This window comes from Schistocerca nitens, chromosome 6 (genome assembly GCF_023898315.1).
Source record: "Schistocerca nitens isolate TAMUIC-IGC-003100 chromosome 6, iqSchNite1.1, whole genome shotgun sequence".
In the NCBI taxonomy this organism is placed as follows: domain Eukaryota; kingdom Metazoa; phylum Arthropoda; class Insecta; order Orthoptera; family Acrididae; genus Schistocerca; species Schistocerca nitens.
This window is the reverse complement of record NC_064619.1, coordinates 145751637-146039994: the sequence shown is the minus strand read 5'-3', so window position 1 is coordinate 146039994 and position 288358 is coordinate 145751637. Positions and strand designations below refer to the sequence as shown.

The 288358-nt window shown below is 44.0% G+C and overlaps 1 protein-coding gene across 1 annotated transcript; it reads right to left on the bottom strand.

The window, feature by feature from the left end:
• Positions 1-67959: 67959 nt before the first annotated feature.
• On the bottom strand, positions 67960-283504 carry LOC126262738 (uncharacterized). The gene is made up of 7 exons (XM_049959546.1): positions 282777-283504; positions 115663-115930; positions 97981-98262; positions 89358-89843; positions 81767-82210; positions 76729-76959; positions 67960-68840 (listed from the first exon to the last, which is right to left on the bottom strand). The coding sequence occupies exons 1-7, from the start codon at positions 282779-282781 to the stop codon at positions 68529-68531; spliced, it is 2028 nt and encodes a 675-aa protein (XP_049815503.1). The 5' UTR covers positions 282782-283504; the 3' UTR covers positions 67960-68528.
• Positions 283505-288358: the final 4854 nt, after the last annotated feature.

The following is a 288358-nucleotide window of genomic DNA, read 5'->3' as shown; positions in this document are numbered from 1 at the left end:
GGATCCCCCGTGGTACACAAAACAGATCCGAACTCTGTTGCAGAGGCAACGGAAAAAGCATTCGAAGTTCAGAAGAACGCGAAATCCCGAAGATTGGCTAAAATTTACAGACGCGCGAAATTTGGCACGGACTTCAATGCGAGATGCCTTTAATAGGTTCCACAACGAAACACTGTCTCTAAATTTGGTAGAAAATCCGAAGAAATTCTGGTCGTATGTAAAGTACACAAGCGGCAAGACGCAGTCAATACCTTCGTTGCGCAGTGCCGATGGTACTGTTACCGACGACTGTGCCGCTAAAGCGGAGTTATTGAACGCAGTTTTCCCAAATTCCTTCACCAGGGAAGATGAATGGAATATTCCAGAATTTGAAACACGAACAGCTGCTGGCATGAGTTTCTTAGAAGTAGATACCTTAGGGGTTGCGAAGCAACTCAAATCGCTTGATACGGGCAAGTCTTCAGGTCCAGATTGTATACCGATTAGGTTCCTTTCAGATTACGCTGATACAATAGCTCCCTACTTAGCAATCATATACAACCGCTCGCTCACCGATAGATCTGTACCTACAGATTGGAAAATTGCGCACGTCGCACCAGTGTTTAAGAAGGGTAGTAGTAGTAATCCATCTAACTACAGACCTATATCATTGACGTCGGTTTGCAGTAGGGTTTTGGAACATATACTGTTTTCAAACATTATGAATCACCTCGAAGGGAACGATCTATTGATACGTAATCAGCACGGTTTCAGAAAACATGATTGGCACGAAGTAATGGCCGCTATCGACAGGGGATCTCAAGCTGATTCCGTATTTCTAGATTTCCGGAAAGCTTTTGACACCGTTCCTCACAAGCGACTTCTAATCAAGCTGCGGGCCTATGAGGTATCGTCTCAGTTGTGCGACTGGATTCGTGATTTCCTGTCAGGAAGGTCGCAGTTCGTAGTAGCAGACGGCAAATCATCAAGTAAAACTGAAGTGATATCAGGTGTTCCCCAGGGAAGCGTCCTGGGACCTCTGCTGTTCCTGATCTATATAAATGACCTGGGCGACAATCTGAGCAGTTCTCTTAGGTTGTTTGCAGATGATGCTGTAATTTACCGTCTAATAAGGTCATCCGAAGACCAGTATCAGTTGCAAAGCGATTTAGAAAAGATTGCTGTATGGTGTGGCAGGTAGCAGTTGACGCTAAATAACGAAAAGTGTGAGGTGATCCACGTGAGTTCCAAAAGAAATCCGTTGGAATTCGATTACTCGATGAATAGTACAATTCTCAAGGCTGTCAATTCAACTAAGTACCTGGGTGTTAAAATTACGAACAACTTCAGTTGGAAAGACCACATAGATAATATTGTGGGGAAGGCGAGCCAAACGTTGCGTTTCATTGGCTGGGCACTTAGAAGATGCAACAAGTCCACTAAAGAGACAGCTTACACTACACTGGTTCGTCCTCTGTTAGAATATTGCTGCGCGGTGTGGGATCCTTACCAGGTGGGATTGACGGAGGACATCGAAAGGGTGCAAAAAAGGGCAGCTCGTTTTGTATTATCACTTAATAGGGGAGAGAGTGTGGCAGATATGATACGCGAATTGGGATGGAAGTCATTACACCAAAGACGTTTTTCGTCGCGGCGAGATCTATTTACGAAATTTCAGTCACCAACTATCTCTTCCGAATGCGAAAATATTTTGTTGAGCCCAACCTACATAGGTAGGAATGATCATCAAAATAAAATAAGAGAAATCAGAGCTCGAACAGAAAGGTTTAGGTGTTCGTTTTTCCCGCGCGCTGATCGGGAGTGGAATGGTAGAGAGATAGTATGATTGTGGTTCGACGAACCCTCTGCCAAGCACTTAAATGTGAATTGCAGAGTAGTCATGTAGATGTAGATGTAGATCTTCTAAGAGTGTTCCCTAGCGTTTTCCTATATTTCTCTGGAACCCAACGTAATCTTCCCTGAAGTCGGATTCTAGCAGTTTTTCCATTCTTGTGTACATAATTCGTATCAATATTTTGCAGTTATATTCTGTTATACTGATATTTGTGCACCTGCTTTCTTTCGTTAGGAAGTGTTACATTCTTCTTGGAGTCCGAAGGTACTTCGCCTGTCTCACATATCTTGCACACCAAGTGGAATGGTTTTATCATGGCTAACTCTCCCGCGTACATCAGTAGTTCTGAGGGAATCTCATCTATTCCAGGGCATAATTTCGACTTGGGTCTTTCAGTACTCTCTCAGATTCTTCTCGCTATATTATACCTCTCATCTCATCTCTAATTCTACTTCACTTTGTACAATATTGCCTTCAATTTGATTTCCCTTGTTTAGTCCTTCTGTATCTTCCTTCCACGTTTCAGCTTTCCATTCTTTGTTTCTTATTGGTTTTCCGTTTGAGCTCTTGATATTCATACAGCTGCTTCTCTTTTCTCGAAAGTCATCTTTAATTTTCGTGTAACGGTATCTCTCATTCCCATAGTAATAGATGCTTCTATGGGCTTCGTCCAATTGTTCCTGCTTCGTCATTTTCCCCTTTCTGTCAATCTCTTTCTCTTTTGCGTCTTCCTTTGCTGTTTTTGTATTTTCTCCTTTCGTCAATTAAATTCAATACCCCCTATGATATCCAAGGATTTCTTCTGCTCTTTCTCCTTTTACCCATTTGATGTTTTGCTGCATTCACTATGTCACCTCTCAGAGTTACCTGTTCGTCTTCTACTGTATTCCTTTGCCCTTATTTCAGTCAATTGTTGCCTAATGCTCCCTTTGAAACAACCTCTGGTTCTTTCTACTTCTCCATGTCACATCTCCTTAATTTCCTATCTTTTTTGTAATTTCTTTAGTTTTAATCTACGGTATACGAACAATAAATTGTGTTCAGAGTCCACATCTGTCCCTGGAAATGACTTACAGTTTAAAACCAATCTATTATACAACGAATCTGAAACCTTCCCGTGTCTCCTGGTCTCTTCCACGTATGTAACCTACTCTCATAATTCTTAAACCAAATGTTAACGATGATTAAATTGTGCTCTGTGCAAAATTCTACAAGGTGGCTTCCGCTTTCATACCTTCCCCCAGTGCATAACGTCCTGCTAATTTTCCTTCTCTTCCTTTACTTACTATCGGGTTCTGAACCTCCAACAAAATTAAATTTCCCTCTCCCTTCACTACCTGAATATTTCCTATCTCTCATTATATGTTCTTCCGATCTTTTCATCATCTGCGGTACTAGCTGGGTAATGAACTAGTACTACTACTAGCACTTCGTGTCTATCTTAGCTACGATAATGCGTTCACTAAGTTGCTCATAATAGCTTACCCTCATTTTTTAATTTATATTAGACTTTTATTAATATACTTCCTTCTGCTTTACCCCTATTTGTTTTTTTTTACCTGTAACCCTGTACTCATTTGATCAGAAGGACTGTTCCTTCATCTACACCTACATCTACATACATACTCCACTATCCACCATACGGTGCCTGGCGGAGGGTACCTCGTACCACAACTAGCATCTTCTCTCCCTGTTCCACTCCCAAACAGAACGAGGGAAAAATGACTGCCTATATGCCTCTGTACAAGCCCTAATATCTCTTATCTTATCTTTGTGGTCTTTCCGCGAGATATAAATTGGCGGCAGTAACACTCAACGCTGGTTCTCTAAATTTCCTCAGTAGCGATTCACGAAAGAACGCCTCCTTTCCTCCAGAGACTCCCACCCGAGTTCCTGCAGCATTTCCGCAACACTCGCGCGATGATCAAACCTACCAGGTAATGTTTATGGTGTGTGTGTTTTGACTTCCGTCATATGCCCCGCATACTGAGGTTTTAAGTTTCCTTGAACGGTTCTCTGTCGTTGCATTTGTGGCCTGAAAATAGCAGGATGTGCACCTTTCGAAATTTCGGTGATTATCGAAGACGTCGCCTGGCTGCATTCCCATAAGCTGTTTGAATGTTTTATATCTCGGAGAAACACATGTTTCACATACGATACCTTTTGTTAAAAGGTTTTCTCTTCTACAATTTACTAACCATTTATTGCTCGTAAAAATAAATATTTAATCTTTAGTACATGTCTGTAGGTTACAAGAGAATAATAACTGAATGGTACTGTAATGAAGTGCTTCATACTTCACATGGTCCTTAAGCAACCTAAAGAATGACAAATTTCATATATTCTTTTTGTTATTCTTGTAATCTGTTGGGCTTCATACTCCCCCCTTTTCTAAAAACTGTTCCATAAATTAATACAAACTGTACTCTTTTCACATACATCTGATATCAAGTTGACAAGAACCAGCGGAAGTCCTGGGACTATCTGTGTTTGACTACGATGTAACTCAGAACGGGAGTGCTCATAGTTGGATTGTATGTATACGATTGTCAAATACTTCGCTCCATGCTGAGCGAGTTCCATCGTTTTACCAAACTATTTATCTATTTTTCAATATCTTTGTGCCTCTATTACAAAATATTCCTTTTATTTTAATTTTGTAAAATATTCGTAATGTTGGTTTTTACTTTCGAGGAGGAATAAAAATATCGTAGCTGTCAACATTTGTGTGAGTCCAGCCAAAGAGATTACGAATGATAGTAGCACCGACTGTTGATCACGGTATGTATGCGCGTCTATTGTCGTATAAGTGACTTAAAATGCACACTTGTTGAAACACGTAAATGCGTTCGACCAACTGAATCCAAGCGACATGTCATCTTTTTACATTGCTTATTTGAGTGCCACGGTATTGAAGTAGTATTTTCGGGCACTGATTAGCTCATTAGGAATTCTAAAGCAAAGTGGTAGCAAGCGTCATGCACAGTTAATTGGTTGCAAACGCTACTGATAACTTCTACGCCGAGTAAGTCTCACATGTCACTGATTATCGTGCGTTTCACTGCAGTCACGATAAATGTGCACACATCAACAGTGTTAATAGTAATGTAATGCACATACTGAGCACAGTACATGGTAATTGTTTAAGAGTCATAAACGCGGAAATGTCGTTCGTCTCTTAAAGCTAAGTAACTTTGAAATGCTAAGTAATTGGGAAATTTTCCCTCCGCAATATACTGCGATAATATTTAACTTACAAATGGTGTCTCTACTGAATAAATACTAGGACTGCAATGTCGACATTTAGCACTATCCTGTTAGCCACACTTAAACGTTTTGTTCATCAGCAATAGCTCCAGTGTAATACTGTATGTTGTTTCTATAAACAAAATTTGTAAATTACGCGTTTCATATTATCTCGAACTATGTGCAATATTCCCTATGTACGCTGTCTTTACCTAAGTTACCAAACATGTAATTATCAAGTGCTTCGAAGAAAATTCTTTTGTGTGCGCATGTTTAGATGTATTTATTTCAATGTTTGAGTAGTATAATGTTACACTCGTATGAAATCTACGCTCTAGTAGGTCTGCTGTTTTTGGCCATTCAGACCACAGCAATGTTTTTCATTGGTGAGACCGTATACAAAGCGAAATATTTTAATTTGGAAGCTCGTATATGGCCGCAGAGTTTATTTAGATTTTGGACATGTAATGTACCTGTCTTTTCATGTCGCTGGTAAACTGGCACGGCATTCCAGTTCACGTGAATAGTCAATTCAATAAACGTGCGCGTGTTTTTCTTAACTTTTAAAACTAATTTATTTTAGTTTTGTAATTTACACTTTTCTTTATCAACTTTCGACTGAGGTCAGTTTATCCTATAACAACTCGAATAGTGATGGGTATCATTTTTGAGACGATCGTCGTACCACTTGATCTGTTTTTTAAAAATGTTGTTACACTGTAAAGCGCTAATAACTGTAAAGTAAAGCGAGGCTTGGTTCTATTACGAGGGGTACGGGCAACCTGAATTTGTGGGGGTGGATCGCGAGTCGTGACAGGGTAGCTCAGTCTGTAAGAGCGACCCGACAAGAAGCAACGTGTTCCGATTCGGACCCAACCCGGAACAAAGTTTTAATCTGCCTAGATAGTCGACGGTTGTGGTCGATACCGGAGGCTCATCGCTCAATGTTTTTTGCCAGACTATGTTCAAGTTTTTCATGTACAGCTCTAATGGAAATATACATGTGGAAACTCTTGCTCGTATGAGACAACAGGTACCCGCGTCTGCACGGTATTCGTGTGAAGGATGACTTTTCAGATCATCGGCTGCAAGGTCTACAACATTTTATTCCGTATCACCTTCCGAATCCTAAAATCGATGTTTATTTTTTATCCCTTGTAACAAATTTTGAAGATGATGCTTAGTGGACAAGAACAATATTCCGTTCTTCTCATTCCATACATTACTAGAATTTCTCAAGTCAGTAAATGTGTCTATAAGTTCGAGTATCTCTACTTCTCTCATCGAACTCATGGTTAGTAAGCGAGATATCAATTGACAAAGACAATATTGACTTGGATTGAGACAAGAGGCTCTCAGAATATTGACAGAAAGAGTTTCCACGTGGCAGCGTTTCCTATTGGAGTTCGTTGAGCGCTTACGTGACACGGTAGTGCTTATCAAACAAATTTTTGATGATGCGCAAATTATCTTTCAATGTTCTCGGTCTCCCAAATCAAAATGGTTCAAATGGCTCTGAGTACTATGGGACTTGATATCTGATGTCATCAGTCCCTTAGAACTACTTAAACCTAACTAACCTAAGGACATCACACACATCCATGCCCGAGGCAGGATTCGAACCTGCGACTGTAGCAGTCGCGCAGTTCCGGACTGAAGCGCCTAGAAACTCTCGGTCACCGTGGCCGGCTCTCGGTCTCCCCCCTTGGCTCAACCGAAACTTAAGTACTGGCCCCAGATTTCGACTTCTGACATAATAATATTGTGCGTGGGCGATGTGTTTGGAATGTGGTGTGTTTGAGGGCGTTTGGTAGCAAGAGATGGCACTTTCTAGTGCCGAATACCGCTGTTTCGAAACTTCTTCGTCGTGTTATTAGTGAGTTGTTGCTTATTTTTTTCATAGTTCCACACAACGTCTTCCTGTTTTCTCGATTGATCTGTGTTCAGTTTTTCAAGGCCTATCCACTGTGCCAACTCATAACTAAATCTGAGGGGGGTGCGATGGGGAGGTTCCCTTGTTAGAAGTAGGTCATGTGTATTATTTGGAGTAGAGGATAGTATTTTAGGTGTATACTTAATGATGATGAAACAGTGCTACATTGGTAGGAAGTTTAGCACACAGTTCACATTTCCACCAGTAGATGCCACTTCTGTCGGGGCGCTGCACTTGCTGGCGGTGGCGGGAAGCTCCAAAGCTCAAGGTGGCGGCAGCCAGGTCCAGAAGATCATTGCGACCGAATGAAGACTGGTTAAGATGATGCTACTGGGGGAAACGTGTTTCAAAAGCTCCACGTGCCTATAGGTTTTTATAGGACAATCGCTGTTTGACCTAAGAAAAAAAAAGTATTTCCTGGTGATAGGCATTCTAATCATACGGCTATACTAAATGCATTCCAAGCATAGCACCATGTATGGACGGAAGATGAACCAGAGAAACTGCTTTTTTGTGCATAAAATGTTCTCAAAGCATAACATTGCTTCCTTCGCTAATTCTTGTCAACAAATGCACTTTAAGCTGTAAGATCAGCATCAGTGCCAAGATGTATTTGCAGTTTTACAGAAACAATTTTTACAATATTGGAGAGGAAAGTTGCTACTCACCAAATAGCGGAGATGCTGGGTCGCGATAGGCACAAAAAAATATTCACACAATTATAGCTTTCGGCCATTAAGACCTTTGTCAGCAACACACACATACAAACACGAACACACACACACACACACGCACACACACACACACACACACACACACACACACACACTCACGCAAACGCAACTTGCATACTCGTCTGCGGTCTCAGACAACTGAAACCAGTTTTTATGTATTTCAATGAATTTAATATATGACACACAAATCAAACTGCTTGTAATTTACTTCAGTAGTTCCTATAAGTGAACCGTGCATATTTTAGTAAATTATGCAGATAATTTAGATGACGAAATATTTAATATGGAGGCCCATTATCCTTGCAAAGGGTGTTAAAGATATTTAGCTTTGGTCTTTATACGAAAGCCATGTGTGTTTACTTTAATTTCACATAATAATTAAACTATGGAATGAGTGTTGTGTGTGTCTTGTGCTCGATGTCTTGTAAGTTTTAAAAAATGATATCAATTTTATTTTTCCGTAAAATTTGAATTTTCATTTGTGATTAGAAACTTGTAATAAACACTTGCTACTATGATTAGTAACGTGTGTGTGTATGAGTGTGTGTGTTGTGAGTGTGTGTGAGTGTGTGTTGTGAGTGTGTGTTGTGAGTGTTCAAAAATGGTTCAAATGGCTCTGAGCACTATGGGACTCAACTGCTGTGGTTATCAGTCCCCTAGAACTTAGAACTACTTAAACCTAACTAACCCAAGGACATCACACACATCCATGCCCGAGGCAGGACTCGAACCTGCGACCGTAGCAGTCCCACGGTTCCGGACAGCGCGCCTAGAACCGCGAGACCACCGCGGCCGGCGTTGTGAGTGTGTGTTGTGTGTGTGTGTGTGTGTGAGAGAGAGAGAGAGAGAGAGAGAGAGAGAGAGAAAGAAAGAGGGAGAGGGAGAGGGAGAGAGAGAGAGAGAGAGAGAGAGAGAGACAGGCAGTCACAGACAGAATTTTGATGACAATTCAGATCGTTCACTCTTGAGCACAGCTAAGATGCCTGCTATTGTGGTACATTGTGATTTCATTTTAATGTGAACTAAAATACTATGCTGTAACTGGACGTTTCATTTTAATACTTCCCTGATACTAGCTAGAGAACCGAGGGCAGGGATAAAGGGGAGTGGGAGAGGGCTATGATTAGACACGTGATTGATAAGGGCCATGCGAAATGCCATCTTAGATTTTTTAATTTCCGCCACCACCAGCGACCGCAGTGACTCAAGAAAAGCACGAACTGGTGGCGGAAACTTGAACAGTGTGCTAGAATGCCTATTAACATGCTATTTGAAAATACGTATGAACTTGTATATTGCATTCTTTTGTTTCGTATTGTGGACTCCGCTCTAGCTATATAGATTTTTTCGATGTCAGATTTTGCAGATTTGTTGATTCAATTATATGAAGAGCGCAATTTGCCCACATACGTTAACTGAATGTGGCAATACCGTTATTTTCGGTTTTTCCTGGCCCTCACGTAATGCTGACGTAAAAGATTTTTGCTTAATTTTTTGGTTTGGTTGCGCATGTTGAGGTATGAAGTCCTTAAATTTATTTGTCGCCACCTGAAACCACGTAATTCTCACAGGTTCTCCATTATTTTAACGTTCTTCTTAAAATTATTTTGATTAAAATTGTATGTTATTTAATTGTTTTCGTTTATTTGATTGTATGGGATCAGTGGTGTCATGATCGCCATATTGGATAAACGTGACACCTCTGTGTCTGTCACTTCACAACGTCACAGGTCAACGCTGACAGTGAGTATCGGACATTTCAGTACTGCCCTTCTGTTAATCCAATAGGCCATCAATACTCAAGATTTCCAGAGACAGAACATCCAGTAAACTACCTCCTTCGTGGGCGAATAGTGCTCGCTCAGGGCTCTTCCAGTGAGACTAGGGTCTGCCTCCCCCACAGCTATATTTCAGTGCTTTTCACCAATTTAAATTACTACGGATCGATGCTCTTAGATACAGGGTGTTTCAAAAATGACCGGTGTATTTGAAACGGCAATACAAACTAAACGAGCAGCGATAGAAATACACCGTTTGTTGCAATATGCTTGGGACAACAGTACATTTTCAGGCAGACAAACTTTCGAAATTACAGTAGTTACAATTGTCAACAACAGATGGCGCTGCGGTCTGGGAAACTCTATAGTACGATATTTTCCATATATCCACCATGCGTAGCAATAATATGGCGTAGTCTCTGAATGAAATTACCCGAAACCTTTGACAACGTGTCTGGTGGAACGGCTTCACATGCAGATGAGATGTACTGCTTCAGCTGTTCAATTGTTTCTGGATTCTGGCGGTACACCTGGACTTTCACGTGTCCCCACAGAAAGAAGTCACAGGGATTCATGTCTGGCGAATAGGGAGGCCAATCCACGCCGCCTCCTGTATGTTTCGGATAGCCCAAAGCAATCACACGATCATCGAAATATTCATTCAGGAAATTAAAGACGTCGGCCGTGCGATGTGGCCGGGCACCATCTTGCATAAACCACGAGGTGTTCGCAGTGTCGTCTAAGGCAGTTTGTACCGCCACAAATTCACGATGAATGTCCAGATAGCGAGATGCAGTAATCGTTTCGGATCTGAAAAATGGGCCAATGATTCCTTTGGAAGAAATGGCGGCCCAGACCAGTACTTTTTGAGGATGCAGGGACGATGGGACTGCAACATGGGGCTTTTCGGTTCCCCATATGCGCCAGTTCTGTTTATTGACGAAGCCGTCCAGGTAAAAATAAGCTTCGTCAGTAAACCAAATGCTGCCCACATGCATATCGCCGTCATCAATCTTGTGCACTATATCGTTAGCGAATGTCTCTCGTGCAGCAATGGTAGCGGCGCTGAGGGGTTGCCACGTTTGAATTTTGTATGGATAGAGGTGTAAACTCTGGCGCATGAGACGATACGTGGACGTTGGCGTCATTTGGACCGCAGCTGCAACACGGCGAACGGAAACCCGAGGCCGCTGTTGGATCACCTGCTGCACTAGCTGCGCGTTGCCCTCTGTGGTTGCCGTACGCGGTCGCCCTACCTTTCCAGCACGTTCATCCGTCACGTTCCCAGTCCGTTGAAATTTTTCAAACAGATCCTTTATTGTATCGCCTTTCGGTCCTTTGGTTACATTAAACCTCCGTTGAAAACTTCGTCTTGTTGCAACAACACTGTGTTCTAGGCGGTGGAACTCCAACACCAGAAAAATCCTCTGTTCTAAGGAATAAACCATGTTGTCCACAGCACACTTGCACGTTGTGAACAGCACACGCTTACAGCAGAAAGACGACGTACAGAATGGCGCACCCACAGACTGCGTTGTCTTCTATATCTTTCACATCACTTGCAGCGCCATCTGTTGTTGAAAATTGTAACTACTGTAATTTCGAAAGTTTGTCCGCCTGCAAATGTACTGTTGTCCCAAGCATATTGCAACAAACTGTGTATTTCTATCGCTGCTCGTTTAGTTTTTATTGCCGTTTCAAATATACCGGTCATTTTTGAAACACCCTGTACCTAACGTCTTTTAAACTGTTTAAACTCATTACATTACAATCTTTACACCAAACTCTGCCCATCTGCAAGTCCTCCTGGATTTCAGAACAATATTGTAAAGAAGTATTCACCCGTGTACAACTGTATCGTCTGTGAATATCCTTAAAAAAACTACATGACTTGCCTGTTGCGTGGTTTACATGTATCGTGTTCGATAATGCCCCGGCCACATCCCTTGATGTACCTAGAGCGCTCCTTTAGTTTTTGACGATGTGTTGCTATTTAGAATGACATACATATCTGTTTTTACTGAAAGGTCCTCAATCTACTTGTACACTGGTTCCGTTATTTAATAATCACATACTTACTTTAACTGGGAGACAATGGTGAAATGTAACTATAGTAGCTGTTGTGCAGTGCAGTTTTACTCCATTTTCTTCCCCCACGCGTTGGGCTGCAACGCCTGGCTTCCCCTATGCCTCTCTATCTTGGCTGTCTTCCGTCCATGCAGTTCCTTGCCTCTGACGTCATGGAAGCACCCCTACCCTTAACCAGCCTACTGTCTTTTACCATTTATTTTGGGCCTTTCTTTTGGTCGTGGATGCACTAATGCATTTCCTTCCAGCTTTCTTTGAACTGAGACAAATAAGTACTTCTTTTTCAGTAAGATTTAAGACATATAAAAATAAACGACTTTGCAATCACATTTTGAAACGTCCCCTTTTAATAATTTTACAGGACTGTGCTTAAACTGACGCACAATATTTTTAGCGCAACGCAATCTGACTTTCAATAATCTCTACAAGAGAACGGCCCTGACTAACATTAAACTATACCTTTCACAAATCACTTACCTCACAAAAATCTCCGCTGCTCAAGCTACTGCAATACAGCGAGCGCCACTACTGCCAGCTAAATAAAAGATTCAAACTATGGAAGGCACTAACTACTGATAGGGATAGTTAGCAAATGAAAGATATTAATAGAGAACAAAGAATGTATTTACCTTGATATCATCATATATATAGCAGTTCATGACAAATTACAAAACTCCGCCATCTCTCTCCCCACATCCACCACTGCTGGCGGCTCATCTCCAACTGCCCAACGCTATGCGCTGTTCACAGCCAGCTGCCTAACACTACAATGGCGAGTATTACAACAATGCAAAGCAGCCACAGACTGCACACCGCACAGCCAGTGATTTTCTATACAGAGGTGGCGTTACCAATAAAAAAACCTAAACAGCCTACTTACAATTTAAATTTCAGTGTACAGTGATTTGGCAGGGGACGCTACAGTCAAATTCGCCGACGTCCTCTAGACAGCAGCACGCATTTCCATGACCATATACAAACATGAAAACCTCGTCGATATTTAGGGCGACTGATGACACAGAAGAAGTACACCACATTGCCCTTGTCTTCAGTTACACTTCCACAACGCTGAATTTCTAAATGGTTTCCATTTTAAAATCCATGTGTTACTGTCATGACTCAAAGCTAGTAACGCACATTGGCTGCAAACTTTCCGTTTCAGAAACTCTTTAAGTTTTCTTTGGATATTCTGTTTAATTTATGGGAGGTGAAGTAAGACATTTTCTTTCTGGTGTTTATTTCTGTCCCTGGCCATGAAACCTTTGTCTTCAGCTTTCCTAAACATTACTTTGTCCCGTGACTTCATTCAGAATCTGCACCATTCTTTTTTATACCTTTATTATGCTCAACTTTCAATTATTTTACTGTCCTCCCCGATAGCTGAGTGGTATTGGTTCAGATCTCCCCTGTATCATTATTTTGCCGGCACGGTAGCTCAACTTGTTCGGTCAGAGGGTTAGCTACCCCCTGTAATAAAAAAAACTGAGTGAACGGTTCAACGAAGAGCCTGAACGGGTGTCATCCGACGTCCGCTCCGAACAAATTCTACGAACAATATAGAACAAAATGAGATTAACAAAAAAAAAAAGTGGTCAAGTGGTCAGCGTGACGGATTGCCGTCCTACGGGCCCGGGTTCGATTCTCGGCTGGGTCGGGGATTTCTCGGTTCGGGGACTGGGTGTTGTGTTGTCTTTGTCACCGTTTCATCGCCATCCGGCGCGCGGGTCGCCCAATGTGGCGTCGAATGTAATAAGACCTGCACCAAGGCGGCCGGACCTGCCCCGTAAGGGGCCTCCCGGCCAATGACGCCAAACGCTCATTTCCAATTATTTTATTTTCAATATATTGATTACTTACATTATTTTAGTTCTGTTATCATTGATTTACTTCTACACTGAAGAGCCAAAGAAACTGATACACCTGACTAATATTGTGTAGGGCGCCCTGAACACGTAGAAGTTCCGCAACACGACGTGGCGTGGACTCAATGTCTGAAGTAATGCTGAAGAGAATTAACACCATGAATCCTGCAGGGCTGTCCATAAGTCAGTAAGAGTAAGAGGGCGCGCAGATCTCTTCTGAACACCACGCTGCAGATAATCCCAGATGATACGTGGTACTTACTGGAATTAAGGAAAACGTGGAACGGAGGACCTAGCAATATAACTTTCTTTTCAAACAATCTGTTTATTTAACAATATATAAACTGTTTTACAGATAACTCAAGCATTAAACCATAAAATTTTCTTTAACAAAATAAACAAATCTGCAAAAATTTTTGACCTTAAACCTTAACTTGAATAAGCTTTTAATCTTTGCAAAGGAAATCTGAAGTACTGCATTGCAAAACAGCGAACAATATGACAATGATTACAAGACTGCCGGACCTGCAGCCCGCCCGATATCGGGTGAACAACGGTGTTTACTACCGCACTGGACACAGTTTGTCTCATTACTCGCAAATGCCCTTCTGCAACACATGAAAACTATACAAGCAACACTGATGACAGGAGTGGTTCAGTTACTCAAAACAGATGACTTAACTTTCAATTTGAAAGCTATATGTCGAAAGGTTCGGGGTTAAAGATGAGCACCTGTGCTTAAAAGTTAGACAGATTAGCGAACAATATGACAATGACAAGGCTTACTTGAAAAGAACAAACCTCTTAATTTCAGTCGGCAACCAAGGTGAGTCTGGATCCCATCCCGTCCCTTCTGAGAATTGAAAGTTGGCTGTTAATATTTTAAAGGTTAAATTGATTGTCAGTTACTAAGGTCGCTCTGAAAGAACGTCTCCAACCATCACTTGTGAACACTTATTGCACGAGAACTCACTCGACGGGACCACAAGATCCAGCTACAATACAACAATAATGACCAGGTCTTTCAAACACAGCAACAAACAGCTTAGTACCACAGGTTGTTCAGATTATGACTAATGACTGAGAAATGCAGTTACAATCACAGAACTGGACATCTAAATCTAACCACAAGGTCCCTCGTTTGCTTAACGGCAACCTGTGCCTTAGTACAATTGTTCCGGCTGTATTTCCGACCAAGAGCTGATTAATTAGAACATTAATGATCGGGTACAAACCAGAAAGGAAAGGCCATAAAATAGCGGGACAAATTTTCAAGCGACAGCTAGTGTCTTAGTACAATACTACTGCCTATATCTACTACCAAAGAGCCGACCCAGTAAACTCTGAGGGTCGGATACAAACCAGAAAATAATAAGGAGGGCAGGTAGACAATGGAACAAATGACCACAAGGATTACAGAATGTTACTCCCCTTTATTATCACGGAGTTCCGTGGATGCACGGTGCGTCGCAGCGGTTACTGACAAGGGAACCTCCCCATCGCACCCCCCCTCATATTTAGTTATAAGTTGGCACAGTGATAGGCCATGAAAAACTGAACACAGATCAATCGAGAAAACAGGAAGAAGTTGTATGGAACTATGAAAAAAATAAGCAAAATATACAAACTGAGTAGTCCGTGTGCAAGATATGTCACATTAAGGTACCTGTTCACTGAGGAGCACCGTGGTCCCGTGGTTACCGTGAGCAGCTACGGAACGGAAGGTCCCTGGTTCAACCCTCCCTCGAGTGAAAAGCTTTAATTTTTTATTTTCAGACAATTATCAAAGTTCATGCACTCAGACATGACCAACTTTGCTCTCCAAAATTCCAGGACATGTTCAGATTTGCTTGGACACATGCAGGATTTGACGGTCTACACACGGAAAAACTTGAAAACGTTAAAAACGTTTGTTTTGACAGAGTACAGGGAAAACTGTGCGACTGTGAAACTGTTGCATTCATTTGTTGCCGTTTATGCGACAAACTCAATGTTTTCATCACTTTTTTGGGAGTGATTATCACATCCACAAGAAAACCTAAATCGGGCAAAGTAGAAGAATCCTTTTACCCATTCGCCAAGTGTGCAAGTTAGGTGGGTCGACAACATATTCCTGTAATGTGACGCACATCCCGTCACCAGTGTCGTATAGAATATTTCAGGCGTGTTTTCCTGTGGATGAATCGGTTGACCTATGAATTTGCGATCAAATGTTTTCGGTTCCTATTGGAGAGGCACGTCCTTTCGTCTACTAATCGCACGGTTTTGTGGTGCGGTCGCAAAACACAGACACTAAACTTATTACAGTGAACAGAGACGTCAATGAATGGTCAATGAATGGTCAGATCGTAACTTTGCGAAAATAAAGTAAGTAAAATTTTGGCTCGAGGGAGGACTCGAACCAACGACCTCTCGCTTCGCAGTTGCTCACTCTAACCACGGGATCACGGCGCTCTTCTTGTTATATAGTCCTAGATGTTGGATATGTTACACTTGGACTACTCAGTTGTATATTTTGTTTACTTTTTCATAGTTCCACACAACTTTTTCCTGTTTTCTCGATTGATCTGTGTTCAGTTTTTCAAGGCCTATCCACTGTGCCAACTTATAACTAAATCTGAGGGGGGTGCGATGGGGAAGTTCCCTTGTGAGTGGTGCCGATGAAAGCCAGGTAGGGCAGCCAGGCCACGAGCAGTTGTCCGACACGAATGTTGCCAACCAACCGACGGGATGTCGGCCTGCTGCTCGTAGCCGACGCTGAACCCGTTGAAGTACTCCGGTATCTTCGCTGTGCGCAGGTCCTCCTTGCGCAGCTCGTGGCTTCAGCCGCTCGGACCTCGTGACCACCTCCTGTCGCATATATATCGGCAACCAAAGACCTTGTGAGGGCACAACCCGCAGATACCAACGCTTCCTCATAGATATTGGCAATGAGGCCGCAAGAGGAATAGTCGATACTACACCTGAGCCAGTGGTGCCAGACAGAACAGTCGACTAACTCAATGTCGCCATGGCTCAACGGATACGCTCAATAATGTTAATATCTGAGGAGTTTGGTGGCCAGCTGAAGTGTTTAAATTCGGAAGAGTATTCCTGGAGCCAATCTGTAGCAATTCTGGACTTGCCCTGCATTGTTCTGCTGAAATTTCCCAAGTCTGTTGGAATGAACAATGGACATGAATGGATGCAGGTGGTCAGAGAGGATGCTTACGTACGTGTCACCTGTCAGAGTCGTATCTAGACGTATCAGGGGTCCATATAACTCCAATTGCACATGCCCCATACCATTACAGAGCCCCCAACAGCTTCAACAGTCTTCTGCTGACATGCAGGGTCCATGCATTCATGAGGTTGTCTGCATACTCGTAAACGGCCATCTGCTCGATACAGTTTGAAACGAGACTCTTCCGACCAGCCATCATGTTTCCAATCATCAACAGTCCAATGTCGGTGTTGACGGGCCCACGCGAGGCGTAAACCTTTTTGTCGTGCAGTCATCAAGGTACACGAGTGGACCTTCGGCTCCGAAAGCCCTTATCTATGGTTTTTCGCTGAATGGTTCGCACGCAGACACTTGTTGATTGCCCAGTATTGAAATGTGCATCAGTTTGCGGATGGGTTGCACTTCTGTCACGTTGAACGATTCTCTTAAGTTGTCGTTGGTCCCGTTCTTGCAGGATTTCTTTCCGGCCTCAGCTATGTCGGAGATTTGATGTTTTACCGGATTCCTGATATTTACGGTACACTCGTGAAACGGTCGTACGGTAAAATCCCCACTTCATCGCTCCCGCGCATGCGTGTGTCCCATCGCTCGTGCGCCGACTGTAACGCTACGTTCAAACTCACTGAAATCTTCATAACCTGTCATTGCAGCAGCAGTAAGCGACATAACAACTGCACCAGATACTTGTTGTCTTGTATAGGGGTTGCCGACCGCAGCGCCGTATTCTGCCTGTTTACATGTCTCTGTGTTCGAATACGCAGGCCTACACCAGTTTCTTTGGCTCTTCAGTGTATGTCATTTTGCAAACTTGCTCTATTAACAACAAGTTCTTCTATGGGGCAACCGCAACTGTACAAATCCATTTTCTGAATTGAAGAAACCGCACAACAGTTGTTGAATCAACAATATTTTTAGTAGTTCATAAATTTGTGTAATTGCTTATCCGTTACATTTCTAATTTTTGAAGTACTGCTGGTTCTATCCTTCTAATGTATTCTTTTAAGCCTTACAGTTTACACCATATAATAGAATTTTAGGATTCCGATACTGTTCGTGTAAGCAATAAAAATATTGTTGATTCAGCAGCTGTCACGCGATTCTTTCAAATCACAAAATTGTTGTATTAAGTTCTTTCATTGTTTATGGAAGTTCGTCTGTGTTAGAGACAAACAGTACAATGGTAAAAGAGAAACGGAAGTGGTTCATGTGTGTTGAACTATTATGTTTTCTGTCATCGTTTTCCCACTTTCTACGGACCTCAAAACGTCTTCTAGAACTAATGAGAATAATTTTGAGAATACACAATATCTTTGATTTCTCCTTCAACTACCAGCTGTCCTTATTCGTCTACATTTATCTGCTCTTCAGCGTATTGACAAAGATAGGATAAGTGACGTCTTTCTATGGGAATATTACTACAGACAACGTTGAAACTTCTAAAAAATCAATGAATCCCAGACAAAACACGTTGTTTCATTCTACATTTTCATTCACACTACGTCCCTATTGTGCTATGTCCGCTTCTAAAGACAAGTAGCTGCTTTGCTTGTTTGAAACCTTTATTTTATACACACTTGTTGATAATTATGCTGAATATCTTAATTATGGTGAGGATCTTTTGTGAAAGTGTCGTCTTCCGCGGACATTTTGTAAATAATTTTTCAAATTCCTTTTGTATTAGTCTTCCTCCACCTATTACAGTTTATATTGAACACCATCATCTCCAGGTGCCTCTCCTTGTCTGACACAACATCTGGAGTGTAAATTTTTTCATTATTAACCGGAAATGTTTCCATTTCATCTCTTTAGTTTACAAATTTTTAAAGAATTATTTGAATGCTTGTACTGTTTTCTCTCCGTTTCTAATTACTGTGGCAGCTGCCATCTTAATTGATGGAATGCAATGTGTACCCGACAAAAGCTAGAACCAAATGTACAGTACCATTATACCACATAACATGACAGGATATTAATGAACTACAGGAAAAGAAATGTCTTCTCGCCGCAGCAGGAGGAGTGTCCTGGCGCAAGACGTAGCTCAGTAGCGGTGCAGTTCCGTACTGGACCTAGCGTCCACCGTAAGTCACGAAAAAAAAAAAAAAAAGAAACTACACCAGCACGTCACGGCGTACTGGCAGACCTGTGGTGGGCGATGACGTAAGTGAAGCCAGCAGACAGTCTGGGACCATGTGCCAGCATACTAAATGAGCGCTAACCCAGCAACCCAGCAGAGTCGTGGAGGGGGGAGTGGGGAGAACGGGGCGCCCGCATCCGACGTACAACGCCCTCATTCCCTCAGGCCGGAGGTCGGGTTTCCACGAGGGACTCAGCAACGGCAACTCCTGCTCACAAGGGAACACACATCGCACCCCCCTCAGATTTAGTTATAAGTTGGCACAGGGATAGGCCTTGAAAAACTGAACACAGATCAATCGAGAAAACGGGAAGAAGTTGTGTGGAACTATGAAAAAAATAAGCAAAATATACAAACTGAGTAGTCCATGCGCAAGGTAGGCAACATCAAGGAGAACGTAAGCTTACGAGCGCCGTGGTCCCGTGGTTAGCGTGAGCAACTGCGGAAGGAGAGGTCTTTAGTTCAAATCTTCTCTCGAGTGAAAAGTTTAATTTTTTATTTTCAGACAATTATTAAAGTTCAGGCACTCACACATAATCAACTTCGCTCTTCAAAATTCCAGGACATGTTTAGATTTGCTTGGACATATGCAGGATTTGACGGTCTACACTCGGAAACATTTGAAAACGTAAAAAACATATGTTTTGACAGAGCACAGGGAAAACTGTGCGACTGTGAAACTGTTGCATTCATTTGTTGCAGTTTATGTGACAAACTCTTATGTTTTCATCACTTTTTTGGGAGTGATTATCACATCCACAAGAAAACCTAAATCGGGCAAGGTAGAAGAATCTTTTTACCCATTCGCCAAGTGTGCAAGTTAGGTGGGTCGACAACATATTCCTGTCTTGTGACGCACATCCCGTCACCAGTGTAGTATAGAATATATCAGACGTGTTTTCCTGTGGAGGAATCGGTTGACCTATGACCTTGCGATCAAATGTTTTCGGTTCCTTTTGGAGAGGCACGTCCTTTCGTCTACTAATCGCACGGTTTTGTGGTGCGGTCGCAAAACACAGACACTAAACTTATTACAGTGAACAGAGACGTCAATGTATGAACGGACAGATCGTAACTTTGCGAAAATAAAAAAAGTAAAATTTTCACTGGAGGGAGGATTCGAACCAAGGATCTCTCGTTCCGCAGCTGCTCACTCTAACCACAGGATCACGGCGCACCTTAGCTCAGAATGTCCTTGATATTGCCTATGTTACACATGAACTACTCAGTTTGTATATTTTGCTTATTTTTTCATAGTTTCACACAACTTCTTCCTGTTTCCTCGATTGATCTGTGTTCAGTTTTTCAAGTCCTATCCACTGCGGCAATTTATAACTAAATCTGAGGGGGGTGCGATGGGGAGGTTCCCTTGTCAGACACAGCGCTGTGTTTAAGCACGACCCGAACTGCTCGAGAATCTTACTTCACAGCTCGAGAAAACTCGGGTTACGCTCGGGCATACCATCGCCTCGCGATCTAGCGATTTCGGCTGCTACTCATTCTACGATATGTCTCAGCATTTTTAACGTGTCACGGATTTCAGCAATAAAAATAATCGTGAAACATAGACTACAGTATCCTCTACGGTGCAAGCTGATCTCAGTCACGATTCACTCTAACTCTTAAGCTTTCTCTTGGCCTTTGATCTAGTGACATCTGTTGGTACTATCTACATGACAGGTCCCCCCGCTGTGATTTATTATCGTGACCGCAATTAAAATCAGTTTAATATGATATATTTCACCGATTAGGCATTCAATCCCTAGTTAATATTCTTTCTTGTTTTAGTTTAGTGTTACCACCTCTTTTTCGAGTCTATTAAAAGGTGCTAACTCTTTTAGAGGTCATCTAGTAACTGCCGTCTGCTTCACATCTCCCGTGCAGCAAGCTACGTAAATTTAAGTATTAACTGTGTTTTGGTTACTTGTCACTTCTTTTTCCGTGTGTTTTTGCTTTTAGGAAGCTTTAATTTTAGACGACTAGTAATAGTGTTCCATAGATTTCGTGTTTGTTTTGAATACAGTCCAGAGACAGTTAGTGCTTATTTTCATTGTTTCCAACAATAAGTGTCTAGTAACCACAGTTTAGTCAGCTATCAGCCGCCTTTAGTGAATTAGGAGTCTAGTTAAAAGTTGATTACTTAACTCTCTACAGTAAATTGTTGATTTCTTAGGATGGATAGAATGTGTGACTGTTGTGTACAGACGCAGGAAGAGCTGGCCACTGTTCGCGAACAGCTGAACGTGCTGATGGCCGCGGTCAGCCGTCTTCAGGCTGCTGCCTCGGAGTGTAGCGGCAGTGGGGAGTTTGGTGCGTCGCATGGTACACACCAAGTGTTACATGCTTCACCCACGGTCCCTGCTGTAGAGACATCTTCGCGCGTACCGGGTGCGGTTGGACACCCTCTCCCCAAGGGGAGAGGCGGGTTCAATGGCCTTCGCGTCGCACGAGGCGGATAGTCAATGTGGAGGCTGGCCGTGTGGCATCGCCCACTCTGCCTGTGAGTGGACATGTAGCCGCTCCTTCAGTAAGGTCCGGGCAGGCACACGGGGGGAGGGGTTTGTTAGCGATTGGGGGCTCCAATGTTAGGAGGGTGATGGAGCCCCTGTGCGGCTCGTCCCGGCGGAGGTTCGAGTCCTCCCTCGGACATGGGTGTGTGTGTGTTTGTCCGTAGGATAATTTAGGTTAAGTAGTGTGTAAGCTTAGGGACTGCTGACCTTAGCAGTTACGTCCCATAAGATTTCACACACATTTGAACATTTTTTGATGGCGCCCCTTAGGGAAATAGCGGAAAGGTCGGGGAAGAAGGCCAGTGTTCACTCTGTCTGCTTGCCGGGGGTCTCATCCGAGATGTGGAGGAGGCCCTGCTAGCGGCGATAGAGAGCACTGGGTGCACCTGACTGCAAATTGTTGCTCATGTCGTCACCAATGACTCCTGCCGTTTGGGTTCAGAGATCATCCTCAGTTCATACAGGCGGTTGGTGGAGTTGGTGAAGGCGGAAAGCCTCCCTCGCGGGATGGAATCTGAGCTAACTATTTGTAGTATCGTTCCCAGAACCGATCGCGGTCCTCTGGTTTGCAGCCTAGTGGAAGGCTTAAACCAGAAGCTCAGACGACTCTGTGGAAATCTGGGGTGCAAATTTCTCGACCTCCGCTATCGGGTGGAGAAATGTAGGGTCGCCCTGAATAGGTCAGCCGTGCACTACGCGCAGGTAGCGGCTACAAAGGTAGCGGAGTACGTGTGGAGTGAACATGTGGTTTTTTTTAGGTTCGATAATTCCCTCCATAGGCCCAACAAGACGCCTCCTGAGACGCGGAAAGGTAGCAGTAGCCAAAACACAACAGGGAATGACAATATTAATGGGGTAATGGTAAACTGCAGGAGTGTCTATAGAAAGGTCCCAGAACTGCTCTCATTAATAAACGGTCACAATGCCCACATGGTACTAGGGACGGAAAGTTGGCTGAAACCACATGTAAACAGTAATGAAATTCTAATCTCAGATTGGAATGTATACCGGAGAGACAGGCTGGACAGTAAAGGGGGAGGCGTGTTTATGGCGATAAAAAGTGCAATAGTACCGAAGGAAATTGACGGAGATCCGAAATGTGGAATAATCTGGGAGAAGGTCACGGTTAAAGCAGGCTCAGACATGGTAATTGGATGTCTCTATAGGCCCCCTGGCTCAGCAGCTGTTGTGGCAAAACACCTGAAGGAAAATTTGGAAAATATTTCGAGTAGATTTCCCGACCATGTTATAGTCTTGGGTGGAGATTTTAATTTACCAGATAGACTGGGAGACTCAAACGCTTATAACGGTTGGCAGAGACAAAGAATCCAGTGAAATTTTTTTAAGTGCATTATCTGAAAACTACCTTGAACAGTTAAACAGAGAAACGACTCGAAGCGATAACATACTAGACGTTCTGGTGACAAACACACCCAAACTATTTGAAACAGTTAATGCTTAACAGGGAATCAGCGATGATAACGCGGTTGCAGCATCCGTGATTTCAGCCGTAAATAGAAATATTAAAAAAAGTAGGAAGATTTTTCTGTTAAGCAAAAGTGACAAAAAGCAGATTTCAGTGTACTTGACGGCTCAGCACAAAAGTTTTATCTCAAGTACAGATAGTGTTGAGGGTCAGTGGACAAAGTTCAAAACCATCGTACAATATGCATTAGATGAATATGTGCCAAGCAAGATCGCAAGAGATGGAAAAGAGCCACCGTGGTACAACAACCGAGTAAGAAAACTGCTACGGAAGCAAAGGGAAGTTCAAAGCAAACATAAACATAGTCAAAGCCTTGCAGACAAACAAAAATTACACGAAGCGAAACGTAGTATAAGGAGGGCTATGCGAGAGGCGTTCAATGAATTCGAAAGTAAAGTTCTATGCACTGACTTGGCAGAAAATCCTAAGAAATTTTGGTCTTATGTCAAAGCGGTAGGTGGTTCAAAACAAAATGTCGAGACACTCTGTGGTCAAAATGCTACTGAAACAGAGGATCACAGACTAAAGGCCGAAATACTAAATGTCTTTTTCCAAAGCTGTTTCACAGAGGAAGACTGCACTGTAGTTCCCTCTCTAGATTGTCGCACAGATGACAAAATGGTAGATATGGAAATAGACGACAAAGGAATAGAAAAACAATTAAAATCGCTCAAAAGAGGATAGGCCGCTGGACCTGATGGGATACCAGTTCGATTTTACACAGAGTACGCGAAGGAACTTGCCCCCCTTCTTGCAGCGGTGTACCGTAGGTCTCTAGAAGAGCGTAGCGTTCCAAACGATTGGAAAAGGGCACAGGTCATCCCCGTTTTCAAGAAGGGACGTCGAACAGATGTGCAGAACTATAGACCTATATCTCTAACGTCGATCAGTTGCAGAATATTGAAACACGTATTATGTTCGAGTATAAAGACTTTTCTGGAGACTAGAAACCTACTCTGTAGGAATGAGCATGGCTTTCGAAAAAGACGATCGTGTGAAACCCAGCTCGCGCTATTCGTCCACGACACTCAGAGGGCCATAGACACGGGTTCACAGGTAGATGCCGTGTTTCTTGACTTCCGCAAGGCGTTTGATACAGTTCCTCACGGTCGTTTAATGAACAAGTGAGAGCATTTGGACTATTAGACCAATTGTGTGATTGGATTGAAGAGTTCCTAGATAACAGAACGCAGCATGTCATTCTCAATGGAGAGAAGTCTTCCGAAGTAAGAGTGATTTCAGGTGTGCCGCAGGGGAGTGTCGTAGGACCGTTGCTAGTCACAATATATATAAATGACTTTGTGGATAAGTTCACTGAGGCGGATGATGTTTAGTATATCGAGAGGTTGTAACAATGGAAAATTGTACTGAAATGCAGGAGGATTTGCAACGAATTGACGCATGGTGCAGGGAATGGCAATTTAATCTCAATGTAGACAAGTGTAATGTGCTGCGAATACATAGAAAGACAGATCCCTTATCATTTAGCTACAAAATAGCTGGTCAGCAACTGGAAGCAGTTAATCCCAGAAATTATCTGGAAGTAGGCATTAGGAGTGATTTAAAATGGAATGACCATATGAAATTTATCGTCGGTAAAGCAGATGCCAGACTGAGATTCATTAGAAGAATCCTAAGGAAATACAGTCTGAAAACAATGGAAGTAGGTTACAAATGGTTCAAATGGCTCTGAGCACTATGGGACTCAACATCTGTGGTCATAAGTCCCCTAGAACTTAGAACTACTTAAACCTAACTAACCTAAGGACATCACACACACCCATGCCCGAGGCAGGATTCGAACCTGCGACCGTAGCGCTCGCGCGGTTCCGGACTGAGCGCCTAGAACCGCTAGACCACCGCGGCCGGCAAGTAGGTTACAGTTCAGTTGTTCGCCCACTACTTGAATACTGCTCACCGGTGTGGGAACCGAACTAGATGGGGTTGATAGAAGAGATGGAGAAGATCCAACGGAGAGCATCCCGCTTCGTTACAGGATCATTTAGTAAACGCGAAAGCGTTACGGAGATGATAGATAAACTCCAGTGGAAGACTCTGCAGGAGAGACGCTCAGTAGCTCGGTACGGGCTTTTGTTGAAGTTTCTAGAACATACCTTCACCGATGAGTCAAGCAGTATATTGGTCCATCCTACGTATATCTCGCGAAGAGACCATGAGGATAAAATCAGAGAGATTAGAGCCCACACGGAGACATTTCGACAATCTTTCTTTCCACGAACAATACGGGACTGGAATAGAAGGGAGAACCGATAGACGTACTCAAGGTACCCTCAGCCACACACCGTCAGGTGGCTTGCGGAGTATGGATGTAGATGTAGAACAGGGACCGAAATGCTCATTTACAGCTCGCTTGGTAAATAGTAGTTCCTAATACACAAATAAAATATTGTACTGGGTTCGCAGTCGCGTGTTATTTTTTTACAATATTTCCGCATTTTACTGTTACCATTACGCAAAAATTACCGTAAACATTTATACCAGGTGTCTCATCTGAGAGTTTTCAGGCGCTTTTTGCCTTGCATTTTGGCAGATATTTGCAATTTCGTTTTTGCCACGTCTTCTTGGAGTCACCTCAAACAAATGCTCCTCATCACCTCTTTCATGCGGCTCCCAGTGTCGACGGAAAGCGTCGGTTTGCCTCTTCTTACGAACAAAACAATTTTTAAAGCAAAAGTTTTCGTGCCCGTTCGATAGAGCTCTCCCAAATAAATGTAGTGCGATACTCGTTTTACCGATATGTGTTAACAGGGATATTAAAACACGAAGATTGACCAGTACTGCAGCTGCCACTGAACAGCACCGTGGCCCGCACTGATTGGAAGTACCATGCAGCAGCGCTACTCAGTCGCTGCTGGGTCACTTATTTTTCCTGTTTTAATGTCCTTATAGTTTTATAAAACAAATATCGCACTAGGCTTGTTTGGGGTTGCTGTACCAAATGGGCACGTATAATTCCATCTTGAAATATCCTTATGTTCGTAACAGGAAAGAATCCGACACTTTCTGTCGACAACGCGTTTTGCTTGAAAGACGAGATGAGCAGTATTTGTGTTGGGTGACTCCGGCTACATATTGCAGAAAATTTATTTCAAATATCTGCCGAAATACCAGGGAAAATGCGCCTGGCGACTTTTAGAGTACATCAATGAAGGTCTTCCGCGGACGCCGCGCTGGAATGACTGATAATTATCTGCTAGGACCTGTTCTTCTCCTATTACGTTTGAGTGGAGCAGCTTATGTTTCTACGTCGCACACTTACGACGAAGTGGTTCAGATATATGAGGGGCACATTTCAAACCACAATCCGGCCAGCCAGTTTTAGGTTCTCCGTGGTTTCCGAAAATCAATTAATGCGAATGTCCGGATGGCTCATTTCCTACCCAATTCTTGCTCTTGATGTGACAAAGCTCCTTCCATAACAATCATCGTTAAAGGGACGTGAAACTCTAATTTTCGTTTCTTTAACACAGTAGTCGTGAAACTACTGGACAGCATACCTTTTTATGGATGCAGTAACATTTGGCGCCAGCATGGAAGACTCCCAGCCCATCTCCGTGTTGATTCTGGGGAACATTCAATTGGTCGAGGTCCGATTGCGGAACCTGTACGTTCGTGAAATTCGATACATTTGTGTGTGTGCTTTTTTTTTCCTTTCTAGTATAGACAACAGCTGTCAACAGCTCAATTGATTGCGATAATGTTGGTCACTACTGTAGTGGTGTCACGACTGTGGTATTGTTGCACAATCGATACCATCCACGGGGCAGTCATTGTTGAAGTCTCTGAAGTTGGCAGCATAAGTGCAGCGGCCTTCCAGCAGCGGTCGGTACTGCAACGGGCGCCGACGGATCCTGAGCGGCGCCAAGTTCACGCCTCCTGTGCGGCAGCGCCACCACGGCACTAGACTCCACCCCTTATAGAGGGGCCATCTGCCGCGGCAGTTTCAGTTACTATTCGGGGGTCCACCCATTCTAGTACCAGTAGTCGTCACTGTTCGAATCATAGTCCCACGTCACGACGACGCCAGCGGAGCCACTTCGCAATGCAGTGACGTACATCGCCCTTCAGTGTCTGCTTCGCTTCAGAGACATCAAACCTCGGCTTTATGGAACTTTGATTTCAGGCAGACGCAAAAGAACTACACTACTGGCCATTAAAATTGCTACACCAAGAGAAAATCCAGGTGATAAACGGGTAATCATTGGATGAGTCAAACAGGGCTTGGATGGCATGTACAGGCACAGCTGCCCATGTATCTTCAACACGATAACACATTTCATCAAAAGTAGTGACTGGCGTATTGTGACGAGCCAGTTGCTCGGCCACCATTGACGAGACGTTTTCAATTGATGAGAGATCTGGAGAATGTGCTGGCCAGAGCAGCGGTCGAACATTTTCTGTATCCAGAAAGGCCCGTACAGGACCTGCAACATGCGGTCGTGCATTATCCTGCTGAAATGTAGGGTTTCGCAGGGATCGAATGAAGGGTAGAGCGACGGGTCGTAACACATCTGAAATGTAACGTCCACTCTTTGACCGAGACGTGTTACCAATGGCACCCCATACCATCACGCCGGGTGATACGCCAGTATGGCGATGACGAATACACGCTTCCAATGTGCGTTCACCGCGATGTCGCCAAACACGGATGCGATCATCATGATGCTGTAAACAGAACTTGGATTCACTCGGAAAAATGACGTTTTGCCATTCGTGCACCCAGCTTCGTCGTTGAGTACACCATCGCAGGAGCTCCTGTGTGTGATGCAGCGTCAAGGATAACCGCAGTCATGGTCTCCGAGCTAATAGTCCATGCTGCTGCAAACGTCGTCGAACTGTTGCTGCAGATGGTTGTTGTCTTGCAAACGTCCCCATCTGTTGACTCAGGGATCACGACGTTGCTGCACGATCCGTTACAGCAATGCGGATAAGATGCCTCTCATCTCGACTGCTAGTCATACGAGGTCGTTGGGATTCAGCACGACGTTCCGTATTACCCTTCTGAACCCAGCGATTTCATATTCTGCTAACAGTCATTGGATCTCGACCAACACGAGCAGCAATGTCGCGATACGACAAATCGCAATCGCGATTGGCCACAATCCGACCTTTATCAAAGTCGGAAACGTGATGGTACGCATTTCTCCTCCTTGCACGAGGCATCACAACAAAGTTTCACCGGGCAACGCTGGTCAACTGCTGTTTGTGTATTAGAAATTGGTTGGAAACTTTCCTCATGTCAGCACGTTGTAGGTGTCGCCACCGGCGCCAACCTTGTGTGAATGCTCTAAAAAGCTAATCATTTGCATATCACAGCATCTTCTTCCTGTCGGTTTAATTTCGCGTCTGCAGCACGTCATCTTCGTGGTGGAGCAATTTTAATGGCCAGTAGTACTTACAACATATCTATTTACAGTCTTGTTTCTTTATTCACTCCATGTTTGATTTATGCTTCAGTTCTCATGTAGCGTCCTGAACAGGACTGTAAGACACACGTCATCTAGCGCCGACGCGATGTGCCGTAAGAAGGACTGTTACAAGGCCTGCGGGAGAATATTTGAACTCTTATCGTAAATTCAGTCGCGCATGCCTCGAACAAAATAGAATTTGTGTACTATCTTTGCTATTCATTCTCAGAACCTTAAACTCGCTTTATGTGTATTAAGCGTAAACTATGGATTAGAAAGACTATACCTTTAACAAATAATGGTAATCAGTTGTCTACTGCAGTTGCGTAACACATGAACGTGAAGTCACTGAAGCATAGGGAATATGACACAGTATCCCCTCCTTTCTCCCGATAAAGATTTTTCGAGAGATTACTACGCACATTTTTCCTTGAACTAAAAACAAGATGACGTCACCAAGGATGACACGTAAGGACTGGATGCAGTTTCGAAATTGCGGCTGGCAGTCGTTTCTTTACAAGCCACCTTCCAGTCAGCTACAGGTAAGTTGTCGAAGACTTATTCTTGTCCCAGTGCCCATCCGTTCCTGATGACCATCGTAGCTACATCAGTTTTGCTTCTCGGAGAAGCTCGTCGCTCGTGTGTGAAGTATACGTACTTATCATTCCCAAACAAGGCGTTCTTCTTCCTCCTTTTTCTCTTTCACCAGGTACCTTCGCTAGAAGAATTTTCTGCAGCAGTTTATATCTGTTTACATTCCTGTTTCCATTGCTGAGACATTGTATTTTTCTATATTTTACTATGTTCAGGGCTTCTTTTTCTTTCTTAATTTTGCGGAGAATGTCGTTGTCAGTAATTTTAACTGTCCATTGATCTATTGGCGTTATCCTGTAAAGTCACATCTCAAAGCATTAAGTCGTTTCCTCTTCGTCTCGATTAAAGTCCAGGTTGAGCTCCGTAGAAAAGACTGGGAAATATGTAGCAAATGAAATCTAATTTTCTGTTGATTGATAGGTAACGGCTCTTGAACACACTAGTCATTTTCCAAACGCGGTTTTCTCTTTCTCAGTTCTGACTTTAATTTCTTGCGAATCATCCTGTCGACTGTCAGTGTTAGTTCACAGATACATGCATTTTTTACTTGTTCAATAACTTCACCATTAATCTTCAGAAGACAGTTGGATATGTCTTTCTTGCTGATGTTTAACTTTGTTTAAAATCTATTGATTTCTGCGCCATAATGTCCGTGATTGTCATCGAAGACTAAGAAGTCAGCAAATATTACAGTATCATCAGCCAGCAGCTATTGTTCAGTTTCTCTCCACTCAAGGTGATGCCTCCTTAGACATTTTAAGAGCTTTGTTGACGCTATGTTCCAAATAGAAATGAAATAAATACCAGTAGTGATTAAATACACCCTTGTCTCACTCCTCGGCTTATCATTAATGATTTAGATTTTCGTTTTCTATTTTCAACAGCTGCACTGAAAACTGGTACGAGGTTACAGTGGTCAATGGCAGATAAGACCCGCGGATTTTTTTTTTTCAACAAAATATCAGGCGGGTTGTTAATGAGGCAGAGCGCTGCAAATTGAGATGAAATGGGAAGGTACTATCAGTTGGAGAATTTGGGTTCCTATTTTACACTATTTTTTAGTATTCTGTAATCATTTCTGGTCTCCCTCACTATCATCAAGGAATATACGACGGACGATCAATTCGTAATGCAACATTTCTTTTACACAGTCAACTGCGGCTGAAAAAAATGCAAAAATTTGTTGTGGGACATCACAGAAAATTCCCGCTTCAGTTCTTACATTTCCATGAGGTTACGAGAGGTGGCGGGGCAACACGTAGCCTTCAAAATGGCATCTGTAATGGAGGGCCGTTCCATGCAGAGAGCTGTAATTGAGTTTCTTTTACTGAAAAACCAGAGCATCGCAAATATTCATAGCGTTTGCAGAGTGTCTACGGATAAAACTTTTAGGGGAAAAAAATGAGAAATTTGAGGGGAGTACGTATGGCGGAACTGGTCAAAAAGTGACATTTTCGGATTATTATCTCTTATTAATATTTGATCTCTCCTGAATAATTTGATGCATTATTTGTCGAAAAATTCCATTTGTAAGTGTATTTTTTAACGTTTCAAAGTTAATAGTGCGTGTGTAAAATTATCCGGTCGTTCTGCACTGACTTGCCTAAGTGTCTCTATCTCTTGAACTATTCACTCTAGAAGGCTGTGGTTTTCAGCTATTTATTCCTTGAAATCATGTTAATGTTCGTGTTAAGAGGTTGGATGCACTGTGTAAACAGTAATGGCGGTATTTATTTAGTTTGTGGTTGTGTTTAATAGGTTTTGAACTGAAAACATAGTGGTTTGGTGTGTTATTATACGCTCTTATACCTCTTTTCAACATGACCAAGAAAAGGGTTGTTTCAAGAAGCGACGTTTCCATGGAAATCAGCATATCACAAAATCTGAATCAAAGGTTGATCCTGAAATAGATTTTTCACAGACCCGTGATAAGGACACGCCTACTAGTGCTTCGAAGAGGAAACTTGGAGACCATCAGAATTTATTTATTGGCAAAGATCAAAATAGTTTAGGTTATGTTCTTTTAGATATGAGTGTGTTAGGACAAGTTTTGCAAGATGCTGTGTCATGTAAGATCTGTGGTGGGCAAATTAGCATCTCTGAGGACTCATCTGCAAGGACTGGACTGACTAACAAACTTGACATTCAGTGCGAAGTTTGCAGGCTCTCGACATCATTTTGGACTTCCGAAAAGTGCAAGAATGACTTGTTTGAGAGCAATGTTAGATTCCTGTATGGAATGAGGTGCATTGGGAAAGGATTGACTGCAGCTGAAGTATGTGCAACGCTGAACTTGCCAAACCCACCAACCAGATCAAGTAAGTACACAGAAGTAATTGGTGAATGTATCAAATCTGTTGCTGTTGCTTCTATGAAAGCTGCTGCTAAAGAAGCAGTAGAATTAAATAAGACAACAGACTTATCTGTGGCAGTTGATGGCACATGGCAGAAGAGAGGTCACACATCAAAAAATGCAGTTGCAACAGTCACTAGTGTTGACACAGGTAAAGTTTTAGACATTGAAGTGCTAACTAGGGGAAAGAAATACAGTAGAAGAAGAATGGGTAGCTTTGAGGGATGAAGTAGTGAAGGCAGCAGAGGATAAAGTAGGTAAAAAGACGAGGGCTAGTAGAAATCCTTGGGTAACAGAAGAAATATTGAGTTTAATTGATGAAAGGAGAAAATATAAAAATGCAGTAAATGAAGCAGGCAAAAAGGAATACAAACGTCTCAAAAATGAGATTGACAGGAAGTGCAAAATGGCTAAGCAGGGATGGCTAGAGGACAAATGTAAGGATGTAGAGGCTTATCTCACTAGGGGTAAGATAGATACTGCCTACAGGAAAATTAAAGAGACCTTTGGAGATAAGAGAACCACTTCTATGAACATCAAGAGCTCAGATGGAAACCCAGTTCTAAGCAAAGAAGGGAAAGCAGAAAGGTGGAAGGAGTATATAGAGGGTCTATACAAGGGCGATGTACTTGAGGACAATATTATGGAAATGGAAGAGGATGTAGATGAAGATCAAATGGGAGATACTATACTGCGTGAAGAGTTTGACAGAGCACTGAAAGACCTGAGTCGAAACAAGGCCCCCGGAGTAGACAACATTCCATTGGAACTACTGACGGCCTTGGGAGAGCCAGTCCTGACAAAACTCTACCATCTGGTGAGCAAGATGTATGAAACAGGCGAAATACCCTCAGACTTCAAGAAGAATATAATAATTCCAATCCCAAAGAAAGCAGGTGTTGACAGATGTGAGAATTACCGAACAATCAGTTTAATAAGCCACAGCTGCAAAATACTAACACGAATTCTTTACAGACGAATGGAAAAACTGGTAGAAGCCGACCTCGGGGAAGATCAGTTTGGATTTCGTAGAAATACTGGAACACGTGAGGCAATACTGACCTTACGACTTATCTTAGAAGAAAGATTAAGGAAAGGCAAACCTTCGTTTCTAGCATTTGTAGACTTAGAGAAAGCTTTTGACAATGTTGACTGGAATACTCTCTTTCAAATTCTAAAGGTGGCAGGGGTAAAATACAGGGAGCGAAAGGCTATTTACAATTTGTACAGAAACCAGACGGCAGTTATAAGAGTCGAGGGACACGAAAGGGAAGCAGTGGTTGGGAAGGGAGTAAGACAGGGTTGTAGCCTCTCCCCGATGTTATTCAATCTGTATATTGAGCAAGCAGTAAAGGAAACAAAAGAAAAATTCGGAGTAGGTATTAAAATCCATGGAGAAGAAATAAAAACTTTGAGGTTCGCCGATGACATTGTAATTCTGTCAGAGACAGCAAAGGACTTGGAAGAGCAGTTGAACGGAATGGAGGGTGTCTTGAAGGGAGGATATAAGATGAACATCAACAAAAGCAAAACGAGGATAATGGAATGTAGTCGAAGTAAGTCGGGTGATGTTGAGGGTATTAGATTAGGAAATGAGACACTTAAAGTAGTAAAGGAGTTTTGCTATTTGGGGAGCAAAATAACCGATGATGGTCGAAGTAGAGAGGATATAAAATGTAGACTGGCAATGGCAAGGAAAGCGTTTCTGAAGAAGAGAAATTTGTTAACATCGAGTATAGATTTAAGTGTCAGGAAGTCTTTTCTGAAAGTATTTGTATGGAGTGTAGCCATGTATGGAAGTGAAACATGGACGATAAATAGTTTGGACAAGAAGAGAATAGAAGCTTTCGAAATGTGGTGCTACAGAAGAATGCTGAAGATTAGATGGATAGATCACATAACTAATGAGGAGGTACTGAATCGGATTGGGGAGAAGAGGAGTTTGTGGCACAACTTGACCAGAAGAAGGGATCGGTTGGTAGGACATGTTGTGAGGCATCAAGGGATCACCAATTTAGTATTGGAGGGCAGCGTGGAGGGTAAAAATCGTAGGGGGAGACCAAGAGATGCATACACTAAGCAGATTCAGAAGGATGTAGGTTGCAGTAGGTACTGGGAGATGAAGAAGCTTGCACAGGATAGAGTAGCATGGAGAGCTGCATCAAACCAGTCTCAGGACTGAAGATCACAACAACAACACAGTGCTAACTAAATACTGTCATCAGTGTAAATCAGTTGATGAAACAAGTGAAAGCCATAAAACAAATTGTGCCAAGAATTATGAGGGAAATTGGTGGGGTATGGAGGCTAGTGCAGTTGTTTCTATGTTCAGACGTTCACAACAGGAGAGGGGTATGTTTTACACTAAGTACTTGTGGGATGGTGATTGAAAAGCTTACAAATCAATAGTGGAAAGCCAACCTTATGGTAATAAGCAGATTGTTAAGATTGAATGTGTGGGCCACGTTCAAAAACGGATGGGAACACGTCTCCGAAAATTGAAGCAGACAAAAGGAAAAGAGAAGTTATCAGATGGAAAGACTCTAAATGGTAAAGGAAGACTTACAGACAAAAACATTGATGAACTCCAGCATTATTATGGAATGGCAATAAGAAACTATACACATGACCTACAAGGGATGAAACGAGCACTGTAGGCTACATTCTTCCACAAATCTTCCACTGATGATACACTTATACATGGTCTTTGTCCACCTGGTGCTGATTCATGGTGCAAGTACCGCAAAGCTCAGGCAGCGGGTAGCGAGGAACAATTTAGGCACAAAAATAGCATACCATCTGCAGTGATAGAAGCTATTAAACCAATATATATAGAATTAGCTCATCCTGACCTTCTTTCCAGATGTCTCCATAGTCGAACACAAAACCCGAATGAGTCTTTCAAAATGTAATTTGGACCCGCATACCAAAAAATGTCTTTGTGGGAAGGAAAACTCTATGCTTGGGTGTTTGTGATGCTGTGATAACGTTTAATGATGATATAAAGGGAAGAATTGGGGTAATAGAGGAACTTGGTATCACTCCAGGTGCCAACACACTGCAAGCCTTTCAGCGAATGGATCGACTTAGGATCATGAAAGCCCAGCGTGCAGCAGAGGAAATGACTAAAGCAGCAAGAGGCAGGAAAAGAAGGAAGCTTTTGGTTTTGTAGGATAGTCAAGAACAGGAGCCAGATAATAGTGATTATGGGCCTGGCTGTTTCTAGAAGCTGGCATGCCTCCATGTGTAAGTCAATATCAAATAAAATGTTTGAACTTGATTTGCCAGAAATGACATTTTTAGAATTATTTGACCCATTATCTCAGGAACTGTTACAGATACATACCTCTAATTTTACACTATGTTACCACTTAGTATACTGCAGCTACTGAACCTCCCAAAACATCTCTACCTCTAACAGTTTTTTACTTACGGAAGAAAAAGTGGACTTTTAAAAGAAAATATTGAACAACATTTAAAAAAAATCATAACTAGCTAATTATTTCTCTGTACATTTTGATTCTGGTTCAGTAATCAGAAAAAGAGTGATATTATATATCCCAAAAATTTCAGATCTTTATCTGTCACAGGTTCTGAGATAATGGGTCATCAATATTGCAAATTTAACACTGTGGGTATAGGACGTAAGTACTCTCCTTAAAAATTAATCAAAATAGGAAAACAGAAAAAATACAAATATTTAAAGAAAAAGAAAGAAAAAATTACAAATAATAGCAAAAAAAAGAAAGGATACCTGCCATTGAACAAATGGACGATGAGTCGTTGAGCATGGCATCTGTCATCATCGCAACAAGGTCCTGCAGACGTATCCGATCGCCTAACTGGCGGCCGGCCACACACTCCTACAGTGTTGGAACGTGCGGACATTCTCATTCGAGATACTTGACGGATTACAGTCAGACACCTCGCTGCACACCTGGACGTCTGCCTGTAGTGCTAAAACACTCGCCCACCAACTGGGGTACTCAAAGGTTTGTGCCTGCTGGGTTCCTCGCCGACTAACGGAAGATCACAAAGAGCAATGAAGGACCATCTGTGCTGAATTTCTTGTGCGTTGCAGTGCTGATCGCGACAATGTTTTGTCGAACGTCGTCACAGGTGATGAAGCACGGGTTCATCACTTCGAACTGTAAACAAAATGGTAATCTATGAAGTGGCGCCTTATCACCTGTCCTTTGAAGAAATATTTCAAAGCTGCACCCTAAGCTGGTAAAGTCACGGCGACGATCTTCTGGAACTCTGAAGGGGTTGACATCCTCAGGAAACTGAAGAACTGATTTCAGCGCGTTTGTCACCACAAGAATGCGAACGAAACTTCACCTTCTCCGTGACAATGTGAGTGTGTGCACTCAAGAGGAGCCCACAAAACTGCATTGAACTGTTCTTCCTCATGCGTCCCACAACACCTTCCGACTTCCATCTGCCTGTCCCAACAAAGGACACACTCTGCGGGAAGCAGTAGATATACACTCCTGGAAATTGAAATAAGAACACCGTGAATTCATTGTCCCAGGAAGGGGAAACTTTATTGACACATTCCTGGGGTCAGATACATCACATGATCACACTGACAGAACCACAGGCACATAGACACAGGCAACAGAGCATGCACAATGTCGGCACTAGTACAGTGTATATCCACCTTTCGCAGCAATGCAGGCTGCTATTCTCCCATGGAGACGATCGTAGAGATGCTGGATGTAGTCCTGTGGAACGGCTTGCCATGCCATTTCCACCTGGCGCCTCAGTTGGACCAGCGTTCGTGCTGGACGTGCAGACCGCGTGAGACGACGCTTCATCCAGTCCCAAACATGCTCAATGGGGGACAGATCCGGAGATCTTGCTGGCCAGGGTAGTTGACTTACACCTTCTAGAGCACGTTGGGTGGCACGGGATACATGCGGACGTGCATTGTCCTGTTGGAACAGCAAGTTCCCTTGCCGGTCTAGGAATGGTAGAACGATAGGTTCGATGACGGTTTGGATGTACCGTGCACTATTCAGTGTCCCCTCGACGATCACCAGTGGTGTACGGCCAGTGTAGGAGATCGCTCCCCACACCATGATGCCGGGTGTTGGCCCTGTGTGCCTCGGTCGTATGCAGTCCTGATTGTGGCGCTCACCTGCACGGCGCCAAACACGCATACGACCATCATTGGCACCAAGGCAGAAGCGACTCTCATCGCTGAAGACGACACGTCTCCATTCGTCCCTCCATTCACGCCTGTCGCGACACCACTGGAGGCGGGCTGCACGATGTTGGGGCGTGAGCGGAAGACGGCCTAACGGTGTGCGGGACCGTAGCCCAGCTTCATGGAGACGGTTGCGAATGGTCCTCGCCGATACCCCAGGAGCAACAGTGTCCCTAATTTGCTGGGAAGTGGCGGTGCGGTCCCCTACGGCACTGCGTAGGATCCTACGGTCTTGGCGTGCATCCGTGCGTCGCTGCGGTCCGGTCCCAGGTCGACGGGCACGTGCACCTTCCGCCGACCACTGGCGACAACATCGATGTACTGTGGAGACCTCACGCCCCACGTGTTGAGCAATTCGGCGGTACGTCCACCCGGCCTCCCGCATGCCCACTATACGCCCTCGCTCAAAGTCCGTCAACTGCACATACGGTTCACGTCCACGCTGTCGCGGCATGCTACCAGTGTTAAAGACTGCGATGGAGCTCCGTATGCCACGGCAAACTGGCTGACACTGACGGCGGCGGTGCACAAATGCTGCGCAGCTAGCGCCATTCGACGGCCAACACCGCGGTTCCTGGTGTGTCCGCTGTGCCGTGCGTGTGATCATTGCTTGTACAGCCCTCTCGCAGTGTCCGGAGCAAGTATGGTGGGTCTGACACACCGGTGTCAATGTGTTCTTTTTTCCATTTCCAGGAGTGTATGATAAGCAGTTCACTGACGCAGCAACAAGTTGTAACGTCTCTTAGCAAAAGGCATATCGTGTAATAAAGAGAAAACATTGTGTATCATGTTTTGTTATTGTATAATATTATGTACTTTTTTTATTATTTATTTTAGATAATATCTGTGTCGGCGAGTACTGAAACCGCCACAGACGCTAAATATCAAACAAAGATGAGAATATGTGACTAGTATAAATAATACAGAACGAACATTAATTTCTCTGTCGTCTTCTTGGAGTTACGTGAGTAGGATAGCCTGTGACGTTATATTGTACGCTAGCGTAGCATTCTTTTGTCAAGTTTATAAGAGGGACGTCATTAAGCAAGATTTTGAAAAGGTGTGTAATTAATCAAATTGTTTAAATGTTTTGAATAGAGTTACTTAGTGAAACCTTGCATTATGATTTATGTCAAGCTTGCCTGGTATTTTATCCCATCCCTTTAAGACATTTTCAGTTGTTTAAATATTATTCGTGGTGCAGAGCGGCGCTACGAACGAACCAGCCGCTGCCGCGGCTCATTTAAATTGCAGTAAATGAAATCTATCATACCGCAAAGAAGCGGTCAGGTAATAGTGAAGTAAAATTATTTCTTTCAGCCTTCGGAATTGAAGAGCAGAGCAGCAGATTTTATGATGTGTTTTACAAGTTGACGCGGGCTGCTGATAATATATTACTAATAGTGCAAAAAGATAATTTATTTTCATCACATAAAAGAAATCTTGCTGTGCGTAGTTCTGGTCTGGCAACCTTACAGTAAAAACATCTTTTTTCTCCGATAATAGTCTCACGTTCTCGTGTTAGCCGTGGTACTTATTGTTGTTTTACTGTTAACAAAATCCACTCAAAATTATGATGTTGAACAATCATTGCGTACTGTAACATCAGTATTGATAACGACGAAATTTTCATTGACCTTTTCAATAACTATAAAGTAAGGAAGATATGTTGAACTTTATGGTGAGTTACAGTATTGATAACGACGAAATTTTCATTGACCTTTTCAATAACTATAAATTAAGGAAGATATGTTGAACTTTATGGCGAGTTACACCACTAAAAGGTATTTCGAGTCTCTTTTCGTAGTAACATATTTCATTTAATATATGAGTTGTTACGCGAATAATAATAATAATAATAAAACAAACCGAATAGAAAAAAGAGACACGAAGTGAAAAAGTGCACTTCGGCGTCGACCAGAAGAGTGCCACAATGCCGGCATACGGGCCCTCCCAGTGAGATGACCTGAGGCTGTCGCACTGAACGGAGATTATGTTGAGAAACAAGAGATTTGTTGCCAGAAGAGTGAGGCATGATATGCTGTATTGAAAATGAGAATAAAACGGACCTGCTTTCAGAAAAAAATGTGTTGCATTACTTATTGTACGCTCCTCGTATTTCGTGTGCCACCATTCAAGGCTGTTTAGGTTTTTTATATTGGTAACGCCACGTAGCGCTCTGTATGAAAATCACTGGCTGTGCTGTGTGCAGTCAGTGGCGGGTTGGCATTGTTGAAATACCCGCCATTGTAGTGTTGGGCAGCTGGATGTTAACAGCGCGTAGAGTTGCGCAGTTGGAGGCGAGCTGCCAGCAGTGGTGGAGTGGGGAAGTGAGATGGCGGATTTTTGAGAATGGATAATCTGGAGGTGTGTCCATCAGAAACAGTACATTTGTAAGAATGGTGTCATGAGCTGCTATATATATATATTATGACTATTAAGGTAAATACATTGTTTGTTCTCTATTAAAATCTTTCATTTGCCAACGATGTCTATCAGTAGTTAGTGCCTGCCGTAGTTTGAATCTCTTATTTAGCTGGCAGTAGTGGCGCTCGCTGTATTGCAGTAGTTCGAGTAACGAAGATTTTTGTGAGGCAAGTGATTTGTGTAACGTATAGGTTAATTTAGTCAGGGCCATTCTCTTGTAGGGATTACTAAAAGTCAGATTGCGTTGCGCAAAAAAAAAATATTGTGTGTCAGTTTAAGCACAGTAATGTATAATTTTTCTAAGGGGACGTTTCATATGTCGACCCTTAGCCGAGGATACCTCACTGGAATCTTCTGATTTTTTCTTGTAGTTTGTGTAATTAGTGTAGCCTTTGTTTATTGCTAGCGCGTAATTGTAGAGAGAATTTCCTTTGTAGTTGTAGTTTTTCATTCTTGTACAGTAAAACAGTTGTGGCATGCATGTAGATTTGCACCAAGTATTTCGCAGCTGCGCTTGCAATTAACGAGATATTATTTTCAATGCTATGTTAATGTGTTTTCTTATTTTGCTCTCCAAATTGTGGTTTTCTGTGTTGTCATGTGAAATATTGTGACAATAATGGCGTGTGAAAAACGTAATACTAGGCTCCAAAGTAAACTGAGAAATGACAGTGAAGACGAAAGCAATTTGTTAGCGCCGCCGAGTAATGAATCAACTAATGTTCAAAGTAGTAATTTGGTAATTGTGCATGGGGAAATGGAGCGGGCTGCAAATCATGGTGTAGGCAGTGAAACAATTAGTGAACAGGGAAGCATTATCGATCGATCGGTCGGCAACAGCTCGCCTCAGGAATCCGAAATGACGGGACACAATCTTGCAAATACTGTAGATTCAGGTTTTGCGTCCTCACCGTTTTCTCAAATAAGTCAAGACACATTTTCTGCTTGTCAAAATGTGAATGTTGCCGGTGCAAATGTACTGCCGAAAAGCATAGAGGAACAGATTCCAGACACTAATACATTATTATTGCAATTAATGCAACAAATGAAACAAAATCAGAGACAAACACAGCAACAGTTAGACACAATGGAACAAAATCAGAGACAAACACAGCAAAAGCTTCAAAAGCTTCAAAAGTTAGACTCAGTGGTACATACGCTTGAACAAACACGTGAAGATTTAACTACTGAGTTACATAACATTGAATCGAAATGTCAAAAATTCTGTAATGACGTAAAAACACAAATTTGTGAGCATTTCCAACCTATTTTTTTGCGGCATGAAAATACATTACAGAATCACGAATTAGCCATAAAAGAACTGCAAACTATTTGTTCATGAAAATCATGAGACCTTGCAAGCTAAAATTGACTCAGTTGAATCTACCGATTAGGTTACGCAACTTTCAAAAACTCAGGAAAACTTAAAGGACACAGTAGATACGATTTCCACACAAATGGACACTCTTAAATTTGGTTCAGAAAAACACACTGAGGAAATAAGTACACTATCGGAGAAAGTAGCCGAACTTTCGGATCTGTTCACTAACTTATCTGCAAAGGTAGATGATGATCTGAATGACACAAGACCTGTAGCCATCACTGACACAGAAGAGTATGAACAAATTAAGAAATTCAAACAAAATCAGAATCAAATCAATACGCAACACCAAAGAGAAATCCGGGAAGTACAAGATCAGTTGGCACAAGTAATACAAGAATTACATATTTCAGAGGACACTCGCGCTCCAACACGGGAAGAGGGACTTAGAAATACGGAAAAGTCACAAAATACTAACAGAAGGCATTTCGGAAATTATGAAAGAAATTGGCAAGGTGCACCGAATTTTGAGATGGAACCGCCGACACGACGTAACAGTGACCGATATGCGACCCGCCGACACGATGATTTTGACTATAAGCTGTTCATTACTACACGTAAATTCAAAACATTTAAGAATTCTGGCAACGAGATTAATCCACAAGCATGGCTCCATTAATTCTCTCATTGTTTTCCTCCCAACTGGTCATTAGAGCACAGACTGGAATTTATGTGTGGCTATTTAGAGAATGAACCAGCTGTAAGAATGTGATCGGTCATTCACGATTGCCACAGTGAAGGATAATTTCATCATGCCTTCCTCTCAGCATATTGGTCTCAAGCTACACAAGACCGAGTAAAACATAGCATCATAATGATGAAACATTTCGAACAATCTGAATTTTCCAGTCTTGTGAAATATTTTGAAGACATGTTACATAAGAATCAGTATCTTTCAAACCCATACAGCCCCTCAGAACTCATCCGCATTTGCTTAATCAAATTGCCTGAACATTTACGACATCTTATTTTGGCAGGACGTTGCAAAGACGACATTAAAGCTTTTCAGGGACTCTTACAAGAATTGGAAATTGACACTGACAATCGCGGGACGCGAAAACAGGAACACAACAATTACAGGTCACATCCTTCACAATTCTGCGATGAAAGAAATAATAACTGGACACGACAAGGCTACTCTTACAACGCAAATCATGAACAAAACAGACACCACCCATATGACAACCACTGGCAGAGTAATAGTTACAGAGAAAGATCGAATTTCCGTAGTAATGAATATAACAGAGACAATCATAGAAACAGACAATATGGCAACCAGAACTATTATTATCACGGGACACAGAATAATTCAGGGAGAAATTCTCCACCACTTAACCGACAAGAAAGAAACTACAGGAACTACCGACATGACGACAGACGATATAATCATAACGGCAGACCTGAATTTCATCAGAACCGGCGGGATTCCAACAAGGTGTATTTGTAGAAGTTAGGTCTCCTAATCACAATTACGACGCGCTCCAACAAAGAGACAGACAATGACTCGCACCGCAGGCAGCCACGTGCGCCGGCTGGCTCAGCGAAAAATAACATAGACGCTAACCTTGAGAAAAATTTTATCATTCCTTATCGACTTATACAACATGATAATTACTTTGAAGTTGAAACTCTGTGCACTAGGAAGAGTAAAGGTTTACACCACATTTCACATGTAAAACCGTTTATTGAAAGGTAATCTGCTTTTTAACTTTGTCTTTGCCATAAAACTTTTCACTTCACGTTTCTAGTACTCTTTGTCACACTTAGAAACTGTTAACATGCAACTATGTTTTAAAATAAACTATCCAGTCTAGAACCTAGGGAACATATTTAGACAGTAATTACGAATGCATTGTTATAGTGAACAGACGACACAGTGTTATTGTGTGTGTACATTCTTGCTTGTTAGTTGCACAATTACGTAACGACTGTAAGGCTTACATACTTAGAACATATACTGCTAATGAGATTTTAATGCAACATTTTGGTTTACTTGAAAAGACATTCCTTATTTGAAGCAGTTTTTGTGAGATTAAAGATGACTTAGTATTTGGTTTCTTTGACAGCTACACGATTATATCATGATGCTACTAATGTGTGACACAATTTACATTGTTGCTTTTGTGCTGTATCTGCTTTATATCTGCTCAGTTTTTCTGAATTCTTCTGGAAAGTAAAACATGTTTTAGTAGTAACATTTGTGGTATAGCTACAATGAGACAGCTTTTTTTGTAGCACAACAATACGTTACAGTGTAGTACCTTCTTGATCACGGTAATGCACGTAATAACTACGATATCTATACACATAGCATTTCACTTTTGTTTATGATGAGGTAAGTACATTGGCTTCTACAGAACTTTGCTTACGGACGACGATAATTACTACACTTGGCACCTTTTTACCGTTAAGTAATGACGGAGATTATCTTACAACAAGACGCACAGTTTAGCGCTGCAGTACACGTATTTGAGTGATTAATTTTGTACTTCAAACATTTATTTTTAAAGATTTGTGAATTACAATGATACAAAGGTTTTCCATGATACATTTAATTCCATTGCTGTAATCTGTAACACCTGAGGGGTATAATTACATTAATCCTCAGGGGGTACACACTTACTTTGTGTACCATGTGTCTGGCAAGCACAAGGATCCCTAGCTAATCTGGTATTTGCTTAAACAACTTTACACATCGGTACCATATTTCTCTAACACATAAAATACACAGCTATCTGATCATTTAAATAACAGAAACAAACATTTTTTTTACTATGTCAGTGACACATGTTTAAGCAGTTACACAGTTGGATAACTTCACACTTATGAAATTGTATTTTGTCTGCACTCTGTGAACTGTTCATATTTTTTTCGGAACCATTGTGATACTATGAGAGCTTTGAATGAAATATTTGGTATGGGATCATAATTTTAAAGTACGTTTGAGGTAAATCACACTATTGAAATGAGCAGAGAATTTTCTTTAGGTTTTGAAATTATTGGAGGGAGCTACGACGATTTTGAGATTTGACTGAGGTGTTATGGTGTTATTATTACGATGACGATGTGTATTATGCTGTTGAGGTATGTTTATGATGAATGAGATGATGCTATATGAGGAATCTGATTATGCTATGTATTTATTATGATGAAATATTGAAGACGTGTTGATGAATATGTATATGTGCAATAAGATAAGGAATAAGGAGTAGTGGTTAGGGACTCTGACTTGTGAAAAAGGATGTTGGAAACCAAGAATCATACTTTAAGAGTTATGAAATGTGTGTAAATGCTGAATGTACCACAATGCCGACGAAAATTTTTTGGACACTGTTATATTTACAGGATTTTGTTTCTACACATTTGCAACTCAAATTCTCGACCTGTGAAATTTTTTATATGAGACTGTCATTGTAGCAGAAACTGATGTAAATATTTCGGTAAGGAAGGTAGGTCACTGTAAGCACCCAGCTGCGCGACAGTCACTGGGAAAAAAGCCATTAGTGTGTGCCTTTCAGAGGCACAGGTGGAAAAAAAAGAGGCCATTATCCTCGCTATTGACATTTCTTTGTAGAAAGCATCGTGAATACGACACGCCGAAACTTGAAAACATATGATTACACTGTGGAGCTCTTAATTTATGATATTTACTGAAATGAAATGATGAGAAACATTTCCCCTCTATTGTCTTGCTAGTTGGAAGAGTGTTTACTGCATTATGAAATGTCATATGGCTAGTGAATGACGTTTCACGCCTTGCTTTCCTATTTTGTTTAATATCTAGTTTCTAGCTGCACTGCAGCATTAGTTACAATAAAATTTAATGGATGTACTAATATAAATATTTTGTGCCTACAAATCCAGTAAATAATAACTTTATGATCTACTTCAAAAAAAAAAAAAAGACGAAGGAGCACAAAAAAGACATTTCCCCTTGACAGGAACTGCATACATAATTTTCTTTTCAAGTACTTGGTAATTTTTTTTGTAGAATAAGTTTTTGTGGTGCACCACTTTAATTACATAGACATTAAGATGTGAATAGACATTTCCCTTATCTGCATTGTTGTTTTTACTGTAATATTTTTTCTGCTTGAGCTTTGTCATGTTTAGGTATAAGTTACTGCATTTGCTGCTGCTGTTTGCCAGGCATAGTGTTACTGAATTTGACTTTGTATTATTCTGTTAAGTCAGTTTTACTAATGATTTATTTTTATTGTTTGCTGCACATTGCCTTATATTAGTTGTAATATTGCATTTGCTTTGTTAATTTATGCTGCTTGCTTTGCCAATTTGCATTTTTTATCATTGCTGTCTGTGTTAATTGTTTTGTGCTGCTGCATTGTCTCGTATCTTGGTATATATATCTGAGCTCAGTAGATTTAAGTTAGCTTAAGATGGGGTAGGCTATATGAGAGAATGAGTTGTGATGAATTGGAAGAAATGCAATTGAGAAGCTATAAGAAAATGCTTTGGCCAAAAAAGAATTTTGAAAGAGGATAAGAACAAAAAAGTAGGGTTAGGGACAACAGGTTTAGGTTGGATTTTCTAGGAAATAAATGAATAGGTAAGATAATGGAAAATAAATAATGAGGTAAGAAATATGTGAACATATCAATACAGAAATCATGCTTTGATAGGATTTTTTTGGTGGAAACAAATGTTGAAATAAGACAAAAGATCTATGGAATGAAGTTTTGGGTTGGACTTGCAATACCAAATGTTACACTGAAAACAAACCCTGCCCTTTCCTCTTGTGTTATTCTGCTATGTGTTTGTGTACTCTTGTATATTTGTGTTTTTCCTGTCTTTATGTGTTTAGCTGATATGAGTTATGTTGTAGAATTTTTCTAATAATATGTTATTTTCTTTGTAAATATGCTTAGACATTATTTATCTGTTCTGTTTTGTTGCTCATATGTGAAGTTGATGTTTCAAAAGTTATTCTGATCTTTATGTATGCACTTATATAATAATTCTTGTAACACTGATGTGCATATTTATTTCTATTCTTTTGTAAAGCCTGTTTTACTACAAATGTTATCTGTATTGTTATGTTCTTTAATGATGTATTTTGTACCTTTGTAATTGTATTCTTATGTTGTAAATTTATAATTGTATAGACACCAGTTCTTCAAATTAAGTTACATTTCACTGCACGCGTTTCTGTTGGTCATAGTAATGCACAATATGTGAGAAGTTGGGACTCTTAGAGTTTGCAATGTGTGTTAATAATTCAGCAAGGGGACTGGATAACAGCATTGCTGGTTCGAAGAACATTTCAAAAAAAAAATTTTGTGAGTGCACAAGTGGTGGTTCATGGACTTGCTATATTCTCCGCAAGACTCTTCAATGGTGATTGTGCACCTGCACAGTCACAGCAGATGGCTGCTAGCCATCTCTACAAGCACTGCAGTGGGTCTGCAACTCTGGTGGCCCACCAATACCATACTCTCTACCAAGACTATAGTGGGTCTGCTCTGTGATGACCTACCTACCAATATTCTTCAAAACTTCGAATGACTCTGCTGTGGGTTTGCTCTGTTGTGGCCCATTACCTGTCTGCATGTCAAGAGTCAGCACTGTCTTTCCAGTGGAAGAACAACACTACTTCTTCAAGACTGCATGGAATTCCACTACTTCCGTGTGCATTCTCTTTTACTGCTCAGACTTTGAGGAAAAAAAACACTGCAATTTTACTGTGATGAATGATCAGGACTGTCTTTATGGACTGTGAGAAAATTTTAGCTTTTAACCAACATCGTATCAATATGTGTGTGCATTTGATATATTTGTCATTGTAATTATGAAAAATTTTATCAAATCATTATTGGGCACTGCCCAAAACAATTTGCAAAATTTTTTGTGGGGAGCATGGGGGCTATGTAAGTAGGCTGTTAAGGTTTTTTATATTGGTAACGCCACGTAGCGCTCTGTATGAAAATCACTGGCTGTGCTGTGTGCAGTCAGTGGCTGGTTGGCATTGTTGTAATACTCGCCATTGTAGTGTTGGGCAGCTGGATGTTAACAGCGCGTAGCGTTGCGCTGTTGGAGGCGAGCCGCCAGCAGTGGTGGATGTGGGGTAGTGAGATGGCGGACTTTTGAGAATGGATAATCTGGAGGTGTGTCCATCAGAAACAGTACATTTGTAAGAATGGATGTCATGAGCTGCTATATATATATTATGACTATTAAGGTAAATACATTGTTTGTTCTCTATTAAAATCTTTCATTTGCTAACTATGCCATCAGTAGTTAGTGCCTTCCGTAGTTTGAATCTTTTATTTAGCTGGCAGTAGTGGCGCTCGCTGTATTGCAGTAGTTCGAGTAACGAAGATTTTTGTGAGCCAAGTGATTTGTGTGACGTATAGGTTAATTTAGTCAGGGCCATCCTCTTGTAGGGATTACTAGAAGTCAGACTGCGTTGCGCTAAAAAAATATTGTGTCAGTTTGAGCACAGTCATGTATAATTTTTCTAAGGGGACGTTTCATAAAGACAATGCCTTCTTCGGCTTTATCAAAGGCTTTTTTTGAAGATATATTCCGAATAAAGATTAAGTATTAGCAGCGACAAAATACAGCTTCTGTCTCATTCTTAGGCTTGTTTTCGATGTGTCTCATTTGTCATTTTCTACTCTCACATCAGCGACAGTGACCTAGTAGATAGTGTCGGAAGTTGCATGCGGCTTTTCGCGGATGATGCTGTAGTATACAGAGAAGTTGCAGCATTAGAAAATTGCAGCGAAATGCAGGAAGATCTGCAGCGGATAGGCACTGGGTGCAGGGAGTGGCAACTGACCCTTAACATAGACAAATGTAATGTATTGCGAATACATAGAAAGAAGGATCCTTTATTGTGTGATTATATGATAGCGGAACAAACACTGGTAGCAGTTACTTCAGTAAAATATCTGGGAGTATGCGTGAGGATCGATTTGAAGTGGAATGATCATATAAAATTAATTGTTGGTAAGGCGGGTACCAGGTTGAGATTCATTGGGAGAGTGCTTAGAAAATGTAGTCCATCAACAAAGGAGGTGGCTTACAAAACACTCGTTCCACCTATACTTGAGTATTGCTGATCAGTGTGGGATCCGTACCAGGTCGGGTTGACGGAGGAGATAGAGAAGATCCAAAAAAGAGCGGCGCGTTTCGTCACAGGGTTATTTGGTAAGAGTGGTAGCGTTACGGAGATGTTTAGCAAACTCAAGTGGCAGACTCTGCAAGAGAGGCGCTCTGCATCGCGGTGTAGCTTGCTGTCCAGGTTTCGAGAGGGTGCGTTTTTGGATGAGGTATCGAATATATTGCTTCCCCCTACTTATACCTCCCGAGCAGATCACGAATGTAAAATTAGAGAGATTCGAGCGCGCACGGAGGCTTTCCGGCAGTCGTTCTTCCCGCTAACCATACGTGACTGAAACAGGAAAGGCAGGTAATGACAGTGGCACGTAAAGTGCCCTCCACCACAAACCGTTGGGTGGCTTGCGGAGTATAAATGTAGATGTAGATGTAGAGAAAGACTGGAGTAGGCCTTTTTTTTCCTTTCTGTGCTACAAAGGCTAGAGTAGGCTATGGGAGATCCGACTCTCGGTCTTTTTCACCCAAATACCTACGGGAGAGGGGGGGCGGGGTTGGGTGGGGTAGGTGGTAGAGGGTCAGAGTGCTTCCCAATTGGGGGTAAATGGGAGGGCTGTACCAGAGATTGCGTTTCCATGTCGCACCGTTTATTACACTGAGGAAAAGAATCGCAACACCAAAAAATAATTAATGTAGAGTAATGAAATTTCAGGAATGCATTCGACTAGCTATTATATTTAAGTAATTTACACTGCAAGATTTCAGATCAATGTAAGAAAGCCACGGAAATGTGTAATGCTGCTACATTAATAAACGGTTCAACAGCCAGAATGTTTCATGACAACACATAAACCTGCATGCATTGTGTTGTACAAGTGCTGGATGTCAGTTTCCGTATTGGAGTTCCATGCCTGTTGCACTTGGTCGGTCGATAAATGCTGTTTGTGGATGACGCTGGAGTTGTCATCTGATGATGTCCTCCATTGGAGACGAATTTGGTGATCGACCAGGCCAAGGCAACATTTCGACACTCTGTAGAGCATGTAGGTTTACAACAGCGGTATGTGGGCGAGCATTATCCTGTTGGAAAGCACCCGAACCACGGAAGTTATTCCGCTGTCATACTAAATCGCACTCCAGACCATAACTCCAGTGTGCCTAGAAAGCAGACAGGTTGCAGATCCTCAACTGGCCTCTTCTAACCAACACACGGCCATCACTGGCACCGACACAGAATCAGTTTTCATCATAAAACACAACAGACTTCCATCCTGACCTCCAATAAGCTCTCGCTTGACACCACTGAAGTCGCCGATAGTGGTGGTTTAGCTGAGGCGTAGCGCCGTATAACGATCCTGCCTTGGAGGCGGTTAAATGGGAGATCTGTCTCAGAGCTGCACAGTGACAGATGGTGATGCGAGACTGGACGCTCACGTAGTTTATGTATCAGCCAATAGAGGACAATATTGGATAGGGGACTGATTTAGTTTCGATTGTTCCCACTAGAGTGCATTAAAGTAATAGAATGTTGTTCATAAACTGTTCTAGTATTTTCATAAACTTTTATTATGTTTTTTGTGTATGTAAAATGTTATAAATGTGTTTTAGCAGTATGAATGATGCGTGAGTGTGGTTCAAGGTTAATACGAAGATAATGGTTTAACGAGTTATGTAGTGGGATTTATTGTGGGAACATTTCGAAGAAGTATGGATGTGGACAGAGGGGATTTTTGTAGAATAGATTTATAAAGTAGGTTTATGGTAAAGAGAAAGTTAATTCAGGTATAAATAACAATAGTAAATAACTTTATGCATAAACAAAACTTCAGCATATTAGATAATTATGTCGGTAAAAAGTGCAGTCGTTAGGTTCACTATTTTGCGATTGGTTATTGATGAAAAGCGCGGATTGACGTGGGAGAATGTTGTTTTGCTATTGTCTGTTGGGTAAACTGACCAATGGTAAAGCAATATTCTTCGCGCTCCTTTCTCTGCTGGTAGAGAAGACTTAGAGTATTCTAAAGAAGAGTGGGAGCCTAGCCATGAAACAGTTCGGACGTGTGTAGTAGTAGTTTCGATGGAAACGATAAGTTGCCCGATCTAGCAGTGTTTCATACATCAAAAGTGTTGTAAAGTGACGGCATGATTATTCCGATGGGTGTGTAGAAATTTCGGAATTTTTAAGTGAATTTTGTGACGAGAAAAGACATAAATTCCGCCTGGCGTATTGAGCAAGTCGGTAGCTAAAAACTGTGACTGCATTTGATACACACAGTCTTAATATTTGGCGAGCGCTAACAATCAAAAACAATCAGTATTTTTGTAGCTATTACATTTTCGGGAAATGCAACACCATAAACTTGATAACGTGAGTGAAAGGGATTGTGAGTGACTGTGTTCAGACTAGCACGGGCTTGGCACTGATACTTGTTCACCTAAGTTTCAGAATATATTAATTGAGGACAAAATTTCCAACCTTTCATTTGTGTGAAAACTTTCTCCCGAAACGTAGATTAGTGACTTAAATTGCAGCCTGGTTCACGTCGAAGTACAGTAGGTTTCTCTCGGCTTTCCTACTGATGAACTGCTGAGACAATGTTCACAGGTAGGTGCAGGTACGTCGTAAAGGGACGGAAAGAAGCGCGCCGCCGCATAGGGTCAGCAGAATGCACGCTGCAGAGCGCATGGCTTGGAGCTGTCCTTCATGTAACATTTGCAACAGTTCACTGTGTCACAATGGTGCCACCTGCTTCTCAAGTTGCTGCTGCAGATGCAGTTACAACTGCCAGAGCCATATGCCGAATAAGATGCCCTTTTATCTTGACAGTGGCACCTGGCGTTCTGGAGCCCAGTCTTGTTGTGACCGCACAGTCTCTTGGCCACCACTGCCAGCAATCACTTATAGTGGTTACATTCCCGTCAAGTCTTTCTGCAATATCGCAGAAGGAACATCCAGGTTCTCGCGGCCCTATTGCACGACCTCGTTCACACTCAGTGATGTACTGACAATGGCGTCTTTGTCGCCTTAAAGGTACCCAACTCACCACGTCCAATCTCATAGATAAGTAACGCTCACGACCATTATAGTGCGTACTTCAAGCAAAACTGAATTGCATTCTCATAGCGGTGCTACTAGCGCCACTCGTGCGCGACTGGCACGAAATTGGAGCAGCCACCATCTTTCAGATATTCAAACACGCCTACCAACTTTGTTTTAAGACACACAGCTTCTTCTTTGTGCTTCGATATTTTTGCATCAGTGTAGTATCCTGTACGCATTTCAAGAACATATAATGAGATCAATCACACTATGCTGACTTACCTAAATGTGACTGGCACGTGTTGTTGTTGTGGTCTTCAGTCCTGAGACTGGTTTGATGCAGCTCTCCATGCTACTCTATCCTGTGCAAGCTTCTTCATCTCCCAGTACCTACTGCAACCTACATCCTTCTGAATCTGCTTAGTGTATTCATCTCTTGGTCTCCCTCTACGATTTTTACCCTCCACGGTGCCCTCCAATGCTAAATTGTGATCCCTCGATGCCTCAAAACATGTCCTACCAACCGATCCCTTCTACTAGTCAAGTTGTACCACAAACTCCTCTTCTCCCCTATTCTATTCAGTACCTCCTCATTAGTTACGCGATCTACCCACCTTATCTTCAGCATTCTTCTGTAGCACCACATTTCGAAAGCTTATATTCTCTTCTTGTCCAAACTAGTTATCGTCCATGTTTCACTTCCATACATGGCTACACTCCATACAAATACTTTCAGAAACGACTTCCTGAACTTAAATCTATACTCGATGTTAACAAATTTCTCTTCTTGAGAAACGCTTTCCTTGCCATTGCCAGTCTACATTTTATATCCTCTCTACTTCGACCATCATCGGTTATTTTACTCCCTAAATAGAAAAACTCCTTTACTACTTTAAGTGTCTCATTTCCTAATCTAATTCCCTCAGCCTCACCCGACTTAATTTGACTACATTCCATTATCCTCGTTTTGCTTTTGTTGATGTTCATCTTATATCCTCCTTTCAAGACACTGTCCATTCCGTTCAACTGCTCTTCCAAGTCCTTTGCTGTCTCTGACAGAATTACAATGTCATCGGCGAACCTCAAAGTTTTTACTTTTTCTCCATGAATTTTAATACTGGCACGTAGGCAGTTGAAATACCGTGAATCTAAGAAGACGACGACCAGTTGTAATCCAGCAGAACAACAGGAAAACTACAAGATTCGCGCCATGTTTAAGGTCTCAGGCGGTCTTTCCCTAGTCGTAGTACCTCAAGGACCTGGACTACGCACGTGCCACCGACGTCTGCCCTGTAGGCCTCCTGCGAATGACCTGGAGGAGTCTCAGCGCCCACAGTCATCGCTCGCGTAGAGCCGCCACAGCACTTTGCCCGCTCGACCGGCGCTCACCCCTGCCCAGGGTTTTACGGTGTCGTAAATCAGAGGCGGGCGAGTGGGGTGCAGACTGCGGATCTGATCGGCGGACGACCACAAATCACCCGCGCCATCCCCTTTGTGCGCGGGCTGCGTAATTTACTGAGGCCGGCGCTCCCCACACTCGCGCGGACTTTACGCTCCCGTTAATCAGATAGAGGCGACCTCTAAGTCACTCCTAGTGCCGACTGACGGAGCACGTGCGGTGCGCCTAGGTTCGAAGCCGGGCCGGCGTGGAGCTGTAGCAGGCGGTTTCCGCGCCGAGTGTACGGTGCTGCAAGCTGGTAATTAGCAGCCGCGGTGCCTCATTAGTTTCAGCGAGAGGCGGTAATGAAGTGCCAACGGCCTTTTGATGAGAATTCGCGCTCCTTTAAGCCGTACATTTAGATCCAGAAACAGGATGTGATCTCGCCACCCGGAGAGCGGGGAACACGAGGTGAAAGCCGCCAGAAATCGTCGCTCATTTACGCTTTATGCCTCAGCCTTTCATTGCCCACTCTCTCTGTAAAAACAGATCGTTTTTACCGTCTTGAAAAAGTGGAAGAATCCAGGTTCGCATGATTGCTCGCTTTTACAACTAAAGAGTACCACATCCGCTTAAACCAAATTTTTATTCATACATGCTGTTAACAGGGCGACAAGGCTACACACAGCACGGGTGTAGCTAGTCTGCGTGTGGCCGTAAACTCCAGGCAAAATACATACTCGATATTAATTAAATTGTGCACATTAAAAGGAGTCTAGTCTACTTTTCACTGCTTTCGTCACCTCGCACATCGTTATAGTATGCTTGTACCGATGACCGATGGATTCCTCCTCGCGTACCTCTGTTGCGAAATATGTCGTTGATTGCTCTGCTATATTTCTTTGAAGTGAAAGTCACGCTGACGATGTTTAGCGGCCTGCTTCCGGCCATGACATAACGGAAAAGCCGGAACTTTCTCTGTTTATCGTATCGTACGTGCTGGTTTGGTGTGAATCGCAAACAACGCTTAGTTGTCGTAAATTCGCGTGCGAATCCGCTATACTGTGTTTTATTTTTTGCTCCATGCTGTATTTAAACCTTTGTTCAGCCGCGTTTCTGTTAAAAATTGTTTAATCGAAGAATGAGACATAACCTGTACCGGTTGTTTCAAAATTTCTACTACAGGCTTCTAGGGGTTGTAGGCAGGACCAACTTGATAAAGTTCTGGTAGGGAACCCATGTCTGGAAATGTATCGTCTGCATATGAAATACAAGGTCTGATCGATGGGAACTGAGACAGATTTTTTGCTGTAGTTTCCGTGATAGTTTCCTGTCTGTACCTTGAATATTTGAAAAGTGCGAGTTTTTATGCATACTGTCCATAGGCGGCAACACGTTGGTACTAATTACTTTGCAGGCGTTCTTTGCATTTCGCGTGCCAGACAGAGAAGTTGACGCGAGAGTAGCAGTACGGCGCAATAAAATTCTATATTCGTTTAAACCATACAGCCACTGAACCTTACGAAAAGCTGCAGCAAGCTTGCGGTGAAAGTGCAGTACTTCGTGCAAAGGTTAGGTGGTTCAAGGACCTTAAGGGGCTCCGGAACGCCCTATACTTGCAATGTTAAAATAACGCTTGTAAATTACATCTTTCCTCAGAAAGTATTTGAGGTAGGAAGTTGAACTTTTTACAGATTATTTATTGGAATATGGGCTACAACGTAACACAGGGATTTTACAAAATTTTAGTTCAGTTATTAAAGATGATTTTTTTTCAATTGTAATGAAAATTCACAACATTTTTTTGCAATTTTTTATTTATATATTCAAAAATATACAGTTTTTTGGAAAAAGGCTGTGTTAAATTATGCAGAAGGTACTGTGTAACATTTACTGAAAGTTTGAAATAAATATGTTTGGAAGATCCTTAGAAAACATGTAATTAGTATGAGAAAATAAAAGTTTTGGGAATCGAGCGACAAAGATTGGATTAACTTTTTAGTGCATTCCAGGTCCATAGGATGGATTATCTTCATCCTCTGCAAACTCCTCCTCCAGCTTCCTCTTGTTCCTCCTCCTGTTTACTCTTGCTTGTATTTCTAGACTCTTTACAGCCCTGTCTGCAGCCCGAAGGCGTTCCTTGTCTAAAGCAAGCATCGCTCGTACCATGTTAGAACCTATCTTCATTCTCATATTTCTAAATACCTTGCACCTTACAATGTTGCCATCATTGAAAGTCGCAACAGCATCATACACACCAAAGTGAAGTGTTTCTATTCCAATAAATACAGTCTTGGGGATTCTCGACCATATAACACTATTTACACTTTCATTGGGGTTTTGAGTTTTTCTGGGAATACACTTTTTCAACAGTTCAGGTGCTGCTAAGTCTCTGAAAATAGGTTTTATACTTTATCTCACATCACTAAAATGTACCTGATGAACACGGACGTTAATAATAACACCGTTTGACAGCAGTTTAACAGCGCCACAGTGGGTCACGCCCATGTAGAACACATTTCAAAAAAAATTTAAAAATAGTTGTAGTCTTCGGAATTGAATAAATTATATATCTATTAAAAGGTAATAGTCTGCAGATTCAGAAAACGCAAAAAAGTAAAAATTGAACTTTTCATGATTTTGAGCCTTTCCGGAGCCCCTTAAAGAAGGCCGACTTTCTGCATTAAGCAAGGTGGGCCTGCCATTTCGGCTTCTGCTGTAACAGAAGTCGTCATCAGCTCAGCAGCTGTGATTTTCCTTGAGGATCGGCGAGTAACTTTACGTAGCTTCAGTGAAGTGATGAAAATTTCATATGGCAATGTCTTTACGAATATGCATGATCATCTCCACACGGCCTGTGTTTGTGCCCGTTGGGTGCCACCTCTGTTGACTCCTGAAAAACAGGTTGTGGAATTTGGAGACAAGCTCTGAGGTGCAGTGTCTCTTTGCTGATGAAAGGAGTGTGTTTCTGGAATCAGTTATCACTGGTGATGAGTCAGGGCTGCGTCATTGATCCCGAAGGAAAACGAGCTAGCACAGTGTGGAAATCACCAGGTCCTCCAACCCAAAAAAGGCGACAGTTGTTCAGTCTGCAGTTAAGGTGATAGTGAATACATTTTTTGATTGTAATAGGAACGATATACCAGCATGCACTTCAACCAAACACTACTGTTACAGCAGAATACTAGATATCAGTATTGGCTAAACAGAGGAAGCACATTGCAAGGAAACGACCAGAACTTTCTCGAACTGGATGGCGACTTCATCATGACAATGCGAGGCCTCACGTCACAAATCAAGTCATGCACGTTGTGGCTCGATTCATCGTTATCTGTGTACCGCAACCGCCTTATAGGCCCGATCTGACAACATGCGATTTGTTTTATTCCCATCACTGAAGCCAAAACTTCGGAGCATTGAATTTGAGAACTTTGAATCAGTGCTCAAGAAAAGTGAGGCGATTCTCAAGGGCCAGAGAAAGAATGGCGTGCACCATGAGTTCGAGGACTGGCAGTTAAGCTATAAAATGTGCATTCAAGTAGGAGGGGGGGTGCTCTGAAAAAGATGAAGTAACCATTGAAATGGAGTTATAAACATCTGTGAAAAAATCAGTCTCAGGCTTTCTTGATCAGCCCTCAAAAGTTTAAAGATCTGATCGGTTTCAAATCTCCCGCTTCACAGTAGTCACACAAACTTAGAAGAGGACGCCGTCGTCAGTCCTATTAGTTATGACGTCACGTAACACTTCGTCCTACTACAACAAAGGCTGCGACGTACAGGTATGTTCGCAACTGAGAGAGTTGACTGGGGTGCTACAAGGACACGCCGCACTCACGTAGAAGAAAACCCGACGTCGAGGACTCGAAACATTGACCGTGCCATGGGCGCCTGTATAACATACGAACTCACTGTCTGCGCTGCGTGGGTAGCATGAAGCGAGAGATTTGAAAGTGACCCGATATTCAAACTTTTTCTGTTTCCAAACGATACAGTTTTGGATATGGGCTCGTTGTCAGAACTTGTCTGCTAAGTCCATCTACAAAATTATAAGCATGTAAAGTGAACTGTGACCCACCCTGCATATCTGACTAGGCAATGGTTTGGGCTAAACAGTGTGAAACAGAAATCCGTGGATATGAACGGTGCTGATCTTAAAGCTTCTCCCAATCGTGGTAAATGATTTTGTAGGTACCTTGTAAGTAGGCTGTTTAGGTTTTCATGTTGGTAACGTCACGTAGCGCTCTGTATCAAAAGTACTGACTGTGCTGTGTTCAGTCTGTGGCTGGTTGGCATTGTTGGAATATTCGCAATTGTAGTATTGGGCAGTTGGATGTGAACAGCGCGTAGCGTTGCGCAGTTGGAGGTGAGCCGCCAGCAGTGGTGGATGTGGGGAGAAAGATGGCAGAATTTTGAGAGCGGACGATCTGGACGTGTGTCCATCAGAAAGAGTAAATTTGTAATACTGGATATCATGAACTGATATATTTATGACTTTTGAATATTATTAAGGTAAATACATTGTTTGTTCTCTATCAAAATCTTTCATTTGCTAAGTATGTCTATCAGTAGTTAGTGACTTCAGTAGTTAGAATCTTTTATTTAGCTGGCAGTATTGGCGCACGCTTTATTGCAGTAGTTAGAGTAGCGAAGATTTTTGTGAGGTAAGTGATTCATGAAAGGTATAGGTTATTGTTAGTCAGGGCCATTCTTTTGTAGAGATTATTGAAAGTCAGATTGCGTTGTGCTAAAAAGTTTAGTGGTGATCAGAATAAGTAGAGAGAGAAATGTCTGAGTACGTTCAGTTTTGCACACCTGTTTGAAAAGAAAATAACGTAAGAGGTTTACCAGCACAGTCATTCTTAATTTTTCTAAGTGGACGTTACAACCTTTGGGGGCGCCACACTCTACTTCGGTACACAATATGACACTTTTTATTATTTTTGTGTGAATGCCCTCCAGGCTGTCGAAGCACAGATCTGATATCAGAGTCTTCCAGCTGTGGTTACGCCGCTGTACTGATAGCCTTAAAACTTATTATTTTAGACGTCGAGCAACATCAGGCAAAACTTCACATTGTGAATAACATCTTCCGCACTGGCTGTTAAAATACAATTTTATTAAAAATTCACTACCGGTTTCTCATCAGCATAGATGCTTCTTCATTGAAAGATTTTTTTAACAGTCGTGGAGTGGCAAAATAACTGCTTACTGCCAAGTCCTGTCGTTCACCGTCCAGATAAAAACCAATAGCAAGCTACAGTAAAAGCTGGGTCCGAGACTCGCGCTAGCACCAACTCGCGCACGTGGCTTTTAGTAGCGACCCATCAGAACACTTCACGTTATCGCCGAGCACACTTCTATGTGTCTATAGCATGGTGCTACGCTGTCCCAGTCAGTGTAATTATAGACAACCACTTTTAATGTGCTATCTGTTTTTTATCTTGACGGCAGACGATGGGACTTGACTCCAAGCAATCACATTGCTGTACTGCGCCATGATTTTGTTTGAAGATGCAGCTCTACTGATGCGAAACCGGTAGTGACTTTTTGTGTCTTAACAGCCAGTGCGGAAGATTTTATTCGCCAGACTTAAAAATGCATATATTTTTTTCCAATAACGCAGCGTAGTTCTGTTTGATACGCTATTTCTTTTCATTTTTGTAAGTTACTCATGGCAACGTCGCGACCACTAATTAACTAATTCAAGATTTTTACTGATATACTTTGCACTTTATGTCCTCTGACGTTCTATTCTATGTATGTTGTTCCTTTGGGTTTCAGTCCAATGACGGATTTGATGCAGTTTTGCAAGCTAGTCTATTCTGTGTAAGCCTTTTCATCTCTACATAGCTACTGCAACCAACATCTGCTTTAACCTAGTTACTCTAGTCATCACTTGACCTTCCTCTACAGTATTTCCCCTTCAAACTTTTCCCATTACTATTCATTGATGCCTCTGAATATGTTCTATCAACCGATCTTTTCTTTTCGTAAATTGTGCCATAAATCTATTTTCTCCAAGAATCGATTCAGTATACCCTTATTCTTTTGCAACAACCTAATTCAAAAACTCTTATTCTATTTTTTCTGTACTGTTTATCTCCACTTTACGAAAAAAAAGTTCAAATGTGTGTGAAGTCCTAAGGAACCAAACTGCTGAGGTCATCGGTCCCTAGACTTACACACTACTTAAACTAACTTATGCTAAGAACAATACAAACACCGATGCCCGAAGGAGGACTCGAACCTGGCGCGGGAGGGGCCACGCAATCCGTGACATAGCGCCTCTAACCGTGCGGCCACTCCGGGCGGCCCACTTTTCGCTTTCCTAATCTAGGTCCATTAGCATCATCTCACTTAAATCACCTACATCCCATTATGCTTGTTTCACTTTTGTTGATGCATATCTTATAAAGTCTTTTTCACTACAATCCTTTCCGTTCAACTGATCTTTCGAGTCATTTGATGTTTTTAAGTATTTCCATGTTATTGATAAATCTTAATTTTTTAAAATATTCTGTCTCTTTCAAAATTTCTCCTTGGTTTCCTTTACCGCTTGCTTAAAGTGCAGACTCTATCGGCTAGGAAGAGATAAGTTTCCAAATACTAGCCTCCTAAATACTAGCCCACAGTCAGCTCATTAACGACAAGCTAGTTTGTGTAACAACTAATATTCCGGCATAATATCTGCAAACAGGATTTCTCTTTACATTATTTGAGCGTGACTATGTGACAGTTCTTGATGCTCCTGAGAAAAGCTGTATATGTTCTACACTAAGGGCTTATTTCAAAATCTGCCACAACGTTAAGTGACTTTAGTGAGTCGGCATTCTTACAGTCTAATAAAAAAGTCATGGACTTACAGTTTGAATAACGTCCCTCCTAAATACTAGCCCACAGTCAGCTCATTAACGACAAGCTAGTTTGTGTAGCAACTAATATTCCGGCATAATATCTGCAAACAGGATTTCTCTTTACATTATTTGAGCGTGACTATGTAACAGTTCTTGATGCTCCTGAGAAAAGCTGTATATGTTCTACACTAAGGGCTTATTTCAAAATCTGCCACAACGTTAAGTGACTTTAGTGAGTCGGCATTCTTACAGTCTAATAAAAACGTTTTCTTCATAAGCAACTGTGGTGGGACTCTTTGTCTTTGGAGGGAGTTGGCACCAGATCTCAATTCGTAACCCCAATTTCAGTTTGACTTTTCTTCCAGAAGCGAGCCGTGCCCACTGCGGTAAAAACTGTGAATTGAGAATTTGCAGTTTTGGTTGCATGTGTCTCACTCTGGGTATATTATCCATATACGTGGATCTCCCTCAATCCTCATATATGACGTAATGTGTCTGTATGCACACAATGCACAGTCTTAAAAGAAGGCAAGCGCTGCACATTACAGAGAGATGATCCGTTCGTGCGGTAGTCAGCCCAGAATGCACAACGTAAATAATGCAGGAAATACTCTCCATAGAATAAGATAATTCACTCTCATAGTTTCAGCTCATTGCTCGCAACGTATATAGGACTGTAACAATCAAAGGAGCTCACATTTCCAATTCAAGATATGATATGTTTTGAGGAGGAAGGGCGCCTCAGATTTGTGGGAGCGTGTGGTGTGGGTAGAAGTAGATATTTTTACAAGAGAAAACTCAGAATTACCGATAGGCTGTGGTTATACTACTCGCCATTAAAATTGCTACACCATGAAGATGACATGCTACAGACGCGAAATTTAACCGACAGGACGAAGACGCTGTGATATGCAAATTTCAGAGCATTCACACAAGGTTGGCGCCAGTGGCGACACCTACAACGTGCTGACATGAGGAAAGTTTCCAACCGATTTCTCCTACACAAACAGAAGTTGACCGGCGTTGCCTGGTGAAACGTTGTTGTGATGCCTCGTGTACGGAGGAGAAATGCGTACCATCACGTTTCCGACTTTGATAAAGGTCGGATTGTAGCCTGTCGCAACTGCGGTTTATCGTATCGCGACATTGCTGCTCGCGTTGGTCGAGATCCAATGACTGTTAGTAGAATATGGAATCGGTGCGTTCAGCTGGGTAATACGGAACGCCGTTCTGGATCCCAACGGCCTCGTATCACTAGCAGTCGAGATGACAGGCATCTTATCCACATGGCTGTAACGGATTCGCCAGCCACGTCTCGATCTCTGAGTCAACAGATGGGGACGTTTGCAAGACAACAACCATCTGAACGAACAGTTCGACGACGTTTGCAGCAGCATGGGCTATCAGCTCGGAGACCATGGCTGCGATTACCCTTGACGCTGCATCACAGACAGGAGCGCCTGCGATGGTGTACTCAGCGACGAAGCTGGGTGCACGAATGGCAAAACGTCATTTAACGGATGAATCCAAGTTCTGTTTACAGCATCATGAAGGTCGCAGCCGTGTTTGGTGACATCGCGGTGAACGCACATTGGAAGTGTGTATTCGTCATCGCCATACTGGCGTATCACCCGGCGTGATGGTATGGGGTGCCATTGGTTACACGTCTCAAAAATGGTTCAAATGGCTCTGAGCACTATGGGACTCAACTGCTGAGGTCATAAGTCCCCTAGAACTAACCTAAGGACAACACACACATCCATGCCCGAGGCAGGACTCGAACCTGCGACCGTAGCGGTCGCGCGGTTCCAGACTGTAGCGCCAGAACCGCTCGGCCACCAGCGGCCGGCGGTTACACGTCTCGGTCACCTCTTGTTCGTATTGACGGCACTTTGAACAGTGGACGTTACATTTCAGATGTGTTACGACCGGTGGCTCTACCCTTCATTCGATCCCTGCGAAACCCTACATTTCAGCAGGAAAATGCACGACCGCATATATATAGAAAATGTCCGACTGCTGCCCTGGCCAGCACATTCTCCAGATCTCTCACCAACTGAAAACGTCTGGTCAATGGTGGCCGAGCAGCTGGCTCGCCACAATACGCCAGTCACTACTCTTGATGAACTGTGGTATCGTGTTGAAGCTGCATGGGCAGCTGTACCTGTGCACGCCATCCAAGCTCTGTTTGACTCAGTGCCCAGGCGTATCAAGGCCGTTATTACGGCTAGAGGTGGGTGTTCTGGGTACTGATTTCTCAGGATCTATGCAAATTGCGTGAAAATGTAATCACATGTCAGTTCTAGTATAACATATTTGTCCAATGAATATCCGTTTATCATCTGCATTTCTTCTTGGTATAGCAGTTTTAATGGCCAGTAGTGTAATAATCGTCAAACACACTAATTCCACATCTTTGTAACAAATACCTACTACCTACGATGTTCGCAATTGATACGCTACACTGAGGTGGCAAAAGCATTTGGGATACCTCCTAATATCTTGTCGAACCTCCTTTTGCCCGGCATAGTGCAGCAACCCGACGTGGCATGGACTCAACAAGTCGTAGAAAGGCACGTGCAGAAATATTGAGCCATGCTGCCTCTATAGCCGTTCATAATTGCCGAAGTGTTACCGGTGCAGGATTTTATTCAAGAACTGAGATCTCCATTATGTCCCTTGAAAGTTCGATGGGATTCATGTCGGGTGATCTGCGTGGCCAAATTAGTCACTCGAGTTGTTCAGAATGTTCTTTCAACAGCCGCGAACAACTGTGGCCCGTTTACAAGGCGCATTGTCGCCCATAAAAATTCCATCGTTGTTTGGGAACATGAACTCCACGAATGGCTGCAAATAGTCTCCAAGTAGCCGAACACAACAGTTTGCAGTCAATGATCGGTTCAGTGGGACCAGAGGAGCGACTCCATTCCGTTTAAACACATCCTACACCATTACGGAATCACCACCAGATTGCATAGTGCGTTGTTGACAACATGGTTCCATGGCTTTTGGGAACTCTTGTTGTTGTTGTTGTGGTCTTCAGTCCTGAGACTGGTTTGATGCAGCTCTCCATGCCACTCTATCCTGTGCAAGCCTCTTCATCTCCCAGTACCTACTGCAACCTACATCCTTCTGAATCTGCTTAGTGTATTGATCTCTTGGTCTCCCTCTACGATTTTTACCCTCCACGCTGCCCTCCAATGCTAAATTTGTGATCCCTTGATGCCTCAAAACATGTCCTACCAACCGATCCCTTCTTCTAGTCAAGTTGTGCCACAAACTTCTCTTCTCCCCAATCCTATTCAATACCTCCTCATTAGTTACGTGATCTACCCACCTTATCTTCAGCATTCTTCTGTAGCACCACATTTCGAAAGCTTCTATTCTCTTCTTGTCCAAACTGGTTATCGTCCATGTTTCACTTCCATACATGGCTACACTCCATACAAATACTTTCAGAAACGACTTCCTGACACTTAAATCTATACTCGATGTTAACAAATTTCTCTTCTTGAGAAACGCTTTCCTTGCCATTGCCAGTCTACATTTTATATCCTCTCTACTTCGACCATCATCAGTTATTTTACTCCCTAAATAGCAAAACTCCTTTACTACTTTAAGTGTCTCATTTCCTAATCTAATCCCCTCAGCATCACCAGACTTAATTCGACTACATTCCATTATCCTCGTTTTGCTTTTGTTGATGTTCATCTTATATCCTCATTTCAAGACACTGTCCATTCCGTTCAACTGCTCTTCCAAGTCCTTTGCTGTCTCTGACAGAATTACAATGTCATCGGCGAACCTCAAAGTTTTTATTTCTTCTCCATGAATTTTAATACCTACTCCGAATTTTTCTTTTGTTTCCTTTACTGCTTGCTCAATATACAGATTGAATAACATCGGGGAGAGGCTACAACCCTGTCTCACTCCTTTCCCAACCACTGCTTCCCTTTCGTGCCCCTCGACTCTTATAACTGCCATCTGGTTTCTGTACAAATTGTAAATAGCCTTTCGCTCCCTGTATTTTACCCTGCCACCTTCAGAATTTGAAAGAGAGTATTCCAGTTAAAGTCGTCAAAAGCTTTCTCTAAGTCTACAAATGCTAGAAACATAGGTTTGCCTTTTCTTAATCTTTCTTCTAAGATAAGTTGTAAGGTTAGTATTGCCTCACGTGTTCCAACATTTCTACGGAATCCAAACTGATCTCCCCCGAGGTCCGCTTCTACCAGTTTTTCCATTCGTCTGTAAAGAATTCGCGTTAGTATTTTGCAGCTGTGACTTACATTCCACGTTCACAGTATGTTAATTCCCGTCGTGCAGCCATAATCAAGTCGGAAACCTGTGTCACACGGATCGCCTGAGTACAAACGACAGCTCTGCCAATGCACTGCTCCTTTATACCTTGTGTACGAGATCCTACCACCTTCTGTATATGCGTGTATCGCTATCCTACGACTTTTGTCACCTCAGTGCACAGTTTTTACAAGATTTTCCCATGTCATTTTGCTCTCAGGCAGACTACTTCCAGACAGAAGTGAGTATTTTCTGTACCCGCATTTTTAGTAATTTTTGGCACTGGCTGGTAAGACGAGAGATAACATTGTGGATGAATGGCTCAAAGCTACTGGGAGGTTTCGAAACCCAGAGCATTCTGATATTTTCGGTTCCAATGAGGATGGTGACGAGCGACAAAATAGTCGAGATTTCGTGAGGAAAGGCCCTGGATGCACTCGCTACAACCAATACACGCTCCGACTTTCTCAAACCTGAATTAATATGTCTGTCTGTGTGGCGATTTGTGAAGATTATACCCCGACCCCTCCATCCCTCCTTCGTCTGGATACTCCCTTGTGTGAAACACATGCAATCCGCACCTGAGGTAAACGCGTAGGTCATGCAGGAATCGACGGCAGTACAGTAAGCGTCATTCTGAAAATATCATTACTTTAATGTCGCAAAATGAAACATGAACTGCAAAGCTAACAATGAATTCACCATAGGATCATTGAATCTAAGATCTCTTCGAATGATTGCATTGACGCTGTTGAGCTGTACCTGGAAAGCCGTTGAACGCGATCTCTAAAACGATGGATTTTCGGGCATTTCACCCACTCTATAACGTTAATGGGGTTTCCAGAGACATATTTTAACTGGAATCTTATTGATTGCAGTACAGATCTCTTCAGTGGTGAGTTCCGCTTCGAACTGAGCTCCGATGATCAGTGAAGACATTTGTGGAGATGCCGCAGACACCTGTGGGAATCGGACCTGGTTGCCACCCGCTACAGAGACCAACAACCAAAAGTGACGGTCTGGGATGCCATTTCTTTTCATAGCAGGACCGCTTTGGTTGTCATCCGCGGTACCCTAACAGCACAGTGGTGCGTCGATGAAATTCTGCGGCCTGTCTTGTTGCCCTTCATGGCAAGCCATCCTGGGCTTAAATTTCACCAGTACAATGCCCAGCTGCACATGGAGAGAGTTTCTACTGCTTATCTTCAAGCTTGTCAAACCCTGCCTTGGCCATCAAGGCCGCTGGATGTCGTCCTAACTGAAAACGTTTGGAGCATTATGGGCAGGACGCTCCAACCACCTCGGAAGTTTGCGATCTAAGGCACCAATGGGACAGAATTTGGGACTGTATCTCTCATCAAAACGTTCAACAACTCTTCCAATCCGCGTCAAGCTGAATAGCTGCTTTCATAGGACCAAGGCGTTATTGACTTGTCCAGTTGGTGATGCTCTTTCTCTTGAATAAATCATCAAATTTTACTGAAGTTGTAATAATTTGTTTGTCTGTACGTGTACAGCACATTTACCTATTTTCGTCGTATTCCTATGATTTCTTTGTGGTGCATGTTTTTTTTCCCCTTGAAGTATACAGCCTTCACAGAAGCCACTAACTCAGAGTAATCGTCTTCCAGGGCTACCCTTTACGGACTCGCTAAAGCTCTGAGGAATAATGCACACAGGCGATCAGTATTCCTACAACTTAAGAAAGCCTGATACAATATACTGCCAGGCGGAACTTCATTAATTAAAGGCTAGGGTATTGAAATATTGTTTGGCAACGATCACCAAAGGATTCTTCACTTCTATCGTGTTTACTCACTCAGTCGTTACCATAAGGCGATCGGCGATTATCGAAACAACACTGAGAATATCGTGCAAACAGGATATCATTGTCCAACTACCATTACAGTGGCGGGTAAACATGCAATGGAGAGGCGAAAGCTTTGCTCATCATTATCTAACCACGTCTGAGTCCGTGATTGTCGCCACTATCAAAAATGAACCACTTTCTCGTCATTCAACGTCACTTGCTACACAGTTTTACATATTCCACTTGACGACTTTAATTAAACTACTAATTTAGCTTATGGCGCCACTGACGATCCCTCAGATAAGAAAGAGCTACCCCCACAATTAAATGCCTGTGACGTCAGATAAGTTAATTTAATTAGGTGTAAAATCAAAATATTTTTCTTAGTACACGCTGTGACGAACGCTTATTTTCACTCAGTTTAATTATTACAGCAATTTTACTGCGAACATTTACTATGTAAACAGTATATTTACTGACGTTCTGTTTCGTTGTCTCCCACTCCGAGGAAAATGATGAAAATTTTACTCAGGACCCAAGAGGTATCCCTTCATTCAAGTGTGCCTTACCTTTTTTTTCGGTGGACGTCTTTATATACGACAACTTTCTAGAGGGCTCGAGAAGCCACACTGGCCCGTCCAGGTGACACATCTTCCGCCCACGCCAGCGCTCCCCGTGGCCTCTTCCTCCTCCTCTCACCTCCGGAATAGCACCAAACATCACCCTGTACGTATTGCTCCACTGTCTTCAAATATGCACAGAAATAAAAGCATAAGCTCGATTTCTAAGCAGGTGGCACCAATGTACTGGACATACTCCAAAGCAGTTCTTCAGTTCTGGTAAGCATTAATGCACCTTTTGCCTTAACTTACCTGATCGCGTAATATTACAGTCGGTTATGAGTGTGGGTAAGAAAATGAAATATCACTGCCACGTCTCAAACAGACGTTTATATGGAGAGTTTTCCCCTGTTTTACGGTAAGGAATTTGCCTCCAAATTTTGTAAAAGTGTTTTTGAATCACCCCGAATAATTTAAAAAAATCACAACTTTGTTTATGGATATCGAGAAATCATATGATATTTCTCCACAATCGAGAAACACCGATGTAAGACACGAAACACCTATGATTCGTTTTGAAGTAAATAATATCCATTTAATAGCATACAGCAGCCTAAGTAAGAAGTTGACTTAATTATTGGGTCATTGTTTCTGAATGACAATCTGGACGGCATATAGATTTTCCAAATTTTAACTACTTACGTTGCCTGCATGAGAATTTGTCGAAGCCTTTGTGAAATAGCCCCAGCATCTTCAGCTGTTTCTCATTTCTAATCGTCGACCACCGACGACTGTCACAATCTGTTTCAGTCCGCAGTGAAAATAAAAACTCGTTCAGACATGCAGGATGTATTTTGTTGTGACAATAAAGAAATGTTGGACACTGCCTCCCATTTACATTACCTAACACAGTTTTTGTACATAATTCCCGAAAGTAATAACGATGTAAACATGAGTACTAAAATGTTTTAAAAATGTGTCGCCATGATCGGATTTTTCAGATAATTCCATTACTCGACAACGGGCAGGAACCGTTTAATAAGGTGTTCCATTGTATCCAAAGCTATCATGTTCGAAGTGCAACTCTGAAATTGTAATTACAACAGCATTCGAGGCACTCAAGATGATAATTTAATTTTAGATTTCTCGCTATCACCATTATAACATTTTGTGGTTATTAACACACCTGACACCAGTTGAGGCTCTGAAGATCTACTTCCATGGGTAAATACAGATTTCCATCTTCTCAAGAACATTTTGATCGAAGAAGAATTGAGCGGTCCTGTGGGGACCCTTTTCCTTCAGGTGGTCATTCTACTGTAATTTTACTTCAATGATCTTCATTAGAGATTTTTCGAATTCCAGTGACTGTCTATTCCTGTTTTTATACTTATATCTCTCTTGAATGCAAGAACAGAGGTAGTCCATTTTTTCTTTTTTGTCCGGAGACGACTCTTAGCTGATCCAGAAACGGTTGTTACCTCAAATCCATACATCAGTATAGATACAAGATGCATCACTGGTCTTGCAGACAGGTGAAAACGATTCATCCCAAAACACCTAACTTGTTGTATTATAGAATCTGTCAAGTTTTTCTATGCTGTTGTCTATTTAATTGTGTTTACCATTACATGAACAGACAACACGATCAGCGTACTATATCTTGGTCACAATAGTGGTCTCTGATTTTTATAATTTTTTCTCAAGACTAAACCTCCTCACTTATTTTTGTTGATTATTTATTCCAAAGTTCTAGTTGTGTTTCTACTGCTGTCTTATCCCGTACCACTATATTGTCGAAGAGAAAACTATTCAGAGCTCTGGTTAAAGGCAATTTCGATATTGGACCATCCACTTCCTTTCGAACTGATGTGATATTCTATTTTGGAGCTGTATGCAACCCTTCTTGTCACAGCATTATTATTGTTCTCTTCCTGTGACGTTCTCAGTTACTTTCTTACGTATCAGATTTTCTTACATCTGTCTCCTTGCAATCTCATTGTATGACTAATAGAATTAATTTTCTACCTTTTATCTTTACTATAGTGTTAGGATTTATAAGAAACTTAGACAGTTTAACATTTTTTGGATTCTCTACTGAAATGATCCTATACCGCTGTAAAAGTTTTGCACAGTACTTTCACCTAGAATAATATGAAGTGTACTTCATTTTTATCATATGTACTTGTTAGAACTGGTTGTTCACGGCAATTCCATGGTGACGTTACAAACGATCAGGGATGCCGCAGAAACATAATTGTATCAATTTCAAATAGGAGAACCATATCCGCAAACGACTGAGTATAAAATAATAGGTGAAAATCGTTCTGATATGTCTGACCATGGACCTCTTCTATTGAAAGCTGTTGGGTTTCCATATTTTGGGAGGAGATATGGACCAAAAAAATAAAAATGTCCGGTAAACATGGGCTCCAACGTGTGTACCTTTAGCGTTATGACCATGTGCCCATCTTTGCTATTGTGAGATGCATCTCTTCTATTGAACGAGCCCTCACAGATCTTAAGGTATTCGTTTGAGAGCATGTTTGCAAGACAAATATTTCTTCTCTAAGATATTTGCTGGTGCATAATGGATTTTATTGGGGCTTTAAATTCTCTCTTTAATTTTATACTCATTTAGTTGTAAGATGTGCATAACCATCTTTTTAAAACAATGTTAGAAAGGAGATTTGTGGAGTAAATTACCAAGACGGTTTCAAAGTGTCAGTAGCCTTTATTGTTCATGTTATGTGTTATTACAATTGAACAAAGTAATCTTAAATTATAAGGAAGAACAAAAATATTGCCTTTGCCTTCCGGTTGGGTAAATGAGAATTCATGGCACATAATATCATTTGCCACAATCACTTAAACAAATATTTGTTGTTGAGCACTTTGCTTATAAGTTTCGCGCTGGGAGAAATACAAACTCTGCTGAGCGTCCATATGTGGTTAACTATGCAGAAACGTATTTCATCATATACGAAGACACATATAATATATATATATATTTTTTTCAGAATTTGCTTAAATTTCTACATAAGAGTCACTGTCGCTTTGAAAGAAATACGAAGCGCTAAATAACTATAACCGAGTCATCACTCGCCTCATAATTAATCTGCGTATGGTGGGCAAAAACGCGTACATCGAACACAACGAAAAATCACATCGCGGAATGCTAGAATCACAAATATGCGTAGAAACTGAAGTTCGGCGCCTGCTGCGGCTGCTCTCTGCGACACGAGACTGGTGTGTGGGTTGCCTGCACGGCAGGCGCCACGGCGCCAGCCTACAGGTAGAGAGTGCCCAGGCGCTTGTGGCTGCTGCCGCCGCCGCCGCCCAGTGACAGCTTGGGCTTACGGCCTACCGCCGCGCCCGCAGGCGCCGCCGCCGGCAGCTGAGGGCCGGCGGGGGGCGGCGCGTGGTTGTGGCCCTTGTCGCCCCCGCCGCCCCTCAGCTCCCAGACCAGGTTGGTGAGCGAGCGCGGACGGCTGAGCCGCCGTGACCGCTTCTCGGGCAGCTTGGCGCCCGCCCCGGAGTCGCCCGACGTCCGGCCACCGGAGTGGCTGGAGTCCAGCGTGCCGTCCACCTCCATCGCTTGCTGAAAGACAAGACAAAGCGCGAGTCAGCCGACAAAATCACTCGCTTCACAATACCTCGTTGTTGTATGCCAGAAATCAGTACATTCGAACTCTTTAACGTTATCCACTACAGTCGCATAATTGCTAAGCATGTTATAGCAGAACAATAGCTAAATAAAACGATGAAAAAAAAGGCGCCGCGTTTCGTGCTATCTGTTTAATATAATTGGAGGAGTTTTAGCTACGGCGTCCAGTAAAGAAATAATATTTGCCCTTTTCTTTTAACGAGCGTTAATAACTACTAATTTTGTGTCAAGTCAAAGTTAGTTGGCATAAAACTTTTCTGCGAATGGTACAGCACCATATCGTAAAAAAACTATTACCTGTCAAGGCAACTTTTCGGCCACGGTCACAGTGACCTCCTTCTCGGTCTACTGGTGTATTTTGCTGTCCAGAGTCACTTATATTTTGTCATGAGTGCTCACTGAGCATGACATTAAACATAATTTTAAAAATCGTTGATATAATTGGTTTCTTAAAGCGGAATGAGCGGAAATCTTATTGTTATAGGTTACTGCGGTGGACGGAGTAGGAATCCGCTTTGTATATTACTTCTTGCAGTGTGTGTGCCATGATTAGTAGTCATCGGCAAATGACACGCGAACTCCTGTTTTCTTTCGAATGGACAGTGGCCGCGCGGTGTTAGTTATTTGCACAAAATATGTTTGCATTCCTGTGATAGAATATATTTGTAACGATACACGTCCCTGAGTTTTCTCCCACAAGACAGAACGTACGTAATACGTTTCATGGATGAACAATGAAAGAGAGGGAGAAACACATAAAGAAAATAATGAATATGTAACGCACATTACAAATAGTAACAGATTCTGAAAGATATGGCCCCCAGCGTTAAGATTTTTAATTCCGAAGGCCACTTAAAACACTTCAGACGTTTGACAAGTCGTAGCCCTGTCACCTGTCGCATTCAGTTTGGTACATCAGAGAGTGGGGATATACATACGATACTGATACTCGGGGGGTAAATCCAGGTGGGTTAATAAGTTCAACGATTTCACATGTAACAAATTCAGACATTCTCCACGACGTTTGGTAAAACTGGACTACAAACAATTAACAGAAATTTTTAAATATTCGCGAACACATACGCAGTGAAGAAAAATACGTAATTACACGACGAGACAAGATTCTGAAATCAAATAAAGTTCATAGTACAACCTGGAAAGGTACATGAAATGAACTGACGCAAAACTATAGTAACAAAAATTGTGGATCAGTCCAAGCAAAATTCAAATATTTGGAAACAGTAACTAGGGAAACGTGCAATACGGCTGAGAATTTCTTACGCTGAAATAAAAGAGCATTAATTTTTTATGGATTTAACCTCACAAAGAGCTCAACAAGGTACTCGGATTTTCGTTTTTTTTTATTTTACGTATTTATTTTTATATTTATGGTATGTGGTGTTCAGAACTTATCAGTCTGACAAAACAGTTAGACGTAAACCAAAAAAGTACTCCAGTAAATGGACTTTGAAGCTTTTCGAGTGGCTTTAGTAACCTAAAGAAGGGCCAAATTTTCGAGAGGCAGCTTGGCTGTGTGGTAGAGTGGTCGTGTGTTCACTGGATGGCCTGCATTCGATTCCCGGCTACAGAAAATTTTTAAACAAAGTCGTTTTACGAGCATTTTCTTGAAGTGCAAAATACATAAAGATGGAAAAAAATTGGTAGCCCTAGTGCCTGGTAGCTGTTGCATCGCTGATCCGAGTCTTCTTTTGATCAGAAAGTTTTTCATTTTTTCTCGTTCACTTGCAATATCTACGTCATTTAAATATAAAATTCATCAAATATATGCAAAGTAACACATATCTAATTGTAATGTTCATGAAAAATACACGTCATCTTATTTCGAAATACATATCGCACACAAAAATCCAGTATTCATTGCAAATATAAATTCTCAATTACTCATCATTCAGAAAGATTGTTAATAAACACCGTTTAAGTTAAAGAAACACAAAACTTAAATTTTCTTCACACTTTTGTATTTTACTCTCCACTGACATGGTCATAGAAACTACATCTTTGGTTAAAAATTTTCCATAGCCAAGAATCGAATGCAGACCGCCCATATGGCAGGCAAGCATTCTGTCACAGAGCTACACTACAGTTGAAAAATCGGCATTAAATTACGGAATTCTTCAACGCCAACATTCTCGAGAAATTTTGACAGCTGCATCGAATTTCTTCGTGGAACTGCAATTTGAGTTCTGAACATCAAGTACTATAACATAAATACAAAAAAATAGGAAAATCCAATTACTGCATAGTGTCCTTGTCAGTGCGTTACCCAAGAAATAATTTAGTCTGGCTAAAGAGTATCATTGTGTGGTAAATACAGCATATGAGGAGATGTGAAGAGGTGAAATCGTTGAAATTCGAACAATAATTACTGGTGATATTCCGATCCTATAGTTAGACCACAACCTAACTATGTTATGTCTGATAAACATAGGCAAGACAAAAGTTAAGATAGCAGAGCCATCTGAAAACGTAAGAAGAAAGCATAAAAGGTCCTACTACAACATCTGGTTATGTAAAAAGCCAGTTCTTAATTTCAGTAGTATGCCAAATTACAGGTATTACACTTATAAAAGCATCTCAGGTTTTCTCAAAGACAGTTTACATGACCACTGGGACATTTCTAGATTTTATTTTTGTAACAGTTCAGTCTATATCGTAATTAATTAATAAAACTTAAACACTTCACTCCTTTCGACCGATATGCTAATTTTAACCGCCCAATCGTAAACGTCAAATAAATGTATATCGGTGATGCATATAGCGCCACTTATTGATATTTTTATTTGACATTACACCGCACACAATTCAGTAAACACCTTTCACTTGTAAAATATATGCCGGTCTGGTAAAATATCTTAAATTTATTTCTTTTCGTTTGATATGTATGCTTTTTCATACAAGTGTACAATATTATAATACTTGTAAGATCACCGGACAAAATGTTAGTCACCGCCTTATAGGATCATACGTGTCGCTCTGTGAAGGTGCAAATAATGCAGAACTGGTAGCGGGCGGTCTCATGACCCTACCTGTGACGTAAGTCATTGCAGTGAAGTTGTACGCAGGTGCCAGTCGGCGTTATGGAACCGGTGCGGTAAGTTGTGTCGACGTGCAGACGTGACAGAATGGCAGAAATGGGGCATCGTCTGTGGATGTGCCTACGATCACGCCATGAATGAAGTTGCCGATTTGTTGGTGTATCACTGCGGGCTGTCCAACGTGTCTACAAGGAATGGTGTACCACTGGCTGCTATGCAAAACGCCCCAAGAACGGCGGTCGCGAGAAGATCCTAACCGACAGTGGCCGGAGAAGAGTGTGACGTATTGTCAGTGACAATCGGTTGCTAACGCGACAGAAATTGCTGCTGTCAGTGAATGCTGGTCCATTTCTAACAGTCTGCCAGCGAATATTGCGAAAGGACTTGCATTCACTGAGCAATTTCAGCTGGGTACTTCGCAAAAGGCTATTGTTAGAGTGGTTAATAACCCGTACGTCTTCAGTTGATCAAACAACCACAGGAACTGGACGGTAACGGATTGGAGGCGTGTGGTGTGGTTTGAAGATGTGCAAGTTTCCTCTTTTTCAAATAAACCTAGGCGTCCAATGCAGTGAATGTCCATTGTGGCGACTAACTCTGAGATTATGGAGGGTGTTGTTCAGGTCTGAGGTTGTTCTATGATGTTTCGCAGGCGTTGTTCGTACCATCATTTGGTCCAGTTCATTCAGCTGCCTCGAACATGAACCTCTATGTTTCTTTCAACCTTTCGTGTGCACCTTCATTATGAGAAACCTGTGTAAACATTTGTATTCCAAGATGACACCGCCGTATCTTCGGCACAAGACGCTGGTCGATCTTGGAGGCCAGCTTCAACCGTTACGGACCAACTAAGTGCGAGGCACTCGAGCACCTGTTACGAGGGCTATTCCGAAAGTAAGGTCCGATCAGTCACGAAATGGAAACGACTATGAAAATCCGATAAAGCTTTGCACAGATGTGTTGGGTAGTGTCTCTAGTATAACCCCTGTTAGCATCACGTCGCTCTTCTCATTTCTGAGCTCGCAGTGAGTGCGTAAAGATGTCTAGAAAATAGTGTCTGCCGCCAAGTACGGGGGCCTGGTGAGAAATTTCCCCTGAAGCTATGCAGCTAACATTACATAACTGTCGTGCTGTTTCGTCTTCAAGACAATTCTCAGCCGCATTCTGCAGGGGCAATGAAGATGCTCCTGCATCGTTTTCAAATGGAAATGTGAGATTACCCACAATACAGCCCGTAATTGTCTCCCTCTGAGTTTCAGCTCAGGTCACATGAACCGCTGGTTATGAAGACAACATTTCGGCACAAGACAACGAGCCGTAGGCCAGCGTAGAGAATTGGCGGAGAGCACTGGCGGCTGCCTGCTATAGCGAGGGTATGGGAAAGTTGGTACAACGCTACGATACACGTCTAAGTCGGGTCGGCGACTATGGAGATAAGTAGCTGCAAGGTGTATCTAACTGTTGCAAATAAAACATTTTTGATTTTTACCGTGGGTTCCCTTTCGCGACCTATCGGACCTTACTTTCGGAATAGCCCTCGTATATAGTCCTAGTCTCTCCCCATGCGAATAACGCGCCTTCGGTTCGCTCAAGAAGGCCTTCAAGGGTCAACAATTCCTGTCGGACGAGGAAGTGCAGCAGGAAGTTACGGACTCCTTCACGCAACAGGACCACAGTGTCTTAACAAACGTGTGTCTTCAGTCGTGGTGCGTCGATGGGATGACTACCTCAACATTCACGACGATTTTACCTACTTGGCATGTCGATTCTGGATAATACGACTTTCAAATGGAAACTTTTTGATTGCCACTTATAAATTACTATGAATACTGCGCGCTTGTAAGTGTTACTGTGGACCTACGAGGCGTGTGAGAAAAGTAATGAGACTGACAACTCTGCGAGCGGTCTGGCAACGTTGTGTTGTTCTACTTGTGTAGACCGGTGTATTCGTCCCTTCCAGATGCTCAGTCCGAGTTTCAGCTATGTACAGCCATCACATGATTTTTGCGAGAGCCGTAGGAGAAGTAGCGTTTTTGATGTGTGTTACGAAAATGGAACAGCTAAATTTAGAACAAAGTTATGGCATCAAGTTTTGTGTTAAGCTTGGGGAATCCGCGATTGTGCCCTTTGAAACGTTGAAACAGACCTACGGGTAACAAAAGTTGCGTTTTTTATGTGTGTTACGAAAATGGAACAGCGGAATTTAGGTCAAAGTCATGGCATCAAGTTTTGTGTTAACCTTGGGGAATCCGCGATTGTGCCCTTTAAAAAGTTGAAACGGACCTACGGGGGAACATTCCTCATCAAGAGCACAAGTCTTCCGTTGGTAGAAATCATTTTTGGAAGGCCGAGAACACATTGGCACCGTCCCGCATTGCCGTTTAGTGAAAAAAAAAAAGAAAAGATTACGGAGTATCGGAGCAGACTTGCGATTGTATTCAAAACTTTCTTGCAGATAGAACTCAACACGTCGCTCTTCACGGAACAAAATCGACAGATGTGAAGGTAATGTCCGGAGTAACACAGGGAAGTGTGATAGGGCCGTTGCTGTTTACAATATATATAAATGATCTAGCAGAAAGCGTCGGATGCTCTTTAAGGCTATTCGCAGATGTTGCAGTTGTCTATACCAAAGTAGCAACGCCAGAAGATAGTAAGGATTTGCAGAACGACCTGCAGAGAATTGATGAATGGCGCAGGCTCTGGCAGTTGATCCTGGGGTAAATAAATGTAACATATTGCGTATACATAGAAAAAGAAGTCCTCTGCTTTACAGCTACACTATTGATGACAAACAGCTGGAGACAGCGTCTGCCGTAAAATATCGAGGCGTAACTATCCAGAGTGACTTCAAGTGGAATGACCACATAAAACAGATAGTGGGAAAAACAGATATCAGACTCAGAGTCATCGGGAGAATCTTAAGGAAAGAAGTGTTTTATAAGGCGCTTGTGCGCCCAATTTTTGAGTATTCTTCATCTGGATGGGAGCTTTATCAGGTAGGACCGATGGAGGAGATAGAGAAGATCCAACGTAGAGCGGCGCGTTTCGTCCGGGATCGTATAGCTGTCGAGAGAGCGTTACGGATATGCTAAACAAACTCCACTGGCAAACTTTACAAGACAGGCGTTGTGCATCACGTAGGGAGTTACTATTGAAATTTTCCCCCCCCCCACCCCCCCCCCCCCCCCACCCCCCATACTGACCACGAGGAGAAAATTCGAGAGAGCCAATACAGAGGCTTGCCGACAGTCATTCTTCCCACGCACTATTTGCCAATGGAACAAGGTTGGAGGGATCATATAGTGTTACCGAAAGTACCCTCCACCACACAACATTAGGTGGCTTGCGGAATATGTTGTAGATTTAAGATGAACCTCGCTCAGGGATACCTCCAACTTCAGAAAAGTCGAACACGTGTTTGCGTTTGACCTTGTGAGATTGTTCCTCCAGAACAAACTGTCAACAATGTGTTTTAGAAAGATGTCCTTGAAAAGCTCAGTAAAAGGGTGAATCGAGTGAGAACGGACAATGAAGAGAAGTGGATGCTGCATTGTGACAACGCCCCATGTCAAATGGCCACTCCCATCACGGAATTTTTCAGCTTAAATGCCGTTTCTGTGTTTCACAAGCTCTCTGTTCAACTGATTATTAATTGACACTCTCAGCTGCCGATACGTGTTGTTGATATACCTCGATGGGAACAGCTGAAAATGTGTGCCCCGACCGGGACTCGAACCCGGGATCTCCTGCTTACATGGCAGACACTCTATCCAGCTGAGCCACCGAGGACACAGATAAATAGCGCGAGTGCAGGGACTTATCTCTTGCACGCTTCCCATGAGACCCACATTCCCAACTGTCCACGATCTACATACGTAATGTACGTGATAGGTATTTGCCCATCCACTCATTACTCGCGCACACTAAGGTGACGATTCCAGGAAGAGTTCGGGCAACCTGTGTGCATTCGCACGGACGAAGGTCAATGGCTGGGTAGCTTTTAACTACATATATGAAGATAGTAACAATTCTATCTTCATACTGTCTGTTAGGTACATTACGTATGAAGATTGTGGACAGTTGGGAATGTGGGTTTCACTGGAAGCGTGCAAGGGATAAGTCCCTGCAGGCGCGCTATTCATCTGTGTAGTCGGTGGCTCTGATGGATAGAGCGTCTGCCATGCAAGCAGGAGATCCCACGTTCGAGTCCAGATAGGGGCACACATTTTCAGCTGTCCCCATCGAGGTATATCAACACCACCTGTCGTCAGCTGAGGGTTTCAATCAATCATCATTTATTCTAGAGAAGCTGCACGGTCATCAATGATATCTGTTCTTTCGAGAACATTTACTATCTTCATATCTCCATTCAAGTGATCTGAGTGTTTGTGACTTTTTTCTCCTCCCGAAATTGAAAAGTGTCTTAAAAGCATGTCATTATGCGAGTCGTGAAAAATTTGAAAAGAATCTGATCGATGTGTTAAAAGCTCTACCAATTGAAACCTTTCACCACGGCTACCAAGATTAGGAACAATGACTGCGCCTTTGTATAGCTACCAAAGAGAACTATTTATAAAGGGACATTATTCTTATTTGAAAAAATTAAAAACTTTGGTATACAAATGATGATTCTCATTACTTTCTCACACGCCTCGTGTAGTCGTTGATTCCAGTAAAAACTCGCTTCCCTTGATGAAATAAGAGGTGATATTCCCGCCACATTAATGGAAGTGGGTGTACTCCGCCTAGTACAGTGTCGGTACCTGCAGGTTGGAGAGCGACTTGTAGCGGACGCCGAGCGGCGGCGACCCCGGCCGGCTGGCCGCGTTGGCCGAGGCGCTCTTCTGGCGGTGCAGCAGCTGTCGGCCGTGCTGCGCGCCGCTGCCGCCGTGCTTGATGTACAGGCCGCCGCCCCCGCTCGGCGACTTCTCCTTCACCGTGGGCACCGCGACGCCGGCGTCTTTGTCCTTGCGCCGCGTCCTCTTCTCCGCCTTCTGCACACGAAACGAAAACAGGCATCAGCTGCTGGACAGGATTTATGATTGGTGTAAAGAATGGCAGCTAACTCTACGTTCAGCAGGGGCATACAGGACAACACCTGGAGGGGTGCTTCTTGTGCTAATGGGGATCTGTCCACTGGGCATTAAAATCCGAGAGCAGGCCGCCTGGTACTGGGCGAAGAAGGAGAATAGGGATAAGATAAGGGAGATACTTGGGGTTTACGCTGGGGATAAAAATGCGATTAAAAAGAGAGGGATCGAACTATGGCAGGAACAGTGGAACAACGAGGATTTGGGGCGCAGAACCTATGAGCTGTTACCGGGCATAGAGGAACAAGTAAAACTTAAGTGCTTCATGCCTACGAGAGGAATGCTGCACTTTCTTACTGGACATGGACCCTACCCGACATATCTATGTCGGTTTGGGAAGCAGGCTACACCCGCGTGTGACTGTGGTGCTGTGCAAGGCACCCCAGAACATGTGGTGTATGAGTGCCACCTCTTCGATGACGTAGCCAACGACCTACGACAACAACTTCCGATTAACGACACGTACCATCTACTAAGACATGACAACACCTTCAATGTTTTGAACAAGCTGACAGACGAAATCTCGAAAAAAGTCCTTAAGAACTTTCTAAGAGACAACCATTAATCAGTAAAAAATTACACCAACTCAGACCCCGTGCACCTTTCCTGTTCCGCCGGGCCGGGACTTGGCCAGCCGCTTCACGGATGGAATCCGCCTTGCTCTGGACTAGGGGAGGGGGGGGGGGGGTGAGGGTGTACAATAACCGGATAGGACCACGCACCAATTATGACACTAGATGTAAAATCGGGTTAGACGTAGAAGATAGGATAAGGCTTTTAGGATAGACTGCAGCGAAACCAAGTTACTGGACAGCCCAGTGGCAGGGGCATGCCCACTGGGATTAGCTCAGTGGGCCTGGCCAACATCCATCAGGTTTATAGAGCACTGGCACACCTGTAACGCTGCAGGTAGCATAAGTTTCTTCGTAGATTAAGTGGAATAAGGAACCACATAGCGGTAAGAACATAATTAAGATTACCTGTAGTGTAGAATAGAGAGCTGCATTTTTCTGTATGATAATAGGACCCAGTAATGTAGTTAGGTAGTGGATTAATATGTATAATGTAATGAATTGAATAACTCTAAATATAGATAAATGTCAATTAATGCAGATGAATCGGAAAAAGAATCCCATAATATTTGAATACTCCATTAGTAGTGTAGCGCTTGACACAGTCACGTCGATTAAATGTTTCGGCGTAACATTGCAGAGCGACATGAAGTGGGACAAGCATGTAATGGCAGTTGTGGGGAAGGCGGATAGTCGTCTTCGGTTCATTGGTAGAATTTTGGGAAGATGTGGTTAATCTGTAAAGGAGAACGCTTATAAAACACTAATACGACCTATTCTTGAGTACTGCTCGAGCGTTTGGGATCCCTATCAGGTCGGATTGAGGGAGGACATAGAAGCAATTAAGAGGCAGGCTGCTAGATTTGTTACTGGTAGGTTGGATCATCACGCGAATGTTACGGAAATGCTGCAGGAACTCGGGTGGGAGTCTCTGGAGGAAAGGAAGCGTTCTTTTCGTGAATCACTACTGAGGAAACTTAGAGAACCAGCATTTGAGGGTGACTGCAGTACAATTTTACTGCCGCCAACTTATATTTCACGGAAAGACCACAAAGATAAGAGAGATCAGGGCTCGTACAGAGACATATAGGCAGTCATTTTTCCCTCGTTCTGTTTGGCAGTGGAACAGGGAGAGAAGATGCTAGTTGTGGTACGAGGTACCCTCCACCACGCACCGTATGGTGGATTGCGGAGTATGTATGTAGATGTAGATGCTGCCGCAACCGCTGACAGAGTTCGGATAATTTACAGGCTGTTAGTCCAGCGTCTTAAGCTGGTGCCGTGTCTTCAGTGTGTTTGGCCTGCGGCAGACATACGCTGCGTGATTCAGCTGCACCTACCTATGCAACCCGCAATGCCTTCAAAAACCACGGGCGAAATTTTCTTTTATCTCGCTGGTTACGCGCATGCTATTAGTCCTATACAAAAAATGAACGGATTTCTTTGTAGCAAATTTAATATAGCTGAATTTTGTACTGGGATGCGTTTTCCATAGTGACCATAGTTTTCTAATTACTCAAGAAAAACGTACAAAAGTGACTTTCAAATGCGTTTTTCTTGAGTAACTCGAAAAGTGTGATCTCCAGCGAAAACGAATCCCAGAACAAATTTTAACTACATTAAATTTCCTACAAAAAGGTCCTGTTCATTATTGTGCAGGACTAACAGTTTGGCCATAATGAGCAAGAGAATAAGAAAATTTCGCGCGTGGTTTTTGAAGGTTTACATGTGGCATAAAAGGCAGTAGCAGCTGAATTACCCTATGTATGTGTATCACATATCCCAGTTTTTGTCCATTTACGGCATGATATGTAAAAAACTGATACAATCTTATATACAAACTTTTCCTCACGCTGAATAAAGGAAAAAGGTGATGTAAATATATGACCGAAAATCCTTCGTTTCCAAGTTGTTATTGAGAGTTGACGTCCAACGGCTTTCCATATACAGCCAAACAACACCACGTATCTATGAACCCGTTTGACTCAATGTATCCTAGATGTCGTTGAGTTGTCAGGGACATTATTTACATTCGTCAGTCTTCAACGTGTCCACTGCGTACATGTACTACACGTAGTGAGTTAACTGAAAGTGTTCCGTAAAAACATGATAAGACGTTCATTTCGTGAGCAAGTAGACATGATTTCTACGTGCAGCCACGGAAATGGTAACGGAGACGCCGTTTCCAGACCGAAGACTGCCGAGTCATCCAACCTTCGGTCCTGTGTGTCGTCGCGTTGCCGAGACAGGATCCTTAGCCACACGAACTATTTACAGAGGAAGATCACATGTTGCTCGTATGCCTAACAACATGAGTGCACATTGGCTACTATCTGGCGACATGAGTGAGCCAGGTATAAGCACAAGACAAAGGGCCCTGGCGTGTGATAGATCTCCAAGTTTAGCGAAGAGGATACATCACGAGCGACTCAAGTATCAGCATGATCTACAACGTGTGCAGAGCTTGCGCCTTCCAATCTTCCACCACGGGAAATATTTTCCCGCTGGTTTGTTGTACAAACTGCCAACCCTTGTTTGTCTCTTCAGTTTTGTTTGCAGAAAAGCCAACGTTTGGATGAGATGCGATAACAAATTTCCACAACCAGCACAAATAGGGCGACCGCAACCCTCATGCTAAAGTACAAGCTAGACATTAGCATCAGTTTAATATGTGAGCTGGAGTTGTAGGTGACTGTGTGGTGAGGGCATAAGTTCTTCGAGCACATCTTACAAGTATTGTCAACAGGGGTTTATCCAGAGCACCCTCCAAGACCTTCTAGAAGATATGCCCATGGAAATGATGGAGTTCCAGCATATCAGTCTCAGAGTTCGAAACACATTGACTGCTATCTACGATGACAGATGGACAGGTAAAGGAGGGCTGTCATTCTCAATGGAGAGAAGTCTTCCGAAGTAAGAGTGATTTCAGGTGTGCCGCAGGGAAGTGTCGTAGGGCCGTTGCTATTCACAATATACATAAATGACCTTGTGGATGACATCGGAAGTTCACTGAGGCTTTTTGCGGATGATGCTGTGGTATATCGAGAGGTTGTAACAATGGAAAATTGTACTGAAATGCAGGAGGATCTGCAGCGAATTGACGCATGGTCCAGGGAATGGCAATTGAATCTCAATGTAGACAAGTGTAATGTGCTGCGAACACATAGAAAGAAAGATACCTTATCATTTAGCTACAATATAACAGGTTAGCAACTGGAAGCAGTTAATTCCATAAATTATCTGGGAGTACGCATTAGGAGTGATTTAAAATGGAATGATCATATAAATTTGATCGTCGGTAAAGCAGATGCCAGACTGAGATTCATTGGAAGAATCCTAAGGAAATGCAATCCGAAAACAAAGGAAGTAGGTTACAGTACGCTTGTTCGCCCACTGCTTGAATACTGCTCAGCAGTGTGGGACCCGTACCAGATCGGGTTCATAGAAGAGATAGAGAAGATCCAACGGAGAGCAGCGCGCTTCGTTAAAGGATCATTTAGTAATCGCGAAAGCGTTATGGAGATGATAGATAAACTGCACTGGAAGACTCTGCAGGAGAGACGCTCAGTAGCTCGGTACGGGCTTTTGTTGAAGTTCCGAGAACATACTTTCACCGAGGAGTCAAGCAGTATATTGCTCCCTCCTACGTATATCTCGCGAAGAGACCATGAGGATAAAATCAGAGAGATTAGAGCCCACACAGAGGCATACCGACAATCCTTCTTTCCACGAACAATACGAGACTGGAATAGAAGGGAGAACCGATAGAGGTACTCAAAGTACCCTCCGCCACACACCGTCAGGTGGCTTGCAGAGTATGGATGAAGATGTAGATTTGTTCGAGGAGCTAATTAGAACTTTATGACTACCCCCTTGTGAGCCAGCCTTGTAAGCCGTGAACACAACTTACGCAGAGGGATTACGGAAAAACCAACTTATTACCTCCAAAATGAACAGTTCCCTCTTCCAGGTGACTGGTCACCGGCTCTAACGTCCACAGTAGCTCAGAGAATGAGCCCAGCGATACGGTCAGGAATGATACGTCGGAACGGTACACCCGCCTACCGTGCGTCGTCGAGTACTCACTTTCGCACACGCAAAGCACTGCGGCAAACCGCGCGATGTGATTGTGTACTTACGTGGTGCTGCATCTTCTTGGTGGGGATGGTCTCGATGGGCGGCGGCTCGGGCGGCGACGCTGCGGCGAGCGGCACGAGGTGGCCGGGCGCAGAGGTGGGCGACAGCGGCGGCGACCCGCCGGGCGACGCCTTGTCGGCCGCGGCCGGCGCCGGCTGCGGGTCCGCGAACGGCGACCGGATGTTCTTGGGCAGCGGCGCGAAGCCGCGCACGTAGTCGTAGATCTGGTCGATCTCGTCGTACTCGTCGGCGAGCCCGGGCGGCGGCGGGCAGCGGTTCTCGTCGTGGCCGCGGTCCCGGTCGCGGTCGCGCTCGCGGTGGTGCGACAGGTTCGCCGAGTCGGAGGAGGCGCTGCGCCGCAGCAGGTGGCCGCTCGACGGCTTGCTCTTCACGCCCGACGACAGCAGCCGCAGCGCCTTGGGGTCGCCCAGCTTCCCGTCCAGCACCTGCAACCACAACCCAGCAGCCGCTCAGTCTTCCTGTGGAAATGACGCGTCCGAGCTGAGGGAACCTACCAGAAGGAACAGGAGGCGGCCTTTTGACATACGATACGAGACTTTCAGTCCAGGCCCGGTTGTCAGTCTCAACATTGATCCCTACAAATGAATGAATTTTTACTATCTTTCCGTTTACCGTTAACATTTCACTTTCCATTCCCACTCTGATATGGCGCACCCTGCTATCCTGTAATCTTGTTCAGAGCGCGCACTGTAATCGATTATAGTTCGCTGTCCTGGTGCGGGTGGCGCTCTGGTGGCAATTTGCTATGACGTCGCTGGCGTGTGTTTGCGGTGGCCGGCGGAAAGCGACAGGGTAGTTTGTTTTCCGGGGACACGGAACGTGAAGTTCACTCTGCCTGACCTGCGCGTGACTAGCGCTAAAGCCCGTCCTACACGGAGCAAGGTTCGCCGCAAGTTTGCGAGATGGCGTGCATGCCTGCCGGCTTGCAGGGAAAGGAGCCGGCTATCTTCCATGCCGAAGCTCTCCCAAGGTGCAAGATCGGCAGCTAGTTGTGTTGTGATCGGGTGCATGTAGTATCGAACGAGGATGGCAGAGCAAACTGGCGTTATTACCTGTTTTGGTGCTAAACGATGCAGAAATGCATGCTAATCAGAGAAGAAGAAAGAATGGACGAAAAACTGGATTAAGAGGAGAAACGCTGGAAAAGGTGTGCTTTCCATGCTTCATAAAGAATTGAGGTTAATTCGCATAACACCTACTTTTGTTTGAAAAGTATCACCATTTCATTACTGTTTGATTTTATAAATATACCAATAATGACTGTTATATACGACTTTATTTTATAGGATAGGAGATCGTTCATCCTTTGCAAATTTTATACGAATGGATGTATTGGTATTTGCAACTCTTTCGAGTGCCTCTGCACACAAGTGTTTATTATAATAGTTTGCGCTTTTCACGACGTACAGACACTGTTATTCCCTATAAGTACATATCAATGCTTCAATCGCTTCCTTGGACCACTGCGGTGCCATTATTTAATAATTATAAGAACTTCCTACCGCACCTCACAACAGCAGAAAAGCGACTATCAACAAAGGCTTCCCGTCTAAGCTTTCCGCGTCTGACGTCACAAACGAAACGCCTCATGATTGGCCAACGCAGGTAGCACGAAGGGAACCTTGCAAGAAAAATAGCACCGGACCTATCCTGGAAATCTTACAAGATTCTCAGCAAGGCAGCCCGCTAGCAGACGACGGAGCCCGCGAAGTAGTCGCCGCGCGAGCCAGCAAGGAAACTTACAGCGGATCTTGCTCCGTGTAAGACGGGCTTAAGGTTGTTGTGCCTCGCAATATAAGCAGAGTGGTCTGGGACGGAGGCGACTCGCCGCTGTGCTGGCCATTGGGTAGTGATTAATTGGAGTCGGCGTACTTGTTCTTCCTGCCTGTCTGATGTGGAGGTCCAGTGGGGTCCTGTGATACTCTGGCCCGGAAACAATTCCTTGCTGAATTTTGGAGTCGTCTGGCACGTTAGGGTGTGGGCTCGGTTGGCTCTTCAGATTTTCCCCTGGAAGCTCCAGCAGCGGTTTCTGAACTTTTCTGATGTGGGACGGTGTTGTTGGAACCTTTTGCTGTGTGTGTGTGTGTGTGTGTGTCGTTACGATATTTGTTGGTACTAATTTATTTGCTCAACTGGAGTCCTGCCCGGAGTTACATTCATGTATGGTACATTTGGCAATCGATGTGCTAGGTAAAGTCCGCCTAAGAAGGGCGGTTTTGTACAGTATATACATAGTGAATTACTGCTGCTTGCTGTATGTGCTCTTCTGGGACCTGAACAACACGATCTCGTCCATTTGGTTGTGTAACAGCATTTAGTGGTATGTTCTGTATTTTCTTACTGTGTTATTATTAACTTGATGGAATAGTCGCGTTGGTGTGGTGAAGGCACTTCTAAAACTGTGGTTTGACTATTCGTGTGCGCTTGGCTTTTATTGTTTCGTTTTAAGAAGCGAGAATTGTTTGAGATTTGTATGTGTTGGCTTCCGGCACTTATTAAGAGCGCCCGAATTAACGACGCCGTGGTTATCATGTGCTGTAGGGATGTTATACTGTATTTTTGAATTTTATCTTGTGTTGATATTATCTGTCGTATGTTACAGAACATAAGCATGGTGCGTAAGTGATGGGCAGTTGTGGGAGGCATGTCGGGGAGCTCTCAGTGGTTTATTTCGGGGACCGTTTCTGGTGGGAAGGCTCCGAAGTGTTGAGAGCTCGCTCGTCTGTGATTGCGTTGGGAGTTGCCCTCGCCCGTTGGTTGTATCAAATTATTATTTTGTTATTATATTTATTGGTTGTGTGTTGCGCTTCTTTCATTTTATGGTGCCACCGCAAACACAAGCCAGCGACGTCATAGCAAATCGCCACCGGAGCGCCACCCGCACCAGGACAGCGAACTATAATCGATTAGTGCGCGCTCTGAACAAGATTACAGGATAGCGGCGCGCGCCATATCATCAGTCGTCGTACCCCAGTACACATGCAGCTACTCGAGACGTGATTTGCTAACCAAAGGCCTACAGCTGTGAAATGTCTCTCTCGTCCGTCCGTGCGAGCTCCCACGGTGCAGCGCGAAGTCACACTTACGACCGTGGCCAGAGACCACATATTCTGGACGATGTACGGCGCACGAGGCAAATTACTTTATGAACTGCTGATTAAATTGACAACAGTTATTGGAGGACCTGGATTTATTCTGTGTTCTGACGTTATCACATCAGTCTAAATAAGAAACACCAGCTTCTCATTGACTTAAGAAACAGAGGCAATCTTCTCACTTCTCCATTGTCTATAATCAAAGCCCTTTAGTAATCCACCATTTGAGTCTAGTGATATATACAGGCTGTTAGGGGTAAAGGTACTGATATTATGATCATTGGCACGTTAATTGTATATGCGTTAGTGTGTTGGTAATTGTTTCTGTGTCTAACGGTCTTCCCGCAAACATATGACGTAGTTTTCTTCACAGTTGCAACTGTGCCATGAAATAGATCTCGACTGAGAATGTAAACTATATGTCCACGCATCCACACCTCACACCTGACATGCTGCCCAGGGGAAAATGAAGATCAACAGCTTACTTGTGCTACTTGTATTTGGAAATACTAACCAACCTAAAAACATACTATGTGCAAGAGATATAAGTAATAGTCTGCAAATGAAATAAACTGATGTACACTACTGGCCATTAAAATTGCTACACCACGAAGATGACGTGCTACAGACGCGAAATTTAACCGACAGGACGAAGATGCTGTGATATGCAAATTATTAGCTTTACAGAGCATTCACACAAGGTTGGCGCGGGTGGCGACACCTACAACGTGCTGACATGAGGAAAGTTTCCAACCGATTTCTCATACGTAAACAGCAGTTGACCGGCGTTGCCTGGTGAAACGTTGTTGTGATGCCTCGTGTAAAGAGGAGAAATGCGTAACATCATGTTTCCGACTTTGATAAATGTCGGATTGTAGCCTATCGCGATCGCGGGTTATCGTGTCGTGACATAGCTGCTCTCGTTGGTCGAGATCCAATGACTGTTAGGAGAATATGGAATCGGTGGGTTCAGGAGGGTAATAGGGAACGCCGTGCTGGAACCCAACGGTCTCGTATCACTAGCAGTCGAGATGACAGGCATCTTATCCGCATGGCCCGCATCTTATCCGCATGCCCTCGCCCGTTGGTTGTATCAAATTATTACTTTGTTATTATATTTATTGGTTGTGTGTCGCGCTTCTTTCATTTTATAGTGCCACCAACTGAAAACGTCTGGTCAATGGTGGCCGAGCAACTGGCTCGTCACAATATGCCGGCACTACTCTTGATGGACTGTAGTATCGTGTTGAAGCTGCATGGGCAGCTGTACGTGTACACGCCATCAAAGCTCTGTTCAACTCACTGCAAGTCAACAACCATCTGCACGAACAATTCGACGACGTTTACAGCAGCATGGACTATCAGCTCGGAGACCATGGCTGCGTTTACCCTTGACGCTGCAACACAGACAAGAGCGCCTGCGATGGTGTACTCAACGACGAACCTGGATGCACGAATGGCAAAACGTCATTTTTTCGGATGAATCCAGGTTCTGTTTACAGCATCATGATGGTCGCATCCGTGTTTGGCGACATCGCTGTGAACGAACATTGGAAGCGTGAAATCGTCATGGCCATACTGGCGTATCACCCGGCGTGAACGTATGGGGTGCCATTGGTTACACGTCTCGGTCACCTCTTGTTCGCATTGACGGCTCTTTGAACAGTGGACGTTACATTTCAGATGTGTTACGACCCGTGGCTCTACCCTTCATTCGATCCCTGCGAAACCCTACATTTCAGCAGGATAATGCACGACCGCATGTTGCAGGTTCTGTACGGGCCGTTCTGGATACAGAAAATGTTCGACTGTTGCCCTGGCCTGCACATTCTCCAGATCTCTCACCTACTGAAAACGTCTGGTCAATGGTGGCCGAGCAACTGGCTCGTCACAATATGCCGGCACTACTCTTGATGGACTGTGGTACCGTGTTGAAGCTGCATGGGCAGCTGTTGTACATGTACACGCCATCCAAGCTCTGTTTAACTCACTGCCCAGGCGTTCAAAAATGGTTCAAATGGCTCTGAGCACTATGGGCTATGGGACTTAACTTCTGAGGTCATCAGTCCCCTAGAACGTAGAACTACTTAAACCTAACTAACCTACGGACATCACACACATCCATGCCCGAGGCAGGATTCGAACCTGCGACCGTAGCGGCTGCGCGGCTCCAGACTGTTGCGCCTAGAACCGCTCGGCCACTACGGCCGGCCTGCCCAGGCGTTTGAAGGCCGTTATTACGGCCAGAGGTGGTTGTTCTGGGTACTGATTTCTCAGGATCTATGCCCCCAAATTGCGTGAGAATGTAATCACATGTCAGTTCTAGTATAATATATTTGTCCAATGAATACCCGTTTATCATCTGCATTTCTTCTTGGTGTAGCAATTTTAATGGCCAGTAGCGTATATTGTTCACTATCCGATGTGTTCTGGAGTGTTGTAAATGCGCCATGAAGTGGACTACGCCTGTCAGCATAGACATCCTGTTTTGTGTCTTCACATCATCACAAGAATACCTGATCTTATGCCCAGAACAAAATAAACATTAACGGCTTCCTCCTGCGACATGTGCTTGGAGGTGCTTTCTTCTTCTTGTGTAGTGGTCAATCCAAGGATTGGTTTGCAACAGCTACAATGGCAGCTTGTCTCCATTCTGTGCGTCTTTCAGCTTTTCTCTTCATTTCTTTATAGGTGTTACATCACACATCTTTCACGATTTGATCCATGTACCTCAGCCGTGGTCTTCCTCTTTGTCTTTTTCCCTCGACATATCCCTCTATGATTATGTTGAGGAGTCCTTTATGTCTTAATAGATGGCCTGAAAATTGCACTCTTCTTTTAACAATGAAACTCCAGAAGCTCCTCTTCTCACCTGCTCTTTCCAGAACCTTGTCGATACATTTTATTTTGAGCATGCGTCTATAGCACCACATTTCAAAAGAATTTAGCTCCTGGTCTTCCTCTGTCCCGAGAGTCCATGTTTCACACCCATAGCATGCCACTCTCCACACATATGATTTCAAAAATCTTTTCCTGATTTCAAGGCTGGTGTTCTTAGATGTTTTTCTTCTTGTTAAAAGCAGCCTTTGCTTGAGCAATTCTACTTCTCACTTCTGCCTTGCTCCTTCTAACCCAACCTAAAAACATGTTGTTGTTGTTGTGGTCTTCAGTCCTGAGACTGGTTTGATGCAGCTCTCCATGCTACTCTATCCTGTGCAAGCTTCTTCATCTCCCAGTACCTACCGCAACCTACATGCTTCTGAATCTGCTTAGTGTATTGATCTCTTGGTCTCCCTCTACGATTTTTACCCTCCACGCTGCCCTCCAATACTAAATTGGTGATGCCTTGATGTCTCAGAACATGTACTACCAACCGATCCCTTCTTCTAGTGAAGTTGTGCCACAAACTCCTCTTCTCCCCAATTCTATTCAATACCTCCTCATTAGTTATGTGATCTATCCATCTAATCTTCAGCATTCTTCTGTAGCACCACATTTCGAAAGCTTGTATTCTCTTCTTGTCTAAACTATTTATCGTCCACGATTCACTTCCATACATGTCTACACTCCATACAAATACTTTCAGAAACGACTTCCTGACATTTAAATCTATACTCGATGTTAACAAATTTTTCTTCTTCAGAAACGCTTTCCTTGCCATTGCCGGTCTACATTTCATGTCCTCTCTACTTCGACCATCATCAGTTATTTTGCTCCCCAAATAGCAAAACTCCTTTACTACTTTAAGTGTCTCGTTTCCTAATCTAATTCCCTCAGCATCACCAGACTTAATTCGACTACATTCCATTACCCTCGTTTTGATTTTGTTGATGTTCATCTTATATCCTCCTTTGAGAACCCTGTCCATTCCGTTCAACTGCTCTTCCAAGTCCCTTGCTCTCTCTGACATAATTACAATGTCATCAGCGAACCTCAAAGTTTTTATTTATTCTCCATGGATTTTAATACCTACTCCGAACTTTTGTTTCCTTTATTGCATGCTCAATATACAGATTGAATAACATCGGGGATAGGCTACAACCCTGTCTCACTCCCTTCCCAACCACTGTTTCCCTTTCATACCCCTCGACTCCTATAACTGCCATCTGCTTTCTGTGCAAATTGTAAATAGCCTTTCGCTCCCTGTATTTTACCCCTGCCACCTTCAGAATTTGGAAGAGAGTATTGCAATCAACATTGTCAAAAGCTTTCTCTTAATCTACAAATGCTAGAAACGTAGGTTTGCCTTTCCTTATTCTTTCTTCTAAGATAAGTCGCAGGGTCAGTATTGCCTCACGTATTCCAACATACTACACGTAATAACTGTGACTATTCGTCTGCAAATTAAGTAAATACTGGTGTAATGTTGTTCAGTAGACTGTCCTCAATCGACAGTATAAATTTTGCACTTGTACCCTTCACATCCTGTGTGTTTACCAATAGCACGCGAAGGGTCACCGAGGCTGGCGCCACCTACCTGCATTTTGTCGGCGACGTCGGCGAGCAGGCGCGCCGCACGCTCGGCCAGCCGGACGAACTCGTGCATGCCGCGCAGCGCGTCCTCGTTGCGCGCACGCACCACCTTGAGCGGCGCGGCCAGCGGCAGCGCCAGCAGCTGCTCGGAGGCGGCGGCGGCGGCGGAGGCGGCGCGGTGGTGGCCGCCCAGCGGCAGCGCGAACACGTGCTCCTCCTCGTAGGCGGCGAGCAGCCGCAGCTCGGGCGCGAAGTGGCGGTGGCCGCGCGCCGAGGAGGCGCCGGGGGCGGGCGCCGGCGGCGGGCCGTGCACCAGGCGCACCGTCAGCGGCAGCCGCTTGGCCAGCAGGTTGCGCGCGCTGTGCACTCCCGAGATGGAGTCCTCGCGCGCCACCGCCGAGAAGCGGCCGCCGCGCTGCTCCAGCGGCACCAGCAGCGACTCGCCGCGCCCGTCCACGCACCGCAGGTACCGCGACTTGCCCACCGTCACCTGCCGGCAAACCGCGCGTCGAGTCAGCACTTGTTCAGAAGCGACTGCGGGGAGCCGTAAATACTTATAGGAAAAGACAAATAGTGGTGCATATAATCTGAAAATGGCACCAACAAATAATGCAGGGGTAGAGTAAGTCCAGACGAAGAAGTATTGAAACAAAGTAAATGATGAAGTGCGTTGAAAAAATGAAATGATCGTACGGCATAGTTGGCCGGGAGACCCCATGCGGGGTGTTCGGCCGCCGAAATTGCAAGTCTTTTTTAGCTGACGTCCTTTTTTTTTTTTTGTTTCGCTATAGGTCGTTGCGTTTGGTCTGGACGGACATCACAAGACATCCCTTCAAGTTGATCGTTGATTTTTTTTTACTTAGCTTTTTATTACAGAGAGCGCGCAGCCCTCTGACCGAACACGCTGAGCTACCGTGCCGGCTAAATAATGATGATTAGGACAACACAACACCCAGTCCCTGAGCGGAGAAAATCTCCGACCCAGCCGGGAATCGAACCCGGGCCCTTAGATACTTCGGCTACTTGCGAGTCAGTGATGATGAAAGACACACAACACCCAGTCATCTCAAGGCAGAGAAAATCCCTGACCCCGCCGGGAATCGAACCCGGGACCCCGTGCGCGGGAAGCGAGAACGCTACCGCAAGACCACGAGCTGCGGACATGAAGTCCATTGAATAAACCTTATCAGAAGAAGAAACTGGTAAGCTCAGTTGGACATCTACAGTAGGGTGTTCCAGCGCTGCACTAGAGGGTGTGGCCACTACCGGGCACCCCTCATCACGCTCGTAGGTAGGCGCAAGCTAGTACAGACAAACCAAAGGACGACCCGATTTCACGCATTCTGCGCGCGGACGAACCACTCGATCAACCCCACCCGTGTGAGTTCAGCCGATGCAGAGCTGTTGAATACGCAAAGGCACGACAGCCTTTCTGCCCGAGCATCACGTGTTTCCAGAATGAGATTTTCACTCTGCAGCGGAGTGTGCGCTGATATGAAACTCCCTGGCAGATTAAAAATGTGTACCGGACCGAGACTCGAACTCGGGACCTATGCCATTCGCGGGCAAGTGCTCTACCATCTGAGCTACCCAAGCACGACTCACGCCCCGTCCTCACAGCTTTACATCTGCCAGTACCTCGTCTCCTACCTTCCAAACTTTACAGAAGCTCTCCTGCGAACCTTGCAGAACTAGCACTCCTGAAAGAAAGGATATTGCGGACACATGGCTTAGCCACAGCCTGGGGGATGTTTCCTGAATGAGATTTTCACTCTGCAGCGGAGTGTGCGCTGATATGAAACTTCATGGCAGATTAAAACTGTGTGCCGGACCGAGACTCGAACTCGGGACCTTTCCCTTTCGCGGGAAAGTGCTCTAACAACTGAGCTACCCAAGGACGACTCACGGCTCGTCCTCACAGCTTTACTTCTGCCAGTACCTCGTCTCCTACCATCCAAACTTTACAGAAGCTCTCCTGTGAACCTGGCTAAGCCATGTCTCCGCAATATCCTTTCTTTCAGGAGAACTAGTTCTGCAAGGTTCTGAGAAGAGCTTCTGTAAAGTTTGAAAGGTAGGAGACGAGGTACTGGCAGATGTAAAACTGTGAGGACGGGGCGTGAGTCGTGCTTGGGTAGCTCAGATGGTAGAGCACTTGCCCGCGAATGGTAAAGGTCCCGAGTTCGAGTCTCGGTCCGGCACACAGTTTTTATCTGCCAGGATGTTTCATATCAGGCGTTTGTCCACCACTGCCCCTCAACGCCCACAGCTGTCGCTACCCAGCTGCCCGTCGGCAATCACACGGGCTGGGACAGTCTAATCTGTGAGAACAATGGTGGCTAACTTGATGCTGTAATGAGCAGTGGTAGAGAGGAGGGGGGAGACAAGACTAGAATATGCAAAACAGGTTACAGAAGACGTTGGATGTAAAAGATCACACTGGTCACTTTGGAGTGTTGTATATGGTGTCGAATTGGTACCAGGTGGTCATTTAGCCAAAAGTCACGGCAACAAATTAGTGTGTATGTGCCAGTCGGTTGTATGGAACTAGCGTATTAAGATGGCTTGATGTGGAAGGAAGACTAGAGCGAAGACTAGGTTTCAGCATCCCACCAACCTCGTGCTTATTACAGACGGAGCATATTCTCAGAATGTTTCAAGGATGGGGAAAGAAACTGACTGCCCCCCCCCCTTTCAAACGAATCATCCCGTATCTCCCTGGAGAGATTTAGGATAATCGCGGAAAACCTTAATCTGGATGGCCAGACATGGATTTGAAATGGCATTGTCCCAAACACAGAGTCCAGCATGCCAAACACTGCCCTACCTGGCTAGGTGCCGTGGTGGAGCCGTTACACAATAGCCGATATGGTCATAAGCACGCCGTCAATGAAAATGCACAATTAGGTGATGTACTAACTGTGGTGCACTACTTCGTACACAGCAATAAGGTGAGGGGGTTACAGAATACTGCAGCAGCTGAAACTTCCTGGCAGATTAAAACTGTGTGCCCGACCGAGACTCGAACTCGGGACCTTTGCCTTTCGCGGGCAAGTGCTCTACCATCTGAGCTACCGAAGCACGACTCACGCCCGGTACTCACAGCTTTACTTCTGCCAGTATCTCGTCTCCTACCTTCCAAACTTTACAGAAGCTCTCCTGCGAACCATGCAGAACTAGCACTCCATGGAAACATCCCCCAGGCTGTGGCTAAGCCATGTCTCCGCAATATCCTTTCTTTCAGGAGTGCTAGTTCTGCATGGTTCGCAGGAGAGCTTCTGTGAAGTTTGGAAGGTAGGAGACGAGATACTGGCCGAAGTAAAGCTGTGAGTACCGGGCGTGAGTCGTGCTTCGGTAGCTCAGATGGTAGATCACTTGCCCGCGAAAGGCAAAGGTCCCGAGTTAGAGTCTCGGTCGGGCACACAGTTTTAATCTGCGAGGAAGTTTCATATCAGCGCACACTCCGCTGCAGAGTGAAAATCTCATTCTGGACTGCAGCAGCTGTCATCTCAGGGAAGCTGAACAGGGGCAGAAATGATTAGCGAGCTCGTAAGTACAGTAAACAGACATTTTACTGAACCTGTAACTTTCTGCAAGCATCGTGAAGAAACTTTACGTAAGGACAAGCAGCAGTTAATTCCAGCTGTTACAAGAAGCAAACTGAAATATCTTGCAATGTGAGGCTCCCTCTACTAATGCGCGAGCTAATTGTCGAAGGCTGACTAACACTGAAGACTGTGACTGAGACTGGGCTAGGTGGCTACTGCCGGCCACCCTATATCCCTGCGGCAGAGGGCGCTCTAGTCGGAGCCACTGAAAGCGTGTCCCAGCTGGCGCGCATCATTGGATCCGCCGACTTCCCGTGCCACCAGTCGCGGAATCTGTCGGAAATTGTGTTTCCATTGCCGATTGTGAGATGCCGGTGATCGATCTGTGATACCATACTAACGCAAACTATCCTGCAGGTGCGAATGATATACGACTCCCAGCAACGTAACACAGCGTAAGGCCAGTGATTGTAAGAAGATATTAAGCAACAGAATCCAGGACTGTCATGCCTTGCAATGACAATCTATTAAAAAGCCGACAAGAATTTCTGCTATCAGTGAATGCAAGTCCAACTAAACCAGTTTCCGAGTGGACTTTGCAAAGTGAACTGCATGCAATGAACCTTTGTAGCTGGGTATCTTGCAAAATGCTACTCTTCCCACTAGCACACAGAACCGTTCGTCTCCAGTAGTCAGACAACACAGAAATTGGACAACAGTTAACTGGAGCCAAGTAGTTTGGTACAACCATTCGGGATTTTGCATCTTTCCGAATGATTCGAGGCATCGAATATACCGACAGCCCAATTAGACGCTTAACACATAGCATATGCGCAGTATAGTTCAGATCTAAGATGTTCCTGTGTAGTTTGTTTGTAGCCTCAGGCCAACTTTGGATATAGGCATCCTATACTAATCAAAAAAAGGAATTCGTCTCATTGCAGGCTACTGGTAACCGTGCTGTCACAGCTCACTTAATATGCAAAGTCTATTGCATTCGATTTGGTGGTTTGATCCCCAAGAATGTACAACGTGCAAGCTCCTGCGTACAGGAAGTATTCATCCTGCAGGCCCCTCCGGGAAGTCTTACGATAGCCATATGTCCTTCAGAACAGTTTTACGATGACTTGATAGCTAGCTACTTGAAATCGCCTTTCGATGCATTTCTTAACGTTCGCACGACCTTATCTGAGTGTTTGTGTTTTGATTTGGAACAGTGGTCTGCTTTGATGTTCTGAGACGTATCGCATTGCGGTGTTATGAGCAGTACAGTACTGAATGCTAGATGGTTTGAAGACAACGGGAAACACTGCACCATGCAGGGAGATATTTATGAGGGTGAATTACAAAAATATGTTAAAATGTTGATCTGTTTGTTTCTTAAAACAGCAACTCGGATAAGAGCAAGTGTTGATTATTGAAGGGATGGGCGCTGATGACCTCGCCGTTGAGCGTCGGTGCACTACCAGTGTAAACAACAACTGAAGTGACGAGTGACGTACCACAGAGCGAACGGTGAAAAAGGAATAGAAATGATTGTATAACAGGGGGCTGTGTCTTTTCTGTCATCCATCAACTTCATTTATCTGAGGAACTCTGCATTTGTGTACAATTACAATTGCAATGTTTTCCCAACAAGGACGTCATGTTAAAGGTACAGCCACCAAAGACCACCATATACTGTTAAATTATGGACGTACGTTTTTCTAGACGGTACAAACACTATACCAGACGTCTTGTTAAATTTTTACGCTTGCGAATTGACAAAGCGTAGTTCACTGTACACGATCGACTTTGGACCATTCGTCTTCATTCTGTTGTGTATAAGCAACTTTTTGCACCGAGATATAGAGCTGAGTTAACATATGCGTGACAAAGATTATGAAGTCGATCTTTCTCTTCCATCATTTGACAATCTGAGCGTTGTGGGTTTCGACAGTGGACTATTCTTGTGCGCATACACCGAAAATGACGTAGTACTCCCACATTTTTCCCTTGACAAGTGAACGTACTGTTCCATCCGGCTGTGGTTTACATAGACCCTACTTCATTAGAATTTCACATTTGCACTTCGATGACGAGTAAGTGAAGGACGTACAGCACAGCAAATTGTGTTTGGTAAAATGACTCCTTTCGTCCGTGACGCGGAGTTTCCGTGATGCAGCGCGACATCACACCCGCACCCACGGTCAGAATCCACGCTCTCTTGGCAATGTGTGGCGCGCAACACAAACAACATGACGCACTGCTCTGAGGATTTTCACGAAAGCGTTTAGTAGCGGAAATAGATTAATCCCTTACGCTGCTACACTACTAAGTCAGTGTAAATGAGAATCATCTGCTTCACCATAACGAGCGAGACAGTACATAACTTCTGGTTTCTCCAAGATCTATACTCCAACTACTTCGACAGAAATACTGCAAGATACGACCACTAGACTGGACCGAGCGAGGTGGCGCAGTGGTTAGCACACTGGACTCGCATTCGGTAGCACGACGGTTCGATCCCGCGTCCAGCCATCCTGATTTAGGTTTTCCGTGGTTTACCTAAATCGCTCCAGGCAAATGACGGGGTAGTTCCCTTGAAAGTGCACGGCCGACTTCCTTCCCCATCCTTCCCTAATCCTATGAGACCGACAAACTCGCTGTTTGGTCTCTTCCCCCAAACAACCAACCAACCACTAGACTGGAAAACGCACAGCGCTAACATTTCATACGCCACCTCCAACTGGCCCCTAGCAACCCCCAGCGATGATAAAAATAGGAATACAGCTCAAAATCAGCTAGTCAAAAAATACACAAAACCACCACGCTTCCACTTTCCAAGGAAGCAAATAGAATTTTCTGAATTTGGTTGGAAATCGTCAAATCCGTCGCTCTTATCGAACACTGTAGCTACAGATATCAAGTAGCTACAAATTTCACGATTTGATACAGGCATTTTCCTACAAATGCCCTCCTTAACCGCAGTCTCGCATACAAAAGCCGGAAAACCGCCGAGCACTCCACAACCGCAAGCGGGTAGCGCATTTGCCAGTTCCCTCACTTTTTCGTACTGGAAGAAATACTTTGTGGGTCACGGCTGCTCCTAAGCCTCCGAACTGTGAAATCAGTAATACTCCCGAACCGACACTTCCGCGCTCATGACTCAACTACACAAGAGGGCTGACGATCAACTTCCCGTTTCCACTGAGCTCCAAACCTCTACAAGAAACAGTGTCAAAATTTAGGCTCTGCCAATCATCTTTAAGAGCCGAATGCAGGTCTTTCAATCAGTAGTTTACAGCTTGTGCTGCTTCCTGCCAGAAATGTCAGCAGTTTCTTTCGAACAGGTTCTGTCAAGAGAAAGTCAGAAGCGTCTAAAGCGAGCCTACTAGTCTCAGACCACAACCTGTGTAGAAGAATTACGAAAAGACCGACCCATAACATTTCGGGGCTGGACAAAAGCCTCTGCACCTCGGATACTGGAAACTTCCTGAAGCGTCCTCGCCGCCGCTTTGGCCGAGCGGTTCTAGACGCTTCAGTCTGAAACCACGCGGCTGCTGCGGTCGCAGTTTCGAATCCTGCCTCGGGCATGGATGTGTGTGATGTCCTTTGGTTACTTAGGTTTAAGTAGTTGTAAGTCTAGGGAACTGATGACCTCAGATGTTAGTGCGTAGAGCTATTTGAACCATTTGAAGCGTCCTCAATAGTGAACTGCTTGAGCGTGGCCTTCAAGGACATGTTACTGCATGAACTGTTTCAAGCAAATGTTTTCCTTGTTGTCAAATAATACCTCACTCTACATCTACATCTACACTCATACTACGCAATCCACCATACGGTGCGTGGCGGAGGGTACCTCGTACCACAACTAGCATCTTCTCTACCTGTTCCACTCCCAAACAGAACGAGGGAAAAATGACTGCCTATATGGCTCTGTACGAGCCCTAATCTCTCTTATCTTATCTCTGTGGTCTTTCCGAGAAATGTAAGTTGCGGAAGTAAAATTGTACTGAAGTCAGCCTCAAATGCTGGTTCTCTAAGTTTCCTCAGTAGTGATTCACGAAAAGAACGCCTCCTTTCCTCCAGAGACTCCCACCCGAGTTCCTGCAGCATTTCCGTAACACTCGCGTGATGATTAAACCAGAAACAATTCTAGCAGCCCGCCTATGAATTGCTTCTATGTCCTCCCTCAATCCGACCTGATAGGGATCCCAAACACTCTAGCAGTACTCAAGAATAGGTCGTATTAGTGTTTTATAAGCGGTGTCCTTTACAGATGAGCCTCATCTTCCCAAAATTCTACCAATGAACCGAAGACGACTATCCGCCTTCCCCACAACTGCCATTACATGCTTGTCCCACTTCATGTCGCTGCCGGCCGAAGTGGCCGTGCGGTTAAAGGCGCTGCAGTCTGGAACCGCAAGACCGCTACGGTCGCAGGTTCGAATCCTGCCTCGGGCATGGATGTTTGTGATGTCCTTAGGTTAGTTAGGTTTAACTAGTTCTAAGTTCTAGGGGACTAATGACCTCAGCAGTTGAGTCCCATAGTGCTCAGAGCCATTTGAACCATTTTTTCATGTCGCTCTGCAATGTTACGACAAATATTTAATCGACGTGACTGTGTCAAGCGCTACACTACTAATGGAGTATTCAGACATTACAGGAGTCTTTTTCCTATTCATCTGCATTAATTTACATTTATCTATATTTAGAGTTAGTTGCCATTCTTTACACCTATCACATATCCTGCCCAAGTCATCTTGTATCCTCCTACAGTCACTCAACGACAACACCTTCCAGTACACCACAGCATCATCAGCAAACAGCCGCACATTGCTATCCACCCTATCCAAAAGATCATTTATGTAGATAGAAAACAACAGCGGATCTACCACACTTCCCTGGGGCACTCCAGATGATACCCTCACCTCCGATGAACACTCGGCATCGAGGACTGATGACTACTACGAAGTTTTACAGATAAAAGACTTCGATAGCTGGTAGAGCAAACACGCATCTATGGTTTAAAGTCTTCATCATTAGTTTTTTTGTGGTTCAAGTCGGGATGCTCCCGTTGTGAGGAGTGTTGTGACGCACCTCTCCGGTGGGGGTGAGGGTCTCCCCGACGGGCACGGTGCGCGCGCCGTCCGGCGGCAGGGCTGCGACGGCGGCGACGGCCGGGCCCGGCCCGGGGTCGGGGAAGGCGCGCACGGGCTCGCGCACTAGACAAGCGCCAGAGAGGCCGGCGCGCCGCGACAGCTCGCCCACGCCCTCGATGCAGCGCACGGCGCGGCCCTCCTCGCTCAGCAGCTCGAAGTAACCGGGGTAGGTCTCCGGGATGGCCAGCCGTGGGCCCACTGCCGCCATGCGACCTCCCTCCTGTAAACAATCAAACACACACCATACTGCCTCAACTGTTCCAAGCTACACCCAACAACTATTCTTGCAGCTTTCCTTATGACATCTGGGGAGTCAATAGTGGACAAAATAGGCAACCACTAAACGGAAGTGGTTCCGACAGTGTCAGTAAAGATCCTCATCACTTCCTTCAGATGTACATCCACGCTGATAATCCGAAAAGCTATGGCCACTGCCCACTTAAACATTAAATTCTGCCTTGTGGTGCTCAGGTATTAAAACTGCAAAGAAAGTATGTAAGTGGAGAAGACGTAAATCGGGAATTGCTATAATGACATATGGCTTGCAAATGGGGAAATCTACTGACGTAAGTGATTTTAATAAAGGCCAGATTGTAATGGTCCAGCATTTTGGAAAGATTATCCCGGAAATTTCGAAGCTGGGTGGCTCTCCATGAGCTATTGTCGTAAGCATCTACGGAAATTGGTGAACCAGGAGCAGGCGACAGGCTATTGGATGTCCACAACTCATCACAGAACGAGGTCAGAGTTTTGTCCACACTAAAAAGTACGGTAGGCGGCGATATGTGGCAGATCTGATGACAGAGCACAATTCCGGTGGAGACTCATGTTTCGGAGTACACAGCTGAGCACACATTACTGAACTTCGCCAACCACCAAGCGGTGTGTGGCGGAGGGCACAATTCGCGCCAATGTCATATATCTCCCCCCCCCCCCTCTGTTCCACTCGCGGATCGCGCGAGGGAAAAACGACTGTCTGAACGCCTCAGTACGAGCTCTTATTTCCCTTATCTTTGAATGATCATCATTACGCGATTTGAAAGTCGGTGGTAATAATATATGCTCTACATCCTCGGCGAAGATTGGATTTCGGAATTTAGTGAGCAGCCCTTTCTCTTTAGCGCGTCGTCTACCTGCAAGTGTGTCCCACTTCAAACTTTCTATGAGATTTTTAACGCTCTCGTGATGGCTAAATGTACCAGTCACGGCTCCGGAACTTCTCAATCTCTTGAATCAGACCCAACTCGTAAGGGTCCCATACAGACGAACAGTACTCGAAGACCGGACGAACTAACGTATTGTAAGCTATTTCCTTTGTTGAAGGACTGCATCGCTTCAGAATTCTGCCAATAAACTGCAATCTAGAGTTCGCCTTACCCGTTACTTGTGTAATCTGATCATTCCATTTGAGATCATTTCGAATAGTCACACCCAGATACTTGACTGATGTTACCGCTTCCAAAGACTGATCATTTATTTTGTACTCATACATTAATGGGGATTTTCGCCTTATTATACGCAGTAGGCTACACTTACTATTACTGAGAGATAACTGCCAGTCATTACACCACGCATTTATTTTCTGCAAATCCTCATTGATTTGTTCACAACTTTCAAGTGATACTACTTTCCTGTAGACTACAGCGTCATCGGCAAATAGTCTAAGGCCGCTGTCAATACCATCAACCAGATCGTTTTTGTAAATGTAACATGGCGCCCCACAGCAGTCTATCCCTAGGTGCTCCCATGTTGACCTTGCAGGGGGCAAAGTATCATCAAAATTGGACCGCGAATCAATGGAAAGTATTACGTGCTCAGGTGACCCACATTTCTTTTTACAACAGGTCGATGGTCGTGTTGGACGCGCTGTCATCTAGGGGAACTGTTGCTCGAACCACGCACCACAGCTCGGGCGCAGGTTCGTGGAGGCAGTGTGCCACAGGGGACGTGAGACATATGTTATTAGTCGAGGGCACCACGAGGACTATGCACTAGATGAACAATATTGTAGGTCACAGACATCACTATCCCGCTTGTTGTCTTCTCCCACGGCCATGGCGACTTCCAGCAGAGAACTGTCCGTGTCATAAGACCAGAATCGTGTTACGGTAGTTTGAGGAATGTGATACTAACTCACACTGGTGTCTTGGCCACCAACTTCGCCTGATCTGAACCCGATCGAACTCATCTGTGATGTTATCGGGCGCCAGATCCACGCCCCGCCCACAAACCACCGGCTCATAATAAAAGGGAACTGCGCGGCAAGTGCGTCGACATGTGATACCACCTATCTTCCAAAGTCCGTGGAGGACTTGTCGAATCCATGCCGCGCAGAATCGCTGCTGTATTGCGTTTCAAAGGTGGACCAGCACACTGTTCAGCGTGTGGTCGACCTGTTTTAGCGTCTTATTTCTATTACTGTGTACAGTTTAAGCGACTGAATACAAAGATGAATTGTGTAGCATATCTGCATTTAGACTGTTTTGTGGAGTATAGTAAGTTTCAGCCAGAAAGACTTGCTGATGCAGTCCTCCTTGAATGTTGGTGTCCAATCGAGGGAGACACCTAGGGAAGAGGTTACGAGAAACTTTGATCCCCAAAAAAGGGTAAGTGAAATTTGCTAAGTCCCTTTTTTGTATGGAGTTATAACCCTGCGACCGATGTTTATCTTTCGTTTGGATGAATTTTCCATTTGCAATAGTACTCATTTAATCTGGTAAGGTCACTTGGGAACGTACTCTCGCAATGTTTGGTATCTTTGTTCTAGCATATCAGTACCAGGTCACGCGTATCTGCATTTTCTGAGTTAGTTGCATATATGTTATCAAGATGTAAATTTATTAGAAAGGGGACTACGACAGATTTCTGAAGCCGACCATTGTTCAAGGTTCTCCTTCAACTAGCCATCCATTCAGACATTCCATTAGCGAGTAAGTTGTTGAGTATAATCTCCAATTTGTGACATGAAATGTCGTCAACAAACTAAACTTCAGCATCAAGCCTTCATTCCAAAATATATCGTAAGCTGTAATCACAGCCAAGAACAATAATTTAACTTTCCAGAATTTTTTTACAAAACTGTACGGAAGTAAAACGTGGATGACAGACAGAAACGGACAAGAAGAGAACAGTAGCTTTTGAAATGTTGTGCTACGGCAGAATGTTTAGGATTATATGGGTAGATCGAGTAATTATTGAAGTAGCCCTGAATTGGGGAGAAAAGAACTTTATGACACAACCTGACTAAGATACAGGACACGTTATGAAGCATCAAGAGTAGTATTTTGGTAAAGGAAGGAAGTGTAGAAGATGGAGTCTGAAAAGGGACACCCAGGATTTGGTACAACAGGCACGTTCAAGTGGGTGTACGTTGTAGTAATTATGCAGAGGTGAAGAGGCTTCCACAGAACAGACCACAGGTGAGAGCTGCATCAAATCATCTTCGGACTGGAGTGCACGACATCAACGTAACCTTAGAAACGCAAATTGTCAAAAAAAGTATTTTACAAATTCATTGTCATATAGCGCCGCAACTAATTATTAGCCAGCCAAAGCTTTTACTTGTTCATTATCTTTTTCATGAGTGACATCTCATTCTGCGCGTTTCTGCACACTACTCTAATATTTTCTGAGCCATTTTTCATGCGAGTTTCTCCTACGCTGGCGAGACCAAAACAGCTGAAGATTCCCAATTCTCTCAACAGTGTTGTCCTGGAAATTCTGTCTTATCCTAATGACTTTGTTTCTGACATATTGCAGTCCCTGTCCTAAATGGCGTGTTTCGATGGCTTTTTATCACATTAACGTTCGTGTTTGCAACATACCAACATTCTGCGCCATTTGTTGCAACTGTTTCTTTGTTTTTCTTGTTTTGGTCCATACTGACACCTTTCAAAATGCAGAAAGCAAAGATCCTGCTACAGAAGAGATTTGTTTCAGAGTATCGAAAATGAAGAAGTGCTCAGAGCTTTTATGATACGCATTTTGGAGCCCACGTTTAATACACCTTTTTGCTTCGAATGATCGTTCCTATCATATCCATGAAAATTGACCATTCTTCCTGGGCACCCTTTATATGTGTTCCTTACCTTAAACGGTAATAACAGAAAGGAGATTGGCAAAAATTACGAGGGTTGTTCGGAAAGTAAGGAACGATAGGTCGCGAAATGGAAACCACAGTGAAAATCAAAACTGTTTTATTTGCAACAGTTATTTACAACTTCCAGCTACTTATCTCCACAGTCGCCGATCCGACTTAGACGTTTGTTGTAGCGTTGTACCAGCTTCCCAACATCCTCGTTATAGAAGGCAGCCGCCAGTGCTTTCCGCCAATTCTCTACGCTGGCCTACAGCTCGTTGTCTGTGCGAAAAAGTTGTCATCATAGCCAGCGGTTCATGTGAGCAGAGATGAAACTCAGAGGGAGACATTTACGGGCTGTATTGTGGGTACAAACATTTCCAACTGAAACTGATGCAGGAGCACCTTCATTGCCCCTGCAGAATGCGGCTGATAATTGTCTTGAAGAAGAAAACGCACGACAGTTACGTAATGTTGGCTGCATAGCTTCAGGCGAGATTTCTCACCAGGCCCTCTTACTTGGCGGTAGACACTATTTTTCTAGGTATTTTTATGCGCTCCCTGTGTGCTCTGAACTAAAAGAACGACGTAACGCGGTCGACGGCCATACTAGAGACACTACCCAACACGCCTGTGCAAAACTTCATCGGATTTTCACTGTGGTTTCCATTCGCGACCGATCGTTCGTTACTCTCCGAATAACCCCCGTACAAATGTGTCACAAACGATGTTACGAACTGCTACGTATGTTCTCTGTGCCGTGGGGGATGAGTTAACGGAAAGATAGTTACTCGACTCGGATTTCAACCTGGAGAACAATTTTACGTTGCAGTCCGGTAGACGGACATTTTTTTTTTTAGGGTGGGAGAGACGCAGAGCGTAGTTTTAGAGTGGTACCCAGAACTGCACGGGAAGCATGATTCTCCCTTATAGGGCGAGCAGATTTCCGCGAAATACTGTGACACTTTGGGACGTTTTCACCTACGAGGAGGGATTACCCAAATCGCAACGGGAACTTTTTTCATCGTTAGTTTGCTGAATATTGATTGTCGTAAAACAAATGAAGGTCCCCGTGGGCGAGAAAAAATACCATCATTCTGCACATTCAGCCTGATTGAATAAGAGGTCTAAATATTTAAAAATTTTTGGGATTTGCTCTGAACTCGCTGTATTGGAGAGTCATTCGCGCACCTTCTTGGAGGGAAGAAGGCAGGTCCAATGGGACCCGGACCCGTAGTGCAAGTCCGAGTCTTGTAGATTAACTGCATCACTTCAGCGCAAGTGCACATGATTTCACAGCGGAGAGTTGGGCTGTGTTAATAGCTGAAGGGCAGTTGTGATCTTCAAAGTTGAGTGTAGGGTGATTTAGCCCAGGTTGATGCTATCAAGAGCAAACTGTTTTATATTAGGTCAGGAAGCTAATTTCTAGTTTTGGGAGGCACGGGGGGAAGAAACGGACCTGACAAGATTTCTGAAAGTGTTAATAAATCGAACTGTTTCCTTGACAACTAGGTGTTGGCTTTTGGTACGACTTTTAAGGCCATCATATTTTTCTACTGTCATCCTATTTTTTTTTAATTGCTGTAATTGCCAAGGACGTTATGTGGATATTTTCAGAACTTAGAAATCATTTGTATGCTACTGGATTTTGCTGCAGCGGAGTAATCTTGTGTCAGAGTTGCGACCTTTGATACTTGCCTCGTGGTTTAAAGCGACACTGGTGACCTCGTTGCATTAATATAACAGCGCAGGAAGTTGATCCAGTTTGCGCCGATTAGCAGTTGCTCCGCGAACAGTGGTGCAATTACGTCGCACAGTGGCATCGCGTGTATTGCCAAGTCCTGGACTGCGGCAAGGACTCGCTTCAGCGTTATGAAGAGGAGACACGGAGTTATATGAAACATGAATTTTATCACAGTGTTTGACTCATTTAACAAAACGAAGTCTGTCTCGATATGTGTTCCTTTCACACCAAACATTAAAAATAATCTGTGCTCCATTTCCATCCACCCGGCACGTGCCTGAAACCTCTGGAGCCTACTTGTCCACAATATCTTACACAGACGTGGCACACTACAGAGGTTCACCGTCTCGATGGGAAACGTTTGCCGACTGACAGTCATCTTCCAGCGACAAAGCGTACATCAAGATAGTTGACACAATTATAATTTTTCGCTTAAAGAAAAAAATAGGTCTTACATCACCATTAAAATATACGACATATTCACTTTAGGGTTACCACATACCATTTTGCCGGCCGGAGTGGCCGAGCGGTTCTAGGCGCTACAGTCTCGAACCGAGCGACCGCTACGGTCGCAGGTTCGAATCCTGCCTCCGGCATGGATGTGTGTGATGTCCCTAGGTTAGTTAGCTTTAAGTAGTTCTAGGCTCTAGGGGACTTATGACCTCAGAATTAAGTCCCATAATGCTCAGAGCCATTTTTGAACATACCATTTTCATCACAGTACGCTGATCGTCTGTGCACCAGACGAGAGCGTTGTGTTTGTTTACTCTATACCGGCATATATCTATCGCAGCGCAGCATTCCTCCTATATTCAGGGCTAAGAGTCTCAACAATTGGGCGTTTGTACTGTGATAAGCGGAGAACTCTCCGGAGTAAATTACGTTGAGATTCGGAAGGCTACAGCATGTCCCATTTCAAATTGGTATCGCTTCTTCAAAATGTCTTCCGCTTTCTTCTACACACGCATATACACATCGAATCATGGACTGTTGCACCATTTAAGATATCTCCGAGCAGTGTCGAATGGTTTCGCAAACGTCTATGACAGGTTTCCAAAGTGTCTGTACTTTAGCAATACATCTTGTACAGTGCGCTAGAGTCCAAACAGTATAGACCAGATTGTTCCTTCCAATCACTGGGGCACACCCTAATAATTCTAGAGAAAAATATTCTCAAGAAAGGTAGAGCAGCATCTTTAACATGTGCTGGGAGAATATACAGTACTACTAGGCAGTCTGCTACAACTTAAACCCACTCATTAATCGTAAACTGGTGCTGATGTGGTGTTCGAATTGGACGATAATGGCTTTAAACTCCCCGTAAATATTGTGGAACTGCATGAGTGTCCAGGAACAATCAAAACTATTTAATTACTTGTTATGAGTTCCTGAACTGAGAAGTTTGTAGAATTCTATTTCATTAATAACTCAAAAGGATAGGCTTTTCAAACAGAGGTAGGGTACTTTTTTTCAAGGTTTGATCGGTTTTTTTTTTTTTGTAACATTTAGCTACGCCTTCCAGATACTTCTCTTCATAGTGGCCGCTCCGACTTAGAAATATACCATAGCGTTGTACCAACTTTCCAATACCCTCGTTATAGCAGGCAGCCGCCTGTGCTTTCCACCAATTCTCTACACTGTTTTGCAGCTCGTTGTCTGTGCCAGAACATTGTCCTCATAGCCAGCGGTTCAGGTGAGAAAAGAGATGAAAACACAGGGAGCCTATGGTGGATGATGAAACACTTTCCAGTGAAAACGCTGCCGGAGTGCCATTGTTTCAGCTACAGCGTGCAGCCGAGGCTCGCCATGAAGAAGGACGATGCCTGATGACAATATTCCTCTTCGATTGTTCTGGATTGGCCTTCGTAGACGATTTTGTCGAATTTCTGAACCACTCGCTGATCAAGATATCTGCTGATATTCGATTCCTTCCCTGCCCGTCTGCATCATGAATGCCTGTACGTCCTGATTCAAAGTTCCTGCGCATTGCTGCACTTAACTGTCACGAACAACAGTTACGTGATGAGGAGTGCATGAAATCTGGCTAAATCCCTCAGCATGCCGAAAACGAATGACACATTTGACGGAAGACACTGCTGTTCTAGGCACCTCGACGGACTCACTGTGCGCTCAGAACTGAAAAGAGTGACGGGACGCTATCGACGTGCATACTAGAGGCACTGTGCAATCCATCTGCGCAAAGCTCCATCGAATTTTTACTATGCTTTTAATTTCTCGAACGGTCGGACCTTTTTTTTAAAAAAAAGCATTTACAGGGCTATTACAAATGATTGAAGCGATTTCATAAATTCACTGTAGCTCCATTCATTGACATATGGTCACGACACACTACAGATACGTAGAAAAACTCATAAAGTTTTGTTCGGCTGAAGCCGCACTTCAGGTTTCTGCCGCCAGAGCGCTCGAGAGCGCAGTGAGATAAAACGGCGACTGGAGCCGAGAAAGCGTATGTCGTGCTTGAAATGCACTCACATCAGTCAGTCATAACAGTGCAACGACACTTCAGGACGAAGTTCAACAAAGATCCACCAACTGCTAACTCCATTCGGCGATGGTATGCGCAGTTTAAAGCTTCTGGATGCCTCTGTAAGGTGAAATCAACGGGTCGGCCTGCAGTGAGCGAAGAAACGGTTGAACACGTGCGGGGAAGTTTCACGCGTAGCCCGCGGAAGTCGACGAATAAAGCAAGCAGGGAGCTAAATGTACCACAGCCGACGGTTTGGAAAATCTTACGGAAAAGGCTAAAGCAGAAGCCTTACCGTTTACAATTGCTACAAGCCCTGACACCCGATGACTAAGTCAAACGCTTTGAATTTTCGGCGCGGTTGCAACAGCTCATGGAAGAGGATGCGTTCAGTGCGAAACTTGTTTTCAGCGATGAAGCAACATTTTTTCTTAATGGTGAAGTGAACAGACACAATGTGCGAATCTGGGCGGTAGAGAATCCTCACGCATTCGTGCAGCAAATTCGCAATTCACCAAAAGTTAACGTGTTTTGTGCAATCTCACGGTTTAAAGTTTACGGCCCCTTTTTCCTCTGCGAAAAAAACGTTACAGGACACGTGTATCTGGACATGCTGGAAAATTGGCTCATGCCACAACTGGAAACCGACAGCGCCGACTTCATCTTTCAACACGATGGTGCTCTACCGCACTCACGGTTTAAAGTTTACGGCCCCTTTTTCTTCTGCGAGAAAAACGTTACAGGACACGTGTATCTGGACATGCTGGAAAATTGGCTCATGCCACAACTGGAGACCGACAGCGCCGACTTCATCTTTCAACAGGATGGTGCTCCACCGTACTTCCATCATGATTTTCGGCATTTCTTAAACAGTAGATTGGAAAACCGATGGCTCGGTCGTGGTGGAGATCATGATCAGCAATTCATGTCATGGCCTCCACGCTCTCCCGACTTAACCCCATGCGATTTCTTTCTGTGGGGTTATGTGAAAGATTCAGTGTTTAAACCTCCTCTACCAAGAAACGTGCCAGAACTGCGAGCTCGCATCAACGATGCTTTCGAACTCATTGATGGGGACATGCTGCGCCGAATGTGGGAGGAACTTGATTATCGGCTTGATGTCTGCCGAATCACTAAACGGGCACATATCGAACATTTGTGAATGCCTAAAAAAACTTTTTGAGTTTTTGTATGTGTGTGCAAAGCATTGTGAAAATATCTCAAATAATAAAGTTATTGTAGAGCTGTGAAATCGCTTCAATCATTTGTAGTAACCCTGTATTTGTTTTTGTGTGAGCAACCGAAGTTTAGTAAAAGTAGCTCTCACATAGCCCTTAGACAACGTTAGTCTGTTTCGTTGTCATCTTTCTTTTGAAAGCCATAAGGCAGGGGCACGTTAACAACTAATTTCTGACAATGGATCAGACGCGAGGCTTGCCGTTTTCTAAATATTCGCGTCGGCAAGCAAGAACTGGTTTATATTGCAATTGTCGGGAGAGTAGAGAGGCTCTCAGATCAGGCCAGATGTCACGAGAATCTGTCTTCAGTACCGTAGAGTGGGAGACAAGTCCAGTTCAAAGGCGAGAGTAGACAGGCGGAAGATTCGCAGGTTGCCGTTAGGAAGGAATCAGGCGCGTTGTCGCTGGGAATATTAATACTAGCAGTGTAAGGAAATACTCCCCTCTACATGATCTTATCTGCTACTATGACTGTAAATAATGGCTAACCAATTTTAACGAAATTTCGAGCATTGAAGACAGACTTTCTGTCAGAGCAGTGGCAAAGTAGTGCCAATGACTGGAAAAGTCGTCATCCTTGTTGCCCAGAATGTGTCACCAGCATTTCTAGATTCCCCATCTGCCTGATGCCTGTCATTACAAAGCCAAGAACACGTTCTATCACATTCACAGTGGCGTCATGGACAACGATTCCAGGACAGCTGCTGTAAAATCCATGTGCAGACTATCTTTGCATTCCTGCAGCAAATGTGTCTCCCACATTCAAGATGTTAAGCCACTTGTCACCTACCGACAACGTCCCTAGGCGGCTGTCATTTAGTTGCTGGAGCCTCCGTTTCGTCAAGAGTCATGGCCTAATGAGGCCATTTCCCATGCGTTGCTGAGTTGGAATCCACTGTCCTGCTTTCCTGGAGCGTTCACATCGCGCGTTTCTACACACTTTCGTAACACAGTCCGAGTAAATTGTAGGCCGGGTGAGTAATTTGGTACTTTTGCATTCATTCTAGATCTCTGGGAACTATACTTGTGATGAAATGACAGCTGGGTTGCAAGAGCAACTTACACGGTTCGTCGACGTTGCCGATTGCTAAGACGATGTAGGAGACAGATCACATCTGCGAAGGCCACATCATCTTTGACCGGATGATTCACTCTTGGTTGGAGGGCTAAAGTTTCACTTGGTCTTATGCATTTCTAATATCCTGCTGATTTCTAACGATATATGGCAACTGCTGGGATATGCAGTTTCTTCGACGAGCCTATGTTGCAGAATAGCTGCGAACCTGCAGAGAAGCAATGTCGCCACAATGGTATTTCTTTAGAAAACTGACGAGGAAGATCAATTTTTAATGTGTAGTCAACGTGGAGGTCATTGGAGCAAAAGTTCGTAGGAGAAGTAAAACTCTCGCGTGACTTCGAAAGTAACTATCTCTCTATTCGCCTTAAGGGTCCAGACTACACAATAAACGACTTCTACATTGAAAAAAACTAATGAATCACTGTAAATCTTCCGTGCATTATTTACTGATTCTTTGATTTAAGAAATTCATTCTTCATTAAGCCCCCCATCCGGTAAGTTAAACTTTCTCTGTCCAAAAGAGGTGTGTCCATGACTGAAGTCTTGCAATCTGAAAATCTTATTTGAAAACTTTCTTAGGCGGTAGGATACTGCACGCGGAGTTATAGCACTTTCTTTTTAGTTTGATAAAATAATCAAATGGCGGGCGTTTGAAACTAAGATGGAGTGTTGTGTGTTTTTGGTCACGTTGTTTGCAATAATTAATGAGTAAATTAAAAGATATCCTATTACTTCCTGCAGACAAGTCTGAGGATTAATTCAATAAAATTTCAGACAGACATCTTTATTAGTGTGCCCGCAATCCATTCAGTTTGCTTGAAACACACTGACAGAATTGATTGCAGGCACACTCATAAAGACGTCTTTCTGAAATTTGGCTGAATTATTCCGCGGTTGTGTCCGCAAGGACTAACAGGATATTTTTAACTTATTCATTAGTTATTTCTAATTTAAAAACCGCTAAGTAGTATCGAAAGAAAGTTAATAATGAAGAGCCTGTGTTAAATGTGATATCGAACGAGGTCTGGAGAACGGACGGCCGAAATCGGAGATGCAAAGCACGCAGCACATCTGCAGCAATACAAATAATTTGTTTCGCAGTACAAGTGCCTGGCGTTCAATATCCCTGTATCGCGGACGTATTCCTCTCTGTTGCTAACATGTATCAGATCAGTGTTTGGTATTACAGTGAATGCACTGTAGTGAACTGAGAGATTGCAGCATGTCTATGCTTTGCTATAATTCCGTTGATTCAGTTTTATTGTTTAAGAGAATATCTAAATCACTAATTTCCGGTGTGTTTTCGTTAATCATTTTCCATCACACTGCCCTAAAGTGGGACACAGTATACATCGAGGTTGGAAGAAACAGCATAGTGATTTGATAACAAATCTGTATAAAACAACTTTGAACAATAGTATCTCGGTAATCTTAATGAAACAGCTATAATTAATGTATCATAATTATTGTGTTGTCGACCTAAGTACAGTGTGAATGTATGTACGCACAAATACGCCCACATGAAAAGGAGAGAGAGTGAACGCATCGTTGTATTCCATTTTCAACTTTCATGCAATCGGCAATGTTTTGTTGTCTCTTTGATGGTGATTACTATTATGCAGCCTATTACCTTTTGTCATTCTATGAGCACCAGCAGTTTTTTTCTGTTGATTCTGCTTTTCGAAATTTTGTGGTGAAGTTTTGGTTGTTCATTTGGCTACCTCACTATTGCGAGTGCAACGTCAGACGCGGTGTTAATGGAGTCCAGTTATTACTAGTTCGACCGGCTTTTATTACAGGGAATACGTTATCTAACGGGAGGGTCTGTCTAAATACGTGTGTCTGTACAGCTTTACTAAAATAAAAGACACGTTGTACAGAACATCCCAAGGTGTCTGTCTAACAATAAAAGACACCTTTGCAATGAAATGTGCAGCCATGTTAAGCTACTGAATAGATGATGCTGATCAGTTGTGTACCTCAGTATTAGTGCTCTGTACTGGCTAAAGTTTGCGTGTGTGTAAGTTTAGAGCGCCCACAGTCTATTAGCAGCACTTGTTATGCACGTAAGTGTACAGATTATTTGACGCTGATACATATTTGAAGGTTTGTTAGGGCACTCAGTCATACTATTTTTAATGTATTCTTTGGTTTTATGTATTTTATGAAGTGCCAAAGAAACGGGTACAGGCATGCGTATTCAAATACGGAGATATGAGTACGTAAACAGCCAAATACGGCGCTGCGGTCGGCAACGCCTATATAAGACAAGAGTCGGGCACACATGTTAAATCGGTTACTGCTGCTACAATGGCAGGTTACTGAGATTTAAGTGATTTTTAACCAGTTTTAATAGTCGGCGCACGAACGATGGGACACAGCGTCGCCGAGGTAGCGATGAAGTGGGGATTTTCCCGTACGGCCATTTCACGAGTGTATCGTGAATATCAGAAATCCGGTAAGACATCAAATCTCCGACATCGATGCTGCCGGAGAAAGATCCTGCAAGAACGGGACCAACGACCACTGATGAGAATCGTTCAGCGTGACAGAAGTGCAACCCTTCCGCAAAATTTTGCAGATTTCAGTGCGAGGTCATCAACAAGTGTCAGTGTGCTAACCAATCAACATCATCGATATGGGCTTTCAAAGCCAAATGCCCACTCGTGTATTCTTGATGGCTGCACGACACAAAGCTTTACGTCCCACCTGGCCCGTCAACACCGACATTGGACTGTTTATGACTGAAAACATGTTGCCTGGTCGGACGAGCCCATCGAGCGGATGGATGTGTACGGGTATGGAGACAACCTCACGAAACCATGGATCCTGCATGTTAGCAGGGGATTGTTCAAGCTGATGGAGGCTCTGTAATGGTGTGGATTGTGTGCAGTTGGAGTGATACGACTCTGACTGGTGACACATACGTAAGTGTTCTGTTTCATCGCCTGCATCTATTCATGTCCATTGTGCATTCCGACAGACTTGGACAATTCCAGCAGGACAATGCAACACCCCACACGTCCATAATTGCTACAGAGTGGCTCCAGGAACACTCTTCTGAGTTTAAACACTTCCACGGGCCACCAAACTTCCCAGACATGAACATTATTGAGAATATTTGGGTTGCCTTGCAACGTGCTGTTCAGAAGAGATCTCCATCCCCTCGTACTCTTATGGATTTATGGACAGCTCTGCAGTATTCATGGTGTCAGTTGCCTCCAGCACTACTTGAGACAGTAGTCGAGTCCATGCCATGTCGTGTTGCGGCACTTCTTCGTGCTCGCGGGGGCCCTACAGGATACTAGGCTGGTGGTCCAGTTTCTTTGGCACTTTATGGTAGAGTTTCTGTGTATTTGCCCTTCAAGCTATTGAATTCATTACTGTCAGATTAGTGTTTTTTCTGTTTTCTAAGTGATCTGATGACGGCTACAAGCCAAAACCGGTCATTGTGGATCATACTGTTATGTGTTATCAAGTCAGACATTTATTAATAAAGTATCAGTCGAGATTTCAGTGTCTTAACGGTTGTGGCATGCCACTTGACTCGGTAACGAAATCAATATTTGCGCCTGACACCCTCCGTGTGGCTAGACAGAATTATTGCTTTTTGCGAAAAGTGCTTCAAGTACCACTTCTGACCAATGACTTGAAAACGAGAGAAACTGGTGCTTCAGCAGCTACAGAGGAAAGGAAACCGAGTAGCGGCTACAAACACACAGGAAGTTACCTCGAGGTCAGTTTGATATTCTTCATCGCCGGTATGCGTATCCTTCTGTCTCCTTTAGTCGTATGTTGTCTGCGTTCAAGTTCGACGACTGTCATTGCTAAACTGCACGTCAAGATACCGATGTGCTATGCTGTCTAACATGTTAATAACACCGGCAAGGTGGACAATTGCGACCTTTTCCACCACAGTGCGAGGCCCTCTTCCTGCCCAGCCTGGCTGAACGTCTCCGAAGCAGTGAAGCAGCTTTTGCTTTCTTTAAGTCAAGATCTCCCTGAGCTGCGCAATGAATATTTTTAATTTTACAACTGTATTTAGTGGAACGTGGAGTAATGAATGCCTAATATATTTTCTACCCAGGACAAGCGGCTTGTGGTAAACTGCCCTATTGTTTAATTTCCTTTTTCCATTAAAAATGCAAATTAATAATGCATTTGCTTGTTTTAATCTATTTGGTTTCCAATTAGCTATTTTCGATCCAGATAAGCTGTGCCCCAACCCTATGCATATGACTACTGCAAGTAAAACTTCAGCGGTCTCGCAATCAGAAATCATTAAAATGGGTAATACACATAGTATTGAAGGGTGCGTACATAATTTGTATGTCCAAGATGGTGCTCAGGAATCGTACTTCCACAAAATATGTCGCCCAGCGTGCGGTGTCGCAAAAACAACAATGGCCACATATGTATAGGTTTCATTTGACTCATCCTCATACCAGGCGTTACTCCTGGCTCTGTATTCTATTACAGAAAGGAGGATTCAGACTGAGGGAATGCAAAATCCGAGGGACGTTCGATAAGTACCCAAACAGATTTTTTATCGACCAATTTCAGTGGAAAAAATGCGTAATTTTTTGTGAGACATCGATAAATATTCCTCTCTCAGCCCCTGTAGTTTCAAGCAATACCGATATGCAGCCTTCAAAATGGCATCTGTAAGGGAGGTGCGTTCCAAGCAGAGAGCTGACATTGTGTTTCTGTTGGTGGAAAACGAGAGCATCTCAGATATTCCTAGGCACTTGCAGGATGTCTATGGAGACCTGACAGTGAACAAAAGCGTGGTGAGTCGTTGGGCGAGGGGTCCGTTATCGTCGCAACCAACTCGCCCAAGTCCGTCAGATCTCCCGCGTGCAGGGCGGCCGCATACACGGCTGTGATTCCTGCAGAGTTGGAACGTGCGGACACTCAATCGAGGTCATCGACTGATCCCAGTGTGAGCGTGGGATTGATCTGCTACTAATCTGAGATGTACCCTTTACCCTGTGGCTCCTCCAAGATGCAATTTCCACCCCAACACTACTACAGAAGTCAGACAGACGCTCCTAACGTTCTAAATAGAAATGCCTGAAAAACTTTAAGCAATAAATATCTTCTCGAGTCGTCCGCTGTAAGGAAATGACACAAAAATTCACAAAATTTCTTACGTAACTAGTGGAATACTTGGGTACTGGAGTAGTACTAGTTAGTGTAAGAAAAACGTGACACTAACGAAAATTATTATTTATTTTGCAAAAATTCTGAGAAATCACAATGGCACTTTTAGTTATGAATTCAACACGTTATCTCATGGTTCTTTTCGGAATGTGAAGTTACCTCTCAAGGATAGGATACGCTAATGAAATTTCTATACAAAGTTTAAGATCGTTATTGACTTGGCAGAATGGCTGAGAGCCGCGCCTACTCAACTTGAATAATTATCCGTTAGAATGTTGCTAGGTACGGTCGAGGCTGTCGCGTGTGAAATTCAGTGAAGGGTACTGTCATGGAGAAAATATGGGGATCGCAATAGCTGTAGCGCACAATACCATAAGCTGCGATGACTGCTGTCTGCGCCGCTCGCTGCTGACAAATAAGATAACTCTCGTTCTATCTGGATTGACCTTTGCCAATCAAACTCTCCCTACCCTATTCGCCCCTAGTCTAACTATTGGCGTGGTACACCGGTCAGATAACAAGTCCACCGCGATGCCACTCAAAATTCGCTCGCAGGTGTTTAACTATACCTCTGTCCGTTCACACGCCACAATAAGCATGGCGGCCAACACAGTGAACAACGCTTAATCGCAAGGAGTCAATATAGAGTTGCACTTCGAAACGCTTTCGACAGAGGTGCTCTCCCGGTGAAGTACTGAGGAGAGACTTGTTCCTCGCTCTTTGAATACATGTACGAGCGCACACGCTCTCGTTACGTGTTCTCGCTCTAAGAGCAACAATGAAACGCCCCTCTCCACGCCAGACGTGAACGGGTATATCTTTTGGTCTCTTCCATTACTCCTTCAGCTCAAGGCATCAGGAGTATCGTCTGCCAATCACCATTGCTCTTCTAAAACGGGAGAATGACATTTCGTTTAAGGTGACCAATCCGAAATCTGTAGCATCGGGGGTTTGGCGTTTGCTGTCTCCCTGTGAAAACCTCTGAAACTGTGTGCTATGTGTAAAGAATGCGTAGGCTGGTCGCTCCCACACAATGTAGTGGAATTTGCTTTTAAGGCGAACATGGGGTCGTTCCCCCTTTTCACTCGGGCCAACGCTGTCTGCTGAGTCGTCCTCTGAAGGGACCGGCCCCCTGGCGTGCAGTTTGCGTCTCCCGAACTAAAAGCAAGCCCCTGCGACCGTCGTGTCTTGAATGTGTGTCTGTACGCCAGCCTCAAGTATTTCAACCACGGTACGCTTACTTGTTATTTGCATATCCTTTACATGAATTCATACAACATTGACTTTATCTTATCGAGTTTCGGTTCGAGTGAAACGTCTTGATGTGCGGAATATGATTGTGAGGGCGGAATACGTAAGCAATGAAGGTCAGGAGGCCACGACGTCTTACACCAATCAAACAGTGCAAACGAACTTGTCCTTCTCCAGGACAACGCAAAGCCTTACTGACAGGAGGTCACAAAACTTCATTGGACTATTCTTCACATCCTACATATAGCCCGAATTTCGCATCTTCCGGCTTCTATTTGTTTGGACCGATGAAGGATGCACTCCGCGGGAGATGTTACACGGATGACGGGGAGGTTACTGATGCAGGAAGACATCGGCTTCGGCGTCGACAAGTAGAGTGGTACAAAGTGGGCATACAAACCCTCCCAGTAAGTTGGCGCAAGGCCGTCGCTTTGAACGGAGAATATGTTGAAAAGTAGGGTTTTATAGGCAACAGTGTGGGGAATAATATGGTGTATTGGAACAGCGAATGAGTCTTGCATTACTGCTTTTACGCCCCTGGTCGGGATGTGGCCACAGTGAGGCCGCAGCACGAGGTACGCACCTTGAGCTTGACGGCCTGCGCGGCGAGCTTGCGGCGGCGGCCCGCGGACACGATGAGAGCGGCGGGCTGGAGCGCGGGGGCGGGCAGCGACGGCACCCCCAGGCCGCCGTACTGGCCGCGCGTCACCTTGACGACGGCGGGCAGCCGCAGCGGCCGCGGCCCGGAGACCAGCTCGCGCAGGTACTGCGCCTCGTCCGACCAGCGCGCCGCCGCGCACACGATCTGCCCGTCCGTCGCCGCCATCCTAGCGACCGCCGGTCCGCCGCATCTGCAACACCCGGGAGGGCGCACACTCACAGTCCGTCCGCCAAAAGATCAGGAATACGCGCCTATGTAGGTGACATAAGCTGTATACAGCTTCTCCTAACACTTAGAACACTACGTGCGCGCGTCCTCTATATGCGATTTCAGTACGTGAGGACCATTTTCTTTATAACTACACTAACGGGGAAAAAAGTGCAACATCAACAAGAAGTGCAGCGACATAAACGGAATTTGGTAGACACGTTACTACAGCTGAAAGATGTGTAAGTAGGCTGTTTATGTTTTCTTATTGGCAACGTTATGTAGCGCTCTGTATGAAAATCACTGGCTGTGCTGTGTGCAGTCTGTGGCTGCTTTGCATTGTTGTAATACTCGCCATTGTAGCGTTGGGCAGTTAGCTGTTAACAGCGCTTAGCGTTGCGCAGTTGGAGGTGAGCCGCCAGCAGTGGTGGATGGTGGATGTGGGGAGAGAGATGGCGGAGTTTTGAAATTTGTAATACTGGATATCATGAACTGCTATGTATATTATGATTTTTCAACACTATTAAGGTAAATACATTGTTTTTCCTTTATCAAAATCTTTCATTTGCTAACTATGCCTATCAGTAGTTAGTGCCTTCAGTAGTTTGAATCTTTTATTTAGCTGGCAGTAGTGGCGCTCGCTGTATTGCAGTAGCTTGAGTAGCGAAGATTTTTGTGATGTAAGTGATTTGTGAAAGGTATAGTTTAATGTTAGTCAGGGCCATTCTTTTGTAGGGATTATTGAAAGTCAGATTGCGTTGCGCTAACAAAATACTGTGTGTCAGTTTAAGCACAGTCAGGTATAATTGTTCAAAGGGGACGTTTCAGATGATTTGGTTCAAATGTCTCTGAGCACTATGGGACTTAACATCTGAGGTCATCGGTCCACTAGACTTAGAACTACTTAAACATAACTAACCTAAGGACATCACACACACATCCATGCCCGAGGCAGGATTCAAACCTGCGACCGTAGCTGCAGCGCCGTTCCTGACTGAAGCGCCTAGAACCGCTCGGCCACAGCTGCTGGCTACAAAAAAGAACACCTTCATTGTCTATGGACGTGTTACGCGTCACAAAGGATAGTAGGAAAGTACCGTCTCCAGTCAGTAAGGAAATCAGTTTATAAAACTTCACAAAATCAGACAAACGCACTTCTGGAACAGAGCGCACTGATGTTTACATTACATCAAATATTACAGAAAATTTTTCTGTTAATAAGAAAGTTACACAATCTTTCAGACAACACGAAGATGAAAAAAAAAAAAGAAAAAAAGAAATACATGGTAATGCAAGATGCGAACTCGCCAAACAGGATTTTATAATCCAACACTTCTGCCAACTATGCTGCGACGAACTTCTAAAACACGTGACCTTGTATTTTATGTTGCGATATTCGGAATACTTTAATCGTCGGTATGTTATTCATTGACATTTAATCATAACAAATCCTACCAAGAACTAAGCGTTTCTGATGAACCTTCAATATGCCGTTCCCTCAAAAGAGCATACTTATAACGTGGGAGTTATAGCACACGAAAATGTTTTGACCACCATTATGGAGTTTCCCATAACTTTATTACAACGAATTGTATTTTCTAAGAGTGAAACGTTGTTTAATATATCTGTTGGCAAATTTCTAGACAAAACTATCAAGTTCCGTTTATTTCTGCAGGTAGTTTTCAGTTTCAGCTTTACAGAATGCTTTAGAATAGCAACACTAATCAGTACCTTCGGGTATGTCCTTTCTCGCAATACTGTTCCTTAAAATTTAAAATTATAGTTTTCTGACTAAATTTTTATGGGGAAAGTGTTTCTCAATGTTAATGAGAATACAGTATTTGAAATTCTGAATGTAGCAGGCGTATGGTTATCTACAAACTGTACAGAAACCAAACTGCGGTCATAACAACTGAAGGACATGAAAGGCAAACAGTAGTTAAGAAGGAAGTGTGGCAGGGTTGCAGCCTATCTCCGATGTTATTCAGACTGCACAGTAAGCTCGCAGAAAATGAAACCAATCAGGCGTTTGGGAGGAGAACTAAAGCTTTGCCGGTAACGGCAAAGGGCTTCGAAGACGATGTGCACGGAACGGATAGTATATGGAAAAGCAGTTGTAAGATGAACAAAAGAAAAATAAAACTATAGTAAAGGAGTGTAGTAACATAAAGTGATAGAGAATTCTACTATTAGAATAACAAGAAGATGGCCAAAGTAGATAGGATATGAAATGTAGACTGGCAAGACAAAAAATGAAATTTGTTAATATCGAATGTAAATTTAAATGTTAGAAAGTCTTTTCTGATGGTATTTTCCTCGATTATAGCCTTGTGAGGAAGTGAAGCATGGATGATAAAGAGTTTAGGCAAGAGGAGAATAGAAGCTTTTGTAATGGGGTGACAGGAGAACGAGATGGGTCGATCGTGCAAGTAATGAAGAGATACTGAATCAAACTTAACAGAAAAGTGGTTTATGGCGCAACTTAACTAATAGAAGGGGTGGATAGATAGAACAAATCTTTAGGCATCAAACTCCGTTCGAAGAGGAACTGGAGGGCCCAACGGTACCGACCGACCGCCTTGTCATCCTCAACCGAAAGCCATCACTGATGCGGATATGGAGGGCCATATGATCAGCGCTCCACTCTACCGGCGTTGTCAGTTTTCGTGACCTGAAGCTGGTACTTCGCGATTAAGTACCTCTTTAACTGGTCTCACAAGCGCTGAGAGCACTCGGCTTCCCAACAGCGCTCGGTAGACCCGAGTGGTCACCCATCCAAGTGCTAGCCAAGTTCCAAAGCGCTTGACTTCGGTAATCTGGCAGGAACCGGTGTTTTCACTGCGTTGATGCCGTTGGCATGTGGCATGGTAATGAAGGGAACTGTCGGAGGTAAACATCATAGTGGCCGGCCGCGGTGGTCTAGCGGTTCTGGCGCTGCAGTCCGGAACCGCGGGACTGCTACGGTCGCAGGTTCGAATCCTGCCTCGGGCATGGGTGTGTGTGCTGTCCTTAGGTTAGTTAGGTTTAAGTAGTTCTAAGTTCTAGGGGACTTATGACCTAAGATGTTGAGTCCCATAGTGCTCAGAGCCATTTGAACCATTTGAAAACATCATAGTGGGAGATCAGGGCTTGTCCGTACCATGTCAGTTAACATGGATGAAGACAGCAGTAGGTATACATGGAGGGAGAAGTTGTAGACTAGAGTGCAGAGCTGCATCAAACCAGTCTTCGTACTGAAGACCTCAACAACAAAAGTAGCATGTATAGTTGCAGTACACAGCGCTTTTGACACAATGCTGGGAGAGACAGACCTGGCGGTCAAACTCCTGCAGCAGCGCAACAAGTAGAGGCAGTCGGGTGCGGACGTAAGGAAACGTTCGTGCTGGCGAGCAGAGCGCGTAACCCGTGCCCTGTGCCGGTGGTCAGCAACAAGCCCCAGCTCTGCCGAACCGGATCCAGGATTAGGATCGCCGACACACAGAACGGGATCCGCGCACCTCGTAAAGCAAACCGGCCGCGCTATCTCGCTCTTGACGCGAAGGAAACGGCCCGCGGAAGCCGTAATACGTGTGTGTCGGGTACGCCGGGGCGTTCAGCTTACCTGTAAACAAAACGACCGGCCGCCGCCACCAGCGTGGGCTGTCGCAGACCGCAGCGCGACCTTGGCCGGCAGACGCAAAAAGAACGTCCACAGTCGCCGGCGGGACGAGGTGTGAGAATGCGCAAAACAGGGGCCGCGCGTGTTTCGTAACTAGCTGCGACTTTCAGCTGCGCGGCGGAACTAAGTGCTAGGAGTTTTCCGAACAGGGCAGTCTGTTCGTCGCGCCTCAGGCACTGTTTCTACTTCGGAATAGATGTGAGCGGCAGTTGTCACACTCACAAGGCAACACGACCACGAAATGGTTAGACAGGCAACTCGTTAGTAGCTTCTGAATACATCATTAAACTAATATACACGAAAGCAATAGCTTTATCAAACGTAAATTTTATTTTTAGCTTTGAGTGAACATTCCATTTACTGATGATGTCGCACAAAAGCTCATTTCGAATGAAAAATCTTGAAATATCTCACAGCCCTACGCCATCGCTCGCATAAGGATGGTAACGTTACTTTTACAAGGGGTATGGACTGGACCTCATTGATTTTCTTTCATCCTTATAGGTTTTACAGACGAGCACCCCGAAATCAATTTCGTAAAGCAGCACGACCCAACTTTTAAAACAACTCGAAGAAACTAATTTTTAGAATTAGAAAAATCTCCATTCGCTGTTGAATAGTAGATTTCAAGTTCTAGTAATGTAGTGGCCGACAGCTGTGCGCCTGGAGCTAAAATCCTATAATCGAAAACTAGGTGGGTCGATTCTAGTTACTAGTAACACGTTTTTTACTTTTTCTTAAATTGTGTATTTGTTATCAAATGAAAATGTTGATTAAACATTAAAATTAAACTCTAAAATAAAAGTTGATACAGACAAATGAAGTGCCTCATTCTCAATTCAAAGAGTATACAAAATCATAATAATGGTCAATCTCTACAAAGAAATAATATTTTATTTTTTGTTTGAAATTTTGCATTTCTATTTATTTTGAACACTCACATTTTCATGAGATTAGATTCAAAATTTTTAATTAATGTTTCGATTTGTCAATAAAAATTGAATGTTATTAAAAGTTTAAAAAAGGTGTACCTTCGAGAATCGAACCAGAGGCCTCGTGATTATACGTTTTTATCGCTACTCATTTTTTCACATCAAAAAAACACATTTTGGTACATAATTTTGTTACCAAAAACAGGTTTCATATAACAATTTTTGTTCTTCTTAAATAAAATATTCATATCGCAATGAAAGTAAAAGAAATTTAAACGTGTAAATAAAAAATAAGCGCATTATCTTCTTCTGAAGACTTATGTGTGAAACATGGCAGTGTCTTATAAATGCAACACGATACCCTTCTTTTCAGCTACCGGCGACTGTATTAATGAGCTTGATATGTTCTGTACTTCAGTACGCAAAATAGCTTGGCGCGTAACGCAGTGATGCAGACCTGATCGTTGATCGCGACTTCCCGTCGTGACATTACGGAATGTCGTTCCACAGAAGCCACTAATGCGTACCTACAGGTGGTTTACTTTCAACTCAAGTGCTGAAATCCATTCGAGTGCGGCGGTCTATCTCATGGTAACGGTGCGCACGTTTAGAAACGTCAGAGGTGACTTTCCGATCGGTACAGCAACAGTTACAGTGGCGAGACACCTGCTCGACATATAGGGGTGATGAATCACTTTTGCTGATGTGTGTGCCTTGCTGCGTGTGTTCTATTATGTGTTTACGTCGTACTTTTATTCATTTGCTTGGTCGTGTGTACCCAAGTGCACTGCTTTCATTAATTCAAAATTAAACAACCACAGAACAAAGTTAAAGTTCACTGAACCGGAACTAGCTGGTCGCCGTGGGCGATCAGACGCTATGGTGGAAGAGTAATGCCAAAAAATCCATTAATCCTCTTAAAGTCCTTGCACAGCAACAAAGAGTCCGCATGGCAGTCCGTAGTCGAATACGGCAGACGGAAGCCAGGAGCCAGTAGCGCGTCTCGCGGGTGACTTCGGCAATCTTCGCTCGGCGAGAGACACTCCCGTGGAGATCCCAGTCGCTGCTCGTAAGGGCATTTCGACCTCCGGATGGCGAAACCACATGAGGCGTCACGGGCGCCGCCTATCCGAAGCCGCCGTATCCCGCATCCTGTTCGCCTCTATAATGTCGATAAGATCTGTGGCGGGATCGATATCGTCATCCGGGCGAGATACATGAGTAGTGAAACCAATTACTAGTTTCTTCATAGCAACAGGTCTCTGAGACGTGCACTTGACTAGCCGTGGCCGCATTATGAGAAATACGGATACATGATGTGACAGATTACCCGAATGTCTGTGGCGCTCTACGATGATCATCTCTGGACGCCTTATGAAAACACACATCGGCTGATCCAGCCGCCAGTTTCGCAGGGACTGTGGGAGGAGCCGAGACACGCCTGACAGACGTATTGCCGTGACGTAGCTAACAAAGCGATTCTCTGCGACGCGCACACAACGGGTGGACGAAACAGTGGAGACACCAAGAGCACAACAAAAAAAAAAATGGTTCAAATGGCTCTGATCACTAGATCAAATGGCTCTGATCACTATGGGACTTAACTTCTGAGGTCATCAGTCCCCTAGAACTTAGAACTACTTGTTGTTGTTGTTGTGGTCCTCAGTCCCGAGACTGGTTTGATGCAGCTCTCCATGCTACTCTATCCTGTGCAAGCTTCTTCATCTCCCAGTACCTACTGCAACCTACATCCTTCTGAATCTGCTTAGTGTATGCATCTCTTGGTCTCGCCCTACGATTTTTACCCTCCACGATGCCCTCCAATACTAAATTGGTGATCCCTTGATGCCTCAGAACATGTCCTACCAAACGATCCCTTCTTCTGGTCAAGTTGTGCCACAAACTCCTCCCCAATCCTATTCAGTACCTCCTCATTAGTTATGTGATCTACCCATCTAATCTTCAGCATTCTAATCTAAGGACATCACACACATCCATGCCCGAGGCAGGATTCGAACCTGCGACCGTAGCGGTCGCGCGGTTCCTGACTGTAGCGCCTAGAACCGCTCGGCCACAACGGCCGGCAGAGCACAACACATTCACACGCCTAGTAGGATGTAGGAAATCCATTGCAGTCGTGTCGAATTGGATAAATACAGGTCCTGTATCGTTTTATATCATTCATCTCACAAAATAACGGGAAGTACAGATAACGATTATAGAGGTGGATAGCGATCAGGCACCAGTCTCTCCAAAGTACACTACTGGCCATTAAAATTTCTACACCAAGAAAAAACGCATATGATAAACGGGTATTCATTGGACAAATAAATTATACTAGAATTGACATGTGATTACATTTTCACGCAATTTGGGTGCATAGATCCTGAGAAATCAGTACCCAGAACAACCACCTCTGGCCGTAATAACGGCCTTGATACGCCTGGGCATTGAGTCAAACACGGCTTGGATGGCGTGTACAGGTTCAGCTGCCCATGCAGCTTCAACACGATACCACAGTTCATCAAGAGTAGTGACTGGCGTATTGTGACGGGCCAGTTGCTCGGCCATCATTCACCAGACGTTTTCAATTGGTGTGAGATCTGGAGAATGTGCTGGCCAGGGCAGCAGTCGAACATTTACTGTATACAGAAAGACCCGTACAGGACCTGCAACATGCGGTCGTGCATTATCCTGCTCAAATGTAGGGTTTCGCAGGGATCGAATGAAGGGTAGAGCCACGGGTCATAACACACCTGAAATGTAACGTCCATTATTCAAAGTGCCGTCAATGCGAACAAGAGGTGACCGAGACGTGTAACCAATGGCACCCCATACCATCACGCCGGGTGATACGCCAGTATGGTGATGACGAATACACGCTTTTCAAACACGGATGCGACCATCATGATGCTGTAAACACAACCTGGATTCATCCGAAAAAAAAGGCGTTTTGCCATTCGTGCACCCAGGTTCGTCGTTGAGTACACCATCGTGGGCGCTCCTCTCTGTGACGCAGCGTCAAGGGTAACCGCAGCCATGGTCTCCGAGCTGATAGTCCATGCTGCTGCAAACGTCGTCGAACTGTTCGTGCAGATGGTTGTTGTCTTGCAAACGTCCCCATTTGTTGACTCAAGGATCGAGACGTGGCTGCACGATCCGTTACAGTCATGTGGATAAGATGCCTGTCATCTCGATTGCTAGTGAAACGAGGCCGTTGGGATCCAGCACGGCGTTCCGTATTACCCTCCTGAACCCACCGATTCCATATTCTGCTAACAGTCATTGGATCTCTACCGACGCGCGCAGCAGTGTCGCGATACGATAAACAGCAGTCGAGATAGGCTACAATCCGACCTTTATCAAAGTCGGAAACGTGATGGTACGCATTTCTCCTCCTTACACGAGGCATCACAACAACGTTTCACCAGGCAACGCCGGTCAACTGTTGTTTGTGTATGAGAAATCTGTTGGAAACTTTCTTCGTGTCAGCACGTTGTAGGTGTCGCCACCGGCGCCAACCTTGTGTGAATGCTCTGAAAAGCTAATCATTTGCATATCACAGCATCTTCTTCCTGTCGGTCAAATTTCACGTCTGTAGCACGTCATCTTCGTGGTGGAGCAATTTTAATGGCCAGTAGTGTAGATCACAAAGGCTCATTAATATTGAGATCTCGTGGCTGTGGTGACCAGGGCAGATACGACACTTCGTCCTCGAGCTCACAAAACCAGTCCTGGAGGATGCGAGCTATGTGAACAGGGGTCCTGTCCTCTTGCAACACATCATCACCGTAGAGGAACAAACACTATACCACGGTATGGATCTGAGCAGCAAAAATCCTTCAAGCTAATGCGACTTTGTGGTCTAACAATGCAACAGATTTAATACTACAATATCATGAAAAGTATAGTTGCTATTCACCATAAGGCGGAGATGGCAATCTAGCGCCAGCTGCCAGAGACTGTGGTCATGTGTGTGGGAGTTGCGTTTGTGTGAGTGTATGTGTGAGTGTATGTTATTTAATTTTGACAAAGGCCTTGTTGCCTGAAAGCTAATTATATGACAGTCTTTTGTTGCGCCTTTCTGCCACTCAGAATCTCTGCTATATGGTGGGTAGCAACTATCCTTTTCATTATATTGTTAGATTTCCATCGTTTGAGTCAACCAATTTAAAATCACGATATGTCTGCCCAGATCGTCACCCAACCGCCCCCTACGTCTACATCTAAATCTACGTCCATACTCCGCAAGCCACCTGACGGTTTGTGGCGGAGGGTACCCTGAGTACCTCTATCGGTTCTCCCTTCTATTCCAGTCTCGTATTGTTCGTGGAAAGAAGGATTGTCGGTATGCCTCTGTGTGGGCTCTAATCACTCTGATTTTATCCTCATGGTCTCTTCGCGAGATATACGTAGGAGGCAGCAATATACTGCTTGACTCCTCGGTGAAGGTATGGTCTCGAAACTTCAACAAAAGCCCGTACCGAGCTACTGAGCGTCTCTCCCGCAGAGTCTTCCACTGGAGTTTATCTATCATCTCCGTAACACTTTCGCGATTACTAAATGATCCTGTAACGAAGCGCGCTGCTCTCCGTTGGATCTTCTTTATCTCTTCTATCAACCCTATTTGGTACGGATCCCACACTGCTGAGCAGTATTCAAGCAGTGGATGAACAAGGGTACTGTAACCTACTTCCTTTGTTCTCGGATTGCATTTCCTTAGGATTCTTCCAATGAATCTCAGTCTGTCATATGCTTTACCGACGATCAATTTTATATGATCATTCCATACTAAATCACTCCTAATGCCGACTCTCAGATAATTTATGGAAATAACTGCTTCCAGTTGCTGACCTGCTATATTGTAGCTAAATGATAAGGGATCTTTCTTTCTATGTATTCGCAGCACATTACACTAGTCTACATTGAGATTCAATTGCCATTCCCTGCACCATATGTCAATTCGCTGCAGATCCTCCTGCATTTCAGTACAATTTTCCATTGTTACAACCTCTCGATATACCACAGCGTCATCCGCAAAAAGCCTCAGTGAACTTCCGATGTCATCCACAATGTCATTTATGTATATTGTGAATAGCAACGGTCCTACGACACTCCCATGCGCCACTTCGGAAGACTTCTCTCCATTGAGATTGACATGCTGCGTTCTGTTATCTAGGAACTTTTCAATCCAATCACACAATTGGTCTGATAGTCCATATGCTCTTACTTTGTTCATTAAACGACTGTGGGGACCTGTATCGAACGCCTTGCGGAAGTCAAGAAACACGGCATCTACCTGGGAACCCGTGTCTATGGTCCTCTGAGTCTCGTGGACGAATAGCGCGAGCTGGGTTTCACACGATCGTCTTTTTCGAAACCCATGCTGATTCCTACAGAGTAGATTTCTAGTTTCCAGAAAAGTCATTATACTCTGAGAGGCACCCACATGCCTTGCTCATACTGTGGCATCAAGCAGTCAGGCCTGCAAGATGAGTGGTCTGCCAAGCGAGTGGATTCATTCTTAATTTATCGAGTAACATGAACTCTCGTACTCACAATTAAGTCACTAATCAACCTCCTGTATGAATAATACGCAACGGAAACGCACATCTGACTATCAGTGATTTACAGAACTCTGACTGTTCACTACGCACTGGCAATACCACATTTTCTTTTTGTCTTTTATTTAACGGCTTTTATCAACACGTGGCCACCGCACTGAATATGAATGGCGCACACATTATAAATTCGGGACATCATGACAACATACAATTCGAAGGAAAAGTCCACCAATCTTTTTCTTTTCACTATCTTATTTATTCCGATAAATTCTATAACCTAAACACACAAATTCTATAACCTACAACAATAACACATGAGAAATTCCGCCCAGTGGGCATGGCTTTACATTGATGATTCTCTACCTTATGGTCTCGTAATTATTTAACGCTACAGTGCACTTTCTGGATAGGATGGTGGATCTTTTATTATTTCTCACACTTCGACTCTCACAATCATCATCACGAAACTATCCTCCAGACCGAGCAGTACAGAAGGCACAAGCATAACCCACTAATCTTTTGAAACTACCTCGCTACTCTCCCATGCAAACCACACATACCCAAATTACATGACATACACCACACTACGACATGAAATACTACACAGGTAATAGTCACAACATTATCACTTTCAGCTTTCCCACTTCAATCAATATTTATCCCAGTTTCACTCGACACTGCCCCACTTCGTAATTCTACTTTCCTATTATGAACTCTGGAGATACATGCACGTCTTCCCGTGCAATGCAAGCCAAGTGGCGTTGCTGGATAGACGGCCGACTCACCTTGCTTCTCTCTCAGAGTTTGAATCTAGCGTCACACGGAATCATATCACGCAAATTAATATTAAGAACATATTCATCACACACGCGAGTCCTCAACTGATACCATGGACGAGTACTTCTCTTTATCCTTTGTCTCATACACAGATTGAGACTCACACAGTACTCACCACGTGGAAGTACTCGTCTCTAATTTCAAGTCCTGCACACGCCATTTCTTAAATATTTCAGCTTATGGTACACACGCTATTTCTTAAATATTTCAACTTATTGTACACACGCTAGTAATTCAGCTTAACTTAAGCACACGGAAGTATTTCAACTTATTGCTACACGTGGTTTCATTGTGACCGTTGGTCACTTCCGAAGATTACTACCATCCCATTAATATTACCTGCCTGACATTTAATTCTCCCCACAAAAGTTCCTGAGATAGAGAAATTATTATTTCAAACTACTCTTAAATATTCCACATGCATACCATGTCTCCACTCTTTCGTCATTACGGAGCACAACTAAAACAGGTCTTAACAGCACAAGATCCAGCAGCAGAGTGCTGAAACATGGCCGTTCTCTAGGTCATCTCCCATCTCTGTCGAGGTGGGGGAAGCACCTTGCTATCGTATTGGTCAGCCACATTTCAGGCGCTCAAAGCTCTGGTAAATTTCATCTCTTTGGTCCCACCAAAGGTGGCCAAAGGATCGTCTCAAAGATGATCATATATTCACATTCACTATCTGCGGTTAGCAGACGACCATACATTCATTCATTTCACAGATCTCACCAAACTGGATGTAGGGATTTACTTTGTGGGAGTGCACATGTGATCAATTAAATAAATAAATTGTCATTCTTTCCCACACTGGTATCCGGCTTCGCTATATTAATTGAAATTGAGTTAGTTTTACAAAATAATGTGTTGTTCCGACAAGAATAATGAAGTAAGTTGTACCTATTTTCAATGTCGGGCGGTACTGTACCCTTTCAACTCGAACATGTGTTCCACAATTCTACAACTGGTCGACGTTAGAGATATAGGTCTATAGTTCTGCACATCTGTTCGACGTCCCTTCTTGAAAACGGGGATGACCTGTGCCCTTTTCCAATCCTTTAGAGCGTCCAGATGTTTCACTCTTGGGACGTAAAATCAGCCAGAAGTTGGAAACAGTGAAAAACAAGACTCATCCGACCACACTTTCTTTCTGTCCAGGTTTATCGTTACAACTCCACGTTTCCCTGTAACGGGCATTTTCATCACTGATGACTGGTATTCGCATCTCAGGTCGTTCTGCAATTTCCTGTTTATAGAGTTCCGTGTTGTTTTGGTACTGACAGGATTCGTGAGTGCGACATTCAGTTCTGCAGTGACTTGCAGCTGTCGTTCTCTTACTTTTCGTTAGTCCTCTTCAATGACCGCCTGATGTCCGCCCCGGTAGCTGAGTGGTCAGCGTGACAGACTGTCAATCCTAAGTGCCCAGGTTCGATTCCCGGCTAGGTCGGAAATTTTCTCCGCTCAGGGACTAGGTGTTGTATTGTCCTAATCATCATCATTTCATCCCCATCGACACGCAGGTCGCCGAAGTGGCGTCAAATCGAAAGACCTGCACCAGGAGAACGGTCTACCCGACGGGAGGCCCTAGCCACACGAGATTTCCATTTATTTCAATGACCGCCTGTCACCACCATTCAACACCCAGTTTCGTCCGCGTTGTGACCTAGCGGATAATATTTTTCCCCTTTGCCTGTATGCACTGTAGATCTTCGAAATTGTGTCTCTTGAAACAACGAACATTTCGTCTGCGTAGCACCCACCATTCGAGCAACAACAATTTGTCAACGTTCCAGTTCACTTAGCTCCGACACAATGCTCTCATAGCTACACAGAACACTGTTCCGGCCACGACCGACACTTGTAGCTTATTGAGGCCACTGCGCAGATGCCGTTGGTGACCAAATACAACAGCGCAACCCGCAGGCTTGGCGAGCATCTGCATTTATTTTCAAACATACATTTCAGGCGCTGTCTCCATATTTGTGTCCAATCCCTGAATGTCGCTGTAGAAAGTTATTTGGTGCTTAATAATTAATTTCTCAATTCGGAGGCTGTGGAACACTGCTTACAGAATATATCACGTTTCTCCTAATCTCAATTCTGGCTGATCCGTTTGGTACGAGAATATTCACCAATACGAGTGTATGTATTTGGCCGTGGCAACTGGCTTGCGTTGATGTAGAGACGCAGACTGAGCGCTCACACGTCAGTGCTAGGTCGTGTCCCACACTTCCACCTCCGCCGGCGTCGCTCTAGAAAGGCGCGGCCAGCGGCGCAGGCTAGGCACATATTCCGGGCACGCGCCGGATTATGTGTGCTGGGGACCGGCTACCGGCTACCGGTTAGCGGTTAGCCGCGGTGAAAGCCCGCCCCGAGCTAACGCCGGCCTCAGGCGCCTGACGGCACACTTACACTTGCAGCTGGCTCAGCTCTCGGACTCGAGACACAGCACCTGCCCGCCTCCTGTTCTCACCACAATGGTGGCAGCTGCTCTTCCTTCTGGTGCGTTGCGCGGTGCCGTGTACACAGACTTGCTGGTACAGTCACCTCAATCGCATGTTGAACTCTACCTACTTCTAAGGGAGGAGAAACGGGAGCAAAATTCTGTCATGACACCAAAAAACTTCGAGAGTGGATTAATAAAAAATAAAAGTTGAGATGGTGATTTTAATGCTTCAAGTGTTCTACATGGTCTCCAGCGCACAGAATGTTCATACAGCCAAGAGACACTGTCAGAAAACTCCTTTGAGATTTTGTTCAACTTGCGCCTAGCATTGATTGAATGTCGACTATGTCAGCAAACCGTTGACGGTTCGTCTAAATTTCCGCACTTTATCGATTTGTGGTAGGTTCATATTGGTAACAATAAGTCTCACGAACAGTGAAGATTTTTTCCAGAAAAGAATTATCCGCATTTTTCATTTCAACCAAATCGCGGCATGGGTCCGTGTGTCATTATTTTCGTTCGACAGCCAAGGTGTGCGAGAGAAGCTTTACACAGGCTTTTCTCTTCTCCAAAACGTCCTGCAGAACGTCTGGAACACTTGGTTTGGAGATGTTGCTCTACTGCGATTTTTGACACTACAGCGACGACTCACTACTGCTCATAACTGACAGGTAGAATACACATCTGTCGTTTACTGTTGTTATTTGAAGCTGCCACAGCAGTTACTGAGCTGGCGCCGCTTATACGCCAGGAATGAAATCGGTCTCGGAACTTTTGGGACGGGCGGCGTTCAGAGTGTCCAAAACCTCTAATGTCAAAATCATATTGACAGCGCTACTTCCTAAAGTGAATATTTTGATACGAGGAAACAATATTGCCTATAGAAACGCGAGAATTCCTCCAAAGCTCCTGACTGCTTCAGTTGCCAATAATTATACTGTAGTTTCTTTCACACATCTTGTTTCGACTATAGTTTAGTCATTCGCAAGAGTATTAATTCTTTCGGGTGGTCGGTGGAACACATATGTTCCACTAAAGTAACAATATCTGCCCACTGCTTCCCTCTAGTGAGAAGATTTTCGAACGAGGCTGATATATAAAAGGCTGTGGGCGATGAAATGGGGCGACGTGTGTTTATAGATCGCACAGTGCATCTGTTTCACGAAAATGAGATCAACTCACCATCTTCTCCGTTCCAAGAATGTCTGAAGTAAGTAATTGCATTTTCTTATACATCGTGGACATTTAGAAACAAATATTTACATGTATTTAAGCAGTAAAGAACATTCCTTATGTTTAACAGCCATAATAATAAAATGATGACGCAATTGCAGTGAATACTGTCTGGGACAAAAAACAAAATTGTGTTTTGCTAAAGGCGGACCTCACCTAAAAACATATGTTATCATGGACAATGTTTTGAAACATTACTAAACACCTCAGTAATTTTGGTGGTTTGTACATAATATATATGTAATGGGATGTACAGCCTGTTAAGAGATCGTGGTCGGCATTACACATAGTCGTACCACTGACAACGGGGTGAATATGCAGAAGGCTGTGAGCGATCAAATGGGGCGGCGTGTGTTTATAGAAGGCACACTGCGACTGTTACACAAAAATCAGATCAAATAACTATATTCTTTGTTTTAAGCTCTAACTGTTTTTCTTCATACACCGTAGAAACATTATTATATTCCCCAGTAATTTTTTTGGTTTGTAAATCGTTGATGTTTAGTGGAACGTTTATATCCCAGCAAACTTAATAGAATGTAGGAAGCCAAAGACACCTTGAAATTTTATGTTTAAAATTTGTGGGCGATATTTTATATTCTTAACTGTCACGGGAATAAATGTGTTTTGATACTGTTTTGTTATACTTTTACCCACATTCGCCATCCAGATAAAATCACCATACAAGCAAAAATTTAACTTTGAAAATCCTAGATTCTCATGTAAACATGAACCTAGTTAGATTCGTGGGACACTTAGGTTCTACCTCACTGTATATCAAAATCAGACATGTTAAAAAAATTTTGATAATGAAATTGTATTATTGACCAAAACGGAAGACAGTTTTTGGCCGTTTATTTTTCAAACGTATGTAAAATAATATTTAACTACGAAATGAATAACTGTGTGTGACGAGGAAAGAGCGGCCACGTAGTAAGGTGTTCAATTTTGAACGGCGCCGTTGCAGTCAACAGGAAATACAGGCAAGACTGGACATAATTTATCTTTGACTTTTGACACAGACATCTGACACCTGACACCGATATTTGAACAAAGAGAGTTCCAAGTTTACTGCTGGGTCCAGTTGCACTTAATGCGAAATATAACAAACATCAAGCACAAAATGTACATGGCACTTATATAATACATTACGTAATTATTGGTAGTATCTAATACTCACGCGACTGAATTTAAGAGATCTACCGGTTTCTTTTAATTTTTAAACACCAAATAAATGACTTCTCTGGCTCATTCAGAAACTGTATTTTTACTATAGCGTGGTAAACCACTTCTCCGATATATCTGGAGCTCGTGTGATATTCGATTTCTTGTCAGCGGTTATGTCTACCTCTGATTATCACGGGAAAATACACTGCGTAAAACGTGTGTGTGTGTGGGCACTCGGGCACAGGAGGGTGATGTATGGAAGGAGAATGAGAAAGAGAGAGAAAGAGAGAGAGGGAGAGAGGGACTAAAGGGCGAATGAAAACTAGAAAAGCCAACGTGACAGGTGTTCAGAGTTAAAACAGATCGGTAAGAGGTGGGAGGAAGTCTAAAGCGCACCATCGATCGCTCCGCTCCAGTACGTAATATTTCGCTTCGGCTCTCGTTTGCGAATCATACCCTTCACTGCCAGTAGCAGAAGCGCTGAGTAAAAAATAAATAAAAAAAGAAGCTGAGAGAGCAAGAGAGAAGTCACGATATAAATACAGCGTGAGTGAGGGTTCTGAAGCGAAGTTACCCCAGCTTCCTGGTGTGTGGGGGAGTGGTTCGGTGGGGGACTGATGACCGGGGGAGGGGACACGCTGATTTGCCGCCGGTCACCGCTGCAAGCGCTGCTGCCGGCACAGCGGAACGGAACGCAATTCAGCTGCCGCTCTCGTGGCGTGTCACGGCCTGGGTTGAAAACGCGCAGCGCCTGGTGACAGCTCCAAACCAAGCTCGGCAGCGCATGCGGCATCCGATTGCCATAAAAAGCTTCCAAATAATGGCAGGTATTTTAAATCAATTTACGACCACCTTTTTAAAAATGAATGAGAGGAAATTCAGCGCCATGGTGTGTAATTTATGGGACCAAGAGGAACTATTGCCACGAATGATATTAATCCCACAGTAAATGATATTTTCACCTATCACGGCTGAATTATTCGTAGCCTAGAACAATTAAATAGCACGTGAACACATAGATACTAACACACAAACAAGAATGAGGAGAAATACCGCGTCAAATCAAACAAGAAGTTCAGTGTGTCAGAGAGTGCAGGTCAGGTACATGACCGAGCGAGGTGGCGCAGTCGCTAGCACACCGGACTCGCATTGGGGAGGACGACGGTTCAAACAGCCTCCGCCCATCCCGATTTAGGTTTTCCTTGATTTCCCTTAATCGCTTCAGGCAAATGCCGGTATGGATCCTTTTAAAGGGCACTGCCGACTTCGTTCCCCATCCTTCCATCAACTGATGGGACCGATGACCTCGCTATCTGGTCCCCTCCCTCAAATCAACCAACCAACAGGCATATGCGAAAGGAGAAGTAATTCTACAAAGACACCTACGCGAACATCGAAACATCTTGCTGATACTTAGACTACAAGATAAAAGAAATTCTCAAATACAGAAGGATAGATCTGAAAAAAAGTCAAATGTTGTCAGTGAATGATAATATGAAAGCAATAATTTAGGCAAACCTGTTCATAAAAGTCATAGAGACAATGTGAGAAGGTGCTGCGAAAATGTGACGAGAGAAGCAATTGGAAACATTACGTTGTGTTTATCACGTAGATATGTACAAATACACTCCTGGAAATTGAAATACGAACACCATGAATTCATTGTCCCAGGAAGGGGAAACTTTATTGACACATTCCTGGGGTCAGATACATTACATGATCACACTGACAGAACCACAGGCACATAGACACAGGCAACAGAGCATGCACAATGTCGGCACTAGTACAGTGTATATCCACCTTTCGCAGCAATGCAGGCTGCTATTCTCCCATGGAGACGATCGTAGAGATGCTGGATGTAGTCCTGTGGAACGGCTTGCCATGCCATTTCCACCTGGCGCCTCAGTTGGACCAGCGTTCGTGCTGGACGTGCAGACCGCGTGAGACGACGCTTCATCCAGTCCCAAACATGCTCAATGGGGGACAGATCCGGAGATCTTGCTGGCCAGGGTAGTTGACTTACACCTTCTAGAGCACGTTGGGTGGCACGGGTAACATGCGGACATGCATTGTCTTGTTGGAACAGTAAGTTCCCTTGCCGGTCTAGGAATGGTAGAACGATGGGTTCGATGACGGTTTGGATGTACTGTGCACTATTCAGTGTCCCCTCGACGATCACCAGTGGTGTACGGCCAGTGTAGGAGATCGCTCCCCACACCATGAGGCCGGGTGTTGGCCCTGTGTGCCTCGGTCGTATGCAGTCCTGATTGTGGCGCTCACCTGCACGGCGCCAAACACGCATACGACCATCATTGGCACCAAGGCAGAAGCGACTCTCATCGCTGAAGACGACACGTCTCCATTCGTCCCTCCATTCACGCCTGTCGCGACACCACTGGAGGCGGGCTGCACGATGTTGGGGCGTGAGCGGAAGACGGCCTAACGGTGTGCGGGACCGTAGCCCAGCTTCATGGAGACGGTTGCGAATGGTCCTCGCCGATACCCCAGGAGCAACAGTGTCCCTAATTTGCTGGGAAGTGGCGGTGCGGTCCCCTACGGCACTGCGTAGGATCCTACGGTCTTGGCGTGCATCCGTGCGTCGCTGCGGTCCGGTCCCAGGTCGACGGGCACGTGCACCTTCCGCCGACCACTGGCGACAACATCGATGTACTGTGGAGACCTCACGCCCCACGTGTTGAGCAATTCGGCGGTACGTCCACCCGGCCTCCCGCATGCCCACTATACGCCCTCGCTCAAAGTCCGTCAACTGCACATACGGTTCACGTCCACGCTGTCGCGGCATGCTACCAGTGTTAAAGACTGCGATGGAGCTCCGTATGCCACGGCAAACTGGCTGACACTGACGGCGGCGGTGCACAAATGCTGCGCAGCTAGCGCCATTCGACGGCCAACACCGCGGTTCCTGGTGTGTCCGCTGTGCCGTGCGTGTGATCATTGCTTGTACAGCCCTCTCGCAGTGTCCGGAGCAAGTATGGTGGGTCTGACACACCGGTGTCAATGTGTTCTTTTTTCCATTTCCAGGAGTGTATTAAGAGTTCAAAGAAAGCAGAAGAGAACCCTACATTCTGTACACATCTAGAATGTTTGGTGCGGCAGTAACTAACAACAGGATAAAAACTGTATAAAAATTCAAAAAGTTATCAAAAAATTCCACAGCTCGAAAGATGGGTCAGATACGCGGACATCTGGTGATAATGCTGGATTACGGCCGTTAAGCCATTCAAAGTAAGAGTGACCTGGAGACCGTTTTCTTCATATAAAAAAATGGTTAAATCAGGACACAAAGTTAAACTAAAGAAAAGAAGAAAGAAGACGGACAAAATATGAAGAAACCCATAAATCTATCCACTTCCTACTCGTTGTGCGCCAGGTATTCTGTACAACTAAAAACGAAGACACATAAAATTAATGAATTTCGAATATGCAAAGGAACAATCTTGTTTTATCAGTAGATGTAGTTCAGTCCACCACTTGCAAGCCGCGCTCAAAATTGTAGAATGCAATAATGGATATGATTTATTGTTTTGTCTGGAATTCATAGATGAGAAGGGAGCTTTTGACTCTGTTTCAACAACATCCCTATTAACAACTCTTGAGGAACAAGGAACTGATTCAGCCTATGTTAGTATAGCGAAGAAGAATACGCATCAATGCTACAGCTTTCATTAAACTTCATGTAGATAATGAGAAATTCTGAACTAAAGGAGTAGTCAGGGAGGCAATCTCTGTACAACTAAAACTTTTATCAGGTGTCCTAGACGAATTATTTATAAACCGCAAATAGAAGAAGAAATACGTATTAATGTAAAGTTAATCAACAACCAGTTTCCTGACAATGTCGTAGTGTTAGCCTTAAGTATAGGTGAACTTCAGGAGCTAACGTGATACTGTAATAGAGCAACTGTAGAAGCAGGAAAAAAGTATAATCAACGCATCGGAAATAAAACAGTGTAAATTAACAGAGCAGTCGAACTACCAGACGATAAATTTTTGAGTCGAAGACAGGAGAAGACAACGACTTACGGAAAGCAAAAGGAATATATAGAAGATGGAAAGTGTTGTGGATGTTTTTTTGTAAATTGTGTGAAGTTTTTAAAACCAAGTTCCCTATGTTTCTAAAACAAATGTTTACATTGACAGCGTTTTAGAAGTTTGCTTTTACAGTAATGAGACATACACTTTTAATATGAAAATCTATCAAAAACTGAGGGCTGTTCAGTGATTAAGAAAAAGGACAAACGGATTGAAGAATAGACTGCAGAGAAAGAAGTAGGGAAACGGCGGTTAGTACGGGCCGTGGATAGTAGGAACCACTTGATGTTTTTCGCGTATGCCACAAAAAAAGAGGACTCATGACGTACTTGGAATAAAGCGCAGATATCACTCCGCCATTTTCTAGAACTTGAGTAATGTAGCTGTAGAGTTTTTACCACAAGTAAATTTTATTTGTTTTTGCGTGTCGAAGAAGGTGAATGGCGTAAGGTAAGAAATCATACTATTTATGTTTAAATAGTCTACTGTACGTGAAATCCCAATTACTCAAAGCTGGTTTCTAAAAATAGTTCAAATGTCTCTGAGCACTATGGGACTTAACTTCTCAGGTCATCAGTCTCCTAGAACTTAGAACTACTTAAAACTAAGTAACCTAAGGACATCACACACATCCGTGTTCGAGGCAGGATTCGAACCTACGACGTAGCGGTCGCGCGGTTCCAGACTGAAGCCTAGAACCGCTAGGCCACTCCGACCGGCAGCTGGTTTCTATTTCTGGCATGTTTTAACGTGCAATATCTTTCGGGCAATATGGGCCACACCAGAGTCGGATAATATGAGCCAAATAAGTAATTTTTTAAGTTGTTTATAAGGCATGATGAAAAAGTTGTAAGAAGAAGCTTGTCGGTGAGGATTGAAGGGAGTGGTCCGAACCTATGGTGAAGTAAGTGGTTCAAATGTTTTGGAAGAGTGATGCCGCTCATTTTAATTTTTCTATAATTACATTGCAAAGGAAATTAAAATCATTATAGGGAATCAACAGACATCCATGACGCCTCAGATAGGGTTTCTCAAACCACCATTTGCAGAAAATTACGAAAAAATGCTTGTTACACACATGAGAGATTTAGTCCCCACTTTAATATCTCTAGCTAAGAGAGTTTCAAAAGTTTTCTTACGTTTTGGTAGAAAATTTAAAACTCCCTCGTAGATTTAACAGAGGATAGAAATTACTAGGTTACGATTTCTATCAAAACTTTATGAAGAAGCATCCAGAACTGTCTTACAGAAGAACCTCAGTTCACAAGTTTAATGCATTGTCTCAGCTTCCATCGACCAAAAGGTCTTTTTATCCGCGTGTTTTTTTATCTTGTATCTTCGATACATATGAACAGATTAATTTGTTTGTGAATCATAAAAACACCTTTTTTATTCAAAAATCTATGTTTTTGTTGTATGGCCGGTACTACCCGGCACTTTTCTTAGTACCCAGAGTCCGCAGTTCGTAGCTAGCGTTGCTCCTTCTGGATCACGGAGTCCCGGGTTCAATTCCCGGCCGGTTTGGGGATTTTCTCTACCCGGAGACTGGGTGTTTGTGTTGTCCTCATCATTTCATTATCATCATCATTCGTGACAGTGGCTAAATTGGACTGTGTAAAAAAACTGGACTGTGTAAAAATTGGGACTTTTTACGGGTGCTGATGACCCCACAAACAAAACATCATCTGTCCTGAATTGCAAGTCACATAAAATCTTCTCTTGCTGTGTGTCTTTGTGATTAGATATCCTTTTTTCACGATTTACAACACAAAAACAAATGTTCAAAAAAATGGTTCAAATGGCTCTGAGCACTATGGGACTCAACTGCTGCGGTCATCAGTCCCCTAGAACTTAGAACTACTTAAACCTAACTAACCTAAGGACATCACACACATCCATGCCCGAGGCAGGATTCGAACCTGCGACCGTAGCAGTCGCACGGTTCCGGACTGCGCGCCTAGAACCGCGAGACCACCGCGGCCGGCAAACAAATGTTCAATTCAAGGTTTTAACAGTTATACATTACATCAAAACAATAACAAAAGTTTTATAACAGTTATGGCTAACAACCGTTCTCCTAATTATAGTTGCAAAGAAAATGAAAAGAAGCTGGGTGGAACTTGCAGTCAGGCGAATGTATGGTATGCACACCAAGATAGTTCCCTGCTGAATTTAGAGAGATAAGGAACGACGGTGTTATTATTTAATGAAAGGTGGGAATACAAGTTCAAAAACCGTTCAGGAGTTACGTGATAAATATGGCTGTAGGCTGTAATCCATGGAAAAGTATGGGGGAGGTCTTACACAAGTAGACATTTGTCCTTTGTTCTAGTCCTCTAATTCCACTTTTAAATCTATTAGATAGTAGCAGTTATTTTAGTACGCGTCTTCCCCACCTTTCTTCCTGGCGTCAATTTACACGTCTCTTCCTCTGTTCGAGGCCGTAGCAAACAGGACGATAACAGGCGGTGTTAAAGATGTTGTAGCACAGATACTTCGTTCGCAGAGACGGACAGAGGGTCGGCGCGACCTTGAGCGAGGCGGGACGAGTCGGCTGGCTGACCCAGTTGCGGCCGACACCCGAGCCGCGGACGGCTTTTCCGGCCGAGTGGAGGCGGCGGGGCGCAGGTGGGCCTCAGTTTGCCGAGACAACGGCCGGGCGGGCGCGTCCAACCAGACGGCACAGACGAGGCGGGACCAAGCGAGCGCGCCTGCTTTCACGGCAGCGGCGCAGGGGCTGGACAGGGCCGCAACCAGCCGAGCGCTGCTGTCTTGCGGGATGCCTAGCCAGCAAGGCGCTATCAGGTCAGCAACGGCTGCCAGCAAGAAACGCGAACAATGGATTAACGACAGTTGAGCTGTTGGCCTTTAGGTCAGTCCTCGTATTATGAAACCCGTCTCGGCACAGGGGATGGACGCAACGTCTCGTAGTACAGCCAGAAGTTCTTTGAAAGCGAAATGTGCTTTCTCTGAGTCGTGAAGATGTGCCGAACATTCCGGGGATTCTGTCCCCGAGGCCTAAGCAGATGGAGATCATCGCCTCCTGGGAATGCATCCCATGGTGAACTGACTCTGAAGTTAAGCACTGAGAGGAGAAAAGGTGTGGACTGAGGTTCCTGGTTCTGTGTCAGGTGTACATATCTTCATCTGATCGCTTCCAAGTCCATTGCGACAGTGCAAATGCGCCGGCTACTATAGAGACTAAGTCTATAACTCCCGGCCCTCGCGTGGTGGAGGCAAGGTCGCAAAACAAAGAAATGTGGTATAATAATACTAGAAAATAGACGGTACAAATTTTTTCTAATACCGTAAATGTAAATACAACAAAGGACATACACTTTAATTATACTGCTATAACTTCAGTTCATGGCGTACTTCAATTTGGTTTTAATATACTAACACACTAGCGTACTACCACAAGAAACATATTCGCAGTTTATTAACACAATAACATGACATAACTCTATAGACACGTAATTAAATGAACAGAATACATCCGCAGTCAATTAAAAATTTGTAATAATTATAACTATGGTGAGAAATAAGTTTAAATAGCTTCGTCACGTTAAAAAAAAAAGACGGAACAATGGATGCTTCCATGAAGAGCTCTACAATGCACAGGATCTGGAAGGAGACCAATTGGAACACCACGAACAAGGTGGAGAGACCAAATGAATCATGATGTGAACCGACGAGGACTGCTATGGGAAGAAATGCTGAACGGTAGACTGTGCGAGAAAAGAAAAGGCTCTGTGAACGACCTACATAGCAGAAATGCTTCGTGAAGAAGAAGAAGAAGATGTCACACGATCTGCTACAGTACCCAGACAGCAGATCAGAATTCGGTGTCAACAAATAAATTATGAAATCTGTATAACAGTACAACCAAAGATTTGTTGTCATGCCTCACAGTATTTATTTCAGATACAATTTAAGCAAGCACATATTGAATTAGACATTTTCGCACTGTTAGTTGTTTTGTGTCAGATATCAGATGATTCAGATTTTTGCAGCTGTATAGTTAGACGAATTAATGATCACCAGCACGAAAATTCAAGTTTTCCTCCAGAATGATTCCTCTGAAAGGACACGGCTGATTTTCTTCACTATTATGAACTTTTTAGCCGCCTCTTAAACACCTCTTCGTCGACCTGAAGTTAACTACTGGTCTTCCTTTTAGTTCTGAGTACGCGTCGAACAAATAGCCATTTGTAATCTGTTGCACAAGCTAGCGTATGCACATACATACATAATGACTTCCCACTTTTGTCCCACAGTAATTATTGTTCTGTAAACAGATTAAAAATAGTTGAATCCTCCTGTCCCAACACCGATTGTAAGAAAAGCGAATGGTCGACTTCGGTTTACTAGAATTGTACGGAAGTGTAAATCATACATAAAGGAGTCCGCGTGCAGAACACTTGCGCGACCCATTGTTAAGTATCGTTCGAGCGTTTGGGATCCGCATCAGATCGGCTAAAAGGCAGATATAAAACTTTTATCCGTTATGGATGAGGAACACTTTGCGACGAATAAAGTTTTTTTTTTTTTAATTACTGCAACCAGGCGCCTTTTGTTTTGTTCTTCAATTCTTTTAGTATCCCATTACCGGTTTCCAACCGCCTAGCGATTCACCATCAGATTGATTGTCTGCGACGCGACTCCCACACTGTTGCAGACAAACAATAAATATGTACCACCTGATGGTAGTCGCTAGGCGGTTCGAAAGCGGTAATGGGATAATACAAGAATTGAAAAACAAAATAAAAGGCAACTGGTTCCCTTAATTTCAAGAAACCTTTAAAATATAGATATCGTTGCAATAAAGAGACGTGCGTGTTTCTAGATTTGTTACTAGTATGTTCCATGAATACGTGAATATTAGGGAAATACTACGTGAAATCAGACAGGAATCCTTAGAGATAAGAAGACTTTCTTTTCGTGCAACACTACCGCGAAATTTTAGAGAGCCGGTATTTTCGAGAGACTGCGAAACAATCCTACTGTTACCAACATCCATCTCGCATAAGGACCGCGAAGTCAAGATAAGAGAAACCAGGGCCCTTACGGAAGCTTTTAACAGTCGTTTTGCCCTTGCTCCGTTTGTGTGTGGAACAGAAAATGGAATGACTGGTAGTAGTACAACGTGCCTTCCGCCGCGCACCGTATGGTGAGTTGCGGAGTATTTATGGTGTAGAGGTAGAGGTTTCCTGCAGTTTCCCATGGTTGTTGGGCGAATGCCCGAAATCCCCTAGCAGTTCCCACGAGTGCTCTGTCCCATTCTCAGCTCTGTGAGATTTGGATGAAAAGACTCGACGCTCTAATATGGGGCAGATCTTCTAGTACCCCGTCTTCTCTAGGGCAGAGTGTGAAAAACAAAACAAAAATAAATAAATAAAATAAAGGCTACGGTCCACCTCTGTTGCTAATCAGTGTGAGTAGAAAAAAATGGTTCAAATGGCTCTGAACACTATGGGACTTAACATCTGTGGTCATCAGTCCCCTAGAACTTAGAACTACTTAAACCTAACTAACGTAAGAACATCACACACATCCATTCCCCGAGGCAGGATTCGAACCTGCGACCGTAGCGGTCACGCGGTTCCAGACTGAAGTGACTAGAGCCGCACGGCCACACCGGCCGGCAGTATGAGTAGATTCCGCAGCCCGGATAAGAAACGATATCTTATAAACACGATTAACTATATATAAAGCGAGGACGTAGTGGACGTGCAGACACCGCACAGAGAGTTAGTAATATTCCATTTACCAATGTGTCAGCATCATTGCAGTCTCCAACGAGAATCTGTTGGGTTATTTATGAATCAGTATGGCCGACTTATTAGGAGGTACAGAATTTCACAGATGATAGAGCATATCCTTCTTAAATTACATTTTAAGAAGTATATGCAGAAGACGTTTGCAGGTTTACATGAATCATTAATAGGAGTTATTTAAACGACATATAATCAAAGAAACATACAGTCAGTGCATCGCATTCTTTGCAGAAACGATTGAGAAGGGCATGTTGTGAGAGCAACATTTTTCTCTGACTCGTGTAGGTTGCTTCTTCCTTTGTTTTGTTTTTTCGGGATAATTGTAGTTTCCATGACTCCAATTTTCATCAGACTTACGGTGGTCTCCTGAATGAGTGATGCATTCCCCAACATAAAACAGAATCCCGTGTTGCTCCATAGAACAGAACGGTTATTGCTGCGAAAGTATCACGCACAAAACCGGAGCAAACTAAATGGGGTGGACAAAAATATGCAAACGCAAAAAGCCCAACACATTACCATGCCTAATACGGTGTAGGAAACCGGTTGACACTCAAAACAGGTTAAAGTCGTATCGGAGTGGATAAATACAGATCCTGTATGGTTTCAAAGGAATCTTATACCAGCCGACCGCGGTGGCCGAGCGGTTCTAGGCGCTACAGTGTGGAACCGCGCGACCGCTACGGTCGCAAGTTCGAATCCTGCCTCGGGCATGGATGTGTGTGATGTCCTTAGGTCGTTGTTGTTGTGGTCTTCAGTCCTGAGACTGGTTTGATGCAGCTCTCCTTAGGTTAGTTAGGTTTAAGTAGTTCTAAGTTCTAGGGGACTGCTGACCTCAGAAGTTAGGTCCCATAGTGCTCAGAGCCATTTGAATCTTATACCATTCTTCCTGCAAAACAGTGGCAAGCTCACGTACCGATGATGGAGGAGGATAGCGATGACGTAGCCTTCTCCAAAGCAGACCACAGAGGCTCAATAATACTGAGATCCGGAGAGGGATCCTGTCGCCCAGGAGCACAGCATAACAATTGTGGAACAAATACTTCACCAAGAGGCAGACCTTATCAGCTATGGTCACACAGTCCTTGGTAGTAATCCAACTTTGCGGGGCAACCATGCCGCCCATGGAACACCTTGACATGTCTGACCGAATCATCACCGAATCCCCGGCATGTTTCACACTCGGCATAAGCTGGAAACAGTGTCCAATAAAACTCATCGGGCCAAACGGGGCCAAACGAGTTTCTTCCATTGCTCGTCAGTCCAGGTTTTATGACTTCGGCACAACGTTTCCCTGTTAACGGGCATTTGCATTCACTGATGAGTGGTTCTAGAATTCCAGCTTGCCCGGCAATTCCCTGTTTATGGAGCCCACTCGTGGTGTTTTCGTGCTGACAGGTTTCGCGAGTCGACGTTCACTTCTGCACTAACTTTTGCAGCTGTCGTCCTCTTTATTTTTCGCCACAATCACCTTCAACGACCGTCCATCACGGCCACTACACACAGTTTCGTCCATGTTGTGACTTAGTGTGTGATGTTTTTCCGCTTTCCCTGTATACGATAAATCCGTTATTCGGTGCTCCTTGAAAGACCGAATACTTCGGCTAACATTTTCACGAAAGCACCCACTACACGAGCACCAATAATTCACTTAGGCCCGACATAATGCACTGACAGCTGTACGTAGCACTGTTACGACCGGGACTGGCACTTGCAACGTATTGAAATTGCACAGGTGCCGTTCGTGGATTATACAGCAGCGCAGACTGCAAGCTTGGTAGCATCTGCAATTATGTTTAGGCACGCATTATTCGCCATGTTTCAACCCGTGTATCCATGTAGTATCCGACACAACGGATACAGATGTGGAGATGGAGAGCGGGACCAGCGAGAGTATCCTCAGAGATAGACTCGTTACCCTAGTAGAGGAACACGCGATGAGTCAACGTCCAGGAATCCAGTATGAACTTGTAGCCTCCACAGATATCCGGGCTGACTGCCATGCTCTTCGAACAAAAACCACCCCGCGCATCACGGACTACAACTGCTGTAATGACTTGACTTGAATTGAGATCCAGCTAGTGTTATAATCATCCACAACAACTTGTCGGATCTCTACTATACTTTGCTGATGATTGCCTTATTCATGCTATATCATTTAATCGTCACTAGCTACATTTTCTTCCGCGGAGAAGCAGATAGTAACAATTTCAACCCAGCATGTAAAACTGTTACAACAATTCTCAGTATTTTCTTAAAAAGAATGCTCTGTGTCTTATGTATTCTTTGTCAGAATTTGTCATAAGGCTCCAAAAACTCTGACTGAAGTGCAAAACAGAAAACAGTTCAGCATTTGTCAAATGGCTCAAATGGCTCTGAGCACTATGGGGCTCAACTGCTGAGGTCATTAGTCCCCTAGAACTTAGAACTAGTTAAACCTAACTAACCTAAGGACATCACAAACATCCATGCCCGAGGCAGGATTCGAACCTGCGACCGTAGCGGTCTTGCGGCTCCTTTAACCGCACGGCCACTTCGGCCGGCCCAGCATTTGTCGTAATATCATCTGCATTTTATTCCAGATCTAGATTTCAGCTAACGGCGCATCTGTCATAGTGCGTTATAGGCAGTCATGTAGACTCAGCATAGTTATAACGACATATATTACGATAAAACTTTGGCACGTACAAGCTAGTCTGCAATAAAATACAGACGACACTACGACCGAAGGTGACTTTCCCTCTGGTTTGGGTTACTTTATGGTAGAGGGGCACAGCTATTCCTATGGAATGAAAGCTGATCTCACTACAGTGTCTTTACCGGAGGTAGCTTCGGTTGAACTGGGACAATGAGTCCGTCACACTTTGCTACAGCACTGTCTGTGTAATTAGAGTGAACATTAAATTTGAATATCTTTCCGATAAACCTACAAAAAAGAAGACAATAGAATTTTCGTGAAAGGCGTAACAGTTTGACAGACTGCGTGTTAATAAAACAAGGCAATATGTTCCGGCAGTGGAAAGAGCTCTAATCACATCATACAGACTAACATTCCACACAAAACAGAACAAAATCTACTCGCCGAGGCGGAGAACAGAATAAACCACAAAGACAGATAGGAAAAATTGAACATGTAGAGGTTTGCAGAACGCGATGTTACAAAAACTGTATTTTCATGGAAGAATCTATGACACATTAATGAAGCAGTTTGTGTGAGCGCTCACGTATTTAGTTGACTTCAGTTTCATCAAGAATGTTTCTCCTCACTGTTGCGGTAAATGAAGCAGTCCTAAGCCCGAAGATTGGTTTAAACTCCACAGTGCTGTGCAGGCATGGTTAACTTGGCTTCCTCCGTGCTTTTAACTGAACTTACCCACCCTGCCACAGGGAGACATACAGTCAAGCGTTGACTCCGAAGACTCCGAACAGCGGAGAAGCTTGCAATTTTCTCGTATGTCTATCATTACCTGACGTGAAAGAACTGACAAATAACAGGACAATATCCTAGAATCGATTGGCAGTTGAATTCCAGACGTTTCGAGCTGTATTCTTACACTCATCCTATGGTATGCATAACGCATGATGAAAATTACACTGCAAATATTTTGTTGGCCAGAAATATCTAATCCATTTCAGTTCCGAAAGCCGGCCGGTGTGGCCGAGCGGTTCTAGGCGTTACAGTCTAGAACCGCGTGACCGCTTCGGTCGCAGGTTCGAATCCTGCCTCGGGCATGGATGTGTGTGATGTCCTCAGGTTAGTTAGGTTTAAGTAGTTCTAAGTTCTAGGGGACTGATGACCTCAGAAGTTGAGTCCCATAGTGCTCACAGCCATTTGAATCAGTTCCGAAATTACTAATTTCAGAAGTCACGGGCCATCTTCGGATCGTGAGACAGTTGCCGTGATCTACTCTGAACACTGGAGAAACCGCTCCCCCAAAAGCCCACTGTTTGCCGTGGTTCTAGTGGAGGAGGAGCATGTTGTTGTTGTTGTGGTCTTCAGTCCTGAGACTGGTTTGATGCAGCTCTCCACGCTACTCAATCCTGTGCAAGCTTCATCATCTCACAGTACCTACTGCAACCTACATCCTTCTGAATGTGTTTAGTGTATTCATCTCTTGGTTTCCCTCTACGATTTTTACCCTCCACTCTGCCCTCCAATACTAAATTTGTGATCCCTTGATGCCTCAGAACATGTCCTACCAACCGATCCCTTCTTCTAGTCAAGTTGTGCCACAAACTACTCTTCTCCCCAATCCTATTCAGTACCTCCTCATTAATTATGTGATCTACCCATCTAATCTTCAGCATTCTTCTGTAGCGCCACATTCCGAAAGCTTCTATTCTCTTCTTGCCCAAACTAGTTATCTATGCCCAATGTTAACAAATTTCTCTTCTTCAGAAACGCTTTCCTTGCCATTGCCAGTCTACATTTTATATCCTCTCTACTTCGACCAGCATCAGTTATTTTGCTCCCCAAATAGCAAAACTCCTTTACTGCTTTAAGTGTCTCATTTCCTAATCTAATTCCCTCAGCATAAGAAAAAGACAGGGAGTTAGCGAAATAACTGAAAGGAGAAAGTGATATGAATAAGCGTCCTAAAGGCTGACAGAGAGAGAGAGAGACAGAGAACAGTGAAGTGTGTGAGAAAGAAAGAGAAAGTGAGAGAGTGAGAGAGAGGGAGGGAGAGAGAGAGAGAGAGGGAGACAGACAGACAGGCAGAAGTGATCAGCGAAGTGAGAATGTGTGTGTGTGTGTGTGAGAGAGAGAGAGAGAGGGGGGGGGGGGAGAGAGAGGGGGGGGGGAGAGAGAGAGAGAGAGAGATATGAAAGAATAAAACTCTTTGTATGTTGCATGCATCCTGATTCCGAAGAAAAAGTAGCCTGCAATTTTTGTCATTAGAAGTTCATCGGACATCCGTTGTTTACGTAGCTCATGGAGGGTTACAAAAAGTTCTTGCTCGACGGATTACGTGTGAACAGTATACTGCAAGGGTGAAGGCATCCGGTGTTGCAAAGCGCGCCGCATGAACGGTGCGGACACGTTTAGGACAGAGTCACGGCGTCCCCGGGTCGTGATGGGGGGGGGGGGGGGGGGGCGACCTAACGGAGTGTGACGGCGAACACGGCGGCCGTGACCGGAAGTGGACCGCGGCCCGCCGCCTTGCGCCGGAAGCTGGCAGCGCCGCCACGCGGCGGGTCCCGTTGCGCCAGCACTGCACGGACCGGCCACCGCCGCGTCCTTGGTGTGGTGCCCACGCATGCGCAGACCGGCCTTTGTCGCGCCGTCATTTGTATGCTAATGGCGCGCCACAATGCGCGGGACCTTGCTGTCGCTGCCTGCTTGCCTGTCCCACACCGCACCACGGCTCCTGCCATCTCCACGCAACGGACCTCCCACCGCCAGCGGATTTATCCGACAGCTACCGAGTCGCGAACCCTGGTCTTTCTCCGCCGCCCCCCATCACGTTGCCCACCCACGAGCTTTGCCTGCCGCCCCAAACACGCACCCAGATTGCTACTCCTGTCACCCTTCAATCACCTTTCTCTAGCACTGCCACCAACGCTTGTGAAATGATGCAACAAGTAGTCCAAACTCACACAGACTCAAAATTAAAGCCGTCGGCACACGGACCGTGCTGTCGAACGTTAATGTTGAGCGTGCCAAGTTCAACGTGCTGCTGAACGCTCAGGAACGATGCGACTTGCGCATACGGTACGTGGGCCCCAACGTGGTATACGCGATCGCAACGGACTCCAGCGGCAGTTGAGGGATGTTTCTAGTTCGTAAATCATACTGTTTACTCAACGGGCGCGCGTAAAAATTCCCACGTTAGCTCTATTAAAACGCACATTTCCTCCATCGTCCACGAAAAGAAAGTACAATGTCCAATCAATAAGGACACAGGCTTAGAAAAGTTCCATTACAAATAGTGCGGTACAAATTTGGAATACTTCTCCGCATAAGATAAACATTATTTCATCATTCCCACATTTTACTAAAACCCCAAGGTCAGTCTTACTTGATCACCGTTCCTACCCAGTACAGAATCTTTGCAACATATGAATTACGAAGCGTAAAAGAAAAAGGAGCAAAATATCTTTATACAAGTAGCGCAAGCTGTCCTGTAGATTAAGCCAATCGAACAGTCACCCCTCAAAAAAAGGTGAACTTACGTTTACATAACATCAGATATTATAGTATATACTTACATTAAACTAATAAGAAAGTATCAGAACCTAATAAAAACGCGAATGTTAGGAAAAAAAATTTAGAATTGTCAAGACGCGAACAACCGCCCCAACCCACAAATCATCAGCGGATAGCGACGCTAGTTATTACGCTACACCAACCATATCCCTTTGCTGTCTAATCATACCATGTTACCCGTTGCTGAAAACCTTAATCGTACATATGTTACTTAGCTGAAATTTAACTATAACAAATTGTACCAAGAACAATGCGTTTAGGGTGGATCTTCAGTGTGTCGCTGCCTTCAAATAGCCTACTCTCATAATACGCAAGTTACAATAATTCTTTTGCCAGGAATATGTTTTTCATTATTTTATTGGAACGAATCACACAGTTAACAACGGGTTTTTCAGTGAATGTCAATTTTCTGGTGCTCAGAAGCGGCATATATACATGAAAGCCAATATGGCGTCTCACAACTCTGTACTGAAGGGAGACGGCGTGCGTGTAACGTAGGGGTGTTGTGCCATATCATTGGTCAACGCTCAGACGCACGCCCGGAATTTCTGACATGCCAGATATTGCTCTGCACGTTCGGAAAGACTCGCGAACGTGCTATTCCACGTTATGACGTCAGAAATTCGGCACGCTCAGCGCTCAACGTTCGGATGCGCGGCCCGTGCGCCGACGGCTTAACGTCATAGCGTGGAATATCATGCTCGGGAGTCTTTCCGAACGTGTAGAGCAATGTCTAGCACGTCAGATATTCCGAGCGTGCGTCTGAGCGTTGACCAATGAGATGGCACAACGCCACCTACGTCACACGCACGCTGGCTCCCTTCAGTACAGAGTTGTGAGGTGCCATATTGGCGTTCATTTCAAGCCTATATGCATATATGCCGTTTCTGAGCACCAGCAAATTGAGAATCACTGGAAAACGCGTTGTTAACTGTGTGATTCGTTCCAATAAAATTATGAGGAACATCATATTCGTGGCAAAAGAATTATTGTAAGTTGCGTATTATTAGAGTAGGCTATTTGAAGGCAGCGACACACTGAAAATCCACCCAAAAAGCATTGTTCTTGGTACAATTTGTTATAATTAAATTTCAATTAATAACAAATCTATGATTAAGGTTTTCAGCACGGGGTAAGATAATATGGTTACATGCAAGGGGTGTGTTGTTGGTGTAGCGTAAAGAGTAGGCCGGCACGGTTGCTCAGCATCTGCCGGCACGGTAGCTCAGCGTGTTCGGTCAGAGAGCCGATTAGCCTCTGTAATAAAAAACTGAGTGGAAGGATCAACCACCGAACTTGAACAGGATGTCTTGCGACGTCCGCAACGACCAAACACAACGATCAATAACGAACAAAATGAAAAAAAAGGCGTGTTCGGTCAGAGGGCTGCTCGCCCTCTGTAATAAAAAAACTGAGTAAACAAATCAACGATCACCTTGAACGGATGTCTTGTGACATCCGCCCAGACCAAACGCAACGAACAATACCGAACAAAACGTGAAAAAAAAAGAAAAAAAAAGTAGCGTCACTATATTGTGTTGAACTGTATGGTGGAGCGGTGGTTCGCGTCGTGACACTTCCAATTTTTTTTCCTGACATTCGCCTTTTTTATTAGGTTCTGATACTTTATTATTAGTTTAATATAAGTATATACTATAATATTTGATGTTATGTAATATATAAGTTCACCTTTTTTTTTTTTTTTTTTTTTTTTGAGGGGTGACTTTGTTCGATTGACTTAATCTACAAGACAGCTTGCACTACTTGTATAAAGATATTTTGCTGCTTTTTGTTTTACGCTTCGTAATTCACATGTTGCAAAGATTCTGCTACTGGGTAGGAACAGTGATCAAGTAAGGCTGACGTTGACGGTTTTACCAGAATGTGGGAATGACGAAATAATGTTCATCTTATGCGGAGAAGTTTTCCAAATTTGTACTGCACTGTTTGTAATGGAACTTTTATAAGCCTGTATCCTTATTTTCGTGGACGATGGAGGAAATGTGCGTTTTAATAGAACTAACGTGGGAATTTTACGCGCGCCCGTTGAGTAAACAGTATGATTTACGAACTAGAAACATCCCTCAACTGCCGCTGGAATGCGCTGCGATCACGTACCGCATGCACAAGTCGCATCGTTCCTGAGCCTTCAGCAGCACGTTGAACGCCGGCCGCGGTGGTCTCGCGGTTCTAGGCGCGCAGTCCGGAACCGAGAGACTGCTACGGTCGCAGGTTCAAATCCTGCCTCGGGCATGGATGTGTGTGATAGGTTAGTTAGGTTCTAGGGGACTGATGACCTAAGACGTTAAGTCCCATAGTACTCAGAGCCATTTGAACCATTTGAGCACGTTGAACTCGGCACGCGCAACGTTAGCATTCGACAGCACGGTCCGTGTGCCGACGGCATAAGGAAGGACTGGACAAGATTAGAGTTTAACGTCCCGTCGACAGTGAGCTCATTAGACACGGAGCACAAACTCGGACTGCAAAAGGATGGGGAGGGGACTTGGCCGAGCCTTTTTCATCTACATCTACATCTACATTTATACTCCGCAAGCCACCCAACGGTGTGTGGCGGAGGGCACTTTACGTGCCACTGTCATTACCTCCCTTTCCTGTTCCAGTCGCGTATGGTTCGCGGGAAGAACGACTGTCTCAAAGCCTCCGTGCGCGCTCTAATCTCTCTAATTTTACATTCGTGATCTCCTCGGGAGGTATAAGTAGGGGGAAGCAATATATTCGATACCTCATCCAGAAACGCACCCTCTCGAAACCTGGCGAGCAAGCTACACCGCGATGCAGAGCGCCTCTCTTGCAGAGTCTGCCACTTGAGTGTATTAAACATCTCCGTAACGCTATCACCGTTACCAAATAACCCTGTGACGAAACGCGCCGCTCTTCTTTGGATCTTCTCTATCTCCTCCGTCAACCCGATCTGGTACGGATCCCACACTGATGAGCAATACTCAAGTATAGGTCGAACGAGTGTTTTGTAAGCCACCTCCTTTGTTGATGGACTACATTTTCTAAGCACTCTCCCAATGAATCTCAACCTGGCACCCGCCTTACCAACAATTAATTTTATATGATCATTCCACTTCAAATCGTTCCGCACGCATACTCCCAGATATTTTACAGAAGTAACTGCTACCAGTGTTTGTTCCGCTATCATATAATCATACAATAAAGGATCCTTCTTTCTGTGTATTCGCAATACATTACATTTGTCTATGTTAAGGGACAGTTGCCACTCCCTGCACCAAGTGCCTATCCACTGCAGATCTTCCTGCATTTCGCTACAATTTTCTAACGCTGCAACTTCTCTGTATACTACAGCATCATCCGCGAAAAGCCGCATGGAACTTCCGACACTATCTACTAGGTCATTTATATATATTGTGAAAAGCAATGGTCCCATAACACTCCCCTGTGGCACGCCAGAGGTTACTTTAACGTCTGTAGACGTCTCTCCATTGATAACAACATGCTGTGTTCTGTTTGCTGCCCGCATCTCGTGGTCGTGCGGTAGCGTTCTCGCTTCACACACCCGGGTTCCCGGGTTCGATTCCCGGCGGGGTCAGGGATTTTCTCTGCCTCGTGATGGCTGGGTGTTGTGTGATGTCCTTATGTTAGTTAGGTTTAAGTAGTTCTATGTTCTAAGGGACTGATGACCGTAGATGTTAAGTCCCATAGTGCTCAGAGCCATTTGAACCATTTTTTTTCTGTTTGCTAAAAACTCTTCAATCCAGCCACACAGCTGGTCTGATATTCCGTAGGCTCTTACTTTGTTTATCAGGCGACAGTGCGGAACTGTATCGAACGCCTTCCGGAAGTCAAGAAAAATAGCATCTACCTGGGAGCCAGTATCTAATATTTTCCGGGTCTCGTGAACAAATAAAGCGAGTTATTCCTTTTTCAAAGGAACCATCCCGGCATTTGCTTGGAGCGATTTAGGGGAATCACGGAAAACCTAAATCTGGATGGCCGGACAGGGATTTGAACCGTCGTCCTGCTGAATACCTAAACCTGGTTGGCCAGACAGCGATTTGAACCGTCCTTCTGCCGAATATGAGTTCAGTGTGATAACCTTGCTCGGTGGCTCAAATTTAGATAAAGCACGTGGCAGACACAGGTCTCACTGCAGGACAGTGAGAAAATGCACTCGTTTTACAAGGAATACTGGTTACAAAACTTACTGAAATACAAAGAAGGGCATCGCGGATGGTCACAGGTTTTCTCAACCCTGGATAAAGTCTCACGAAAATGCTGAAAAACTTGAACTGGCAAACACCTGAGGAAGATGCCTTCTATCTCATAAATATCTACTTGCGAAGTTTTAAGAACCAAAACTATGTGAAGAATCACAGAATAAACGAAACTAAAAGCTAAGCCCCGTCCGAACAGGCCTCTGAAGGTCTAACGGTACCGACTGGGCGCCGTGTCATCCTCAGCAGATATGCGTCACTCCGTTCGCATACTGAGGGGCATGTGGTCAGCACAGTCAAGTAGCTAGCTACTCAATCGGTCTCACAAGGACTGGGTGCACCCCGCTTACCGACAGCACTCTTTGGTCTACGAATTAATAGTACACTCCTAAATATCACTACGCAGGTACCTCTAAGACAGCCTTACCGTGTTAGTCTAATTATATGAGCACGCAGAGGCATGTGACTTGTAATTATCACCTCGAAAAAGAGATTTACCTGATTTTTCCCCCCTTGTAGACTCGCGTCTGCAGTGCCGTTGCACATTGAAACTTCAGCGGCAGAGTACCGTAGCACACCGCTAGAGTAGAAGAAAAAAAATGACGTGAGCTATTCCGTTTTGTTTTGAACCATCTAGCGATGTGTTATGATACTGCGACTCGAAGATTTCAATGCGTACCAGAACTCAGGTACGTCCTTACAAAAACAATTATAATAATAATAATCATATAACTTTTTTTAGAGGTGACAATAATTCTAACTTCCTGACCACCAATAAGCAATAATTTTTCCAATGCTGCATAGGCGCACGGCCCGGAAATAAAATTTACTATGATTTACAGTGGTTAAACATAATAGGTCACGCAGCTCACACTGGATTGTAGAGAGCGGTAAAGATGTAGACGTAGAAAATAAAAGTTAGTCAACAGACGCTGGTAAACAAGAGGTCTAACACTTTCGCCCAACCATTTATAATCAAACAATTCACCTCTTCCTTTACGCGATAACGGACAGGTCGTAGCTGAACGGGTGTTACGAAATTCACTGTACTTCACATGTCGTAAAACATTCGAAAATAAGGCTCACTTAACTCCGAACGAGAAATTTGAATTACTTGAAATTATTTCGTTTGTTTCTAACGTTACAGCTCAATCCACAAGTTTGACACCATACAACGCTACAGAATTGCACTGAAATCATTACTATTAATAAACTTTTGGCTCGATATTTATAAATATGTTAATTTAAAGGTTTTAAAATATATTTTCCAAACTTTATTAGCGTATACATGCACGGGGACGCAGGAAAGCAAGTACCCCAGATAACGACACTCAAAAGAAACCTATAGGCGCGCCAGTGCAACTGCGGCAGGGACTTCTCACTTGTTTAGTCTGCAGATCTGTATGATAACGCACAATGAACGATAGGCTACGCAGCTATGGTCCAAAGGCTGTAAACGTTATGATCCAGCAGTGCGTGGACTTTGTACGTTCTGGGAGCGATGTCGGCAAACTAAGCGTTATTCTGCAATGGTTGTAGATGGAAAAATTTTTGCCATGTTTATTTGCCTATGGGGAAACGTGGTACTCAAGGCCAACGAAAGTTGTAAAAACATAATTTGATTGGTTGCTACGCTTCGTATGTAACACTTTGGTGTTTCGATGATATTCAGTTTTACTCTCTCAGCAGAATGTACGTAGGATAATGTAACACTTATACTGACGGTATTGTTTTGACTTTTTCGGACTAAAAATACGCAATTTGCGCATCTCTGACTTCCAATGGCCAACAAGAGCGACAATGCAATAACACTGTTGACAGATCTGGTAAGAGATACCTCTTTTATGTTACGTCAACGAAAATATTTTAAAACTAAAAAAGGTAGGTTTTATAGTAGTATGCTGCCGGCTAAGGGTAGGAATTTCATTTCTGGTTCAAATGGCTCTTACAAGGGGAGGCCGCCAATTGTGAAATTCAGATTCGATTCATACTGCGCATAATAAAAGCTCATGGCCAGAGGTGTAATGTGGCAAAGCACCAAGATGCACTTCTCAGCCGTTGTCGAGAAAATCGACAGTTAAAAGAAACCGTTGCGGTGAAATACTCTCTACGATTAGTAATTTTCCACAGCGTCGTGGCGCAGCGGAAAGCGCTCGGGTTCGTAATCCGAAGGTCGCCGGATCGAATCTCGCGCCATGCAATTTTTTTTATTATCAGTTTTTTGTAATTCAAATTATATATATATATATATATATATATATATATATATATATATATATAAAAACTATTAATGAATTACTTATGCATGTTGGTGAAGGCGTATCCCTCTCCAATTGTACCGCCTCCATTTTCCCGTTTGTTTAACAGGGTGTACCACAGCTCTCCCGTCCGCACCGATTTTCGACGATGTTATAAGTTGTGCTAGGGACCGCATCTACCTTCTTTCGAAGTTAGCAGGCAACTACGCTGTTATGCGGCGCCTCGTTTCGGCCCATTCAACATCTGTCCTTCAAGTGTAACGAGCGAGTAACGGAGTTTATATTTCATACCTGCCACAGCGAATTTGTGTTCGTGGGGTCTCTATTCTAATTCGAACGTTTGACTTACGCTATACGTATTCGTTTCGGAATATCGTTTCTACGTCTTCCGTTAACTATACGTGGTTAACGTTATGACGACAATTAATAACATTTGTGAAATACAACTTTGTTTGCGGAAAACATAATGATGTTCGACGTCGCCAGTTTTTCCACGACAAACGACTTTCAACAACTTATTATATGCATAATTGTTGCAACTGGTTGCCGGGAATTATATATATATATATATATATATATATATATATATATATATATATATATATATATTTGAATTACAAAAAACAAATACTAAAAAAAAGTTGAATGGTGCGAGATTCGATCCGGCGACCTTCGGATTACAAACCCGAGCGCTTACCGCTGCGCCACGACGCTGAGGAAAATTATCAATCGTAGAGTGTAGTTCACCGCAACGGTTTCTTTTAACTGTCGATTTTCTCGACAACGGCTGAGAAGTGCATCTTGGTGCTTTGCCACATTACACCTCTGGCCATGAGCTTTTATTATGCGCAGTATGAATCGAATCTGAATTTCACAATTGGCGGCCTCCCCTTGTGAGCACTATGGGACTTAACAGCTGAGGTCATCAGTCCCCTAGAACTTAGAACTACTTAAACCTAACTAACCTAAGGACATCACACAACACCCAGTCATCACGAGGCAGAGAAAATCCCTGACTCCGCCGGGAATCGAACCCGGGAACCCGGGCGCGGGAAGCGAGAACGCTACCGCACGACCACGAGCTGCGGACCACACACCGATTCTCATCAGGTGACAGGGGAAATACAAGAAGATGTCTTGTAAATTATGTGCAGCGTTATTAATTTGTATCATATAGTACTCGTTGCACGAAAGTAAAAATAAATAAAATAATCCCACTGAGACACGCAACGCCTTCGCATAGCTGCACTTAATGTCACAAAGGCATATCTAATGGAGGAATTCCTTGTCACAAAATAACTATTTGTACCAACGGCATTCCTCTAACTTTGATGAAAGGTCTTAAATCACCCGGTATGTTTGCTGCATACGTTCGAAGCATGCCACGATCCAGAACTTCGAAAACTGATAGCGAATTACAGACTTCGATCGCTCACGTGCCATCCGAGACCATTTAGGCAAGTCACTGTCGCGCCATAGTTTCAGGAAACCTGGCGGAAATTCCAGTGGCCAGCTTCCCAGCTCACGGCAAATACCAGAAGTTCAGCTACTTAGGAAATCCGTCACGTAACGCTACCTGCTAACTATCGACGGCAGAATCCCGGGAAGTTCGTTACGGTCCTCGATTACGAAGAAGTCGAGCTGATGTGAAGTTAAGGTTCCGGAGTCTGCAGAACTTGGTGACACCGCTCCCTGTAATGACGTACGAAAAGGGGACCCTCGATTAACTGCGGGTACCAATCTAATTGGAATCCTTAATGTGAAAGCGGAGAAACGAGTTCTCATAATAGGGCGTCCCACGGCTTCTGTCTAACATTAATTATTCAAGTTTGCAGGAAAACTGGGCTAGAACTACAGATAAGGAATTTCATAGCAACGTGTCACAGTATAGTACTTGCACGTGATGAATGGAACTGCTCGCAGATATAAACTGTAAAATTTAACCGTTTGATACAATGATCGCGAACCATAGCTCTCCCTCACCGGAAGCACAGCGAACAGTTTAACTCTTCAGTGCCCGTCCCACTAGACTGTGTGCCTCTGTGACAGGTGACAGACAACATCTCGTAAGGTCCGAAGGCCCGGAGTCAGCTACCAGTCGATTTTAATTTTTTGTACTTTTTTTAGGTTCTATACCCCAATCGGTAGAAGCGGAAGCCATATAGGATCATTTTCATCTCCCAACTGTCTGACCGTCTGTTACGTCGCCTCTCTCTCAGGAACTGGTAGAAGTATCAAGTTCAAATTTATTTGAAATAGTAATGTCTCTTTTACCATGGTGTGTAAAGGATTTAAGCTTCTAATTCAAAAGATCGGCCGTTTATGTCAAGCATTCTGACATTCAAATTCACTCATCAAAACCTATATTGTATTAGTTGACCTAGAATCATGAAGTTTGGCAAGAAGCAACGTTTCACCGTATAAGTAAATGAAAAAGCTTGGAAAACGGTTAGTCTGTAATTATACCTCATACGAAATGTTTTTGCCAGTTGTTCCATTTGTCTGTCAGTCAGTCTTTTAAAACCCTTTTTTTCACGAATGGGTGAGGCATCGAGTTGAAATTTATGTGAAATACCAAGATCTACGGTTCCTTGGCGGTGTAAAATATTTAAGCAGTGCAGTCAAAAGGAACGGCCAATTGTGTCACACTTTTCGATAATCGCAAACTATCTCACCAAAATCCATAGATGATCTGTCTGTATGCATAGTTAAATTTGTACTGAACACTCAGAGCGCGAGTCCTATTCGCCTTTATCTGGTTTTATTTCATTTTACTAAGTGTCAGCGTGCAAACCATTCAACGAAACCTCATCGATACGAACTTTCGGAGCCGAAAGCCCAGTCGTGAACCTTTGATGACTGCGCGACACAAAGGTTTTCGCCTCGCCTGGGCTCGTCAACACCGACACTAGACTACTGATGACTGGAAAAGTGTTGCCTGGTCGGAGGATTTTGTTTCAAATTATATCGAGCGGATGGACGTGTACCGGTATGGAGACAACCTCATGAGACCATGGACCCTGCGTGTCAGCAGGGGACTGTTCAAGCATGTGGAGTCTCTGTAATGGCGTGGGGCATGTGATACGTCTAGGTACGACTCTGACATGTGACACGTACGTAAGAATCCTGTCTGATCACCTGCAGCCATTCGTGTCTATTGTGCATTCAGACGGACTTGGGCAATTCCAGTACGACAGTGCGACACCCCACACGTTCAGAATTGCTAACGAGTGGCTCCAGGACACTATTCTGAGTTTAAACACTTCCGCTGGTCGCCAATATGCTCAGACATGAACGTTATTGAGCATGTCTGGGATGCCTTGCAACGTGCTGCTCAGAAGAGATCTCCACCCCCTCGTACTCTTACGGGTTAATGGAGAACCCTGCAGGAGTAGTGGTGTCAGTTCCCTACAGCACTGCTTCAGACATCAGTCGAGTCCATGCCACTTCGTGTTACTGCACTTCTGCGTGCTCGCGGGGCCCCTACACGATATTAGTTTCTTTGGCTCTTCAGTGTATATATCCGGATATGTGGGTATAGGACTCGCGCTCTGAGTGTTCCGTACACATTTAGTTACGTATAGTGAGCCAATATAATCACATACCGGCTCGGTAGGAGACTTCAGAGGCTGGAGATAGGCAACGACATAACATTCGCAACCAGACCTTGTCTAGTAAATTTCCGTGATGTTATGTTCAAGACAACTTTCGGTCGAGAGCTGCTTCACTTGCTGTAAGAATGGGGCGGAACACTTTTTATCAAACTGAAAAAATCCAAACCTGTCCTCAACGAATTAAAGGCCTCGCCTTCTTCAGCACGTCATAAATATTGCTCCGAAAATATTGTTTTTGTAGCTTCGCTTTCTACAAAGTACCAAACGTTCAGTTTTTTTTTTCTACTTATCCTGGCGGTTTATTATGGGCTCAGTCTCCGTTTCGCGCGAAATGATTGTGGTTTAGACGTAGTTAGGCTCTTTTCCAAGTGAGTTTATTTTTATTTCGCTGTTTCTGTCAGTGAAACTGACGTGTGCTTCATGCAAATTGTGTTGAGTGTTCGTTACGATTCCTTCGTTCAGCAGTGCAATAGATTTGTTATTCGAAATTTGTCTCGTTTTTCTTTGCGTTTCTATCTCTGCATAAAGAGAAGCTTGCAATTTGGCAGAATTAACGACTGGTTAAAGAAAGAAAAATTCCAGGCGAATAATAGGATACATCGTCAACAAACTCATGAATACCACCTTCCAATCATTTGCCGAAACTGAAGTGGGTGCACAATCCTGGAAGACACACGTGGACAATAAATAATGCTCGTATCGAAGTGTTACAGAATTTTTCAGGATTCGAAAGTAGGACACAACTATATAGCATGAGCGATAAGGTGAATATGGGTGAGGCACCTGTGTGTTCCAGGGACTTGGCACTACTAAGAAGCTCAGTATAGCCGACACACGCTAATTGCGAGGGGCAAGCGCAGTTAGGTGACGTAAATGACGAACAGGACATGAATCACATTCAGGTAGTTCAGGAGTGAGTCGGAAGCTAAGCTCTCCGTGCGAAACCCCCTCTGAGGATTATAAAAACTGCAGCCGACCGGTTATGTAGCTCATAACTCATTCCAAGCATGTCTCGTCAGTAGACAGTCCTGGAACCTAAAACATCAGTCACCTTCTCTTTAACATGGTGCGCTGCCTGATGTTAATAGAGTAGGTCAACGGTTTCACCCAAAATATTATTTTTCTACTAAAAATAATAAAGTGCTAAAAATTAGTGTTGCTGTAATGGAACGTGTGCTTTTTCATTAATATTTTCATTCGGCCACAAATGCGTACCCATGGTCACATTATAATCACCACGAGACTTATTTTTTGTTTTAAATTTTGTTTAGTAACAGTGGCAGCAAGCGAGATGTTTGAAACGTTACATGATGTCGTATATCCTTGAATACTGGGAATCGCAACATGATTTCGCTTCTTAAAGTTTCGCAATTTGCCGCTAAATTTCTATATGTAAGAGTCTACAGCACAACTTGCAAGACGTTATCTGTAATGGGTGACGACTAAGACTGACCTAATTATGTCTGTTATGTTTCAGTTGCCACTTACACTAGATCTGAAAAATAGGACTTGTTACACCATGGTTATCTGTTATGATATAAATATATTCCGCGCTACTGCACAAATTGATCGAGCTGGAGAACAACATGCAAACTGAAATTTCAAAAGCTCTTAATAAAGAAAAACAGCCGTGAGAGCGGAACATGACGTTCTTCTGACATCATTAACTTGTGCACGTATGTTTACACACAGTCAGCGGAAAAAAAAGATAAATTAGCTACTTTCTGTGTTCTCTCTCTTCCTCTCTCTTTTCATTTGTTATGTTGAATTAGTCACGTCGGTCCTACGCTCTTTCCACCGCATATGTTTTCATGTAAAATGAGTAAAAACTGTTACTGTTGCGCCACAAAAGTTTCGCTTCTTCGTGAAAGTTCCGTCAGTTGGAAATGTTCATTTGTGACCTGAATCATAACCACAATGAACTCTAAGAATTTTGCTTGCAAGTACTTTAACACTGTTTCGTAGGTTTTCAACTGCAAAGTGCATTATATACCTATTTTCTGCTTTTACTGGTGACTTTAAGTTGGCTTGGCTCTGAGCACTATGGGACTTAACTTCTGAGGTCATCAGTCCCCTAGAACTTAGAACTACTTAAACCTAACCTAAGGACATCACACACATCCATGCCCGAGGCAGGATTCGAACCTGCGACCGTAGCGGTCGCGCGGTTCCAGACTGTAGCGTCTAGAACCGCTCGGCCACTCCGGCCGGCCTTTAAGTTGGCACTTCCATACATAGGTGTGCAGTAGCGCTGGATCCACCGCACTGCTAAAAATAACACCACCACAACAAAATTGGGTTTAAGATTCCCCCCTGTGCTCGTTTATCACTGGCGTATAGGGAATCACCTTAGCCATTTCGAACATCGGAGCGTATCTATGGGACCGACCCACATTTAAGATGTCAATGATGCTCCTGTCAATTCTGGAGAGCTAAGTGTTTGAGGCGGCAGTTCGCGATAAGCAGGAGATCAAGGTTCGAATCGTCATTTCTCGTGACATACTCACCACACTCCAACATCAGGAGCTATGAGACGACGTCACTGAAATCATTTTCTGTCACTGCATTTCACTGAATTAATCCCAGTTGATTTCATTTCAGTAGATTCATTTCATCTGGGTGTTTGGTGGCATATCTAGTTTGCCAGTGTGTGTGTGTGTGTGTGTGTGTGTGAAGTTAACGTGTTCAGCAGTTAATGTTGATTACCTGCACTTGATCCTGTTTTCTTTCCACACGTGACGGACACAGTAAACCTGTCCTTAAGTCTCAAGGTTTGTTTGAACGCTGCGACGCCTTACTAGACATGGAGTGGTATGACCTTACCTTTCTCCAAAATGGAAATGTCACACTCAGATTGTTACAGTGTTACGCACGCCCCAACTTGAAACCCATAACAAGAGGACAATTACAGTCTGTGAAGCTTTGTCAGCGGAGAAAGAAATGGTAACTGAAGTAACGGTCTTAGTAGCGACACAGGATCACACACGAAACTAGGAATTTATACAATGATACTTTTGTCTTTTTCTCTCTTTCTCAACAATACATAGGAAAATTTATTTCTAAGCAAAAAAAAAGCATAAAAACAGACAGTATAAAAAGGGTTCCGTACAAACTTAATTATGAATACCGACTGTTGATCCATTCCAGGAATCGAGGTTCTCTACGATTTCTTCCCGTTATCGGCAATGATATCATCAAGATATTGGTCCCAGGTTTTCCAAAATCTTCGAGAATGTCTTAATTTTATGGTTGAAATCGGATAACAAATAACAAAAGAAATATTCCTTGCGTGTGGTATAATTTAAAATTAACAATTTTCTAATTTGTTTTCCGTTACTTGTATCGTGAAACCTTTCTTCTTGCCAAATTTAATGATTCTACGTCAAGGGGAAATACTCTATAGGTTTTAATAAGTGAATTTTCAGCTAACCAAATATGTGACATAAATGGCCGTATATTTTGACTGCATTGACTTAGAAGCTAACGTTTATTATACCACCAAGGGAGCATAACCCTTAGTATGTGACATAAATCTCAACTTGATACGTGTACCCGTTCCTTATAAAAAGGGGGCTTTTCAGACGGACGGACAGATGGACAGTCTCAAAAAGAGTGAGAAAACATTTTTGTTTGATATAACTATATATTAACAATTTTAGGATGTTTACCTTAACTGTAGTGTGAAACATTGCATCATGCCAGATTTCATGACTCTGCGTCAAGGGGAAGTGCCCTTCTGGTTCTGATAACAGTCAGCAAGGTTCAAAATTTTATGACAAAAATGGGCGTATTTTTTCACTGCATTGACACTTTTTTTACATCGCCAAGGGACCATAGGCTTCAGTATGTGACATAAATGCCAAGTTGATACGTCTGCTTGTACCCGAGAAAAAGTATTTTTAACAGACAGACCGATCGAGAAACAGACAGACAAGCAGGCTGACCGACAGCAAAATGTTCCTATAAGGGCTCCTTTTTCATGGATTGAGGTACTGAACCATAAAAAAGAGAAACAATACAAAAATGTAGCGTTTACTACCTTTTAGTATCAGTTCGTATTGTCATATTAAACCTCCCACGGCAATGACCAACATTGATCCATTTAATTCCGTAATTAATAACGCTTATGTTCCGTCTTGAAATCTTTTGCTATTGATTAGGAACTCGTTTGAGTACTCATATCTCTGCTGCCACCTAAGTTTCATTTGTCATCAAAAGAGGAAGACTAAGACATGTGAAAACGAAGAGAGAAATTTAATCACTTTTTCGTTAGCGTCCTTACTTGGAAGAAGTGTGACGGCATCGTAAGTAGTGTAACGTTTATCAGACAAATGAGAAAACGCAAATGTAAAAGTGAGAGAAGAAAATCTTTCGGACCTGCCTACATTACTTAATGGTAACATTCGATGTTTCCATTCCGGTTTTAGTGGAACGAAGTTCGCTGTGGAGCAACGCAAGTTTATGACGTTTGCCTATCAAAAGTAAATCTATTAGATGTCATAAGAAGAGATATGGAAATGTCGTGTGGCTAGGGCCTCCCGTCGGGTAGACCGTTCGCCTGGTGCAGGTCTTTCGATTTGACGCCACTTCGGCGACCTGCGTGACGATGGGGATGAAATGATGATGATTAGGACAACACAACACCCAGTCCCTGAGCGGAGAAAATTTCCGACCCAGCCGGGAATCGAACCCGGGCCCTTAGGATTGAGTCTGTCACGCTGACCAGTCAGCTACCGGGGCGGACGTAAGAAGAGATGACAAGCAGTTTTGGTGTTAAGAGGAAGGAATAAAATAACTGCAGCGAAGAAAATATTGTAATATGGTTTTGTCAATTTGATACCCCGAGACAAAACGACAGTTGTAGCGAATACCCGTGTATATTTCTGCAACAGTAATTAATTTTTGTTTATAAGTGAACAATACGATTTTCATCTCTGTAGATTGTGTAAGATCGGTAATAATTATTGTTTCAAGTCTGGAGAGCCACTATTTTGACTGGAGCGAAAAGTGTCCTGGAGAGAGTAGATAGATTGTTGGTATTTGCAAGTGCCAAACATGACGACATGTCCTCCTTCCTTCGTTACCGCACAATTAAACTTACATCCTACTCCCATCGTACCACAGGTTGTCCCTGTCGTTGAATCATTCCCGTTTATTTTTTATTAACAGCTGTCATTTGTGAGTTCCCGAAAACTGTCACAGAGCTATATGAAGGATATCCTAGAACACTCCATAGCCTGGAACCTTCGCTCCACGTTCTGACGCCTGCTCGTCTTTCGAGTGTGACGTAAACAATGATCAAAATTGGAAGAAAAGTTCCTGTAATGAGATGTGCGAAATCGAATACCTGTTCAGATATGGGTTGTTGAAGATACGCAGTTCACAACCCGCATTTTATTTGCATATGAAGCAGAATTCACAACATAAATTATCAAAATACACACGTGTAGCCATACGCAAATACTCGGGCAATTACGGGGGGTGAGGATCGCTTCGGTATCAGTCGTAAGGACAGGGATTGTCGGCGACAGGCTTATAGGGCCATAACTTTATAAACTGATTAACAGGCGCTTATCACCAATTTCTGTGTGATGTAACACTAGCGATTTTGGAGAATGTTTTTGCAAAAAGACAACGAATGTAGTTTATATACGGCGGGGTCTCACTGTTTTCTATGGATCGAGAAACGGTATCTCGCCGCAACATTTCATGGGCAATGGAATGGTAGGGGAGATCCGGTGGCAACGCCTCCCCTTCACCAATCTGAATCCGATGGATTTCTGTGGGGACGTTTAAAAGGATTGTTGTGTGCCCATCCCACAGACGATGAGCAGTCGTTACAGGAGTGTGTCACCAATACTTACGACTCAGTTGGAACGGAGCCAGGTATCTACGTAACAGACAGGTGGAAATTAGAGGAAGGATTACCTCGTATCTCAATAGGTGTTGGTTTCCGGACGTATAATTACAGGAAATTTTCTTCTAATTTTGGTCAATATTACTTCCTGTGGAAACATGTGACACTTTATTTTAACCAACATGTATTCACAAAGTACTGACTGCAACGGTTATTCTTGAGAAATGTAAAACGTTACATGATTTAATGGTAAGGCAAAATAACATACATTTGACAAGTGAACCGTATTGCAAACACAAAAAGAGTATGCAACATGCGACGATAACTTTTAACGACTTCAGTTGAGTTTTCAGTCCTCTGGAAATGTTTCGCAGAAAAATTCACAAAAATCACTTTCAGGAATTATGACAGGAAACAGTAACTTATGGAACATATCAAGAATATTAAGGGCTATGTTGTGTTAAACTGCCATCGTGGTCGGTTCCTACATTCTTAGTTAGTAGAATGTAAATAAATTATAATATTCGACTTCAAAAGACAAAAAGAAAATCATACCAAATGCATGACTACCACCAGAGCTCCTGCGTAGTGAATGAAGTGGAATAATTCACTAAATTTAGATACGAGCTAATGTCAATGCGGATAAAACGTTTGCGGAATGGAATGCGCATAGATCTTTCTTAACACTTCCGTGGTTCATGACATACATATATCTCACTAAAGCAATACGCAGTTTTCAGTGTTCGGATGTCTATATCTCATGTCTGTCTAACGCTAGCACGCAGCGAGGTTCTTTCGGAACATGGAGAAAAACACTATGGACCAGGGATGTATATACAGAATCCTGTGACCGTCAAATGGGGCGACGTGTTTTTATAGGTCGCACAGTGCATCTCTTTTACGACAATCAGATCAAATCACAATCTTCTTCATTTCAAGAATGTCTGAAGTAACTAACTGCATTTTCTTATACATCACAGACATTGTTTTGAAACATTACTCGATGGATCGGTAACGTTACTGGTTTGCACATAATTTGTATGTAGAGGGACGTACAGTCTGTTAAGTAAGAGCGTGGTCGGCATTAGACGCATATGCTAATAGATATCACCTTAGTTCTTTCACAGCCCACTAGAGGGGCATTTGTCCTTCATACAATTTCCGTAAATCATTAGTTTACTTTGAATTCTTGACTGAGGTTTACATGTGCTTATGGACAATTTAAAAGCACAGAAGATGTTACAAACGTATAAAAGATGTTTGGTACAGACTGCCAAATGTTGGTTAATCGACAAAAATGAAGACTGGATACTGCAGTAGGACAATGATCCGAAGCACCGCAGCGGGTTTTGCAAACGACTGGAGAAAGAAGAAAGGTGTGCTGGTGCTGAACTGGTCCTCACAGTTGCCTGACGCATGGTATTAGATCAAAAAAGGAGCTTGCAAGCAAAAAAGGACTTCAGTTTGAAACAGGTGTCAACGCAAATTCGACGCATTTGAAGGTCTCTTCCACATGAATACGCGGAAAAATTGATTTCAAGCAAACCTCGGAGGTGCCAAACAATTGTCGACGCTGAGGGGGACGTATTATTAACTGTAATTGTATTTGTCTTTTGTTCAGAAATGATGTATGTATATGTTTTTAGTTTGTTATCAAATAAATTCTTCTACTGATTAAACCGGCCACGATCTTATTTAACAGACTGTTCTACATCCCATAAAACTTAATGAAATGTAAAAAACTTTGGTGCGTGGTATGTCAAAGCCGTCTTGAAATTTTATGTTGAAAACTTGTGTGAAATGTTTCATGTTTCCCATTGTCAGGAGAATAAATGTGTTTTGGTTCTGATTTGTTATAGTACTTTCCATAATTGCCATCCTCATGAAATCGTTTTAAAGTTAAAAATTTAATTCACGAGAAAACATGGATCTGGTTAGGTTCGATGTAAACGTATGCCCAACTTCACCGATGTTCAAAATCGGTCAGCTCAAACTGTTTCTGGTTGTGAACAATGGAAGACTGGTTTTTGGCCTTTTACTTTTCAAATACGTGTAAAATAATTTTTAAACATCATTTTAGCCGTTGACTGTTGAAATTTTTTATTTGACTACTGCAGTTTCAGCCTCTGGATCATTTACAAGTATATTGCAAAATATTTTACTTCAGGATATGTCAGACTTTAAAATTCTCTGACACTATGTATGTCAGAGGATTTTAAACTCTGACATGTGCTGAAGCAAAATGTTTTGCCGTACCGCTTGCAAATGGCCCAGAGGCCGAAACTGCAACTTTTTCTTTTTTCTAAATCGAGATTGTTTTCCTCTATACAAACCTTTTTCTCCAACATAAAAAATACCCGGAAATTATTACATCTATTACATAAGATCTTAATTTAGCTATTCAGGATGTTCATCCGGGTGTTTCTATCTTGTATACCTTCTTCCTCTCCGCCAAGTATTCTCCCTGTTAATTGTGCATTTTGTAGCCAGGTAATCATAGGGCGACCTCTTCTCTCCTTTCCCTTTGGTACCCATTCCAGGATCATTTTCGGTATTCTCGCCTCGATAGTGAACTAAGTATTTTCCACAGTGAACGGCTAATATGATGTCCTTCAAAAAATTTCTGCATGACTGTGAACCCCGACCGTGAGAAGTTAATCATATATAAAATAAGTTAACAGCGCAGACATTTAATCGCAATGACGACAGTCAGAGAAAGCAAAGGACATGGAAGAGCAGTTGAAGGGAACTGACAGTGTCTCGAAAGGAGGATATAAGATGAACAACAAAAGCAAAACGAGGATAATGGAACGTAGTCGAATTAAGTCGGGTGATGCTGAATGAATTAGATTAGGAAATGAGACACTTAAAGTAGTAAAGGAGTTTTGCTATTTGGGGAGCAAAATAAATGATGATGGTCGAAGAAGAGAGGATATAAAATGTAGACTGAAAATGGCAAGGAAAGCGTTTCTGTAAAAGAGAAATTTGCTAACATCGAGTATAGATTTAAGTGTCAGGAAGTCGTTTCTGAAAGTATTTGTATGGAGTGTAGCCATGTATGGAAGTGAAACGTGGACGATAAATAGTTTGGACAAGAAGAGAATAGAAGCTTTCGAAATGTGGTGGTACAGAAGAATGCTGAAGATTTGATGGGTAGATCACATAACTAACGAGGAGGTATTGAATAGAATTGGGGAGGAGAGGAGTTTGTGGCACAACTTGACTAGAAGAAGGACATGTTCTGAGGCATCAAGGGATCACCAATTTAGTATTGGAGGGTAGTGTGGAGGGTAAAAATAGTAGAGGGAGACCAAGAGATGAATACACTAAGAAAGTTAAGAAGAATGTAGGTTGCTGTAGGTGATGGGAGACGAAGAAGCTTGCACAGGATAGAGAAGCTTGGAGAGCTGCATAAAACCAACCTTAGGACTGAAGACCACAAGAACAACAACAACAATGACAGTAATACAAATTAATCTTGATTTAGCGTCTCAACAACGCGATTAATAGCAACTCTCCACCATCGCTTTCCCCCTCGAATGCACCTCCCCCCTGCCGTACACGATCAGCATCACAGAACAAACGCTTGTCTCGGCTGACACAACCGCCGCACGGGAATGTTTGCTGCCTAATTTGCGAGGGCGCGCGCTTCGTCCTGGTTGCGACAAAATACCAGCCAGCAAGGTGAGGTGAGCCGGGAATGGGAGCGCAGAGTAAATTGGCCCCCCGGCGGAGCCGACGAGCACGCCCGCAGTGAGTAAGCGGCGGGGACCTTGCAAGCGCTGCAGTTTTAATACGAGTCGCGTTCGGCACGCGGCAGGCGTGGGCTGATGACGCGTCATAACGGCCGCCTCTGACCGCCTGCCGCGACCGGCAGGCAAAGCCGCGGTGCGCGGAGCGGCCCGTTTTGTGGGTCACGTTTCGCCACGGCGCGGCCGCCGGCGGTTGGGCAACAGTTTCCCTCTCCGCGGCGCTCCCATTACGGCGCCACGCGGACTCCGCATTGGGTCCGTGGCGTGGCTTCCAGAAAGGGCAGCGACACAACCGTGGTCACCAACCGCCTCGACAAAGAAAGCACAAACAGTTCTGCGAGACAGTGCGAGCGCACAGTCGGAAACAGTTCCGTAGCCAGTATCGCAAGGTATTTCCTTGTCAAGCAAACGGCGCGAATCGCGGGAATTGCAATATCTAATCAAAAGTTTACGAACACCACTATGCACCGCTGAACTGAGCACTAGGGTTCAAAAAAATGGTTCAAATGGCTCTGAGCACTATGCGACTTAACTTCTGAGGTCATCAGTCGCCTAGAACTTAGAACTAATTAAACCTGTTGTTGTTGTTGTGGTCTTCAGTCCTGAGACTGGTTTGTTGCAGCTCTCCATGCTACTCTATCCTGTGCAAGCTTCTATCATCTCCCAGTACCTACTGCAGCCTACATCCTTCTGAATCTGCTTAGTGTATTCATCTCTTGGTCTCCCTCTACGATTTTTACCCTCCATACTGCCCTCCAATACTAAATTGGTGATCCCTCGATGTCTCAGAACATGACCTACCAACCGATCCCTTCTTCTAGTCAAGTTGTGCCACAAGCTCCTCTTCTCCCCAATTCTATTCAATACCTCCTCATTAGTTATGTGATCTACCCATCTAATCTTCAGCATTCTTCTGTAGCACCACATTTCGAAAGCTTCTATTCTCTTCTTGTCTAAACTATTTATCGTCCACGTTTCACTTCCAAACATGGCTACACTCCATACAAATAATTTCAGAAACGACGTCCTGACATTTAAATCTATACTCGATGTTAACAAATTTTTCTTCTTCAGAAACGCTTTCCTTGCCATTGCCAGTTTACATTTTACATCCTCTCTACTTCGACCATCATCAGTTATTTTGCTGCCCAAATAGCAATACTCACCTACTACTTTAAGTGTCTCTTTCCTAATCTGTTGCCCTCAGCATCACCCGACTTAATTCGACTACATTCCATTATCCTCGTTTTGCTTTTGTTGATGTTCATCTTATACCCTACTTTCAAGACACTGTCCATTCCGTTCAACTGCTCTTCCAAGTCCTTTGCTGTCTCTGACAGAATTACAATGTCATCGGCGAACCTCGAAGTTTTTATTTCTTCTCCATGGATTTTAATACCTACTCCGAATTTTTCTTTTGTTTCCTTTATTGCTTGCTCGATATACAGATTGAATAACATCGGGGATAGGCTACAACCCTGTCTCACTCCCTTCCCAACCACTGCTTCCCTTCCATGCCCCTCGACTCGTATAACTTCCATCTGCTTTCTGCACAAATTATAAATAGCCTTTCGCTCCCTGTATTTTACCCCTGCCAACTTTAGAATTTGAAAGATAGTATTCCAATCAACATTGTCAAAAGCTTTCTCTAAGTCTACAAATGCTAGAAACGTAGGTTTGCCTTTCCTTAATCTTTCTTCTAAGATAAGTCGTAGGGTCAGTATTGCCTCACATGTTCCAATATTTCTACAGAATCCAAACTGATCTTCCCCGAGGTCGGCTTCTATCAGTTTTTCCATTCGTCTGTAACGAATTTGCGTTAGTATTTTGGTGCTGTGACTTATTAAACTGATAGTTGGGTAATTTTCACATCTGTCAGCACCTGCTTTCTTTGGGATTGGAATTATTATATTCTTCTTAAAGTCTGAGGGTATTTCGCCTGTCTCATACATCTTGCTCACCAGATGGTAGAGTTTTGTCAGGACTGGCTCTCCCAGGGCGTCAGTAGTTCTAATGGAATGTTGTCTGCTCCCGGGGTCTTGTTTCGACTTAGGTCTTGCAGTGCTCTGTCAAACTCTTCACGCAGTATCATATCTGCCATTTCATCTTCATCTTAAACCTAACTAACCTAAGGACATCACACAGATCCATGCCCGAGGCAGGATTTGAACCTGCGACCGGGGCGGTCGCTGGACTCCAGACTGTAGCGCCTAGAACCGCACGGCCACTCCGGCCGGCCAACTAAGCACTAGACCGAGGGAGGTAGCGCAGTGGCTAGCACACTGGACTCGCATTCGGGAGGACGACGGTTCAAACCCGCGTCCATCTATCCAGGTATAGGTTTTCCATCATTTCCATAAATCAGCAAATGCCGAGATGGTTCCTCAGAAAGGGCACGGCGGACTTCCTTCTCCGTTCTTCCCAAATCCGATGGGACAGATAACTTCGCTGTTTGGTCCCTTCCCCGAAATCGACAAACCACCTAACTGATCACTAGATATCACGAGAAGCGGATCCGCCGCTATAAATCGAGGCGAGGAGTTTTGTGTCGTCAGGTCACAAGCAATAATACCAGGAGGGGTAGGCTCTCGCCCTCTCAGTGGCTTCGAAAGTGGACTAGTCACTGGATGTCACACGAGTAACGAATCCTTCGTGGAGATTTCAAAACCAAGAACGAAGAGCTCGGATTAATGAGTGTAAGACAGGGACGTAGTCTTTCGCCCCTACTGTTCAATCTATACATCGAAGAAGCAATGACGGAAATAAAAGAAGCGTGAAAGAGTGGGAAAAAAAATTCAAGGTGAAAGGATATCAATTATAATATTCGCTGATGAATTAAAAGGAAGGTCAACGTCGGTCGTAATATTGATGTTTTATTGACAGCAGAATCGAATTTCGATGACATAGTGATCATCTTCGGTGCTGTAAACATTAAACTCAGACAGTGGTATCAAGTAATCAATAACCAAAACTGATACCTTGATATCAGTGTCTGAGTTTAATGTGTGCAGCACCGAAGATGATCACTATGTGTGGTGTCACTGCCAGACACCACACTTGCTAGGTGGTAGCTTAAATCGGCCGCGGTCCATTAGTACATGTCGGACCCGCGTGTCGCCACTGTGTGATCGCAGACCGAGCGCCACCACACGGCAGGTCTCGAGAGACGTACGAGAACTCGCCCCAGTTGTACGACGACGTTGCTAGCGACTATACGGACGAAGCCTTTTCTCTCATTTGCCGAGAGACAGTAGAATAGCCTTCAGCTAAGTTCAAGTCTACGACCTAGCAAGGCGCCATTAGCCTTAGATAGCTTGTATCTAAAGAGTCGCACTGGTATCTCCACAATCTCCAGATGTCTCATCAAGAATGCTGTATTCACAACAAGGATAAATAAAAGTTAAGTATTCGAGGAGCTGCATACTTTTCTTATTAGAATTCACTACTTATCCTGTTCCAGAATTCACGCCCGTCTGCGTTAGCGTGCATTTCGGCCTCCTCTATCTACAAGGTGTTGGCACATTCGCCAACACATCACTATGTGATCGAAAATCGATTCTGCTATCAATAAAACATCAATATTACGACCAACGCTGACCTTCCTTTTAATTTAACATATATGGTCGCTGTGTACACATCACTCCATGGAGTCGCCAATCAATTCGCTGATGACATTGCCATCCTCAGTGAAAGGGAAGAAGAATTACTGCATCTTCTGAATGGAATGAACAGTCTAATGACGAAATGAGTCCAGAATATGGACTGAGAGTAAATCGAAGAAAGACGAAAGTACTGAGAAGCAGCAGAAATGAGAACAGCGAGAAAACATCAGAACTGGCGATCATGAAATACATGAAGTTAAGGAATTCTGATACCTAGACAGCAAAATAACCCATGATGGATGGAGCAAGCAGTACATACTAGCACTGACAAAAAGGGCATTCTGGCCAAAAGAAGTCTACTGGTATCAAACATAGGCCTCAATTTGAAGAAGAAATTTATGAAAATGTATGATTGGAGCACGGCATTGTATGGTACTGAAATATGGAGTGCAGGAAAACCGGAAAGGAAGAGAATCGAAGCATTTGAGATGTGCTGCTATAGAATAATGTCGAAAATCAGGTGGACTGATTAAATGACGAATAAGGAGGTTCTCCGGAGAATCAGCGAGGAAAGGGATGTATGGAAAACACTGACAAGAAGAAGGGACAGGATGGTAGGACATCTGTTGAGGTGTCACGGAGAAAGTTCCATGGTACTAGAGAGAGCTGTAGAGGGTAAAAACTGCAGAGGAAGACAGAGCCTGGAATACATCCAACAGATAATTGAGAATGTAAATTGCAAGTATTACTTTGAGATGAGAAAGTTGGCACAGGAGAGGAATTCGTGTTGCGCTGCTTCAGTCAGTCACAAGACTGATGACCCAAAGAAAGCTAAAAGCAGGCAGACCTCATGTACTGTCAGACAGGGAGAGTCGAGCATTACACAGAATTGTTGTAAAAAATCGAATGGAATCAGCGGAATGAATCACCCGTGCTGCCAGCAGTCTAGCAGACACAATGAGTGTTCGTAAGGAGTTAAAAGAAAAATGAGGTATAACGGTCGAGCAGCTCCTCTGAAGCCACACACTTCTCTAGTGAGCGCTAAGCGACGCTTGAGGTGGTATAAAGAGTGATGGCAGTGGATGACCGGAAACGAGTGATTTGGAGCGATAAATCACGCTGTAGCCCGTGGCAACCCAATGGAATGGTCTGGGTTTGGCGAATGCCTGGAGAACGCTGTTTGCCATTCCATTATGCGTAGTACCAACAGTGAACTCGCTGAGGAGTTGGTTTCACGATAAGGGGATGTTTCTCGTCGTTAGGGCGTGTTTCTCAAGGAAACACTAAATGCAGAAGGATATGAACACATTTTACGTCATTTCGTACAAAAAACGATACAGGATAACTCCGGACACATGTATCAAGATGACAATGTAACCTGTCATAAAGCAGCGGTGTGAGGCAATGATTTGTGGACAACAATATTCTCAAAACAGATTGGTCTGCCTAGATTCTCGACCTGTATCCAATGGAACACGTCTGAGATGAGTCAGAAAGCCGTCTTCTCTCCAGACCCCCAGCATCCAACATCACTACCTTCTCTGTTTTCCGCTGCTGTAGAAGAATTGGCTGCCATTCCTCCACAGCCATACAGACGCCGCCGCTCGAGGTGGTCGAGCGGTTCTAGGCGCTACAGTCTGGAACCGCGCGACCGCTACAGTCGCAGGTTCGAATCCTGCCTCGGGCATGGATGTGTGTGATGTCCTTAGGTTAGTTAGGTTTAAGTAGTTCTAAGTTCTAGGGGACTGATGACCACAGCAGTTAAGTCCCATAGTGCTCAGAGCCATTTGAACCATACAGACGCCTTGCTGAAAGTATCCCCGCAGACACAGACGCCTCACTGAAAGTATCCCCAGCAGAGTTCAAGGGTTGTTAAAGTTGAAGGGTGGACACACTTCATATTTACGTTCATTAATACGTCTACGGATATTTTTGAGCAGATATGTACGTTGTTTCAAACAAGCGTTTAGCTTTTTCCCAAATAATGCCTCTTTACAACTGTCTGCTACATGTACTGGTCGAACAGACACCCCTGTATATTGAAGTCATTTTAGTCAAACTCAGTTTTGCCGTTGCAGCCGGGCTTCTTCCCTTGTAAGATCCAACGTCAGAAACGAGTAACTATGTCATCTCGTCCCAAAGGGTCCACTACTCATCTCTTACACCTAGGAAGGTTGCCAAATGACTATCGGATTTCACAAGATTCAGTCAACCTCCTAAATTGTTCAAAAATTTAGGCATTCCAACCTATTAGACCTCAGCTTTAGAATGTCTTGCTTTCGACTCAAACTCAATGAAAATCTCGCTCTCTACTACGATTCCTCTCAACATTATTACCTACCTGATGGAGTGGAAGAATATCTCACTTGAATACAGACTCTATAAAGCCCTTAACGTGCCTAGTAGTCCCCAACCACACCATTCAGCGTGCGTTACGTATTTTCTGTTCAGATGGTTCAAATGGCTCTAAGCACTATGGGATTTAACATCTGAGGTCATCAGTCCCTTAGACTTAGAACTACTTAAACCTAAATAACCTAAGGACATCACATACATCCATGCCCGAGGCAGGATTCGAACCTGCGACCGTAGCAGCAGTGCGGTTCCGGACTGAAGCGCCTAGAACCGCTCGGCCACATCGGCCGGTTGTATTTTCTGCATAGCTACTTACAACGATTAGGAAAAATGAATCCATCAGCTCTCGGTTGCCGAGCAAAGCGACCAGTGAGGGCTGGAAAACGGCTCTTGCTTTGGTGACACATTAAAACATGTCCCAAGACGATGTCTTTCAGTTCAGACGCAAACAGAAATAATACCGTACCAAAAGAAAAATTATCCTACTGTAGCACAAAAAATGCAACCATGTTCCTGTTTATTTACAGTCCTCTGACTGGTAAGTGCGAAACAACTGTCTCGTTGTCTCATTCTACCTTCCTTAGTACCTTTAAAAATTTTCCCAATTATTTTGGCATGCGGACATATTTATGCTCTTTTTTTATAAAAAAAAAAGCCATGCAGCTCATCTCAAACTTCACAAGCTCGTCCTACTGTAACCCACTGACCCACTAGTCCATCGCTGTAGGTCGCTCATATCCATTGACTCACAGTTGCCCTTCTCATTCACTCGTTCAGCCCAGCTGATAGTCATCATCTCTTTGTGTCTCTCTATCATTGTCTCCCGTGTCACAGCACAGTATCGTTCATCCTGTCCTACGACTCCAGTCTCCCCCTCTTGCTGTCTCTTGCTGCTAATATCTCATTCCTTCCTTCCTACTGCTGCTGTCTCTTGTCGCTGTCCCTGATCCCTCTGCCTCATTGTCATTGTCGTATACTATGTCTCTCATTATCATTTACACTCATCCAGTTCTATTTCTCCTTATCTTTATTCCTCCACCCCTCCCCTTCGGAACTGTCTCCTTCACCCTTTTCCTAGCACTGTTCTGTCAACTATGTTCCACTGCCACTGTGTCCCTCTGTTTCTCTCACACTGCCAATGTCTCCTTCTCTCTTTCTATAATAGAACCACTGTTTATCATCTTGCAGTATTTATTACTTTACCGTCTCTTTGTCACTGGCTCTGTCTTCTTCTCTCTTAGCATAAAAGCACGAATATGTTCGCATGCAAAAAATTTTGGGAACATTTTTAAAGGTGCTAAGGAAGGTAAAATAAGGCAGCTGGTACTTCACTTTTCAGTCAGTCTTTTAAAATAAAGATGAACGTATTCGCATTTCTTTGTGCTCCCGTGAGAGCATTTCCCCATTGATTCCCTTCCTCTCTCTGCTGCAGCAAGACTTGTAACTCATATGAAGAGTAAAATTTAGATAGTTTATTCATGTGAGAATGAAATGAACGCAAAATTAGTTTCATTCCTCCGACAGGATTTTGCGTGCACTGAAGTTTTGCATGGACTTCAGTAATGCAACATTGTGTTTCTAGATGACAACGGGGACCCTTTACAGTATATTTCCACGTGCTGCGTCACTTTATAAACTACTTTTTCGTCTCATACTGGATTTTAAGTGCGTATTTTACGTGTTCATGTAGGGTAAATTTGAATCTCTGTGTCTCGGAAACGGATAGACGTATCAAGAAAATTTTCAAGGTTGTTCGAGATCGGGAAATTAGGAATACGGGGTAAAACTTTGAGCCATAGCGGTCTTGAAATTCTCCGCTGGATTTTGGAACACCCGTGACGGCGAAAATAATTAGAAATACTATTTTCATGCGATTTACCGAAGAACCGCCGATGAATTAATGGTGTCTCCATAAGCACCTTACGGCGCACCGTATACCACATCTAATGCTAGGAGAACCAACCGATCTGCTCCATTTACCCAAGCAGGAGGAAATATGTAATATTCATACTGTGGCTGTCTACTGTAGGGCTGCGCTCCATTTACCTAAGCAGGAGGAGCTGTGTAATAATCATACTTTGGCTCTCTACTGTAGGGCCGGCCGGAGTGGCCGAGCGGTTGTAGGCGCTACAGTCTGGAACCGCGCGACCGCTACGTCGCAGGTTCGAATCCTGTCTCGGGTATGGATGTGTGTGATGTCCTTAGGTTAATTAGATTTAAGCAATTCTAAGTTCTAGGGGACTGATGATCTCAGATGTTAAGTCCCATAGTGCTCAGAGCCGTTTGAACAATTTAGACGATCTCGTGTATCCAAAAGAAGTTTTATGGAGATTCTGCCGAGAAACCGAGTAGGCCAGCTAAGAAGCCCAGGCCGGCCAGTGTGGCCGAGCCATTTGAACCATCTACTGAAGGGACGAACGGGGTAGCCGGGGGGGCCTTGTCACAGTCCGCGCGGCTCCCCCCCCCCCCCTCCCTCAGAGATTCAAGTCTCCCTCGGACATGCGTGTGTGTGTTGTCCTTGGCGTAAGTTAGATCAAGTAGTGCGTAAGCTTAGGGACCGTTGAAAAAAAATGGCTCTGAGCACTATGGGACTTAACTTCTGAGGACATCAGTCCCCTAGAACTTAGAACTACTTAAATCTAACTGACCTAAGGACATCCCACACATCCATGCCCGAGGCAGGATTCGAACCTGCGACCGTAGCGGTAACGCGGTTCCAGACGGTAGCTCCTAGAACCGCACGGCCACTCCGGCCGGCAGGGACCGTTGACCTCAGCAGTTTGGTCCCATAAGTTCTTACCACAAATTTTTCTACTGTAGGATAGTGCCACGAAGGCGAGCCTTCTGTTGAGTATACAAACGGCTGCTATCCAAACCGCTATCCAAGGGACTTGACCTAGCCTTTTTATCGCCAATAGAACCCGGGGTGTGAGCACAGGAAAATCCCGTTGTTATGCGCGGCATTTTGCAACATAACCGATTTCTGTCTCAATTAAAATCTGTGTAAGGCAATTGCTGTTCAGGACACTAGGCGCTACAGGCTCGTAAATGATATGTTGCAGTACCTTGCATCACTTCGTCGCAGACGTTATGAAGCAGAGAACACTTTGCGTGTTCCGCCAGAACGGTAGCGTCCCCCGAGTTGTGGTAAACAGAGGGCTCACGCGACACGTCCCGCAGGAGCGGCAGCAGGGCTGAAATTCGACCGGGAGAGGCCGAGATAGCGGGAGGGAGGGAGGGAGGACTTAGTGAGGGAGAGTATGCGGCTCCGGTTGCGACTGCCGCTGCCTGCCAGCTGCTGCAGACAACAGGCAGTGACTGGCCTGAGCCCGTCCCCAGAGGGCGCTGCGGGCCCCTAACTGCTGCCTGGCGGCCACAGAGCATAGGAGTAAACAGAGTGGTCTTAGGCACGAGCTGTGTCAAGCTTCCCCCTCCCTCTGGGTACCCACAACTTGAGAGCCTGTATATGGAGAGAGTGGCCAACCTGACGATACGGCGGCCATTTTTCTGCCACACTGCGGCGGGACTTTTGAATGGCCCCTTATTGGAGTACTGGAGTACACACTCACCCAATCAAAAGCATAAGACAATATGGCGAAATCATTCGTTAAATGCCTTCCTTTACAGCTATAATATACTCATAGTAGCCTACTACGTACAGCACAGGAAAATTTGATACAGTGTCTGTAAAAATTATTCCTTACTTGCATTTATCTCCTTTAAAGTTCGTTTACTAGACATACTGCAGTGAAAGTAACGAAAATAAAACAAATATAGTGTACAGCATTTGTTTTGTATCGGAAGTGCATAACGCTAAAGATTTAATGTACCTGTATTACGTCAGATGAATGAAAGTCGTAAGCAGTTGTTTGCTTGTGACATCCAAAAAGTGTGAGACGTATTAGTGTTTCTTGTCACGTCTTCAAACTTTTTGCATGTCACAAGTAAACAACTGCTTACGACTTTCTTTCATATATACTGAATACCTCTCGTAGATAACAAACGAAATAGATTACAAAAATCAGAAATGTTAAATGTAGGCTACCGTAATAACGACCAAATGTTGTTGTTGTTGTGGTCTTCAGTCCTGAGACTGGTTTGATGCAGCTCTCCATGCTAATCTATCCTGTGCAAGCTCCTTCATCTCCCAGTACCTACTGCAACCTATATCCTTCTGAGTCTGGTTAGTGTATTCATCTCTTGGTCTCCCTCTACGATTTTTACCCTCCACGCTGCTCTCCAATGCTAAATTTGTGATCCCTTGATGCCTCAGAACATGTCCTACCAACCGATCCCTTCTTCTGGTCAAGTTGTGCCACAAACTTCTCTTCTCCCCAATCCTATTCAATACTTCCTCATTAGTTGCGTGATCTACCCACCTAATCTTCAACATGTTTCTGTAGCACCACATTTCGAAAGCTTCTATTCTCTTCTTAACTACTTATTGTCCATGTTTCACATCCATACATGGCTACACTCCATACAAATACTTTCAGAAACGACTTCCTGACACTTAAATCTATACTCGACGTCAACAAATTTCTCTTCTTCAGAAACGCTTTCCTTGCCATTGCCAGTCTACATTTTATATCCTCTCTACTTCGAGCATCATTAGTTATTTTGCTCCCGAAATAGCAAAACTCCTTTACTACTTTAAGTGTCTCATTTCCTAATCTAATTCCCTCAGCATCACCCACCTTAATTCGACTACATTCCATTATCCTCGTTTTGCTTTTGTTGATGTTCATGTTATATCCTCCTTTCAAGACACTGTCCATTCCGTTCAACTGCTCTTCCAAGTCCTTTGCTGTCTCTGACAGAATTACAATCTCATCGGCGAACCTCAAAGTTTTTATATCTTCTCCCTGGATTTTAATACCTACTCCAATTTTTTCTTTTGTTTCCTTTACTGCTTGCTCAATATACAGATTGAATAACATCGGGGACAGGCTACAATCCTGTCTCACTTCCCCTCGACACTTATAACTGCCATCTGGTTTCTGTACAAATTGTAAATAGCCTTTCGATCCCTGTATTTTACCCTGCCACCTTTAGAATTTGAAAGGGAGTATTCCAGTCAACATTGTCAAAAGCTTTCTCTAAGTCTACAAATGCTAGAAACGTAGGTTTCCCTTTCCTTAATCTTTCTTCTAAGAGAAGTCGTAAGGTCAGTATTGCCTCACGTGTTCCAACATTTCTACGGAATCCAAACTGATCTTCCCCGAGGTCGGCTTCTACCAGTTTTTCCATTCGTCGGTAAAGAATTCGCGTTAGTATTTTGCAGCTGTGACTTATTAAACTGATAGTTCGGTAATTTTCACAACACCTGCTTTCTTTGGGATTGGAATTATTATATTCATCTACATCCTCTTCCATTTCCTTAATATTGTCCTCAAGTACATCGCCCTTGTACAGACCCTCTATATACTCCTTCCACCTTTCTGCTTTCCCCTCTTTGCTTAGAACTGGGTTTCCATCTGAGCTCTTGATGTTCATAGAAGTGGCTCTCTTTTCTCCAAAGGTCTCTTTAATTTTCCTGTAGGCTGTATCTATCTTACCCCTAGGGAGATAATCCTCTACATTCTTACATTTGTCCTCTAGCCATGCCTGCTTAGCCATTTTGCACTTCCTGTCGATCTCATTTTTGAGACGTTTGTATTCCTTTTTGCCTGCTTCATTTACTTCATTTTTATATTTTCTCCTTTCATCAATTAAATTCAATATTTCTTCTGTTACCCAAGGATTTCTACTAGCCCTCGTCTTTTTACCCACTTGATCCTCTGCTGCCTTCACTACTTCATTCCTCAGAGCTACCCATTCATCTTCTACTGTATTTCTTTCCCCCATTCCTATCAATTGTTCCCTTATGCTGTCCCTGAAACTCTGTACACCCTCTGGTTTAGTCAGTTTATCCAGGTCCCATCTCCTTAAATTCCCACCTTTTTGCAATTTCTTCAGTTTTAATCTACAGTTCATAACCAATAGATTGTGGTCAGAGTCCACATCTGCCCCTGGAAATGTCCTACAATTTAAAACCTGGTTCCTAAATCTCTGTCTTACCATTATATCATCTATCTGATACCTTTTACCAAATATAACAAGAAAACTACCGTATCCTTTCTACCCCACAGTAAGTAGGGCTATTAAAAACTGTCTTCAAGAGTACCTGCAATTATTTACTACGAATAATGTTTCAGCAACCACGACAACTGCGGAAAACGTGCTTACAACTTCCCTGCGTCAACAGTCAGGCAATAATACTGAAACCAAAATAATGCCTGGTGTTCTGATTCGCAACGAAAAAGAGTTTGACGCTATAAAGTCGAATGAGCATGACACAACAATTACAGGAACTTTCCGTTTCCAACAAGGGCTGTCAGATGTTGGCTTCAGAAAAGCTTGTGATGCTATCAGTGTGCACGAACTGTTAAAGAAATAAGAACTTAAAAATGCAGTAAATTGTAATAGGCCTACCTGTTTTGCGTGACAAAAAATATTTTAAAAAACTCACACCTTAAAATCAGAGTCCTCTGAGCAAAGTGAAGAACCAAACATTTTTATAGGCGTAACTAAATAAATATTGCTGATAATATATACCATTAAGAAAGTTGTACCTGGACTTTATTACAAGAGTTACTCATTCCTTCCTGGCATCGTTTACGAACGTCTGCAGAACGAATTACAGATATCAAAAACAATACTGTACAATGTACGTGTTTACTTCAAACATGTAGGCCTACCTACTTCATCACAAAACGCTTCATTATTTCAGCTCGTATTTAAGATCGCAAACGCTAATTACGTACTAAAAACGATGTATAACTAAATCGAACATGCATGCGCAACGCATAACAAGTCTCTCAATAATTCAAATACCTTTTAATCGTTTCCAAAAGTCCTCTGAACTTCAGTTCAACTCAAAAGCACGGCGAACATAGGAAGCGCGAGAGACGTTTGACAGAAAAATGGCGCCAAAGCTAATCAACCAATCACGGGCAACTTCACCTATGGCCACTCTCTCCCTATACAGGCTCTCTACCCACAACCACAGGTGTGGTGGTCGCTCCAAGCAGTTCATATCGCACGATACACAGGGAGTGAAATTTCAAGTATTCCGATTTGCCTTAAAAATTGTTTTAGGCGCGTTTCCACTGGGACACGAGTGACGGTCACCAGCGACGGTCACCGACAGAGATACATTCGTTTGAACTGGAGCATTCACACCGGGACACTACACTGGCTCACCGAGCCACTGTGACCCAGCAGTGACTCAGCCTCGCCACATGTCACGGACAAGGTCACTGTGTTCGCAGCAGTCACCGCCGGACATGCATTAGTTTGAATTGCAGTGTTCGCACTGGGACAGAGATCACAGGCGCAGCGCTGCAGATTTGCCAATAGACGGTTGTTATTTTTGAGACAGTGACGCGAAACAATCATTGTACATTATACTGTACACACTGTAGCCATGACTAGATTTGGCTGCCGGACGGAGTGGCCCAGCGGTTCTAGGCGCTACAGTCTGGAACCGCGTGACCCCTACGGTCGCAGGTTCGAATCCTGCCTCGGGCATGGATGTGTATGATGTCCTTAGGTTAATTAGGTTTAAGTGGTTCTAAGTTCTAGGGAACTGATGACCTCAGCAGTTAAGTCCCATAGTGCTCAGAGCCATTTGAACCATTTTGAACTAGATTTGATTAGCACGGAAGACTTTATAATTGAAGTAGAAAGTAGTCCTGCTATTTGGGATGTCAAAAGCGATGACTATAGCAACAAAGTGGTGAAAACGAATGCTTGGCAAGAAATTATAACGAAGTTTGTGCCTTATTTCAATGAGAAGAGCGTGTATGAAAAAAACAAAATTGGTAAGTAGTATGTTCTTTTTTCAAGTTTGATACCTTATTTTTCGGACCATAAAACAATAGCGAACTTTAGTTGCTATGTCTGTGAAGGCTAGTAGGGTAGTAACCTTCAACCACATCTGCACTCCTCGCCCCTTTTCTTTTGCATTTACCAGTATTAAGTGTAGCTTTACGCAGTCTTCATGCGATAAGAAGGAACAAAATGGATGAGCGTGGAAACCATGAACTCACTCCTACAGGTCGAATGAAGAACAAATATAAAAAAATACTTATATTTAAAAATTTTCATAACAAAATTAAGTGAGCGTCTTATCGTCGTCTTAAGGCCTTATGGTTCGAAAAATACAGTTAAAGTATTACCGTCCATTCCTGTGATTTCTTCTTTCACTTCTCCTAGCAGTTCATCAAATGAAGTTTTCGACTTTCGAAAATACTGAAAAAAAATTCTTCTCATCTTGTCTCAGATCGACATAAAGAGTATAAAACAGTATTTTCTCCAGCCGATCTCGTAGCAGTGGATGTAAGTGTAAAGAAGGTTTTGTCTTCATTCTCCTCCTCTTGCTTAGAAGTACTAACAAAAGTTTCTTCTCGTTCGAGTCCATTTCACTAATGAATCAGTTGGCAATACCTGCGGTGTCAGACACCGCTGATCCAGGAGTGTCCATCACAATTACCGGTGACCGTCACTTGTGACCGTCACCAGACTTACGTAGATGTGCCAATGCTACATACATCTCTGTAGGCAGTTTCTCCGTAAAACTTCTTTTCGTAAAAAAATAAAAATCAATATTTTGGGAATCACGTGTGTTCTCCTCTATGCAGACTTTCTTATATGATTTTGAGGAAACTATTAGGTAACCCAAAATTAATTTTCCGCATCTTATAGCCACACATCACAGCTTGATAAGGAATTTGTTTTATTTTCGATGTAGCCCACAGTACAACACCGCGCATATTTTGAAAAGTTTGCAGTGAAAAATGTACTCGCTAGCCAGTTTACGTTTGGTGCGTTTTAAGTCAATCGTACAGGATACGAAATATAGTTAACATACCAAAATTGTTTCTAATAGTGGAAGGAGAGTCATACCCCTTTCCGTTCTCGGAAAATATAAGGGATATATTGAAGATTGTGCATGACGAGGCTGCCATCTACGTGTCACACGCGCGGCAGTTGGCACCTGCTATATATGAAGTGTGAAGCTGCGGGTACAAACAGAGGCTGGAAATGAAAGAAAAACTTAATGTAATGAAAAGAAATCTGGAATCATCAGCTCATGGCGCTGATTGTATGTTTTTTGGGTTCTGTACCTCACTCAGCAAAAATAGAGCCCTTCTAGTGGCGGTGGAACAGTTTTTTTATTGGGCCGTATCGTCACCATCTTCAGCGAGTATGCTATACACTCGATGATAGGCGTAAAACATGCCACCAGAAAGATACAGCCACTTTCTGTGATGTACGAAAATGGTACATTATACTCATTGTGATCAGGAGAGAATTTATGCTGTATCTGTTCCAACACTCTTTTCTTTGTATATACAGCTTTATGAAAGTTAACTTCCTGGGCGTCCAATGGACCCCCTTTCAGTATATCAGTCCTCGGGAACATCGTCGGCACTGCCAGAAGTAGAAGCCGGGGCCACAATGTGGCGGCCAGGAACTTTAAACGCTATTCGAGGAAAGCTGCCTGATACTAGAGAGAACCAAAGTCATGTAGGTAGTGTGTTTCTACCTCTAATTATTTAGAGTGCGGTATTCTCACGTCTCTGAACAACAGGTGATGCAGTTCCCATTACATTAGCATGGGCTGACAATGAAGGTCACCGCCGACCGCCCACCGTGGGAGCAGGTGGTCTGCAAGGTGTTTCCCGTTGCGTCACGCCGTGTCTGTGGGGTCCCAGCGGGCCCGCGTGAGAAGTGTGCGATGAGAACCGGGCACCGAGCCGTTACCGAAACCGCCAGCGCCTTTTGCAACCTGCCAACACGTTATTCTAAGTTTCGCAATTATGGGACTCCGTAGTATTGCAACCAACCTCCCTCATATGGTCTCAAAGATATTAACTGCGGTAGTATTTATGGCCATTGTACGTGCGCGTCTATGAAGTGCAGTAAATGTACCAGTATCAAATGGCAACGCCCGTTTGAGATGGGCCACATAACAACATACACACCAAACTGAAGCAGACTGGTTTTCTGTTGCCAGCCAAACGTAATTTGTGTGACACTCGTGAATTGAGATTTTCATCTCAACTTTATTTGAAGCTCTATTACTCTGACACGAGCCTCCACACCCAATACATTTGACTGGTAACAGCAAATCTGTCGGCCTGAGGGTTGACAGACATGCTGTGTAGGAAAACAGTTGCAATGAAAAGTAGTAAACACATCAAAAAAGTTTTGCATCACCCCAGTTCCCAGAACTCCTACTGCAGTGGATGACCACTACCTATGGATTATGGCTCGGAGGAACCATGACAGCAACGCCACCATTTTGAATAATGCTTTCCGTGCAGCCACAGGACGTCGTGTTACGACTCAAACTGTGAGCAATAAACTGCATGATGCGAAACTTCACTCCCGACGTCCATGGCGAGATCCATCTTTGCAACCACAACACCATGCAGTGCGGTACAGATGGGCCCAATAACTTGCCGAACGGACCACTCAGGATAGGCATCACGTTCTCTTCACCGATGAGTGTCGCATATGCCTTCAACCACACTATCGTCGGAGCCGTGTTTGGAGGCAACCCGGTCAGGCTGAACGCCTTAGACACACTGTCCAGCGAGTGCAGCAAGATGGGGGTTCCCTGATGTTTTGGGGTGGCATTATGTGGGGCCGACGTACGCCGCTGGTGGCCATGGAAGGCGCCGTAACGGCTGTACGATACGTGAATGACATTCTCCGACCGATAGTGCAACCACACCGGCAGCATAATGGCGAGGCATTCGTCTTCATGTACGACAATTCGCGCCCCCCCAACGTGCACATCTTGTGAATGACTTCCTCCAGAATAACGACATCGCTCGACTAGAGTGGCCAGCATGTTTTCCAGACAAGAAGCCTATGGAACATGCCTGGGATCGATTGAAAAGAGCTGTTTATGGACGACGTGACCCACCAACCACTCTGAGGGATCTGCGCTGAATCGCCTTTGAGGAGTGGGACAATCTGGACCAACAGTGCCTTGACGAACTTGTGGATAGTATGCCATGACGAATGCAGGTATGCATCAATGCAAGAGGACGAGCTAATGGGTATTAGAGGTACTGGTGTGTACAGAAATCTGGACCAACACCTCTGAAGGCCTCGCTGTATGGCAGTACAACATGCAATGTGTGGTTTTCATCAGCAATAAAAAGGGCGGAAATGATGTTTATGATTCCAATTCTCTGTACAGGTTCCGGAACTCTCGCAACCGAGTTGAGGGGAAACTGTTTTGATGTGTGTACCATTTCGATACAGCAGCATCACAGCTGCAACAGCAAGCGAAGTTTGCAGCTGCGTAGCGGGTAGACGGACAGCCTAAAACGTGTGACATCTATCCCAAAAGAACTTTATCTGTCAGATTCAAGCAACACCACAAACGTCGCTAAAACATACTGCATCCAACGAAAATACCTTTGAAGGCGAATAAAAGTTTTCTGTTCGTACGTTCATTTTTCTTTGTCTTTTGATACCATTCATAGAACTTCTTAGATGCAATTTGTAATTAGCGAACATGCCTTTCGTGACGACAAAAGCCAATCACTCAATCAGTCTGACGACAGGTTGCAATTCAAGACATGTCTGACATACACTGCCACTCACTCCCATTCATTTGTGGCTATATGTTTGGAGTGGGAACATGTTGTCGTAGGAAAAAAACAACAATTGGTTCAATAACCCGTCTCAAACAAAGATCTTGCAGGAAGCCTTTTCCTTAGTTTTAAGGCAACCGTCGAACCTGGGAATCGTCTTCCAAATATTTTTCAATGGTTTCGCTGGGATCGTGTTGCAGAGGATTTACGGTGGGCCATGCTCTGTAACGATGGGCTCTGCACACATAGTCAGGAATGAAATGCGAGCGAAAAAAAAAAATGGTGATAGGCACAGTTATAAAGCAAGTCTCGCTGGCTGTTGAGGCTGTGCTCTATGACAAGATGGAAAATTTTTCGGTGTGACACGGCAGAGGTTTTGTTTTCTTTGCATTTCAGATTTGTCGTATTATGTGCGTTTCGTTCAAATGCGTAAACGGACATATTATGTCAATATAAAATTCTTCCTTTTGTGCGGTTTAGAGAATATGGAAATTCCTCTAAAATACTTAAAGATTTATAAGCAAACAGTCTCTTTATTTTAAACAACTGAGAAAAGATCAGTTAAATTCAAACGTGGTCGCTCTTCTTTTGAAGATAACCCCTTAAAACCGTACGGAAACTACAACAGGAGGTGAAAATAATGAGAAACTGCAAAATACGATATTGTGTAACAGACATATTGAAGATTTTTTAACTAGATGACACCATACAGTAAATTTGCAGGATTGATTAACTGTTCAAGATGAGCGTCACATTTGTTGAACGCTGACTAATAGTGTATGCAAAATCGAATGGCTGTATCTCTAGTTTACTACCGTAGTGTGAGATGTGGCTCAGTCACTTCTCGATAAAAACGCAACACCAAGCGAAGCTGTGCACGAAAGCCAGTGGCTGTGGAAAGAAGGGGGATGTTGATTTCATCTGCTAGAAATGTTAAGACCAGTGTCTTTTGGGATGCAAATGTGATTTTTCTTATTGATTAGCTACCAAATGGTAAAAACTGAGTGGAGAGTGTACGCAATTCTAGACTTAATGGACGGAAAACTATTTCGGAAGAAGTCTAGTTTCCAAAGAAAGAACTCTGCTGACATCATAACAATGAACGGTGCTTTGTCAGTGGAAAAACTAAGGGATTTGAAGTACGAATTCTTCGAATACCTACCCTGTTCAAGATACTTTCAGGTATTACCATAAATAGAAAAAAAATCAGGTAGATAAAATTTGGAGTGCAACGAAAATTTCCTGACACTTGTATACGTGTATTTTGCAGACCTTGCAGAATTGCACGCTGGTCATGAGATGTATTCGCTGAAAAGAATGTTGAACAGTTGACTTGAAAAACAACATTACGTCGATAAAAGAGGATTTTTGACTGAAAACGTACTGTGTTTCATTGACAGATGATAGCCTTTCCACGTTTTTCTCGTCTGTGTTTATTTCTTTGTCCCAGCGGTCTATGAGAGTTTACAAAACAACGAAAACAACAATAACAGAAGCATGACAACAGGCATTTATTCTGCTACTGTTTCCGACAGCACTGATTTACCATCTTGCATATATAAAGCAATGAACTTTCAACTCTCGATAGCTACAAACTAAGGGATAATGTAGGACAAAATCTCGTTCTTCGTTACCATTTGCGATCTGTTTCCTCTGAATGAAACGCCGCCTGCTCGCATCACCATTGTCGCTGTCACTTTAGTTCCATGGCCGTATCCTGTGCAATCCCCTTCCTTTATTCCTTGGGTATTACTTTTTATACAAACTGCAGCAAAAAAAAAAAAAATCAAATGTGTGTGAAATCTTATGGTAAGGTCATCAGTCCCTAAGCTTACACACACACCGATGACCGAGGAAGGACTCGAACCTCCGCCGGGACCAGCCGCACAGTCCATGACAGCAGCGCCTTACACCGCTCGGCTAATCCCGCGCGGCTGCAGCAGCAAAAGAAAGGCACCCCAGACGGAGAACAGAGTGGGAGTGTGGGAGTGCAGGGGTGGAGCAACTGCAGGAGATACGTCTGCGGCCGCCGTTAAATAACCGGAGCGCTCGTAATGACATCAGATCCGCCCGCACGCCACGGCGAGGCGACGTTAGCCAGCCACGCCCTGTGGTATCGGGGCGCCCCCAGCTGTCGCCTTCCGCACACACCCAGGCTCGGCGCGTTACACGCCTCACCACAACACAACAAGCCTACGTCCAGGCATATCCACCACTGCAATACCTGGTAGTGGTTCTAGCACAGCGGAAAAACCGACAACAAAATGTGGAAACTGAGAAAAGTATTCTCTCAAAGACCTGTTGCTACAGCTATGACGGGGGGGGTTAGTGAAACTTAGGCTTGTGTACCGGAAGGTAGCTCGGTGCCTGAGGTTCAACAATGGTGGGTGGAGCTCAGCCAGAAATTTGGGAAGGTATTCCACTGTTTCCTCAAGATTACCCTGTCTGCACCGTAACTTGCACAACCTATATGCACAGGAACAGGGTAGTTTTTAATTTCTAGAAGATTTCCAGTTTTCAAGAAGTTTTTCGTTTCTCACACTGACATTTAAGTTCTTCAAGATTGAATTAATTTTCTATAAGATTTTTTTACTATCAAGCAGAGTCTTGTTTCTGAAGAATAGTTTTAGTCACTGAGACGGTTTGGTTGTTTTCAAGAAGATTCTAGTATTTCCAGTTTCGAAAAAGAGTTAGTTGGATTTTCATTATTTTGGGATTTTTTTCAAGAAAGTAGGATCTTAGTAGGGAGCGAAAGGCTATTTACAATGCGTACAGAACCCAGATGGCTGTTCAAATGGTTCAAATGGCTCTGAGCACTATGGGACTTAACTTCTAAGGTCATCAATCCCCTAGAACTTATAACTACTTAAACCTAACCAATCTAAGGACATCACACACATCCATGCACGAGGAAGGTTTCGAACCGGCAGCCGTAGCGGTCGCGCGGTTCCAGACTGTAGCGCCTACAACCGCTCGGCCACTCCTGCCGGCGATGGCTGTTCTGAGAGAGGGGCACGAAAGGGAAGCAGTGGTTGAAAAGGGAGTGAGACATCGTTGTAGCCTATCTCTGACGCTATTCAATCGGTATGTTGAGCAAGCAGTCAAGGAAAGAAATGAAAAATTTGGATTCGGTACTAAAATCCAGGGAGATGAGGTAAAAACCTTGAGGTTCGCCCGATGACATTGTAATTCTGTCAGAGACAGCAAAGGATTTGGAAGAATAGTTGAACGTAATCGCCAATGTATTGAAAGGAGGATATAAGATGAACATCAGCAAAAGCAAAACGAGGATATGGAATGTAATCGAATTAAATCAGGTGATGCCGATTGTATTAGATTAGGAAATGAGACACTTAAAGTAGTAGATGAGTTTTGGTATTTGGGCAGCAAAATAACATAATGATAAAAGAAGAGAGGATATAAAACGGAGACTAGCGATGGCAAAAAATGTGTGTGGGTGTGAATTTCTAAGGGACCGAACTGCTGACGTCATCGGTCTCTAGACTTACGCACTACTTAATCTAACTTAAACTGACTTAAGCTAAGAACAACACACACACACACATGCCCGGATTGAGGACTCAAACCTCTGTCGGGAGGGGCCGGGCAATCCGTGACATTGCGCCTCAAACCGCGTGGCCACTCCGCACGGCCGGGGTGCCAACGAAAGCGTTTCTTAAGAAGAGAAATTTGTTAACATCGAGTACAGATTTAAGTGCCTGGAAGTCTTTTCTCAAAGCATTTGTATGGAGTGTAGCCATGTATGGAAGTGAAACATGGACGATAAACAGTTTAGACAAGAGCAGAATAGAAGCTTTTGAAATTTGGTAATACAGAAGAATGTAGAAGATCTGATGGGTAGATCACGCAAATGTGATTAAATTTTTTCGTGCTTTCCCAAAATTGCTTTAAGCAAATGCCGAGATGTTCCTTCGAAAGGGCACGGCCGATTTCCTTCTCCATCCTTCCCTGCTCCTAGCACGTGCTCCGTCTCTGATGACCTCGTTGGCGACGGGACACTAAACACTAATCTCTTCCGTCAGAAGCAAAAACGAAATACGTTCCCTCAGCCCAACTCTCCAAATAAAACCGGCTTATGTTTCTAGCTCCCAACATCAGCTCTCCACCTGCGCGCCCACTTCCTATTTCCTCCTCATTATCACATCTCATTCGCATGTCCACCTAGAGCTGCTCACAAAACCTCCTCACATCATCTTCCAGCCTGCCTGCACGCACAGCAGTACCACCATTCAGCACAAATTCGAGACTATAACTTTCCCCTGTACATCATCATTGCCACATCTGGATCACGCATTTCAGTCGTATCACAGTATATTTTTCATCTCTTGTCTGTTTCTGTTACGGAGTAAAGTCAAGCGCTGGCACGCCAGTTGGGAAGGATAGGGCAGAGAGGGGTGTGAGAAGACGTCAGCCAATCGGACGCTGACCGACCCCTTTCCAGGACGACAACGTGACAGCAGCAGCCTCTATGCAAAGTGGACATCACCGTCGTGCCCGACTGGCAGCTGCCCAGTTGAAGAGCAGCTTCAAGATTAGGCACTTTGTAAGACGTCGTGGTCTCCTGACCTCCGTTGGTTACATATTCCGCCCTCACAATCATATTCCGCACATCACGACGTTTCATTCGAACCCAAACTCGATAAGATGAAGTCAATGTTTTATGAATTCATGTAAACGATATACAAATAACAAATAAATCGCAAGTGCGCACCGAGGTTGAAATACTCGAGGCTGGCGTACACACACACATTGAAGACACGACGGTCACAAAAGCTTTTAGTTCGGGAGAGGCAAACTGCATGCCAGGAGGCCGGTCCCTTCAGAGGACGAGTCAACCAACCTACGTCAGCTGGCAACCGCCCATAGAGCAGACAGCATTTGCGCGAGTGAAATGGAGAACGACCCTGTGTTCGGCTTAAAAGCAAATTCCGCTACATTGTGTGGGAGCGCCCGGCCTACGCATTCTTTACAATATAGCACGCAGTTTCAAAGATTTTCACTGGGAGACAGCAAACGCCAAACGCCGATACTACAGATTCCCGGATTGGTCGACTTAAACGAAACGTCATTCTCCCGTTTTAGTAGCGCAATGCTGATTTGCAGACGATATTCCTGACGCCTTGAGCTGAAGGAGTAATGGAAGAGACCAAAAGATATACCACTTAATGTCTGGCGTGGAGAGGGGCCGTTCCGTTGTCACTCTTGGAGTGAGAACACGTAACGAGAGCGTGTGCGCTCGTACGTGTACTCAAAGAGTGAGGAACAAGTCTCTCCTTAGTACTTCACTGGGAGAGCACCTCTTTCAAGAGCGAATCGGAGTGCGACTCTATATTGAGTCCTTGCGATTAAGCATTGTTCACTGTGTTGGCCGCCACACTTATTGTGCGGTGTGAAGGGACAGAGTTCAAGGAGTAGGGAGAGTTTGATTGACGAAGGTCAATCCAGATAGAACGAGAGTTATCTTATTTGTCAGCAGCGAGCGGCGCAGACAGCAGTCATCGCAGCTTACGGTACTGTGCGCTACAGCTCTTGCTAGCCCCATATTTCCTCCACAACAGTACACTTCACTGCATTTCACACTCGACAGCCTCCACCGTACCTAGCAACATTCTAACGGATAATTATTCAAGTTGAGTAGGCGCGCCTCTCAGCCATTCTGCCAAGTCAATAACAATCTTAAACTTTGTATAGAAATTTCATTAGCGAAAGAGATAACTTCACATTCTGAAAAGAACCCGGAAATAACTTGTTCAGTTCATAACTAAAAGTGCCATTGAGATTTCTCAGAATTTTTGCAAAAAAAAAAAAAAAAAAAAAAAAAATCGTTAGTTTCATGTTTTTCTTACACTAACTAGCACTATCCAGTACGCAAGTATTCCACTAGTTACGTAAGAAATTTTGTGAATTTTTGTGTCATTTCCTTACAGCCGACGACTCCAGAAGATATTTATTGCTGAAAGTTTTTCGGGCATTTCTCTTTAGAACGTTAGGAACGTCTGTCTGACTTCTGTAGTAGTTTGGGGGTGGAAATTGCATCTTGCAGGAGCCACAGGGTAAAGGGTACATCTGAGATTAATCCGTTGCGCAGAATGACAGAATAGCACCCACACTTCGCTCACAACTTGAATAGCAGCGACTACTCTATTCACTTCTATGTAACACGGACTTGGGAATTATTATACTGAAGAGATTTCTTATTTTGTCTGTCGCCCTTTGCTTGCAACACATCTACATAACACCAAGTTAAGTACTGTATTTTTTTCATTTTATAATAAAAGTCATTAATACGATTAATTTGAATGTTGTACAGCGATCAGATAAGGCAAGCTTCCTAGACCCCTTATTTAACGACTAGGGTGGATTTAACAGTTTCTACTCATACTGTGTCTGAAAATCCTCGAGCAGATGAAGCACTGCCTCATTTTGCTGCCGGCCCTACAATGTTCTTCTTTGGGGGAATGAAAGGACAATAAAGAAAACAATTAGCAAATCACGAAGAGAGGAAAACGTATGACCTTCACGTCTGAAGTAGACCATATTTACGACTTTTTCGTAGGTGATTCATCAGAATTTACTTCAAAGCTATTACTCAACTGGGGAAGAGTTTGTAAGAAATGTCTGGAGGCCAAAGATGATTATATCCGGTAGTAGCATAAAAGGGACCCTGAAGTGCCGTCTGCTATTTTTCAGCGCCGCGTTGTACAACTTAGCTCATAATACTCATGTTGGAGTAGTTGCATTATAAACTGCAATAACACGGATCTTCGTACTGGTCTGGAACAGAAAGAACGTTGAAGAAAGCTATAAACCGGACGTCCAGTTGACGTATTATTCCGTCTGAGCGTAGACCACGAACTGACTCGCTGGACGGGAGATACGCGGTGCATTCGCCTCGGCCGGTGCAAGTGGCGAACACACGCTCTCGCTCGTAGCTGCGCGCGGCACCTGTGGGGGTGCAGACATAAAAATCGAGGAGAGTGCCAGCCATTACCGTCGCTTGATGGACGCGGCTGCACGTCGCGGCAACGCATATAGATGGGCTCATTACGCACTTTGAGAGGTGCGTCGGTCGTAGTCTGCGCTGCCTCCCGGCTCCCGTGTTACTGACCGCGGTGGCTTAACAGACTGCAGACGCGCTCACCTGTGTCGCTAGACGGAAACGCTTCTGAAGCCGTAGGGCACTGGTATCCAAGTAACTACACAAGTCGCAGTCATTGTCACATTCTGATTTAATGGAGCAGGGAGCCGAATTCGGTTTTCACCCATCATCACATCTTACAAGTTCGGCGGCGCCTCCCGTTTACGATAACGCATCCTGTGCATCGTTGCTTTTTTTTTTTTTTTTTTTTTTAATAGCTGATGATGGCTATACAGCCGAAACCTATTATCTTTTCAAATAAATGAAAATATCACCAAAACAGCAAATTCTACAGTTTATATACCGGGTGATCAAAAAGTCAGTATAAATTTGAAAACTTAATAAACCACGGAATAATGTGGATAGAGAGGTAAAAATTGACACACTTGCTTGGAATTACATGGGGTTTTATTAGAACCAAAAACAAAACACAGTTTTGCTAGACGCGTGAAAGATCTCTTGCGCGCGTCGTTTGACGATGATCGTGTGCTCAGCCGCCACTTTCGTCATGCTTGGCCTCCCAGATCCCCAGACCTCAGTCCGTACGATTATTGGCTTTGGGGTTATTTGAAGTCGCAAGTGTATCGTGATCGACCGACATCTCTAGAGATGCTGAAAGACAACATCCGACGCCAATGCCTCACCATAACTCCGGACATGCTTTACAGTGCTGTTCACAACATTATTCCTCGACTGTAGCTATCGTTGAGGAATGATGATGGACATATTGATTATTTCCTGTAAAGAACATCATCTTTGCTTTGTCTTACTTTGTTATGCTAATTATTGCTATTCCGATCAGATGAAGCGCCATCTGTCGGACATTTTTTGAACTTTTGTATTTTTTTTCTAATAAAACCCCATGTCATTCCAAGCACGTGTGTCAATTTGTACCTCTCTATCTACATTATTCCGTGTTTTATTCAGTTTTCAAATTTATACTGACTTTTTGATCACCCAGTACATTTGAAGGTCACCAGTCACCTATAAAGTGACCTAATTTTGGAGTGTATGGATTAAAAATCTGTCAAGATCTCAAAAATATGTTTATTAGTAACTAGTTTCAGCTCACCGACGAGCCATCTTCAGATCAATATACAATTATTGTATGTGAAATCCTATGGGACTTAACTGCTAAGGTCATCAGTCCCCAAGCTTACACTGAACTTAACCTAAATTATCCTAAGGACAAACACACACACCCATGCCCGACGGAGGACTCGAACCTCCGCCAGGACCAGCCGCACAGTCCGTGACTGCAGCGCCTTGGACAGCTCGGCTAATCACACGCGGCAGTATACAATTATTATTTTCTTCAGCGTGTGTCAGCTACCTGACATTACACGTCTTCATAATCTGTTGAGCTGAATCGCTCTTATTTTGTTGTTTTTTGACGCTACCAAATAGAGAGACAAGCGATATGTTATGTTAAAGCGTGTGGATTAAAAATCCTCGGTCATGATCGCTAAAACATCTTTATTTATAATAAGTTTCAGCTCATTGGCGAGACATTTTCAGAACAATATACCAGTTATTTTTTTGTTCACTGTGTATTTTGACAGATCCAGCTTCACAAAGGGAAGATGCTCGACTTGTATTAGGGAGAATGGTTGTTCAAACCCGAGTCCTACCATCCAGATTTAGATATCCCGACATTTCCCTATATGACTTAAGGTGAATGACGGGATGCGTGCTTTCGAAACAGCAAGACCATTTCACTTTCTCATTCGTTCACCAATTCGAGCCATTGCTCCGCCTTCCATGCCCTCGAAGTCAAACTAATATTCCTCCTACGACCTCATGTGATGCACTGACTTCTCTCGAACTATCAGTGATGATTCGAAGATAAAGAAATCAACGCTCAGAGTAATACCAGTGTTGTAGTTGGTGACACCGAGAACGGATGTACAGAGCGGAGCTCGTTAACACTAGTGCGCGCCAGCTCCGAGGAACTTGGTCCGTGCTTACAGCGGAGATTACGTATGGGAAGGCGACAGCAGTAGATTTTGTGGAAGTACGTGGCAGCTGCGTGGAGTGACATTCGTGCGGAGGTGGAATGTACAGACATTTCTGCAGAGCCCAAGACCCTTAAGGCTCCTTTTCACATTCGTTGGCTTCCCCAGCTCGCAACGAAACTCTGACAGTCCAACCTAACCTACACCTCAGCTAAGCTACATATCAGTTTGACACCATAACAATGTTTTTGCTTGCATGTTCATTGGCTGCGCCAACATAAAACAAAATTATTCCATTCCAAACTAACTTAGACTTCGACTGAAGATGGGCGCAGCAGCCTGAAATGGTAGAATCACACAAAATTACCAGAAGAAAGCGACTAGCCGCAAATTTTCCAGCCTTTCAAGATAGGCCAGCGTTACTGTTAGGCAGAAAGCAAATTCGGAGTGTGCTTGTATGCTATATGAAGATCCCCAGGTTCCTCATAAACGTCTCTCCGCAGATGTGACACTAGGCAAAAATGTTCCAACCCCGTTTCGTGGAACTACCTAATGTTCAGTATGCCCAGAAAGTGTTTATCGTATTCGCTGAAACAATATTTGTCTGGAGAAGAAAATAATACCTGTAAAAGACGACACTTCATTTTTCACTGTTAGTTTGCTGCAAGGGTAAGAAATGGTACAGTACTGTCCTCTATGTACAAACTCCTCTTGCCTCAGTTGTACAGTAATGTGTCTCTCCAGCATGACTGCAATGGCAGTTTCCACGTTACCATTGTAAGTACGATGGTCATTCAGCAAGTAATGCAACCTTTTTTTTTTATATAGTGCTCTTTGATTTGCCAGCTGTGGACTTTTAGCTTTATGTCGACTTTTTAACTGTCGCCGAGCGGTTCTAGGCGCTTCAGTCTGGAACCGCGCGACCGCTACGGCCGCAGGTTCGAATCCTGCCTCGGGCATGGATGTGTGTGATGTCCTTAGGTTAGTTAGGTTTACGTAGTTCTAAGTTCTAGGGGACTGATGACCTCAGATGTAAGTCCCATAGTGCTCAGAGCCATTTGAACCATTTTTTTTAACTGTCCCCCAGTGCATGTCTCCATCTTAGTGTATATTTTAACTCTCATCATCTCTATTTACTGTACTTTTTATGTCCTCCTTTCTATCCCCCCTTTTTTATGTAATCATCCTTCTGTATTTTTGTGAAGCCAATTGGCTGAAGAGCGGTGGACTGTGCCGCTGGCAGCCCTGCCCTGCCCATATGGGGCAGGGGAATGAAATTACAATAAAGAAAAAAACGTTACGTTCCAAGCAGAGAGCTCTCACTGAGTTTCTTTTGGCGGAAAACCAGAGTACCGCAGATATTCATAGGCGCTTGCGCTATGTCTACGGGGATCTGGTAGTTGGTTGATTGTTTTTAGGGAAGGAGACCAGATAGCGAGGTCATCGGTCTCATCGGATTAGGGAAGGACGGGGAAGGAAGTCGGCCGTGCCCTTTGAAAGGAACCATCCCGGCATTTGCCTGGAGCGGTTTAGGGATATCACGGAAAACCTAAATCAGGATGGCCGGACGCAGGATTGAACCGTCGTCCTCCCGAATGCGAATCTGGTAGTTAACAAAAGCACGGTAAGTCGTTGGCCGAAGGGTCTGTCGCCAACGCAACGAGGTCGTGGAAACCTGTCTGACCTTCCGCGTGCCGGCCGGCCCCACACAGCTATGACCCTTGCAATATTGCAGCGTGTGGACACTCATTCGAGCTGATCGACGGACTTCTTGATTAGTAAACGACTTTGGTTCAGGATTTTAAAAAGAATATGAAGAGTAATAACGGCGAGAATAATCAGTACAATCTAGCTAGGAGAGAGTTAAGCAAGGTGTTCATTGAGGTCTTGAGTTTCTGGTCCCATTGGGGCACATATGTCGTTATTTTCGTTTCTTCTGAATATTCACCATGCAGCATAACAGAAAAAAATCTTTGCGCAAATCATGTATTTGTTAAGTTTCCCCATACGATCGTATCTGAATCATTAGTGTATAATGTGGTATTAGCAAAATCATAAATCTGTATGTTCTACTTCGTCTTTCCTATTAGCTACATATTCGGTTAATGAAGTAAGAAGAGCTGTATGCTGTAATATGGCAATCAGATGTCCCAGCAGATAGCAAATAATGTAAAGTGAACGTCATACCGGAGCTCGGAACCTCCGTAATCCCGCCAAACTTTACTTACCTACAACTGATCACAAATACAGGAGCGATCTCGTCGTCCTTCACCTACACAAATACGGTTCATACAACAGACTGGACTGGCCGTGATCTTTCCTGAGCGAACTCGACGGTAGTTTCAGTCGATAGTAGGTGGTAAATAAACCAGTTATCGGTTCCAAGGTTCAAGGTAGAAGGAACGGCAGCATCGGTCGTAGAGTTGAGCCTGTTTATTGCAGATCGATTTCAGCTACTGTGTAGCTTTCTTCAGTGCATTATATCCAAGTCATATAATGGAACGAAGATAGCTACACAGTAGCAGAAATTGATCTGCAATAAACAGATTAAAGGTTCAAGTCCGATGCTGCCCTTCCTCCCACCAAGGATCTCATTAATGAGCACACTGTTCCTAATGGAAGCAAACCCGAATCACAAAGTTGATATGACCGACTCTGTATGTTCTATGGATGCGTTTTATGTATGCCGTTGCCTGCCTTTCTCCGATTAGTATACTATGTCACGCAACTGATTGCAGTGGAACCTAAAATTTAAAAAGGGAATGCCGGCCGGCGTGGCCGTGCGGTTCTCGGCGCTTCAGTCTGGAACCGCGTGACCGCTACGGTCGCAGGTTCGAATCCTGCCTCGGTCATGGATGTGTGTGATGTCCTTAGGTTAGTCAGGTTTAAGTAGTTCTAAGTTCTAGGAAACTGATGACCATAGATGTTAAGTCCCATAGTGCTCAGAGCCATTTGATTTTTAAATAGGGAATCCAGAAATAACATAACTTGGTATTCTATCGAGGTCATAGCCAGAACCAAAAGTCACGCCACTACTTGAAAAACCACTGTAGCAAACGAAGGTTTTAAGTGTGAAAGTATTGCATTACTATTCTGACACTCTGCAGACAGCTATCTAGACGAGTACACATGTCCCAGTATCTCTCTTCTCATACTCCTGATTCGTACGTGAGCTGTATGACGGAGGCAGTTGAACTGTGGGACAAACTTCTTAAATATCAGTTTTCTAAATCTAACCACGGTCGCCTATCATTCAAACGTTGTCTTTTCAGTTTCTGAGTATCACGTTTATACTTTCGTGTTGGTTGTACAGTGACGCATTATGGTCTTACCAACGTGTTTTTAAATTCGTTCAATGTCTTGATAATGGCTCCGAACTCTGGAGCAATGTTATAGAATTAGTCGCATTAGCACCGCGTGTGCGGTATTCTTTACAGATACTTTGCACATTCCCAGAAACCTTCCAACACAGCAACGTCACCTTTCCTACCAGTTATTTGACGCGTTCGTCCCCATTCATATCGCTCCTTCATATTACTCCTAAATATTTACGTGATTAGACGGATTCCACGGGTTCCACACCTAGGAGGATCCCCTCTTTTGTGGGTCTGTGGAATGAATAATTAATCTAATCTAATCTAATGTTACGGAGCGAGGCGGCACAGTGCCTAACACACTGGACTCGCGTTCTGGAGAATGACACTTCAAATCGGGGTTAAGCTATTCGGATTTAGGTTTTCCATAATTTTCTTAAATCGCTCCAGGCAAATGCGGCGATGTTTCCTTTAAGGGTCACAACCGATTTCCTTCCCCATGCTTGAAACATTCCGAGCTTATGCTCCGTCTCTAATGACCTCAGTGTCAACGGGACGTTAAACCCTAATCATCCTTCCTTTATTTTATTTTATATGTCATGCCCCAGACGTTTTCCACTAATCTTGTAATTCCATAGTATCGTGTTCTTTTTGTAATGTCATAAGTGTTATCTAGCACTTCTCCACGCTTAAGGAGTATGTCATTCATCTCTCAAAGTGAATATTCTGCCCTCATAGTACTGCACTTCCTTATGATTGTTCAACGACAAAACTTCCTCTGCTACGCACTTCATTGTGAATAGCAGAGTAATCACGTAGATGTAGATGTAGACTAAGATATCGACAGTAAACAATCTTATAGGGCTGTTGACCCTACGTGATGGGTCATTTACACATTTTGGGGACATTAATGGTGCTGTTATCTTCAGTTCGGGCACCCCGATGTTACTCTCGTTCCTGTCAAACTTTCGATGTCAGTATCTACATCTACAACCATATTCCGAAAGCCACCTGACGGTTTGTGGCGGAGGGTACTTTGAGTACCTCTACCGGTTCTCCCTTCTATTCCAGTCTCGTATTGTTCGTGGAAAGAAGGATTGTCGGTATGCCTCTGTGTGGGCTCTAATCTCTCTGATTTTATCCCCATGGTCTCTTCGCGAGATATACGTAGGAGGGAGAAATATACTACTTGACTCCTCGGTGAAGGTATTTTCTCGAAACTTCAACAAAAGCCCGTACCGAGCTATTGAGCGTCTCTCCTGCAGAGTCTTCCACTGGAGTCTATGTGTCATCTCCGTTAACGCTTTCCCGATTACTATATGATCCTGCAACGAAGCGCGCTGCTCTCCGTTGGATCTTCTCTATCTCTTCTATCAAACCTTACGAATCCCCCAAGCTAGGGCTGAGTCTCAACAGATCGCAGCGTGGCAACTGCTCTACCGAGTACAACACACAGCCCGGTACCGAAGTCGTCTACAGACGATTCCGAGTCCCGACATTGAAATGTACTTCGTCCTGTAATTCAAAAATACTTTGAGCCAATGTTATATCGGTGAAAATATTACATGTGATAGAGTCTTCCTAAACTACTGTAGGTTGTTCGACACCAAGAAAATATTACAATAGTGTCTTCCTAGATGTGTTCGACATCAAGACACTGCCAAATGTAATATTTTGATGAATATTTTTCATTCTGATAGCAGATATGCCTAAGAAACCATCAAGCAAATTTGGGTTTGCGGACGACTGGGCTGTTGCTGTGAGCCACAAAGACCTGAAGTTACTAGTTTCCTCTCAACAACAAGCTCGACAACAAGGAAGTAAAGGTATGTTTTGAAGAGAAACAGGTGACGCATAATAGAAGTCCACATTATGTTATTGGCACAAACTATTTCTGAATAACGGGATGCAGTACGTTATACTGGAACCAGAATGAAAAATATTTCGATCGTAGCAGAACAAAGACGAATATGTCTTAGGCAGAGCTAGGGATGTAAAAGAAGGTAACTAAATTTTCGATTTATCTGGCAGCTACAAAGGCATCTAAATCAAACCTTGTTGACATGTTTGCGATTTTTAAGAGTTAACCCTGTTTCCCCAGCCTAGTAAGCTTTCTTGGACCTACCCCCTGTTACACGTATGGTGAGGAGTGTAAGAATAAAAAAATGGCTCTGAGCACTATGGGACTCAACTGCTGTGGTCATTAGTCCCCTAGAACTTAGAACTACTTAAACCTAACTAACCTAAGGACATCACACACATCCATGCCCGAGGCAGGATTCGAACCTGCGACCGTAGCAGTCACACGGTTCCGGACTGCGCGCCTAGAACCGCGAGACCACCGCGGCCGGCGTGTAAGAATACAGTTCGCCTTTAACCACACTCATTAATTTACAAACAGTAGGTAGAACTGAATTGGTAAACTGCGTCTTGCTAGGGTTTGGACAAACAGATACAAATTTATGTTTTTGTAGAGAGTGGGATGCATCTGCAACAGGAAGTATCCGAAGGTGACGATGCATCTATAAAAGGAAGTATCCCGGAGTGGGGATGCATGCATCCTGAAACTTTAATGACACGTTACGTCATATTGCACGACATGACAAATGCCATGTTGGATAACATGATGGCATGTGCCATGTTTAGCCGGCCGCGGTGGTCTCGCGGTTCTAGGCGCGCAGTCCGGAACCGTGGGACTGCTACGGTCGCAGGTTCGAATCCTGTCTCGGGCATGGATGTGTGTGATGTCCTTAGGTTAGTTAGGCTTAAGCAGTTCTAAGTTCTAGGGGACTGATGACCTCAGATATTAAGTCCCATAGTGCTCAGAGCCCTTTGAACCATTTGAACTAGTTACTAACACTAACACGTGAGCGCGAATATGTCAAGATGTTTTGATTTAAATCTCTTTGAAGCTGCCAGAGAAGTCTAAAAGTTAGTTTCCTTCTTTTTAATATATACGCCATTCTTTGTACTACGATAGCAGAATTTTTCATTCAGGTAGCAGGTTTGCCTAAGAAAACATTAAGGAAATTTGGGTATGCTGCCGACTGGACTGTTGGTGTGAGCCACAAAGATCTGAAGTTACTAGTTTCCACCTCAACAACAAGCTCGACAACAAGAAAATAAAGGTATGTTTTGAAGAGAAACAGGTGAGGCAAGATAGAAGTCCACATTATGTAGGGGTCGCTCTTGACAGGACGCTCAGCTTTAAAGGGCACATGCTGAGAACTGCAGTTATGATGAAGACTACAAATAACGTCTTCCATAAACTTTGTGGAACGACACGTGGTCCATCAGTTCCAACACTAAGAACTTCTGCTCTTGGATTGGGATACCCTGTAGCAAAATACTGCACCGTAGGCTGGATCCTATACACCCGCTCAAGCAGGCTACGTGCGTCAACACACAATCAAAAATACTCCAACTTTCAAGCTGCCTGTTCTCAGCCACATACCTCACGCATTTTTTCACGAGAATCTGCTATCAAGCGCGAATTTACAAAAATAGCTGCTAATCTTTGTCTCTCTGTACATGAGGACATTTCTGCACTCTGTAAAAGCAGACTTGGCTCTGTCATCCAGTTCTGCAAGGTACAAAGATTTTGATTGACAACGGAGTAACGACAGCAGACAAATGGACAGAAATGTTGCAGAACAATGCTACCCAATAACAGCTTAAGATGTCCTTTATCTCGTCATTGCCGCCGGCTTTTGACGAGCACCGCAAGATCTTGCCTGCACTCAAGAAAATAAGGGCAAATAGAAGAGGATGTTCTGAGTCAATGTAAAAATGTGGAGCAACAACATCGCCCACAGTGAGTGTGGTACAGAACAACAGACTGTTCAGGACCCAATAAGTGTGCTCAAAGTATCTTTTCCTGACGATCCGGAGGTATTCCTGACGGCGACAAATACATCAACTGAATGTATTCAGGAGTTGCATATACGTCAATGATCGTCCTGTGCATTATAAATACTATAAAACTAATTAACCTATAATTGTGAATTTTTCCGTATGTTAAATACGTGTTTAAAGGGAGTGGGCAAAATTATGGAAACACCACAAACACAACACATTATGATGCATAATACGGTGTGGGAAAACCGTTGGCGTTCAAAACTGCTTTCGGTCATCTCAGAATGGTTAAACACAGGTCCTGTATGGTTTTTGAGGAAATCATATTCCATTCTTCCTACAACATAGTGTCAAGTTCAGACAAGGAGCGCGGCTCCCCACGTCCGAGGTTCGAGTCCTGCCTCAGGCATGTGTGTGTGTGTGTGTGTGTTGTCCTTAGAGTAAATTAGATTAAGTAGAGTGTAAGTCTAGGGACCGATGACCTCAGCAGTTTGGTCCCATAGGAACTTACCGCAAATCTCCACATTTTTTCAGATAATGATGACTGAGGTAGAAAGCGATCACGTACCCTTGTCTCCAAAGTAGACCAAAGAGGCTAAATAATACTTAAATCTGGTAACTGTTGTAAGTAGGCTGTTTATGTTTTTCTTATTGGCAACGTTACGTAGCGCTCTGTATGAAAATCACTGGCTGTGCTGAGTGCAGTCTGTGGCTAGTTTGCATTGTTGTCTGCCATTGTAGTGTTGGGCAGCGGCCGCTGGATGTGAACAGCGCGTAGCGTTGCGCAGTTGGAGGTGAGCCACCAGCAGTGGTGGATGTGGGGAGAGAAATGGCGGAGATTTGGAATTTGTAAGACTAGATGGCATGAACTGCTATATATATTATGATTATTAAGGTAAATACATTGTTTGTTCTCTATTAAAATCTTTCATTTGCTAACTATGCCTATCAGTAGTTAGTGCCTTCAGTGGTTTGAATCTTTTATTTAGCTGGCAGTAGTGGCGCTCGCTGTGTTGCAGTAGTTCGAGTAACGAAGATTTTTGGTGAGGTAAGTGATTTGTGAAAGGTGTAGTGATTTTTGAAAGTCAGATTGCGTTGCGCTAAAAATATTGTGTGTCAGTTTAAGCATAGTCTATGTATAATTTTTCAAAAGGGGACGTTTCATATGGCCTATGTAAGTAGGCTGTTTATGTTTTTCTTATTGGCAACGTTACGTAGTGCTCTGTATGAAAATCACTGGCTGTGCTGTGTGCAGTCTGTGGCTAGTTTGCATTGTTGTCTGCCATTGTAGTGTTGGGCAGCGGCAGCGCGTAGCGTTGCGCAGTTGATGGTGAGCCGCCAGCAGTGGTGGATGTGGGGAGAGATATGGCGGAGATTTGGAATTTGTAAGACTAGATGGCATGAACTGCTATATATATTATGATTATTAAGGTAAATACATTGTTTGTTCTCTATTAAAATCTTTCATTTGCTAACTATGCCTATCAGTAGTTAGTGCCTTCAGTGGTTTGAATCTTTTATTTAGCTGGCAGTAGTGGCGCTCGCTGTGTTGCAGTAGTTCGAGTAACGAAGATTTTTGGTGAGGTAAGTGATTTGTGAAAGGTGTAGGGATTTTTGAAAGTCAGATTGCGTTGCGCTAAAAATATTATGTGTCAGTTTAAGCATAGTCTATGTATAATTTTTCAAAAGGGGACGTTTCACTGTGTTGGCCAAGGGAGATATGACAATTCATACTCTTGCTCGCAGAACAAGTCCTGGGCGGTGCGAACTGTGTGAATGGGTGTCCTGTCACCTTGGAACACAGTATCATCATTGGGGAGAAAACAGTGTATCATGGGATACACGTCATCGGTCAAAATTGTCACATAGTCCTTGGCAGAATGCGACCTTGCAGATTAATCAAGGGGAACATGGAATACCACCATATGGATTCATCACGTAACACCAGCCGTGTTTCACTTCTGGGACGTAAACTCGGTCCAATGTCGGAGACAGTATGAAAGAAGAACCATCCGACCAAAATATTTTCTCCATTACTCCGTGTTCCAAGTTCTAAGAGTTCGGCATCGCGTTTCCCTGTTACGGGCATTTGCATTAACGATGCGTGTTTCTGGAAATTCAGCGAATCCTGCAATTCCCTGCTTATGGAGCTCCCTTTATGTTGTTTTGTAACTGACAAGATACCCGAGTTACGACTCTGGCATCTCGTTTCCCTGTTACGGTCATTTGCATCACTGGCGAGTGGTTTTGGAATTGCAGCTAGCCCTCCAATTCCCTGCTGATGAGCCGGCCGGGGTGGCCGAGCGGTTCTAGGCGCTACAGTCTGGAACAGTGCGACCGCCACGGTCGCAGGTTCGAATCCTGCCTCGGGCATGGGTGTGTGTGATGTCCTTAGGTTAGTTAGGTTTAAGTAGTTCTAAGTTCTAGGGGACTGATGACCTCAGAAGTTAAGTCCCATAGTGCTCACAAGGGAACCTCCCCATCGCACCCCCCTCAGATTTACACTCCTGGAAATTGAAATAAGAACACCGTGAATTCATTGTCCCAGGAAGGGGAAACTTTATTGACACATTCCTGGGGTCAGATACATCACATGATCACACTGACAGAACCACAGGCACATAGACACAGGCAACAGAGCATGCACAATGTCGGCACTAGTACAGTGTATATCCACCTTTCGCAGCAATGCAGGCTGCTATTCTCCCATGGAGACGATCGTAGAGATGCTGGACGTAGTCCTGTGGAACGGCTTGCCATGCCATTTCCACCTGGCGCCTCAGTTGGACCAGCGTTCGTGCTGGACGTGCAGACCGCGTGAGACGACGCTTCATCCAGTCCCAAACATGCTCAATGGGGGACAGATCCGGATATCTTGCTGGCCAGGGTAGTTGACTTACACCTTCTAGAGCACGTTGGGTGGCACGGGATACATGCGGACGTGCATTGTCCTGTTGGAACAGCAAGTTCCCTTGCCGGTCTAGGAATGGTAGAATGATGGGTTCGATGACGGTTTGGATGTACCGTGCACTATTCAGTGTCCCCTCGACGATCACCAGTGGTGTACGGCCAGTGTAGGAGATCGCTCCCCACACCATGATGCCGGGTGTTGGCCCTGTGTGTCTCGGTCGTATGCAGTCCTGATTGTGGCGCTCACCTGCACGGCGCCAAACACGCATACGACCATCATTGGCACCAAGGCAGAAGCGACTCTCATCGCTGAAGACGACACGTCTCCATTCGTCCCTCCATTCACGCCTGTCGCGACACCACTGGAGGCGGGCTGCACGATGTTGGGGCGTAAGCGGAAGACGGCCTAACGGTGTGCGGGACCGTAGCCCAGCTTCATGGAGACGGTTGCGAATGGTCCTCGCCGATACCCCAGGAGCAACCGTGTCCCTAATTTGCTGGGAAGTGGCGGTGCGGTCCCCTACGGCACTGCGTAGGATCCTACGGTCTTGGCGTGCATCCGTGCGTCGCTGCGGTCCGGTCCCAGGTCGACGGGCACGTGCACCTTCCGCCGACCACTGGCGACAACATCGATGTACTGTGGAGACCTCACGCCCCACGTGTTGAGCAATTCGGCGGTACGTCCACCCGGCCTCCCGCATGCCCACTATACGCCCTCGCTCAAAGTCCGTCAACTGCACATACGGTTCACGTCCACGCTGTCGCGGCATGCTACCAGTGTTAAAGACTGCGATGGAGCTCCGTATGCCACGGCAAACTGGCTGACACTGACGGCGGCGGTGCTCAAATGCTGCGCAGCTAGCGCCATTCGACGGCCAACACCGCGGTTTCTGGTGTGTCCGCTGTGCCGTGCGTGTGATCATTGCTTGTACAGCCCTCTCGCAGTGTCCGGAGCAAGTATGGTGGGTCTGACACACCGGTGTCAATGTGTTCTTTTTTCCATTTCCAGGAGTGTAGTTATAATTTGGCACAGTGGATAGGCCTTGAAAAACTGAACACAGATCAATCGAGAAAACAGGAAGAAGTTGTGTGGAACTATGAAAAAATAAGCAAAATATACTAACTGAGTAGTCCATGGACAACATATGCAACATCAAGGACGATATCAGCACATGCGCGCCGTGGTCCTGTGGTTAGCGTGAACAGCTGCGGAACGAGAGGTCCTTGGTTCAAGTCTTCCCTCGAGCGAAGATTTTACTTACTTAATTTTCGCAAAGTTATGATTTGTCCGTTCGTTCATTGACGTTTCTGTTCACTGTAATAAGTTCCGTGTCTGTGTTTTGCGACCGCACCGCAAAACCGTGCGATTAGTAGACGAAAGGACGTGCCTCTCCAATGGGAACCGATAACATTTGAGCGCAAGGTCATAGGTCAACCGATTCCTCCACAGGAAAACACGTCTGATATATTCTACACGACACTGGTGACGGCATGTGCGTCACATGACAGGAATATGTTGTCGACCCACCTAACTTGGCGAATGGGTAAAACGATTCTTCTACCTTGCCCGATTTAGGTTTTCTTGTGGATGTGATAATCACACTTATGTTTTCATCACTTTTTTGGAAGTGTGTCACATAAACTGCAACAAATGAATGCAACAGTTTCACAGTCGCACAGTTTTCTCTGTGCTCTACCAAAACATATGTTTTTAACGTTTTCAAATTTTTCCGTGTGTAGACCGTCAAATCCTGCATATGTCCAAGCAAATCTGAATATGTCCTGGAATTTTGGAGAGCGAAGTTGATTACGTGTGAGTGCCTGCATTCTGATAATTGTCTGAAAATAAAAAATTTTCACTCAAGGGAAGACTTGAACCAAGGACCTCTCGTTCCGCAGCTGCTCACGCTAACCACGGTACCACGGCACTCCTCTGCTCATATTCTCCTTGATGTTGCTTATGTTACCCATGGACTGCTCCGTTTGTAAATTTTGCTTATTTTTTCATAGTTCCGCACAACTTCTTCCTGTTTTCTCGATTTATCTGTGTTCAGTTTTTCAAGGCCTATCCACTGTGCCAACTTATAACTGAATCTGAGGAGGGTGCGATGGGGAGGTTCCCTTGTTAGAGCCATTTGACCCATCCCTGCTGATGAAGTTCCCTGCATTTTGATTTGGTGCTGACAAGGTTCTCGAGTAGACACTCATTTCTGCAATAATTTTTGCAGCTGGTTTCCTCTTATTTTTCGTCACAGTCCTCTCCTATGACCGTTTGCTCCGATCACTCAATCACACTTTCGTCAGCGTTGTGACTTAGCTAATGATGTTTCTCCCCTTTTCCTCTTGGTAGTATCAATCTTCGATACGGTTCCTCTTGAAACCCAAAGCAAAATGGTTCAAATGGCTCTGAGCGCTATGGGACTCAACATCTTAGGTCATCAGTCCCCTAGAACTTAGAACTACTTAAACCTAACTAACCTAAGCACATCACACTCATCCATGGCCGAGGCAGGATTCGAACCTGCGACCGTAGCGGCCGCGCTGTTCCAGACTGAAGCTCCCAGAACCGCTCGGCCACTCCGGCCGACGAAACACAAAGCACTTCGGTCGCCTTGATTGCGCAAGCACCCACCACAGGAGCACCAATAATTTGCTCACGTTCGCTTAGTTCCGGCATAATGCGGCCACAACTACACAGAATACTGTTTTGACGACGACTGACAGTTGCAACGCACTGAGGACATTGCACACATAACGTTCGTGGTCATACGAGGTGTGGCTAGTAAAAAACCGGACTAGTACTGGTGAAACAATAAAACGAATGCAATAAGGCTGAAAGTCGGGTGGCCTGTCACGCGACTCTCGCTCCGCCTACTGCTCGAGTTTCATCTGCCTCCTGCACTCAGTCTGCCCGTGGCGTCTGTTTTAAGTAGTTGACGTTTTGTCTGTGCGTCGGAAAATGTTGAGTGTACAGAAAGAACAGCGTGTTAACATCAAATTTTGTTTCAAACTAGGAAAATCTGCAAGTGAAACGTTTGTAATGTTACAACAAGTGTATGGCGATGATTGTTTATCACGAACACAAGTGTTTGAGTGGTTTAAACGATTTAAAGATGGCCTCGAAGACACCAGTGATGACACTCGCACTGGCGGACCATTGTCAGCAAAAACTGATGCAAACATTGAAAAAATCGGTAAACTTGTTCGACACTTTCCTTGTCAACTCCTGTTAACTCAGACACTGCTCTGATTGTTAAACGGCGATCTTGTCGAACAAGTTACCGATTTTTTCAATGTTTGCATCAGTTTTTGCTGACAATGGTCTGCCAGTGCGAGTGTCATCACTGGTGTCTTCGCGGCCATCTTTAAATCGTTTAAACCACTCAAACACTTGTGTTCGCGATAAACAATCATCGCCGTACACTTGTTGTAACATTACAAACGTTTCACTTGCAGATTTTCCTAGTTTGAAACAAAATTTGATGTTAACACGCTGTTCTTTCTGTACACTCAACATTTTCCGACGCACAGACAAAACGTCAACTACTTAAAACAGACGCCACGGGCAGACTGAGTGCAGGAGGCAGATGAAACTCGAGCAGTAGGCGGAGCGAGAGTCGCGTGACAGGCCACGCGACTTTCAGCCTTATTGCATTCGTTTTATTGTTTCACCAGTACTAGTCCGGTTTTTTTCTAGCCACACCTCGTATGCAACAGCGCAACCTGCAGGCTAAGCCATCATCCGCATTTACGTTCAAGTATGCATTTCTAGCGATGTTTCCATTTTTCTGTCGAACCCTTGTATGCAATGTTAAAGGTGGAAAAGTTTTTGCTGTGTGGTGTGATACAAGCCACACGCCAAGTAAAATTGTTGAGTTGGCAGAAGAGCCAACACCGTGTTACTAGAGGAGGCCGAAATGCACGCGTTTTAGCTCACGCAGGTTGGCGTGAGGAGGGAAGGACTATACTGACGTGAGGTCTGGAACATGACAAAGAATTAGAATTCAGAAAGCGGATGTAATTAGTTTGATACTTAACTTTAATCCATTAATGATGAACGTCGCTCTTGACGGTACATGATTCACAATATTATCTGTTCATAATACATTCTTGAATAGGGCGCCTTGCTAGGTCGTAGCAAATGACGTAGTTGAAGGCTATGCTAAACTGTCGTCTCTGCAAATGAGAGCGTATGTAGACAGTGAACCATCGCTAGCAAAGTCGGCTGTACAACTGGGGCGAGTGCTAGGGAGTCTCTCTAGACTAGACCTGCCGTCTGGCGGCGCTCGGTCTGCAATCACTGATAGTGGCGACACGCGGGTCCGACGTATACTAACGGACCGCGGCCGATTTAAAGGCTACCACCTAGCAAGTGTGGTGTCTGGCGGTGACATCAGAAAAATAAATAATGATGTCTTATCTCCTAATCTAACCCCTAAAATCACTTGACTTTATGCTACATTAGTCTTATTTTACCTTTTTTGAGAATATTTTCGAGTGAATTTAAATTTCGTGTAACTGTAACTGATCTTCCAAGTCCTTTGAGTTTCTGACAGAAACACAGTGTTTTTATTTCTTCTCCCTGAACTTTAATTTTCTTTCCGTAATGGGCAGGTACCTGCGTGGTTCTTGGTCCACGTAACCTGGCCAGGGCGCGCCCGCTGCGCGCTGCATTACGGGCGCATGCGCAGACGGCCGTGCAGCTCAGCGGATGCAGGCAGCGCCAGCCGTGACGTCTGCCCGCTTCGGCCGCCTCCGCCGCCTCTCGGCGCCGCTCGGCCTTGAACCCGGCGCGGCGTTCATTCCTCCTGGTCCGCGGAGCGCCGAGCGCCTCCCAAGGCCACTGCCGGACATCCTCGCCGCCGATTGTTGGACCCAAGGCCGCGTCGCGTCACGGTGCACGTAACAATTAATTTCGCTCCTAGGGATTTCGCGCTCCGATTTGTTATCCCAGTCTGCAGCCGAGTCCAACAGGCCGGCGGCGGAGGGGGCCTACCGGCCGAGCCGAGAGTTCGCACGAGGCGGCGGGAGCAACACTCTTGTGGAAAGGAAGTGCGAATAATGGACGCCGAGAGACAACAGAGCCGAAGCACTGCGCTCCTGCCTTTGCTTCGGTCTCCATTTCGGGGATTTCTTCGGCATTTGTCTCGTTCCGTTTATTTTTTCCTCCCCGTCAGCAGGCGAGGCGTGACGTTCGCTCACTTAAAGCCGGGAGCGGACAAAACCCAGATGCCATTGATGCCACCGAGAGTGGAAGTTTCCCAGAGCCAGCGGCTGGCGATTCTGCTACCCCCGGACCAGTGGCTTAAGCTAAGGCGATGCTGTCGTCCTCTGCTGCGGCAGAAAGTACCAAATTATTTAACACAAAATGTGCGTGCGGCTAAAATCCTTGCAGTGACTTAAACGTCGTTTATTAGCGACACAAATACTGTCAAGCACTCCTTACAATTTGTACAGAAAGCAGATGGCAGTTATAAGAGTCGAAGGACATGAAAGGAAAGCAGTGGTTGGGAAGGAGTGAGACAGGGTTGTAGCCTCTCCCCGATGTTGTTGAATCTGTATATTGAGCAAGCAGTAAAGGAAACAAAAGAAAAGTATGGAGTAGGCATTAAAATCCATGGAGAAGGAATAAAAGCCGGCCGGAGTGGTCGTGCGGTTCCAGGCGCTACAGTCTGGAACCGAGCGACCGCTACGGTCGCAGTTTCGAATCCTGCCTCGGGCATGGATGTGTGTGATGTCCTTAGGTTAGTTAGGTTTAATTAGTTCTAAGTTCTAGGCGACTGATGACCTCAGAAGTTAAGTCGCATAGTGCTCAGAGCCATTTGAACCATTTGAAGGAATAAAAACTTTGAGATTCGCCCATGACATCGTAATTCTGTCAGAGACAGCAAAGGACTTGGAAGAGCACCTGAACGGAATGGACAGTGTATTGAAAGGAGGGTATAAGATGAATATCAACAAAAGCAAAACGAGGATAATGGAATTTAGTCGAAATAAGTCGGGTGATGCTGACGGAATTAGACTAGGAACTGAGACACTTAAATTAGTAAAGGAGTTTTGCTATTTGGGGAGCAAAATAACTGATGATGGTCGAAGTAGAGAGGATATAAAATGTAAACTGGCAATGGCAAGGAAAGCGTTTCTGAAGAAGAGAAATTTGTTAACATCGAGTATTGATTTGAGTGTCATGAAGTTGTTTCCCGAGTATTTGTTTGGAGTGTAGGCATGTATGGAAGTGAAACGTGGACGATAAATAGTTTGGACAAGAAGAGAATAGAAGCTTTCGAAATGTGGTGCTACAGAAGAATGCTGAAGATTTGATGGGTAGGTCACATAACTAATGAGGAGGTATTGAATAGAATTGGGGAGAAGAGGAGCTTGTGGCACAACTTGACTAGAAGAAGGGACCGGTTGGTAGGACATGTTCTGTGGCATCGAGGGATCACAAATGTAGCATTGGACGGCAGCGTGGAGGGTAAAAATCGTAGAGGGAGACCAAGAGATGAATACACTAAGCAGATTCTGAAGGATGTAGGTTGCAGTAGGTACTGGGAGATGAAGAAGCTTGCACAGGATAGAGTAGCATGAAGAGCTGCATCAAACCAGTCTCACGACTGAAGACCACAACAACAAAATAGTCTGTTAACAAAGTTAAATCAAGAATGAACTTTCAGAGCCACGGCAACGAAGAAGAGAAGACAAAACTACCTTCTTCTCCGATTACAGGGGTTTGCCAAAATATGGGGACACCGCAAGAAATCTATGCTTGAACATAAATTCAGATGCTAGCCATGCCTGCAGGGTATGCTGTTACATTTCATCACGAACGGCAACTGTGCTATGTCCTCAATACATTGCAAGCGTCAGTCGCAGTTAGAACAGTATTCTATTCGATTAACTTCTCATGGTTGTGATTCACAGTCATATAATATTTCTTAAAAGACATCATAGTTGCCGTTGACTGTAAAAAATATTTATTATTATGATTGCAATTTCGGCCTTATGGCCATTTTCAAGTAACATTGCAAAAGTTACATTCTGTCAGAATATAAAAATTTCTGACATGGGTACGTGTCGTCGTCAAAATGCAGCCTTTTGACTGTGAGAGTCCCACATAGTTTAATATTCTGACAGCACGTAACTTTTGCAGTGTTACTTGAAAATGGCCGTAAGGCCGAAATTGCAACAGTAATAATAAATATTTTATACAGTCAACCGCGACTATGATGTCTTTTAAGGGGCTCCGGAACGCCCTATACTTGCAATGTTAAAATAACGCTTATAAATTACATCTTTCCTCACAAAGTATTTGAGGTAGGAAGTTGAACTTTTTACAGATTATTCATTGGAATATGGGCTACAACTTAACACAGGGATTTTACAAAATTTTAGTTCATTTATTAAAGATGATTTTTTTTCAATTGTAATGAAAATTCACAACATTTTTTTGCAATTTTTTATTTATATATTCAAAAATATACAGTTTTTTGGAAAAAGGCTGTGTTAAATTATGCAGAAGGTACTGTGTAACATTTACTGAAAGTTTGAAACAAATATGTTTGGAAGATCCTTAGAAAACATGTAATTAGTATGAGAAAATAAAAGTTTTGGGAATCGAGCGACAAAGATTGGATTAACTTTTTAGTGCATTCCAGGTCCATAGGATGGATTATCTTCATCCTCGGCAAACTCCTCCTCCAGCTTCCTCTTGTTCCTCCTCCTGTTTACTCTTGCTTGTATTTCTAGACTCTTTACAGCCCTGTCTGCACCCCGAAGGCGTTCCTTGTCTAAAGCAAGCATCGCTCGTACCATGTTAGAACCTATCTTCATTCCCATATTTCTAAATACCTTTGGCTTTCCAACATTTCTCCTTTTCTTAAAAGCCTTCAGAGGATTTCTAATAACTTTACTTTTACTCATTATTATACTTCAACAAAACAGAGACTCAAGAAACAGAATTAATTGCGAATATTTTCGAGATAACGACAGAGTAAATAAACATGAAACAATCGACAATCACACCAGCGATATATATTGAACCATCACAGGTTAGCCACAACACATACTTTATCTCACATCACTAAAATGTACCTGATGAACACGGACGTTAATAATAACACCATTTGACAGCAGTTTAACAGCGCCACAGTGGGTCACGCCCATGTAGAACACATTTCAAAAACAATTTAAAAATAGTTGTAGTCTTCGGAATTGAATAAATTATATATCTATTAAAAGGTAATAGTCTGCAGATTCAGAAAACGCAAAAAAGTAAAAATTGAACTTTTCTTGATTTTGAGCCTTTCCGGAGCACCTTAAGAAGTGTTCTATTTTGTTGTCAGTCCATTATGTCGGAGCTGAATCAGTTCTAACGTGGGAAAATTGTTGGTGTTCGTATGGTGAGAGCTTCCGTAACCGAGGTAACCGAAGTAATTGGTCTTTCAAGAAACACCTTACCGAAAACTTATACTCCCTGTGTGTGGTCAAAGAGGATTGTGACGAAAAATAGTAGAACGACAGCTGCCAAAGTGACGGCAGAACTGAATACTGCACTCGCGAACCAAGTCATCACAGAAAAAAAAATAAAAAAAAAAGCGGAGGGATCTCCATAAACAGGGACTTGCAAGGTGAGATGGAATTGCAAAACCTCTCATCAGTGATACGGATGTCCGTAACAGGAAAACGTGGTGCCGAAGTCGTAGAACCTGGAATATGGAGCAACGGAAGAAACTCATAGAACGACAGCTGCCAAAGTGACGGCAGAACTGAATACTGCACTCGCGAACCAAGTCATCACAGAAAAAAAAATAAAAAAAAAAGCGGAGGGATCTCCATAAACAGGGACTTGCGAGATGGAATTTCAAAACCTCTCATCAGTGATACGGATGTCCGTAACAGGAAAACGTGGTGCCGAAGTCGTAGAACCTGGAATATGGAGCAACGGAAGAAACTCATTTGGTCGGATGTGACTTGTTTCACACTTTTTACCACTTCTGGCCGAGCTTACATCCCAAGGCTGAAACGTGCTGGGGGTTCACAGGTGATCTGGGCAGATCTATTCGATGCACCCCGTGGTTAATTTCCTAGGACGCATTACTGTGAAGGAATATCTGACTATTTTAGCTTATTAGGTCCGTCGCAGGATACAGTGTTTGTTCCCCAAAGCTGTGTTCCAATATGACAGAGCCCCTGTTCACACAGCACACATTGTCCTGGATTTGTTTTGTGAGCACGTGGTTCACTTGTCACATCCCGCATAGCCTCCACAGCCACCAGAGTTCAATAGTACTGAGCCTTTGTGGTCAGAGAAGAGTGCCTAATCGCTACACACCTTTGTCATCATTACCTGGAATTGCCACTGTTTTGCAGAAAAATGCTATAAGATACTCTTGAAAAACATACGGTTTCTCTATTGGTTCACTCTGGAAGCTGTTTCGAATGCTAACGTGTTTCGTACGCCGTATTAGGCTTGGTAATGTACTGTATTTTCAGTGCGTCCATATTTTTAACCCTCTACCCCCCCCCCCCCCCATCCCCTTCCTCATACCTTACTTCACACAACAGCAGGAATTTCGACTTGCTGTCTTAACAGCGTATCAAAAATCATGCTGCGTAACTAAACTATTCTTAGTACACCCAGACGAAATTTTTGCACGGCCAAACAGGAAAAATTATGAAAGAATCAACACGCCTAGAGGAAGATTTCACATGCCTGAACAGGGAAATGAAAAAGGATTAGATGTCAATGGAAACGTAGCTGAACCAAGTTTGTCTGCCTGATAACAGTGTAGTTCAAGTGTTCAAGTGTGTGTGAAATCTCATGGGACTTAACAGCTAAGGTCATCAGTCCCTAAACTTACACATTACTTAACATAAATTATCCTAAGGACAAACACACACACCCATGCCCGAGAGAGGACTCGAACCTCCGCCGGGACCAGCCGCACAGTGCATGACTGCAGCGCCTCAGACCGCGCGGCTAATCGCGCGCGGCAACAGTGTAGTTTTTGTCTCTATATCGTATGATATTCCAAAATCAATGGAAAAACTTATCGGAGGGAATTTTTTAAATAGGTCTGAGAACGAATAAAATCATTTCAAAAGATTTTGTATTTGGTTCAGCTGAAGGCAATAATGGATCAACACTAAGAGTAATAATAATGACCTAAAGCGTTTTCGGCGAAATCAATAGTTTTCAAAAAACTGCACCTTTTTTGTGTCTACATAGTAATGTTTAAAACTTACGTGTATTGCCAGTCTGGACTGACGCCAATGACACATGGAGTTAAAAAGCAAAACACAAAACAAAAAACTTCAAAATTTAACAGTTGCTCAGCAGGCAATAGAGAGATTCACACCAGTTCAGACCACTAGCGAAACTTTGATAAACAGTAAACCGAAACGCGTCTGGCGTTGGTAAATGAAAAATTTAGCAATTATATCAGGATAGATTTACTGACCACATCAGTGTAAAAGTGAACTGCAGAAGTTTGCTACGCAAACGAAGGTACTGCTTTCACAAGGAAAATAAGTTTTTGTATAGTATCGTGTACAATGAAATACGTTTAGAGTGTAATTTCATCAACAACGTTAAGAAAAACGGTTTCACTGTTGCGAAAACTATGTGTTTATTTAACTAGCTAGCTGAGATGTTCTTAAAATGTTGCTTTACGTAACTTACTGAATGTCATTTTTTAACTTCGTGTAACGTTATTAACAAGCAGAGGACGATATTTAGGAAGAGACCATCAGGCCTTAACAATGCCAATGAAATTTTTATTTTCAAGCCTGAACAGCCATCACAATTCGTCACCGCAAAGCCTGGTAGGGACTTGTCGGAGACTTGTATGAGTGATCAGGCAAGAAACTGAGTCCTCTGGATTCTGCATTCCATTCAGTATCTTCTGTCCCTAACATTGTTTTGATGCAATTCCCTCAGTAAAAAGAGAAATTTGTTAAAATCGAGTATTGATTTGAGTGTCATGAAGTTGTTTCTCGAGTATTTGTATGGAGTGTAGCCATGTATGGAAGTGAAACGTGGACGATAAATAGTTTAGACAAAAAGAGAATAGAAGCTTTCGAGATGTGGTGCTACAGAAGTATGCTGAAGATTAGATGGTCAGATCATATAACTAATGAGGAGGTATTGAATAGAATTGGGGAGAAGAGGAGTTTGTGGCACAACTTGACAAGAAGAAGGGACCGGTTGGTAGGACATGTTCTGAGGCATCAAGGGATCACAAATTTAGCATTGGAGGGCAGCGTGGAGGGTAAAAATCGTAGAGGGAGACCAAGAGATGAATACACTAACCAGATTCAGAAGGATGTAGGTTGCAGTAGGTACTGGGAGATGAAGAAGCTTGCACAGGATAGAGTAACATGGAGAGCTGCATCAAACCAGTCTCTGGACTGAAGACCACAACAACAACAACGATTTTCAAAAAAATGGTTCAAATGGCTCTGAGCACTATGGGACTCAACTGCGGAGGTCATTAGTCCCCTAGAACTTAGAACTAGTTAAACCTAACTAACCTAAGGACATCACAAACATCCATGCCCGAGGCAGGATTCGAACCTGCGACCATAGCGGTCTTGCGGTTCCAGACTGCAGCGCCTTTAACCGCACGGCCACTTCGGCCGGCCAACGATTTTCAATGCGGTTGTAATATGTAGGTCTTGCAAGTGCCGCAATGGGGAAGAGTAATGCATGGGAAGCATGTTTTGTATCAGGTGTTTATCCTCAATGTCGATAGTTAGCTTTCTTATCTGAGAATTCGGCCATTCGCTGCGTATTCCTTCGACATTCATTCTAACACTAACACACACGTACACACACACACACACACACACACACACACACACACACACAGACTCAGTTTATGTGATCGCTCTAAGCTTGTTGTTATAGCTTGATACCAGTGGCTACCAATTCTAATTGTACACTCCTGGAAATTGAAATAAGAACACCGTGAATTCATTGTCCCAGGAAGGGGAAACTTTATTGACACATTCCTGGGGTCAGATACATCACATGATCACACTGACAGAACCACAGGCACATAGACACAGGCAACAGAGCATGCACAATGACGGCACTAGTACAGTGTATATCCACCTTTCGCAGCAATGCAGGCTGCTATTCTCCTATGGAGACGATCGTAGAGATGCTGGATGTAGTCCTGTGGAACGGCTTGCCATGCCATTTCCACCTGGCGCCTCAGTTGGACCAGCGTTCGTGCTGGACGTGCAGACCGCGTGAGGCGACGCTTCATCCAGTCCCAAACATGCTCAATGGGGGACAGATCCGGAGATCTTGCTGACCAGGGTAGTTGACTTACACCTTCTAGAGCACGTTGGGAGGCACGGGATACATGCGGACGTGCATTGTCCTGTTGGAACAGCAAGTTCCCTTGCCGGTCTAGGAATGGTAGAACGATGGGTTCGATGACGGTTTGGATGTACCGTGCACTATTCAGTGTCCCCTCGACGATCACCAGTGGTGTACGGCCAGTGTAGGAGATCGCTCCCCACACCATGATGCCGGGTGTTGGCCCTGTGTGCCTCGGTCGTATGCAGTCCTGATTGTGGCGCTCACCTGCACGGCGCCAAACACGCATACGACCATCATTGGCACCAAGGCAGAAGCGACTCTCATCGCTGAAGACGACACGTCTCCATTCGTCCCTCCATTCACGCCTGTCGCGACACCACTGGAGGCGGGCTGCACGATGTTGGGGCGTGAGCGGAAGACGGCCTAACGGTGTGCGGGACCGTAGCCCAGCTTCATGGAGACGGTTGCGAATGGTCCTCGCCGATACCCCAGGAGCAACAGTGTCCCTAATTTGCTGGGAAGTGGCGGTGCGGTCCCCTACGGCACTGCGTAGGATCCTACGGTCTTGGCGTGCATCCGTGCGTCGCTGCGGTCCGGTCCCAGGTCGACGGGCACGTGCACCTTCCGCCGACCACTGGCGACAACATCGATGTACTGTGGAGACCTCACGCCCCACGTGTTGAGCAATTCGGCGGTACGTCCACCCGGCCTCCCGCATGCCCACTATACGCCCTCGCTCAAAGTCCGTCAACTGCACATACGGTTCACGTCCACGCTGTCGCGGCATGCTACCAGTGTTAAAGACTGCGATGGAGCTCCGTATGCCACGGCAAACTGGCTGACACTGACGGCGGCGGTGCACAAATGCTGCGCAGCTAGCGCCATTCGACGGCCAACACCGCGGTTCCTGGTGTGTCCGCTGTGCCGTGCGTGTGATCATTGCTTGTACAGCCCTCTCGCAGTGTCCGGAGCAAGTATGGTGGGTCTGACACACCGGTGTCAATGTGTTCTTTTTTCCATTTCCAGGAGTGTATATTACAGCACTGAGGATGGTTACTAAGTGACCGAAAGTCGATTTTGCTGACAATAAAACAACAAAGTACGGCCAATCCTGATTTTCCTTTCAATTCTAACATAAGGACATCACACACATCCATACCCGAGGCAGGATTCGAACCTGCGACCGCAGCGGTCGCACGTTTCCAGACTGAAGCGCCTAGAACCGCTCGGTCACACCGGCCGGCAAAGTTGGTGACAAAGTGGGGGAGGGGGAGAACAGAGGTTAGGGAAGGAGGTGGTGGGATGGCGGGGGTTCTAGCTAATGTCTGATTCCGCTCAGGGGTAGTGGTCTAAGAAAGGTCGGGAACCACTGTCTTGAAATGGTTCAAATGGCTCTGAGCACTATGGGACTCAACTGCTGAGGTCATTAGTCCCCTAGAACTTAGAACTAGTTAAACCTAACTAACCTAAGGACATCACAAACATCCATGCCCGAGGCAGGATTCGAACCTGCGACCGTAGCGGTCTCGCGGTTCCAGACTGCAGCGCCTTTAACCGCACGACCACTTCGGCCGGCCACTGTCTTGAGGTATGTGGTTTATAGCCAATCTTTGCTGGACATTTTTGTCTAGTGTTGGTACATAAGACCACGTCTCGAACATGGAACACTATTTTTTTAATGCCCTATACAGGGTGTTACAAAAAGGTACGGCCAAACTTTCAGGAAACATTCCTCACACACAAAGAAAGAAAATATGTTATGTGGACATGTGTCCGAAAACGCTTACTTTCCATGTTAGATCTCATTTTATTACTTGTCTTCAAATCACATTAATCATGGAATGGAAACACACGGGAACAGAACGTACCAGCGTGACTTCAAACACATTGTTACAGGAAATGTTCAAAATGTCCTCCGTTAGCGAGGATACATGTATCCACCCTCCGTCGCATGGAATCCCTGATGCGCTGATGCAGCCCTGGAGAATGGCGTATTGTATCACAGCCGTCCACAATACGAGCACGGAGAGTCTCTACATTTGGTACCGGGGTTGCGTAGACAAGAGCTTTCAAATGCCCGCATAAATGAAAGTCAAGAGGGTTGAGGTCAGGAGAGCGTGGAGGCCATGGAATTGGTCTGCCTCTACCAATCCATCGGTCACCGAATCTGTTGTTGAGAAGCGTACGAACACTTCGACTGAAATGTGCAGGAGCTCCATCGTGCATGAACCACATGTTGTGTCGTACTTGTAAAGGCACATGTTGTAGCAGCACAGGTAGAGTATCCCGTATGAAATCATGATAACGTGCTCCACTGAGCGTAGGTGGAATAACATGGGGCCCAATCAAGACATCACCAACAATGCCTGCCCAAACGTTCACAGAAAATCTGTGTTGATGACGTGATTGCACAATTGCGTGCGGATTCTCGTTAGCCCACAGATGTTGATTGTGAAAATATACAATTTGATCACGTTGGAATGAAGCGTCATCCGTAAAGAGAACATTTGCACTGAAATGAGGATTGACACATTGTTGGACGAACCATTCGCAGAAGTGTACCCGTGGAGGCCAATCAGCTGCTGATAGTGCCTGCACACGCTGTACATGGTACGGAAACAACTGGTTCTCCCGTAGAGCACTCTCTATACAGTGACGTGGTCAACGTTACCTTGTACAGCAGCAACTTCTCTGACACTGACATTAGGTGTTATCGTCAACTGCACGAAGAATTGCCTCGTCCATTGCAGGTGTCCTCCTCGTTCTAGGTCTTCTCCAGTCGCGAGTCATAGGCTGGAATGTTCCGTGCTCCCTAAGACGCCGATCAATTGCTTCGAACGTCTTCCTGTCGGGACACCTTCGTTCTGGAAATCTGTCTCGATACAAACGTACCGCGCCACGGCTATGGCCCCGTGCTAATCCATACATCAAATGGGCATCTGCCAACTCCGCATTTGTAAACATTGCACTGACTGCAGAACCACGTTCGTGATGCTACGTACTAAAAATGGTTCAAATGGCTCTGAGCACTATGGGACTTAACATCTATGGTCATCAGTCCCCTAGAACTTAGAACTACTTAAACCTAACTAACCTAAGGACATTACACAACACCCAGTCATCACGAGGCAGAGAAAATCCCTGACCCCGCCGGGAATCGAACCCGGGAACCCAGGCGTGGGAAGCGAGAACGCTACCGCACGACCACGAGCTGCGGACTGCTACGTACTGATTTGTTTGATGCTGGTACTGTAGAACAATGAGTCGCATGTCAACACAAGCACCGAAGTCAACATTACCTTCCTTCAATTGGGCCAACTGGCGGTGAATCGAGGAAGTACAGTACATACTGACGAAACTAAAATGAGCTCTAACATGGAAATTAAGCGTTTCCGGACACATGTCCACATAACATCTTTTCTTTATTTGTGTGTGAGGAATGTTTCCTGAAAGTTTGGCCGTACCTTTTTCTAACACCATGTAGATGCGGATCGAAATGCTATCCCCAGGGCAATCGTACTCGCGACATCCAAGTTACGAGGCAGCGACGCGACCAGCTGAACCTGAGCGCTCCAGACGTATTGTGAGGCGGCCGCCCTTACGTAAGGCGGGCGGCAGCGGGAGGCGCCCGGCCCGCTGGTAACGGCGCGGCGCCGCGCTGTGTGTGCGGCGGTGTCCGGGTGACCTGGTTGCCGCTGCCGCGACGTCCGGCGCCGGCTCTGCCGCCCACGCGGGAAGCCGCGCCGCCCACGGCCAGCATAACGGACGGGGCGGTCCGCCCCGCGGCTGGACACGACACGGCGCGGGCACTGGAGTCCGGAGGACGCGCCCGGCCCGCAGTCCCCGATCCTTGTCTGGGTCAGGCCGGTGGCGTCCTCACAGACCGGCGGCTTGCGGAGGACACCGGCCGGTCGACGTCACTCCTGTTTGTTTGCACACTTCCCGTTCAAGAAAATACGAGGGCAGTTCAATAAGTAATGCAACACATTTTTTTTCTGAAACAGGGGTTGTTTTATTCAGCATTGAAATACACCAGGTTATTCCCCAATCTTTTAGCTACACAACACTATTTTTCAACGTAATCTCCATTCAATGCTACGGCCTTCGCCACCTTGAAATGAGGGCCTGTATGCCTGCACGGTACCATTCCACTGGTCGATGTCGGAGCCAACGTCGTACTGCATCAATAGCCTCTTCATCATCCGCGTAGTGCGTCCCACGGATTGCGTCCTTCATTGGGCCAAACATATGGAAATCCGACGGTGCGAGATCGGGGCTGTAGGGTGCATGAGGAAGAACAGTCCACTGAAGTTTTGTGAGCTCCTCTCGGGTGCGAAGACTTGTGTGGGGTCTTGCGTTGTCATGAAGAAGGAGAAGTTCGTTCTGATTTTTGTGCCTACGAACACGCTGAAGTCGTTTCTTCAGTTTCTGAAGAGTAGCACAATACACTTCAGAGTTGATCGTTTGACCATGGGGAAGGACATCGAACAGAATAACCCCTTCAGCGTCCCAGAAGACTGTAACCATGACTTTACCGGCTGAGGGTATGGCTTTAAACTTTTTCTTAGTAGGGGAGTGAGTGTGGCGCCACTCCATTGATTGCCGTTTTGTTTCAGGTTCGAAGTGATGAACCCATGTTTCATCGCCTGTAACAATCTTTGACAAGAAATTGTCACCCTCAGCCACATGACGAGCAAGCAATTCCGCACAGATGGTTCTCCTTTGCTCTTTATGGTGTTCAGTTAGACAACGAGGGACCCAGCGGGAACAAACCTTTGAATATCCCAACTGGTGAACAATTGTGACAGCACTACCAACAGAGATGTCAAGTTGAGCACTGAGTTGTTTGATGGTGATCCGTCGATCATCTCGAACGAGTGTGTTCGCACGCTCCGCCATTGCAGGAGTCACAGCTGTGCGCGGCCGGCCCGCACGCGGGAGATCAGTCTTGCTTGACCTTGCGGCGATGATGACACACGCTTTGCCCAACGACTCACCGTGCTTTTGTCCACTGCCAGATCACCGTAGACATTCTGCAAGCGCCTATGAATATCTGAGATGCCCTGGTTTTCCGCCAAAAGAAACTCGATTACTGCCCGTTGTTTGCAACGCACATCCGTTACAGACGCCATTTTAACAGCTCCGCACAGCGCTGCCACCTGTCGGAAGTCAATGAAACTATACGAAACGAAGCGGGAATGTTTGAAAATATTCCACAAGAAATTTCCGGTTTTTTCAACCAAAATTGGCCGAGAAAAAAAATGTGTTGCATTACTTATTGAACTGCCCTCGTACGAGCTTACCTAGTATCGGACTGCACTCGTGACTGGATAAAGGATTTACTTGCAGACAGGACTCAACACGTAGTTCTTAACGGCCACAGTCGTGTAAAGTAATGCTACAGAGACTTACAGATCCTGACTGAGAGTGAACATTGATTTAAATGAGTGGAGAAAGTTGAAATTTTGTGCTGGGGTTCGAACCCAGGTCCCTTGCTTACTAGGCAGACGCGCTGGCCACCCCGCCATTCGGACACAGTTGTCATTGCAGTTGCACGGACTCCCCTAGCACGCTTCCCGTCAGACCCAAATTCTCAGCTTGTCCACACGCTACAAATGTATGGCCCCTTGGCCATTATTCTCGTTACTCGCGGCATTTCGCCGACTCCCATAAGAGTACCAGCCTGGTGTGCATGGGCACTGAAGAGACCACCGGCCGCCTACTACTGCGTTCTGAGTTATATACAGGGCTGTGTGGTGTCTATTCTTTCTGGAGTATCGCATGGAAGTGTTATAAGGTCGCTACTGTTTACAATTTACATTATTAATCTAGTGGTCTAGTGGATAACCTCGGAATGTTGCAACGCCAGAAGACTGTAGCGAAATGCAATAAGACCTTCTAACAACCCTACGACAACAAAGATCTAAAATTAATTATGATTGCAGTGTTGCTCACGCTGCTCAGTATTGCATTTCGGGCAACAACAAAGTTATATTATGTGGCAGGTGTCATTAGAGCACAGTTAATAAAGTTATTTCTTGAAATAATGGATAAACTAGGCACTCATCTTTTCGTGTTTCCCACGTTGGTCTCGTTGTGAAATCATGGCTCAATCGTCGAAAATCTAGGTAGTGATGATTCCAAGCTCGGATGCAAAGAGGCCTAGGTGTTATTCTGCGATATTCAAAAGTTTTATAGATGTGTTTCATAAACCATTCTTGAAGATTAAACTTTTGAAAGTTAGGACAATGGTGATGTAAAAAAGTAATCAGCACTCCGAATTTAAGTTACACTTCTTTTTTATTACTTTTCTTGTAATATCACGTAACTCCTTCCAAAACATCACTTCACAATATAAAACATACTTGAAAATATCTTCCTCACTGTTAAAGTTCACATTTCATAAACTGACTACAATTTGCGTCTTTTTAAGATGACGACCAAAGCTTGATTCTCTAATAACCGCTTACGCGCCCAAAAATCAGAGTTACAAGTACGTCAAAGATCATAGTGACATAAGAAAGAATACACATAAGAATAATACCTTTGCAATTATACATATCGATGTATCAAAGTACCTCTACATTAATGAAATCAAATCTGAATGTTGTCACAGAAATATGTTAACTATTTTACAGAAACACACTAGAATATTGCTGTCATAGTAGGAGGAGAGGTGATACTCCTACGTGGCGCGTCCCAGGTGGCGGATAGGGAAGTCCTCACCGGTTTACTGGCGGACTTGAGTGAAATAAAATAGCTCTCGCGGACCAAACACACCCTCTGCGGTTAACAACCGTAGTTGTAAATCGGAGCTCGCTCCAACTAAGGTTGACAACCTTCGACAGTCAAAAATAGAAAGGTCTTTTAGGAAAAAAATTCCACCGTCCTGCTCAAAAAGGCAGGAAAAGGCTACATCGGATTCGGTGGGTAGTCAACTATGAGACAGCAACGAATCGGAGCGTTTGCAACCATCCAAATGCACACTAAAACACAAAAAGAAGATTAAACATGAGCAAATAAATTATATAGCAACACACAACATAAACTCACTACTTCAGACCGGAAAACTCAAGGAGCTCACAGATGAACTAAATAAACAAAAAATTTTAATAACAGGGATCCAAGAAATGAGAAACACCACAGAGGACCCATTCGAATCACAAGGATACAGAATTTATAATGGGAAACCAGGACCGAGGGCAATGAAGCAATGTCCCCAGTTTGGAACAGGGTTTTTAGTAAACATAAAAATAATAGATTCAGTAACGGATTTCCAAGCAGTATCACCAAGAATTGCGACTCTAAGCTTTAAAACAATGAATAAAACCTATACAATAATAAATGCTCATGCCCCAACAAGTGAAAAAAATTGTCTAACAAAAACAAAGGAAGAGGTAGATAAATTTTGGGACCTTCTAGAACAAACTGTGAACAGAGTAAATAAAAAGAATGTAAAAATCTTATTGGGAGATTTCAATGCTCAGTTGGGAAAAGAAAGGAAATATAAAGATATACATAAATTTACAAACAAAAACGGTCAAAGACTTGTAGAACTCTGCGGAGAACACAACCTTATATCTAAATCAACATACTTTAAGAGCAAGCCAAGTAAACTTAAAACATGGAAACATCCAGACTGGAGGAAGGGCGAGTGGCAGCTACACCATGTCTGTATGGACAAAAATTTTCATAAGGAGATTCACAATGTTAAAGTACTGAGAGGAGTAGACACAGGCTCAGACCATTATATGGTTAAAATTGAAATCAAATTCACACCGTTAAAGAAGAGGACCGGAAAAACTAATAAAATAAAAAGGAGGTTTGACCCACATCAGCTAATTAAAAATAATAAGTACCAACAAATAACACAAACCATCAAATTAACAGATGATCAAGAATAACTAGTGCCTAATCTTAAAAAAGAAGCAGAGAATCTAGCTCCCTTGAACCCACGAAGGAATCATGCATGGTGGACATCAGAATGTGACAAATTCCAAGAAGATAGACACCAAGCATGGTTAAAGTTTCAAACACATAAAAAAGAAAAGAAAATGCCATCAACCTAAAAAAATGAAAGAAAAAAATTCACACAAAATATTAGAAGAATCAAGAGAGGATTTCATAAAGATATTATAAAGTCTATAGAAGGTAATTATCATAAAACCAACTCCAGGAACTACTACAAAATCTTTGGGAAACAACTACAACAGTATGAGGCCCCTACACTAATACTGAAAGATTAAGATGGAAGAATTACACACAGTAACAAGGAAAATGCAGAAATCATGGCAAAAGCATTTAACAAACTTCTGAATTGCGAGGAACCCAAAGAACCCTTACAAATCAACATAAACACCCGAATAAAAACCAAACCTAACAAACTAAACCCTCCAACTTTCCAAGAAGTAGAAGAAATTCTTAAAGAACAAAAAAATTATAAGGCATGTGGAGAAGATCAGGTTTTTGTTGAAATGTGGAAATATGCAAGTGACACAGTCAAGACCTCCTTACACATGGCTCTAACAAAAATTTGGGTAACAGAACAATTTCCCGAACATTGGACCACAGCTATCATCCACCCACTACACAAAAAGGGAGATAAGAGCAACCCAGACAACTACAGAGGAATCTCTCTCCTAGATTGCACATATAAAATTCTATCCAAGATCATATATGAAAGAATCAAGGAGCAATTAGAACAGGAGTTAGGGGAATATCAGGGAGGTTTCAGACCATGGAGAAGCTGTGCAGAGCAGATAATTAGTTTAAAATTGATTATGGCATACTACAAGAAACGTAACAAACCTCTGCCAATAATATTTGTAGATTTTAAGAAGGCATATGACTGTCTCCACAGACCTTCAGTATTAAAAATTTTAAGAAATCTACGACTCCATCCAAAACTAATTAAAATAATACAACTCACTCTAACCAACACCAAATCAAAAGTGAAGTTTAGAGGAGAAATTTCGGAACCATTCCTCATAAAAACAGGCTTAAGACAAGGTGACTGCCTATCAGCATTACTTTTCACTGTGCACTGGAATACGTAATGAGAGAACGGTACAAGGACAATCCAAAGAGGATAACAATTGGAAGTGCAAAAGATGATATTAGCTTAAACTGCTTGGGATACGCTGATGATCTTGCTCTCCTAGCCAACACCGTTCAAGAAGCCAAGTAACAAGTGAAATTACTACAGGAAATAGCAGAGAAAGTAGGCCTTAGAATATCATTTGAAAAAACGGAGATTATGCTAACTGATCCACCACTTGCAAACAAAATTACAATAGGAGAACAGGAAATCGAAATTGTTGATAAATATAAATATTTAGGCGAAATAATAACATACAATCTAAATGAGACGCCAGAATGGCAGAATAGAATAAAAAAACTGAACTATGCAAATTACATTACCAAAACTACATACAACAAAAAAAGTCTATCTATAGATGCAAAATTAAAACACTATAAAACAGTTACACAACCAGAAATAACGTATGCAGCTGAAACTATCTTCAAAACAACTAATACAGCAGAAATTGACAGAATACTAAAAATAGAAAGAATAATAATTAGGACATGTATAAATAAACAGTATAAAATAAATGGACATTGGAGAATAGCATCAAATGAAACAGTATAGAAGAAAATAGAACCAGTCATGAGCTCAATCAGGAAGAAACGCATCTCATTCTTTGGACATCTGATGAGAACTCCAGAAAACAGAATTAGTAAAAAAATAATACAAAAATTGTGGAATAGCAAGAGCGACATTAAATGGATCACAGAAATTAAGGAAGATATAAAAGAACTTCAAATTACAGTAGATGACCTAAAAAACAAGACAGAGAAAACCAGAATACTGCAAGACCCGCAAACCAGAGTACAAATGAACATCAATAAAAGGAGTACAGGAAGAGTTGTCTCAGATGAAGAAAGAAAGAAAATATCTGAAAGAATGAAGAAATATTGGGCAGACAGAAGAGCAAAACACCTTTCATATAAGAATAGCCTCTAATAATTACATTACCTAACTATCATATTAAGTTATTGTCGAACCAAATTGCATCCCTGTGTAACAACTTGTTTAGAACTTTGTATTTTTGACTACAGTGGTCCAATGATGGCCATAAAATAAATAATAATAATAATAATAAAAGAATATTGCTGGTATCGAGAGGTTGAGGTGAGGTGCCGTAATGGTTACGTAATTCAAGTACCATTACAACCTGCACAGAATGGACGCTTATACACTTACCGGCAGGTGACCCTGAAGTAAATGTAAGGCACTGCGCGTAAAAAGGCGAAGAAACCTATTATTGTTTGGTTACACTACGTTGCGAAAAATCACTGGAAACAGCAACTTCCGTAAAATACCTAGGAGTTACCATACGGAGCAACCTAACAAATGCGTATGTTTCTTAGGGCGGGTGGGGGCGAAGAGGGATGAATGCGCCGACTAATATCAAGGATCACCGCATTTGGAATCTTTGTGGACGTATCTGGTACGAAACGACGGCCCTTTAGATTGCTAATGTTTAAAGAGCGTCCTCCCTATAGAGCACAAAATATTAGAAAACGTCGATGACTAGGAATTACAATTATGAGCGAAATTGGTAGAGACTGAGGAAGTTTTTCACTATTTTCAACAAATTAGTGCTAACAGCCACCGAGAACAAGCCACTGATTTAAACACTGTTACCAAAGAATACATATATGTCAACGTTACTTGACCTTCATCACGATAGAAAAAAAAAATCATAAGTAGAAGGTGAGTCAGGCATGGAGATTGTATATCATCAAACCACACTCAGCAGTTTCAGAGTAAGCTCTGAGATTCTTAAACTCGAAAAATTAAAAAGGAATACGTGGTAGTGTGATGTGTCAGGACCGTCTTCGTTTTGTTGATGATTCTAGTACTAAAGAGCTTCAGCCACTAATGGTGCAACTTCACAAGACAAGAACTATAGTGGCCCCGAAAATACAAGAATAAGATTAAAGTAATTCCAAACGAAGACAAAAAATAAATATGTACAAATGGTCAATGAAGTAACGAAACCAGCTGAGCTTTTATGAAGACTGATACGGTGTTCGAACTATCTTGTTACTTCGTTTCGCGCTGGAGACTCCGCTGGAGGTTTTGTCAGTACACTTACGGTTTTAAACTCTTGCTTGAACAGTACCGCACATATTTTGCACAAATTGTGCTTCGCGTAACACTCGACAATGAATGCGACCTATGTTATGGCGAGCACCATTTTGTGTTGCGTTCATTGGGTCACTTAACACGTTTTCTGCTGTCACGCCAGGCGCTCCAGACTCGTCTTCGGCCTGGGATATCATTGACACGAATAGACTTGTTTTCAGTGATGAGTCCTGCTTCGAACTGAGTCCCGATGACCAGAGAAAACGTGTCTGGAGACGCCCTACACAGCTGTGGGCTACCAACCCGACTGTCGCCCGCCGTATAGTCAGACAGCTGGGACTGGTGGTCTGAAGCGCCACATCTTTTCACAGCAGGACCCCTGTGGTTGTGGTTGCCGGCCGCGACACTCTTAGAGCACAGCGGTACGTCGACGATATTCTACGCCGCGTTTTGTTGCAATTCGTGGCAAGCCATCGCGGGCTTGCTTTTCAGCAAGATAATGCCCGCTCGCACATGACGAGAGTTTCTGCTTCTCGTCTTCGTGAAATAGTGAAGGCAGCAGAGGATCAAGTAGGTAAAAAGACGAGGGCTAATAGAAGTCCTTAGGTAACAGAAGAGATATTGAATTTAACTGATGAAATGAGAAAATACAAAAATGCAGTAAATGAAGCAAGCAAAAAGGAATACGAACGACTCAAAAATGAGATCGACAGGAAGTGCAAAATAGCTAACCTGGGATGGCTAGAGGACAAATGTAAGGATGTAGAGGCGTATATAACTAGGGGTAAGACAGATACTGCCTACACGAAAACTAAAGAGACCTTTGGAGGAAAGAGAACCACTCGCATGAATATCGAGAGCTCAGGTGGAAACCCAGTTCTAAGCAAAGAAGGGAAAGCAGAAAGGTGGAAGGAGTATATAGAGGGTCTATACAAGGGCGGTGTTCTTGAGGACAATATTATGGAAATGGAAGAGGATGTAGATGAAGATGAAATGGGAGATACGATACTGCGTGAAGAGTTTGACAGAGCACTGAAAGACCTAAGTCGAAACAAGGCCCCGGGAGTAGACAACATTCCATTAGAACTACTGACAGCTTTGGGAGAGTCAGTCCTGAAAAAACTCTACCATATAGTGAGCAAGATGAATGAGACAGGTGTAATACCGTCAGACTTCAAGAAGAATATAATAATTCCAATCCCAAAGAAAGCAGGTGTTAACAGATATGAAAATTACCGAACTATCAGTTTATAAGTCACGGCTGCAAAATACTAACACGAATTATTTACAGACGAATGGAAAAACTGGTAGAAGCCGACCTCGGGGAAAATCAGTTTGGATTCCGTAGAAATGTTGAAACACGGGAGACAATACTGACCCTATGACTTATCTTAGAAAATAGATTAACGAAAGTCAAACCTACGTTTCTAGCATTTGTAGACTTAGACAAAGTTTTTGACAATGTTGACTGGAATACTCTCTTTCAAATTCTAAAGGCGGCAGGGGTAAAATACAGGGAGCGAAAGGCTATTTGCAATTTGTACAGAAACCAGATGGCAGTTACAAGAGTCGAGGGACATGAAATGGAAGCAGTGGTTGGGAAGGGAGTGAGACAGGGTTGTAGCCTATCCCCGATGTTATTCAATCTGTGTATTGAGCAAGTAGTAAAGGAAACAGAAGAAAAATTCGGAGTAGGTATTATAATCCATGGAGAAGAAATAAAAACTTAAGAGGTTCGCCGATGACATTGTAATTCTGTCAGAGACAGCAAAGGACCTAGAAGAGCACCTGAACGGAATGGACAGTGTCTTGAAAGGAGGGTATAAGATGAACATCAACAAAAGCGAAACGAGGATAATGGAATGTAGTCCAATGAAATCGGGTGATGCTGAGGGATTTAGATTACGAAATGAGGCGCTTAAAGTAGTAAATGAGTTTTATGTTTGGGGAGCAAAATAACTGATGATGGTCGAAGTAGAGAGGATATAAAATGTAGACTGGCAATGGCAAGAAATGCGTTTCTGAAGAAGAGACATTTGTTAACATCGAGTATAGATTTAGTTGTCAGGAAGTCGTTTCTGAAAGTATTTGTAAGGAGTGTAGCCATGTATGGAAGTGAAACGTGGACGATAATTAGTTTACACTAGAAGAAAATAGAAGCTTTAGAAATGTGGTGCTATAGAAGAATGCTGAAGATTAGATGGGTAGATCACATAACTAATGAGGAGGTACTGAATAGAATTGAAGAGAAGAGAAATTTGTGGCACAACTTGACTAGAAGAAGGGATCGCTTGCAATGATATATTCTGAGGCATCAAGGGATCACCAATTTAGTATTGGAGGACAGCGTGGAGGGTAAAAATCGTAGAGGGAGACCAAGAGATGAATACACTGAACGGATTCAGAAGGATGTAGGTTGCAGTAGGTACTGGGAGATGAAGAAGCTTGCACAGGATAGAGTAGCATCAAACCAGTCTCTGGGCTGAAGACTATAACAACAATAATGCAGCAAGGTCGCCAGAGTCCTCCCCAGTTGAGAACGTTTGGGGTATAATGGGTAAGGCCTTCCAGCCAACTCGGGATTTTGAGGATGACACGCGACAGTTGCACAGGAAGTCATCCAACAACTCTATCAGTCAGTGCCAAACCGAATAACTGCTTGCGTAAAGGCCAGAGGTCGGCCGGTGCGTCATTGATTTGCTCAATTTGTGAAGCTCTTTCTATTGAATAAATCATCCTTTTTTGTCGTAAACTATAGTCCTTTGTTCGTCTGTAAATTAACATCTACTGTTTTCCCTCCCACTCGGATAATTCCTTCGCGGTGCTTCGTTTCTTTCTTTCTTTCTTTTCCTTAAAATATATGTCTGTAAATCTGTAAATTATGAATGTATTTTATTTGCATTTCTAAAGTTATGTCCCAGACAAGTTCCTCGACTGGGCCATTTAAGGCCCAAAGGATGTCGACAGGCTATCGTGTTATCCTCTGCCACGCGGCGTCATGCCGATGCGGTATGGAGGGCTATGTGGTCACCACACCGCTCTGCCGACCGTTTTGCCGATTTTCCAGACGTTGGAGCTGCCACTTCTCATTCAAGCTGCGCCTCTGTTGGCATCACGAGGGTGAGTGCACCCCATACGAGTCCTTCTGCCTAGGATAAATCCATGACAGTAACGGGAATTGAACCAACGTTCTCTGCACGGTAGCCATCGACCTGACCACTCAGCTACGATTGTCCACGTACGCTTTATAATAATAATAATAATAATAATAATAATAATAACTTCAATATGTCCATTGATAGAAGTGTTAAGATTGCTGCCCTTACGAAAAATTAAGTGCCTCTCTGCCTACTGTCATTTGCCAAGAAACCTCGTCTCGATATGTTGATCAGCTGAGGAAATAAAAACGGTAAAAGTTTTAAAAGATACCCAGTGTATATTTAGAGAAATATACGAGGGTCATTCAGTAATCAAAGAGACAAATAGATCCGGAGAAAAAAGCGTTTATTTCTACAAAACAATACTTTTTCTACTTTTGGTCATGTATGCACTTGTTCCAACGGGCTACAAGCATTTTTATTCCGGCTGCAAAGAACTGTTCATCTTGATGTTTGAACAAATTTCCCACAAACTTTCTCACGTCCTCGTTGTCCTGGAACCTCTTCCCACGTAATGCCTCCTTCAGTGTAACAAACAAATGGAAATCACTAGGTGCTAAATCAAGACTCTAAGGGGGATGAGGCAGTACTTTCCAGCCCATTTTGTCGATGTTTTCACGGGTTAGTTGAGCAATATGAGTAGTGCGTTGTCTTGCTGGAGAATCACACCTCTCATCTGAGATCCACGACGTCTCTCTCTCGTGCCTGGCTTCACCTTGTTTAAAAGCAAATCCGAGTAGTATTGCATGTTCATTGTACACTGCTCTTCGAGATAATCACAAAAAACTGGATCTTCGTTATCCGAAAACACCGTCAACATGACTTTTCCTGCTGATGCTTGGGTTCTGAATTCTTTCCTGACAGGTGAGTTGGTGTGCTTCCACTCCATGCTTTGTCTTTTCGATTCTGGCTCATAATAGTGAACCCACGTTTCATCAAAAATTAAAATTTTGTTGAGGAAGTGCTCACCTTCACTTTCACAACGTTTCTTTATCTCTGTGCACACTCTCAACCTTGTTTCCATGTGTAGCCGCGTCAACTCCTTTGGTACCCATCTTGCACATGTTTTGCGGTACTTCGGCTTGTTACAGATAACGTTATGAACTGAACCAGTACTAACTTGGACCTTATCAACTATCATTTCCACAGTCACACAGCGGTCGGCACGAATAATGTCATCAATTCGATTTTCAAGTGAGGGACTTGAAACTGCAACTGGTGGGCCAGAACGTTGTTCGTCGGTCACTGAGTCGCGACAATTTTTGAACTGCTCTACCCAGTTGTAAAAATTTCCACGATTGATATAACCTTCACCATAAACTTCGTTGTTGTTGTTGTGGTCTTCAGTACTGAGACTGGTTTGATGCAGCTCTCCATGCTACACTATCCTGTGCAAGCTTCTTCATCTCCCAGTACCTACTGCAACCTACATCCTTCTGAATCTGCTTAGTGTATTCATCTCTTTACCCTCCACGCTGCCCTCCAGTACTAAATTGGTGATCCCTTGATGCCTCAGAACATGTCGTACCAACCGATCCCTTCTTCTAGTCAAGTTGTGCCACAAACTCCTCCCCAATTCTATTCAATACCTCCTCATTAGTTATGTGATCTACCCATCTAATCTTCAGCATTCTTCTGTAGCACCACATTTCGAAAGCTTCTATTCTCTTCTTGTCTAAACTATTTATCGTCCATGTTTCACTTCCATACATGGCTACACTCCATACAAATACTTTCAGAAACGACTTCCTGACACTTAAATCTATACTCGATGTTAACAAATTTCTCTTCTTCAGAAACGCTTTCCTTGCCATTTCCAGTCTACATTTTATATCCGCTCTACTTCGACCATCATCAGTTATTTTGCTCCCCAAATAGCAAAACTCCTTTACTACTTTAAGTGTCTCATTTCCCAATCTAATTCGCTCAGCATCTCCCGACTTAATTCGACTACATTCCATTATCCTCGTTTTGCTTTTGTTGATGTTCATCTTATATACAGCAGTCTGTAGTATATACTCACTTGTTTCTCACCTTCAGCAAGTAAAAAACGTATAACAGAACGTTGTTCAACTAATGTGGACGTTTCAAGCGGTCTCGCCATCTTTAAATGTATTTTTGAGGTTATAAACAAAACGATGTTGATACATCAGCTGATCAGGGCTCATACCAGTGATGCCAACTTAAAGCCATGAAAGTACCAAACTCACCCTACAAACAGTTTTTCCCCCAGACCAATTTGTCTCTTTAATGACCCTCGTAATGAGAGAATTACTAACCTCGCGCAAGCGAGCCGTTAGCCGTGGGTCTGCGCTGCCGCCCTGGAAATTTGCCACGAGTGTCCTCGTGTGGCCACAGCTGAGAGCGGCGTAACGGTTTACGGAGAGCGCAGAGCTGGCCGAGTGAAGCAATCCGTGCAGTGAGTAGCCGGGTGTACCACAGACAGCCGCAGCCAGCCACTGGCTTGCGCGTTGTGCGGCCGAGCCGGGGGTCGTGACTTGCGCAACGGCCGGAGACATGGCTGGCTGTGTGTGTGTGTGTGTGTGTGTGTGTGTGTGTGTGTGTGTGTGTGTGTGTCTGTGCGAGCGCCAGGCCACGCCGGATCCGCCGCGTGCCTCCGCAGTCGCACACGCCCTTCCGTTTCGCAACGCTGACCTTCTCAACATGTAAACTTCACTCTGCGTCCGTATAAATCTGATGCGGAAGTTGCGACACGCCGGTTTCCGCAGCGAAAATAGAGCAGCCGGTAATACACAAGACTTCAACTTCAAGGACGACTTTCAGTGTTGCTTTTCAGCCGATCAGCGCGTCACGTCATACCTGGAAATCAGTAAAGTAATAGGGAACTTAACTGCGTACGCTAGAGGGCATGCAGCTAACTGTCACATCGACTCACCTTTTAGACAGGAGTCCTTTGGGGGTTGAGTGCGATGAGTGAGATTGGGGTGGAGGGCGAGAGGATGAAAAAACAGCTGCAACTGACAACTTCGTGTCAGTACTCTGTTAGAATAACAGACGTCTGCATTATTTCTGTTTCGGTCTTCTCCAGTGAACGTGGTCGCTATTCCCCTGATTGCAACAGTAGAACATACTAATCGAACTCACTGTACACTGTCTTTGCTCTATGAAGTACTGTATCGTTCCACAGGACAGTATATCACTTACTGGACTTCCTTTCTTGTCAGAAAGGTCACACAGTTCGTAGTAATTAATAAGACGTCGTCTAGCGAAACCGAAACGATATCTGGGGTTGCGGAAGGAAATGTTATAGGCCCACTGCTGCTTCTAGTCTAGATAAACGATATGAGAGACAACGTAACAATTTTAGATAATTTGCAGATGATGCTGTCGTTTAACTTCTAGTATAGGAATCAGAAGGTCAATACGAATTACAAAACGATTTACACGAAATATAAGTATGATGCGAGAACTAGCAGTAGGCCCTGGGTGTTGTGTGATGTCCTTAGGTTAGTTAGGTTTAAGTAGTTCTAAGTTCCAGGGGACTGGTGACCATAGATGTTAAGTCCCATAGTGCTCAGAGCCAATTGAGTAGGCCCTGAACAATAAAAAGTGTGACGTCTTCCACATGAACATTACAAATTATTCGTTAAATTTCGGTTACACGACAAATGATATAGATTTTAAAAATTGGCGATTCTATTAAATACAATTACGAACAATTTAAATGAGAACCATCACATAGAAAATGTTGTAGGTAAGGCGAAGCAAAGACTGTGATTTATTTCCTGAACACTTAGAATATGCAACAAATTTGCTGAAGAGGCTGCATACATTACGCTTGTCCGTCCTCTGCAAAAGTATTGCTGTCTGTATGGAATCCTTACCAGACAGGATCGACAAAGCGCATCGAAAGAGTTCAAAGACGGGCAGCTCGTTTCGTGTTGTCGCAAAATAGAGGAGAGAATGTCAGAGATACGATTAGTCAGTTGTGGTGGCCTTCGATAAAACGAAGGAGTTTTTTATTCAATCACCAACTTTCTGATCGGAATGCCAAAATGTTTTTTGGTTTCCATTTACATTGCGGGAAACGACCATCGTGATAAAATAAGAGAAACGAGAGCTCGCAGGGAAAGATTTAGTGTCTCTTTTTCTCACGTGCTATTCGAGAGTAGAACAGTCGAGAAATAGTCTGAAACTGAGTCTATGCACCCTCTACTAAACACCCGAGTGTGAATTGCAGAGTATTAACCTAGACGTAGAAGTAAGTAGAGTATATGTCTCACAGCCCGAATTATCTCATGTCTGCCAGGCAGACGTTGACCGTTGACCTAAATCACAGAAGCAGAGTGACCTCTAGGTGTCATCTTGACCAGCCATTTCACTTCCATTGCTGGATCAGGCTCTCCTTAGACTTCCTCATGGGTTACCATCTCCATCTATACGGTTGCGTTGTTCTTGCATGTTCTCTAACGTCACGAAGCCACGTTGCATCAGATGTCGTCTCGACCTCGTCTTATCTCTTGAAATTCGGCAAAGACCTTACACGGTTCATCCACCTTCCAGTCATCTCGATACGTGTCACACCCACTTCCGTCTCCTTTCAATAACTGTCGTAGGTACAATCTACACTGTGAACTCTTCCTGATACACTCGACGATTTTCCGGTTTGTTGACAATTCTGAACTGGTATTTCTCCAATACTCGCTGAAGAACACACAGTTTTTGAACAGCGGTTGCACTGAAAGTTCATGTCGCTTCCTCGTACGGTGAAACTGCTAAAACACACGCACCGTAAACTTCCGTCTTCAGCTACATCTTAAGCATGGTTTCAAAACACCTATTTAATTTATCAAAACCAAGTCACATTTTCTTTACTCTTATATTTATTTTTGTAGCTACTGATAGTAAAGTTGTCTTTCACTGTCCTAGATGTGAAAACCATAATTTGATTCTGTAACTTCATTTCAGTTTCAGAATTTTTTCCGATATGACGGTTATATATTATTTTGGTCTTACTGTAATCTATTTTCAGGTCTTTCAAAATTATTTTATTAACTTTTCCATTCGACGGTGAAGTATATCTGCAGTAGAAACAAATACTGCAACTGATCAGTTGGTGCACTCAGACCAATCTTAGAGCCTTATTTTTGCTAGCCACTCACAGTGACATTTCTGCAAAATTCGAAAACGTTAACAGTTTATGCCCCAGAAAATAATCCTCCCCCATCTAGAATGCTCCAAGACAATTTCCTGTAGTCCACATCAACAGTAATCAAAGAGGTACAGAAAATCGTGGAGAACTACAGTACGTTTGACCCTTCGAATTTAACATCTGTAGACCTCGAAATTCCTATAGCCTGAAGAATTATGGACTGCAGACAAGTCGGGTAGGTGGATATATGGGAGATAAACGATTGAGCAACCTTGAGAAACGGGGTGTTCTGAAAGAGGGACAGACACTTGTATTGTGGATGTGGCTGTCCTAGACAACAGCGTTCGCAATGAAATATCCTTTACGACCTTATAGTAACACAAAGGATTACCCAGTGATAGTGAAATATATCTCGACAAAATTTGACCGTCCTTTAGCAGACTTTATGAAAAGGTTTTTGTAATACCTTACACTAATCTCTCTCTCTCTCTCTCTCTCTCTCTCTCTTTCTCTCATGGCAGCAGATTAGTGTTGTGAAATACGCTGCACAACGAAGAAGTCCTTAAAAGCTTCTGCTGAAGGATGTTATTATCTTCTTCTGCTGAAATTTCGACCTATAATTGTTTAGCACCTCTGTCTGATGTATACCACTCATTATTGTTTAAACTGAATCACTGTACAGAAGACATAATTTCACTTTCGTGTTGAGCTCGATTGCGTAAAGCCGCTGACCATATGTAAATGTTTATGGTGAATCCGCACACAGTGTTTTACCTTTATTTATTTATTTCTGCCAGAGTACTCTCGCTTTGTCTAACGATTCAGTTACTGTCCTCTACGAGTAATGATATGTATTCTGTTGATATGACTAAAGAAGGAAACATATCGGAGATTTAAAGGGTACAGAGGTATCTCAGCTAGGTGCAGAGCAGTCATGGAACGAGTCAGCACAGTGTTTATAGAGTGCTGATTACAAAATTTGTAAATAAATAATTAAAGAATTAACAAAAAACGAAAAATCAGAGAGTATAAGAATAAATAACACATTACAGAAACGCGTCCTCAACTACCGCAAGGAACTCCTGTACCGAATACAGGGAGCGCCACGAGGAAAGTTTTCAACTTGTATTTCAATACATTCGGTGTATCACTCAATTTTTTTTTTTCAGTTCTGTTGGAAGCCTATTCGAAAGGGAATCTGCTGGATGGCGCACGCCTGTCTATGCAGCACTTAAGAAAGCGTTAGCCAAGTGAAAATCGATTTACCATCTAGTGTTCTTTTAATGAGTATTTCCTCTGAATGACTCAGAGTTATCAACAACAAATCCCATGCTGGAATATGTGCACAGCGAAGACAGAGGCAGAATTCCTTAACACTTGAACAACGGTCTACACGAAGTTTGCAAACTGACATCGCAGAATAGTCTGATCACCTATTTCTTGGCCAACAATATTCTTGATGAGTGATCCGAAACAGCAGTGATAATGGCCGGAGAGTATATCCATGATTCCCTAACTCCAGAAACTGTTACGAATGAGACATATCGATCCAAGCAGGTGCATAATCCACTTCTTGACTTGACGTCCTTATCCAATGCGTTAACACCGCACGCATCTCGGTGAAAGGGAGGAATATGTATGTGGGGAGAGTTTCCCCAGAGCACGCTGTAAGAACACTATGCTTCTCACACTGACCAAATGACTAAATCACACATAATATGGCTTGTACAACGCGATTAGGGACGAAACATCAGAAACTGGCAGTACGCCAAACTCGATCTCGAAGCCCTACCACTTCGGTATATAGAAGAGCGACAAAACAGGCGCGAAATGAAATCCAGGACACAGCAATCAACATGATGGACATATGAGGGGAAGATGGCAAAACTGAGCCAAACAACAGTACAGAGTATGACGACGACAACTTCCTTGAGGAAATCACCTAGTACATAAACCGTGACAGGCTATTCTGGTCAGAGTTATGTAAAACGTGTACATTACATATAGGCACACAGCCTAGTAACAACAATAACCAGCGGTGAGCGCGTGGCACCATATCTCTGGACTCTGGTGGAGGGAATCTACAACTGATCTTTAATCTTTCCTATCATCTTTTCCTTTAGTTTCAACAAATTCTTATTTAAGACTCTCCGTTTCCACTGATCAGATTAATTCTTCTTTGTGACTCGCTGCTGCTACTACTTACATCTTTTACTGCTGAAAATATTATTTGCTTGTAATATGGAACAATTCATTGTATCACATGAAAAATACTAGCAACAGGTCTCTAAATATGAAAGAAATAAGAGGAAAAAATGAAAAATCCCCAAAAATATAACATAATTCATTGAAAGTAAGCAAAAGCGAACAAGCATTCGTGTTTAGTGTTGGAAACAGTGGATATCCTTCTTAAAGTGAATGGCGCAACCTTCAGTTCCTTGTGCTTTATACTTCCAAGAAAGTGTTCCATCTACTGTCTGTCGTAAGAAATTAAAATGGTCGATTTCACTAACTGTCTGGCCACCTCCGCACGATAAAATTTCCTTTTTGGAAGAGTTCCGTGTCAGACGCTGTATGTATTGCGTTTTCTTACAGTTAAGCGTTAATTTGTTCTCCGAATGCCTCGTGATGATGTTACTGACTACCCTACATTCTTTGGCTATAAGCTGCGAAGATAACGATTTTTGTGTCATTTGTTATGTTTACAGGCAGTTCATTGATACATATCAATAAAAGCAATGGACTTAGAACAGAACCCTATGGCACTGGCTGGTTCAAAATGGCTCTAAGCACTATGGGACTTAACATCTGAGGTCATCAGTCCGGTAGAACTTATAACTACTTAAACCTACCTAAGGACATCATACACATCCATGCCTGAGGCGGGATTCGAACCTGCGACCGTACAGTCGCGCGGTTCCGGACTGAAGCGCCTAGAACCGCTCGGCCACAGCGGCCGGCCTATGGCATTGAGATCACAAGATATAACTACCACTTGTGTAGTTAGAGTGATTAACTTGATGTGCGCTTTTGACAAAGAAAACAACTGAATTTGCCTCAGTGGGATGATTCTGCATTGGAATGTCCAACTTTATACCAGTTAGTTCGCTGAAACGTCAGAGAATTCTGAACAGTCAATAAGACCTTCAGTTCTGCGATAGTTGTTACTGACTCACTTGTTTCCTGTGACTCAGTATAAAAAAGTTCACTTTTCTCTGGATGCTATGATCAACTCACAGTCTGTCAATCAGAATCAATTGGGGCCAGATTCTAGATACAGGCAGCCGTGTGGAAGCCTTCCCCAGAAAGTGAAATCACTGTAAGCAAACGAAAACTGTTCGCCACGCATTAGTGTCAATTATCGCCCATTAGTAGCAGAAGTTCTCCGAAACTTCAAGTAGGACAGCTACGAGAACGTCATGCGGAGTGTTTACCTCCCAGGAAGTCGCCACGGTCCAGATTCCTGTGGACCTGCAGCCGGCATAATACGGAGAGGTAGCGGGCTGGAATGTCGGCGAGGTCCGTATCGCCCAGCGAGGCGCGGCATGGCGAGCTGAGGTATTCGTGTCAGTTCCGCCTGCACCTCGTTAGCATGCAGACAGCGGGCAGCCTATGGCGGCCCAATAGCTACGCGATCGCCAGCTTCCGCCCACCAGACAAGCGCAGGAACTGGCCCTAGGACTGCCCTCTCCATACGCGTCAGTGCAAGTGTGACGATTTACCGGCAGGACTAACGGCGCCAGTTCCCCACGCGCAGTGCTCGTTACAACAGCCCGATTCGTGGCGGGAATTAAGAAATTAGAGAACAGGTTACCTGGGAAATTTGGCATGTTACTGTTTGATACAAGTCAATGAAATCCCCTACTTACACAAGGTGAACAATGAACTTGGGCATACCGGATATTTCGTAAATGGTTTTACGTATCTGTTGTGTACATAGTTCCGCGTAGTCAGCGCGTACACAACTTTCCCACTAGAGCGCGCCCCGCTAAGCACAGCAGCGCAGGCGCAGCGCTCGTCCGTCTCCCCACTACGAGATGGCGCTGCCTTAGAGACGGACCAAATTCTGCTTCCGCCGATCCGCGTATTAATATGTAACGCAGACAATGAGATTGCTGCTAACGTAGAATCTTTTATCCTTGCGGATCACACTCGCGCAGTGATGCCTGAACGCTCGAGGTATTATAACGAGTGTACAGACCTCCGATTAGTGAGTCTGTACCAGTCTGCATTTGTTTTCACCAGTCTGTACGAGTCTACATTAGTCTGTACCAGTCTATAGTCATGTTTCAGTCTGCGCCTAATAAGATTACCATATTCCTGTACATAGCCATGACGATAAATGAATAGACACTTTGTCAAGTATCAGAGATATGTGAGAATAAAACTAACGTACCAAGACCAAAGGAACTTCAGATTGTCAGTTGTAAACAGCATCCAGAATCAAGTTACGTAATGTCTACGCTCTTTATTATTTTAATAAATGTGTGTGAAAATTAATCAAGTTCTGTTCACAGTTGGTCACCGTCAAACTGCTACTCTGAGCGTGCAAGTGGCATTTCTATCGTCTGACCTAAAGGCAGAAGATAAACACGCCACGATAAGACCACGAGACATATTGCTGACACTCGCCTACTTCGTTAGAGCGACAAGTCAAATAATCTGATGGTGTGTGTACCGAAGGTCTAACAGTACGCACACCACAGTATCGAAACAACGTAATGCACAAAGAAGGAAGTTAATTGTTATATTGGTGACAGTCGTCTATCTGGTCATAATGCTAATAATTGTTTGATGAGACCTAACAACGTGGTCACGGGTCGCTTGGAAGACTGACTGTTCGAAAGTAGCGGATGATGCAGAGGGAACGGATGGTTGCTTTCCATTCCAGAAGTCCAGTGGTGGTGACACGGTTGGAGTGGGACCGATTTCAGGGCGGTCTGTAGGATGGTTGGCTTTCAGATGTGTCGCTGTAGTAGCAGAAGAAGGAGGTAGGGACTGGCTGAAGGTCACTCCGTTCGGAAAATGTGAGTGCGGAAGGGCGTTCACTCTCCATGCGTATAAACCGCATACGCACAGGGCGAATTACAGCTTATTACAGTAAACGCATTATCTTGTAAAGGTAGAGTTCGCCTGATGGCTATCTCATTGTCCAAGAGTAAAAAGAGTAGGGAACTGTAGAACTTCAGTACTCTTCTCATGTTGGTAAGAGCAGTGGATTCAACAAGTAGGTAAGCCACCATCAGATGTGTACGACATTCATATCGGAAAGGGTCCATTCCATCTAGAATAAAGTCATACGTACACGTACTGTGGCCAAAGGTTCAAATGGCTCTGAGAACTATGGGACTTAGCTTCTGAGGTCATCAGTCCCCTAGACCTACCTAACCTAAGGACATCACACACATCCATGCCCGAGACAGGATTCGAATCTGCGCCCGTAGCGGTCGCGCGGCTCCAGACTGTAGCGCCTAGAACCGCTCGGCCACTCCGGCCGGCTGTGGCCAAAGCATAGTGTACATAGCAATATGATTATTTGTGAGAGGCTGTTTGAGCAGCCCTCCATGCAGTGTCTGAATTTGTAGGTTGTTGTTCCGGTTTGCTGTTCTACAACAGCCTAGTGTACACAGAATGCCGCATCACGTGCACTTACTGCTAGCCACGCTTCTGCCTGGCGATCAGCATTTAGTTTATATGATCGACACTTCCAGATATTGCTTCTAACGTTAAATAACTAGACCTCTTAAATCATGATATTGTCAAATTAATAATCTTCTAACGAACGAAAGCGGCCGTGACAAATGATTGTCTGTTGATACAGCTGTGGTGGTTATCATTAATCATTAATTTGGTATCATTCGGCTGTGGAGCTCAAAATGATCAAGATCGTGAAACAACTGTGTTCTGAAAATCCTGAGACAAAGGCCAACTTGTAATACCGTACTTCAACAAATGGCCAATATCAGTTCATTTCCTGTAATGGCCACAGTAAGTTGTACACTTCCCAACGTCAACTCGTAAGATACGGCTTATTTATTAAGCATAATACGCTGCTAATACGGAACACATATATAATGCTTGAAACTATGTCTAGGAGCAGTCGACTACGAGGTATAGAGTTAAAAACCGACCGGTATAATAAACCTCGCAAAGTCGAAGTCCGTTGGACTTTACAAGGTCTGAGCACTGATCGAAGGCAACACGCAAATGGTCCTCCGCTAGGCCTGTTGGCACCTTCATTCAGAGTCGTAATATTCTGTTTGGTGCATTTATTTATCATTATTTTATTTTCTGGCATTAATACGACGTTATCACCTCAGCTCTCCGAGCACGTCTCGCAATCTCACTTAAGGCTGGAGTATACGAGACCATCAGATTTGCATTCCTCATTCAACTGGTGTTAGTCGTGTAACTGCTTCGTCAACTGACTCTCACAGTGGTATTGCTAACAACAGGACTCTGCCTTATAAAATGGGTTGGTTAAGAAGGGAAATTCCACTGCATATTTGTACAGGTTCAAATGGCTCTGAGCACTATGGGACTTAACATCTATGATCATCACCCCCTAGAACTTAGAACTACTTAAACCTAACTAACCTAAGGCGATCACCCAGTCATCACGAGGCAGAGTAAATCCCTGACCCCGCCGGGAATCGAACCCGGGAACCCGGGCGCGGGAAGCGAGAACGCTACCGCACGACCACGAGCTGCGGACATTTGTACAGGCATCACTAGCGTTCGGAGCTGTATCTAGACTGAAAAAAGGATATTTGATGTGCCCCATGAGCTGCACTTCGAAGGTTTTTGTTAACCAGATCTATATTCCGGCTTACGTGAGTACGATAGGGTTCATTTCCCGTTTCGTCTTACCTCTACGTTACACAGGTCATTGTGTGTGTACGTACGATTTAACATCACACTGAACAACATGGACAAGTGTTCACAGCAACTGGCATCAACTTTTGCCCCTTTCTCAGTTCTGTAGTTTTATACACACAATGCACATAGTGAGTGTACGCCACAGATCTGTTAAGGAATGACCTCAGATGTAACAAGAGCCCTGTACTGGCTCACTGCCTTGGTCAGCCATTCCATGTTTCCTTAACGTGTGAGTAGTGTCCGATACAGCCAAAGTGTGGCCGTCTAGTGTTTCACAGTTATAACACGTACACACGACGATCTGTTTACCGCAGAGCAAAGACAGACAACGAACGCTGTAGTCGTCATGTAGCCATGGTTATGACCAAGGTTATTAAATTTTAAATGTTAACAAGGTTCTATTTTTCTAGATCCATATCATTTTAACGATTTTTAAGCTTTTGCACTTGACTGACACGTCGCTTTGGTTTTGGCGTGCATAGTATGTAAGCAATCTTATGTTTGTACTTTTAGAGTATGCAAATTATTCTTATTTCATTGAGACTGATTTGAAAACAGTTGTTTGTTTATCCTCTGTATCAGATGCCACAGACGATGAGCTGTATGCCCCAATACTGGTATGCCGGACGCGGTGGCCGAGCGGTTCTAGGCGCTTCAGTCTGGAACCACGCGACTGCTACGGTCGCAGGTTCGAATCCTGTCTCGGGCATGGATGTGTGTGATGTCCTTAGTTTAGTTAGGTTTAAGTAGCTCTAATTTCTAGGGGACTGATGACCTCAGATGTTAAGTCCCATAGTGCTCAGAGCCATTTGAACCATTTGAACCAATACTGGTATGTCAAATTAATACTTTTGAAGTACGGCTCATGGTGTGCAATATTGCCCGCATCTCGTGGTCGTGCGGTAGCGTTCTCGCTTCCCACGCCCGGGTTCCCGGGTTCGATTCCCGGCGGGGTCAGGGATTTTCTCTGCCTCGTGATGGCTGGGTGTTGTGTGCTGTCCTTAGGTTAGTTAGGTTTAAGTAGTTCTAAGTTCTAGGGGACTTATGACCACAGCAGTTGAGTCCCATAGTGCTCAGAGCCCTTTTTGGTGTGCATCAAGATGTACTTTACTAAATACATACAAACCGCACAGTACCCAACACTAGTTTTCACTTTATCTACACGATATTCTCCGTCCGAACAGACCATAGCAGGCCCAACGGTAACGACCGACCGCCGTGTCATCCTCAGCCGATAGGCCTCACTGGATGCGGATAATGGTGGGCGGGTGGGGGGGGGAGGGACGACATCAGCACACCGCTTTCGCACTGGTTGTCAGTTTTAGTGACCAGAGAGGCTACTTCTTAACTATGTAGGTCCTTAATTGGCCTCACAAGGGCTGAGTCCACACCGTTCGCCAAACAGCGCTCGGCAGACCTGGACGGTCACCCATCCAAGATCTAGCAGAGTCAGACGGCGCTTAACTTTGGTGATCTGACTGGAGTCCGCATTACTGCTGCGGCAATGCCGTTGGCCTATCTACATGCTACAGTGGTCTAAAATAGCTAATCTGCGACAGGTTTAAGGAAAAAGAAGGTCTTCTGTACAAACCAGCTGACAGGTAACTGGAGCACCCACATCACGTGTATATACAACAGAAATTTCTAGTTTTTGTCGAACTGAAATGGTGGAGAGCCGAGCAGCTGGGAGGCAGTTAAGTGGATTAAAGTGAGAGAGGACGCGCGATGGGACAGAGAAAGCCCTCCGGCCCGACGCCCCCGAACAAAACCGATCGATACAAATTGCCGACGCATAAGGCCCGGGGGCCTGCGCCGCTCGCTTGCCTCCCATTACACGGTCGTCTCCCGCCCCTCCGCCCCGCACTTTGGACCACCGCAGACAGACCTCTTTGAAGTTTTTTTGTGCTACAAGCCACTTAGCTCCGCTGCAGTGCCAAGCGGGCCGGAAAAACACCTCGAAAAGAGATGTCCGCGCTTCCCTAAAACAAATGCCCCTCGGTCGTGACGGCGTTGAGAACCTGCGACATGCTTCGCTGTGGACCTGATGTCTGCGTCATCGGCGGTGGCCGGCACGGCCGAAACACTGCACCGATCTGCAGTCGTAAGTAGTTTACACGAGACAGTCCATTTGGTCAGTAGGAACATTACTGTTGTGAAACTTCTTGGCAGATTAAAACTGTGTGCCCGACCGACACTCGAACTCGGGACCTTTGCCTTTCGCGGGCAAGTACTCTACCAACTGAGCGACCCAAGCACGACTCACGCCCCGTCCTCACAGCTTTACTTCTGCCAATACCTCGTCTCCTACCTTCCAAACTTTACAGAAGCTCTCCTGCGAACCTTGCAGAACTAACACTCCTGAAAGAAAGGATATTGCGGAGACATGGCTTAGCCACAGCCTGGGGGATGTTTCCGGAATGAGATTTTCACTCTGCAGCGAAGTGTGCGCTGATATGAAGCCATGTCTCCGCAATATCCTTTCTTTCAGGAGTGCTAGTTCTGCAAGGTTAGCAGGAGAGCTTCTGTAAAGTTTGGAAGGTAGGACACGAGATACTGACAGAAGTAAAGCTGTGAGGACGGGCCGTGAGTCGTGCTTGAGTAGCTCAGTTGGGCAGTCGGCTTTCAGCCGTGATACCGTGCGGACGGGCTCGGCGCGCCGGGTAGTGCTCCGCAGGTGTTGTTGTTTACCCGCTAGCGCGCGGTCGCGTCGTTGTATTGCCTTATAGTACCTGTATCGACCCGCCATGGCGTCCTCATATCGAAAAGCTACAATCAAACTAACGTTCAACGCATCGTACACGAAACCGAAGGCCCATGAAATTGAACGGTTTCTACGAGACATCATGCACATAGAACCACAAGAACTGATAGGCATTCATCTGTCTATTGTAACCAGCACAGTGTACCTCAAACTGATTGACGAAGCGGCCTGCGACAGATTACTCCAACGATCTGCAAACGGCTTTCGCTTCTGTCACGCAGACGGTAATGTGAGCGTGGTAGGAGTTGACCATGCTGGTCTCGGGGTGCGTACCGTTCGCATCTTTGAACTACCGTTCGAAGTTCCTGCCAAACTAGTCGTTGATGCACTGCGGCCATACGGCACAGTTCTGAGCCACACAGAGGAGGAATGGAACACATTCTAGACGTACCCTGTCCTTAACGGGGTACGACAAGGGCGCATAGAACTTAAGAAGCACGTTCCATCATGTATTTTCGTTGGTGGCTGCCGCGCAATTGTTATATATGATGGACAACCGAGGACCTGCTCGGGCTGCGGCCAGGAGGGCTACGTTAGAACTGAGTATCTGCAGCGTCGCCTCGTTCAGGTGCCCCGCAGTGAACTTCCCCAACGATCCGCTACGACCTCTCTCCCGCTGACATATGTGGAGGCGGCACGACATGATGTGATGGATGATCAAAACCTGCTACCTCCTCAACCCGCTGCCAGCTCCTTTGGAGAGTCCGCGCCGTCGACGACGCCGCAGCCCAACGGTGCAGAGGTTCCTACAGCCTCTGCCCACCGCAGCGTCGTGGGCACCCAGCCACCGTCACTGTTGGGATCGGACACAGGGATTCCTAGCGACCGAGACTGTGTCGAGCCCCGCCCTCCGGTGGATGTCGAATCTCGGACCCGAAAGCAAAAATCACCCAAGCGACACAAGAAGAGGCGATTGTCAGCTGAAGAACAGGACAGGGATGTGAAGCCGGCGGAAGACATCGACTTCGTTGACTCGTCCACAATTGCAACGGACTCCAGTGGCATCATTCACCAGAAGGTGCCTGAAGACAAGGAACACTCTCCTAAATTTGGTGGCTCAGAATACGAGGCGCATTGCGTCGACTCCCAAAATGTGGGCTCCTGTGAAAGCGACCAGCCACCAATGACATCACAATCGTCTCTTGGTGATTGGGCAGACGATATGGAGGCAGATGATGCACAGCAAACATCGATATCTCCACCAGAGCCCATGGCTGACATTGAGCCCGGAGGGCTCTGCCAGTCAGGGACTCATACGGCACAGTAATGAACAGCATGCAGATGGATGACTGTGTGGTGTGTGTGATCACTGTGGGCTTGCACCGGCACACTGCCTCCGCCACTTGATATGTCTCAGTCATACCGTATGGGAACAGTCAATGTAAATGGTGTCCACTCTACTGTCAAAACCCGTATGTTACACGACATGATCAGAGCGGCAGACTTGGACATTGCCCTTCTCCAGGAGGTCTGTCCCGAGCTGTGTTTAGACCTGTATGGCTACACCACCTACAGCCTACCGTTAGGTGATGGGCGCAGGAGCGACTGCCATCCTTCTCCGAGATGGCATAGACGCGACGGACGTGACGTACTTGCCGAACGGGCGAGGCATCGCACTCACACTTGGCGCAGTCCGCCTCATTAACGTCTACGCTCCCTCCGGTAATTCGCACCGTGGTGACAGGCATGTCTTCTATTCGGAGGAGGTAGCCCCCTTTTGCAAGGAAATATGGACCATTACATAGTGGGCGGCGATTTTAATAGTGTTCTGCGGCCCGAGGACCAGATACCGCATTACGTCCCATGCCCGGCTCTACAAGCATTGATACGTGACCTCGCGCTCCACGACACATGTCTCTACACATCACGGGACCCAGAGTGGATGTATGCACTTTACCAGCCATTCTGCCAGTCGTCTGGACCGGATATACGTCTCGCGTGCCCTCCGCACAGCAACCCGTGATGCAGAACTCTGGCCGACGGCCTTCACGGACCATCTCACGTACATCTGCACTGTCACCTTACCCCGACAACTCACAAGACGCAGCAGGGGCCCGTGGTCGCTGAACGTCTCCCTCCTACGCGAGGAAGCGTGTCGGCGAGCAGTCACTGACACGTGGCGTTGATGCATCAGGCGCCTGCCCCTGTATGCTTCCACGTTGCTGTGGTGGCTGGGATGTGTCAAACCTGCCCTCCGAAAGACCTTGATGGCCTACGGGCGTGACAGATCGAACTGGCAAAGGGCAACATCGGAATTTTACTATACAGCGTTACGTGAGCTGGCGACGCAACCGCCGTCTCCCGAACGTCAGATGTCCGTACAACGCATCAAAGCTCGTCTACTTCGCATCAGGACAGAGCAGCTAGAAGGTGTCCGCATCCGTGCGCGAGTGCAAGACTGTATCCCCTACGAAACAGCGTCAGTGTATCACATTGTGCGCGAGAGGCGCCACCGCAAACGTCAGCTCATTACGGCGGTAAACACGGAGGAGGGCGGCCGCGCAGTGACACAAACGGACATCGCGCACACGTTCGCCAGACACTATGGGACCTTGTACATGGAAGATCCGCGAAATGTACGTGATTATGACGAGCTGTTGCACGATTTTCCCGCCCCTCGGGACGTGGCACCCGATGATAGTCTGCTGTTGCCCATTACACCCGACGAGCTGACATCGGCCTTGGCACGTGGAGCGCCGAACAAGTCGCCTGGACCGGGACGGTTTATCCCTGGAATTCTACCGCACTTTTTACGACCTTATGGGCGACAAGTGGCTCCAAATGTTTCAAGACCTGATCTGGCCTGATTTCACTGTCCCCACAGAATTCACGGAAGGCATTTTGATCCCAGTACCGAAACCGAATGGTGGTTGTAGGTGGCAGGACTTTCGCCCACTCACACTCCTCAACAACGACTACAAGATCTTCGCCCGTATCCTCCGCGCGCGTCTCCACACCGCTATCGGGAACGCCATCCACACCGATCAGACATGTTTAGGTGGTGTCAGCAACATTCATACGGCGTTAGGAGCATACCGCGACGTAATTGCTTTGACTACTACTACTACTACTACTACTACTACTACGTGATCAGGCCCAGTGGACCGCACGCATCTACAAGTTTCCTCCTCCACTGTATTCTGTCCATTGCCGCTATCCGCCATACGTCCACATCTATTGACATTTGTTTTAAATCTTCATGGAGTCCATCCCTCCAACGCTTCTTGGGTCTCCCTGGCGGTCTCTTTCCTGTAGGTGTGAAATCCAGGAGCTTCCGAGGCCATCTGTGATCCTCCATCCGGGCCACATGGCCAGCCCACTGCATTCGTTTGGCTTTGACAGCTCCTGCTATGTTGGGCTGCTGGTATAGTTCCTCAAGCTCTCGGTTGTATCTGATCCTCCATTCCCCTGTATCTGCATCCAGAACCGGACCGAAGATCTTCCGAAGCACTTTTCTCTCAAAGACAAGGAGCTTATGGAAGTCCTGTTTCCGGATACTCCATGTCTCACAGCCATATAGAACAACAGGCTGGATCAGGGTTTTGTACAGTCGAATCTTGAACTGTCTGGAGAGAGATTTGGACCGAAGCAGTTGTGCTAGGCTGTGGTAAGATCGGTTTCCTGCTTGTATTCTGGCATTGATCTCTGCTTCACAAGACGAGTTCTCAGTGAAAAGTGCCCCTAGGTATTTGAATTCTTGCACTCTCTTGTAGGAATGGTCCCCAACCTGCAGTGATTGTAGATGATCAGCAGTCTGACAATGACCACGCGTCATAACGAGGTACTCTGTCTTAGCTTCGTTTATGTTTAGCCCAAATTTGCTGGCAGCCTCCTTTAGTGCTTTGGTCATTTGCTCCAACTCCTCTTCCGATCTAGAGAGTAAACAGATGTCGTCTGCATAGGCTAAGTATGCCAGTCTCTTTCCTTCGATTTCAATCCCTTCGTTCTCTTGGAAGGTCTCGCGTATGATCTTCTCGAGGGCAAAGTTGAACAGGATAGGGGACAACCCAGCTCCTTGCCTGAGTCCTGTCACAATTTCAAATTCCTCAGTTACGCGATTTCCCATCTTCACCTTTGCATGTGTCTCGTTCAGACAGATCTTTATCAGATTGATGAGTTTCTCTGCTATGCCAAAATCCCTTAAACAGTTGAACAGGCTCTTACGATGTATGCAATCATAGGCCTTCTTAAAATCAACGAATAAAATATGCAAATCTTTACCATATTTACCCAGTTTCTCAGTGAGCTGCCGGAGACTGAAGATGTGATCTACTGTCGACCGTCCTGGCCGGAAACCTCCCTGGTACTCCCCAATCACCGATTCTGCCACTGGCTGAATTCTATGTATGAGGCAATTGGACAGGATTTTATAGCAGACGTTAAGCAGGGCGATTCCTCGATAGTTGTCACATTTCAGTTTGTCGCCCTTCTTATGTATAGGACAAATCAGAGCTGTTTTCCATTCTCCTGGTAGTTTGCTTTGACGGCGACCTGCAAAATACGAGGCGCCCTTGTCGCCGTAGATTTTGACCACGCATTCGACCGCGTCGACCACGGCTTCTTACGCGCAGTTTTGCAACACATGGGCCTCTCTCCGGAGTCTGCACAGGTGGTCCTTCGACTGGTCCACGGAGCGCGCTCCCGCATGATGGTCAACGGTTATCAGTCTGGTCACATTGTTGTTGGACGGTCAGTGCGACAAGGGTGCCCCCTGTCGGGTATATTTGCTGCAGCGCTTGAACCAGCTTTACATGGTACATGGTCTACGGCAGCGATTAACTGGTATCTCCTTACGGGACGTGACCTTTCGTTGTGGTGCATTCGCCGATGACGTGGTGTTCCTGGCCAGATCAGAGGATGAAATGCATATGGCGCTACAGTGGCTACGCCAGTACGGGGCGGTCGCTGGGATTCAATTGTGACAATAAAGGATTACTGGATTGATATTACAAAGAAAACTTACGAATACATGTAATATTGGAAATATAAATTGGAAGCAGAAGTCTTCTCGCAGTTAAGGTAAAGAAATTAATTTTTTATTACTTTCCTTTGCCAGCGCGAATCACGATAGTGTAAATGAGTTGGTTCATAAATGTATTTAAACAGATTTGACGTACAGGATAGTTAGATATTTCCCTTTCGTAGCGTTTCTAAGATTTGTTAACACAGGTATTACATTTTTTCTTAAAATATGAGGGTATTTCGCCTGTATCATATACCTTGGATACTAGACGGAGCAGTTTTTTTTGGTTGATTCTCCCAAGGATCTCAAAAAAGTCTGAAAGACTGTCGTGTGCTCCTGGAGCCTGCATGGTAGTAACTCTGAAGAAGAAGCGTCTCCACCTTGTAGGTGTACTGTCATATCGCTGGCTTGGTTGCGGAGTATCTTTACGGGCAGCCGCGTGTGTCGAGTCGAGCGCGTGACACGGAACTGTTATGTTGTGTTGCGGGCAGCTCTCCATGTAAGAAGCATTATCAGTATGGAAGTTGAAGTGTTGCAACAAGTGCTATCACAGTAAAGTGATGATATATGGAAATGGTTCAGAGGAAAGTGCGTCAAGACGTAATTAAAAGTGAGCAGTGCCGCCAATAACGTATTTATGTTTCCTCTCGTTGCGTGTCGCACAGCATCGATCATCCGCGCCGTGTTCGGTCTCCCGGAATGAATTAATGTGAATCAGCAAAAATTAGTTACCATGAAAGATTGCAGTCAAGTGCCAGTGTCTTGTAGCGAGCGTGAGGACGTGCGTTCGGTCATCGCGTTCCTCATTATCAACAATCTACATCTACCTTTACAACCATACTCCGCAAGCCACCTGACGGTGTGTGGCGGAGGGTACCTTGAGTACCTCTATTGGTTCTCCCTTCTATTCCAGTCTCGTATTGTTCGTGGAAAGAAGGATTGTCGGTATGCCTCTGTGTGGGCTCTAATCTCTCTGATTTTACCCTCATGGTCTCTTCGCGAGATATACGTAGGAGGGAGCAATATACTGCTTGACTCCTCGGTGAAAGTATGTTCTCGAAACTTCAACAAAAGCCCGTACCGAGCTACTGAGCGTCTCTCCTGCAGAGTCTTCCACTGCAGTTTATCTATCATCTCCATAACGCTTTCGCGATTACTAAATGATCCTTTAACGAAGCGCGCTGCTCTCCGTTGGATCTTCTCTATCTCTTCTATGAACCCTATTTGGTACGGATCCCACACTGCTGAGCAGTATTCAAGCAGTGGGCGAACAAGCGTACTGTAACCTACTTCCTTTGTTTTCGGATTGCATTTCCTTAGGATTCTTCCACTGAATCTCAGTCTGGCATCTGCTTTACCGACGATCAAATTTATATGATCATTCCATTTTAAATCACTCCTAATGCGTACTCCCAGATAATTTATGGAATTAACTGCTTCCAGTTGCTGACCTGTTATATTGTAGCTAAATGATAAGGTATCTTTCTTTCTATGTATTCGCAGCACATTACACTTGTCTACATTGAGATTCAATTGCCATTCCCTGGACCATGCGTCAATTCGCTGCAGATCCTCCTGCATTTCAGTACAATTTTCCATTGTTACAACTTCTCGATATACCACAGCATCATCCGCAAAAAGCCTCAGTGAGCTTCCGATGTCGCGCCGCGACGGTTACGCGCACGCTCGGACAAGTGAGAGCTGAGAACTGAAAAATTAACTTTAGGAACAGTGTCATATTATTACTAGTGTCAAGCAGGACTATTACCAGATATATGTATGTGCGACGAGCGTAAGAACTTTCGTTCGATCATTCGTTTTCCGCATCATCAACAATGACCCGCGTCGTGTCGGTTACGCGTACGCTCGTCTTGGGTGATATTGTGGACAGATAATCATCAAGATTGTTAATTCGGATAAACATTTATGACTTAGAATGTAAACAGTGCAACCTGTGATTCCTTATCGTCTTAGAATATAAATGTTCATACCTGATGTAGGACAGTGTTGTGCTTGACGTTGAGTGGCTCCCCTAAACCCGCTTGTATAATTCGATAGATAATTTCAGGCAAGCCAGCAGCAGTGTGGAGCAGAACAGTACGACCGCCGCGGGATTACCAGGTACGTGGCGTGGACAGGACGCACGGTCAAGGAACGACAACCACGTTAAGGTTGTTTTTGTTGTTGTGGTCTTCAGTCCTGAGATTGGTTTGACGCAGCTCTCCATGCTACCCTATCCTGTGCAAGCTTCTTCATCTCCCAGTACTTAATGCAACCTACATCCTTCTGAATTTGCTCAGTGTATTCATCTCTTGGTTTCCCTCTACGATTTTTAACCTCCACGCTGTCCTCCAATACTAGATTGGTGATCCCTTGATGCCTCAGAACATGTCCTACCAACCGATCCCTTCTTCTAGTCAAGTTGTGCCACAAACTCCTCTTCTCTCCAATTCTATTTAATACCTCCTCATTAGTTATGTGATCTACCCATCTAATCTTCATCATTCTTCTGTAGCACCACATTTCGAAAGCTTCTATTCTCTTCTTGTCCAAACTATTTATCGTCCATGTTTCACTTCCGCACATGGCTACACTCCATACAAATACTTTCAGAAACGACTTCCTTACACTTAAATCTGTACTCGATGTTAACAAATTTCTCTTCATCAGAAACGCTTTCCTTGTCATTGCCAGTCTATATTTTATATCTTCTCTACTTCGACCATCTTCAGTTATTTTGCTCCCCAAATAGCAAAACTCCTTTACTACATTAAGTGTCTCAATTCCTCAGCATCACCCGACTTAAAGGTACCCCCATCCATTCGTACTCCCGGGCGTGTTACTACCTCTAGTACAGGGGCGGGCAAACGTTGCACGCGGCTCATGAGCGCACAGCGCTGCACGTGTGCTGCTCGCGTGCAGGCGTCGACCGGGGCTGTGGCGACAGCCGGCAGGTTGCGGCAGTGTAGTGCCAGGCTAAGCTGCGGACGTTGATGCGAAGCGAGCACTATGTAGTGAACGTTGTATTTCAAGAAACGGAGAAGTGGAGATTTGCTATCTTTTAAAAAGTAATGGAAGAATCATTTTTTCTTTGTGCAAAAACGTGAAAATTCGACATGTTTAATATGTGGCAGCATTCTCGCTGGTCAACGGAAGTTTAGTATTGAAGGCCATTATAATAAATTTCACAAGGACGAGTACAATTTATTGTCGGATTCTGAGCGGATGGGGGATTGACTGAGCTTAAGAAGAGCGATCTCACGATACCAGATGGTGGAGTGGCCGAGCGGTTCTAGGCACTACAGTCTCGAACCGCGCGACCGTTATGGTCGCAGGTTCGAATCCTGCCTCGGGCATGGATGTGTGTGATGTCCTTAGGTTAGTTAGGTTTAAGTAGTTCTAAGTTCTAGGGGACTGATGACCACAGCAGTTAAGTCCCATAGTGCTCAGAGCCATTTGAATTTGTCGTAGTTGCTGTTGTCACGAGAGATCTGCGACTTTCTCTCGTCATGTCTCTCATCTAACTGACTGAAAATTTTATGGAGCACTGTTTTCAAGTTTTCAGGACGACAACAATAATAGCCCAGCGGTATGTGCAAGTTATAAGACTGCGCTTAATATAGCGAGAGCTGGAAAACCATTTGCTGAATTAATAAGTCTCGGTTAAGAGCAAACATCAGTGATGAAAATTTACGTAACTGTTTGTGTTTGTCTGTATGTAGAAATTTTGTTCCAGATATTAAACGTATTGTAAACTCCACCTGTGATAATTAAATAAAACGTATCGTAGGTAATAGGTACTCTTTCAAACCATGATTTCCTTCAAGCACTCCTACTAACCTTATTCATTCACTCAATAAAGCAAGCTAGGAAACAAAACGCATTACAGAGGAAGTTCAAATGGCTCTGAGCACTATGGGGCTCAACTGCTGAGGTCATTAGTCCCCTAGAACTTAGAACTAGTTAAACCTAACTAACCTAAGGACATCACAAACATCCATGCCCGAGGCAGGATTCGAACCTGCGACCGTAGCGGTCTTGCGGTTCCAGACTGCAGCGCCTTTAACCGCACGGCCACTTCGGCCGGCTACAGAGGAAGGAGCGCACAGAAGGTATGGTGGGGATGGGAGATAAGCGGGTGGCCAGCTTGCCCCTATGTGCACGCGGAACACCTGTTAACTGCACGCGTGCAAGTGCACCGCACATGTGCAGGATTCCTGCCCGCCCCTGCTCTAGTATAACCTTCAAGGGCGCTTTAGAGTTCACTCGTCGTCTGGGCACGCACACATAAATGTTAGACAGTACGAGTGTGTGTGTGTGTGTGTGTGTGTGTGTGTGTGGACGGGTGAGAGTGAGTGTGAGTGGGTGAGGTGGGGGGACGGTGTCACGCCGCATTTCGCAAGTGCAGAGCCGGCTGCGGCCGCAGACCCCCGGCTTTGTTCCGCCGCGAGACAAAGCGGCAGCGCGTCGCGGCCCGCGCTGTTGTGCCGCTCTGCGTCCGTGTCGGCCCTTTTGTGCCGCGTCCAGCATTGGCCACGCGCGACCGGCCCGGCTGTGTCGGCCTGCCGCGCCACGCCTGCGTCATTACGGTCAAGAGCTCGGAAGGTGGCAGTAAAGGCAGCGAAACGTATTCCCTGCCAGTTGGCTTCACTGAGAGCAGTCTTTCAAAGAGTGACCTTCACCGCCAGGCATGCAGTGGCAGAGGAAAGGTGCAAGCAGTGAGGATAGTCAGTGAGCTGGACAAAGTTGGGGTAACAGCAGACCTGAAACGGGGCGAGGCAGAAGCAAAGGAAGGAGTCTAGTGTATTAACCCTCTACTGCCCACCGTGACTCTGAAGTCACGTCAAATTTTATCGTTATATTTCGCATTAGGATCGTTATTTCTTTCTTGACCAGTGTGACTTGAGTGTTACAATATGACTGCTTTATACACAAACAATGTAACTGCCCACTGTGACCTCAGAGTCACAGAACTATTTTTAAAAAATAATTTTTTTCAAAAACAAAAATTCACCTGATATGTGTTAAATACATTATTCTCTAACATTCTGTGCATATAAATATTTTTTTCTACAGGAAATAATAATGTGGGCAATAGAGGGTTAAAATACGCAGAACAGTGCTGCTGGTGAATCTTCCTGGTTGTACGATGAGTTCCATGAACCTTCGTTGCTCCAGACGTTTCGTCCAGAGTTGCATTGTACATCTTCGGAAGTGCTCTTTATCCTTCTAAGCCTTACGGATTAATGCAGGGGTCTCCAAACTACGGCCCGCGGGCCGAAACGGGGCCGCGTGGGCCGTCAAACCGGCCCGCGTTAGCTGGCCGGACATCCCCGGTGTCCGGCCCGCCAAATATTTTTGGTGGTACCTATACTGCCAACAATTGAGTTTCGAGGCCTATCGTGACCAATACACCGCGACATTGTCGGAGCTCTATCTTTACAAAGCGGAAGGTCATGGTTAAACTTGTGGCTATCCACAATAAACAGACAGACCATTCTCCGTGCGATAGTGAAAAAAGAAAAAAAAACGGCTGCCAAACTAGTTAGGCGAAAACAATTTAAGTAAAAAATTCTTTGCATTTTATTCTACTCACGAGTCTGGTGAAAGTCTTTCAAATGGACGCCACTTCGGCGACTAACCTTTGTAATCAGTCATTATCGAAGATGCTTCTTAAGCGAGGTTTCACTTTCTTTTGATTACGTTGTAAAATACACATAGCAAGTAAATCGTATAAAATATTTAGCCTTACATTACGGTGATCATGGAGTGCTAGGGTGCTTTAATCCCACTAGGTAGATCTTGGCCCTTATGACTTTGTGGAGGAGTCAATGTGGCCCGCGGACTAAAAAGTTTGGAGACCACTGGATTAATGGATCAGTAGTCGCAGAGTGACATAAACGCTGTGGAAAATGGGGGGGGGGGGGGGGGGGAGGAGTTTGACACGTGATCGGCAGAGATAATCCTTGTCAGAGATAAAACGAAAGTATCGAACTGGTGTCTGTCAGAGATAAAACTTATCTATTGATTTTGCAGAGCAAGTATCCATATACAACTACGTTTCATGCCGCCGTACTTTTAAAATTATCCCTCTGTTTATACAGTGCCTAACAGAAAACTTAAACTACGTAGAAGCCATATCCTGATATCAATGTAACTTCGAACACGTACACGCAATCAGCAGCTGTGTAAATGATTATAGGTCAAATTCTCCGTAAGAGATAGAGAGGCCAGCTCGGTGCATTAGTGTTGTTCGTGTTTACTGTTGATACTAGGTCCTGAAGGACAGTGCCGGATGTCAAGCGATCTCTATGAAGCACACGAAAACGCCATGTACTTGGGTGAGATAGTGTTATCAGCAATGATAGAGTTTTAAACGCACCTTATTGTGGGTTTCCATTTACGCAGCTGGTGAAAGCATGCAATAGCCAGAACTGTGGGTCATTCTGATGTGACGCTGGCGCGATGTCAGACTGCTTGCGAACGTGACGGCGGGCATACTCAACATCAAGTTTTCGGTCGACCACTTATGAGCACCACAGGGGAGAATCGTTGTGTTTTGTACTACGCACATCGTAACTCCTTCACATTCGCAAATGCCGTCTGCGCAACATTCTGTGTCACCCGATGCCACTGCTCCGATAGTAGCAGCAGGAGACTAGGTTCATTACCATCTGTCCCATGCTTAGGCTCCGTTAACACCACACACAGATTGTCGCCTTTGGAGTGTAGCTGTGACCGGCAAGCATGGACCGTTGAATAAATGACGTATCATTTCTTCAGTGGTGGAATAACGTTGCTCCAGTACCGCAAATGACCATCATCGGCGAGTACGGTGACCTGAGAAGAAGTCCCATTCTTCCAGTGTTTTGGAGAGGCATGCCGGTGTTACTCCTGGCATCGTGGTGTGGGGAGCCATCGGATATGACTTCAGATGGTATGACTAAGAAAACTCTGATGGCACAACGTTACGTCTCACACGGCAGTATCGTGGTGCCACTTTTCAACAGGACAATGCTCGTACACACATGTCACGTGTCTCTATGAACTGTTTGCGTATTGTTGAGGTACTCCCATGGCCAGCAAGATCCCCAGATTCGTCCCCAGTAGAATTCGAGTGGAATCAGCTTCGACGTAACTTCTTCCATGTGCCAGAATCCAGGATATCAAGGGTCAGTTACAACAGCTGTGGGCCAGTTTGCCTTAGGAGAGGTTCTCATCCGAATCGGTGGATGTATCCAGGTCAGAAGGGGTGCAACGTCTTACTAGTAAGGGGGGTCACAGTGCCAAGTTATGCCGCGCGGGGTAGCTGAGTCCTCCCTCGGCAATGGGTGTGTGTGTATGTTGTCCTTAGCGTAAGTTAGTTTAAGTAGTGTGTAAGCCTAGGGACCGATGACCTCAACAGTTTGTTCCCATGGGAACTTACCACTACAACTGGCAAACTATCTTTAAATTTGAATCGATATTGCAATCACTGAAATAACATTACATCCCCTCTCAATCAGTGAAATTTCATTTCATTCTCTCCTTCTCTTCCCCGCTCTTCTGGGTACTTCACTGTTTCGTAAGACAGTGTATATTTCTAAGGTGTCTCTATATAGTCGTCATCTACGGTTCATTGAAAATGCAATTATGGTTTCAGAAAAATTCGCTTTGTGATATACTGAGAATGCTATTCAGTCAGGAAATCACAAAGCAGGTAGCTTTAAAAAAAATTCATTCGACCAATACCTGAATATTGTTCCTCTGCAATCCATGCCAGATAGGATAGATAGAGGAAATAGAGAAGATCTAAAGAAGTGGGGTGCGTATTGTTCCAGGATCAGTTAGTAAGAGCGAAAGCGTCACTGATGTGCTCATCCAACTCCAGTGGCTGACACTACTTGAGATGCATTCTGCATTTAGTGATAAAATTCCGAGAGCCTTCCTTCCTAGAAGATTGAACTAATATGCCGCTACTTCCTGCATATACCTTGAGGAAAGACCATGAACGTAAAATTAGTGAGACTCGTGCTCACACGGAGGCTTACCTATAATCGTTCTTGCGGCGAACCATCTTGACCGAAGCACCTTCCGCCGTACACGGAAAGCTAGAGTTTGTACTCAAATGTGATGTGGCCTGAACATCGACAAATATACCGGCGAGGAAGACCTCGCTTCCGTATTGCATATCTTTCTCTCTGCCTGCGTCCGAACAGGCCTCGGAAAGCCCGGTGGCACCGACCGACCGCCGTGTCTTCCTCAGCCGAGAGGCGTCTTTGAATGCGGATGTAGAGGGGCATCTGATCAGCACACCGCTCCCCTAGCCGTCAGTTTTCGTGACCGGTGTTGCCACTTCTCAATCAAGTAGCTCCTCAATTGGCCTCACAAAGGTGAGTGCACTCCGCTTGCCAACAGCGCTCGGCGGACCCGAACAGTCACCCATCCAAGTCAGAGAGCGTTTAACTTCGGTACCGCAACGGCAACCGATGTTACCACTGTGGCAGCGCCGTTAGCTCCATATTATACAGGGTGTTACAAAAAGGTACGGCCAAACTTTCAGGAAACATTCCTCACACACAAATAAAGAAAAGATGTTATGTGGACATGTGTCCGGAAACGCTTAATTTCCATGTTAGAGCTCATTTTAGTTTCGTCAGTATGTACTGTACTTCCTCGATTCACCGCCAGTTGGCCCAATTGAAGGAAGGTAAATGCTGACTTCGGTGCTTGCGTTGACATGCGACTCATTGCTCTACAGTACTAGCATCAAGCACATCAGTACGTAGCATCAACTGGTTAGTGTTCATCACGAACGTGGTTTTGCAGTCAGTGCAATGTTTACAAATGCGGAGTTGGCAGATGCCCATTTGATGTATGGATTTGCACGGGGCAATAGCCGTGGCGCGGTACGTTTGTATCGAGACAGATTTCCAGAACGAAGGTGTCCCGACAGGAAGACGTTCGAAGCAATTGGTCGGCGTCTTAGAGAACATGGAACATTCCAGCCTATGACTCGCGACTGGAGAAGACCTAGAACGACGAGAACACCTGCAATGGACGAGGCAATTCTTCGTGCAGTTGACGATAACCCTAATGTCAGCGTCAGAGAAGTTGCTGCTGTACAAGGTAACGTTGTCCACATCACTGTATGGAGAGTGCTACGGGAGAACCAGTTGTTTCCGTACCGTGTACAGCGTGTGCAGGCACTATCAGCAGCTGATTGGCCTCCACGGGTACACTTCTGCGAATGGTTCATCCAATAATGTGTCAATCCTCATTTCAGTGCAAATGTTCTCTTTAAGGATGAGGCTTCATTCCAACGTGATCAAATTGTAAATTTCCACAATCAACATGTGTGGGCTGACGAGAATCCGCACGCAATTTTGCAATCACGTCATCAACACAGATTTTCTGTGAACGTTTGGGCAGGCATTGTTGGTGATGTCTTGATTGGGCCCCATGTTCTTCCACCTACGCTCAATGGGGCACGTTATCATGATCTCATACGGGATACTCTACCTGTGCTGCTAGAACATGTGCCTTTACAAGTACGACACAACATGTGGTTCATGCACGATGGAGCTCCTGGACATTTCAGTCGAAGTGTTCGTACGCTTCTCAACAACAGATTCGGTGACCGATGGATTGGTAGAGGCGGACCAATTCCGTGGCCTCCACGTTCTCCTGACCTCAACGCTCTTGACTTTCGTTTATGGGGGCGTTTGAAAGCTCTTGTCTACGAAACCCCGGTACCAAATTACTGTAGAGACTCTTCGTGTTCATATTGTGGACGGCTGTGATACAATACGCCATTCTCCAGGGCTGCATCAGCGTATCAGGGATTCCATGCGATGGAGGGTGGATGCATGTATCCTCGCTAACGGAGGACATTTTGAACATTTCCTGTAACAATGTGTTTGAAGTCACGCTGGTACGTTCTGTTGCCGTGTGTTTCCATTCCATGATTAACGTGATTTGAAGAGAAGTAATAAAATGAGCTCTGACATGGAAAGTAAGCGTTTCCGGACACCTGTCCACATAACATATTTTCTTTCTTTGTGTGTGAGGAATGTTTCCTGAAAGTTTGGCCGTACCTTTTTGTAACACCCTGTATACACTCGTGAAATTTCGCAGTGAAGTCCTCTACAAAACCTTACACTGACGTAAACAGAAGGCTAAATTGCATTTCAATCGTACCGCGGAACTGTATCACTTTGATGAAGCTTTTCTTCGTAGTCCCTCGCACTGCTTGTGCTGTTTGCTTTTCTTCCCACCCTAATGCTGTGTTATAACGGAGAACACATCCGCTTCATCACCGAATCATGCACGCCATTCAAACCGACGTTCATTTGAGAAGATCCTGTTACAAGTCTTCCCTACGTTCCAACGCTCGCACCCAAGTTTCTTGCGTGTGTTACGCCTGTGGGTCACACATTGTGTACGTTGAGCGAACCAGAAGCAAACGAAACGTGTCAAGAGCATCTTGCTAGCGCGGGGAACTTGAAAGGCGATTAACGGATTACGACCCAGAGTGGCGTGTGCAAAACAAGTGCTGACGGCTCTCTTCATTCTGTCCGTTTTCCGAAGAGGTGACTACCGCGCCCTCGTACAAAACCCCGCGATGAGCTCTCCTAGGGAGAATAGGTTCCCCTACTCAAATTACGGCGAGTCATTCCCTTTCCAACGTTTGCGCTGCATGTAGTGGTACGTGTAACTGTTTGTTTGAAGCGATTAGCAATGCTCTGAGCGACTGCCGGAAGGGGAGCTTGTGCTCGCGGAGCGCATTGTGAAGCACACTTCTTGTTGCCGCTTAGTCCCTCTAGATCTGTTCTCATGCGGCTGGGGAAAGGACTACAGAAGCGTAGGAAAGGCTCACGAGTGGGCAGTAGAAAGATTACGGAACAAGAACTTATCCAAAAAAATTCTGTTTGTTATTCAAATGGTTCAAATGGTTCTGAGCACTATGGGACTTAGCATCTATGGTCATCAGTCTCCTGTTTGTTATTATGCAGCACAGTTTTTAAATATTTTCTTATTACGGTGTTTGGGCAAAGAAGGAATAAAGACTCATATGAATCTTTTTGTTAGCAAACTACGAGAGGCAAGTTCAGTCACTTATTTGAAAACGGCTTTTCTTCCTCTACATCTGTCGGGTGGTTATAATTAAAGTACAGCTATTCAGAGAGGACTTCTTCTTCTGTAGTGGTCAATCCAAGGATTGGTTTGCAACAGCTACAATGGCAGCTTGTCTCATTCTGTGCGTCTTTCAGCTTTTCTCTTCATTTCTTGATAGGTGTAACACATCTTTCACGATTTGATCCATGTACCTCAGTCGTGGTCTTCCTCTTGGTCTTTTTCCCTCGACATATCCCTCTATGATTGTGTTCAGGAGTCCTTTATGTCTTAATAGAGGGCCTGTAAATTGCACTCTTCTTTTAACAATGAAACTCCAGAAGCTTCTCTTCTCACCTGCTCTTTCCAGAACCACTTCGTTTGTGATCTTGTCGATACATTTTATTTTGAGCATGCGTCTATAGCACCACATTTCAAAAGAATTTAGCTTCTGGTCTTCCTCTGTCCCGAGAGTCCATGTTTCACATCCATAGCGTGCCACACGCCACACATATGATTTCAAAAATCTTTTCCTGATTTCAAGGCTGATGCTCTTAGATGTTAATATGTTTTCCTTCTTGTTAAAAGCAGCCTTTGCTTGAGCAATTCTACTTCTCACTTCTGCCTTGCTCCTTCAATCCCTGGTAATATTACTGCCCAGACAAGTAAACGCCCTTAGCTCCACATTACATACACTCCTGAAATTTCGCAGAGAAGTCCTCTACAAAGTCTTACATTTGAGTAAACAGCAGGCTAAATTGCATTTCAATCGAACCACGGGACTGTATCACTTTGATAAGGTAAGAGAGGACTAGTTGAGCTGTAATTGTCATACAGCACCAGAACTAAGTAGATAGGCCAATGCTTTAATGCAGAGCCGATTTACACTGGAAAAAATAGTTCCGATTTTGGCCACCAGGCGTAAATCTGGCGCTACACAGCATCTCGTCGGCGCCTGCGGTGCTCATATTGAACAAATTATGCAAGCGGCGGTTAATAACAAAATCAACATTATACCTTCCTCACTTGTTTGAACCTTTCTGCCCACGTCCCATTCCAAACCCATTTACATATGGAAATATTTCTATACGTCTTTCTCGCATCCACCGCGGTTCATCTATACTCAGCAAGCCGCCTTGCGGGGATTCGCGAAAGTACCACTATCATTTCCCTCCTTCCCTTTTCCACTCGCGAACAACTGTAGATAAACTTCAGTGTGAGCTCTATTCTCTGATTTCGTAAGGCATATGTGGGAGGAAGTAATATGTTGCCCGACTCTTCTTCTAAAGTACGCTCTCGTAATTTCAATATTAGCCTTCACTGTGATACACAACGCCTCTCTTGTAGCGTCTGCTACAGGCGTTCGTTGAACATCTCCGTAACGCTCACACGCTGAGTAAATGATCCCGTGACGAAACACATTGCTCTTCTTTCGATCTTCTCTTTTCCCTATCCCGACTTGGTTAGTACCCATGACTGCTGAACAACATACAGTAATCGGTTGAACAAGTGTTTTGTAAGCCACTTCTTTCCTGATTGATTTACATTTCTTTAAGATTTTCGCTATCAGAGTCCTCCGCGCACAATGACCTCTTTCTATGAGTGGCTCCGAATTTTTTATGTGAAAGCCCTTAAAGCTTTTTAAATAAAACAAACTTTATTAACATTCTACATCTTTATTCTTCACGTCTAAATATTTATTTCTCAACGTAGCCAACCAGATGACGAACTCATTTGTTGATACCGTGACTGTAGAAGGTTTGTGTGGTGTCACCGCCAGACACCACACTTGCTAGGTGGTAGCCTTTAAATCGGCCGCGGTCCGTTAGTATACGTCGGACCCGCGTGTCGCCACTATCAGTGATTGCAGACCGAGCGCCGCCACACAGCAGGTCTAGTCTAGAGAGACTCCCTAGCACTCGCCCCAGTTGTGCAGCCGACTTTGCTAGCGATGGTTCACTGTCTACATACGCTCTCATTTGCAGAGACGACAGTTTAGCATAGCCTTCAACTACGTCATTTGCTACGACCTAGCAAGGCGCCCTATTCAAGAATGTATTATGAACAGATAATATTGTGAATCATGTACCGTCAAAAGCGACGTTCATCATTAATGGATTAAAGTTAAGTATCAAACTAATTTCGTCCACTTTCTGAATTCTAATTCCTTGTCATGTTCCAGACCTCACGTCAGTATAGTTCTTCCCTCCTCACGCCAGCCTGCGTGAGCTAAAACGCGTGCATTTCGGCCTCCTCTAGTAACACGGTGTTGGCTCTTCTGCCAACACAACAGTTTGGCCTTCTTGACGGAGCCACAACCTCACCTCTGACTATACCGCTTCATCACTATCAAAATGAAATCCTCGAAGGTGTTCTTTAAGTTTTGAAAAGATATGAAAATCGGATGGGGCCAAGTCGGGACAGCTTGGCGGATTGCGGCGGCGAGGTTCCTTCTGTCCCTCTGTAACGACCCTGCACCCACCTGTGAATATTGTCTCAGCAGATCATCAGTAGAAAAGCCGAGCGAAACCTACTATACTTCGACGTGAACCAGGCTACAGTTAAAGTCACTAGTCTATGTTTCGGGAGAAAGTTTTCACGCGAAATTAAAGGTTGGAAATTTTGTCCTTAATTAATATATTCTGAAACTCAGGTGAACAAGTATCACTGCCAAGCCCGTGCTAGTCTTAACACAGTTACTCACAATCCCTTTCACTCACGTTCGCAAGTTTATGGTATTGCATTACTCGAAAACGTAATAGCTACAAAAATACGGATTGTTTTTGATTGAGAATGCTCGCCAAATATTAAGTCTGTCGATACCTAATGCAGTCACAGTTTTTAGTCAGCGACCTGCTCAATACGCCACGCGGAATTTATGTCTTTTCTCGTCACAAAATTCACTTAAAAATTCCGAAATTTCTACACACCCATCGGAATAATTATGCCGTCACTTTCCAACACTTTTGATGTATGAAATACTGCTAGATCCGGCAACTTATCATTTCCGTCGGAACTACTACTACACACGTCCGAACTGTTTCATCGCTAGGCTCCGACTCCTCCCTAGAATACTCTTAAGTCTTCTCTACCAGCAGGGAAAGGCGCGCGAAGAATATTGCTATTCAACAGCCAATAGCAAAACAACCTTCTCCTGCGTCAATCCGCGCTTTTTATCAATAACCAATCGCAAAATAGTAAACCTAACGACTGCACTTTTTACCGACGTAGTTATCTAATATGTTGCAGTTTTGTTTATGCATAAAGTTATTTACTATTGTTATTTATACCTGAATTAACTTTCCCTTTACCATAAACTTACTTTATAAATCTATTCTACAATTGGTCTAGCGGTTCTAGGCGCTCAGTCCGGAACCGCGTGACTGCTACGGTCGCAGGTTCGAATCCTGCCTCGGACATGGATGTGTGTGATGTCCTTAGGTTAGTTAGGTTTAAGTAGTTCTAAGTTCTAGGGGACTGATGACCACAGATGTTAAGTCCCATAGTGCTCAGAGCCATTTGAACCATATTTTTATTCTACAAAAATCCCCTTTGTCCACATCCATACTTCTTCGAAATGTTCCCACACTAAACCCCACTCCATAACTCGTTAAATAATTATCTTCGTATTAACCTTGAATCACACTCACGCATCATTCATACTGCTAAAACACATAAAATAACATTTTACATACACAAAAAGACATAATAACACTTAATGAAAATACTAGAACATTTTATGAAAAACATTCTATTACTTTAGTGCACTCTAGTGGGCACAATCGAAACTAAATCAGCCCCTATCCAATATTGTCCTCTATCGGCTGATACATAAACTACGTGCGCGTCCAGACTCGCGTCACCATCTGTCACTATCCAGCTCTGAGACACATCTCCCACTTAACCGCCTCCAAGACAGGATCAGTATACGGCGCTACGCCGTAGATAGATAAAAGCGAACCGAAAGTGTCGGACAGCTGAAGATGTGGCACCGCTCGTGTGTGGTTTGGCACTGTCGTGCTGCAGGAGAAGGTGCTCCACGTGTGGTACTCGGTAACAGCACACTGTCTCTCGTCGTCGTGTTACACGCTGCCCTCTAGTGGCAGAGCGCTGCAAATATGTAGACATGTAGCATTAAAATGTAGAATGTTAGTAACGTTTGTTTTATTTAAAAACCTTTAAGGCATTACTTTTCAACACGTCCTCGCACGTTCTGTGCGAGTTTTGTGTCATAAGTTTGTCTGTAGAGTGTCGGTGCGCGTAGTGGATGAGTGTATAGTGTAGCGTCATGTTTGCGTTGTATGGTGAAGAAATAAGGGAGAAGACCGACAGATCAGCATCAATAGTGTCACTTATCTTCAAGAAACACTGTAGAGACGCTCGTAACATAATCCAGGGCGAAGTCTAGTGATGAGGAAATTCACGCCATCAGCTCTCGTCCCCTTACTGACCAAATACTTCCACCATCAGGATTGGAGCGTGCTACCTCCGAACAGTGACCCTCTCCAAAGGCTACGAAGGCGGATAGCGAGTTGATAACTATGAATTACTAGTCTAGTGTTTAATCACAGAGATCCTCTATTGGCCTCTGGTCATGTTTTCCGACACTTAACGTGCCCTTCTACCTCTGGTAAAGCTTTATGAGCGTGTGAAAAATGCACATGTTACAATGCGGTTCATACTTCACGTTGAAGATGGATTGGTTACTAGTGTGCCCATGCATGTTAAAACACTGGAGTCCCAACCAGCCTGTCGTTTGATGAATTGTCAACTAAATTTGGACTACAAGACAGGCAGTCTACTTTTCAACTGTCTGATCCAGTCGAATATTATTGCAGAATGATATAATTCCTACTTTAACACCAATTTTAAATGGGCGTTTGATACAGCTATTTCGGCATTGCGATTTTGATAAAAAGGGTTAAACTGAATAGTAATTTTGAATTTGGAGCAACCACTGACAAATGAGAAGGTCCGAAATCAAACACATATTCCAATCTTCCTGTAGTATTTAACAATGTTCTTTATTCATCGAAGTGTGTAAAAGTACACACGAGCTGTCGTTGAGCATGAATATAAATGTTAAGAATGGCAAAGCCTTGTAATACGCATTTTAAGGTATTTGGGATTATGAGTAGTCATTCTCTTCCTGTCCGCTAATTTTGCTTTTTTGTACGCAATATCTCGTCCTTTTCAAAAGAACCATTTCGGAATTCGTCTCGCCTCAAGTACTTTATGAAAACAGTAGAAAACTAGAATTAGTGTACCCTGATACCTGATACAGAGAAAAGCAGCTGATCCTAAACAGAAATGCAATCTATTGCACGCAAATATCAGGAAAAGAAAATTGATTATCGTTTGATAACACAGTGATAATCAGCCATTGGAAACAATCACAAACGTGTAATATCCAAATGATTTACATCCGCTGCGACAAAAGTTGGTATGAAGATACGAAACAAGCTGCGGCGAGCATAGACAGCTTACAAATTTATTGGAAGAATCCAAAGTAAATGTAATTCAGCTGTGAAAGGTTAGCTTACGAAACCATTGTTTTTCTGATTCCTCAGTATTAATTGTTGGTCTGGGACGCGTACTAGGTACAATAGTAAAGTGATAGAGAACATCTAAAGAAGAACGGTGTGCTTTGTCGTGGCTTCGTTTAGTTAGTACGACAGGGTGCCCACTTACTCATCTAACTCCAGCGAAAACGTGTACAAGTGAGGAAGTTTAATATTTAAGTTTCTAGAAAGCACGTTCCAAAGAGAGCAAAACAACATAATACTGTAAAGGTTTTTAACTTTCGCTACCAGTCACAAAATTTGTTAACTAATGTATTATTTATTTATTGTGCGACATGTTTCGAGGGAATACCTCATCATCAGGCTATGGCACTGCAAAAACAATTTCACAATTAGATTACACAGATGTTAAACAGTCTTTTCATGAATTCTGTGGTTATCCTGTGGAAGAAGAGAAAGCCTAGTTCGAGGTGATGTCACTATGAAAATGTTTTTTAAGATTCACTCACTTTGTTCTTATGGCTTGGCATATTTTCTCTTCTTCCTCAGGATAACCACAGCATTTATGGAAAGACTGTTTAACATCTGTATGATCTTATTGTGAAATTGTTTTTGTAATGCCATAGTCTACAGCGTCTCATTTCCGAAGACAGTACTTAAATACCACCCTACATAACAGTGCTGTTCAGCTGTAACTCTATCTTAAGGCGGAGCCTAACATAGTGATATGCAAAACAGTGGGTCTCACAAAATGCCCATGTTCTTGAAATTAGAGAAATTCGAGCGTATACAATTGCTTTCGATGCGACATTCGCGAATATATATTTCTATTTTGTTATTTAAGAGGAGAGTGGGGAGAGAGTGGATATGATAGCAGTGTCCTAAGTACCCTCTGCCACTCACCTTAACCCTTTCGAGGGCGCATTTCTTGTAGCAACTCAGCGATCATAATTTTTTTGCTATCCTATTAGAATTGTGATCAACTGACTATATTTATTTTTTGATCATTTTATTTTTGTGATTTAGCCTGAAAAGCTATGGTGGTACTTATATCACGATGGCTCAATTGCGAGGTATTAAAACTATGGTGGGCTGTTATGTGTTGCCATTACACAGAAAAAAATAATGAACAGTACTTTCTGATTTTATTTTATGTTTTTTCTCTTTATTAAAAAAATATTATTACCGGTATTAAAGTTTACTTACCAAAATGTGAAAACAATTCTTGAAACTTTATCACGCAATAAAGGTATGAGCTGATACAGGTCACAAAAATGTATATTGCAGAAAACTGTTTGTTGTAGCAGTTTTCACACACTTGGTGCAGTGTACTACCACAGGATGTCAGGTATGGGCAGAGGTGGTAAGACGTATCCCTAAAAGCTTTGAGATACCCTTGAGTTGGTGGTAAGCATGCTTCCTAAGGACCACTAATGACAGATAAATTTTGTGGGAAGTATACTTCCCAAGCCCCTTCCAGAAACTACTTACGTGGTAACCATACTTCCCAATTAATCATTAAAATGCCATTGTTTGGTGGGATATATACTTCTCACAATCCTGAAGGCTATATTTCACAACAAACAGAAACTACAGCTAGCGCAGCGGAATTCCGCTAGATGCCAGGAGTGTACAGAGCTGGTAACACATAGTCCCTTAAACGCTGTAAAGAAATACATTTAGCAGGAAGTACATCCCCCACGGCCCACCAAAGGTTAGGTGCCTCGCGGGTACAAATGTGGCAGCTGTTGTTAGTGCTGAATGCCCTGCTGGCAGAACATCAGTAAGGGTCGTGGGCGCGGTGTCTCCGATGGCAGAGACACAGACGTAGACGGCCGAAGGCGCGCCCCGGCCGGGCAGGGGCTGCACAATGCTCATTGTACGCTCCGCGCCACGCCGCACACACAATGGACACGCGCCGCCCACGCCCTAATGGCGCCATTTCACTGGCGACAGTCGCCACGCCAGACGGACTTCGGGCTATCGGGTGAAGCTCGTTGGTGAGGCTGTCTCGAACACCTCACAGTGAACACCTATCCGCGGCCGATTCTATGCTAACGAGTTGATTTGTTCAGCTTTACTAGCACTCAGGTCTTCCACAGAGGTAACAAACGCCTTTCAGCTCTGGTAATAAAGAGGCTGCGTTTATGAAAGGTACCAAGATATACAGTTGTTGGAATTATGCCTGAAACACAATATGCTATTCTCCCACTGACTAGGTCAGAAGTCGGCGGAAGGCCACAGAATTCCACGGCTAGTCGATTATTATTGCGCCAGATCTGGATTTCGAGAAATTTCCCAGTTGTAGTTTAATAATAACATTATCTTAAGTTATTACTTCTGTTATCATTTTCGTAGACTGCAAGAGACTAGAGTTAAGCATGGTAAGTACCGATGACCTCCTTTATTACGGATCAGATAGTCAACAAATTTCTCAATTCATTGTAGGCATCTAAGATACGATTTAACACTTCTGATAATTCCTCTTTTATCATTAGTAAGGATAGTTACATGCGCAGAGGATAAAAGCGATTAAAACATTAAGGTGATCAAAAGTAAGTACATTGCTCAATCACTAGTTCACACACAAAACGGAAGAAGTGAGACGTACAGTCGGAGCGGCTATCTATTTAACGCAGCGAGATGTATTTGCTCAGAAATAGAAATATCGAGGGAGAAAGTTGAAAGGTGCCGTCGACGATTAAGTTCACTAGTGATCTAGTACAAGACCAGTTTGCGGAAGGGCAGGGAATAAATGAACAGTGTCGTCAGCAAGGTAACTATACAGAGAATTGCCTTAACGGGGGTAGGACGTGAAACTGGCCCACTTGGAGCAGGAGAGGCACCACAGGACATTTTAATTTACACTGTCTATACTTTTACAAATAAATTCATAAAACTTTGTTAGCATGACCAGGAAGGATTCAGGATTCACACTCATAGCAGAGTAAGTTCAAAAACATAACAAAACAATTTTTTTTACATGTGAAATTTCATCATTTTTTGATACTTACAGGTGTATGAAACTCTAGAATTTTCCAAATCTGTTAAAAACTGGTAAAAATTGAGATAATTAATTATAAAATTCGAGTTTTCTCTAAACACGAAGTTTAAAACGTAACAGCCCATTCATTTTTCCATAGATTAAATAAATTCTGGAGTTTCATACACCTGTAAGTATGGTTTGTAAGCTGTGCAAAATTCATCGAAGAATCTCTCTTATTTATGAAGAAAAGTGTACCTATAGCAATAAATGAAGGCAACAGTAAGTGATAAAAATCATGAAATTTCACATTTAAAAAATAATATTTTTTCGTGATTTTGAACTTCCACTGCTATGAATGTGAATCCTGAATCCTTCCTGGTCATGCTGACAAAGTTTAATGAATTTATTTGTAAAAGTATAGACAGTGCAAATTAAAATGTCCTGTGGTGCCTCTCCTTCTCGAAGCCGGCCCGTTTGACGTCCTACCCCCCTTAAGCAATTTGGGGAAGCCACTGTGAACCTAAACCTGCACAGGTGAACGTGGATTTGAACCTCCTGAACAAAAGATCAATGCGTTAACAACTGGCACTACTTCCTTCTGTATATCGAAGTGGGCAGAGAGGGCAATCGATAGATAAAACTACCTACTCCCAATGTTGAACTATACCTGCTAATTTGGATAACGAGTGAGCAACAAAAAAAAAAAAGGCATAACGAAGCGCCAGATTTGTGATAACCAGTGAGGGGAAAAAGAGATCGATGTGTCGTGGGAATTTAGACATGGCAATGCCTGTCTAGGATCTCAGAAAGTAAAATCATTTTGCAATGTAAGTGTTTTTGATTGTTATTTACCCGGCCATTACATCACTGAATTTGATTCTAACATTTAAACCAGAAGGTATCATACATTGAACACTAGCATCCAAACTCGTTATCCATTAATGAGGAACTGAAAAGCCCATATGGTGCGTTTTCATTTTCGTTAAAATGCGTGCGTGTTTCATATTCAATATCGCTTCGTTTTAGGTCGCTGTCGCTTCATTGTTGACGGTACAGCCACAAGACGGTTAATCTTCTTCTTGTCATTGCAAAAGTCTTTCTGTGGCTCCACAGGCGACACTGGAATCTTCTTTTGCCTATTTTACGCCATATTTTGTTCTACGTGACGATGCTTTGCTGAGTGTATTTATATGTTTTGACGATGCCATTACTGCTTTATCACATTAGGACATGGTGCAGAACAGATATGAACATGGTCATTACTGAGAGAGACCGGTCATCGTCGAAGGACTTTATATTGTGATCAGGGACTGGAATAAAAACATTTGACAATACCTGGATCATTGTTTTGTATTCGCGACTATGTCGCAGCTTGTATCTTAGGTTTGAATAAAAACTAATACCGTCATCGTTCAAAAAATGCCTCGGGTATGGATGTGTGTGATGTCCTTAGGTTAGTTAGGTTTAAGTAGTTCTAAGTTCTAGGGCACTGATGACCTCAGAAGTTAAGACCCATTGTGCTCAGAGCCATTTGAACCATTTAGGCATCTGGTTGCTTATTATATCGGTATATACGACCACTGTTGTTGAGCACGGATAAAATATTGATATTCTAAAGATGCTCATATCTCGAGACTTCGTTGAGAAATTTTCTCTGTATTGTGTTATTTATTCGTATATTCTGTCACAGAGAGAAATTCTTAACTACTGCGAGAAAGTACTACCCAAAAAATGAGTCACAGGGCAACCTTTCAACTTAGATTTTTAAGACTTTGAGTTAATAACTCTCTTTTTTCGGTCCTGCTGTAAACGCACTGAAATTGAACGAGCTGAATAGCGCGCAACATTCTAGAAACGCCTAAGGACGTTTACCCATGTACAAATCGTTCTTTCATTTAGTGTTCACTGAATGAATATTTGTTTCGAATGACTCAATATTATCATCAACAAATTCCATACAGTGCATGTACGCCGACAACTACGCGATCTATATGTTCTGCAACAAGAATCGCACCAAGGCGATATTAGTTCATCTACGAGTACATCTGTGCTCTGAAAGCAGCCACATGCTGCGTGCCGGAGCATACTCCTTCTACCACTATCTTTTCCTGCTTCCGTGTTCCACTGGCGAATCGTGCGTGATAAGAGCCACTGTCGGCAAACTTCAGTATGAGCTCTGTTTTTTCTGATATTTTTCATTGAGGTAATTTCGCTAAACATTAGAGCTGTTGATCATATAATGATATGTCCCTCAGAAAATACCGATATATATCGGAAATGCCCTCTTCCGCGATATATTGGTGTTATAATATCAAAATGGTAATATCGAATGCCGAAATTTTTATTTTATATTTTTTCGCAATTTTTGGTAAACATTTGGAACTGTCCTTTTGAAATTCTAGTAGAACATAATTTTACTTTTACTGTGTGGGGGAGTCTTACTACTTTTGGGTTTTCATCACGTCCAGTGTTCTTCTTTGTATGAAGCAAAAATATGTATGGCACAAAAGAAGAATGCTGATTGCACTGGGGAAAGGTGGTGTGAATGGAATAATGGAATAACAAGATTTCTAGAGCGAAGAAATAGCATGCCAGCTAAGTAAAAAAAAAAAAAAAGCTATGTGCTATTTCTTCACATCGACATTCTTCAAAAACAGCTGCTGAAGATGATGAAAAAAACTCTAAATGACAAGACTGGTCGAACAGTCCACGGGTGTATTGCCGGTCCATAGTGTCCAACGGGCGCAATATTTCGGCGATCAGACATGTCACCATCGTCAGGGAGAAACGCCGGGAGAAACTGAAGGACCACATCATATACCTCTACGGGGAGGAGATGCATCGCAGCATGAAGAAATTCCACAAGCTGCGCCACCGAACGCACCTGACGATGGCGACATGTCTGATCGCCGAAATATTGTGCCCGTTGGACACTATGGACCGGCAGTACACCCGTGGACTGTTTGAGCAAGAAATACACCGGGAAAAACTGAAGAATCACGACAAGCTTGGTGTTTGCGACGGGTGGAAACGCGTTGAGGGGAAATGCTGACGTAATCGGCGCTTCGTGCTACCAACAGAAACTGCAACGTTTAGTTTCACCACGCAATTTACCTACATCAACGTGAAAAAAGGTTTATTTCGACACGCAGCCAATGAAAAATTAAGAAAATCTGGTTAAATGGAATGAAATATTGCATGACAGTGCACCATGTACACATTTGTAATTAACAACACAACAATCGACCAAAAACGTATTCTAATACAATTCAACATAACAGCAGACACAATAAACGATAGAATAAAATTCAGAAACATCATTAAGAAAAGTAAACTACATGAGATACAATGTGACAAACGAACTGACGTAAAATGGACCGAAGAACGCAAGCAAGATCACGGCTGGAAGATGAAAGAAATATGGGCAACCAAAAAGGCAATCAAGATGAAACCGAAGACACAAAGCCGACAAGAAGCATGGACAGAGGACCGGAAACAGAAACACAGCGAACGAGTGAGGGGAGTTTGGGCAGCAAGGAAGGCAGGAAAAGGAACTGGCCATGTAGTTTAGTCCAAATGCGCTCTTTACGGGCAGAACACCAATAATAATAATAATAATAATAATAATAATACAAGCTTTTCAGCTGCACGAACTCCCATTATAATCTTTCAAATTAAGCGTTTTTTTCAATTATTGCTCTAAGCTAGACGGGTTGCTAGTTTGTTGATGTACAGAATATCTGATACCAAACCAATACTTAAATAAACAGCTCTAATATTTACAATGTGCAGCCGATATTTTTTCTTTGGGTAATCGATATTTCTTGTCGCGATATCGAGGGGTGTTTTTATTTTAAATATCGATTTATTGGACTCCCGGTCTTTTTAAAAATGTCAGCAGTCCTACAAGATATACGTGGGAGGAAGTAATTGTGTGCCCCGACTCTTCTAATGCACGCTCTCGGAACCTCAACATCAAACGGCCCGCTGCCGCACTGGAGCTAGCTGAACGTCTCCGTAACGCTCCCGTGACGAAACGTGTCGCTCTTCTTTCGATCCCTCCAACTCTTCTGTTAATCCCAATTGGTGAGAGTCACTGATTGATTCACAGTACTAGCTAATCGATCTAACAAGTCAAGCAACCTATTTCTTCCATGGATGAATCGAACTCCTGAGGCTTTTCCAATGAATGTCGGACAGGAATCTGCTCTTCCTGCATTACTTTTATGTGGTCATTCCACTTAAGCTCTCAGAGGGCAGTTACTCCTGGGTATTTTATGGTTGCTACCGTTTCCAGTAATTTTTCACCAACAGCGTAATTGAATAAGAGCAGATAGCTCTTCGCCAATTAACGCGCAACATGTTACATCTTTTTACATTCATGCTCGACTGCGAGTCTCTGGACAAGTCATCGACCTTCGCAGCTGTTCCTGCATTTCGATATACTTCCGCACTGCGGCCTAATCAACAGAATAAGAGTGTACGGAAAATCAGACCAGCTGTGTAATTGGATTGAAGAGTTTCCAGCAAACAGGACACAGCACCTCATTCTCAAATGGTTCAAATGGCTCTGAGCACTATGGGACTCAACTTCTAGGTCATTAGTCCCCTAGAACTTAGAACTAGTTAAACCTAACTAACCTAAGGACATCACACACATCCATGCCGGAGGTAGGATTCGAACCTGCGACCGTAGCGGTCTCGCGGTTCCAGACTGCAGCACCTAGAACCGCTCGGCCACTCCGGCCGGCTACCTCACTCTCAACGGAGAAAAATCTTCAGATGTAAAAGTATCTTCGTGCGCACTCCAAATAAGTGTTATAGGAGCTCTACGTTTCGCAAAAAAGTCATTATAAATTTGAAACTTAATAAACCACGGAATAATGTAGATAGAGAGGTAAAAATTGACATTAATGCTTGGAATGACATGGGGTTTTATTAGAACAAAAAAAAACCACTCCATATTGCTAGACGCGTGAAAGATCTCTTGCGCGCGTCATTTAGTGATGATCGTGTGCTCAGCCGCCACTTTCGTCATGCTTGGCCTCCCAGGTCCCCAGACCTCAGTCCGTGCGATTATTGGCTTTGGGGTTACCTGAAGTCGCAAGTGTATCGTGATCGACCGACATCTCTAGGGATGCTGAAAGACAACATCCGACGCCAATGCCTCACCATAACTCCGGACATGCTTTACAGTGCTGTTCAGCAACATTATTCCTCGACTGCAGCTATTGTTGAGGAATGATGGTGGACATATTGAGCATTTCCTGTAAAGAACATCATCTTTGCTTTGTCTTACTTTGTTATGCTAATTATTGCTATTCTGATCAGATGAAGCGCCATCTGTCGGACATTTTGTGGGATTTTGTATTTTTTTGGTTCTACTAAAACCCCATGTCATTTGAAGCATGTGTGTCAATTTGTACCACTCTATCTACATTATTCCGTGATTTATTCAGTTTTCAAATTTATACTGACTGTTTGATCACCCAGTCACAGGCAACTGTTTCTGACAGGAGATGTTCAGTATGCTCTCTGTGGGCACTGATACATGTATCAATATCCATTGTCGTAGTGAATCTCGGATGCGCTGATGTATCCCTGAAATACTGCGTATGGTTTCCATAATACGGGCATGGGGACTCTGAACATCTCGTACTGGGGTTCCATACGCGAGCACTATCAAATGCCCCGACAATTAAAAGTCCAGTGGGTTTAGGTCCGGGGAGCGTGGAGGCCAGGCAATTGGTCCTTCTCTACCTATCCATCTGTCACCGAATCTATTATTTAGAAGCCATAGGACATTAACACTAAAATGAGGTGGCGCTCCGTCGTGCATCACAACTGCTAACCCATCAGGCAGAACATTCTCTACGAAATTACAATAACGTTGTCCGTTGAACGTGGGCGGAAGAAAGTGAGGCCCTACCAAGCACCAACAATGCCGGCCCAATCACTGACAGAAAATCTTTGTTGATTACTTGATTCAACAGTTGCGTTATGATTGACGTCTGCCCATATATGCCGACCGTGGAAATTTAGAATCCGATCTTACTGAGACTCGTTGGAGAATATGAATTGTAACACGGAAACAAAGCGTTTCCAGGTCCATTTTCATACAAAATTATTTATTTTTTCGTCTTTGTGTGAGGAATGTGCCCTAGAATTTGTGCCGTACGTTTTTGTTACGCTCTATTTAAGTGATATAGTGGCTAACATTCGAGTTACATTAGGCTTTTCTTGGATGATGCTGACGTATACAGAAAAATCGCAAAGCTAGAAAATTGCATCTACAAGCAAATGCAGGAAGACACGCACAGGATCGACGCTTGGTGCAGAAATTGGCATCTGACCCTCAGCATATACAAATGTAAAAAGACATTTCTGTATGATTACACGACTGCAGAGCGATCACTGGAAGCAGTAAAATCCATTAAATATCTAGAAGTATGCATACGAAGCGATTTAAATGTGAACGACCACAGAAAACTCATTGCAGGTACGGCAGCTGCCCGTTTGAGACTCATTGGAAGAATCCTCAGGATTCGTGGTCCATTCACGAAGAGGGGTAGCTTACAAAAGGCTCATTCGACCGATACTTAAATACTTCTCGAGTATCGGAGTCCATATCAGAGAGGATTGACGTTTATTTATTTTATTGCCTTCCTTTAGACTTACTCTCTCTATTTATATAACTGGTCGTGTTTTTAACATCTTTCGAAGTTGTTGCACCGTTTTACTGATTACAAACTAATGTCTCGGCATGATGTCCTGGAGGAGCATTTTGGGGACCGCATTCTGATTCTGGGGTACCCGGAGGACACTGGCATGGACCTCGACTGGGCGCCATATTTTCCGAATCTGAACACATACGACTCCTTTCTGTGGGGTTATATTAAAAGCTAGGTGTACAACAATAACTCGAAAACCATTGCTGAGCTGGAAACAGTCATCCAGGAGGTCATCGACAGCATCGGTATTCCGACACTTCAACGGGTCACGCAGAATCTCGCTATTCGTTTGCGCCACAATATCTCCAATGACGACAGGCGTATTTCGAAAATTTCATATCCTAAATCTGAATATCTGTAGTGATGTTTACATGTTGCATAAAGTGTGTGCACGCCGTAGTTTGTAACTAATTTACCTCTTTTCATATAGTTCAATACCTGTCACCCTGTATGTACGTGAACATATTATAATATCGGGTGATCAAAAAGTCAGTAAAATTTGAAAACTTAATAAACCAAGGAATAATGTAGATAGAGAGGTAAAAATTGACACACATGCTTCAAATGACATGGGGTTTTATTAGAACAAAAAAACAAAACAGCCCATATTGCTAGACGCGTGAAAGATCTCTTGCGCGCGTCGTTTGGTGATGATCGTGTGCTCAGCCGCCACTTTCGTCATGCTTGGCCTCCCAGGTCCCCAGACCTCAGTCCGTGCGATTATTGGCTTTGGGGTTACCTGAAGTCGCAGGTGTATCGTGATCGACCGACATCTCTAGGGATGCTGAAAGACAACATCCGACGCCAATGCCTCACCATAACTCCGGATATGCTTTACAGTGCTGTTCACAACATTATTCCTCGACTACAGCTATTGTTGAGCGGTGATAGTGGACATATTGAGCATTTCCTGTAAAGAACATCTTTGCTTTGTCTTACTTTGTTATGCTAATTATTGCTATTCTTATCAGATGAAGCGCCATCTGTCAGACATTTTTTTAACTTTAGTATGATTTTGGTTCTAATAAAACCCCATGTCATTGCAAGCATGTGTGTCATTTTGTACCTCTCTATCTACATTAGACCGTGATTTATTCAGTTTTCAAATTTATACTGACTTTTTGACCACTCGGTACATAATTGCTAGGACTGACAGAGGAAATACAGAAGATACAAACAAGAGCTGAGCGTTTCGTTTCATGTTTATGTAGTAAGCACAAACACGTTATGGAGATGCTCAGCTAATTCCAGTGGCACACGCTGCAGGAGAGGAGTTTTGCATCACGGTATGATTTGCTGTTTAATTTCCGACAGTGTAAGTTTCTAGAAGAGTCGAGCAATGTATTGTTTTCTCCTATGTACAGCTCGCGAAATGGCAATTAAGACAACATTAGAGAAATTCGAGCTGACGGAGGCTTACCAGCAATCGTTCTTCCTGCTAACCATACGCGACTGCAACAGGAAAAGGGGGAAGAGACATTTGGTACACAAAGTATCCTCAGGCGCACCGTGAGGTGGCTCGCGGACTGCAGATCTAGATGTTGTCTTCCGGCGTAGCAGCTTTCCTATAGCTTCCGAGGTTATGAAATAGACAATATATATGGAAATGGAGTGAAACTGTCGCCCAGTGGCGAATCGTACCGTGGTAGCCGGATTGTTGGCGGCAAGGTGACGGGTCCCCCTGCACCCATGTCAAAGGGCGGCCACAGCCGAAGCGCTTCCGACCGGAGGGAGCGGCGCGGCTCTGGCAGAGCCCTCCTCCTCTGGCTGAGGACTCCGCAGGAATTTTAAACGCGCCGAGGGCCAACCAAGGTCATCGAGATGGCCCCTCCGGCCCGCAGGAGACAATGGTCCCAGCCCAGCACAGGACAGGGCGGGCGGGGCACGGAAAAGCGAACAAAAAAGGGGCTAGGGGATAAAGGTGAGGCGTCGGGCGACGATTTAAACGTGGGGATGGAGGAAGGAAGGGCACGTGAGGGAGGTCAAGTGTGCGCCAGCTTGCGGCGCGCTCGGTGATTAATGTGCGCCGGCACTCATACGACGAGCAACCGAGACCGGTTTAACATACGCCAGGCAACCGGAAAATGCACCTCAAAACTCGCTCCACCTGCTCAGTGTTTTGAAAACACTTAGCCTGTAGTAAGTACCGTGTCGCGAGTCATTTACTTAGCGTCTCGGATACCAGAATGAAAAATGTTCCTACCACAGCATACAAAAATAGTGAACATGCGCTGGGCAGAGATTGGGACGGAAAAGAAGGGAATTAGCTTTTCAACTTATCTGGCTGCTTCAAAGACATTTAAACCAAAGCATCTGACACATTCCCGCTTTTTTGCTTGGTAGTATTAGCACCTGTATCATGTAAGGCAAGTAAAGTAACATAATGAGCTTAGATCATGCCGCGTCGTATAACTTGACGTATGCCATCCTGTCATTCAACACGGCATTTGTCATGTCGTGCAACAAAACGTGTCATTAAAGGTTAGGATGTGTGCATCCCCACCCTGCGATGTTTTTCATCACTTTGGAATACTTCGTATTGTAGATACATTCCACTCCCCATAAGCACACAAAATCGTGTCTGTTTTTGCACCCCTCGCCATACACATATCAGGAGGTGCCTCTAAGAGAGCACACTGCGTTAGGGGAGTAGAGTTAACTCATAAAAAAAGCGCAAATATGTCGAGATGTTTTCATTTAAATGTCTTCGAAGTTGTCAGATAATTCGAAAAGCTGGTACCGTTATTTTACCTCTCTACCTCTGCCCAAGAGGGCATACTCGCCTTTTTTTTGTGCTATGACAGGAGCATTTTCCATTCTGGTTCCCAACTTTTACGCACTCATTAATTTGACATTAGGTCACTATAGTTTGGAAACCGATGTAAATTTTTACGGACTCGGGCGGCGATTGATCCGATGCACGATTTGTTATTGTCTTTCGAAACATGTTGCTTTTACCGTTGCAACGGATAAAGCTTTCATGAAACATCAGGACGACCATTAGTTACACGTATTTGTCTATTATCCATAGATTCGCTCAAGCCTGAAACATAAAAGTGGAGCGCGTAAGAAAACTCACCAGAAACGTGGTTTTTGGGCGTGAGATCCTCCTGAAGCTAATTTTTCTAAAAGCAAATGTTCTCTTTTATCGTAAGTATGCATTTTTTGTTCATCTGATTCGCTTAACCGTTTCCGCACATTCTATTCGAGCAAAACGAATTTTACGTGCTAAACTAACTCGACTTCAAACTATGGCACCTCGATAAAGATTTATTGGATAAAAATAAATTCATTTTGACTTTACCTACTTATCTACCTTTTTGAAAAGTTCGTACCGTTTCTTACGAGAAGGAAGTATGGAAGCGTCGCGCTTCATACAATTCCCCGAAAAATGTTGTGTTGCACGTAAAAAGCGAAGAGAGAATTTTGCAAGAGGACAAAACTTATCTTAGACCAAGGTGAGATACACCAATGGACCAAATTTGAACTATCAGTCTCGCTCCAGTCAGGATATATTTAAGTCTGACTGCTTTTGCACGTAAAATCCAAACGGTGCACATACAAATGGTGCGATTGTCTGAGCATTAATGTCAGCCCAATTAAAAACTTTTACAAAAGGAATTTACAGACTCGCACGATTTGTCTGTACATCAGCTTCCGTTCGTTGTTCAAACCTTACTTATTATGTTGTAACATGGTTACAGTAAAACAGATGTTTGAATGGCTACATAAAAGTCCCCTGGTCCGGACTAAATCAAAATCTGCTTACCTCATGTTCCCATCTCAAATAAGAACCTATTACCAAGACCTGCAAACGCGATCCTGCGCGCGGCCTTTTTCACATTGTAACGATAAGTGCAGTGAGGAATGAGTAGACCGCGCATCAACATCTATGACCAGCAAGCTACTGAACTGCATGGTAGAGTGTACTTTCCACTACGTCATGTATTACTGTTCCTTCCCTTTATTACAATCGCGTATGATTTACTACTAAAGTCGTCTGCAGGATTAGTAATACACTAGATGAACAGCAAGGTTTCCTGTACACATCCATGGGGCACGCCTGGAAGTTGCCTCTACGTTTGACGACTCCCCTACATCCAAGCTAACATGCTACGACCTCTCCCTATCAAGAAATCCTCTGTCCAGGCACTACTTTCATTTGATCCTCTGTATGATCACACTTTCGTTAATATCCATACCTGTCAAAGGCTTTTCGGATATCAGGAAATGCTTCATCTGCTTGACTAACTTCATCCGTGAGTCTTGACGGTATCATACGAGAAAGAAGTGTGTGAGTATTCCAGGGGAAGAGGCTCACATCAAACGACGGAGAACGATTTTACATTTGACCCTGCTCTTCGCACAGTCTAAACTGGGAAGAAGGCGATGTTACGCCATCTTTCATGTTGAGGAAAAAAATAATCATCGTGCGACGACTTGAAAAGAGCAGTTACGTGTCGCGTCGGAGATTATCATCGTTCTCGAATGAGGACAAGAGAAAGTGCTCAGGTTTGAATGTAAGGAATAAACACAACTCAAGAATACTCCTCAACGTCTGTTTCGATATTCTAAGTCACGACAAATCCTCCATGAATCTGCTAGAATGTCGTGAAAATAAGTTAGACGAATGATTCTGTCTCCTTCTAGAATACGCAGTCTCGATATTAGCAAAACAAGTGTGGCCTACTTTGTGTCACAGAACCGAGTACGTGTGTCTATACCTGTGGAGATACCGCAAGATGTATTGAGAATGTTCCTACGGGGCCGTTTAGCCTTGGTAGCAGTCGTGTAATCAAACACATTATTCCAGTGGAATCAGTTCCAACACATACTCGAACCATCTTCAGACAGCATTTGTTGCACGTTAAGGAAGACCGGGTTCTCGCCTGATTACTTGTGCAGTTACAATGGACATGTGTAGCTCGGGTGTCAAGTGTCAGACTCCCAAGTCCATACGTCTGAGGTTCAGTACTCGATGGGTCTAAGGTTTATTTCTGTCACTTATGGCTCATTTCACCTTTGGGAACGATTTCTTAATGTTAGCTACAGCAAGCTGCACCATGGGTAGGAGTCAACACAAAGCAATTGGTTCCCCTTTGACTGGCTCACCTAGGTTCAAGAGATGAAGGAAGCGAACAGCACATAAGTTTCAATGCGACAAAGCCACGTAAAGTACTATTCCAACCAACCTCTGGGATACTAACAGCTTTAATTCATACTACGGTAGAATCATTTCATGCAATGAATAGCTTACGAGGTTCTCAGCATTACTAACGAAAACATGTACAGATATGCGATGTGAAGGAAAAGTCCACTAGGAAAGTGAAAATACAGGAGATCTTTTAGATGGTTCCAGCACGATTGCATTCTCGAATGTGTGACGACTACTGTATCAAGATGACTGCAACTCGTAAACCGGTGGCGGTTGTAATGTAATTAGGACTAACACTTCATAAGTGCAGTGAAGAATGAGTAGATCGCTTGGTACCTGATCTATCAGTACAAAACTTCGCAGCTTTTTTCATTCACATGTTCATTGTGAAATTAGAATGTGTTTCAGTATTAAGAGGTCAACAAGTAAATCGTTCTACGAAGAAAATTTGGAGCTTATGGCAGATTGAGTATCCGTTCGTAACGTTTGAAAATTATGCGGAACCCATACGTAAATAATAATCGCTCGTGGCGTTTTTCCTTCAGCTTTTTCTTTAGTTGCATCCCTTCTCAACGAACCAGCTTTCCAGAGTAGTATGTCGCGCGCTGTAACTCACCTCATTTGCAGTTTACAGCGCAGCTTCTCGGCTGTGCCGACTCGCAGAACTCGACGAAAAACTCCCAGGCACTGAGATCCCAGCTGGTGTGCTTCGTCGTCAGAGGCCAGCTTACGGTCAACGTGAAGGCACAGCCTCGAATCTAGTCCACAATAACGAGCTATTTACTACTCGCACCATCCACAGACACGTTCCCGAGTCAAGTCGTTTATAGTCACACGCTCTGGGAAACACCAACCGCCGCCGCTCTGCAATACACAGTGGTACCGAAAGCGAATGTTGCGCGAGCCGCAAGAAGGTCTGCGCTGGCCCGGATGCTTAAGTTCACGATGCGAGCAGCTGAGTAACGGGAAACCTGCGCTGACGCACCAGTGGGTGTCGCCACCTATCGTAAGGACTCGAGCGCTGCTGGCTGCTCCGCCCGCTGGATGACTTCCTTACGGTGTGTCGTCACAGAAGAGTCTGGCAGTAGACGACTAATCACTGCGAGGCGGTTTCACGACGTCGGTACGCCCGCAGATGGCCCTGTTGACCACCGGTGTACGCAACCCTAGATGCCGGAGTGAAACACATTTAAGCTGGCCTCACAACCCTCGCCGTGGACTAGTCTCTCGACAGTTTGCCTCCAGGACAGCTGCAGTTGGCACAGGGCTGGAACGCCAGGCACCCCGTCGCGCGTGTTGCTCCCGGACCGCGCAGCAGACGCTCTGACCGCCGAGCTGCGGCGTCGTCCAGCGACTGACTCGCGGTCCGCGGCGTCCCCAGACGAGCGGCCGAGCGGCTGCCCCCACCAGCGCTGATCTGCCCCCACCACCGCCACCGCTGCCCCCACTACTGCCAGTCCCCCCCACCACGGCGCCGCCTCCTACGCAGGGCCGCCACCGGCGCACGCAAGTGGCTGCTCGGCGGTGGGCGCCGTTGCGCAACTGCTGCCCGTGGTGCTGCCGCCGCCTGCGTCTCGAGCCGCGGTCGACGCTCGCCGGGGAATTCTGCCTGCCGGCTGCTCCTGCTGCCTGCTCCCGTGCAGACGCGGGTCAAGGCCGCCGCGAGGCGCCGCTCCGGACCACGGCGGAGCGCTGCCCATCCGTTCGTTGCACTCGATGCAACCGACCTGTCCGGACTGTTAAGCTCCTTACCACCCGCCGAAACACTTGAGCGTCCCAAGCCAGGAGGGACGAGTGAAGCCGCAAAGTGTGAGGACGGCAAGAGGACCGACATTTAGAACAGGAAGAAATCTACATTTGTACAATCGAAACCACTGTGCAGAGCGTGGAAGCAAGTATTCCCCACTGCACTATGTAATAGGCTACGGTCACAGTGGCACCGACCAACGGTCGCCAGACCTCATCGCCAGAGGTCACCCGAAAACGTCGGCCGATGGTTTGGCCACAGTGCGTCCGATCTTCTTCCTCAGTTTTCGGTGGAATCATAAAGGTTACATTAGGGGACACAGTGGTAAAACAGAGATTTCGGAACTAGATTTTAAATTGTAAAGCTTTTACAGGCGCAGATGAGAACTCTGACCACAATTTATTGGTTATGAATTGTAGCTTATAACCAAATAAATTGTCAAAAGGTACGAAATTGAGGAGATGGGACCAGAATAAATTGAAAGAACCACAGATTGTTGAGAGTTTCAGAGAGAGCATTGGTCAACGTTTGATTAGAACGGGGGAAAGGAATATAGTAAAAAATGAATGGATAGTTTTGAGAGAAGAAATAGTGAATACAGCTGATGATCAAACGGGTAAAGGACAAAGCCTTGGATAACAAAGGAGATACTGAATTTAATTGATGAAAGGAGGAAATATAAAAATGCAGCAAATTAAGCAGGCGAAAGGAAATACAAATGTCTAAAAAAATTAGACTGACAGGAAGTGCAGAATGACTAACCTGGAATGGCTGGACGACAAATGTATGGATTTAGCGGTAAGATAAAGACCGCCTACATGAATATTAAAGAGTCCTTTGGAGAAAAGAGAAGCAGCTGTATGACTATGAAGAGCTCAGATGGAAAATCAATCCTAAGTTAGGAATGGAAAGGTGGAATGAGTTTACAGAGGGCCTATAGAAGGGAGGTGAACATGTAGGCAATGGAAATGGAAGAGGACTTAGATAAAGATGAGATGAGACACATGGTACTGAGAGAAGAATTTGACAGAGCACTGAAAAATCTAAGTGGAAACTAGGCCCCGAAAGTAGACGACATTTCGTCAGATCTAATAACTGCCTTGGGAGAGCTTGCCAAGACAAAACTCTTCCATCTCGTGTGCAGAATATATGAGACAGGCGAAATATACTCAGACTTCAAGATTAATGTAATAATTCAGTTTCATAGAAAGCAGATGCCGACAGGTACGAATGTTACAGAGCTGTGAGTTTAATACAGAAGAATAGAAAAACTGGTAGAATCCGACGTCGCGAGAGACCAATTTGGGTGTAGAACAAGCGAGGCAATGCTGACCTTACGACTTGTCTTAGAAGCTATGTTAAGGAAAGGCAAACACACGTATATAGCATTTGTAGACTTAGAGAAAGCTTTTGACCATGTTGACAGGAACATTCTCTTTGAAATTCTGAAGATAGCAGGACCGAAGTACAAAGAGCAAAAGGTCATTTACAAACCAGAAGGCAGTTGTAAGAGTCGAGAGCTATGAAAGGGAAGAAGTGACTGAGTTGGGAGTGAGACAGGGTTGTATCTTATCCTCGCTGTTATTCAATCTGAACATTGAGCAAGCAGTAAAAGACAACAAAGAAATAATTGGAGAAGGAATTAAAGTTCATGGACGAAAAATAAAAACTTTGAGGTTTTCCGATGAAATTGCAATACTGTCAGAGACAGCAAAGGACTTTGAAGAGCATTTGAACGGAATGAGCTGTGTCTTAAAAGGTGAATATAAGATGAACAGCACGGAAAGCAAAACAAGGGAATGGAATGTCGTCTAATTAAATGAAGTGATGCTGAGGGAATTAGATTAGGAAACGAAACGCTTAAAATTGTAGATGAGTTTTGCTATTTGAACAGTAAAATTACTGATGATGGCTGAAATAGAGAGGATTAAAATGTAGGCGAGCAATTGCAAGAAAAGCGTTTCTGAAGAAGAAAAGATTGTTAATAGAGAATATAGTCTTACGTGTTAGGAAGTATTTTCTGAAAGAATTTGTATTGAGTGTAGCCCTGATGCAAGTGAAATATGGACGATAACAAATTCAGACGAGGAAAGAATAGAAGCTTTTTAAGTATGGTACTACAGAACAAGATTAAATGGGTAAATAACGTAACTGATTAGGACGTACTGAGTAGAACTTTCTAGAAAAGAAAGTTGTGGCACAACCTGACTAGAAGAAGGGATCGATTGGTAGGACATACTCTGGGACACCAAGGGATCACCAGTTTAGTATTGGAGGTGAAGGAAGTGTTAGGGGTAAAAATTGTTGAGGGAGACCAAGACACGAATACAGTAAGCAGATTCAGAACGAAGTAAGTAGCAGCAGTTATTCAGAGATTACGAGGCTTGCACAGGATAGAGAAGCATGGAGAGCTGCATCAAACCAGTCTTCGGACTGAAGACCACAACAACAACACAAATTCGAGTAATGTAAAATCTTAACCTCCTTCTATGGGATGAATTCTCTGTTTGGAGAAGTATGCTGCATTACGGCTTTTTCTATTTAAAAAAACCCGAATGCATATGAATCAGCAATATTCGTCTCCAAAACAACGAGGCAAATACTGTAAACGCTTTCCTAAGTTATTGTAATAAGCAGACAAGCTTTCCGAAAATATGAGATGACAACAGAAACGTCCTTTTACGTTTTCGAGATGATTTAGAAGGTTAAAATGGCTCTGAGCACTATGGGACTTAACATCTGAGGCCATCTGTCCCCTAGAAGTTAGAACTACTTAAACCTAACTAACCTAAGGACATAACACACATCCATGTCCGAGACAGGGTTGGAACGTGCGAGCGTAGCGGTCAAGCGGTTCCAGACTGAAGCGCCTAGAACCGCTCGGTCACAAGGGCCGGCTCTCGAGATGACTCGTGATGACTCCGAAAAGCAAGATTGCAAACACTCTGCACAACTTGAATTAAATTCGGCGAAACAGGCACATGTCAATTGACTTTCGACAATTGTCATTCAATAAAAGCGCGAAAGATAAACACTAATTATATAATAAAAATACTTGAACACCTAATGCACCGCATTTGCAAATCACCTCATATAACAAAACCACGACGATACTGCCACAAAACCGATAGTAACCAGTAGTAATAACGCCATAATCCAGTAATGATAATTTCTAGGTAGCTATGTCCACCTACTACAACTCAAAAACTGCAGTTGTTACACCCAGGTATTACTATGAGTTTCCCGATTCAATTTGTGCTCGTTCGTATTGTGGTCGTAGCATACTTCGTTTTTTCGTTTTGTGAAGCGCACAAATTTACATTTCTGAACATTTAAAGCTTCATTGTAGCACTCTGATATCTTATCAAGATCCGACTGAATATTTCCGAAACTTTTTTCAGATATTACTTCTCTGCATAACTAATCTCCGTAAAAAGTCTGAACTTACTGTCTGCATTGTCTGCGAGATCATAACTATACAATGAACAGGGGCCCAAACACATTTCGCTGTGGCATGCCTGAAGTTACTTCTATGCCTACATTATTTTATCCATGATGGTTTGAGAATACTACGGCTGTTTTCGTATGACTGAGGGAAAAATACACGCAGTGGAACCTAATATTATTTTTTATGGGGTTTAACTGCACACAGAACGCTCATGTGAAACTCACTAATAATGAGGGTCTTGGCGGAGCTCTTTGTCCCACTGTTGCTTAGATTGCATCTGAAGATCGAGGCTCATTCTAGAAGCAATCAGAAGACGTCCGATGGAATCCCTATGTTTTGCTCCACTTTACCATGTCAAGAGCGTATCTGTGTTGTGTGAGGGAGTATGTTGACTAGCTGCATAGGGTACTGTTGTGTTTTTTTGTGTTAAGGAATACAAGGAAGAAAGAAAGAGGATGAAAACCGTATCGGCACAAAGATTAAAAAATGGCTCTGAGCACTATGGGACTCAACTGCTGAGGTCATTAGTCCCCTAGAACTTAGAACTAGTTAAACCTAACTAACCTAAGGACATCACAAACATCCATGCCCGAGACAGGATTCGAACCTGCGACCGTAGCGGTCTTGCGGTTCCAGACTGCAGCGCCTTTAACCGCACGGCCACTTCGGCCGGCTGGCACAAAGATTACTTCTCACCAAGAGTATAAAAGGGAACGCGAAACTTTACGTCTTTATGTCATAAAATGTGCTTCAACTATCAAACATTCGTAGCTAATATAAACTTACGTCAATGGTGTGCATTCGTGTTTAATTAGGGGCTGTACGGCACTGCCAGAACCACCGCCAGCATCACTTCTTCGCCTCTTCCTGGCCAGTACTTTCAGTGGTACAATTGTTAAGTACACGTTGCGAAAAAATTTGGAAATTTGTGGTAACTTCCTATGGGACTAAACTGGTGAGGTCATCGATCCCTAGGCTTACAAACTACTTAATCCAACTTAAA

Excerpts from the sequence above, each read along its gene's own strand:
- LOC126262738 (XM_049959546.1), bottom strand. Across the intron at positions 98,263-115,662 it reads CGCAGGCCGTCAAGCTCAAG|GAGGGAGGTCGCATGGCGGC; the intron begins GTGCGTACCTCG and ends GATTGTTTACAG. Across the intron at positions 89,844-97,980 it reads CCCTCACCCCCACCGGAGAG|GTGACGGTGGGCAAGTCGCG; the intron begins GTGCGTCACAAC and ends GTTTGCCGGCAG.